The sequence below is a fragment of the Ixodes scapularis genome, unplaced genomic scaffold (genome assembly GCF_016920785.2).
Source record: "Ixodes scapularis isolate PalLabHiFi unplaced genomic scaffold, ASM1692078v2 PGA_scaffold6__148_contigs__length_123643588, whole genome shotgun sequence".
In the NCBI taxonomy this organism is placed as follows: Eukaryota; Metazoa; Arthropoda; class Arachnida; order Ixodida; family Ixodidae; genus Ixodes; species Ixodes scapularis.
In genome coordinates, this window is record NW_024609881.1 from 56393705 (window position 1) to 56682062 (window position 288358).

The 288358-nt window shown below is 46.6% G+C and overlaps 7 protein-coding genes and 1 pseudogene across 9 annotated transcripts; 5 read left to right on the forward strand and 3 right to left on the reverse strand.

Annotated features, from left to right (window-relative positions):
* Positions 1–18917: 18917 nt before the first annotated feature.
* Positions 18918–30059, forward strand: LOC120835948 (annotated as a pseudogene).
* A 7922-nt stretch (positions 30060–37981) lies between these two features.
* LOC8043268 (NADH dehydrogenase [ubiquinone] 1 beta subcomplex subunit 9) lies at positions 37982–44203 on the reverse strand. The gene is made up of 4 exons (XM_029994263.3): positions 43997–44203; positions 43782–43924; positions 38658–38713; positions 37982–38180 (listed from the first exon to the last, which is right to left on the reverse strand). The coding sequence occupies exons 1-4, from the start codon at positions 44092–44094 to the stop codon at positions 38043–38045; spliced, it is 435 nt and encodes a 144-aa protein (XP_029850123.1). The 5' UTR covers positions 44095–44203; the 3' UTR covers positions 37982–38042.
* Positions 44204–44433: 230 nt separating this feature from the next.
* On the forward strand, positions 44434–54679 carry LOC115331992 (zinc finger protein 239). Its single transcript, XM_029994262.3, has 3 exons — positions 44434–44694; positions 50272–50375; positions 52596–54679. Exons 2-3 carry the CDS (start codon positions 50348–50350, stop codon positions 53360–53362), a joined length of 795 nt encoding a protein of 264 aa, XP_029850122.2. The 5' UTR covers positions 44434–44694; positions 50272–50347; the 3' UTR covers positions 53363–54679.
* A 4351-nt stretch (positions 54680–59030) lies between these two features.
* LOC115331991 (zinc finger protein 883) lies at positions 59031–73667 on the forward strand. Its single transcript, XM_029994261.4, has 4 exons — positions 59031–59308; positions 60313–60406; positions 62252–62290; positions 71239–73667. Exons 1-4 carry the CDS (start codon positions 59156–59158, stop codon positions 72567–72569), a joined length of 1617 nt encoding a protein of 538 aa, XP_029850121.2. The 5' UTR covers positions 59031–59155; the 3' UTR covers positions 72570–73667.
* Positions 73668–78049: 4382 nt separating this feature from the next.
* Positions 78050–93601, forward strand: LOC8043267 (coilin). Its single transcript, XM_002416164.5, has 7 exons — positions 78050–78332; positions 80038–80947; positions 82451–82579; positions 86548–86595; positions 86699–86774; positions 89344–89408; positions 93502–93601. Exons 1-7 carry the CDS (start codon positions 78055–78057, stop codon positions 93550–93552), a joined length of 1557 nt encoding a protein of 518 aa, XP_002416209.4. The 5' UTR covers positions 78050–78054; the 3' UTR covers positions 93553–93601.
* A 1841-nt stretch (positions 93602–95442) lies between these two features.
* LOC8043266 (GTP-binding protein 1) lies at positions 95443–133426 on the reverse strand. Of its 3 annotated transcripts, none has more exons than XM_029994259.4 (12): positions 133297–133426; positions 132310–132568; positions 119369–119477; positions 117447–117627; positions 114465–114717; positions 111610–111705; positions 109365–109603; positions 107701–107845; positions 106489–106671; positions 101957–102095; positions 98720–99040; positions 95443–96650 (listed from the first exon to the last, which is right to left on the reverse strand). In XM_029994259.4, exons 2-12 carry the CDS (start codon positions 132427–132429, stop codon positions 96532–96534), a joined length of 1905 nt encoding a protein of 634 aa, XP_029850119.3. In that variant the 5' UTR covers positions 132430–132568; positions 133297–133426; the 3' UTR covers positions 95443–96531. The 3 variants fall into 3 exon arrangements, with proteins under 3 accessions (XP_029850119.3, XP_042150416.1, XP_042150415.1); XM_042294482.1 differs by having other exon boundaries at positions 98726–99040; positions 133297–133408; XM_042294481.1 differs by having other exon boundaries at positions 133176–133408.
* Positions 133427–133620: 194 nt separating this feature from the next.
* LOC8043265 (RAD50-interacting protein 1) lies at positions 133621–167743 on the forward strand. Its single transcript, XM_029994258.4, has 14 exons — positions 133621–133869; positions 136608–136849; positions 138473–138646; positions 141409–141543; positions 142384–142519; positions 143635–143748; positions 144700–144922; positions 151560–151697; positions 152501–152700; positions 153880–153961; positions 155845–156058; positions 158260–158440; positions 162835–162953; positions 164276–167743. The coding sequence occupies exons 1-14, from the start codon at positions 133750–133752 to the stop codon at positions 164466–164468; spliced, it is 2271 nt and encodes a 756-aa protein (XP_029850118.3). The 5' UTR covers positions 133621–133749; the 3' UTR covers positions 164469–167743.
* Positions 167744–168492: 749 nt separating this feature from the next.
* LOC8043263 (transmembrane protein 184B) lies at positions 168493–201372 on the reverse strand. The gene is made up of 9 exons (XM_002416160.5): positions 201128–201372; positions 185162–185367; positions 184055–184217; positions 181362–181452; positions 177626–177793; positions 175943–176112; positions 175240–175496; positions 174467–174756; positions 168493–170164 (listed from the first exon to the last, which is right to left on the reverse strand). The coding sequence occupies exons 2-9, from the start codon at positions 185363–185365 to the stop codon at positions 170128–170130; spliced, it is 1380 nt and encodes a 459-aa protein (XP_002416205.2). The 5' UTR covers positions 185366–185367; positions 201128–201372; the 3' UTR covers positions 168493–170127.
* Between the last annotated feature and the right edge of the window lie 86986 nt (positions 201373–288358).

A 288358-nucleotide genomic window follows, 5' to 3' on the forward strand; every position in this document is an offset into this window, starting at 1 on the left:
AACGAGGAAACCCGAAGGAAGATCGCTGTGCTACCATACGTTCACGGGATAACGCACAAATTGAAAAAGATCGCCGCGAGGAATGAGATCCAAGTAGTATGCTCCGCGCCTAACAAAGCGTACTCCATGTGCAGACGAGTTAACAACAGAACAGGCAAAGAAAAAACGTGCGACATTGCCCACAGAACACAATATGTACCATGCATGACAGGAGTGGTTTACAACATTCCCCTTTCATGCGGGAAGTGCTACATCGGCCAGACGGGCCGATGCATTAACGACAGAGCCCGCGAGCACGCAGCATCCCTTAAAGGAACGTCGGCAGGGCATCTTGCAGCTCATTGCAGGACTTGCCACTGCAGTGCAGCGTTCAAGGACATAACCATCCTAGCCAGTAATAACAATACTCATGCGCGCGAAATGCTCGAGGCGCTTGCTATCGAACAACAAGCGAGTGGGTGCGTCAGCACCCCGTCCATCACTATTCACAAAAAGGAGAGACAATATCTACGGTGCGTCACGGTCCAGAAAATGGCAGTATGAGCTTGTGGCGGGTGAATTTAAAATATTAGTTTAGGTTTAGGTAATGTGAAAATTTTGTAAACATACACATGCATTATTATATTAAAATAATAGGTTTTAATATGTAATAATTTTTGTTGGTGTCTGAAAACACGCAAGGAAAAAGAAGTTCCCACTAAATAATCGTTGGTATTCAGCTGTCTATTCTCTCCTGTCTCAATTTCTCTATATCTTCCCCTGGTTCAAGCTGTCAATTATATATACATGCAAACTTGACATAGTAAATGTATGACCAGAAAATAATTTTTTAAGAATTTTGACACTGTTGATTTTTCATCTCTTGTAGATTTTAATACCGAAGTAAATGGGAAGTTAATTTTTCCAAGATTTCTTTTGACATCCTGTACTATGCTAAAACGTCATTTTAGCAGTTATCTTCATGGGGGGCTAATTGCCAATTGTGCATGTGTGCTGCGGTGCTTTCTTCTGCTGATTGAGACATCGCTAGTTGAATCCTTGCAATGCCCGTCAGGTGGTGCTATTAATTGACATTGTACCCATGTTTTGATACTGTGTAATGCCCCTTCAGGACTGCACTGACGAAAGGTGCATAGAATTTGGAGCTAACATGTCCATACTCAATGTGTTTTTGCCTTCTCTGCACTGGCATTTTTGTAATCATCTGTAATCATGTATTGCTCTGTGTTCTTTTTCACAGTTGTTTCCATGTTGCCAATTTTTTTTTTTATCCTCGCCTGATGGATAAAAAAATAAAAAAGAATTGTTATTATTTTTTCTACAGGTTTACATGGGTCAGAGCAGTATGAGTGTCAATGAATCCAAACTGAGCTATGATTATGCTTGAGTTCCAGTGTTCTTCAAATTGTTGCTCAATGCATGCTTGTCTTTGCATTGTGTAATCCATTTGTAAACATACCTTAAATCATTGCTTTAATTTTTTCTTGCTCTTATCTGATTTGTTTTGAACAAAATCTACAGGTGATAAATATGTCAACAGACCACTGTTTTGCTGTTTGTCAGAAATATAGGTTTAAACTAAGCTCTTTAAAAAGTTTCCACTATGCCATCCTCCGTGATGCTGGAACCTCACTAGCCATTTCATTGCTAGGAGATTGACTGCCAAGTAGATGTGCATACTGCAGCAGATATAGTTGTGGTTTGTTGTGCCGATTCTTCGGTAAGAGGTGACGTGCTTTCAGTATCTCTTTGTGATGCATGTAAACACATTGTGCTGCATTTAAAATAAGTATGGGATATAGACTTGGGAGTCTAGAGGAACTTCTAACTAACATTATTGCACTCTTCAGCACTGGCTCTTCAAAATTTCTTATTATTAAACTAGTGGTACTTGAGTGCTAAAGCATATGCAGCAGATCTGAGCATGTGTGGAGCAATATGTGAATTTCATATAGATTTTTCGTTGTTCAACAAAAGGGTACTGTTTTTAACACATCTTGTGGAAGCCATTAACTTAAAGCTGGATCATTAGGTGAGGGTTCTTAAGTAAACATCACGAGGCCCTACTCACGGCCGTGGCTTTAGCTTGGAGGTTCGCACGGGCACGGGCCAGCCTGCGAAGCACAGGCCGGCCAGGCCCGCGGGCCATGTTCGGGCTTCACAGCTAGATTCATGAACGGCCCTGGTCGTGCACGGGCCTTGCATTCAAGTCTACAAGGCGAGCCAAGCTGGTCGTTACCTTTTTTTTTCTAGCAGCAATTTATTTTAAAATTTGTTTGGGGGATCGGGGGAGGGACCATTGTGAGGGATACCCAGATGCTGAAAATGTGTGTGTGTTTGTATATGTTTTTCTGCAGTTGGGTGTGGGAGCAGTGAATGGGCTTTCAAAGCACTACTGGTGTGGCATTCATTTTTGTTTCTGGCGGTGCCAGCGGAGTCGCTTCTTCCCATCAACACGCGCACAAACGCTCCTACGCAATGTGTACCCTCAGAGCCGTAAACCATATGTGCGTGCATCCACAATATGGGTGAAGAGGTTACCCTGAGGGATGTTTTACAGCTAAGCTGTTAAGGGCTAGTTTCCCCAGTTTCGTGTCCGTGGACAAAGAAATCTCGACACAACCCTCTGGACAGCTACTGCCATCTATGAGCGACAACGACAACCGGATTGCCAGTTGTCTGGTTGCCGCCATCACTCATAGATTGCGTCAATAGTTCAGCTCCGCTGCTCTTCCTTCCTCACCAGAGTGGAAAGGCTGAACGTTTTCCTAAACAATTTCTTGCAGACCACCGCAAAAGACGGCAGTGTTTTTTCTTTATTTTTTTCTTTGTTTCTATGCAGCAGGAGTGGCCAATTTATAACTTTGCCCGTATTGCCCAAGCCTGTTGTGACGTTCCCCTTCCATTTTAACTTTGACACATGGCCTTGTTCACTGCTGCTTTCCATTTTTATTTTTCCAACCTTCCCGATATGCGAGTCTAATCGCAAAAAAGGACAATGGTGGCGACTTTTTTTCTTTTTTTCAATGAACAGCGTAGGTTTGTAGATTGAGCTAAGTAATAATAGCAGCAAAAGTTAAAAGAAAAAATAATTCTTACTTTATTGAGCATTGGGTACTATAGTAAACATGTACCAGTGGCAAGCGAGCTGCAATGCTGCGCAATTTGTGCTATTTATACTGGGCGAAAATTGAGCATTCCTCAGCAGGCCCCTGGAAATTAGAGTTGGGCTGGACCGAGCCAGGTTGGTTGTCGGAAATGGATAACGGCTGTGGGCAGGCCGAAGCCCAAGAGACAGCGGGCCGGGCTGGTACGGGCTCCTAAATATTGTCCCGTGCAGACATCTACTTTAGCTGACTTGCCGCTCCATCGTCGATTTTCAACTTTTTTTAGATCGTAGCTCTTAGGCACCCGCTTCCGGCTTGAGCAACGTCGCCGTCGGCATAACTGCGTGGTGCATTTTAGATAACGTCCCACGATGCACCATGGTGACGTTTCGGCAGGGTGACGTTTCGGCACCGTGCCAGAACATCACCGCGGTGCATTATGGGAAGTTTCCCATAATTCACCGCACAAACGTTTGTGCCGAAATGTCGCGTGGCATTTCGGTGCGAGTGATGTCACCATGCCGAAACATCCGCGTGGTGCATTATGGGAAACGTCCCATAATGCACCATGGTGATGTTTCGGCGCGAGTAACATCGCTGTGCCGAAACGTCACCTGACATTTTGCACCGCTCCGAAACGTCGCGCGACGACGCACATTTTGCGCTTGAAAGAAGCAGGAGGGGAGGAGGATAAGCTATGAATGAGAAGAAGGGGCATACCCTCCTTTCAATACCCTCCCCTCCTCATCAAGAGCTGCACTCTAAATCGGCGTTTCAGGAGGTTGTAAATATCTCATTTTTTTTTCTGGCCTTTATGAACATTTACTTGGACATGTGCATATGAAGTGCGTCACCCGAAGCCGTAAAAACAAGTGCTTACATTCTAGTCGTTTTAAAAAGTCTCAAAGTAAAACCAAGATATTTGCTTCAAACGTTTCTTTACTATGACGGATGCTGCTCTACAATCAGGTTGCTTACAGCGTTTTCCACCGACTTTTTCCACGGTGTTGTTGGCTGGCTGGCATGGCCTCTGACTTCGATTAGCTTCCATCTGGTCTTCTCGCCTGAAATGAAGGCTGGAAATTTTGCATCCGTTGCTTGGAGCCTATAACGTGAACAATATACTAAGAACATGCTTTCCACTGGGCATAATTCTTATTAGTATTATTACTTAGTGTGAGCACCCATTGCGGTGGCATTGCTGCTGAGCATGTATCTTCTGCAGTGTTTACATTGTTCCAGCAAATTTGTTTTTCATGACAAGATCATGTAGATTTGATCACCAACTATCACTGGCTGTAACAACTTTTTGTATGTTCAGTTTGCATCGGGTATGGGCAGTTGACTAACCCCCAGAGAGCAAGCAACCTATGCCATAATATTTAACTGCGACCATTTTGCCCTGCTTCGCATTTAGGACCATTGTGTCCTAGGCCTATTTGATCGGGACCAGGTCTATATCAAGTGAGCAAATGACGCTTTAGCGAACAGCACCATTTAAACGAAGTGACCTTTTAGTGAATAATGGAGGCGTGTGTTAACCCACCCTCCATGCTGTGTTCACGCCGTTTCGCAGTGGCAGCGAGCGGCAGCTCATTACAAAAATGTTAACCCACGCTAAAGTACGCAAAGTGTCTTTCAAATAAAAGTCGGCGTTAGCTAAAACGTCATTCGACCAACTGAGTGCCACACCACCTCCACTAGTCTTCATTGACGATAATGGATCCTCACAGTGTTTCTGGGCAGCTTCATCGCCAAGGTGCTTACATCCTTGACATACTCTTGTTAAGCCTGAGCTTGCTACTCGCCTGGGGCAGGTTGGTGTACCACTTCATTAATTACTCTATCTGCAGCTGCTCCACAAGTAGTTCCTAGCTAACAAGTTTAATGGTTTGGTATGGTCCTTAGTATGAATGTTTGTTTTTCTGTGCTCCAAAGTTCATCACTGCCACAAATAAACTTGGCAGATGAAATACCAACGAGTTAAAATTTTATTGAGCGGAATTGCCATCTGTTGCTAGAACAAAGCGGACCGTATCCTGTCTCAGTGACTCAAGGGAGACTGCCTCTGTGCTTGCCCGGTCGGGGCTTTTTTTATTCTCGACGCTCGATTAGCTTCCAGGAGGTGACTTCTTTACCCTGGCAATTTCACTCGAAACTTCAATAATCGTTGCATTAGCAGTGCTGTCCACTCAGTAAACTAAACAAAGTTACTTTGAGGTACACTGCAATATTTATTAAACACTGTGGTCGATGAACAATAATACTCCTGACCTATAGTGTAGTCTGTTGCTGGCTAAGAATGGCAGGAGAAGCTGCCCCCACAAGGCCACCGTTTCCAGATTAGTAGAGTGAATTCGGGAGAGGTGCGTGGGGTGGAGGAGACTTCCAACCGTGTTGAGAAGAAAGCTTGCCGTGGGTGAGCTTGTCCCGCTTCTCTTAAACTGAAACGGACTACACAAGCAAGTTAATTTTATCGTCATGTATGAATATATATGTAGCATTATTGAGAGGCTGATCCAAGGGAATCTAGAGTTTCCAATATATATGGGATGTCCCCTTATAAACTTGCAGGATTAACCGCAAAAATAAACTATGCATCGCCAAACGCTCGTTCTCCGGCCAGATGTAGCCCTAGAGGTCTGAATCAGATGCCAAAGTTTCAGCACAAACTGTTTGCTCTTTTAAAAGTTTCAAGTAATTTTCTGAAATTTCAATGGGAAAATAGCGTCCAAGCTGTATGGTGCCAGTTACCGAAAACAGGTAAAAATGGTCCCCATTGTCTCATTGAAAATTTTAGAAAATCAGTAATAAATTTTTCTATTAAGACAATGGTTAGTAGGGGTGTCGCGAACCGGCTGCGGTTCGAGTTCGACCAGGTTCGACTTTTTCGAACTTTTAGTGCAAAGTTCGTCGAACCTTATATTGAGGTTCGACTCGTGTGCGCATGCGCGAGAGGCTGGCCAGTTGGCTTCGGATTGGATGGTAATGGCCAAGAGATGAATTAAGTGCAGCGCTGATCGGCTATTTCAGTCAATACAGTACTAAAATTGAAGTTATGAACTTCTTCAGTGAATAGAATTAGTTTCTTTTCATTGCAGCTGTTCACACAATAAAATAACCCTTTGCATAAAAAAAAGAAATTCTCCAAACCTAGACATGCTTGTATCAAGGTCTGGCCACACTGTCCACAAAGTCGAACCGGTCGAATCTGGTGAAAAGTTCGAAGGTTCGTCGAACCGGTTCGACCCAGTCGAACCCCGAAAGTTCGACCAAAAAATCTGGTTCGACAAAAGTTCGCGTATGGACCTCTAGTGTTGCATTAGGGTGGAGAATGTGCGTACAGCGATGCATAGTTTATTTTTGTGGTGAAAAAAAACTACATTGTTTGGGGGACACCCTGTATTTTGTGAGATGCCAATATCAAGACTCTCCCTCTAAACTTGGATTTCTCGTACGCCGCGATGGTGTCGCTTCAGGCGCACTTCCGGTCTAGGGCTGCTGGCGGAAGTTGCCATGCGGCGCGGGCATGCCTGTATCTGACTAAAGCCTGCCTTCTCGTCAAAACGCTGCAACGGGGGCTGTACGGAAGGAGCCGGGAAAGCTGAGAAAATCAGTTTTTTTTTTTCATTTTTTCTGCTTGCTTGGTTTGTCCGAGAATGTGAATACCGTAAAATACCGCAGAAGTGCCCACTTCGTTCAAGCGCCCACTATTGACATTTGCCCACTTTGACTGGACAAACAGCCATGTCTGGATTAACCCAGTTTTCAGTAAAAATCGGGCGGGTTCTCCCCCAGTATTCTACTGTAGGTGCCGGGAAAAGAAAAAACCAGACACCGTCGAACCACGATTGCTTGTGTGGGAAGCACTTTGGGTTGAATTCACGGATACTTGTTGTCGGCAGATTTATTTGTTTTGTTCCAACATGAATGGGGGAAAACCGTGAAGTTGTCCAGACCACTCATGGACCCGTTCACTGTCTTCACATTCAAATGGCCGTCTGATCAATTAAACTAGCTGTAGTCTGCTTCTTTAAACTCGTTCAAACTGTTGTCTATTTGTTCAAATGACAGCAACAAGTAGAGAAAACGTTGCAACAAGATGTGCAGGCCTCAAAAGACTTGGTAGTATTTGTGTAAACAGTCGACACAAGGAGGTGTTGACTGAGTGGCGGGCTGGCAGGTGCAGTTGCGTATGGGTTTTAACCTTTTTGCCCAGCCTGGCATGCCATCCAGGGTTATATTCGTTTTTGTGAAAATAAATATTATTATCATTGTTACCAGTGTCCGTCACCAACTTGTTATGCCCAGGGGCGGATGCAGGAATTTCCTGAGGGGGCGGTCAGGTGTTGGTCAGCGTACCATATGTTTAGGAACCCCCTCTCTCTCGTTTCACGCCCTAAATTTTACACATGCAGAATTCAAGAGGGGGTCAGGACATCCGGACCCCCCCTCTAAATCCGCCCCTGGTTATGCCCGATTCCCTTGGTCCAATTCTGCTTGCAATTTTCAGTTTCGACGGCGAGCATCGCAGTTACCGTCCACACTTTTGCACCCTGAGTGACGTCGCGACTGAAAATAGAGAGCAAAGTCTCAAGTAGTGTGAATGGATCTTTAGCGTCCATTTTGCAGCGTTCGCGCGTAATGAATCGCTGTACTTCCTTATTTGCACAAAGTTTTACGGTGTGACGAGCCTTGCTAGTTTTGCTCAGGCCACCAAATTAGTAAGGCATTAGAATCAACAATTGCAATTGCAGAAAGGAGCACGGGAATTCCCACTGACGCTGACAACATCACGTTCCAACAGTTTGTTGGTGCGGGATGCGGACCTTTTTGCCCTTTTTGCCGACGCCCCGTCGCGCGTGTGTGGCGTCGGTGGTGTGCTGCTAGGGGCACTCGTGTTTCCTTGCAAACATGAGTTGGTGTATAGACTTTTTTCCTTTACTCTCGTCCCTGCCAGGTAATAGGCAAATCCGGTATGGGCAACGAAAAAAATAATTAAACATTTCAACCTGTAAATATAGTAAAAATATAGAGGGAAGGCATAACGAGAATGTGTGACGGTTACGCTTATATTCTAAATGTCTTCTGTTGGTGTGGCGACGCCAAATCAATGTTTTTGCCTGTACCGGAAGGTACGAAATTGAAGATGGCGGTGCCCTTGTGGTAAAGGTCTATAAAAAGAGTTGCAGCTGACGTTGCTAAAACACTCGGTTGGAAAACTCGCCCTTGAAACCTGGACCACTGGCATCCTCCGAGACGAAACTAAATATGATAACAGCGCCACCCTTTAGCGATGATGAGTCAAAACGTGAATGATGCTTATATAGCTACTGTGAGATGGCCCTGCGAGATGGCGCCACCGGCCCTTGCGCGATTCTACCTGAACCAATACGTGCAGCCGTGCACTTCCAGGAGTGGCCACTGCGGGAGAAATGGCGACGTTGCGATCACCAATAGTTTGGTTCTTGAGTATGGAGAGGAGCCACTTTTTCAAAGCAGGCTCCTGTGGCAGTTTCCCAACTGAGTATTCTAGTAACGCTGGTTCCAGCTATGCAAAAGAAAATTTTTAAACAGCCTGGAGGGGAAAAGGATGCCATCAAATAAATTTACAACAAACAAAACTTTTATTCTATAGCTACCGTATTGTCCGGTGTATGGGAAGCATCGTTGTATAAAACGCACCCCCCACTTTTCGCAAGTTTTTAAGTAAAATTAGTATATAAGACGCACCTGTGTATAAGACGCAGTCAGGCAAGCAGTGCAACTGTCACTATCTTTTGCCATTTTAGCTCACCGCTTGTGGTTTTCGAGACTCGCGCAGCATCCGTGACTTGAGAACTTGCAAAGTGACGTGTTTTCTTTTTTTCTTTTCGTTTTCTTGACTTTTTTTTCGTTATGGAACTCTAGTTTAGGGAGGTTGACTTGCATTTTTGATGCATCATTTGCATTGAGCTGTGATAATAGTTAAAAAAAACACTAATCAGCATCAACAGAAGTTCCTTGAGAGTTTGCCAAAACAGAAAAAAAAAACAAAAAAAACATAAGAGACACCGTTGCATAAAAAGCACCGCTGAAAATTTTGGAAAAAAAGTGTCATATACATTAGAAAATGCGGTATATATTTATTGCGTGAAACGAATTTGTAGTTGGAGCCTGTGGAAGTGGCCACTGGTCACGTGGTAGACCCGTGCACCGATGCGCTGCGCGCGTAGTCGCCGCAAGTTGCACCTTGGCCGTTCAGCACTGCCGTTGAAGGCTCCAGAACACCCACGCTGCCGCCACCTACGCCAGACGGAAATAAATTTGCACTGGATATCCTGACTTATCCAAGTACCGCCATCGTTTGATTGCGCTGCAGGCACTCCTATTGGATGCAAGTGACGCGTCACCATTTCTGGCTCATATGGCGCATCCCGCATCCAAATGCGCTCACTCCTATTGGTCTGCTTTACTGCTGCCGTTGACGTGCCGTCATTTGCGAGCGTGCTCCTAATGGTCTACTGTAGATGCTGGCGACGCTCTGCCATTTTCGGCTCAACTGCATGCCAGCATGCACCAGCTTGGCGGTACTTGTTTATCAAATTCATCCAGCGCTTTAGAAGGAAACACGCACCCCGGCGCGCCGCCGACGTCAATTTCTGACTGGCGCACAGTTCTATCGCGTGGTACTTGTGCTCTTTTGGGAGCTATCCTTTAAGCTCTAAAAGTTACTTATTAATCTTTGTTTATTTTGTTCTGCTTTAAACAAAGATTAATTAGTGACCTTTAGAGCCCAAATGAAGCTCCCAAAAGAGTGCAAGCACCACTTGACCATTGCGGCCAGTCACATGACCATAGCGGCCACTTTTCCGGCGTGCGCAGTAGTGATACACGGTGTGCGGTCGTGTATCACTACTGGATGGTTAAGACCCTGGGCTAGCGGTCGTACCGCACTGGCTAGATTGATCGTCTACATCTAAGACACCAGACGCCCACTGAGGCAGACTAACTTCCAGCTGTATAAACATACGCACAACAATTTGCTGTGCTTTGAGCGCCAACTACAAATTCGTTTGCGCCGTAATTATAGCTCTAAATTTTTTTTTTTCGTTGTGAATTTGTTTTATAATTATCTTCTTTTATCTAGGCTGCTAAAAAAAAAAAGTATCTTTTCTTTGCATACATTCTTTAAAGCTGTCTGCCCCATTAGTCTTCTGGGGCTTCACCCAACATCACTGAGTTGGTCATGCCCTGAAGTTAGTGAAGGCAAGACGCGATTCACTAAAGGCATGAAAGTGTAGGGAAAATAGACTTTCAGAATGTGGAGATAATCAAGCAGAGGCGATCTTAATGGTGGCATAAGTTGAGCGAACGATAAACATGTTTATTTCACTGACGCGTCGATTCGTTCGGCGCGAGGAGTTCTTAGTGCGAAAATGCGCCTCCGTCAAAGGTAAAGGCCCGTTCACACTCTTGCGACTGCTTGCGACCTCTTAAACCTGGGTTCCTTAAAACTTCTTAAACCAGAGAACACACTGGCGCCATCTATTGGGAAGCAGTGTAAACTCGGCGGTCCGGCATATTTTTTTTTATTTCTCGCGCAATATCCTTTCTTTTTGGGCTCGAAAAACTTTTGTCAATGTTATAAACGAGCCTTTCTATGGGTATTACGCGCATTTGACCTCGGAAATCCCGCAAAACCTTCGCTTTTGTGAAATGCAGTTCTAGGGTCACCGCATAGATGGCGCCACAATGTCAGTGTGTCCTCTCATTCTAGAAACATTTAAGAAGTTGTAAGAGATCTCGGTCGCAAGAGTGTGAACGGGCCTCAGTTACGCCACGCTGCATAGGTGACGCAAACCACCGCCCAATAAAAACGTATTTGTATGCAATTTATCCACTTGTTTATACTAGCTAGGTGGCGCGGCTCGCCGCCCAATTCAGAGACTTTAGTTTCTACCTTGTTCATTGATCCATCACGCGTTTAAAGGGGCGGTGCAATGATTTTAACACTGAACGAATGTGCAGCTTGTATTTTTTTTATTTTTTACTTCGGCATAAGTAAGAGAAAAAGTGCCACCATACCCCAAAATACCTCTATTTCGCTGCGTAATCGCAAAATAAAAAACACTTTTTTTCCCAACCTGCGGCCACATGGTGACCGCAAATGGAACCTGTGGTGTGACGTCATTCGGAGTGGTTTTTGTAAGTGATAGTGTTAGGCATTTCTAAGCTTGATTTAAAGGGACCATGAAATGATCTTTTTACTTTTTCCAGATAACTTTTACATTAAACCGTCAATGTTCACTGAATGCCGAACAGGCATCCGTTTTCGTCTCGGTTTATTAACTTTTACACAAAAAATTATTGAAATATCGACTTTTTCATTCTCTCCAACTGACCGCAAAAGAAGCCGTGACGTAGACCGTTTCCGGAACCGGAAGTTCTCTCGGCAGTAGGAGAATGGGAGTGTTAGCGGCAACGAGTTGGGGTGCGCCGGTAGGTTTTACTGCGCTGATGTCACCGACGTATTTCCTGAATCGGCGCCTCTCATCGCCGCATCGCAGCTGAGCGAAATTCAATGAGATATGTTGCGCTACAGCGACAGCATGGGACTAGTCCCATACGCCGGTATGCCTGTTGGGAAGTGCAGCGAGTCTTGTCACCACCCCGTCATTGTTGGCAGAAGGGCCGGCCCGTGTCAGTCGTTTGCAAAGCGACGTAGATGGCGTTTTTCGCGGCCTCGGAGATGCAGGAGCGAGCCGACGTTAAAAAAGATACGTTTGAACTACGAGTGTCAGCAAGAGCCACGTAAATACCTGCTTACACTCGGAGCGGACGCGCGCGCTTGATGGAAGTCTTGTATTCGCGCTGTTGGTAAGCGCTTCGGGACCGTTCTTTTACGATTGCAACTCGATACTGACGCGACACTCGGCAAAGAAAGGTTGGACCGGGGTCGACAGTGACGTGCAGTCTGTCAGAATAAAAATGGCATACCAATAACAAAGTGTACATACCGTGTTACGAAGGCAATCCATACGGCGTTTATTTCAGCTCTATATCACACAAAACAAGAAGATAGAATCGACGAGAGTCCCTTTTCGACGAGTGTTCGTCAACACTGCCTCGGAAAACAAGGGGAAGAGATTGACCTCCTCACCTCTTAATCTAGAATTGAGGTCAGTGATCAAACTATAATACGGGAAGGGTCCACAAGGGTCGCGCGGGCATATTCCATTTAGCACGCCAGCCGGTCGTAGGCAGACGGTCTTGCGACGAAGCAACGCAGCGCCGAGTCGGAATGCCTGCTAGGCCTATACGCTTCGTCGGAGTCGGTGAATCCAGCGTTCTTGTTCGTCGTGGTCTGTTTTAAGTACTGTTTTCTTGCTGCTTGAAGTCGGCACGCGCGGGAAGAACACGTAGAAAAATAAACGTTCAGTCAGTCAGAGTTTTGAGAGGAAGGAAAACAAAGAAAATAAATGTTCGTCGGTCGCCGTCACCCAAGTAACTGGCGGCCCTGCCCTACTGCGCACGCGCAGTAGTTGCTTCGTTTACCACACGATAGATGGCGCTTGGCTCTCAGCATTATCAAATTTGGCAATTTTCGCCACACATCTCTAATTATGCTACAAAATGTGGATCTGAATATTATTTAACAAAACTTTTAGGAAACATTCGCCGGCTATTTATTGTTTACGATCGCGGTGCTGGTGAGGTAGGCTCTTACCCAATAGGCGATGTGGATTCGGCTGACGTGCACCGATTCTGCGTATGCATCGTAGTGAACAGGCGAAGGAAGGCGCAAAAGAGTCCAGTTTTCTTTTAAAAGTTCTATAGCAAATAATTTTTTTGGGCTCCCTATTTTTGTGTTTTTGTGTTTCTTTTCACACCTTTTACGACGTGCGGTGGATGAAACTCGATTTTAAAATCATTTCATGGTCCCTTTAAGGTTAAGTTTTAAAAGATCTTGTTGTTTAGGCATGCAGAAACGCTTCAAAAGCCTAATATTGCCGCTAAAAGGGTATGAATTATTTGTGGCGCCATCTACCGCAAGTCAACCAAACCGGCCGTCGCCGTCATCCGTCGACGCCCGAGGCGCCTACGGCGGCTACACGAGCAACCCGGACGTTTCGTCTTTCCCTCGCTCGACGGAGTGCGTTGGTCGTGGTCTGTAGTATCGTAGTATCGTTATTGTTCCTGGTGTCTCGACCTCGACTTCGACTTCGACTGCCCGCCGCGTCGCAAGCATCTTGCGCTCGACGTCGCTCAGGCTGTCCGCCCATGCCGCCATGTTGGTCGGGAATCGGCGGGAGAGCGGCGAGCCTGGCGAGCCGGCGAGCGTTGGGGAAACGGAAGCCAGAAGAACCCAACCGGAAACCAACGCCACTCCGAATGACGTCACAGGCGAAGCTGGTGCCGCTTCAATGTTGAGTTGAGGGGTGCCGGAGATACCAATTTTTTTCTTTTTTTTTAATGAAAACTATGGCAAGTAGGAAACAATGGTTTTCGGTCCTTCGTTTCATATGTGGCCAGGATCAATTCCCGCAATTAATTAGCCAAAGTCCGCAAACTGTTGCACCGCCCCTTTAAGATGGCAAAATCACAACTTTGAGCAAAAAAGTGGCGGGAGCTGTCGGAGGTTCTGCATGTGGAAGTAAAGTCGGTTTCGCGTCCAGGGACTTGTCGACTTCCTAGTCAACAAGCAGGTACTGTTGTCGAGACTGAATCTTTTGGTTTGTTAGGTGGTAGCTTTCAAATACCACGCTTCACAAGGCCCTGCTGACGGGCGTGACTTCATGTGACACACTACTACCACGTCCACTTTTCGCGCTTTTGCGCATGAGTAGTGTCGCCTGAAGTTGTAACAAAGAGGTTAGAATATTGTTGGTTGCCAGGAGTCTGTCTCTTCATACGCGCAACGGAGGGGAGAACAATAGCGCACGCCGTCGAAAAAGTTGCCCGCCACCGCCGCGCCGAATCGTGGGGGCGCCACCAACGTTGCCGCCGTAGCAGACGACGCGAAAGACGCAACGCGTTTAGAAGCGCTTGCAAGCCATGCCAAAATGTTTAAAACACGAGTTTTAGCTCCCTCGGGCATACGGCGAGTGTAGCCACACGATCTGCACGCGCTCGCCTTGAACTTTTCTTTAAAAAATTACTGCTGCTGACGCCAGCACATGCTGCGCGCGTACCTACAGTCCGCGCAAGCACCTATATTTCGTTTTACTTTATGTGCGAGCGAAGGCAAAGCTGGAAGCGCGAGCACGGAAGCTCCGTGCGTCCAGGCTTTGCTCGAGCGCGCAAGCTGGGGAGAAGCGCACAAAGCGCTGGTCTCGCGCTTCTAGCTTTGGCTTCGCTCGCAGATAAATTGAAACGAAGTATAGAAGCTTGGGTACTTTAGTGCAGCATCCTTTCGAGCCGGGTTCTTTCCGTTTCGTTTACAAGCTCTGCGTTTTTACAGCCGCAAAACTAAGCCAGAACGGAACGAAGTCGAAGCGTGCCGCTATCTTCGGGTGCCGTCAAGTAATCGAATTTGAAGTTAAAAAGTGAGAGCATGCAGCCCTTGCGATAGTTAATACTTGTTGAGGAAAACTACATGACAGGTCATTTTCGGAATTTTCGCGCACCAATATCACAAAGTTTAAGCAGTGCGCACGATGCAATGGTTTTCTGAACTACGCGCACATGCGTCTGTAAGTGAATTGATTAAAGTAAGTATAAAACAAATGAAGTTCTGAATTCCTCTAGCATTCCCTTTTTGGTTTCCTTTGAATACTTGTTACAGAAGACAGAAGAGTATGAATCGGCAGTTGGAATATTTTAAAATGCTCCATTTATCCCTCATTTACTGCATGGGTTTGAGTCCAATAGTCCATAATTCAAAATGCAATGTTTTATTTTTATTGGCTCGAGCAGTATGTTTTCAATGGACGTAGAAACACAGAACGGGCATCAGATTGTAACTCTTTGCCAACACGAAAAGCAGCACAGCGGAGAACGGTGGGGAAGAGAAAACAACATGTTTTTCGAGGCGTGAACACGAAACTTCCCGACGGGAAGAACCCGACGCAACACGCAGCTCCACACACGCCGCTGCCAAACGACGGCCATCCCCAACGTGCGTGACGTCGTCTCACGGCTGACACGGGCGATAGGAGAGGAGGGGTGAGTGAGCGAAAGGAGGAAACTCAACAGCTTCGAGGCGCACTTCTGACAGGCACAGAGTATACAGGCAGCTTTGGCGCAACCCATAGACGGACACCGCGCCCATATTTCTTTTCTTTTTTTTTAAGTTTCCAAGTTGTTTTCTGAACGTCACTGTAAAACCTCTGACGTTTTTGTTATTCTCTCTGTGTTTTCCAAAATCGTCACTTGCGACGACATGTTTTAGACAAAATTAATACCAGGTTTAGTTTTCTGCCAGCTCTGCATGATGGTCATTTTATACATTGTTTCTTCATCCTGGCCACTGCAGATCAGGAACATCGGTAGTTTTAGAAAGAACCAAGTTGGATGGACATCTCATAATTCTAACTTATTAGTTAATACCTGGAGGCGACACGAACTGAATACATGTAGCGATTCTAGGAGTGTGCCAGATTAGAAATAGAAACTTTTTATTATAAGCTCGTTCACTGATTCCTACTAGGTAAGTATTAATCCTAAATTTATATTAAACGGAAATCTACTATCAGATGCACCACTTACTGACTGTAACTCTGTCAAATGGCCACGACATTTCAAGATCCCTCCTCAAAATCATTTTTGAGAAAAACTTTTTTTTTTTTTTCGGTTCATATAGGTTATTGGTAAATAATTTACGGTTATGGTTACGGTTTTCACAAATTTCAAATGACGGTTTCGTTTCGGTTACAATTACTGAAAAAATTTCGTTCCTAAACTGTTTTCGGTTTTGGTTACGGTTTGAGTCCCTGGTTGGAATGGTAAACTTTGAAGTATGTATAGAGCTGGCCCCCCAGATTCAAGCACACTAGAGGCATGCAAAGTGCTCAAGATTGATTGCGAGGGATGGGACGCTGAAGGCCTGTTGTGACGGTGGTGTGCTATTTGCTTATTGAGTACACCCCTATTCCGCTGTAGCTAAAACGCTTCCCTTTTTGCACAAAAGAGTCTTCTTTAAAAATAAAGGGAAAGAAAGGACAACTTGTTATTAGCATACTTTTTATAAGAAAATAGTGTATTTGTGGAGCATGCTTACATGCTAATGCATGAAAAATGCTTTGGGTGGCATGCTACCCTTCTATCGCGTCATCAAGCCCAAATGTCGACTAAAACTGTGATGAAATTGGCCGGCTGACAGGACTTGTTGAACGTTGGTTTCAGTGCAGGAATAATGAGGCAGCGGCACAACGGGAATATGCTTTGATCTATGGATTTTTTTCTTCAAGAACTAATTTGTTAACACAATTCAGAAAGTAAGCACCTTTTACTTTAGGGATAAGCAACATTCGACAAACATAAGCTAATGGTGCCTACTCTTGCACTTCCAGGTGAAGTAAAGTAATATGAGTTATTGCTTCCAAGTGAAGTAATATGTTAAAAATAGTGCTGTTTGCTGGAACAAGGGCACTAACGCTCTGCGGGCTCTTTTCTTTTTTTTCTTGTCTTTTGCCAGAGCAGCTGTCTGTGGGGCTCTTCTGACGACGTGGCCCTTGTAGACGGCTTTCCATAATTTGCTTGCAGATCTTGACTCAAAATGTCTCTCGTAGACTAAGGCTGATGGCTGCAGCAGGCGGTCTTTGAGCGGGATCCCGTCGTGCCATAGCTTTAGGTGGTCCTCTTCTTTCAGTGTAGCAGAAAGGGGCTGCTTCTCCATTCACATTTTGTATCCTGCGTTGCACTGTGGAATAAAGCACGTCCCCAATTACAATGAAAAAAATAAAACTCAATTGGATGCAAACACTTTAGATTTTTAGTTCTATTCATATATTTTATACACTCTTCTTTCCGTGGTAGCATCTGTTTTTACACTTGCTTATTAGAGTAGATGTAAGCATACTTCGAAAAGCTTGCATCCGTCGTGGCAGCGCCACGTCCACCGAGGCTTGGGACAGTAGTGGCCAGTCAGTCAGGTCAATGAACTTAAGAAAATAACATGGGATCAACGATGCTACTAGCCAATTTGGCATAAAGTAGCCACCAACGACAACACTGTTAAAAATGGTCCTTTTAATATAGCGAAAAAAGCCCTTTGTCAACAAAACCTACAGCTACCTCCAGCAAACCCAAGACGGGGTTACATCAAACCGAACCAGTACCCCCGACGATCCTTGAAAACTAAACAGATAACAATGAGTACACATCTCCGTTTCCTTGGCGAAGGGATGTGTTCTCCAAGTTCAGTGGCCCTGGACCACGCTGATGTTGGCAGTGTCTTCCAAGAGCCACAGTGAACTCTGAATAGACACTGGACGGATACAGGATCCACGAGATAACACGTTTGACAAACCTCTGGATGGGAGGAGTTTCTATGAAGTTAGCCGTCGCTGAGGCGGAAACATTCAAACATAGGTGCTTTGCGGTTTTTATCGGGGCGAAAATAGTTGACTTCTGGCCTTTTTTCGGTTCTGACCGATTTTGTATTTTCGTCATCGGCAGACTTTTGTTGGTGTCTCGGTTAAAACCGTCGGAAATCCGAAAGTCGAGAACTGATGGTCTGCTCATCTCTGGGTTGTCCGAGGCGCTGTGCTCTTCAAACTCCCGCCTGGACGAGCCGACCAACACTCACAAGCACAAACGCGTGCACAAACACTGATGCAAAACATACTTAATAACCAAAATATTTCAAACAGATTCCTACACAACACGAAACAAGCAGGTGCAAAATAAAACAACAGGGTAGTCGCTCTCAAAAAAAAAAATGTCACAAACGTGATTTTAAAAAAAAAAGTATTTCAAAGTTAGCAAGTTCTATCATTAGATTGACACTGCTAACCCATGAAAATAGATGAACAGAAAAATACAAGAAACTGAAAAGCACCGTTGCAAGAAAATGCAGTAGGTTCAGAAACCAGAATTCACTGCAATGTCTGCTAAACGAGTTGAGAGATGGCGTTAGTTACCTGCCGATTAAAAGGTAAAAAATAAGGCGCTGCAACACAGCCAGCCATCCAGACGTCCCAGATACTGCCCTCATCCACGCCTGGGAGCCTGGTAAGGCGCAATTAAACTAACGTTACTTGATCAAAGTTAGTTGACACGCTTCCTACAACTAGCGCCCCTTCGGGGGACACATACTCCCTCAGTGGTGGTCGCTATATTAAACTCAAAGGTTTTTGATTGCTCAGACACCTACTACTCCTTTACAAATTACGAAGAGCATAGTGCACTTGTGGAAAAGTTGATTTTACGTTCAGAGATGTCTCGACTTCTCCTTATTCAAGAAGCAGGTACTGTTTTTAGCAGATCTCATGGATGGCATTAGCTAAGTGCTGAATTATTAGGCGATGGTTTTGAACAAAACTTCAGGAGGCGCTATTCACGACCATGGCTTTAGCTGGCTGACTGGTCCAGCGTCGATATTTGCATTTTTATTTGACAGTGTCAGCTTCACTGGGCTTGTTGTAACGGGCAAGTGTCATGTTTGTGAAAACGAACGGAGCATTCATGTGTTTATTGCACATGTCCTGGACACCGGAAGAGGACAAGTACAGCAGTGATACCCTCACCCTTTTGCTGATAATAATCGCGTTGGAGGCCGAACACGCGCCAATCGCAATTGGCGCGTGTTCGGCCAATTGCGATTGGCCGAACGGCGGTGTAATTATTACTTCGCTATGATGCACATTCAAGAGCCAATCAAATTTTTCTGCCAAAGTGCTCTTCAACACTGTTAAAACAGTCGCTTGCGAACTCTCGAAGGCAGATTGATCACGGTTTCTTCTAGTTCTTCAGGATCGGAGGTGCATTTCAGTCTATGCGTTTGACATCGATTTGACGAGTTTCACCACATTAAGTGTCTCAAGAAAAAATTGCTGCTCCGTAGGTAAAAACATTGTCACAAAATCTGGCATTTAATGCAACGACTTGTTTTTACAGTGGCATTCTAACCACCAAGTGATCTGCATTCGTGCCGTACAGGCAATGCGACAGAGAAAATGAACAGCTGGTTTTCAACATACCTTCAGACAAGTCAGGTGGTGCAAGCTACCATCTAGGTACAACTAGGCACATAGGCATTACTGCAATTGATCTTCGAATTTGTTCTTAGGCACCTGAAGTGGTCCCATTCCTCTATGACCTCGCAAGCCATCATACAAGCCTAACCGCAGTCAGCATTTCCTATGGAACCGAGTCCTTCCTCAAGTCACGGTAAGCTGTTCGTTTCAACCTGTTTTATCTACAGGGTATGGTGGTGGTGTCTAGACTAACGGCAGTCGTAGTTTAGAGCAGCACTTACAAAGCATCGATTACCCATGATCGATTGGTGCGAAGGCCCTTTTCAAAACTCCCGCAGAGCTCTTGGGCTTGCTGGTTCATCTCCTATGGTCGGATGTTGAGAATGTGCCAGATGCTCCTTTCACACTCTGATTAGCGCCAGCCAGGGCTCTTCTGCAATGAGCAAATGATCCTCTACAAATGAGCACATCGCGCTGACGTCTGTGGGAATCGGTGAACACCGCTGCCATGCAAGAAGTTAGACATGTGCAAGTTACTCAAAAATAGTAAAGTTACTGAGTATCGACCTCTAAAGTAATTTGAGTAGAATAGAAATTACCAATATTGAAAGTATAATTGTGTAAACTATTGAATACCATGAAAAAGTCATGAATTACTTTTCAAACTGTTACATTTTTTTATGGTAGCAAGAAAGTTCAGATGTTTTGATTCATTTGCAAAATCCCATTAGGCTAATAGAAAGAGAGCCATTTTCTGACTTGTGTTTTTACCAAAATGCTTCGTTAGCTCGAAGAAGCACTTTGCTCTCAAAGTTCTTGTCTGAAGGTTCCGCTTCTGGGTGCCTTAGCGTTCTTGTTTTTTTTGGGGTTTAGGTGATGTATTGCAGGTGTACCATTTCAAGTTTGACTTTTATACTTTCTGAGCTTGGTTTTGCAGACAGTGTTTGCTTGTTTATTGTTTTTTTTATGAAGAAGTTCATTGAATCCCTATGATGTCGCTAATGATCTGTGTATCTTAGAAAACTTGCATAATTGAATTCTAGGAGAAAAGGGCACATGGTTGAAAAAACCCCGACACTGCGGGTAAACGACACAACAATAAAAAGTCTCTAACACAGCTGAAAGGGCAATCCAAAAAGGTCACCTGCGCATTGCTCTTTAGCAGCGATTCTTTGAGTACAGCACAAAACACAAGGGCACCACACGAGCTTCAGAGCAAGTGGTGCATTTTGTTGACTCCTTTGAGTGAGGATAGAGAGTGTAATGGCAACTCCTGTAATGCGCTAGTGTCCATTACGCCTCCATCAAATGGTGACGAAGAAGAAGGAGGGAAGAGCCCTATTTTTAGATGTGCGAAGTGCTCATCTATGTGAGCTTAGGGACATTAAAGGGGTACGGAAACAAAAATTGAAATATTCAAATTTCGTTCGGAAATGAGTCAAGCATGACGGATAATAACCGTAAATGATATACGCACGTTTGTATTTTGAACGATTAACTATATTTTTTGTTCCAAACGGTGCACTCGAGCAAGCGCTCGAAGAGAAGTGAGCGAAGAGCCTGATGCATCATATGATGACCGGCACAAACAAAAACAGAAAGAAAAGATTTCCCGCGTTCGTGGAGTAGCAAGGCAGGCGTGCTTATGAGCTTTGCCCTTGGTGGCGTTGTCAGCGTTTCGGTGGTGTCAATAGCGTCGGCGCGTTACAACCGAGCCGTTCGAAGTACCCGTTGGGTGCACGACGAGCATGTAGCTGGCCCAATGTGCACGTAGCTTCCACAACACTGTCAGCTTAGGGCTGAACGGGGTGGGGAAAGCAACTTTTGTTCCGAGTTTTGAGGGACGGGCTAATCTTCTAGGGGGAGAATGGCTGTTTCCGGTTGCACGAACGAGGGTCTGAGAAAGAGAGGAGTCCTCTCTTTCCGTCTTCTTGGACCGTTTGGTACAATACGCGATTTGTGAGTTCAGTAGGAAAGCTAAGAAGGAAAACGTTGAAATTCCAAAAGGCGGTGCTGCTCCGAAGGAATCTGCTACGTCATGACTACGTAGCAGATTCCACAACATTGCTAGACTACCTCCCAAATAGGCTCCGCATGCATCCACCAGGTGCACATTGAAAGATTGTTTATTTAGCTTTAAAATTAGTTTTCTTGTGCTTTTCAACGGAAGACTGGTGTTTTTTAGGTTAGGGTGCGACATGCAACACATTAAAGCTAAAAAAATGAGCGATGAAATTTCGTTTCCCTACCCCTTTAAAGAACGCCAGCCTTCTGCGCTAATCCACTCGAGACACATCTCCACTCTTCGTGTCCAATTCCAACTGTCGTTGAGGCAGCTGGGGAAGCTTACATTGCCTTGTAAAGATAGCTTTTTCTCCGGAGTGCCTTGGCTTGAGGTCTTCGCCTTCTTTGTGGGTGTCAGCTGATCTTCCGAGATATTACCTCTTTTGTGCGTGCTAATGTTTGTTGATACCCTGCCTCTGAATTTCGGAAGTAACTTGAATTTTGAGTAGAAGTTACTCGGAAAAAGCATTTAGTGTAAACTACCAATTACCAAAATAAAAATGTCATTGGAAGTTACAAAATTACTCACAAAATAGTTAAACTAGAGTGAATTGGGTAGAGTGGTTGAATTATGCAAAAGGTTCCAAAAAGCACGTGCAGGCTAGGTGTAGAAAAGCACACCGTTATCTGAACAGGCCCAGCAGTTGAGTGATCCCACTTTCTTTCCCTGGACTGCGTCGTCTTTCTCTTCTGGGTTCGTTTTCTCGAACGCGAACCGTGGTTTAAAGTTAACTATTGTCCCCAGAAGCGGGAATTCCAGGTCACGTGGCTGGGAGAGCAGGGGCGCTGAGGGAGGAGCAGTGCCTTGAAGCAAAATGGCCGCAGCGTCGCTTAATGAAGGCTAATAGTTCTGCTTGGTTCCGCTGAACATTCATTTCGATCTGGCTGTTATATTAATGACTCACCATCAACCTATTAGCACGTCAAGCAAAGCGATAGTTCAGAGGGACTACTAAACTAACCGACGGCAGCATTCCGCAAACGCATTACTCTTCAGCAGTCCTGGATCCAAGACATATGACGGTACATAAGCCTTGTAAGTGTTTTTATGGTGAGCAAAAAAATGTTTTGCGAACGAGTGTTGGTACATATTTATACTAAGACGTTTAATTTGTTACATTATGCACGCCAACTCGTGAGCAGCGATTACTTTGCGGAGAAAGGGGGTTATCCTCAATAAAGTCTTTGTTCCGGGTGAACAGCTGAGACATTGTACTGTTTTTTTGTTTTTTTTTGTTCACAGTGCGCCGACAATATGCCGACAGCATTGAGGTTTCGACATATCCCCGGTGGCCAGCAATTTAACGGTGACGAGAAGCTTCGCTTCTCGTCACCGGTGAATTGGTTTCGCAAACGGAAGAGAGGGCAAACAGTTGAGATCAGCAGGAATCGCAGAAACGTGCGTCGCAAGAAACGAAAACGAGACTACACCACCGGCGTTGCCAGACTGAAAGAAACACGGGAAAGTTATGCATTGTTTATGGCGAAACATATTGAAGGAAATGTTTCTTACATTTTCGAATATTTGTCGACAAACTCTAACATAGTAGCTAAAATTTCTTCGTACCATCGGAAGCAAATAAATTGGTCTTCAAATACAACATTACTATATTTTGACTTAAAATATCATACTAGATCGATGACAACAAGTGGAAAAAGAGGATAAACAAAATGACTGGCTTGTTTCACCGATAGATGGCGCATCTTACTGCCCAATCAAAAGTAATTATTGTTGTTCTATATCCAGCCGTGGTTTACCAAAATGGGGTTACCATCGCTTCGAGAAAACCGGCCCTGCAAGCCTGCACATTGCATAACTCATCGTGGCCACTGCCTTTCTAATTGGTCCGCAGAGTGATTTAGTGCCGTTACTGGTACGGGGTGGTGTTAATGTGGCACATTCTCAACCTGTATCCAACTATGGGCAGTTTGATAACTACAGTTGTGGTTTCTATGTTCCTCTTTGTCTTCTCGCATCATGGCAATTTCTAACGGAAGCGTGAAACTGGCAATGTGTCGTCATCATGTCTCTGCGGCCATGGCTGTACATTTCGGTTCTGATGACCTCTGCTTCACCACGTTGTGAAATTGCCTAGCCCAAGGGCATGTCAGTTGTAAGGGTTGACTTGTTTTTGGTAGATCGAAACCCTTTTGAGCTAGAACTCTAGTCTTTGGGGATCTTTTTGTTGTCAAGACAAGGTAACGATTTGTACGCCTAAAATTTTTTTTGGCACTTTCTTTTTTTGATGTAGCCATATATTTATCTGGTGTGGACTGATTTTTGAAAATCAATTGTGTTTGAGAAATTACATTTTGCATTAGAATTCAAGTCTCTGCTTTGACGTTTGCATCATTGAAGAGCCCACTCATTAAGCCTCATTTCTATGTGGCTTAATGAGGCACCACTGTACTAGGATCTTTGGGCTGCCAAGCGTGTGTTGCTCTTGTGGCCAGTGAGCGGAATTGCAAGCTTGCCAGGTATACACTATTCCGCTGTACTGACACCAGTTGGAACGTCTCTTTTTAACCTCTTGAAAAATAGCAGGAGTGCGCGTGCATAGCTTTGACAGGCACTGAAGATCAGCGAGAGCAAAAATTTCAAAAATTACTAGTATGACGTCACGCCCCAGGAAAAGGGGGCTTCAGCGGTACTTTCAAAATTAATTTCTGCATCCTCCGTTCACCAAATTAAAAAATAACCTTGATATTTGTGATCCCAGAGGCGATTTAGATCTTTTTCAAATACAGAACCGCTTCAGTTTCCCTTTGATGGGGAGATGGGCCTAAAGTAAAATTGTTTTTGAAAAACCTCATGTTTTTAAATTTGAGGTTTTTGGTTTTAGAAACTAATTATAGACCCTTACACTAAATTTTATAACCATACGCCAGATAGGTACGTTGATATAAAATATTTTCAAACCATTGCAAGGCTTTAACAAAGTAGAGGAGTTCAATTTTTGAATGCATTTTTCTCAGTTCCACTTTTTGCTGCAAATTTTATACGAAGGAATCTTTTGTTTGAAGGTAAAAGTAATCTCTACCATAATCATGATGTTTCTGAACTGAAATTTACTGGGGAATCGGGCTGTCTACTTTATTTTCTTTTAAGAAGTTCTTATTGAGAAAAGTCAATGTTTGCAAAAATTTACATCGGACAGATATGCATCTCATCTTTTGAGGTAGCGGCACTTCCTTAAGTATTTAGTATCGAGTTATACAAACTAGATAGCTCGAAGTCCCATATCCCCTACTTTATAGTCATGCAATCAAGATGGTGCTTAACCCTTCACAGTCGTGTGTCAGGCCAAGCCCAACATCGAAGAAACGCCCTTTCGGTTGGGAGTCTGGCATCGCCCGACACGCATTCCTGCATATCGGGAACGCGTGACGAGCCAGCCGCTTCAGTCGAACGACACTTTTAACAGATCAACACGTGTTTATATAGACAACAACGCAAGCGACACACGCAATACAAGCTTGACGGACCTAATACAGAAATAGAAACTACAACACAACAACGGCCTTTTGTTTAAATAAAGTCTCCCAGTAGATATTTCTTCCCATCTTAAAATGGTGCACACGAGTCCCTAGACGCGAGATTGCGCCCAACACGAATACCTAAATGGCGAATATAAACAAACGGTTACGATGGTGATGGGGCTAGCCACCTTATATCGATTATTGCGTTTTTCTTGTGTTTCGGTTTTTCCTTTTGACTGTAATGCACATGTAGTTTTGGGCACCGATTTTGGCAAAAAGAAGTGCGAGTTAGAATCATGCAAACACAGTACACGGTGCGAAGGTCACGTGGGAACCTGCTGCGAACTCGTATGTTATGGGAACCGATGTTGCAATTTGCAGATGCAGCAGATTTGCATTTCACGGTGCAACAAACATTCAGACAAGTCGCACGTCAGGGGAATCGATATCGCGTGTGCCGATCGCGGACAGAAAATGCTGGAACCTACTAGAACGCGCATGCCATGGGAACAAATTCCGCAGATTGCGGACGCAGCAGACTTTTATTTTATGATGCAATAAACACACGGGATCAACTTGCTTGTCACATGAACCATTCTCACACGCGCAGATCACGGACAAAAACGTGTGAACCTGCTAGAAATTCCCTTGTCAGACGTACCGGTACTGCAGATCGCACAGTTGATGTGATTCCCGTCAAGCATTACAAGATGTCCGACGGGAATAGGGTGTGGGCGATATTTTGGAATTTTTGTTTTAGATATTTATACAGAAAATGGGATGAGCGGCCTTGCGGGATTTTACGGTAGCTTGTGCCCTATGACAGCAATTGGCCTCTGTCGATAGCGGCAGATGCCTGGCAAACAAAATTTAGCTCACCTAGTTCGTCTGTGAACGTCCCGTGGCCCGAGCCCATTCCGGGCACCCGACCTACATGCACAACTGCATGTAAATAGTTTATCTCGAAAAAATCTGTGCCATCGATGAGGAAAAAGCTTCAAATATATCGCGGATGGGGCAAAGCTATTCAGTTTTGCCCCATCGGTTAACACAGCTCAGGTTACACAAACCCGTAGAGATCCGTGACCATTAAAAAGAAGTGTGGAAAAGACCACCCTTCCTTAGCCTCCATTTTGTTCTGGAAAGATGGCTGGTCTTCTTAAATGTGAGAGGTTTTGCCATATTAAAGCATAGAACACCTTTTTAATAGAACTGCATGATACCCAAAATTTGTCTGTCCATTGGTGCAATTTCACGCTAAATTTAGGGAGAATTGTCATCACATGACTTAGGCATCAGCTCACTTTGCTAAATTGAGCGGGGATATCGACGTCACGTAACCTTAACACCAACTTCGTTTTCCCACTCAGTTTAGTGGGAAAACTGAGTCACACAATTTTTACACCACTTCAGTTCTAGTGCTAAGTTCAGCAAGGAAATTAACAAGTACATACCTTGTTTTTTGGTCCCCGAATCGACTCTTTGGGGAGCTTTGGCGGGCTTTCGGAGCTATCAATTCTAAAAAAATTTTCGAAATACACATTCATTCCAGCATGCTATAAAATGTTTCTATTCTCTTCAGTGGGCTGGCGTATGCTGTTTAACCTGCAGGTCAAGTAAGCAGTCTAAATAATAGTATTTTGCACATTTCTTTTTCTGTTTTGCTCGCATTCACTTCACACCCCCAAACGTTTTGTAACCCACCGGGAACAAGTTGTACTCCACTTATATTGGTCCATATTACATCTGATCTGTTCCAGTGTTCCTGTAGAGCCTTTCTTATTAATTTTTAATATTCAATAACTTTCCGAAAAACTTTATTGTAACTTGCAATTTCGGTTACTGGTTCGGATGTGTCTATTAGTGTGTCGAACAAAGTTTAAGACAAATCGGAGACTACAAAAATTTCACCAAAGATTCTTTTTTAAAGCAGTTCCTCTCTTTTTTTCGTTGAGTGCTCTAATTTTATGCTCTTTAGCTATCACTAACTTTCAAATGCCAACAGACTTCAATCGCAGATAAGTACCATAAAATTCCGTGCAAGCGCCCCCCCACACGCAAGTCAATTAGCTGCAAAGTGGGGGGAGTGCGGTATCCCAGAAGAGCACCAAAATTCAAGATGGCGACGACAAAATTTTTTTGCCGGAAAAAGAAAAAGAGCGCAGTGCACATGGATATAATATTTTATTTATCTCTGAGAACATAGTCTTTATTAGGCCAAAGATTTGGCACTGCTATACTAATCACTTTTAAAACCACCAAAAGACTCCTCAGAGTCGGTTGCAAAAAAAAGTTCGCAACATTCCGCGATGTTTCTCAGCTGCATGCCGTTGGCTATTTTGACAGCACCTTCAGAAAGAAGCCGGCTGCTAATGGCTCGCTCTGCACTTCTTTCACGCTCCAGGTATTCAAAGAGCGCGTCGTCCGCGTATCACTGAACACCGGCGCGCCGTTACTTAGCTTTTGGTGAAGTTTGGCTTCCCGTAGTTTGGCTGTAGCAAATTGTCAAAATTCTTGTCCCATTCCCGTATCCGGTCGAGCTTGACGTGTCGAGACGTCTGGTGTACATTTTTCCTGTTTTCACGATGCCATTAGATGACCTCGATTTTCTTTGCCACTGTGTAAAAATGTATAGCCGAACTTACATTGCCAAAACAAAGCGATAATGGCACGTGGCGATCGGGCTGCAAAGTAGGATTGGATTGGATTCTCGGACTGGATTTTGCAGGCTCAGTGTTGCCTGGGAGCAGTCAGTGCAATGCATGATACGGGTGAGGGGCGGGCAGGGGGCTTTCCCGGAACGGTGCGGAAATGTGAAATTAGCAGTGAAGTGGGGGGGGAAGGGGGGGGCTCTTGCTCAGGTGGGGGCGCTTGCTCGGAATTTTACGGTAAGCATAAACAACCACGATTACGATTATTTTTTAAAACATACGATGCAATATTGTGTGAATCCATACTCCTCAAAGTTCATACTTGCTGACCCATTTCAAGTGTTTAAAGTAATTTTCAAATACTCTCATTGTGGAAACTAAGGGAGTTCACTCCATCAATTGTTATATAAACTATTAAACAAGTGCATTGATGGGATACATCTTGAACGAGATGAACACAATGCCCCACCCAATAGTCCTTGCCATTTTTTATTGGAACCATGAAGATTACAAACTTATGAAACTAATGTGATCAGACCAATAAAACTAATCATCAGATATAATTCTGAGTAGAACACAGATCACCATTAGAAAAAAATGGCATATCTAAAACAAGTGCTGTCGGAGGAAAGCAGGAAATCACAAATACGTGCCAAAATTGATTATTTTTTAAATTTCTAGTGGGAGAACTATTCTTAAAGCAAAAATGCAGTGGGCAAGATCAAACACCACGAGTAACTAGCGATGCGAGTTAGTCGGAACAATTTTTCTCGCTGCTGCATGGCCTCAAAGCCTAAAAAACATAAAGGAACTGCACCACCTGCAAAGAAAGTAAACTTGTGACATGGGAAGAAAGAATAAGCACCTAAACAGGCTCAGTGCTGTTCATGCTAATGGAACAGTTATATTTGAGTGCTTTCCTGAATCGAAATTAAAAGGGCAGCAAGAAATTGAACTGTTTAGCCGAATCTGAACCAAAATATTGAGGTTTTATATCCAAATCAAGTAGCTATCTTGGTTGGGCTTTCTTTGTATGTCCTTTACAGATAATTTATTTTCTAGGAGGGGATACAGCCAAACTGTTGGAGGACACCAGCAGCCCGCTTAGAGCCAACGAGGACATCTGGTTTGCATGCTGTTCCTGCATCTTTGTCACCAGAGATCAGCGTGGAATTGTGGGTCATCTGGTTGCCCATGGTGATGAACAATTCAAGGGCCAGCATCCTCCCATCTTGTCTGGCTCTAGGTCCCAAACCCCCAGCAACACTCAAAGCCGCAAGAATGATAAGTTGTTCGAGTGCAAGCTGTGTCCCCGAACCTTTGCTCGGAATTCAAATCTGATAATGCATAACTATACACACACTGGTGAAAGGCCATTCAAGTGCAAGCTTTGCCTAAAAGCCTTTACTCGGAATTCATATCTGACAATGCATCACCAAATACACACTGGTGAAAGGCCATTCAAATGCAAGCTTTGCCCAAAAGCCTTTGCTCGGAATTCAGATCTTACAACGCATAACCGAGGACACACTGGTGAAAAGCCATACAAGTGCAAGCTTTGCCCAAAAGCCTTTTCTCGGAATTCACATTTGAGAATACATAACCAAACACACACTGGTGAGAGGCCATTTAAGTGCAAGCTTTGCCCAAAAGCTTTTGTTCGGAATTCAGATTTGAGAATGCATAACCAAACACACACTGGTGAAAAGCCTTATAAGTGCAAGCTGTGCTCTCAAGCCTTTCGTCGGAATTCTGCTCTGACCCGTCATAATCAAACGCACAGTGGTAAAAAACCTTATGAGTGCAAGCTGTGTCCTCAATCCTTTGCTTGTAATTCCCGTCTGACCATCCATAATCGAACACACAGTGGTGAAAAGCCTTATTACTGCAAGCTGTGTCCTCAAGCCTTTGCTTGTAATTCCCGTCTGACCATCCATAATCGAACTCACACTGGTGAAAAACCTCATAAGTGCAAGCTGTGTCCAAAAGCCTTTGCTCATAGTCCACATCTGAAAAGGCATAGTCAAATACACACCGGTAAAAAGCCATTTAAGTGCAAGCTGTGTCCCCAAACCTTTTCTCGGAATGAATCTCTGATTCTACATAATCGAACACACAGGAGAAAAACCATTACAAGTGCAAGCTGTGCCCCCAAGCATTTGCCAACAAAATTAATCTGATCGACCAAAACCGAACACACACAGGTGAAAAGCCTTTTAAGTGCAAGCCAGGTCCTCGAGCCTTGCTCGGATTTCTGATCCGAACCATCATAATCACACGCAGTGGTAAAAAATTTTATGAGTGCAAGCTGTGTTCAAGCCTTTGCTTGTAATTCCCATCTGACCATCCATAATCAAACCCACACTGGCAAAAAACCTTATAAGTGCAAGCTGTGTCCCGGGCCTTTGCTCATAATATCAGTTTGAGAAATCATAATCAAATACACACTTGTGAAAAGCCATTAAGTGCCCAGTGCCTCCACACCTTTGCTTATAATTCCAGTCTGACTTGCCATAATCTGCACACATGACAAATACCTTACGGTTCAGGTGAAAGGAGTACAGAAACGAAAATTAAAATATTCAAATTTCGTTCGGAAACGAGCCAAGCACAACAGATAATAACCGTAAATGATAATCGACTGTTTGTATTTTGAACGACTGGCTATATTTTGCATTCCAAACGGTGCACTCGAGCAAGCGCTCGAATAGAAGCGAACGGAGAGCGCGATGCGTTTCGGCGCAAACAAAAACAGAAAAAAAAAAAGATTCCCCGTATTCGTGACGTACACTAAAACCCGTTTAGAACGAACCCACGTACAGAGAATTATTGTTGATATCGAACTCACCTAAAATTTAAATAAAAATGCATGTAAAAAGTACTTTTATAACGAACAACGTATTGGCTATATCGAACGTTTCCCCCCCCCCCCAGGAAGGTTTCCGAAAACGCACAAACAATCGTCTTCTAGTCTGCCCCCCCCCCCCCCCCCCCAAGAAAAAAAAAGCAGGAAAGAAAGAAAATTCCGAAAGCTCAAGTTGCGAACATAATTGAGCGAAGAGAAGTGATTCAGAAGAGGAGAAAGCTAAAAAAAATACACTCTGCACGCACACACAGAAAATAAAAACTTTTCATCCTAAAACGGTTGCCCACGAAGAGAAGCGATTCAGAAAAAGAGATAAGCTAAAAAAAAAAGAAAAAAAGCTCAGCACGCATGCAAAAAATGAAAAAAAAATTTTCCAGCGCGTTGTTACCAAGCGGAACCGAAGAGATGAGAAAGAGAAGCTCTCACCTTACAACGAACGCATCGTGGAAGTTCGTTGTAAATGTTTTTTGCTATATCGAATTACTTTGTATATCGAACTGATCGTAGCGTTTCCTGCTGTTCGTTATAAAAGGGTTTGACTGTACAAGGCTGGTGTGGGTATGAGCTTTGCTGTTAGTGGCGTTGTCAGCGTCGTGGTGGTATCAATAGCACTAAGGCATTACAACCGAGCCGTTCGAAGTACCCGTGGGGTACTTCGAACGGCTCGAATGGCTTACGAGCATGTGGCTGGCCGAATGAGCACGTAGCTTCCCCAGCACTGTCAGCTTAGGGGGTGTACGGGGTGGGAAAAGCAACTTTTGTCAAAGTTTTGAGCGACAGACTAATCTTCTAGGGGGAGAATGGCTGTGTCTGGGTACAGAAACGAGGGTTTGGTACAATGCGCGATTTGTGAGTTAAGAAAGCCATGAAGGAAAATGTTGAATTCCAAAGAGCGGCGCTGCTCCAATAGAACTTGCTACGTCATGACTACGTAGCAAGTTCCCCAGCGTTGTTAGATTACCTCCCAAATAGGCTCCACATGGATCCACCAGGTGCACATTGAAAGATAGTTTAATTAGCCTTAAAACTGAGCGTTGGAATTTCGTTTCCGTACTTCTTTAAGCTCGCCACACTGAAGTGCTTAGCGCAATAAGCCTTACAAATGGCAGCAGTGTCCCAGGTCATTTTGTAAACGGTCTTGCCTAATCAGGTTCATGCCAAAACATGAGGTTGACAAACTCTAAGAACATTTGCATGAAGACGCTGACAGCAAATGGACCTTTCACGTAATAGCAATACCTGAGAAGGTTCTGTCGGAATTCCAGTGTTGTGGGCCAGAGCGATTATGCGCACAGAGCTTGACTTTTGGGCATTGCCCTTGAGCCTTTCGTCCAAATGCCATAATAAAATCGTCACAGAGATGTCTTAGGTAGTAGGGAATGATTCCTTGCTAGCTGTGATCTCAAGGCTAGGTAATGGAATGGGAAACATTGCTTTATGCACATTAAGTCCTGCTCTAGCTCTTGTTCCTAGTTCCTTTGCACTCGCTTCAAGTGTGCTTCTTTGTGGTATGGTTTAATGTTTGCAAATTGTGTTCATAATTTTATTTTGGTGTTACTCCTATTCATGTAGAAGATACAAACTTGTAGAAAGTAAATGAATATCCAAAATTCAATTTCACTTTTTAGAGAAAAAAAAAATAGACGTTAATTTCAACTTTCATGCTGTGTTTTTGTTGTTTTTCTGGCTGTTACGATTTTGGTACTGAAGTAAGTATGAAGGAACACCTTATTTTAGCAGTTTCCTCAGTGGAGGACTGGTGTCTGGCGTGTGTATATAGTGTGGTGCTTTCTGCTGCTTATTGGGCTGCTTATCGCTAGTTGCATTCCTGCACTGCCGAGCAGGTTTTCATACAAATTGAGATTGTACTCATTTTTGATATTGTGTAGTGCCCCTTCAGGACTGCATAACAAAGGGTGTAGACAGTGTGGAAATAACATGCTCATACTGTTTTCACCCTCTTTCCTGCACTGGCCCCTTCGTAATCATGTATTCATACGACACCTGCCTTGGGACATCAGTCTCCCTACTGTTTAGGTGGTCACAATATCCTGGTACTCTGCATTCTTGTTTTTGACGGTTGTTTTCATGTTGCCTGGTTCTCTGCATCTCAACTCTTGGACCGTAGGTGTGACTGTGCACCAGACTACAATGCCTATTGCTCATTTCTTGTATAATGCAGGATACCACCGTACTTTCCACACTATAAGTTGCACCTGTTTGCATGGTTCATGCGACAAACTTTTTCTTTTTAAATGCATCAATACCACCAGTTTGGAGCTTCGCTCAATCGGCTAGTTCACACGTACCGTTCGATACAGAACAACTTTGACATTTCGACTCGCGAGAAATTCCCATAGCACGGCGCTGTTTGGCGTAGAAAATTTGGTGTTTCGCAGCAAAAGGACATGAAACGTGCAAACTGAGAAAATGGTTGGCTTTATTCGAGTGTACACAGGCTGAGCGAACGGAAGTTTAACGGGCCAGACACTCATGAACCAAGCTGGGGACCACTAGTCCTAGCCTAGGTCAAGTCACAGAGACGACGCTAGCATCAACCTGCAGTCAGATAGATAAATCTGGACACTCTCTTTTCAATACCACTAAAAGAGCGGCTAGCCGCAGTCCTTCCTTTTACATGCAGCAACACGTCTGGAGCATGGCAGATAAAAACTGCTCATGAAGTGGAAACTGCGTAAGACTTATGGCTACATTGTTATGGTGTGCTACGTAAGATGGCGTGTTGTACATAAAAAAATGGGAGTCGCACTCTGAATCTTTTTTTTAAATGCCCACATTGTTTTATACAACGCACCAAGAAAAATGTTTGAAAAAAACTGCAGCTTATACACCGGAAAATACGGTGCTTGGTTTCAGTTTAACGTTGATGGCAAACATTTCTATATTTTATTTTAACAGAATGACATGAAATAGGACAGCTAAAGGCACATTCACACTGCGGAAAAACGCTGGCGTGGGGCGAGTTTTTTTGCTTGTTTATGTATTGAAAAAAGTCTGGCATCATAGAGGACGACATTGCCGACCCTAGTTTTTCCCTCGACGCACGTGCTTCAGCCAGTCGACGAGCGAGCGACCGGACGTGACGTGTTGTCTTTTTCCGGTTAGGACCTGTTTTTGCTGGTTTTATTTTTTATCCAGAAGGAAGGTGAAAAGGCAGAGGGGTCGAGGGATGTGCGCAGTCGCCAAACGTGGCTGGAAGCATTTCAGTCTGTTGAAAAGCCAGCCGATTGGAACAACCGACTCTGAGCAGTGTTTTCTGTGCATGTATGATGCCGTGAAACTAATCGCCATTGTTTGCACGGAAGCCGGCACCGCACGACGAATTTCGCTGTGTGTTCCGACTGCTCGAGAGCTAGCAATCGCCCCCATTGTGTTTTGTGCATTCTTTGTGTGCACGCCACCACTACAGAATACAGTTCCTCTTCGAAAACACTATCGTGCAGGCTGCGTGCATTGCTATTAAAAGCACAGATGCACAGGCATAGCACCGTGCTAAGCTTTGTGACGAAAACGGTTCAAAAGAGCACTTCTGAAGCATACAACTGAAGCTAGTTGTATGCTTCATACAACTGGGGTGTAAACGAATATACAGTGCAACCCACTTACAATGATACCACATATAACGATGTGCCGCTTAAAATTATCATTTTTTAGAGAGTCTAGACTGGAAATGGTCAGTTTCTAGTCCAGATACAACGATAATCAGTTATAACGATTGAAATTTTGGGTTTTCTTATTATCGTGATAAGTGGGTTGCACTGTGTAATCAGCGCCATTGTCCATTCTCTGGGCGCATATGAATTCAGGAAGGCAAGGCAGCAACAACCCTGCGAAACAGACCAATAAAAAAAGCTTGTGTTCACTCGACAATTGTGGGGTTCCCTGTGATGATGCCGTCGAATGGCCCTGTGCGACCTATTTCGATCGCAGCATCGAGATAGACCGAAACGTGCATTTTTTTCTGTGTGAATGCGCCTTAGCTCTCAAAGAATACAAACTTAGCTACGAGTCTGCTTAGATTACAGGGTTTTTTAATTAATTGTTTCTCTGTGTTTATTTTTGCATTGTGTACTCCATTTGTAAACATATCTCTATTCACTACAGTCATTCTATTTCATTTTTTACTCTTATCTCGTTTGCCTTGAACGAAATCTGCAGATGATAAATGTCTAGCGTAATATCCTGAGAGATGCCCCGCCCCATCCCCCAAAGGTAACCCACCCATATTTTTGGCGCGATTTGCTGTTTTCGTTAAAACACATAAAGGTAGCCCATTTCTAGTAATTGCAGTGCCCTGGTCAGTGGTAGCCACAGCAGAAACAATGTTACTCGCCCATGTTGAGAGATGAGCGAACATGACCGACTGGGAACAACAGTGAAGTTTAGTTCGTCATTCCTCCCTGCGATCACAAGTTTCACAGATCACAAAATCTAAAACTAGCACTTCTCTTTTTTTTTTTTTTTTAATTGCCCCGAAAGTTAATTCATTGCATATTTTCACCCTATTTGCTTTCGGTTTTAGGTGGGCCATCTTTCGGGATATGACGGTAATCATACTTCCATTTCGCTGTCCGAGAAATAAAGGTTGCAGTTCAAGTATCCACGCTGTGTTTTTTCATTTGAAGATGTTGCAGATTTATGTTGATCTAAATGTGCCACTGGCAAAGTAGCCCTTTAAAAAGGTTGTGTTACACCATTCATCACAGTGCTTGCTGGAGCCTCACTGTAGCAGCTTTGTCCCCAGGAGATTGACTACCAAGTGGACGTACATATGGTCTCGGAGCGGGTCGCTTTTGATGTCGATTCTGACAATAGCCCAGTTTTTCACGTGTGGTAAAACTTTATGAAGGACAGATTGACCGCTGCGTCAACGACCGCCTCCAAGAACACTGCTCTTCCCTCCTAGACAGTGTAGGACACCTTCCACTGCACTGTCATGCCTGTCGATGCACACCAAACTTTGAACAAACGAAAATTTTAGGAAAATTTCCACATCTGGCTACCAGAGAAATCCTGGAAGCGTACCATATAGCAAATTGAGGCATTGTTGTGTCAGCAAGCCATTGTTAACACTGTATGAGAAGTGCTCTTTCTAGACAGTCCTTTGAACGACTGAGTGTTACCTGAACCTGAGCTCGTTCCTGCATGTGTGCCCTTGTAGGTTTTTAATTTTCTTAAAACATCTTTGTAAACATTCATGTGTGAATGTACTGTGCTTCGTCCTTCCTTTTTAGAGCAAAGCTGTTATATACGCCAGGGTCTGGGGAAAAAATGTGTCCTGCCATGTCAACGGAAAACTCCCCATTGGTTGTGGCAAGTATAAATAAATAAAAATAAAAAAGGGGGCGACCAGCGTAAGTCAGCCTTCCTTGGCATTATTAGATGGTAAGCTCCCGATCCCTTGTTATCATCTCTAGGCATCATCCTCGAGGTTGTCCTAGAAGTCATCCTCAAGGTCGTCCTTGAAATTATCCTAGATGTATTCCTCAAGGTCGTCATTGAAGTCATCCGAGAGGTTGTCCTCTAGGCGTCGTCCTAGAAGTCATCCTCGAGATCTTCCTAGGCGTTGTCCGAGAGGTTGTCCTAGACGTGGTCCTCTGGTAGACGTCATCCTCGATGTAGTCCTTGAGGTCGTCTTAGACGTTGTCCTCTAGGTGTCGTCCTCGAGGTCGTCCTAGACGTCGTCCTCTAGTGAAGTGGGAGGGCTCTACAATTCTTTATTTATGAAATTGTTTTCTTCTTCCTCATAAATATCAGTTGCGAGTCAGCGGTTGTGTGTTTTGTGTGTGTCTCAACCTCGTTCTGTTCTTTGAGCACCGTTTTTTCCTCATAGCCCAATTCCTTCCAGCAGGTTTGTGTAGGAGGCGACATGTTTTTAGTACTACTGTTGCTTAATGGTCTTGGAGCTTTCATCCTTGTCCTTCGATGGAACTCAGTGAAAGTGCACAACCTTGTTCAGTTTTTCTGGCCGATGGCAAATATCTGGTCAGTTTTTCGGTCAGTAGTACAATCCTCAAGATAATTAAAACTCACCTGCTTTTATTTCCAAGAACTATAGGGAAATGTTTACTGAACAAAAAATTTAGTTTAATGCATGGCTAGATGCTACAAAGTATAAGGAATACAATTATGGAAGTGCTTTTGAGATGGAACCATTATTAGTGATTTTAAAGCACATTGAAGGTCACTGTCCAACCTGTGGCAACTAAGTAATGAAACAATAGATCAGCTGAGAAATTTCCTAGGCTTGTACAAAATCTACTGTACATTCTATGCCTCATATTTAGCAACATACTTGAAAAGTTATATTTCTATTTGCCCGAGATGCTGAGATATCCCTCCCACAAATCTGCAAGGAGCCCAAAATTTGTGCTTTGAGAAATAGCATTAACTTCAAGGCAAATTCTACCTGCATAGATATTAAAAATTGATCATGTTTTTGGCATCCGACCCATGTCCCCCCTGAGATATTATATTTGGCTATAATATTGGCCGTGTCCCAAAATTTACTTGATCTTATTCCAGGTTAGTGGTTTTGTACTGTTGCTTTTGAAAACCTTCCAGCGTCGCTCCCGTGACACGAAGTAACCCGCATCCATTTAGGTGAGATTTGGAACACAGCCATTATATTTTGGCATCAAAAGCCTATGTCCCCCTTAACCGTTTTTAGTTTTGGGAAACTTCTGACCAACTGCCTAATTGTTGTCTTCAAAATTACATTTCTTACTACAAGTTTCTAGCCGCAAAAAAATAAGAGCAAAATTTAAAAAAAAGCTTAGTGCTGCCATTTGTTGGCAGAGCCTTGAACTAATCCACAAGTGAGCGTGGTTCGTCCAAAACGGCCGACTGCGTAAATTGGGGAAATTATACGCTCGTCCTGAACGGTTTGGGGCGGCTCGTCCAAGCCGTTTAAGGGATTAATGCATGTGAAGACATACTTCATTGACCAAGCCTATGGAAAGGAGACTGGAGTCTAGGAGTTTGAATCGATTTTAATGTGCTGGTATCTCGGAATCTGTTCTTGTTTTGGCAGTATAAAGCCTAGGCATATGCTGCACTCCAGACAGTGTATGGAGCACAGCATCTTCCCTGTGTATGGCATCAGCAGCTGATATGTGGGCCTCATCATGTGGTCGCATCCTGGCTACAAGGGGGTGAACCCCTGCAATTTTTTAAAGTCTTTTCCGAGACTGTGTGTCAGTGTGGATAAAAAGATGCCTTGTTAAAACTCTGAGGGGTACTTGGCGGAAGTGGCCGAGTAGTTTCGTAGCCTCTTCAAATGGACTTGGAAATGATTTGGGTATGCTGTCAATGTGACTCGTGTATTGAAACGTGTCAGGACCACTTCCAATGCACAATTTGAAAAAAAAACGAGGACTATTTGACAGCCTTGCCAGCATTTTGGTGTTTACTGCGAGCTGTGGGGCACTGTGCGGTGTCTCCAAGGATTCCTTGCCTCCACCTTGAGCGCTGCTTCATTTAAAGTGTGCCACATCCGCGTTGTCGATAATGAAGAGCAGCTTATTAATTGCATCTCTTTGGACGTAGCGGTAAATTTTTTCCCATCTAATTTAAAAGAAGCACACCGCACTCAGCTACCCGAGAACTTTATTCTGGGTGTTACCGAGCCCAAGAGTCGTAGCTCATTAAAAAGACCGGCTCGGACGCAAATGCCAACTAGTCATCTTTATTTGTACGTCCGTACGGAAACTATAGAGGGACCCCGATGCCTTTAGTGGTGCTGGTGCTCGGGCTGGGGCTTCCCGTATTTCTTCTCCCAGTTTGCTATGTACTCCTTCTTGCGCTCCTCTCGCCGGGCAAAGTACTCGGGGTACTGTGCCTTCTCCAGGGGATGCCAGTAGTCCAGCACCTGCGGGGAGAAAGAGTCCCTCCCGCCACTGGGCCCGGAGCAGTGGGGGTCGACACCCCATGTGGGAACAAAGGGAGATCCCTTCGGCTCCATTCCCTCTCAAAACGGAATGGATGAGCGACGGACAAGACCATTCCCTAGACAAGGAAAATCCTAGAAACGGATTTTCCTTGTCTACATGTTTGAAATCATCCAGTAATGCGCCCCCAGGGAGGCCACATCTGCCTGGAGTTTGCTTTGCCTGCGCACACATCTACCAGTTACTGCCAAGTCAAGGACATTGTCCCCGATTAACCAGCTATGTTGTAAGGTGGGGTGGCATCTGAGGGACCAACTGGATGCTATCGGCCAGCACGGTTGTTGCAGCACCAAACACAAAACCGCAGGACCTCTGGCATGTTCGTTTGCTGCACGATGGCAATGATAACTCTCTGAGACTGCATCATTCGCACGATGGTTAGATTAAATGGCACTTGCCCAGTCAGGGGACGCGACATTTCTGCCGTAAGCCACACCTCCCGGCCCATGTGGAGCTGCAAAAAAAAATTAATCGTGATGCATACATTGCTGCACAAACAATTACTAAAGTGTGTATGGGAAAACTGACAACCATGCAGTATTAGGTGATCAATCCTCCTGAGCTTCCACGACGTGTGGCCTACATCGAACTGCCAGTATGGCAACGCAATGGCTGGCAATAATCTTTTGGCCAGTAGCCAGACAGTGGCCAGCTATTGGCCGATAAGTGGCCTGCCATTGGCCATCAGCCGAACATTCGTTGATGAAAGGCCACTCTTTGGCCATTGGCCAAAAGACAATCGTGAGCCATTGGCAAATGCTCGACCAAAATTTGTGCTGCTAGGGAAAGGTTTTTGTGTACTCGACTACTCAATGAAAAGCTTTCTGTCTCGCCTTGCGGGGGTGCAAAGCGAGACAGAAAAAACTTTTCGTTGAGTAGTAGAGTCCCTCCCCCTTACCCTTGATGCCCCATTTTCAACTCTGACGCGCGTTTTACATTCAGCGGTTCTGCAGCCAAAATCACTACCGCTAGCAGCGCTGCGGCACAAATTGCAAGAGAACAAGCATATTTGCACAGACCAGAAAGGATAAAGCAGTACTTATTGAAAATCTGACAACATTACGTGGCCTTCAGTTTATTTTGATTGTCCATGCACAGGTTTCATTTCACATGCGTCATCCGTGAGCATTTTCAGCCACTGCAATGCCCAACATTGCATGCAGCCTGGCACCCTGGGTCATAGCCTCCTGTATACTCTGTGCCTGTCAAATCTCTCCCGGAGGGACGTCGTCTTTCCTACTCTCTTGTATGTTCCTCCTCTCTCTCTTTGCTTTGCCCAACACAAGAGGGCGCTGCCAAGTGAGGACCCAGCCGCCGAAGCAACACACCTTTCGGCGCTATGAATTCAAAGCTGCAGAGGAACTTTCGCAACGTTTCTCTTGTTCTTACAACACTTTACTTGTGCAGTTGAGTCGTTTCCTAGTTGGGCTTACGTTCACGAGCCCTTAATGCTCGTTCACCGCTTCTTGTAAGGTAAGCTTATGCAACACCTTCAAAATATTTGCAATTTCAGCAGCAGCGCCCACGTGAGAATCGCATTGTGATGACGCATTTAACCCTGATGCGCTATTACGGAAGTTCCAGTGCTCTCTTATTTCTAGATTTTTTGTTGATAGTAAAAAAAGGGTGCTAGAAGCTTGCTAGACTTCTCAGCACCTCGCAAGATTCAGGCATTCATAAGCGAAAGCAGCACAGAGGCTAATCAAGTAAATTTTGCCTTCCTGAATGAAGACTGACAAAAACGATGTGTACAAGGCATTTGCCAAGAAGCCACTGTCTCGCAAATATGGAAAACTGTAGGAAAAAACGTGAACTGAATACATCCTTACCCATGCAACTGGCATGTAAAATAAACCCTGTATTGTATACCTTTACCATCCATTTTCTCCTCAAATCGTATTGATCCCCAAGATGTTTCCTACACTTGTGTATAGAATATACTCTGAAATGTAATCTATTACCTCTTGCCTTCCCATTTGCAAAAAGCCTTCAAATACGTTGGAACTTGATAAGCCTCGTCATTTGAGGACATAAAGAGTGGCAATAAAAAAAACTTGCTCCCTATAAGCTGTCATCTGGCTGGATGAAACAAATATTTTAAACCTCTAACGAGGTTGTGTTATTTGATAATTTCAATATTGCAGCTAAAACAATCAAATACACAAATAAAAAAAAAATCTTTTGGGCCCACTTCAGACGGAGCAACTTGACGTCGCAACACCAGCAACATGGGCCGCCCGCATTCACACGCAGCAACCGAATTGCTACGACTAGTCATCATCATCATTCAATTTGATTTTTCGTGCACTATTTAGACGCACAGCTATGCACTAAAACATGTTTTTACATCTTTAAATGGTGTTGAGAATACTAACTCATCTTTCTTAAAAGGTTTATTTCAAAAAACGATCCATTTCAAACCAGAACTAAGTCTATAGCTGTCATCATCACCACCACAGGGGTGTCACGTGAAAATATTGCGTCCCTGATTGGCTGCTGCCGCTTCAAATGTCTCCGAGTTGTTCAAGTTGCTCGTCCATTTCGAGCCGGACCCGATCTCAACAATTCGTGTCGATCTAGGGAAAGCTAGGGAACAACCCGCCAGCAACCTCAAAATTGCGGGAAAAGTTGCCCCGTCTGAAGCGGGCCTTATGCTCAGCTGTTGATTTTTTTATCTATTATATACTGCCACACTGCTCACGGAAATACTGTGCTTTGTCATTTAATACTATATTTCACGTGGCACCCTTCAGTATTTTCCAAATGTGGTATCTGTAATGACATTGTGATGTTAGGTGGTGTGAAAACTGTCCAGGCTGTCCAAATCAAAGCTATTCCGGTTCCGCTTGCCTTTGCGGCGTCGCTCGCAGCAATGCCAGCAAGAGGAAGTGAAACGACGAAAAGTGCAATTGTACATTATAGGGTTCGCTTCTTAAAACGCTTTCAGCCAACGATGCTGTAAAGTTACTAGCGTAGGTAAAACTCAAAAACAAAAATGAAAGACGTTTACAATCCCCTGTAACGCCGAATTAGAGTGCAGCTCTTGAGGAGGAGGAGGGAAGGGTACTGAGGGGAGAAGGTGGAAAGTCCCTCACTACTAACATGGATGTGGATCGACGTGTGCTTAACGCAAGTCGCAGAAAGTGCACATCTTTGGTGAGAGCGTTGCGTGTAAATTTGGCAGGAATTTAGCGGGACAATTTTTTCCCCTAACTTTAGCAGGGAATTTTTTCCACTAGATTGAGCGGGGAAAGTTTTTTCGGTAAATTTAGCTGGGAAATGTTTTCCGCTAAATTTACGGAAAAATTTTTCCGCTAGCGGGGAAATTTTTTCCGCTAGCGGGGGTTTTAGCGTCATCGTCATCAATGACATCATCAGTGACTATAACGTCATCGTCGTCGCGCAATTACGCCGACGGCGAAGCCGCTTAAGCCGGAAATGGGCGCCTAAGAGCTGCGCTCTAAAAACACAAAATATACCCGGCAAGAGGTTAGATCATTCAGTCGCACCTTTCAAACGCCTCTGGACCTATCGTGTCGGCTGCTACGAATCCTCACATGGTGGCGCCCCCAAATGGCGTTACGCAGAGCCGTATATGGGGAGAGTTTAATCAGTCTATGATCTCGCCGCCGTAACGCTCTCCTCCCAAGTGAGCCAATCAGCACGCGGTGTAGAGCGAGAGGCATGAGTGTGATCTCCCGGCTGCTCCCACCTGAGTGGGGAGGGCCGCCATCTTCTATCATTCTCCTGGCGGAATGCGTGGGATCGGCATCTAGATCTCGATTATTGCCTTTTATATCGCTGGCTCTGGCAAGAAAATGACATTCTGTTATTTCTCGGTGGGTTAAAAAGCTAATAAATGAAGATTTTTCGCCGTATGGGCACAAACTTTTATTCAGGCGAAAAAGAAGTCGGCCCGTAGCAGACGACGCGTAGCCTCAGCAGTGCTCTTCTCCGACAGCGTTGCTAAAAAATGGCGGTCGTCTCCTCTCTGCTCCCTTCTTTCTCTCTCGCTCCTTCGGCGCTCTCCTCTCTTTCATTTACTTTTCTCCTCTCCGGCGCCTTCGTCGCCACACCCATTGGCCAAACTCTCCCAATATACGGCTCTGGCGTTGCGGCGACGGAGTGCAACTGCTTTGACGGTCAGCCCCCATTGTATTCGGCGCATTCTGCCAGGCACAGAGTATAGACCGTTCCACTAAGAGCGGAAAGAGAAAAAATGCCCTCTCCCTCTCACCGCGCGCGTCGTTTGCTCCGCTGAGTGGGCTGTGCCTAACATCCTGCTGGTGTTCAAACTCTGTTTAAAATTGTGTCATTTTGGAAATTTAAAGCGCAGATGCACGGATTTTGATATGCAAGTTATTGTGTAAAGCTATGCTCGATAAAAAGACTAACCGAGTCTAATTGCAACGTTTCCTGCGTGCGAATAAAATAAAGGGAAAAACTGTGTCAGAGTGGCCAGTCGCTCCGGCGAAAAGTAAATCCGGTTGCTGTAGCTATTTTACTATACGAAGTTTGTACTGCTGTAGGTCTTTAGCGACAATAAGTGGAAGTCTGGAATAATAAGTAATAACGTGCTCTCCTGGCGCAATAGATGCAGTGGTTGAGGTGCCGGCTGACTCCACTGCTATTGAAGCAACGGAACAAAGATACTGAAATAAAACAGCAAAGCGCTAAAGGCTGATTTTGGAGTAGCCATAAATATTCTAACAATGTGAACCACTCCATAACGCCAGCCACGAGCGAGAGTTTGATGACCGGTACAGCCCGCCGGTACAGCTATGGTGCCTGGATCGCGTCTTCGACTGGTGTGTTTAGCGTTCTATCCCGCCCATACATCAAAAGTGGTCCCAATGTGGCAACAAATGACGCGAGTGTCATGCTGTTGCCTGTCGCGATCCTGGCGGTTGGCCGTAGAAATGCTGGCGAAAAGCACGAGCGAACGCGAGTGTCGCTTTCGTCACGGCGTCCCTTTAGGCGTCCCAACTTCCGGATGCTCCAGCTTCCGTGAACTGTCACAGTGGAAAGCGACCTGCAGCAGAACAGGCGTCTGCCACTTTTACCACAACTATTGGGGCGCCGCCAGGGTCGCAACAGGCGACAGCATGACACTTCTATGACGTCATCAGGCGGAAATCGAGGGACCACTTTTTTGAACCCGGTAAACACACCAGTCGGAGACGCGTTCCAGGCACCATAGTACAGCCAAAGATGGAGAACAGCAACCTCCTGGTTTGTCGTCTGCTAGCATAGTCGGGCGCCTGCCCTCTCTCTCTTTTCTTACCCGCCGAACTTCCCGGATGTATGGAGAGGGCGCTGCGGTCTAACAAAATGGCGCCGCCCTGAGAGTGCTTAATGGAATGGTCTGTAGAGGAGTATGCCAAGGTAAAGCCGTTTCTGAGTCCGATATCATCGAGTGATTCACTCGGTAGTCTGCGTTTGGCCACTCGCGGACAGGGTAAACCAGAATGCAACGCAGGCAGCAGGTGACTACACCGGGCCAAGCAGCAGCAAGGGCTCACGGTGATAGAGTTGAGGGTGCGCTTTCTCGAACAGCTCCTCTTCGCCTTGGTCCAGCAGCTCCTTGGCGATCCGCATATCCTTGATGTGGCGGTAGTTCTCGAACCTCTCCCGTAGCTCGACCGCCTGGATCCTGTAGTCGTCTCTGCAAGCAAGAGGCCATCCGCCTCAGTACCCCTGTCGCGTCCTCTAGAGTCCTTCACGGAGGATGCTGTACCTTTCGACACACCATGCTTCCAGGTTTCTTAGGGCCCTTTTGTACAGGCTGCACACCTGGAATTTGTGCGAAACGACTCGAGTGACCAAATGAGCCATGCGAATACCCTTACCGCCCTAAAATTCCCCCAAAACCGGCCAAAAGACCGTCTGAAATCGCGGTACTAGAGGTGCTGGCTAGGCTTGCACGATTCCTCTTAGAATCAGCTTCAAATCGTGGTTACGTCGTGGCGCTTTCGTACGGCTGCTTTTTAAAAGATTTAATTCTCGCCACCGATACTGGTGGTATTGGTGGCATGAATTAAGCCAAATATAAATTTGTATTTTCAGTTATGTGTAGCCGTTTCTGGGTGGTAGCAGAGCGCAGAGCCGTGTGGTTGGTGTGGTGGTATAAGACACCCCAGGTGGCGCAAGCTATTAAGCCCATTTATACCCATTTACGAATGCATGCAAATCACCTTGATGCAAATCATATGTGCAAATCCGAAATCGCGACATAACACAGTTTTCCAAATCAACCAGCAAAATTTGAGTGAGAGGGCAGCCAAGCTGGTGAACTTACAATTACCATCTTGATGAATTACCCGAGGCTAGGCCGATCTTCGCAGAAAGAACAGGAAAACAGCAGCCATCTCTTCTCATGTGGAGTCTTCTCAGCGTTGGTTGAGTCTTCTCGACCTCTCCTTTTTCAACAGACAGGTACTGTTCTAATATACCTTGTAGGTGAGATTATAAAAGTATTGACTCGTTGAGGCGATAGCGACCGCCACCGAACTGCCTGAACTTACGAAGCTCAGTCGGCGGTTTCCGCGACGATCAGAGGATCACATTTCGGCTCGGGACGTTTCGGATCGGACTTGTCAGCGCGAGGTCATTTTGGCACGCGGTCCTTTCGCATTTCGTATTGAGTAAATGGTCGCTTCTAAATCTCTGCGCGGATAAAAGTTCGATCGGCCGATCCGCATCCTTTGTGTCCGCATCCGAACCGCATCCGCAAAATTAATGAAGCGAAAAGCCTCTGGATGCGGCGGATGGGTTAACGCGTCCCCCCCCCCCCCCCCCCCCCCCTTCCGTTTTTCGCTAAAACGTCGATTCGCTCAGATATGGACCCCCCATAGTGACCTGTTTGATCGTATTTCGTATTATAAGCGACCACCCTTCCAGACACACTTCAAGCGATCCACATAAGCATTGTTCGGATTTCTGAGGTGTACAGCAGGATGCAATGATGCCCTTGACATGAGGGCTACACTGAATGGCCTTGAGAAGATGCTGAAAACTGGCCTCATTGCATCGTCCAACCAGAGCAACGTGGCCAGCTCGAGCTCATACCAGACCGGCACTCTGGTCGGCAGCAATTCAGCGAAGGCAACCACCAGCTTCCCACTGATAGCTGAAGAGAAACTTCGGGAACTCTGCCTGTCCCCAAGGCCCCAGCAGCCAGGCCCTGGAGCTGCAAACATTGGCATGGTGGGAGGCTTTATAGCAAGAGCTATTTCGTAAAAGATCAACTGTGACAGCTGCATTGCTCTTGTCCTAAAGCCAAAGTCCAGTGCACCTGTAGATGGTTTAATCGCCTATCGAGATAGAGGAGGACTGTGCTACACCACATCTGAGCTCATCACTGCCCTGACAGCACTGCAGCTCAGAAAGAACATTGTGAAGCATCTGCAGACAAGTGTGGAATGTGCTCTACAAGTCAGGATGGACCTGCCCATTTTGACGTGCAGAAGTGGCAACAGACAACACCAGCAGCTCTTCTTGGAACTGTTCTGCATGAAGTTTGTGAAGCCCCTTCTCACAAACTATGCAGCTGACATGACGCACAAGAACTGTCGCAAAACTATACGGCGCGAAGCTCTTGTCAAGGAAGTTCGTGGAACTTACCTAATTTGTGGTCAATAATCACTTCTCAAAATTTCGTTTGCACTAATACGCTGTTTTTTATTTAGGCAACTGTGATTGAAATTCAGCCACCGCGTTAGGGCGGTTCATTTCAAAATGCTGTTATTAAGTGCAGCTTAAACGGCATCGCCAAAAAATTTTCGATCAGAGCTTTTTTAATTCACTTCCCAACTTACCATATTCAGTTGCCTCACGTACAGTGTTACTTTTAATCGCGATTTGCACCTTAAGTTACTTACATCTGATGTTTTATTCGTGTACACGAGGCTCTGGCCGCGCGAAAGGCTCGCTGGGGATCAGGGTGCCTTCATACACTTTCGCCACGTCTGTCTTAGGGTGGCGGCATCTCGGCCATTTTTATGCCCAGAATGCACGCGCTTCGATCTCATTCGGAGCGAGCGCTTAGCCCTGCCCGGTGCTTTGGCGCCATTTTAAGGACCATTTGGATAGGATTGGTGAGCCGCCTGGTGTGGCAGCTTGGATTCGCGCGTGGCAATGAAGACTGCTGGCCACCCTGGTCAAGAGCGGGATACAACCCAAAAAATAAGCAAAAAGAAAGCTTTTTTTTTTCCTTTATTACGTCTGTTTTAAGTAAACACTATTTTCAAGACGTGAAAATAAAAAAAAAAAAAAAAAAAAAAACGGATGAATAATGTCTTTATTTAAGTGAAACAATAAAAAAAAAATAAAAAAAGTGTCTAGCGTTACGTCAAACGGAACCTGAAATAAAAATGAAATGACAAAACAGGAAATTAAAAAAAAAAAAAAGAATGCTGAGCTTGATGTCTTTGCCGGGAATGCTTTCTGAACACTCGCGGACGTTCAACCCAAGTATTAAGAGAAATAGAAGGGTAATGTAATATGATGTGTGCTGTTTAGAGCAGCAAGGCTTTCAGCAGACTTGTCGAAAACTGGCGCAATCTCCACGTACCACTCGGGTTGCTACGCGTGCTAGCTTTGACAGTGTTTTGTTTCAGATTGTCTGAAATAAAGAACTGTTTGAGAGAGCTGCCCGGGGTGTGACAATGACAGTAGACCCTCTGCCCTTAGCCATATCAACTTTGCTCTCAGCACGAGCCAGCAAGGGCTGCAAGCTGGCGTAACAAATGCAGCAAAAAAGGGGGAGGGGAGATTCGGTGGTTTGGTTTCCATTTGGTTAATGTTACGTCACGTTTCCTTTCAGTGCTGCAAACAGCGAGAAGTGTTTTTAGATCGGAAAAAGAAATCGCAATAAATTGTCTCAAAAGTAAAAATCATAAAAGAAAGAAAGATATGTATGCGACGGGCACCGAGTCCTCCCGGCTTCAGCAGCCTCCATATGCGAGGAACACGTCTCAGCCCCCTCGACAAACCTGGAGGCACGAATGTGGCTCATTCACATGGCGCGATTTTGCTTGCGACTTTGCAGCTGCAATATTGAGCACGTCGGCTTCCACCGCGCTTCTTTGGCCTCATGAGTGTTGTCGCAACTGTGAAATCGCAAGTAAAATCGCACCATGTGAATCCTGTGGTTTAAGTGAGCCTGCCTGTTCCATTAATTTGCTTTTTATAGTCTCGCAGCAACACTAAGATGCTTGCTCCAAACATTTGTTAATAACATCAAATGCAGCCCTACAATCAAAGTGCTTGTAGCATTTGCCATTGGCTTCCCGCATCTTCTGCGACTTAGGATTGGTGTTGGACGGGGTGGGGTGGCAAGACACCGGGATTCAACCTCCGCAACTTGATGCTTTTCTTGCAGTCTACTCGCTTGAACTAAAGACTGCAGATTTTGCTTCGGTTGTTTGGAATGGATGGTTGTTTCCCTTGGCCTAGCTGACACCTTTCTGTAAGCAAGCAGTGACAGCATGTAAACAAAATACTAGAAGCGTGCACACTACCACGCATGTTTGTTTATTATTGTATTTGCTTTTATTTCTTCATAATATTGGGCCTTAAAACAGACCTCGCATTACATTCAGAATTGAGCTCAGCCACGTGGCACATGGTTTGGGGGAAAGCCATCCCTTCAACTGAATGCATGAGATTGGGTGTGAAAAGAAAGGGGTGTGAGGAGGAAAGTTAGTAGTCATTTCACCACATGAAGGGAGGAACTGAGAATGTAGAAAACATTCTTCGTCACTTTCTCATGTGCGACTTGTTTTAGGACGGTGCTCTTAAATCTTGGAGCGATTTGTATTTACTCTAATTTTCTTGGAACTGATCACATCTCTACCATGCTAGCAATGTGACAAAAAAAAAAAAGCATGTTGTCATGAAACGTAAGGTATTCTTTTGAACTGTTGATGTCAGGTGGCTCCAGCTAGTACCCATTAATAGAGACACAGGCATTGTGTTTTCTCACCCATTCATCATTGTAATCCCCCATTGGCAAAACATCTGGATGTGTCCAATATGTGCCTTCCTTATACGCTCCGTGCGGGAACTATAGGGGGCGCTTTGAAAAACGCGCGCGGCGCCGCTAGCGGAGGAGCTGGCGTTCGACAGTGAGGCGCGTTCAGCAGCCTGCGGCGCCTTTTCGCATGCCAAGCTGTGGCGGCGTAAGCGCGCACGGACGAAACTTTTGCTTTTTGAGCCGATACGCTGAGGGTGACATTGCACGAGTGCTGGGGCAGTAGGGCATTTAGCTGTTCTCCACTTCTTATATATTGAGTTTGAGTTGTTACTAGGGGTAATTTCTCTAGTTGCGGCCGAAAAAGGAGTTGGAGAAATTTTCTGAAAAGCAAGACGGCCGCTACCATAAATTGCTCTGAGTGGGAAATTTATTTCGCTCGTCGCTGTAAACGTAGGACTGCTGGAACAATGATATTTTGAGGCGAGTGAGATGTTCACTAAGTTTGTGCACGAAGTGTGCCAAGTTTCATTAAGACAGCAGGTGTGAAAGTTATGTTTCTAACGAGTAAAGAAATAAAGCAGTAGGGGATATCCAATATTGGACCCAAAATGTTCTGTTATAGCTGGCTGTGCAAAGCGGAGATTTGGGCACACAGGTGCTTGGACCTGACAGGAACGTGACACAGCACTTTTATACCAAAAAGAGGTGGCATAGGGAAACCAGGTGGAAATTTGATTTGGGCGGGATAACTCAATGGGAACCGGTTTTGACCGTGAAAGGGCTGTCAAGAGAATACTACTGGGCGTGGGAGGTGGAGATTTTACAGGTCGGAAGGAACTAGTGGACTGTACTTGCAATTGAAACAACTTTACGAAAAGTGGTTCCAAAGCCGAGAAAACAAAGTTGTTGGCCAATACACGGTTTGGCCATCAAGGGCCTTTGTGGTCGGCTGTTCTGTAATAACCTGTTGTTCGAGGTGCTGATTTTCGGCGCACAGGTACTTTGACATGACCGTAACTTGACACAACACTTATTATACCACAAAAAGGTAGCATAGCGAAACCAAGTGGAAATTTAGTTTGGGCGGCGCGTAACTAAATGGGAACCAGTTTTGCCCGTCAAAGGCTGTTAAGATAATACCACTCATCGTGGGAGGTGCACACTTTACAGGTAGGAAGGGACCAGTGGACGGTATACAGTTCGAACAACTTTGTGATAGGTGGCTCTAAAGCCGAGAAAAAAAAAATTGTCTACAGAACTCGGGGTGTCAGCGTTTCCACATCTAAATGGAGCCTGATGAAAAAAGAAAGCACACCACATAAACTTCCATACTCAATCGTCGATTCTCCAGTGATTCCGAGTTTCATTGTTGTTTTCTTTAGATTCATATTTGTCACTTTTGTTTTTACCGTTCGAATCTTTCTTCATGAAGTACAGATTGCGTGCCATACTTGTCCGGAAATATCATCGACACGTACGATGGGGACGAAACTTCTTTGGAGGGCATTCGTCCAACGAAATTGACACTCCATACCCGCGTGTGTGGGATGGCATTTCAGATCGTCCCATCGGCGCTAACACATGTAGGCGTTACTGATACGAAAACAAACGCAGAGCGCAAAGCGGCAGTGTAGAATATGTCAGTCGTGCCGACAGAGTAGCAGACATATTCGGGAGACCAAATGTTTCGCGTCGTACGGCACGGGTCCATCATTGCCGCTGTCCCGCCAAACATCGGCGAGGTGAAAAACTGTGAAACTTTGTTCCCACGAGATACGACGCATAACTATTGAAGCACTTCATGCTGTGAACCCAGCGCAACTGCACAGCTCCGACTTCAATGCGGACCAACGTACGCAGCGTGGTTTCGGTTTCGTTTTCTCTGGGGTTCTCACTGCCTACCTTCGGTACCTGCCGCGCGGCGGCGCGCCAGTCGCGTCGCACGGAGTGTATAGTGCCTGGTTAGCCTGATGTGCTTGGTGGCTGTGCTCGCTTTGTTCTTAATGTCTGTAATTGGTCTTTGCATTTGGTCCTAGGCATCTCAAGGGGTCCTCTGCCTCTTTCATGATCTGGTGATCTGTCTTACAAACCTGGCCACAGACGGCACTTCATATGGAACCGATTCAGTCCTCAAGTTTGGGTAAGTTCTTTCTTTCAACCTTTTTCATAGACAGAGGGCAGTGGCGGTGTCCACGGCGGTTGGTCACAGTCGTGAGCGGCGCTTCTCGTGCGGCTGTTCTCAGCCTCTTGGGGTCTGCGCTGGTTCAGGGGTCCTCCACCAGGGATGCGTCCTTGGTGCCCAGAGCGCAGTAGACCTTTTCGGAAAATCCCACAAGGCCTCTTGTTAATCCAAAAATGCATCGCGCGGCACGGGAAATTGTGGAACTTTTACGATGTGCGCTCGGGCCGCTTCGTGAATCCTAGAAGCGGTTCAATGTGTTTTTTTTGCCACTGCGAGTTCAGAACACAAAGAACACCAAGTGAACACGTCAGAAAGCCGATATGTAATAGAAAGTCCTATGCGTCACGCGTTGCCTTAAGAAAGCACACACTTCTGGGCCTTTAAACTCGTCAAACACAAAGTTGGGACTGAAGTTGACGGAGCGCACCGATTGGCCTGTCACAACGGTGACTTCACACCTTTTTTGCCGACATCCAATCGGCGCGCTCCTCGAACTTTCGGCTCCAACTTTGTGTTTGACGAGTTTAGTCTGACTGAGATTTTGTTTTAGGGTTTTTGTAGCAAGAACAGTGTTTCTTAATTTATATGTTTTGTGAACATATTCTAAACTAATCACCAGTTGCAATATTTTGTAAAATTTGGATTGATTATATTATTCTTGTGCTGTGAGTAAAAGGTAAAAGGTATAAAACCATAAAAGGGGTCGCAGGTCAGTATTTCACATGACCTTTATCCGAGCAAAAGAAAAAGCTCCAAGAACACACAAATACCAGCACTGATTTTTTGAACGAATACAATATTTTGAAGAACCTGTCTTCAAAGGGACACTGAACTCTCCAAAATATTTTTAAGTTCCTGGATTGGGCATGCATGTCACAAAATAAAGAGTCTGCAATCAATTTTTTTAGCATAATAATTAGGCTGTGAGGCACATCTTGAGATGGGAGAGAAACCGAAATGAACACCTGTATAGATAAATTTTATCCAAAGTAGAAGTTAGTTTCGGTTTCGTTCCTGAATTAAAACGTGCCTCTCAGTGTAAATATTATGCTAAACACCATTTTTGTTTTCAGTATAAAGAGGTAACCTACGTGCACACTCTAGCTTCCTCGTAAAAGGGTAAATAATTTGCGTCGCTCAGTGAAGCCAGCACACTAGAAAGGGCTCAGCAACTGGTATACGAGCACGCATCTCCGACCCTCACTATAACCGCCATTTTTGAAAACAAGTGGCGCCACCTATAGGCTTTGCAAATAGCTTTTACTGAGACCGACTTTCATTAACTGGAGTTGTGCTGTCTAATTCAAATCTGTCCTATTAAAGGGATCATAAAATATATCTGCCAGATTTTAATATTTTTTTACACTCTATAAATCACAAGGACGGTGACTTCTGAGTATTAGGGCGCAATACTGCATCTGCATTTCATAAACCTGCCCCACCTTACAGCTTCTGTAGATTGGTACATTAACCATTCAGAGTGCATTGGTGTTGTGCATTGGGAAGCAAGGGAACACACATATTGCTCCATCCCAGAGTACTCATTATTGTTATAGGGAACCCTATCATTTCTAAAGTTACCTGAAAATCGTTTGCTATTGTCATGAAGAAAATATATTCATCAGGACTGTAAAGCTAGTAGTTGTCTAACAAGCATGCTCAGCATGCTCCTAAGAATGACAGCATGCACTTGAGCATGACAGCATGCACATTGCCGGCAGAGATCGTTGACACACTTAAAACCAGTTTTCTTTGGGTAATCTGGAATTCACAAATATCTGCCAATATTGATGAACTCTACTCATTTCATTTCCTTCAGTTACTTATGGGGGAACTATGGTATTGGTAGATCAAAACTACAGTGGTCAAGACCATTAGGCATGAATAATTACAGACAAGGGCTGGTCTGCATGGTCACAAAGTCAAAAGCACACAAGGTGGTACATTATTAATTTGAAATGTGCTACCAACACAAGTGTATAGCATTTATGGGATAAAATAAGTGCTTAAAAAGGCTGGTTCATGCTAACAAAAGTTAATGGAATCAATTCTTTTTCAGTGCTTCCCTGAACTGATATAAAAAGGCTACAAAATATTAAACCAATCAGCTGCAACATAGTGGCTATCTTGGTTGGGCTTCTTTTATTTGTCCTAAAACACGCAAGTCTTTTCTTTTAGATGATGGAGCCACAGTGTTTGGGAAGACCAGCTGCCCACTGAAAGCCTCCGAGGACATCATGTTCAGGTGCTGTTTCTGCACCCATGTCACCACAGATCAGCGTGGAATAGTAGGCCACTTGGTTGGCCACGGTGATGAACAGTTCAAGTTCCAGCGTCTTCCCATATCATCTGGCTCTAGGTTCAGATTGTGCAGCCATAGTCGGAAGCATACAGGTAACAAGTTGTTTAGGTGCAAGCAATGTCCTAAAGTCTTTGCTCAGAATAGGGATCTAATTCTCCACCGTCAAACACACACACGCGAAAAGCGATTCAGTTGCAAGCTGTGCCCGCAAGCTTTTGCTCAAAATATTGACTTGACCCGCCATAATCGAACACACACTGGTGAAAAACCATATAGATGCAAGCATTGCCCTCAAGCCTTCAATCAGAATTCCCATCTGACTGTCCATAACCGAATTCACAGTGGCGAAAAACCTTATAAATGCAAGTTGTGCCCCCGAGCTTTTACTACGAATAGCGCTCTGGTCATTCACAATCGATGGCACACGGGGGATTTTCCTTTCAGGTGCCATCTATGCCCTCGAGTATTTGTTCAGAATGGGAATCTGATCCATCATTATAAAACACACAGGCGAAAAGCCACGCAAGCACGAGCAATACACCAAAGCCTTTGCTCAGAATTCCCATCTGACCTGCCAGAATCAAACACACTAGTAACAAACCTGATAAGGTTTAGCTTGCCTTCAGGCCTTTGCTTGGAATAGCACTCAGATCGTCCACAGTTGAATGCACACTACTATAAAACTTTTCCAGTGCAAGCTGCGTTCCCAAGCCTTTGCTCAGAAGGACAGTCTGATCCACTCTATTCAGATGCACACAGGTTAAAAACAAATTTTTCCAGTGCAAGCTGTGTTCCCAAGCCTTTGCTCAGAAGGACAGTTTGGTCCACTCTAATCACGTCCACACAAGCTAAAAACTTTGTAAGTCTGAGCTGTGCCCCTAAACCTTAACTCAGCTTGCACTGCTGACCACCATCACATTTGAACACAGATGGGAAAAAAGCTTTACAGGTGCAAGCCATATACCGAAGTCTTCACTCTGTTGGCGAGCCTGACCAACCATATTTAGATGAACAGTTGGAAATAGTTATTAGAGCAAAAAATGGTCTGGAAGTTTTGCTTGGAAGAGCATTCAATCTAACCTTCCAGAATCAGATGTGCACATGCGGAAAGCTTTTTTGGGTCACCCAAAAGTTTAGCCAGCAGTGTTTTATAACGAGTGTAGTCATTTAGTTTTCACAGAATTGCTCGCTATTTCGGTTGAAATATGTAAGCGTTTATCAATTTCACATATATAAATATTCTAAGCAATGGCTATGAATGCTATAACCTTTGCTCGGAGTAATGGTCTAGCTCGTTACACTCGCATGTATATGCGTGATAAAGCTTACAAATGCCAGCAGTGTCCCAGGAAATTTTCGAACTGGTCTTGCCTCAACAAGCAAGTGCTAACACATGGAGTGATGTACCTAGGGTGTTTGGATTAATACGCTGGCACCTTTCAAGCATTTTGACTGCACTCACCATTGCTGTTCAGGTTCTTCTCACTGCCGCATTGGCGACTTAGGATATCCTGATAGAATCGCGTGGTGGTATCGCCCGTCTACCAAGGCGGGAGGCCATAGCCTTTCCACTTTCTTCCCCACTTTTTTGCTTTTTAGTTTTTCATTCACATGAGTTCACATGATGTTAAAAAATGCATTTGCTTTCAACCTTTGTTAGGCTAACATCTGTAACGAAATTGTCTGTTTCCCAAAGTAACAGGAGCAGTGCATAATAGAAACGACTTGCTGAGTGCTTTATTGCTTACTCATCCCAGCTGCACAGGATAAGTAGAGGTGCAGGATTTGTTTTTGGTGCTTTATTTTTGATTAAATAGTATGAATCTATGTATAATACTGAGTTCAGTGTTGTGTATTCATGTGCTTACATGTTCTGTGATGTATTCTTGTTAATTTTACTTTAAGAAGCAATTTTACTTTGGGAAGCATGTGTCAGAATAAATTGAATTTTGATATCAAAGGCTGTGGCTGTCTTTTTCTTTACCAAACCAGTCTCACATAATTAGCCCCCCTCGGTATGGCCAGTTTTGTCTTCGAGGAAAGTGGCAACTTTAGTGTGTGTATACCGTAAAATACCGCGCATCCACCCATTCCACATTAGGCGCCCATTACCAAATTTGTAAGATCTGAGAAAATATGCACCGTATATTTATATGTAAAATTGATGACCAGACAAGCGCCCATCTCCCATTTTTTTGTGATTATCTCCAAAGTTTGAGTGGGCGCTTGCCCGGCCTTTTACTAGACTGGGAGGAAATGGAGCTTTCAAAATATACCAGTAATGTCCCAGATCATTCACTCCAAGTTCCAGATTGATTCACCGTATGCAGGTGGTGCATGCAGAGTGTGAGTAATGTTGCCATAGCACACAAGTCTTGATGGAATGCCACTCTTTGCCTCTACATGGTGTAGGGAAGTGGAGGAGGATTACAAGCCAGCAGTTGTCAATCAGCAGGTCGCTCTTAAGGGGGAATACTGGTCTTGGAGCTTTTTTTCTTATTCTGTGACCAAACTCAGTGAAACTGCATAAGCTTGTTCAGCTTTTTGCGCTGATTTCATATATCGGGTCGTTTTGTCAGTCAGAAGAATTGTCCTCAAGGTAATTAAAACTTGCCTGCCTTTGTTTGGAGGAATGTTAGGAAAAAAACTGCTCAACAAAATATCCTTTTTGACACATGGCTAGATACTAGAAAGTGTAGAGCATACAATGTTGGAAGTACTTTTAAGATAAACCCACTATTAGTGATTTCACCACACATTGAAGTTCAGTGCTCGATACATGGCTAACAAGTAATAAAAGATCAAATAAAAAAATTTCTAGAGTTTTATTAGAAAATCTGCTCTCAACGTTGTATGCTTCACATATTTAGCTACACATTTCAGGAAAGGTTATATTTCTATCTGCTCTGGATGCTGAGATATCCCTCCTGCAAATTTTTCACGAGTCCAAAAATTGTGTCTTGTGAAAACAATGTTTTAGAGTCAACCTCAACTCACATTCAGCCCGCATAGGCATTATTAGTTGATTTATAGCCCAAATATTCACCCACAAAATTAGAAGCCTGGTAAATTCAGAAGAACAACAGCCATCGCCATTTTCAAAAGAATACGGTTTTAGGACGTTTTTGGCTCCAAGGACCCATGTCCCCCCTTAAGGGGAAACACTCTTTTGAGCTTTTTAAGAGATTGAGATGAGTCACAGCAACAAAGTCTAAAGGAGAATGAACTCAGTAATGCTCTTGCCGGAGTTATGGGGTCCTTTCCGATGTTGCTCGTGTTGTTCTGCACTATGTAAAGCATTCATAAACCCACCTTCACTGGTTTGTTTCTTTGATATTGCTACAATAATGAAGCACTGTATACACACCTATGACATCATACTACCGATAAAATTCAATTTCATCCTTGCAGATATGGTGTCCTTTTACACATACAGACAGCTCAATGTAACTCGGAAGTAATACTCCCGTTTGCGGCATACGCTTACGACGCTGCAGTTCACGTTGCAAACAGCTACTTTCCCTTTTCCTTCCTTCCTTCACCCTTAAGCATAGTTTTTCCCTGCCCACTCGACGACATAACTTTCGCTCATTTATGTCGTGCAGAGTAAGTTTGTCGGCTTGCACAGCAGCACGCTAGTGCCTCACAACAATGAAAATTCCTGTTCTTCAACATTGTAGTACAAGGATTGTTGTGAGCCAATCTAATGCTGTGTGAGTCGCCTGTCCTTCCGAAAATTCACAGCAACGTGCAAAGCGCAGAGTCACGTGATATTCTCAAAGTGCTGGACTGGCCGGAATGGCTCGCAGCATCTGCTGCGATTACTCGATTGTGATCATGTGACAGGGCAAGGTAATCCTCCCGCTTTGCATCGCTTTAGTTTTGCGATCTAACGTGTTGCTGCAGAAACTGTTTGCTTAGTATATGGTTTTTGGTATTATATCTACCTGAAAGGCTTGATCTATCAACACCTATAGTTTGGCTTCGGCAACTTTCGTGCTCAGGGACTGATATGGTGAAGTATTGTTTGGTGCCGCAATGCCCGTCTCATGTTACCAACTTGGACATCAGCTTTCGAATCTAACCCAAAAACAAAAAACAGCAAATGAGTGGCTTGCCAAGTTGAGAATGGGAAAATTGATCTTGTAGAGTTTGACATTGTGCAGCATGCACTTTCAACTTGAGGAGTTTGTGTATGTTGTTAGAGTCGAGATGTTTGGTAACTGCTGTGAAGTTATTCTAGTGCACCTACTCTTCAGGATGTTGGCACAAGTCCAAGGCTTATGCGATCAGTCCTATTTTGCCCAGTGATGAGCACGAAAAGTTCCTGCACGTTGGCTCTTTGCAAAACCACATGTAAAAAAATTGTATATACAATGAGCCAACAAAATAGCGAATTAACATCCTGTGAATACTGTGAATACTCCTATACCATTTAGAACAACATTCTTAGATCTATCAGTTGACAGGCTCTACAGAAGAGCATCGTCTGTACGTGGTCCTTCTCTGTTGTCCATACTCTAGCAGGTACGGGTGGATAGCGATCCTAGTGCCACCTGGTGACACCGCTCCCACGGGCGATGGAGAAAGACTGTTTTCGAATGACACACTTTTTGCAATGTTCACCATAAAAACCACAATAGAATCCTAATTTCCATCACAGGCGATGTGCATCCAATGTTTCACCGGTCTCGGCGCTTCTGTCCATAGGGCGAGCCGATTGCGTAGAAAGCGCTAAAGTTGCTTTACTAAAAAGTAGTGCCAAGCTCCCCGCATGCATCACCATTTTAGTCCCTAGAATGAGCATGCAGTTTCTCCTTGACTTCTCAATTCTTCGTGAGGCAATTCAAATTTGTGGTGTAAGGCTGCTCTATAAAGACATTTCTTGTATACCGGGATTTCCTTATTTACACACCGGTGAAACAAGCACACATCTTCGCATCGCCCCCACATGCAGCGTCGGTGCACGTCCTCGGCATCGTCGACAATCATTTTCCTGTCTTGAAATATGCAGCGTCTGTGGAGATATGTACCTAAAGTCTATTGATAAACAAATGTTATCAGTATGACATCTTTACAAAGTGATCTTGACACGGCTGGTTCAGGATGGCCCTCTCGAAGCTTTGAAAGGACCGAAATGGTGATGGCCATGGCAACAGACCAATCGACCAATCGCCTTGCAAATTTTAGATCATCTGTATGTTAGTATCTGCTTGTTTTCTGCTAGCAGGCAGGAGAGGCAAAGGCACTACTTTTAGAGGATCCAGTGACTTTAGCAATTGCCACCAAGCAGACATACCACGAATAGGTGGCTGGTGTTTTAAGAAGCTTGTCGATTGAGTTTTATATAATAACATTGATTAGAAGAGTTCTTAGCCTTTCTAGGTAGTACCTGCTAAACACTTGATTCAATGTAAGATTTATTTAATAAAGACCTTGAGTAAAGACGGCAACAGAAACTAGACTTCGGGAAGGTGGAGGTAACTAATCAAGCAGAGGCTATCTGTGTATGAACCCTGTTGCGGAGACGCGCTTCGACGAAATGGCATTCTATCAACCATAGTAATCCATCAGATAGGTCGGATCTAATTTTCGCAAAATTCGCGACTAGAAAAATATTGCGTAAAATAGTACCCGCGAATATGGTTCTCTATGGTAAGAAAAACAAATGCATAGCATCCACTTTCAGAAATCCCTCCATGCAACACTTCGCGCGTTGCACGCTGGCAATTAGTGGTCACGTGAAGTGGCATGGTTTCGGTTTCGATCAGACAGCCGCTGTCTGTACTCCTGCAGCCAAACACGCGAACTTCCAAGCCTGCATAACGTGCACAACTTTTCTTCGCGTGCATGCGAACGAGCTTGCACGACAGGGGCTCCAGCAGGAACGTTGCAATCCACCGTTCTGCATTCGCTTACCTTTGCCCAATATCCGGCTCATCGGGAACCACACAAAAACAGTGCCAAGTGTTTTTTTTTTTTTTTTTCGGTATTTCTCGGCAACACCTACATTATTGTACACTTGTAGGAAGTCGCAGCAATGAAAACGCAAGCAGCGTGTTCCGTCACCGCGAAGAATGCTGCTAGGCCAAGTGCTAGGCCCTAACACACACGTCATAATCACCATCACTTTCATCTTGTATATTACATCATCACATAATGCTGTTGCCTTTCTGCGGTGCCGCGGCTCTCCTGAGAAAATAAAGATTATTATTATTATTATTATCATTAGTATTATGTCACGACATGATAATTATGACAAAATCTGAAACTGAAACCAAAACTAAGTGGCAAACTTGTACCCAGAATTCATTTCGTACCTCCGTACGGCGGCCCCGCGGCGGCGGCGCCAGTGGCGCGCCATATTGTGGCTATGTTCCAGCAGCCGTGTGTGATGCACTCGGAGTGAGAGACCGAGGGCTGTGTTCAGCAAGGCATGCCGTGGTGCTGCGTTCCACTGTGCAAGGGGTCGGCCAAAAAAGGAAATCGGCTTTTCCCTTTTCCTCGTGACAAGGTGCGGAGAAAGATATGGGAAACGCAAGTGCAACGCGACCGCTGGAAGGTGACGAACGGCTCGAGAATATGCGAGGTAAGGCATGCGGGTGGGTCGTATGCATTAACGGATTTCATTTCCCATTTATTTTAGCAGCTGACATGGACAGCAGGAAAATCTTAGCAGCTAACATGTACAGGAGAAAAATAGATCACGGTTCTTTTTTGACGCAGAAAGGAGACAACGACAGACACAAACACGCCAGGCATGACAGTCGTGTGTTCGTTGTCTCTTTTTGCGTTCAATTCCGGTTAAATGTAAACACAGTAGCTACATTGAGGTCCTAGAATAATTCCAAAACTTCAGCTTTGACCGCGGAATAGCGAAATATTGATTCCGCGAAAAATGGTTCGTTTAAACTTTAGACACTTTCCACAGGGGCGCCGCCATCTTGAATTGTCGTCACTTCCAGTATGGGCGACGAAAAAATAATAAAATGTTTCAACCTGTAACTAGCAAAAAAGTAGAGGGGAGCCAAAACGAGAATGTGTGACGGTTAGGCTTATATCCTAAATGTCTTCTATTGGCGTGGCGACGGCAAAACAATGTTTTCGCCCATACTGGAAGTGACGACAATTCAAGATGGCGGCGCCCTTGTGGAAAAGGTCAGGACGTCATTTCCGTTGCCCTCCAAAGAAGAGGGGAAGAAGGAGCTCCCCTCTTATCAGGACCCTCCTTTGTACCTCCCGGATTTTTACAGGCGTCGCTATTCTCCCCCCAAAAGATTATAGAAGATTAACCCGTCACTCAAAATTCTTACGAAAGCAGCTTCCCTCTCCTCCTCTTACTTGGTGTTCAAAAGTGTGCGATGTGACGTCAGTGCAAGGAGCCTATATACGTGTTTGAGGATTGCTGATTGCCGGTTTGGGTGCCTCATCCCCATTACAGCCGGCACGTGTGTTTAACGTGTGTTTAACCATCCACCTTTCGGGCCACCCATTACGGCGGATTAGAGGGGAGGCTACGCCCCCTGCCTTTGCGGTCTAAGCTGTTACTTGCAAGCCTCTAATAATATTGCTATAATTGTTCATATATTTCAGCGTCATTTTGAGCAAGATCAGTTTGAACAGAATCGTCAGGATGGACGGCGGCTGTTGAAGTCATCAGCTGTGCCAACACTCTTTGCTTCCAGCCGTAAGTAAACATGATTTTTTTTAATTTTTTTTTTTTTTAGCTTGGAGTCAGTTTTTTTGACAGGTGTTCATGGTAAGAATAGTATTTGCGAAAAAAAAAAAAAAATTAACTTACATACAGTGGTTACTTAGTTGGTGACTTGTTTTCTTGTTTAAAGGGCAACTCCGCTCAATTTCAAAAATTTTGAGATAGTGGCCGATTTTGCTTTTTGAAGCACTCAAAAACAATCCCCAATCCTTTGTTTCACGAAAAATAAAATATTTTTCGTGTAATTTTATTCTAGCCATGATCACAAACCGAAACGGTGGCAAAGCCGGACAACATGGTATATTCGGCATCACTAAGCATGTACACCCACGTGATATACAAGGGGAAGAAGAAGCTCCCCTCTTATCAGGATCCTCCTTTCTGCCTCCTGGATTAGCACAGGCGTGGCTATTCTCCTCCCAGAAGATTATAGAAGATTAACCTGTCACTCAAAATTCTTTCAAAAGCAGCTTCCCTCTCCTCCCTTTACTTGGTGTTCAAAAGTATGCGATGTAACACAAGCCGCGCTCAACGAGGCGATCGGCTTATCAGTAGTATCAATAGTCGAGCGCCAAGCCGGCCGAGCGCGTCACTTACGTCTTTCACGGCGCTGGCACCACCCGTGCTCTCCCCAAGAAAGAAAACAAAATTGAAAAAAAAAAAAAGAAGCTGTACATGTTTGATGACGTCGCGGACGTGCCGGGAGAAGGAATGTGGAGGAAGCGGAAATGCAGCCGGGCAGTGTTGTCTGGCCCGCACGTCTCAACCAAAACCAGCGGATTCGTGCTTGTCAAACTTTGACAGCGATTTTAATGAACTTCTAGGCGGAATTCCGTCGTAATATTTGCCATGGGGGTTTTGTAGATGATAACAAAGAGAACTGTATAGTTTTGCACTACTGGAAAAGAAGCGGAGTTGCCCTTTAAGTAAAGCTCGCTTTAATTGGAAGGGTATCTCAATTCAAGCGGGGCTGTTACCGCTTGGATGAAGCATCTAAAATACCTCATAAAATTAAAATAGGCACTCGGATAAATTTGAGTGTCAAGAAGAAGTGGAGTCGTCTTTAGGACCTTGGGTGAAAATGCCGGCACTGCCACAAAACAAAATATTGACAAATGAGAAGGAAATCGCTTTGCATTTCAGATCTGCGACGCACGAGCTGTATGCTTCCAACTTAACTTCCTTTTTTGCTGAAGGAAGGTCATTGAAAGTGTGATTATTCAGGGCCAACACTCGGGGCACTATGTGCGTAATCTTAACAAGTCTCGGCTCATTTTTTTGCGCAAAGACGCTCAGCGGCCACACATCGTTCAGTGCCACCAAGCCGGAGGATAGCCACAATATGGCGCCGGCGAAAACGGTGTCTCCACCCTGTCAGCGGAGTGGCTGGCAAATAGAGGCACCCTAGGACTAGGTCTACTGACTCTGTCTACTTCCAAAATATGGAGCCCGCAAAAATAAAGCATAGTGAGTAAGTAAAGTAAGTCAGGTGAATCGAGGCCTTTTTAGATCAGGGCGGGAGTACCCCCCTACTAGATAGCGTCGGTCGCCACCCAATTTGAATGATTCAAACATAGTATGTATTTATGTACACTATTATAAATTAGTTTGATTGGGTTTGATCTATCATCAGACGTTCGGTAGATTCTACCATGGTTCTTATATAACTGTGAAGGCTGGTCGTTATCTTGTGTTACGTTACGTATGTATGTGCCCGTCCCGATTCTTCCATTCAACTGTTTGTTTGATCTTTGACATCTGATGTGTTCCCGTTTTTTCTTCACGATCTTGTGAACCATCTTCCGAACCTGACCGCAGGCTCCAACTTGGATGGAACCGCTCAGTCCACAGGACATGGTAAGTTGCTCTTCCACGAGGTTAATATTTTGTACAAATGTTTTTACAGTGAAGCTGTTTATGGCTAGGGTTCTGTAGATTTTTCGCGTTCAGTGACTAAAAACTATGCTCGCATCGCCGCACGCGCAAGCCTTCCTTGTAGAAAAGATTCAAAGTAAATAACCAAAATAAAGCGGTGACAAACGCACGTGCAAGATGCCATTTGTTTTATGCTTCAAGTAAAGCTATGCGCACTACGTTGTGCACCTTGACGGGAAATGGCTATACGCACGACGCAGAGAGCTCATGCCATTTGGGTCACTCTTCGGACGGAGCGTGTACCACTGGAGAGTGAGTTAATCCAAGTTATACTGATATTTATTGCATTTAGCTGTGGGTAAGTAACGTAGGTTCAGGGTGTGCCAGTGTTGCGGAAAGACTGGTACCCATGCGTTAGCTGCGCCTACTATGGTTACCAACTTTTGAATAAAGAAAGTCTGGAAGGGGAAAGGGGGAGTTAAGTCGGGCTAATGTTGCATTGAGTTGTCCCAAAATACTGACGATAATATAATAACAAACACTTTTCATCAGGGGGGCTGCGGCGTTTTCAGCACTTGCTGTGGCTTGCATGCTAAGGTGGCTAATGGCTAAAGCTCCCCGCAGTCAGCCAGCTAGCTCTAGCCGTCACAATTATAATTTATTCTGTTCTAGTTCACTGCCTCGCCGACGTTGCTCTCGAGCTTCTTGACCTGTTCAAAGGTTGTGTATAGCGTGCACGAGTCACAAAAGAATTTAACTGGCTCCAAATTTCACCAACCCGGGACATGCCGATGGGAAAAATAGGAACAGTCACACAAAATACGGTACGGTTGGGAACCCTTACACCAACCCACATGTTGAATGTAACAGGCCTTAGGCATTTTCAAATTTGCTTTTGCTGTCGGAGCCGCCGTCTCCCATGTTTACGCCTGCTCAGTCAGGACCCATGCACAAAGTTGGTTCCCATTTACGAACTCTCGTAAAAGAATTGGCTAAGCAGCGCACGCCAGAGGCACGCGAAGTGTTTAGACTCTAGAGCCTAGTCTGTGAAACGGGCGAATAAAGCTGCTACCATTCTGTTGTCCAGATCTCTTCCGCCTGCAGACGGCTCGATGTCATCCCCAAAAAATATGTTGGCAGTAGTCACATGGCCGTAGCCAACCAATGAGGGACAAGTGCCGGCAATTTCTTTTCCTTGCCGTTGTGCTGCCTGTCGGCATAATGTCCAAGTTCCAGTGATCAAAGCCTCTGAACTACCTCCCCTCTACATCCACCTAACTATGGTGTGTGGAATGCGTCTCCGACTGCTGTGTTTACCGCATCCGAAAAAGTGGTCCATCGATTTCTGCCCGATGCTGCACGGAAGTGTCACATTGTCGCCGCCCACGATTCTGGTGGTGTCACAGAAGCGGTGGTGTATATGGCAGACGCTTGTTCTGCTGCAGGCCACTCTCCAGCTTGACAGTCCATGACATTCCATGAAAGCTTCGGCAGCCAGGGGTCGGGACGCCGCAGCGTCAGCGACGCTCCTGTTCGCTCTTACTTTTTACCAGGACTTGTAGCATCCATCGCGACGTCCGACGACACAATATGCTTGCTGCTGCGAACTTATTTGTTGCCACTTTGGGCCCACTCTTGATGTATGGTTGGGATCTAAGATGAGTTCCAGGCATTGTAATGTAATGTTACAACGTTACGGATAGTACCAACTTGGCAATTGGGACCAGGCCTGACGCTAAGTGTCCTTCGATGCATTTGGATGCACGGCCAGCCAAACGCTGATGCTGCACTCGTGTTGGATCTGTGCCTGCACTCGCTCTCTGATGATGATGTTGAAATGCTAGTGCACAAGCTTTGATTATTCTAGGTGACGTTGGTACGGCTTAGCCTGGGCCCCTTGTGATTATCGCATATCCATGACGTCTGTTCCCAAAAGATTCAAAAGAGTTATAAATATAATTTGACACCCTTTGTCAAAATAGTTGTTGCAATTTTTTTACGTCTCCCGATGAAATAGCTTTTTATATTGTATTTACACTCTGGCTTCGGTACCCTGTCATAATGGGCCATTTTAGGAAACCACCAGTTCTGAAGGTTCTGATATGAAAATAGTTGAGCATGATTCAGGGTTGTTCGTGGGGTGGTGGGAGCGATTCTTTTTTCCCCTTATCTGTATTGTTTGCAGTCAACTAATGAATATGGGGGGGGCTGCCCCCCCCCCCCCCCCCCCCCCCCCATCCAATATATGTTCTGATGTTCTGAGCTAACCGATATGCTCCTTTGCGTCGAACTGCGTTTCCTGCACGACATAAAAGCAGAAGGCATTAGCTGACTGCACACAGGAAACCGCCGAAGCACTCCTTTAACATGCCTGTACAAAGCGGGCTTCACAAAAGCAGCTTACCTGCTTTTAAATTTAGGGCTTCGTCCAGACCATTACACTGTTTCTATACAGTTTGTCATGTCGGTTGTGATTGAGGGGTGTTAAGTAATCACACGGAGACAATTTGGATGCGTTAAATAAGCTTTCACTGGGCAACAAAAGGAGATTGAACAAAAAGAATATGTACAAAGTTAATTACGTTAGAGTTATTAGTGCACAAAAGTTTTACTTGAACGCGCACGTCGTTGATCTGTTGGGGTAGCAGGCAGTCGGGCAGCCAGCGAGGTGGTCGGCTAGTCAGAGTGTCGGAGGGCAGTCGGTCAGTAGTTCGGGTCGAGCAGTCAGTCACTTGGGTAGCCGGGTGGTCAGCGAGTCGGACGGAGTCCTAGGCTTGAAGATTCAGATTGTTGTCGCCGGTTGCTTTCCGCGCTGCTGAGTCGACCCCGTACGGGCCGGCGCCTCGAGCGCTTGGAAGCAGCCCAATCGTATCTCTCGGGGTCTGGGCACCCCGACGGAGGTCGTTGTTGTGTGCTCCAGTCTCAGCCGATGTTTCGCCTCTCGGAGCCTGGGAACCCCGACGGAGGTCGATGGTGCTCGTCCCGGACGGTCTGCGATTCGGCTTCGACTGTCCCGAGCCCCTGCGTGCCGCTCTCTCTCACGAGCCCCTCGTCCTCTTTTTTCTTCCCTTCCTTCCTCTTTTTTCTCTTCACTCTTTGTCCGGCAATGACCATGACACAGGCCCCCTCTTCAAGTTTTTTTTTCTTTTTGGAGAAAAAAAAGCTAAGCTACATGCGTCGATTACGGACAGAAAAATGCACAGTGTACAGCAGTTCAGCACAAATGTTTCAGTTCGGTGTCAAACAACTAGACACAACTGAGCCCCGGTGCGCACACTCAATTCAAAATCCATAATTCGCGTGAACAAATAAAACCAAAATTTTCTCAAATCAGGTTGTGTACAAGGTCACCTTAAACACTATATTTAACTTTGAAATATTGTACGACACTAAACTTTCAACTGAAGTCATCAACGATACCGAAAAGGTAAGGCCATACACTCTCCACAAAATTACAAAAACATGAGAAACGAAATACAGATACGACTGGCCAGTTACTTCTCTTCTGTATCACTAGTAGAGAAACCAGACACCTCGCCCTATCTTGACGTAACGTCCTAGATAATGCCATTCACCATGACTATTCTAAGAATATTGCACACGGCTCAGGTAGTCACCGCCCACGTTGTCAACTCCCTTAATATACTCAACTGAAAACTCATACTCCTGCAAAAGTAAACTCCACCTCAGCAGCCTGCTATTTGAACCTTTCATTTTGTTTATATACTGCAAAGGCTGGTGGTCACTTTGAACTACGAATTTCTTGCCATACAGATAAAGATGGAACTTTTGAATGGCCCAGACCAAAGCTAGAGCTTCCTTTTCAACGGTGGCATAGTTCTTCTCCCTGGGTAGCAATTTTCTGCTAGCGCACGCGACAGAATGCAAAAACGACTCGTGCTTCTGCATTAACATAGCACCGAGACAACGATCTGAAGCATCAGTTCGAAGTACAAACTTCCTGGTGGGATCCGGCGCTTTGAGGATCGGTCCCTCTGAAAGTGCCTTCTTCAACTCGTGGAAGGCCTTTTCTTGCCTGTCGGTCCAACGGACACTATTGGGCTCCTTCTTTGTTGTCAGCTCAACCAGAGGCAAACTTTTTTCTGCATAATTTGCAATGAACTGCCGGTAATAACCGGTGAGTCCCAAAAATGACCTCACTTGTTTTTTCGTTGTGGGTCGCTGAGATCCTACCACCTTGTCCAACGTCTCCGGAACAGGGGCGAGCTCACCGTTCCCTAGTCGATGTCCAAGAAAAGTAACGTGCCTCCTTCCAACCTCACATTTGCTGGGCTTTACGGTTAAACCCGCGTCCTCAATCCTTCGAAGAACTCGCTCGAGTACAGAGACATGCTCTTCCCAGGAATCGGTCGCAATCAAGACATCATCGATGTAATGTCGGACCCCTTCGATTCCTGAAAGCACCTCTCGCATGAGTCGCGTAAAGACTGCGAATGCAGTTTTAATGCCAAACGGCATGTACCTAAATTGATACAATCCCGACGACGTGGAAAACGCAGTCTTCTTCTTTGAGTCACTCGAAAGGGGGATTTGCCAATACCCCTTGGAGAGGTCTAACTTAGAAAAATATACTCTATTGCCTACCTCGGCGAATACGGCATCTACTCGGGGAATGGGTTCGGCATCGGAGACTAGAATGTCGTTGAGCCGACGGAAGTCAATGCAAACCCGGTAGGTCTTGTCTGGCTTTTTTACGAGAACCAAGGGCGAACAGTACGCAGAAGTAGACTTCTCAATTACCTTTAGTTTAAGCATTTCGTCTACCTCTTTTTCAATCACGCGTTCCATGGAAAACGGAATCGGGTACTGAGGCGTACGAATGGGTTCATCTGTGGTCAGCTGCAGCTTACATTCCAGGAGATTTGTGCGTCCCGGTACATCCGAGAATATTTTAGCGTGTTTCTCCAGAACGTCTGTGATGTCTTCCCGCTGTTTTCGACTGAGATCGTCAGCTAGTGCCACTTGCTTTACTCCCTCTGCACTTTTCAGGTCAAGGCATGGAAGTGGTTGATCACTTGTGTCCTCAATGGCTATCACTGACGACACTTGCTCTGCCGCGCCCGCTGCCTCACGTTCTTCATACCGCTTGAGCATGTTGATGTGAAAGAGCTTGGTGGCGTGTCCTAGATCAACCTCATAATCGGCCTCGTTCCTTTTTCTCATTACTCTGTAGGGGCCCTTCCATTGCAATTGCAGCTTGTTCTTCTTCTAAGGTATTAAAAGCAGGGCGCGGTCGCCTACTTTCAAGTCCCTCTTCCCACTTCTCTTGTCATACATCTTGTTTTGGTATCTTGTTGCTGACGCTAAGCTTTTGTGAGCCAGTTCCATAGTTTTCTCGAGACGGCTGCGCAGGTCAAGAACGAATCCATACGTCGTCTTGAGGCTGGTTCCTAGTTCATCTCGAGTCCACACCTCCTTTAGGATCGTCAGCGGTCCTCGAATATGGCGGCCGTAAATGAGTTTAAACGGGGAAAAGCCTAGACTAGCTTGAGGCCCCTCGCGGTATGCGAATAGCAAAGGCGCTAGGTACCGATCCCAAGAGCGCGGCTTCTCCTGGCTCATCTTGGTCAACATCTGTCTCAAAGTGCCATTGTACCTTTCAACCAATCCATTACAGATCGAGTGATAGGGTGTGGTTTGTAATTTCTGAATCGATAGGAGTTCTGTCAATTCTTGCATCAATCCGGATGTGAAGCTTGTGCCTTGATCCGTTAAGATCTGTCGGGGAAAACCCACTCGGGAGAAAATCTCTAGTAATCCCTCCGCGACGGCGCGCGAATCGCACGATGGTAAAGCAACGGCATCGGGATACCTCGTTGCAAAATCCACCATCGTAAGGATGTACCGATTTCCACTATCTGAGGTAACTGGGAGTGGACCTATTAGGTCCATGGCCACCCTCTCAAACGGAGTATCAATCACTGGCATTTGCCCAAGTGGTGCCCTTTTTAGTTTCCCCTTCGGAATGGCCCTCTGGCACGTATCGCATGATCTGACATACCTCTTAATGTCAGCTTGGACTCCTGGCCAATAGAAAGCCTCTAATACTCTGTCAGTGATTCGTTTGATCCCCTGGTGGCCCGCCATCACACTATCATGCGCCACCTCTAGAACATAACGTCTCAGTGGGGTTGGAACGACCACCTGCTTGAACGACTTTCCACCCTGTTCGAATCGTCGGCAGAGTACTCTTTTCGAGATGTAAAAGTTGTACCTCGATCCATCCTTCGTGTTGTACACTTGACCTATTTTGTTTCTACAACCCTGCAACGTGTCATCAGATTGCTGCCTCTCTTTTAGTAGCTCAGAGGTAACTTCTTCCCTTTTTACTTCGCTAGATGCATTCGTCTTATCCGAAGGGATCAATCTATGTGCGGCTGATACATTGCTCATATCGATCGAGTCCTTTTGGGTATCAGTCATCTCTCCTTCTGAGATTGGTTGCATCTTTTGTCCATTCCAATTAAGATCAGCTTCGTCGGCTCTTCGGGCTCCCTCAACGTTTCCTACAATTACGTTGTAGAGCGGTGCGTCCATGCACTTCACGAGTAAATCTCCAGTAAAATATGGGGAGCAGAGTTTCACTCTCGCCTCTGGCAATTTCAATGGTGTTCCATTTACGAGAATCACAACGCCCGTTTTACCCGTGAGATTGGCATCTTCCACTAGGCTACTTCGAACGATTACTGTGTTACTGCCTGTATCGCGCAGCACACTGACCGGTCTTTGGTTTAGCAAACCACGTACGACAGGCATATTGTTAGCTCCGATCAATCTCGTTTGTTCATGGACTGCACTAATTAGCCCAGTCTCGCCATCTTGAATAGGAGGAGGGTTTAGTTGCTCTTTGGTGTGCACTGATGAGGTCACTGTGCTCTTATCCGATACCGGATCAACAAAACACGATATTTGTGGCCTATCTTGACGTTTCTTGGGACAATCTTTCGCGTCATGTCCTTCCCTTCGGCAGATCGGGCAAGAAGGAATCTTTTGTTTGTACCCGCTTCGGCACTGAGGCGCTTTGTGGCCTAGCCTTCCACATAAGAAACACTTCGGCTTAGAAAACGTTGACTGGTCTGAGCTTCCTCTGTTCGACGACGCGACTTTCGGATCCTCTCTAAAGGAGGATAGATTCTTCTGTTGTTGCGCCTCCAGAAATCGATCGGCGGCCTCAACCATTGATTTAAGCGTCTTACAATCTCTCTCTTTTAAGAAAACAGTGAGCCTCGCGTGGCATTGTGACATAAATTGTTCTGTCAAGATCTTATCTCGAAGCGCTTCATACGTTGAAGGCGTCTCTCCTACCTCCATCCACCTGTCAAAGTAACCTTGCAGTCGGGCGGCGTACTGACTAGCCGTTTCCCCTTCTTCGGGTTTCGAACTCCTGAATTTCTCCCATATCCCTCTGTAGTGAATCGAAACCTATCAAGAAGAGCTTTCTTAGTTGCTTCATAACTTAACGAATCCTGTGGGGATAGTCTACCATACAGCTTCAGCGCCTCTCCTGTAAGACACATGCTTAGAGCTGTCGCCCATTTTGCTTCTGGCCACTCCTCTCCCCCAGCTATGCATTCGAAACGCTTCAAGTGTGCGTCGAGATCATCCCTCCTTTCGTCAAAAGGAGGTATGAGCTTCCGGGGACAGAGATGAGCGGAGTTCATTCTCCCATTTCCATGTCCCTCTGAGGCTTCAGGAGTGGTTGCCGCAGCCGCCGTTTCAGCTAGCCTTATACGCAACTGCAATACCCTCTCTTCTCTCTCTGCCTTATCTCTAGTCGCGAATCTCTCAGCGGCTTTTTCCTCCTGTTCATGCGCATATTTCTCTTCCGCCCACACTTTTAGTTCATCGGCCTGGAGGCCCAATGCCTCGCCAACTTCTACAATATCTTTTAAATCCATTGCTTTGTAAATACCTCTTAACGATCCAAAGTGTCTCCGTCCTGTCGCGGACGCCAAATTGTCATGTCGGTTGTGATTGAGGGGTGTTAAGTAATCACACGGAGACAATTTGGATGCGTTAAATAAGCTTTCACTGGGCAACAAAAGGAGATCGAACAAAAAGAATATGTACAAAGTTAATTACGTTAGAGTTATTAGTGCACAAAAGTTTTACTTGAACGCGCACGTCGTTGATCTGTTGGGGGAGCAGGCAGTCGGGCAGCCAGCGAGGTGGTCGGCTAGTCAGAGTGTCGGAGGGCAGTCGGTCAGTCGTTCGGGTCGAGCAGTCAGTCACTTGGGTAGCCGGGTGGTCAGCGAGTCGGACGGAGTTCTAGGCTTGAAGATTCAGATTGTTGTCGCCGGTTGCTTTCCGCGCTGCTGAGTCGACCCCGTACGGGCCGGTGCCTCGAACGCTTGGAAGCAGCCCAATCGTATCTCTCGGGGTCTGGGCACCCCGACGGAGGTCGTTGTTGTGTGCTCCAGTCTCAGCCGATGTTTCGCCTCTCGGAGCCTGGGAACCCCGACGGAGGTCGATGGTGCTCGTCCCGGACGGTCTGCGATTCGGCTTCGACTGTCCCGAGCCCCTGCGTGCCGCTCTCTTTCACGAGCCCCTCGTCCTCTTTTTTCTTCCCTTCCGTCCTCTTTTTTCTCTTCACTCTTTGTCCGGCAATGACCATGACAAGTTCCTTTGGATCAAACAAGGGCCAAGCAAGAACCCTCTCTACTATTTGCCCTTTTTGCCTTTCTATTTTCAGGCTGAGCATGTTTAATGCTGATTAAGCTTTTTAACGTAATTAATGCATTTAGGTGTTTCCGTGAACTGGAACAAAAGGGCATCGAGAAATTATCATACTGAACCAAAGCAAAACCGCAGTGTTGTGTAAATTATTATCACTACTACTTATTTCTTACTTATTTCTAGACCAAGTGACCATCTAAGTTTAGTGCTCTAATGCAAGTCTTTTCTTGTAGGTGATGGAGCCAGTCTGTTGGGGGAGACCAGATTCCTACAGAAGGCCACCGAGGACATCTGGTTCAGATGTTGTACCTGCACCTTTGTCACTAGAGATCAGCATGAAATTGTGAGCCACTTGGTTGCCCATGGTGATGAAGAGTCCAAGTCCCAGCGTCCTCCCATGTTGCCTAGTTCTAGGTCCAAAGCGCACGGCGATGTTCAAAAACGGGAGGGTGATAAGCTGTTCAATTGTCCCAGGTGTCTGCAAATGCATTTCAGGAAACAGCCCTGTTTGATTCATGTGCCGAGACCCTACAAGTGCAAGCAGTGTCCCAGAGTGTTTGCTCGTAATTCCAGTCTGACCATCCACAATCGAACGCACACGGGCCAAAAACCTTACAAGTGCAGACATTGCTCCAAAGCCTTTGATCGGAATGGCACTCTCAGTCTCCATGTTCGAACGCACACGGGCGAAAAACCCTACAAGTGTGAGCAATGCCTCAAGTCCTTCACTCGGCTTTCAAGCCTGAAGGACCACATTCGAACACACACAGGTGAAAAACCTTACAAATGCAACCAGTGTCCTAAAGCCTTCACTCAGCCTGCACACTTGACTCATCACATTCGAACACACATGAGTGAGAAACCTTACAAGTGTGAGCGATGCCCCAAAGCCTTCACTCGGCTTGCACACCTAGCTGACCACAGTCAAATGCACACGGGGAAAAACCCTTACAGATGCAAGGAATGCCCAGAGGTCCTTGCTCGGAGTACAAGTCTTGCCAACCACAATCAAACACACACAGGTCAAAAACCTTACAGCTGCAAGCTATGCCCCCAAACGTTTACTCAGAATGCATGTCTTGTCCGCCACAGGCGAATGCACACAGGTGAGAAACCTTACAAGTGCACCCTATGCTCCCAAGCATTTGCTCAGAGTTGCGGTCTCATTCGCCACAATCGAATGCACACAGGTGAGAAGCCTTTTAAGTGCGAACAGTGTCCCAAAACCTTCACTCGGCTTGCAAGCCTGAATGACCACATTCGAACGCACACAGGTGAAAAACCTTATAAATGTAAGCTGTGTCCCAAAAATTTTGCTCAGCGTAATAATTTAACTCGCCATGCTCAGGTCCATATGCGCAATGAACCTTACAAATGCCAGCAATGTTCCAGCTCATTTTCTAACCAGTCTTCGCTCGTCCGGCACGTCCCAATACATGAGATTGACAAAAGAGAAGTGCCTGTGTACGAGGACACTGGCAGAAAAGAGGTCTTTGAATTGTCGTTCTTGGCTGCTGATCGTATGGACGTGGCGCAGCAGTTTCCACGTAATCAACCAATGTAAGACTTTTTTACCCGTTTGCGAGTTCAGATTTGAGCAAAAATTTGAAACTTCTCAGCAACACGAATAGCGAGAAAAGTCTTGCTGCCTTTGATGTGCTTGTCCCTAGTACTACTTCACCCACCAGTCAATGGGCACGTTAAGTCGACGCTCCTGTACTCCTACTCCACCGCTCAGAGTTTCAGACTTCGGGCGCAGCAACGAAACGAAAGCGTAGCATACGGGAGCGCAACACACCGAAACTGTTGACCAGCCGCATAAGCCACTTCCAGCCCACTGAAACAAAAGGCGGCGGGGCACTCGTTTGTGGCATGCATCTTGCATGTTCGCACTACAGCACTATGTAGCCGCTTCGAAGCAGAGTAGCGCAATCTAGAACGCAATCTCTCGGTGACTAGCGGCGAACACCCGAAGGTTCCAACCTTGGTCACAAATGCATGGGGAATGTGAGAAAATCGTTGTTCCTTGAATATTTTGGGGATGTACGGAAAGACAATAGTTTTTGACATAAGGAACAGTTTACAATAATTTGCGCTAAGTTGCGTGCCATGTAAGAACGTAATTTTAAAAAAAAACAATTCCCTGAGAGGCATCATGCAGCAGACGACGCGGCGATGGGCACCAATCATGTGACCTGCTCCGGCCAATCCATAAAGTCCATCTCCGCTGCATAAAACAATCGTCTGCTTTGAACGTTGTTGCCTTGGAAATTACCAACCTGACGACAGATTAGTTTAGAAAAATGTGAACACTGCGTTTATTTTTTAACCAGCCGTGTTGCGTTGACCTTCACGTGTTCTCCCGTAGGACGGGCGCCTCCTGGAACCCTGAGTACCACGTGACTCATGCTGAGCTGCTCTGTCGGCTATATTGTCGGCAAAACACGCGGATCGAAGGATTGCGTTACTCTGCTCCGTAGGAGCTATATAGTGCTCTAGTTCGCACACTGGTTGTCGGCACTTGTAAGAGACGCAAAGCGTGGATTTTTATAGAGGGACTTTGGGTGCTACACAACTATTTCGACCTCGGTGGAAGCCGAAACTAAACCAAGTTTGATGTCGCGTGGTCTTTCTGAATGGCGAAATAAATGAATTGGGGAGACGCTTTTCGTTGTTGACGAGCATCAAAACTAGACGACGCACCTTTCCTTTTAGAGTGAGGAAACGAAAATCAAAATGCTTGAAACACACAAACGGACGCGACGTAGCGGAAGCTCCATCGCCGTCGCATCACCAATGACTGTGCTCGCGATAGCACCACAGTGCCTGGAAAGAGTCTCAAACTGGTGCGTTTACCGCAACCAAAAGAAGTGGTCTCTAGATCTCTGCCCGACGGCACCACGCCCCCTTTCATTATATTCGCTGCTACGAGTGTGTCTGGATTCCTCTATCTGCGTCCCGAATCTGTAAGTATGCTACTAACACTGCCCATCGCTGGCAATGCTGCATATGCCGCCTTTGTGAACTTGGAAGTAGTGATAGATTCAGCCGGTGGCTCATCGTTTATCGCGCTGCCTGGTGCGTGAGCGCAAGCTCCCGGAGACGCGCAAGGAAACGAACCCTGACATGCGCCTGGCTCCTAGCTGTCCGGTCGCGTGGTTCCCTCTGGGAGAATGTGACTCTGAACGCGTGACATCTAAATACACGACAGGCAGTGTTCCGTGTCTTTGCATAATTCCGATAAAATGCGAAAAACACTCGCCGTTAAAATTTTTTTGTCGATTCAAGCTTATCCGAAAAACAAGTTTTAGGTCACCATAGCAACAAAAAAACTATTTTACAAACAAGTTTGATCAGAGTACAGGTTCTGTGGTCTTGAGGAGAGGTCTCTCCAGATTCCTTTGAAATCTGACTATCAACTAAAGGGGGTTCACCGTTTATATTGTCGAGTTTAGTTCAGGATAACGGGTCATTGAAGTTTTGGGTCATGGCAAAAGCTACTGTTATAGTTCTTAGTTTGGACTTATTAGGGGAAGGTGGGTTCGTCTTTTTACGATTGAGATCTATGATCATAGGAGGGCTGGGCATAGCTCGTAGAGTTATTATAATGTGTGCTAGAAGTTCAACTGGCACCACTGTATGCAACTTCTGGGAGGCAAATTGAAGCAGGTGGCAACCAGACTACTTTTGCGGTGCTCCTGTGCACTTGTACGGGAAAATACATATGCATTTTGTCTCTTCGCCGGAAAATAACAGATAACTTCTGTTATTTGGGTAGTACCAAATAGTATGTACCTTTATTAACATTGTAAAACTGTACTTGCTTTAGTTTGCACATTTTCCTTCATCAGTGAACAATGATTAACTTTGCTATATTTTAAGCCCAAACTTCCACAGCAGGTGTGTAAAAAAAGGCTACGGTTCTAAGCAAAATAACAATCGAAAGGAATATATAGCGTGTTCAAGGCTCGCCAGCATTCCAGTGACGCTCATAAATTGCTAATATGCCAGTCTTGTCACTACACGAGAATGACCCCTTCTTGCATCTTTTTGAGCAGTTAAAAACATCTAACTGTTCAAAAAGTTCATTTATTAAAAACATAAAGAACAAAGTATGTGGAGTATGAAAGGCGTCTCTAATATTTTCTCTGACGTGCAGTCTTATCGGGCACTTGTTATCAAAGATTTAGAGCGTGTGGGTGATGTTTTGGACGTAGAACAAGCATATTCGCACGGAGCAGAAAGAATAAAGCAGTACTGGCTTTCAATATATTTTGATCATACATGCGGAGGGAATTACTGGTCCAGTGTTACTGCATAGTTCTTGCTGTCTTAGTTTTCCATATGTCTTTCGTTCGTTTGGCACATATATCCCCCATGCTGAAGAGCGCCGGCGTCATGTTCGTGCTAAGAGTCTGACATATGCACATAAATGTACGGAGCCGTGCACATAAATGTACGAAGCCATTTTAGCACCGCTTTTAATGCAATTAATTTGAAAGAGAAACGTAACTGGCAAATTATTTCATCTGCCTGACTGAGAAATGTTCCAAGCTACCTTGTACATACGAATGGTTCGGAATATTTGGTCTTATTATCAAGCGCAGGGAGAGAATGTACTCGCTTTCCCATAGAAAGGCATTACCGGAAGTCAGGTTTCGACTGGTTGTTGTCTGCTTCAATTTGCAGCAGCACACTAGCACCAGTTGAACCTTTAGCATACATTATAATTCTATGGGATAGCTAAAGGTTGTATCTTTCCGCTCCAGCCTGCGCAGCCTTTGGGTGGGGTGATGGAATGGTATGGGGAGAAAACAAGCTTTCTAGTGACTACGTCAAGGATTTCAGTGATATTAAAGTTGATGTTTATTAAAGAATAGTATTACCAATTGCAAAAGCGCCCCCTGTAGTTCGCACACACCGCCAGTTTGGCGGTGTGTGCAAACTACAGGGGCACTTCTCTAGCTATCATCACCATTGTTTGTGACATCATGGACGTCAGACTGGGACAGACTGCGCAGATCTCGGATCCCTCGGCTCATCATCTCCCTTCATGCTCTGTTTGGGTGAAGTGCGGCAAAGCGTTTCACGCATCGTGCTTATTTGCTGAAGTGATGTTTGTAGTAGGACATTTTACCCAAGTTTAAAACCGCCGCATAGTCGTGCCAACAGACATTTTTGGTGCTGAAGTGTCAAAGTGCTCGGATGGTGGTGTGCTGTTCTTACCTGGATGATGAAAATAGGATGTCCAGCGCTTTATCACGCTACATCTACCACGGCGAATAGGGTGTATTTTGTAGCGTGAGCTACACTGGCCGAGGCTGAGCAGTTTCGCGTGGCTGTCAAAGAGCCGTGCTGCGCAAGCGCGAGGAGCAGTAAAGTCACAGGATGCACAGCTGGCATGCCGGAGCTGCTGCCGCCGCGCGTGCCTTGCCGGTCTGCGCATCCGCGAGAAACAGTGACATCAAACGGCGCACAGATGGCGCGCGGGAGCTGCCACTGTGCGCGCCTCGCCGGTCTGCGCATTCCAGAGGAGTGACGTCATAGCCGCAGCAAACGCACTGGCGCCGGCGCGTGCCCAGCTGTGCGCCTCCGTTGTGCAGCAGCCAAGTCTGACGCTGCACCGGAGCCGCTTGATAGCGCCTCTCATTTTGTGCGCATAAGCTCATGCTACGTATATCCTGGCATAGCCGAGCTAAGCCACCGCAATTTTTTTTTAATTATTATTATGATTCAAACAAAATAAATCTAAAAGGAATGTCTCATCAAACTAAAAATAGGAAAGCGAAATTCAAGAACCTCTCGCATGTTTATAGTAAAGACTTTAGAGAAAGTGACTCCATGTATCCTGTTGGTTCCAATGTGTTCTGTGACATTTGATTCCTTTTTTTATTAATCTTATTTTGTAAGTTATGAAACAAACATTTCTTCAAGATAACTGGCAGGAAGAAGTGGTGGCTGGCTTCCAGAGTCGTTTTAACTAAATCCCTGCTTATTCAACCGGTTGATGTGAAATACATAGCACTTCAACAAAGTCGGTAAAAGTGGACGATTGCTCTGCAGCTTGGTGCACATCGACTGGATTAACGAGAATTGTACCAGTTTGCAGTATTGTTCCCACTGTGTTAATGCGCGGAGGCAGGATTGCAGCGGACTACCACTGCAGAACCCACAGGGAAAACTGTGTAAACACAATTTGGTTATATTTATGGCGAGTCGTCTCCGGATAAGGTTAACCCATTTCCGTTCAATATTTTCCCCACTGCTATTTGCTCTGGTATTTAAAAAAAAAAAAATTATTTTTCAATTCTAATCTTTTTGTACTCAGGTTGACACTTATAGATGTAATATGTAAGCCATGAGCTTACATATTACAAAAACAAAGAAACAAATTATAATTTGAAGAAAAAAAAAGTACTAGTTACGGCAAGTTGCTAGTTTTTTAGGGTCATGTTAGTCAGGATAAATTTTATTATTGTGTTTCTTGGAACACATGTACAGTCGGTGACAGGTCAACGAAGTAGAAACTCCTCCCACTTTCCATTTTAGCAGAGCGAACGCTGGAGAGGGGGTCGCCTTCTCTCCAGCATTCACTCTGCTAAAGTGGAAAGAGGTGGGAGGAGCTTCCACTTCAGTTTTGACCTTTCTTTTCAGGGAGTAGGGACAAAAAGGACAGGACAAGGTGAATCTCGGAACACACAGCTAATCTCGCTGCCCCTACGATTCAAATAAAAGCTTGTCTTTCCTCTCTTTCTACCTGTCCCCTTACCACACGTTTCAAGCGATACCTCAGATAGTCCAGATAGACCAGGGTCCCTAACAGAAGCTATTTAATACAATTTGTTGCTGGGAGCAAAATAAAAGTTTCTCCGGACATAGCGAAGCGTGCGACTAGAGGAATTTAGCATATAAAAGAGTTGTACCGAATCTCAAATAAAACAAGCCGCTGGCGCCGCAGCGCCGCTGCCTTGGAACTTGTTCTGCATGATTAGATGAAGTCCTGCGCCATCTAGGCAATGTCGGGGTGGTCGGGGTGGCGTTCATTCCCTATGCGGTGGTCACATGTGCGACGGCGGCTGCTTCAAAACAACATGGCGGACCCCACGGCCGTAATTCGCGTCAAGTTGGACATGCGAAAATCGAATCCTGGCGCGTCGTTGATGGCGTGGATGGTCGTGGATCCCTCTGAGATCAGCAGCGTGAAGCAGCTTACGAAGTTGGTCAAACGCAGGTTTCTTCTGGTCGGAGAACATAGACTCTATCTCGACGGTGCTTGGCTGCCTCCGGTAGAATGCATTCGCGTTCTGAGGGACAACGACGTGATCAGGTAGAGCATCAAGCTTTCTTCATCGGTGATCTCCCCTAAGATCTGCGTCGATAAAAAAAAAAAAAAAAAAAAAAGTTTTTTTGTTACGACAACATTGTCTTTTTAAGTATTTAAAGTGACTGGGCGTTGAGAAGTCGGAGGTGCATCCTCCTTCAACGCAGTACGAAGTCTCTTCAAGTTGATGCGGCTGTATGTTGTCAGTTTATACTGGTAGAACCTGAGGGAGAGGATGAAATGAAAGCGCGTGAGGACGCTAGAGCGCCCAACTCTGACTGGAGTAATCGAAGTTGGCAGTGAAGACACGTGTTGGACTTTGCCTGCTGAGAAAGGTTGCAATTTTTGCATTACGACTAGAAAGAGCGATTGTCGGCGTCACAACGGCCAGTGGCGACGCGGCATGGCAGTGGTCGCGAACGGAAATTTGGGTCACGTTAGACGTTAGCGTTCTTTCAATGCGGAGTGCAAGTTTGTCTGCTACTTTTGCAGGAGTTGTGGGGACGTCAGGACGCCGAGCCCCGATTCTGAATGAAGGATAGTGCGTAGACCTCAAGGCAGCTTGCTTTGAGGTCTACCCACTATCCTTCGATCAGAGCCAACCGGAGCTCAGCGTCTTTCTGACGTCACAGAACCTCCTGTGCAAGAAGCGTACGACTTGCTCTCTGCATAGATTGTTTTACGAGAAATCCTCACTTTGAAATTAAGAGCATCCTTTGTCATCTTTACACTCCTTATACGGCTTGCATTGACGTCACATCAGTCGCCATTGCTCCGTACTATGCTCCTGTGCCCGTACCTTCTGCAACACACATTTCGCACCTTCGAGTCAGTTGTTCTTGGCAATGCCGAGAACAGCACAACAGATTCGATGGTGGGAAGTGTGTGCTGCGGAAGGTACGGGCACAGGTGCATGGTACGGAGCAATGGCAGCTGGTACGGTGCCACGTGACGTCCCGTGCAAGGCATGATATGGCAAGGAGATCAACCGTGGCACCCCTAGTGGCTAAATTAATAACTACACCGATGGGGACAACAACAGATGATCTGTTTGTGTTTTGACAAAGCGCTCGGCCCATATAATCAAATGTTGCGTCAGCGTTCGGCTGGGCCTCGTGTTCAATCAGTGAAGCGAACAGGGACGCAGCATTCGTGAATTATCTCGCTTCATCTTTCTTGACTGAGCGCGGGTAAAAATTGGGCATAAGTCGTGCCTGACCTTTGCCCCGCTTTTATTCGAGAGGCACGTGCCTCGTGTTAGTAAATACAGAGCTCTGGAGAAAACAAGCTGGACATAGCACCCTCTATAGTTTGATCTCCTCAGCAATTGTTAGTGGCTGGTTAATATCTTTGAGCTGGTTGCATTTGCATTACTAGGGGCGATTGGTGGCCGAGTGTTTTGACACACCACAGCTCGGAGCACATGGTGCAAAAGCTCGCAGTGCAGAACCCAGGGATCCTGGGATCCATACCCACCCCTGCCCATTTCAATCTGAATGAGCATCGTAACGGCATGCTGTTGTGTATCACTACTGCACTGGCTAAATTTCTCACCTACTGCAGGTATCAATGTCACCATTTTCTGGCAGACTAAACTCACGCTGTCTAGACATCTAACGAGTGGTCTGATTTATTTGTTTGCACTTATTGCCATCTGCCTCATTTTTCAAACTAATATTAATGCGGAAGTTTTTTTTATTTCTTTCCGTAGCGTTGTTTGGGGGGAGTGCGACTCCGAGAAGACCAGCTCGGCTCCAAACTGCGTCGTGCAGAACGGCGGAGTGAAGCGGCATTTAGAGGAGCCCGACCTGCTGCCCCCAAAGAAAAAGAAGAAGAAGAAACCTCGGTACCAGTCGCTCAGTGCGGAAGAAATCCCAGCAGTGCTAGACATCATTGAATATCAAGCGGCAGGTACCACAATCTCTGCCGAAGCCGTTGCTGAAGCCACGCAACCAGCCACCCCGGTGAAACCTCGTTTGCAAACGACACAAAACGATTCGAGCTGCAGCGATTCAGAAGCAGTCGTGAAGTTCCCCAACAAAAGTCCGCCGGAAAGTCGGCTTCAGGGTGACTTGGACACGGCAGCTGGGTCAGTGACGGAGTTTAGTTCTTTCGTAACGCCGGACGGTCCCAAGAAAAAGCGGCCTAGGAAGCGCAAGAAGAAGCCGAAGGTTGCCGCTAGTGTTGAACCGACCGTCAATCTGACTCCAGCCGTCTTCGTTCCACTTAAGGTTTCCGTGGAGCCAAAAGGAAAGCACAAGCGATTTGAACATGAATCCCACTGGGACGAAATGGAAGCAGACGGTGTCGAGCGGAAAGAAGCAGACGACAGAGGGCAAGGAGAAGCAGACGACGGAATGCAGGGAGGAGCGGAAAACAGAGGACAAAACATAGCAAACGAAGACGAGGCTTTTGCACCGGACGACTGTTCCACTCCCGTCTTACAAAAAATGCTAAGGGACAAGTCAGAACGGACGCCGCCATCTTTAGAGAAATCACTGAAAGTTTGCGAGCTTCAGTCGCCTGGATTGGAACGTGCGGTTAAGGCTGGGAGGGGAGGAGCAGATTTTAGGGCCGTGCCCCCGCCTCCCAGGACGACGCCTCGAGCTGTGCCAGAACAGGTGGGTTCGCCAGTTAAGCACTATTTTTCGGGACAACATACAACAATGGCTTAATCATCACCTCTTTTCCCGAGGGACTTTACATTTCAATAGCAGCGGCTCTGGGATTGCCTCCATCAGAGTTCAATTTACAATTCAATTTCTGGGCCCTTATTTTTCGTAATCTTACATAATAAGGTTATTAGGTGGTGGATGGTTTTGCTTTCATGGTTACATGAAGTGCAATTGCGTCGGTGAAGAGCTAAACATATAGACATTATTTGATTATTGCCTGGAATCTCGCCTCTTATATTTTTCCAGGCAGTGTTGTGGGCCACTGAGGTGCTTGGGTTATAAGATCATTGGATGATTGCAAGACCAATCAGTCAACCTCTACTACGACTGTCGTGCTGAAACAAATTGACTTCAGCACTGCTTTTTTTTACCAAGACAGTAGTAGGCTTTGCCCTGCGAAATGGGACAAACTTTTGTTACAGCTTGACCCACATAATTGTGCATACTGAAATTCTGACGACGTATTATTTGCACGTTCGTAAAGATCATAAGGAATTGGTGTATGGGCTCCAATAATGTGATGCCAGGTTGAAATTATTTTATTGCAGGTATTCGGTTATACCTCTACCTAATGCGCCACAACAATTAAATTATGATAGGAGCGGGTTACATTGTTTTTTTCTACGATGAGAGATCACTAGCTTGTCCTTGTCTTTCATGGTGTTTAATTTTAGCCTCGGTTTTGACGAAGATCAATACATGCACGGTGTACTTTTGTACCTTCGTCTAACGTTGAAAACGATCCGTCACAGATGACGTTCCACCACCCTTCCATTTTTAGATCTAATAACATCTTCCGATATTATGATAATTAGTATATCTCATATTGAGACTTGCTTTCGGCATCAGCTAGTCGTAAAAATCATTTCAAGTGCTCGATTAGATCTCTGAAGCTGCAATCCTAAAACCTATGAAACGATGCGTGCACGCATACTTGCAGTGTAATCCGAGCTAGCCATGTCTCTTTCCTAATCGACACGTGCCCAAGACTGACTTATTATTCGACAAACATCATTATCGTCGTCATGTTCCGAGTCCGAAGCCGCCATTGCACGTGCCCGAGTAAGAAAGAGGCAAGCCCCGAACAAGTAGTTTCCGGCCAGTGACTTTCGTTCGAAAAAAAAATTCCATTTAAATTTCAACTTTTTTTTTTTTTTTTGGCTGTTGTGAAAAGGACATTGGTCACTTAACAATCTATTATCTGTTTCGGGTTAAGTAAAGCGAGACAAGCCCCTCCCAGAAAGCTTTCTGCTGGCCACGATTGGTGGCGTCCTCCTCTCCACTCGTCTCATCTGCAGCATTCACCCTGCTTAAATGGAAAGGGTGGAGGGATATGTCAAAACAGCTTGGGCCGCTTTTCTTAACTTGCAACGGACTGTTGTCATGCACGACCGCTTTTATCAGAGTGGCCGTTTGACGCAATCGGACGTTTCGCAAACGACGTCGCAGGGTACGCCGCTCTCGGCTGCCACTGCCGAGCCGGAGGCAAAATCGGAGCCCCAGTCCACCGCGAGGTCTTACGCCGATTTCCCGAAACTCAAGACGCCTCCGAGGGTCGGAGATGCGATAGCGTTCAAGGTAAGTTCCCCACCCAAAGTCTATAAAGCGTGTTGCCACTGCAGGTGTCTAGTTCGGAGGGCTTATTTCTGACGCACTTTCGGCGCAGTGGGTTGCCGGTTGTTCTTGCCGGTGTGAAATTCGCGTCGAACCGCGTTTGTTTCGTACAGGCGCAAAAGCTGGTTGGCGCACTTGAGACTGCTTACGACCAAGTGCGTCACAATTTCTTGCGATCTCTCGCGACGAGAAAACGCATTGGCGACATCTATCGGGTGGCGATGGAACACCTGCGATTTGTATGTTTCCTACTTTTTTTTCATGCAATATTCTTTCAATGTATTGCCTCGAAAATCTTTTGACAATATCATAAACCAGGAGTCTCCACATGCCGCCCCGCTGCCGGCCGCGGTTCTTGCAGCGATCCTGCAGCCCATTACCAGCGGGCCCGCTGCTACTGGTGCAAAAATAAGCGCGTGTAAAGAAATGGCGTTGCTTGCCAAATGCTTCGTATCTGTGCCGATTCTTGTATACTGACAGTTGTGTGCCACATTAATTGCACAATGTCACCACCGCCATCTCCGTTCTTAGTCCCCCGTTTCACGTCTGCTGAACTGCATTAAGGGCTGTTCAAACAGGACACGCCAGAAGTCGTGAGGCGACACAACTCCCCACCCAAAGTCTATAAAGCGTACAAGTCGTAGAATTTGAAGCGGTTGGAGTCCGGCAGCCCGATGTCTGAACACCGTCAAGCAAACGTCGCGGCTTTGTTCCTCGCTTCCTCCGCTTTTCGGTGACCTCGACGCTCGTCAGACTCAACGTTGCGCGCCACCTGCCAATGCGCTCTGTCTGCTCTGCCGAGCCCTTATATCCTGGACCATGTTACGAAAAAACCTACCTGCGTCCAGCGTAGCTCTACCGTGTTATCATGTGACACAACCCACCAGAGTAGCTTGGATCTATTTGGGCAAGGTTTCTAACACAGCCCTTCCCTTTCACGTTTTTGGGACTTGAAGAGCAGCGGAGAGGCCTTGAGCAATTGACCGACAGCCAACAGAAACTGTGGGTGGCTATTCGAACCCACGTGATGAGCATGCTCAAGGCCCCTGTGAAAAGAATGGGCGACCTTTGACAAAAAAAACTTCCCTCCCGGCAAAGAAAACAAAAACGAGCATACGGAACCGGACTGTCGCAAGACCTAGGTATAACCGGAATTGTGTCGCCTCACTTTGCACGACTTATGTCGGAGTTGTGTTGCCTCACGATTTCTGAAGTATCCCGTTTGGACAGGCCTTTGTAAGTATTTTGCGTTCTCATGAATATTGTGCTTCATGGCCCGTGTCGTACGTATTGCGTATTGTCATCACCAGTCCTACCATTCTCAATAATCTGCCCTGTGCCAATATGCCAACGTTCATATTCGCTTTGATTTATGCCTGGTGAATTGTTCTGGGCAAATATTATTAAATATTGAATTATATATATGGTATAATCATCTCTATCACTCGCAAGTCTTCTTATTTGCATCTGCGGCCTTGGGCAAAACCCAAGGCCGCAGAAGCTTTGAATGGTACGCCACAGTTCCAAAACATCACTCGTACATCGATATCTCAAATGGATGGCCGTACTTTTGGAAAAGAAGGGCGCGATCAAGCGAGGGCTATGACACCTTGGTCCTCCTGTAAAATTTGAAAATGAGGGGAAGCGGCCTTGCTTTTCTCCTCACTTCGGTTCACCAGCTCGACGGGACGTAGTGAGGAGGAGAGTGAATGAGAATCGTGACGTGACTTGTCTCGCCGGCATTGTCGGCCATATTCAATCGTGCACTTTTTTTACAAAAGTACTGCAAACCGTTAGAGATGTTGCTGTACGAGTGATGTTTTTGGGCTTTGCAGCATCCTGCCTATCGCTCCAGCCCTGTGTTGTGAGCTTGAAATTTTGGTTCAGTATCTCAGTAATCGTTTTTAGTTTTTGGAAATTCCTGACCCTCAACTGCTTAATTGTTGTCTTCAAATTGCATTTGTTGCCTTCAAAATAAAGTTTCTAGCCACAAACAGAATGAGAGAAAATATTAAAAAAAATTCAGTGATGCCATCTGATGGCAGAGCCTGAAACTAAGCGATGAGGGAGCCTGGTTCGTCCAAAACGGTTTGGCGACGGCTCCACGTTGACAAGCTAGGCTCGTTCAAAACGCTTAAGGGATTACTTTTACTCCACTTTGAATTTCTGTATTTCAGTGCTTTGGTATATACCGTAGTATTCCAAGAGATAGCATACCTAAAAGTGAGCAAATCGGTCAAAAATGAGGAGTGAACTAGCTTTTGGTGTGCGATCCAGACATTTTTTTAAGAATGCTAGTACTTTTATATTCTGTGACCTGCCAAGCTTGTTTTTACATTGGGGGTCAATGGAGCGCAGAAAACTGTCCTTCCCAGTTTGCAGTGTTCACTTGTCTTCCGCTGTGGCTGAGTAACACCAATTCTGTCGAGGTCACCATGGGCCAGAGCCCTGCGTTTACTAGAGGGGGGCTATCTTTCGGTGTTTTTGAAAGAAGAGCAAATCGTGCCAAAAATAGGGGGCGGTTATCTTTTGGGCGTGGGGCATCTCTCGGGATACTACGGTAGGTTTATTTATTTAAGTGTTATTTCTAATTAATATTTCTTTGTTTATTTTCTGGCCCTTGAGGTCGTGACAGACACCTAATCTGGCCCCTTTAGCCATAAAGTTTGGAGATCCCTTTTATAAACAACCATTTCTCATATGTTGTACTAAATGTAGATTTGATATTGCGAATAGTGCAAAATATTCGCTCTAGTGAAATGCAGTTCCAGGGCTGCCTCATAAGCGGTGCCGGTGTGCCATTGTGTTATCTCATTGTAAGGGGTCACAGGGACAGTACGACACACTGGGTTGTAAGCAAACGCAAGTGTGTGAACCAGTCTTAAGACCGCGAAAAAAGTTACGCAAATAAGCATCAGCTCTGCAAAAAGAACTGGGCGAAAATGCAGTGGTTTGAATTTAAGAAATGTTTCTTTTTGCTGCCCGAGTCCCCTTTTATTTTTATTAGATACGTTTGGAGAGATTCCTGTGAACCCTGGTAGAGAAAACTTACCAAGACGCCAAGAATAAAAAAACTCTTAGATGCCAAGGGATAGATACAATTGTCGGCGTTTTTATTTTATCATCGGGGACCGGTGCAATTCGGAGCTCCTGCCGGTCTTTTAGACATTGAGCCGGATTTTTTTCATTTTATTAAAAATTTAAAAAGCAGCATCCACTAGACATAATCAAAAGGCACAAATGTTGTATGAGTGCCTTCCTTTGTCCGTGTCTATAGTTTGCACTCTAGATTTCTAGGTTTAGTTACGATCGAACTACACATCGTTTTCGAGTGCTATTCGGTCGTAAAAAAATGCCGTACAAATGAGCCAATGAATGCAACTCGATGAAACATTGCACAGAGGTGTCTTTAGGGTGTTCATTTATCGTACCCAAATTTACTGAGTGTACTAGGTTTTGAGGAAAAAAAAATGCAAAAAAAGAAAAACCTCCGATTTCCCATGTAAGGGGACAAGATCGGAATCAAACTGTCCGGTTGTCGCTGCAACTCGTGGGTGGCACCACATGGAACAAACACTTGAAAGCTTCTCCGAGATTGACACTCCGAAGCAGATCCGAGCATCGGCCGTACCATCATATAGCAACAGCATCAACCAGACGTTTTGTTTACATTTTTCTCCCTGTGCATAGGAGCATCGTGTTTTTCCTTTTTTGAATTTCTTTTAGTAACTTACACTCGCCAAATTTGGTTGTGACAAATGCACCACTTTAAGACTCCTCTGTGAAAAGTTTATTCACAGTTTCTTCATTGGCTTATTTATAGCTTTTTTATGACTGAGAAACACTCCAGTAATAATTGAGCTACGAGAGTTTCTTGTAGGGGAAATAAGTAAGTAAACCTGAGATTTAATATGTTTTTCGCCTCTGCTTAGGTGCTCGAGCTCGATGCCAACTACTGCCCCAATGTGTCCGGATACAAGGTATGGTCTCTTTTTGCCTCTGCATACCAGTTTGTAGGCTACTGAAATGTGCAGTGACTAAGTACAATGTCGGGCCATTCTTTTTTTTTTTTTTTTTTTGCAGGAGGGCAAAGTCCTGCACCATAACACAAGAACCGACATGTTACGCATCGAACTACGAGTTCCCGAAGTGAAAGCCAGTGAGTGATTTTCAGCGCCACTCCGTCTGCAGTAGTTTGAGGTGGTCTGGTAAATTTTTTAGGAAAAGCTATCACTTACTCCCAGTATCTTTACCATATGGTATGTACAGGGCATTCCCTAGGGAAAGAGAACCACGTTTTTCGACCCGGGTAAATAAACTAAGCATTGCAGACAGCTTGAACTCCGTTAGAATGTGACGTTAGCAGTTGGGATTGGGATGGAATGCGCAAGTTCGAGAACAAGAGGTTACCTGGCTCAGTGAAATTTTGTCCTCTTCAATTATCCTTTGATTCAGGTAACGTCATGTTTTCAAACTTTTTGCGTCGTGTCCCAACGGCTAGCGTAATATTCTCACGGAATTTGAGATTTCTGCGACACAGCTTATTAGCTTAGGCTGAAAACCACACTTCTCTTTTCTCGGGAACTCCCTGTACTTTTGAATGCCTGTGCCAATGATTACCAAAAACAAGCATATACTTACGCACTCTGATGGAAACTTATTGCGTTAGTTTGGCTCGCAAAACTCCCAAATTTCTCTTTTATGAAAGCGCGCTTAAACTTTGCTTCACCATAAACCTTTCTAGAAAAGGACTTTTGGCTGATGCTATTTTCAGCATTCGTGCATGGGGCCCAGTACAGTGTCGGGTAGAGTACATCTAAAAAGTACTTCAAGTAAAGCACAAAGTAAATGAGAGGTTGTGTACTTCAAGTCAAAAGACCTTTTGCTGAATTACTTAAGCGTCAGAGAGATTGCTGGGAACTTAGGTGCACACACTGTACGTGCTCGCCTTCTATATACAAAAGATTCAAAGTAAATAACCAAAATAAAGCATTTATGGAATGGGTGTGCAAAGTGCCATTTGTTTTAGATTTTTGCTTTCGGTCAGTTACATCTGCAGACGCCAGTACGCTCAGCGCGTGTACCTACGTTCCCGGCATTCTCATCGATGCTTGGGTAATCTGGCAAAAGGTCTATTAGTAGGTACACCGGGTGCAATTTACTTGAAGTAAAGTACTATAAATAATTTACTTTCAAATTAAAAGCACTTTTTAACGCAATCTTTCATGATACCCTTTCGGTGTTTCTCTTTCAAACTGGTATGCATTATCCCAGAGGTAAACAGGGTTGCATCAGTACTTTTCGGAAATCGCGGCGAATATTGAATAAAGTCAAAGTGGCTTCAGAGTTGACAAAGCATCATTTTGTGATGCAAATTTAACAAGACCAAATTTGAGAAATGTACTTTGAAGTCGGGAATTGTACTTTCTTTGGAAAGTTCCAGAAGAAAAAAAATACTTCAAGTAAAGTATAAGTACATACTGAGGGAATGTACTTCAACTAGAGTAGAAGTATTCTAAACCTCCTTGAAGTAGTACTTTGCAACACAGGTCCAGTACTGGCTCGCTTTCCAAAGCAATGAACATGCGCGTGGTGAGCTGGACTGTTGAGATTGCACGTTCGGCTGTGAATGTGTAAACATTGAAATGGTGTGTAGAGCACTCCACAAAAGGATTCCTAGCAGCTTCCATTTCCGATGATGATGCATTTTGAGTGTGCTCAAAATGCATCAACATCAAGGGCAGTGAACTCTCGATGCTGAACTGTTATCTTCACATGCTGTGCTGTTAACTTTTGCAAGCAGTAGAATGGTCACTATCTATGAGGTGCGATAAAAAAGTTTCGAGACTGATTTTGTAGCGTATAAAGAAGGGGCAGCACAGTGACGCGTTCTTAGCAGTCGAAGTCAGGAACCTTCCTGTATCATTGTGCCAAAGGGCGTTCTGTGAACATTTGAAACTGTGCTGCACGAGTTTTTGTGACCATGTGCACGAGCACAATGGCGATTTCGCCATAGGCCGCAATTCAGAGTGAGAACCAACATCAGTTCTGCATGAAACTCAGCAAGTCTAAAACAGAGAGGCCTTTGAAATGATTCAGCAGGCTAAGTCAAAAAGCAGTGAATTGTGTGAAGTGTTTTGAGTGACACTCACACTTCAAGAATGGCAGAACATCCTGGAAGACGGAGAGGTCGGAGAAGGTCGCCCAAACTTCTCTTCGTTTTCCAGCAATGTCCTGCCATTCTTGAAGCGCAAGGGCCACTCAAAACACTTTGCACAATTCACTGCTTTTTGACATAGCCTGCTGAGTGTTTTCAAGGGTCCCGGTTTTAGACTTGACGAGTTTGACGCAGAATTGGTGTTCACTCTTGTTCTGGTTTGCAGTCTATGGTGTAATCGCCATTGTGCTCGTGCACGCGGTCACAAAATCTGGTGTAGCGCAGCTCCGAATGTTTACAGAACGACGCCTTTTGGCATAAATAGACACGAAGGCCCCCGCCTTCGACTGCTGCGTGCATGCATCACCTGCTGCTCTTTCTTTTTATGATACACAATCAGTCTCTGGACTTTTTGATTGCACCTCATATGCCCTCACTGGAGCCACCACACCTCCACAGGGTATGCCAAAGTGCTGCATCATTTTTACTCCTGTAAGAAAGAATGGTTTCTAAGCAATGTTTGATGCGCACATATTCAGTCTACCCCTGAAGCAACGCATTATATTTGCAGCGTACAACGGCAAATTTGAGTTGGAGGTTCCAGAGGAAGATGAAGCGCCCCCCGTTGAGGAAACGGTAAGTCGTTCTGCGACGGTTATTCATGAAGGCCTAAACCTCGTTAACACCCGATTGGTGTCACAAGAGCTATGAAGTGAGCTACGCTTCGAGTGTCGGCACTCAATTCTTCAAATTTTTTTGGGGGCTCTGCCATCTTGGTGTTTAGTGCAGGGCAGGGGCTTGATTTTGGTCACCACGAGAGCAAGGTCCAATTTGCCTCTCGCAAAGCGAGCGAAGATGGTGTTTGTAGACAGTTTGTCTGCTAACGCGAATGGAGAACGCGGTTCATCTGCTACGAAGGGCCATTCGCAGACAGGCATTAAACGAGAAAATGCCGTACGTCATCTGCTAATGGACCGCAAAAAAGTTTATTATCCGCTACGAACCGAGCGCCGCGGCGGGGCGAAGTTGGATGTGGGCGGAAATTGTGATCGTCCTCCATTTCACGTTGGAAGCCATCGACAACCCACGCTTTCTCAAACCTCAAGTCATTCTGTTGCCGTACACAAGCTGACATCGACCGGTAGATGAAGGAGTACTAAGAATAAGCACATCGGAGGCAACGAGAACCTTCTCACTATTTGGGAGTCGGCGAGACGGTCTCACTAATATTTTGCCCAATTCCGAACTCGCGAGCGAGTCAAAAAGTCAAAAATGTGATTATGCGCAAGCTGTGGTGCCACTTCCAATCGGAGACTGACAACGCTCTTGCTCTCACCTTGACCCAAATTGGACCCAAGTTGTAATTGGTGATCGTTAGGATGGAAAAATGCGACTTCCTCAGCTTTAGATACGGTGTTAAGAAGTTGAAGGGATGTCGTTTTGCTTTGTCGCAGTCCGTTCTAACATTTGTGAAAGACGGAAAAAGGTTTCTTGGTGCTTTAGAGTAAAGCCTCGGATAACCGAAGTAAAGTTACTCCGAAGCGTAGCTTATTTATGGGTGCCACCATGGAGGTGTGCACCTCGCGTGCCACCATAGTGTTCCCTGGATATGCTGTGGCATTCATCCGCCGTGAAATTTCGAGCTTACGCAAAGTGTTTGACAATGATCGAGTGTGGGGAAGAGAGCTCTTTAGCTCTGAGAGCAGAAAACCAGAACGGGCTCATGGAAGGGTAGTCCCTCGTTTGATCCGACACAATGGTGTGGGAGCATTTTAAGGGAGGAGATACGACCGTTGCAACCTTAGTGGCTAAGGTGAGATTTAAGGTGCGTTTATACTCCAACGTCGGCGAACCTAATGTTCGCCGGCGCAAAACGATGTTCGTCGTCCACTTCGCCACGCTGCGGAAGGAATTGTCAACAGTGTCTATACTCCGGCGCAGTCTAGCGAGCCTCAACGCGCTCGTCCTTGCTACGCATGCGCGTCGTCATGGCAACCAGGGCAATCGCGTTACCATTGCCGGTTCCTCGGTTTGTCGCCGTTCGAAGCGAGCCCGCGAGTCCTTGTTCCTCTTGTTTAGGTCTGCTGTCAACATGAACGTAGACGCTCAAACAAAGAAAAAAGAAAATAGCAGCTGTGCTCCTGTGGCGTCGAATACAGCGCCGGAGGAGGCGTACGATGTATGCGCGCGACATCTTCGACAAGCGGGGTTGGGAAGAGGGATCACAGAGCGGGAAGCCCAAATGCTGAAAGCTTGTGTATGTGCGTGCGTGTATGTTTTTGTAGGGTTCGGTGTGTGTGTGCAGCAATTACTCTTCCAGAACACTAGCGGCGGCGTTCCTTTTCGTCACCGGCGCCGCCACCACCGTACCATCGCTTCCCCCCCTCAACACGCAGACATACGCGCCTACACAATACCCACCCTCGCCGTCGTAAACCATCTGTATGAACGAGTGCGTGCATCCACAATATGGGTGAAGGGATTCCCCCGAGGGGTGCTTTTCCTAAACTATTTCTCGCAAACCACCGCAAAAGACGGGGACTTTTTTCTTTCTTTTTTTTCAGTCGTACGCATTGGGAGTGGGCAATTTAAAACTCTGTCCGTCTTTTGTCCAAACCCGTCGCAACGTTTTCATTCTTTTTAAACTTTGTCACATGGTGTTGTTTACTGCTGCTTGTCAATTTTGTTTTCCGTCCTTTCCGCGCGGGTTTAGTCGTCCGACTAAAAATAGCAGCAAAAATAATATAAAAGATGCTTAGAGCATTGACTATCGGTTCCGTAATAAACATATATGTAGCAGCGACAAGCGAGCTGCCATGCCGCGCATTTCGTGGGCTATTCATACTGGGCCAAAATAAAGCGGGCCTCAGCGGGCCGGTGAAAATGAGTGCCGGGCCGGGCCGGGCCGGGCCGGCTGTCTGAAATATATAGCGGACCGCGGGCTGGTCCGCACCCAAGAGACAGCGGGCCGGGCTGAGACGGGCTTCTAAATATCGGCCCGTACAGACCTCTCGTACTCACAACTTCACTCGCGTAAGCGAAGATATAATTTAATTCATTTCGGCAAGTTCTACAGGCGGAGGAGACATGGACATGCAAAGTGTCAACTTATCGCTCTTCATGCCGCAGATTGTGGTCACCGGACGCCCATCCGTTCTCCTTCCTGAGCTTGTCCCGGTAATCAATGCAGCCAAGATCGTAAAGGCTAGGGCGACTTCTGACTGCGTCAATGAGACGCTCGGCATCACTTGTTGGCAAGTCCGTTTCGCTACCGCTCTGGCTCATCTGGCTACCGCCGTGCGCCATTTTGATTTCTCCCTACCCGTCGCTCGCGCAAAGGTTTCTGGGTAACGACCGCCGCCAGCCGACGCCGAGATTCGAGCAGGGCCTACCTCGGCGAAACCTTCGCCGACGGTCGCCGAGGCGCGCTACGTTGCGTTACGTTCGACTGTCGTCGGAGTATAGACGCTCCCTTTGCAGCAACGTAACGCAACGAGGTCGGGCGCGTGCGCCCGTCGACGTTACGTTGGAGTATAAACGCACCTTTAAACCCACGAGAACGACGTCAAATATTTGCGAGTTTTTGATGTGGTGTCAAAAACTGGGTTTGACACAGCATTAAAAAGTAGGTCGCATCCTTGACGCAGCATCAAAAACTGGGCCTGACGCAGCCTCAAAAACTAGGTTGCATTCTTGACGCAGCATCAAAAACTAGGTTCCATCTTGTTGGGGTGTCAAAAACTAGGTTGTGTTCTGACGCAGCATAAAAAACTAGGCCGCATTCTTGATGTAGTGTAAAAGACCAAGTCACATCGTCGACGCAGCGTCAAAAACTGGGCTTGCTGCAGCCTCAAAAACTAGGTCGCTCTTTTGACGCAGTGTCAAAAACTGGGTTTAATGCAGCGTCAAAAACTAGGTCGCGTTCTTGATGCAGCTTCAAAAGCTGGGTATGACGCAACGTCGAAAACTGGGTCGGATTCTTGACGCAGCGTTAAAAACTAGGTTTAACACAGCGTCAAAAACTAGGCTGGGTCTCATGTTCAGTTGGCGAAGCACTGAAGGAACACAAGTCTCGGCCAAACGCTGACACAGCACTCGTGTCCAATCTGTGCTTCGTGCCGGATTGAGGTAGGCAATGCAACAAACCCAATAAAATTGACTGTAAACTACTAATTTTTGCGAGGACCTAATTTTCGCAAATCCAAAAACATAACGAAACGTAGATCCTGCAAGTACATATTACGATGGTAACCCATACGTTTCACAAATATTTTGCGGCACTCCCAATTTCCTACCCGCAAATTAATTGTAAAATTCATGCTCTGCCGAATTTGCGAAATATCGAGATGGCGAAAATAAAGTTGTTTACAGTAAATCATGTTTCATACAAAGGAGATGTTTTTCCTACGGAAAGGTAAGGTGTCGAAAATTTTCTATTTCTATGAAAAATAAACATCAAGGTTGACCACTTGAAAAATAGAGAAAATAGTTCTGCCGTTCGCCGTTTTCGTGAAGTCAAATGCTCCAGTGCTCACAGTGACAAGTTAATTTGCAGTTTCATGCGAAATTAACTTGCAGGAAAAAGAAAGGTTTAATGTCGTCTCTGCGTCGTATCAGCACCGAGATGCACGTGAGAACCGGCCCAAGCAGCACCAGTCCAGTAGTACCTTGGTTGGCGTCGACACTACCTCGAAATTAAAGTGCCATTCATCGCTTCTCTGTGTTGCAGTTGGAGCTGCTGTGGAGCGAACTCCTCGATCCAGTCCTGCTGTCATCGTAAAGTGTAATTAAAAAAAAAAGAAAGTGTAATAAACCATGTTGCAACAATCGAGCATCTACGCCACCAAGCTTGCTGCTACGGTGTCTAGCAAAAAGTCAAATGTGAATGCTGCAATGTCAATTTAGAAATATAACATAGCATTTAGCATAGAGCAGGGGTGGCCAAACCGCGGCTCGCGAGCCGCATGCGGCTCTTTGCTGTTTCAAGTGCAGCTCGCGTATCTCGCAAGGGGACCCCCCTCCCCCCCCTTCCCGCATTTCCTCAGGAAAAAAAGAAGGGATTTCAGGCAGAATGAAGTACGGCTCGCGGTTTGGCAGCCTTGTACCTCCATACGTACTGCCGTACAGCCTTGTGCACGCAGTCAGACTCTGAACAAAATTTAAACTTGCCCCCCCCCCCCCCCCCCGCGGCTCTTAGAAGTTTTGTGGTTTCGTTTGCGGCTCTTAGGCCTGGTCGGCCTGGCCACCCCTGGCATAGAGGATGCTTCAGCCGACTTGTGGCAAGACTTAAAGAATGCTGGTCCATGCTGCACGTGTCCAACCAATGCAGTATTGCTCACAGTCCTACTGAGAAAGTTAAGACATTTTTTGCAATGCATCGAACTGGCTAATTAATACCGATTACCCCAGAATACTTCTTGCTCAAGTGCATTTGTAGTCCCGCTTTCGTGCGCACAAACTCTGGCCACGGCCAGGCTAGAACGAAAGGGCACACCTTCTTAGTTTCTCCCACCACAGCTCGCTGCTACGGGCCTCCAAGCCACCTGACTGCAGGGACATAGGCAGAGCACTTCTTAAAAAACAATTTTCCACAAACAACCGTCTGCTTACCATAAGCCAAAGTATTTCAATCGGCGTACTACAGTTGTTTCGTACGAGTACATTGGCATGCAGTCTCGATCACGGTGGTCGAGACGGTAGTTCGCGGTTGGCCCAGGCAGTACTCCAAGGGGTCGTGCTGTCGCGGCACCGTTTCTGTGAAAAAACTGCCATTGCTTCCAAATCGAAAGGAAAGGCCATAAGGAATGCCACCGTCTAGCCCACGTCGGGAGCGCCCAAAAAACATGTCCCAGCATTTTATCCGTATGTGTAGGTAACACCCAGATTTTAATATAAATTTAGGGAGAGTCGCGTGTTCCAAAATGCAAGCACTGTATTTGATCGTAACAAGACGTCGTGAAGGTAGGTTGGCAAATCGAGTCTGAAATTGTGGGCAAGGGGCTGCCAAGATGCTTCGCACGGCACTACACCTCTAGGATCGCTTCCATTTTGCGAGGTCTATCCAAATGCGGCCTGTCAATCACATGACCCCAATTGAAGCGGCTGGTAACTAACATAGGCTCTCTACCCCCAGATAATTCAGCCATGCAATTGGCAACTGCTGTTAACAGTGTCGAGCACACCGGTCTCATCTTTCACAAAAAGGAAGCTACCCCTCAAACTTTCAAAAGGTAGAATCGACCTTGAACTTCAATGAAAATTGAAGATTTCCACAGATAGGCCGATTTTTCCTGACAATTTTAGAGCAAGTTTCAGTACTGATGGCAAATCTTATACACTCCCTAATAAAGCTCTTGTTGGCTTTTTTTTTTTCTGTGCACCTTTGTCTATTTAATTGTTGCTATATTTTTGGTTCACATAAACGTGACCCAATGCAATCACGCTGCTTTTTTTTTTCAGCAACAAAAATATATTTTTACATTCCCATTGAGCAATTCTGATTGTACCGTAGAATCTCAATATATATTTTGTTTAAAAATATATTTATGCTACGTCAGTGTTGGCTTCACAAACTTGCGTCAGTGTCAACAAAGGTATTCTACAGCCAGTTCAAGGATTTGCCAGAACTCGTATACACCTCTGCACCATCAGTGACACTCGGACACGCGTAAAAACTTCTAAAATTAATTTATTTTTGCGACTCAATGGTTTGTATAACAACAGATGCTCGGTACTTAGTGTGCGCCAGTCTCGGTAAATGGCAACTGACGTGTGGCAATGCAAAAAAATCTTTCTTTTTTTTTATGTGTACAGAAGACATTTTTACGTGCACAAAAAGACTACCAGCACAGGGGCTCCGATGCCCTGAAATAAACCCATGGTTACAACTACAAAAAAAAAAACAAAAAAACCTAGAAAAAATTTGTTTCGACAAAAAGTTGGAACTTGCTACACATGCAAAACCTACTATTTCTTAACCAGCTTTCCACACGTGACCCGAGCGACTGTAGCATTGTCATCTACTCTCGACGGCATCGCTAGTAGGTGCAACTCCATTTCTTGTTTGCTGTATAAAGCGTTTTTGTATCCTCAACTTTTGCTCTCGGAGAACCCAGAGTTACACAACTTTGAGTGTTTTAGAACAATTCACTTTGCCAGTTTCCGTTTACGACCGCCGAAAATGCTGAACAAAGTGGATCGTTGAAACTACGGTTACGCGGCTTTTATCGAGACCGCGTTTAAATTTTGCAGCAACGGCTCGCAGTAGGGAGTTAAGCGGGTGACGCCACTCCGCACGCTCGAGCATGTTTGCGGATTCGCGGTAATTTGACGCAGTCGTAAAAGTCGAGGCGGCCACGAGTTTGCAAGGTCGCAAGAGCGTGGCAAAACCGAGAGTTTGTTTGGCCGTCCCGAAGTCCCGCGCGGCGGAGTGGAACGAGAAATTCTTTGCAGATGGAGACGGTAATGTAATGTCGCCCCAAGAACAGAGCCGCGTCGCAATTCGCTTTTTTACGGGTTGCCTCGTCGGTCGCTCTACGAGTCACTTTACGAGAGTCGCGATACACGTAACGCTTCGCGAGTCGCACAATGTACGGTGCTAGCCTTTCCAGCCCCAAAGTGAAACGCACCAAACGCGAGGAAAAAAGAGGGCCAAGTGCGAAAGCAGTTTTTAAGTACGCGCAAGGGAGACCCTGTGCTGTGGGACGTAGTCTACGGTAAAAACAGGCAAAAACCGGAGCAAGAGGGAGGGGGCGGTGCCTCAGATGAGGGGCGCAGTCCGGGGGCCTCTGAAGCGTCCCCGGTTCCGTTTGCTGGCCTTCTGCGGCTCCGTCTCTCCCCGGGGCAATGAGACGACCGTGTTTGCAGATGGCACCGTCTCTGCAAAATAAAAAAATAAAAATAAAAAAAAGAGGGCGTTTTTTAGGGAACATTTTTGGCAAGTCTCCAGCCTCTAGACCAGTGGTTCTGTTCTCAAGCATGGATGTGTCAGGGACCTCTTGGGGACTCGCCAGCCAAAGTGATGGGAAACCCCATTGTGCAAAACTAATAAAAAAAAAAAAAGAAAAAGGAAAGTTACATAGAGAATTGGATGCACTCTATGCATTCTCTGTGTAATTCTCAACATGGAGTCATGGCGGTCCGGATGGCTGAATGAAGCGGACCAAGCGATGGCGACTGACAACGCGCGAGGGACCTCTACTCCGGAACAGTCTTTCGCGGTACTGGGAAGTCGTGTCTGGCTTCGAAAAAAAGATAGTTTACCCATCGAAACAATTGGGATTTATTCCGTACGACACGCCCGACCACCGAACTGATTCGCACGAAAACGTATTCGAGTCGTCGCCACTTTTTCTGGCTGAAGACATTGCTCGTCTTATGAGCCGCACAAATTGGTGAGAGCTTGAAAAACGTGCAAACGTCGGGCACGAAGTGCTTGACTTTAATGTTTTTCGTGCGACAAGCAAATGTTTCATCCACCTCACACAACCCAAAAAACAAGGGGAAAATAAAAATGTGGTCGGGTGTAGTGTTGTGATTTCCGGCAACTCTCTCCTCCACATTACTTTTTCCTCCCCAGTTCAGTTTCGGTTTGGAACAGTTGCGTTTTTTTACTTTATTGAAAATGCGTGCGACGCTGTAGCAAAATATTGATTGGGTAGTCTTCCAACAACATATTAGATCACGTGGCAGAAAATAACAAAACAATCTTTGGGGGGTGTCAGTGTCCCTTTAAAAGGAAACTGAAGCGGTTTTGTATTTGAGGAAGCACACTTATTGTCTTCATTTGACCTCCAGGATCTCAAATATCAAAATTGTCTTTTTGCTTTGGTGCATGGAGGCTGCAGAAAATCCTTTTCAAAGTACCGCTGCAGGCCCTCCTTCCCGGAGCGTGACGTCACAAATGGAGTTTTCGGAATTTCCGCCCTCGTGCATCTTCGGCGCCTATGAAAGCTGCGCACACACGCTCCCGCTATTTCTGAAAAGTGCAGAAATAGACGTCACGACTGGTACCAGTGTGGGGGAATATTCTTAGCAAGCCTGCAATTGCACGCGAGGCCCTCGCACGACAACACGCGCTTGGCGGCCGAAAGATTCTCTGAAGACGTCACGACCGCTCTGAAGTTTTTCGTGTTTCGGCAAAAACGAACGTAATGTTCAGATTCACAAGACAAAACTACGCTAAAATCAACCTCTAATTTTTTTAAGTGTTTCAGCTTCTCTTTAAGGACCGCACGGCATTCCAAGTCCTGAGCGCCTTGTTTTTACCCCACAGCCGTCGAGACTGCGGTGTTAACCGACGAGAATGTGGAAGAACCAATCCTAAAGACAGATTCTAAGCCACACCTTGCGTTTCTTAAACTCTCAGTGAATACATTCTCTCCTCCAAGAATCAAAAGGAGCTTCCACCCGTCCCGGACGTCTAGCGATACGAGGGCTCACAACCTTGCACGCTTTTTCTCAACGTTGTACGTACACAGGAGGGAGAAATTACTCGGTGTGTAGGGACGCTTCGGGCTCGACCAGTGTCTGAACCGCGCTTCGCTTACGATGTCAGGAACACGTCTCCGACCGGTGTGTCCAGCGCCCAGTCCCGCCCGTACGCCAAAACCGGTCCCTAAGTGGCGACGAGCCGCATCGCGGGAGCCAGCACATTGTGCCCTCGAACTTCGCGGTCCCGGCGGTCGGACATAGAAATGCGGGCAAAAAAGGTGGGCAGATGCGAGGAACGCTGTCGTCGTGGCGCCCCGTCTCGCGTCTGCTTCGGTTCCCGTCGTCCGTCCGGCTACGAACCGACCTATGTTGGAATGGACCACCTGAACCACAGCCGGCGACGACAAGACACCCACTTTTCGAGGACGCAGCAAACCCACCGGTCGGAAAGGCGCGTTCCGTAGGCCCGTCCCAGATGGCCCTACTGCCCGGTTCCGATCGAGGCAAGCACCCACCCGAACCTTCCGCAGCCGGTGCACCGCCGTCGCCGTTCTCGGCAGCAGGGCGCCCCTGGTGCTGGGCAGTCTTTGCGGCGCCCTTGGCGGCCGCGGCGGCGGCGTGGTGGTGGTGGTGCCCCCCCGAGGTGGACGGGTGCAGCCGCAGGACGTTGCCCACCGCCTTGGTGCGCCCCTCACGGAACACCAGGCGCATGCCCGGCCGCAGGTACTCCGGGTTCTTGATGAACCGGAACCGGACCAGGGCCTTGTCCCCCGTGCGCAGGCAGTCCATCGACATGGACAGGATCGACGCCGTCTGGCGGATGCTGCCGCAGTGCACTGCGCAACGACGCACGGTAGCGTAAACCTGGTTGAAAATCTCCCCCGTCGCTTCTGCTACGTCCCAAAGGTGCTCATACTCGTCGCGTCCAGGAAAAAGGAAGCTTTGCGCATCGTTTGTGCACGGGGCGAAGTAGTTCTTACAAGACTCGGTTGTCGGAGGAAGAAACAATGCTCTTGGGGTCTAACGTGTATGTCTCAATAAAATAACTAGTCACACGCGAAGAGTGGATTTTAAGTTCAAAACGAACCGTGGTTATGGCCGAATATTTTCTAATCGAAAAGATTTTCCGAGCCTTTTACTACCGTTGCACCCTGCTTAAATGAAAACCCAGCTGAACTCGTGAAAGTCGTCCTCAAGCTTCCATTTGTACATTTATAAGTTAATTTTAATCTAACTATATTTATGCACTGTGACCTCGGAAAGTATGATGTACATTTATAAGTTAATTTTAATCTAACTATATTTATGCACTGTGACCTCGGAAAGTATGACGCCATGAAATGGCAAGTAAACAACAAATTTTTTTTTTTTGTAATTTTACATAAAATTAAATTTATAGAGATGGTCAGCTATATCTAATTTAGTGGATTTACAAATCTTGCTATATATGCAAATATTCTTTCCGGCTAAATATGCAAATATCCAGCCCGCCACCCGCCCTCTCGTGGATGAACCGAGAACCAGAAGAATGGGGACAGCAGCGGCGAGGGGACAGTGGTAGGGACTGTTGTTTGGTGCTGCTATTACCAAATGGTTCTGGTCAGCGTGTTCATGAGTAAAGCAGTTTTATTGAAAAAAAGTGAGCGCATTAAAATAGGAATTTTTCGTGTTCTGCCTCGCAACAGTGTTGCACAAAGGGACCGGGATGTCTAATTTCATTAGGGATTTCTTGTATACTGCATACACTGCGGATTTCTGGTCTTGTGGTCGCCTCAATCTGCTCAATGTGACGGCAAACGCTCCTGTGAGTAGTGTAGAGCTCCAACGTACGGTCTACAAAAAGTTGATTCTTTGCCCTAAATAGGAAAAACTGGTCGCTTAACGGTATGTCGAGCAATAGACATTGAGGATGGGTTCGCGTTTTAAGGCCGTTACAAGGAACAATACCATTTGTTCCAAGAACTTTCAGAAGACAGAATATGCATACTTGCTTCCATGTAATTACAAAGGCAAATAAAGAAATGTTCAAAGCATTTTAAGAGCATCTGTGTTAGCGAGCAGTTCATGACGAGATTAGAACGGGCAGAACGTCGCAAATAATTTGGTACAGAAATGTATGATATATTAAAATATTTCTAATTGATAGAGCAATAACAAAAACTCTAAACACGCCGATGACGTCAATAGGTCGTTTTAGCGTAGCTTTACCGTGAGCATGGCAACGCTCCTGGCGTGTGCTGAAAATTATGCTGCAAAAGCGCTGCGTGAGCTTCGGGTGGCAATGCTGCGCCGTACAGGTCATGCGATCCTAAAACTTGTTATAACAACAGCGAAGTTCAACCACATGTTGCAGTACACTAAAACCGCAATGGTGAGCAGCGAGTTACGAGCCTGTGACACAAAGACATCAATACTATGAACGCTGCTCTTCCCTATTTCTGAGGCTGATGAAAATATTGTGTTGCAAACGGCACAATAGTTCCATCACCCTCGGAAATATTTTGCCACAAACAGTGATGTGGCCGGTGCCCAAAATGCACTAGACCTCCACAAAGCAACTCGCTCGCCCTCCACAAAGCTTCGAAAGTTGAGGTTTCTGCAACCTTCAAATATTAACATGCTCGTTTTCCTTATGCACATCAACATCTCCTCACCTCCAATATCCTCCTGCCCTGACCCCTTTAAATTTGTAGACAAATAAATTATTTTTAGCGCACCGACCAGCGTCAGCGAATAGGCGCGTGGGAAATACTGGAGGATCTATCCCTGCCTCTTCTGTCATCTTGGAACTACCACCCTGCCACCTATTAGGCGTTTGAGTTACGATTAGATACATAGCATTTTGAAGTCCTCCTTAACATCGCAGTGTGACCCAATGCCACGGTCTTACGTGGCGTTGCATAATGTCGGGTCTCGTCACATGGCGCCGGGACATCACGAAACATACAAACAGTCTCACCTGACGTCACTATGTCACGTGATTTTATGTTACGTGATTTTGTCACGCGATTTTATGTCGTGTCACGGAAGGTAATGTCAGTTTCACATCGCGTGACATCATGATCCGACGTCACAGTGTCATGCAAAGTCATAATATCAGGACGCGACTGTCACTCCGATCACGTAACGCGAACGATGTGACATTGTCGGCATAATCTCACCATCGGGACCACGTCCCACGGACAGGAAAATAGTAAGAGCTGGCCCTATATACGCTCCGTATTTAGAAGTCGACCAACAAGCTGTATGGCGTACGAAATTACAGTCGCTGTTACGCATTAACCTTCTTCGGCAAGGGACAGTTCCGCAAGGACATCCAAATAATCAAACACGTCCAAACTTTTGGTGTCGGAAAAATCAATCAAAGACGCTCGTCACAGTGACACCGCCATCGTGAAATGCATATACACAATCGGAGCAGCCCAAACAACCAAATAAAAGGAGTGTTTAATGTTCAAAAGGCATTTCAACTGTCTTCATTACAGGACTCCTCTCACCTACTTCATTTCACTGGAGTCAAACACCCAAACGAGATGGGTCAAATCCGCAAAATAACGGCCAATTTCGGCGCATCAGACCCCGCCAGAAATGTGCGGCAGAAACTCGAAACCCCATCCTAATGTGGCAGGGCACCAGTCGGGGCGCTATCTGAATTTTTCGGCGGTCTACCGCATAACGACGGCACAGCGATGACGTAGACATGCACCCTGTTTGTCCCCTCCCCCATCCCGAAGAGAAGGTGTCCCGCTCACCCATGGCCTGGTAGCGGGGACTGATGGTGGTCGGGTGGTGCAGCACCAGGATCTCCCCTTCAAACTCCCAGCAGGACTTGGGCTCCAGCTTGGACGACACCAGCACCATGCCCTTGCGGATGTCCGAACGCTTCACTTGCTGCACGCCACGGAGGGGAACACGATTTATTGCAGCCGTCGTCTATTGAACCTCGACGGCTTGTACAAGCATTGTGCCAGAGGTGAGGAAACCGTTACATCGCTGCTGTAATTGACTTTATTTTCATAAATTTTGTGACTTGAGTGACATTGCAAAAAAATAGATCCCGCATATAAAGGGTGTCTTTTTTTTTTAGGCTTTAGAGATTTGTTTTATAACATACGTGAATGGGACACTAATGCGGCCTGTGCAGCTGAATTATATGACCCGGGGGGACATAATATAGGGAGCTAACCATCACGATTAGTCAAATAATAGACTAAAATTTGTTAATTAACTTTTCAATTGGCGAAAATAAAAATATGAATTAGAAAATTTCTGAGCATCATCAAAAACCACCACCATACAATACCGCGCAACCACCCATTCCACACTAAGCGCCCATTTCCAGATTTGCAAGATATGTGCAAATATGTACAGCACGTTTATATGCAAGACTGACAACCGGACAAGCACCCATCCCCCATTTTTTTGCAATTATCTCCAAATTTGAAGTGGGTGCATGCCCGGTATTTTTTATGGTAAATCACCAATATTTACAAATACTTCGAACTCGTGAGAAGCGCAGTAGCGCACTAAAGTTACCGCTCGTGCGACAGGCAGAAGGCCGGCGGCGAGGAAACTCAGACGATAACCGTGCGGCCACGTTGCCGAACCGGTAGCCTCGGTCCAGCCGCACGAGTCATACCTTTGGCGCTCCACCGTGCTCAGAGTCTTTCTAAAATTGACCAATGGACTACTTCCAAAACCGACGCGCCCCATCGCGGCGAAATACCACGCAGTGCACTCTGGGAACTAGTTGGCCGCTCAGTTTCGGTTTCGACTGAGCAGCTTCATCTCATGCTATCGCGCCGCGACCGAACGCGCTGCTTGCGTTTTCGATTATCTGACTTTTCACGAACGTACAATAGACTCATTCTCGAGCGATACAAAACGAAGACCGGGGCACTTTCCTTGGTTCCCGAAACACCGGATATGGTGCGTGCGTAAGCGAACGTAGTAAGACGTGGCTTAGTCACCTCACCCTACGGGTGCATGTTTGAGCTCAATTTCAATAATCCCGTCTAGTACCACTGAACTAGAACTAAAATTCGTTCATCTGGAGCCTTATACGTATTTTGTTTGCCAAACGTCCGTTTCTTGTTACTTCATTGGGCGAAAAGAAAGCCGCATCCTCACAGGGTATCAAAGTTGAGCCCAGCGTTTACGCAAGAACTTTTAAGGAAACGCAGTAAATTCGACCTCACTACTGCACAAAAGTTACTATGATCTCTTCTTCGTGTCATCATATATCTCCCACTCGAATTTTATGCTGGTAGAAGATTAATTTCTCGCAATTAATTTCTCGCAAACGCTGAGATTGGCTAGCTACGACGGAGGCCCTAACAAGCGTCCCCTACTCCTCGCTAAGCCTTTTTGGACGAGCTTTTACTGACGCCCAACATCTGCGCCCGAACGGCGTGTCTGAAATTATCTCGGCATACTCAGGCAGGAAAAAAACAAACACAAAACAAATATTATGGCCATTAGCAACCGTCAAACGCGCTTTGAATTCGTTCGAGCACTTGTGTGAAGAATGCCGCACCGTGCACCAAACGGGCATGAACCCCTATGCGGTGCGCATGGGGGTTCCTGCCCGTCCGGCGCACTTCCGGGGAACGGTGCGACATTCTTCACACAAGTGCTCGACTTTTGCTTTTTCAAAACGGTCTGTATGTGCGAATTTGCCTATATGATTACAGGATAACTTTATGTGCATACGCGATGTTGAATATTAATGGAATGCAAGCGGGTAGGGACTTCACTTCGTGCAGTGCTGCGGGTCAGTACAGATAAGAGATAAGAAGTGTGTCAAAATTGAGCTTTTCAATGGCGCCTCCGAGTTTTACCTCGCATATTCAGGCATATTAAGAAATACAGTAATTGCAAAAAGTAATATTTCGTCTATGGACGCACGAAACAAACTTCCTGATCAGCAACACTAATGTAAAGGCGCGAGCTCGATGTATGCATACTTATTGGTTGCTACAGCTTGTTGATTCGTATACAAGCAAGAAACCCGAGCTTCGCAGCGCCGAGATTCCCAGTACTGGCTCGTCCACATACCTCAATTCGAACGCTAACAGGAAGACTCAAGTACAAAAATACAACAAGCATGTGTTAAGACAAGCTATACGTCTCAGGCTTGTGCTAAAGCTTCGAGGCCTGGCCATTTAGGTTGGTTTAGAGACCACAAATGACGCTCTCGGGACCAGAAAACCATCTCTTGTCGACGTGTCGATCGAAACCGAAACCATGCCACCCTCCTCCCTGGCCAACTAGTTCCCAGAGTGCAACGCGCGCCGTGTTGCATGCAGGGCTTTATGGAAGTAGTCAATTTTGTGGTTTTTGATGACGCCCAGCAAATTTCTCATAGGAATCATGTTTAGTTTCACTAATTAAAAAGTTAATAGACATATTCTAGTTAATTAGCCAACTTGTCTCGACAGCAAGCCCCTCCGCATTACCTCCCCCTGGTCGCAGAGCTCGTCTGCACAAACTGCATTAGTGTAGTTTTCGCGGCTTTCTTTAAAGAAATCTGTAAAGCCTAAAAAACACACCCTGTACATTACCTTCCAAGTCGGTGGTTCTCAAATGGGGGTCCGTGAAAGCATTCTAGGGGTTTGCGAAGCCCAGCCTCGTCAGTTAAGCCTGGCAGTAAAAGTGTTCTTTTCTTAAATTGAGCAGAAACGTTCCAATTTGTGGGTGAGCGTTTTCGTGTATGGGCCAATAAAAGCAGACTACTTCACACTAGCCCTTAGTTACGGTATATTCATTTACTGATTCCTTATTATATTTAACCTATAGCTTTCCTTTCAACGCACCACTAACGGGGTCCTCCACCATCTCCGCTGATCCACAAGGGGTCCGGGAAACAACAACGGTTGAGAACCACTGTTCTAAGGCACAGGTTCTCAGTGTTCTTAGTGTTCCAAATTCACTCGGCTGACCCTGCCCCCAAGTAAAGTGTTTCTCCAGTTCATACGTTCCTTTAGCAGCACATCTAAGCCGTCCATTGATGTACGGTTATGAGCTAAACACTCCCTAGAATGCACATTACTGTTTAAATGGTCCATAGGCTTCTTTACTGCTTTATTGAATCAACGCAGAGGCCGGGAAGGGTCCTACAGCTAATATTCCTTGAGGCCTAAGGTCTGGAAACCCCTGTACAGCAAACTTCGCCCAGTCGTAAAAGCTTGTGCCTGCGAAATATTCCCGAAGCCCGCGGTTTGCAAAGTACTGAGTGCACGAAAATGAAGCCATTTACGGTATCTAGACACAAGCGAACCAAAATGAGAAAAACAACTAAGCACTAAACCTTTCTTACACCAATTGTTGAACCGTACGCTACACGGAGATGAAGATCGCTAAGGTTTTGCGTTTTCGGTTGGCACCGAAAGAAACCAGTAAACTAACTGCCGAGCCAACTTTATTGCAATTGGGGACGACCGAAAACTTCCCCCCCCGCCCCCCGCCCCGCCCCGCCCCGCCCCCGCCCCCCCCCCCCCCCCCCCCCCCCCCCCCCCCCCACAGAGTCAAAGGTGTCCTCGAACAAAAAAAAACCCAAGCTTCAAGAGAAAAAATCTTTCTACAGCTTTATTTTGTGCCGGCACGGAACACGGCCTACAACAAACTGTCCACGAGACTGCCTTCGTCTCCTTCTCCTGTCGGTACCCGGGACATTTTAAATGTAATCATATCACGACCATGTTCCTTGGAGGTTGGGTGGTCCTGCAGCAGTGTCCTCTAGGGCGTGTCAAGGAGTACCTAATAGCACGAGGGCTCTTAGCTCTGGTCAATGCTTCGCTGCCCACTTTGTACAATGCCAGATCTTTGCCTTTTTGCCGGAATCGCGTGCCATCCGCATCAAATGCCGGAAGTAGCGACCGGGAAAAAAAAACAACTTCTGACACAGTGTTGTAAGTTGGTTTCCGTGAGGCAAGTCTAACTTTAGGGAAGAGCGTTGCCAGAAACCATCGAGCAGCTTCTAAATTTGGCATGCCCCCTAATCTTAATTAAAGATAATTAGTTCATTACAAGGAGAGAAATATGCAGTCCTTTTGCTGCCCACTCCGTGCTTCCCGACTTCATCCGTAGGATTAAGATACATTGCAACTTTGTTTTCACTGTGACCCCCAACACAAAAGGTTAGGCCGCCTAACTTAATCCAATCCACGAGCCACCCTGAGGCAGACGAGTGGGACCATCGTGCCCGAAACGCGTCCGCGACCGTCGTGTTTGCCACATCCTAAAAGGCGGTCACCCCTACCTTCACAAACGGGACAAAGCCTACCTTCTTGAGGGCAAAGGAGGCGGTCTGTCCGCTGTGCACCTCCTTGACCGGCATGCGCTTGCGGTGGATCGACTTGACCGCCACGGGCTGGAAGTGGCCCAGGGGGTCCGGCCCCAGCAGCAGCACCTCGTTCAGGCGGATCACCCCCTTCAGCGTCGTGCCGGACACCACCGTACCCACGCCCTGCAGAAGAGCGTGAGTGGGGTGCGTCACCGCGGTATAAACTGCTACAAACAGACCTCGACGGCGATAAAGACTTCGGTTCGTCAAAAAAGAAGTGTGCGAAGTGCAGATATTCTCACCGCAGACTTTGACATAGATTCTGCCTCGAGTCTGTTCTAATCGGTGAGACTGACGAAACGAGAATGGATATTAGAAAAGAGCCGGTTTATTGAAATTTTTGAGCTTTGAAATTAGGGATTTTTCATTAAGCCGCAATGACGATCGTCGTTGCTGCGTGCTTCGGGTCGTACGACTCTCACGAGGCACCAAGCACGACGACGTCAGTTTTCAGTAGGGATGCTACCGTTACCGAACCAAAGCCACGTGACGTCCGAAATAACGACCACTGCCGCGTGCTGCAGGCCGGGCGTTCGAAAGAGACGTCCCATTTTTCTCCCCCTGTCGGCGACTACATTCCTTTGGATCATAATTACCGACGAATTATATTTAGGTATTGTTTTAGTAATGTCTATTATTGAACCCTTCCATACTTTGTTGTTGAATGCGGCGACATTTAAAGTTATTTGCCGACCGACGACTCGTTAATTAGCTTGGCAACCTGCGCCTAATTAGTGATAAAAGTAGTCCCTAAATAGAGTATTTTGAGGGAGGGAGAAAGGGGGTTGCAGCCCTTCGAACGAAATGGAGGGGTCTAGTAAATGAACCGACAGGCGTGCCGGTGAAAGTTGGGGAACGAAACGAAAAAACACGTAAAAGGAGGCACCGCACAAGCACACCGTCGAACTAACGACGCGCGAGGACATAGCGTACACTTTGGTGCTACCGAAGTTTAAAGCTGCACTTCGTATCAAATCTTTTCATATCTGAAACAATCGTTCGGGAGAAAGATTGGGGCAGGGCTAATCTTGTACAACCATCCATCGAGAAACCAATTTACGAGTCAACCTGACCGAGTCGAGCGTGCCACAGACAGGAAATCCCCGAGGCTGACCCTATAAACGCATTTAAAAGAAAACGGGAGGCACTCACGGGCACCGAGTAGGTGTCGTCCACCTGGAACTCTGCGGGGTCCGCGTCCAGGTTCGGCATCCTCGTGGACAGCAGGTTGAGGAACATCTTGAGCAGGAGGAGGTTGTCCCCCGTCACGTTGGACACTTGGAAGATGGGGCACAGCCTACAGGAGGAAGGAGAACGGCGCGGTCTCAGACGGTGCCACAGAGCACCCGCGCCAGTCCCAAGGTGCCGACGCCGGGGTGGTAACGCTTTTTTCGCGGTACGGCTCCTCCTTTTTTTTTTTTCACTTTGATGGCGCCGAAGGAACCACAGGCGTGCTTGGCGCGATTATGCAGGTAAAGCTTTCGACAGACTTTGCCCCGTTGGAGTGCTCATGGCTGAGCACGTGCCAACCGACGCGGCGCTTGTACCCAATTCGTTCTTCGCACTATGGGAAGAAAATTTGGGAGCTTGGAAAACGCACGAGGGTGCTCTGGGAAACCCCCGTGTTCCTGAAAACCTGAGGTTTTCCCCGAGATTCCAATTTCCCCGACCATCCCCGTCCTTAAATAAAATGTTTTTCCAGATTAAACGCCACCTTAGCAGATCCGAGTTATTCGCTGCTATGTTACGAGCCAAAAGCTAGACCAGCGAAGCTGTAATATGGTGGGACGACCTCACGGACGGCTTCTTGGACGACCTCAAGGACGACGCCTAGAGGACGACGCCTAGAGGACGACGCCTAGAGGACGACCTCAAGGACAACGTCTAGGACGACCTCAGAGACAGCTTCTAGGACAACCTTGAGGACGACGCCTAAGACAACCTGAGGGACAACGTCTAAAACGACCTCAAGCACGACGTCTAAAACCACCTCAAGTACTTCTAGGAACCTCGAACATGACGTCTAGGACAACCCCAAGGTCGACACCTAAGACGACTACAAGGATGACTTCTAGGATGACCTCAGAGACGACTTCTAGGATAACCTCAAGGATGACTTCTAGGACGACGCCTAGAAAAATTAAGCCTTTCCACACTGGTAAAAACCAGAGTGGAAAGGCTGGAAAGGTTGCCGCCATTGATTATAGATGGCAGTAGCTGTCCAGAGTTTTGTGGCGACATTTATTTGGTGACGGACATGAAACTGGGAAAACTAGCCCTTAACAGCTCCGCTGTAAAAGCTTCGGAACCAGCGGTCTAGTTTAACAATCTAACGATGTTCACATAGTTCAGATTGTTTTCCCGGCACAACTACGGTACCCGGAACACGCTGCCACCTGGCGCGTTTACCGCATCCAAAAAAGCGTTTCCTCGATTTTCATTTGACGACGTCGCGTCGTTGAAGTGTCGCGGCAGCAGTGGCAGACGCGTCGGATGCCTTTCGGCCGAGGGTCGGTCTCCAGCTCGACAGTACCCAGAAGCTTCAACAGCCGGGAGTTGAGATTACGCGACGATGGCGACACTTGCGTTCGGTCATACTTTTTGCTGGCACCTCCGGCACCGACTGCCAGGATTGCAGCGCCCGACAGCACGACACGCGGGCATCCGCGACGTCGTCCGTCGCTGGTTCGGCACCACCCTCGATGTACGGGCGGGGTGGGATGCCAAACGCGCCAATCAGAGACGCGTTACCAGTGTAAAACCGTCGCCGCAGCGGGGAGCAACGGCACTGAAGCCGCCGACAATTTGATCCCCACCTTTCGGTGACAAAATTGGTGGCGCAGACGACGACGTCGTCCGGCGTGTGGACCACGACGGGGATCTTGCGGCAGCCGGGGGACTTGAGGATGCGCACGAGGAGGCGCATGGTGTCCTGCAGCACGTTGGCCGGGCACATGTCCATCTTGGTGACCACCACGAACACCGGCACGTTCAGGGCCAGGGCCAGGCCCAGGTGCTCCTTGGTCATGCCCACCACCCCGGCGTTGGCACCCACCTGAAAACGCCACACTCATTGCGGACCACGGCAAGGGCCTGGCGTGTCGGGAGCGTGCGAGGCCCGAAGGGGGCGCGCCACTCTGCTGCCTCGGAAACCTTCCCGTGTCCAGCATTGCCCCACGAGTGTTCTCATGTCGTTTGCCCTGCAGGAGTTACTCGGAGTTTGGGTTCAATCGTCTCTCCTGCAGTTGTGGGAGGCAAAGACGGCAACGTACCGCCCCATTTTTTGCTTATTTGCACTAAAATATGCCTCATCGAAGCACTTGTGCCTCCGGTGGTCCGAAAATCACAATGGAACAACACTAGCCATTGCAGGTAATTTATAAAAGCTGCGTGAGAAATATTTTTCGCTCCTCTTATTATCCGATTGCTTTTTGCACGCTGGCGATTGAGTGGACATGCAGGGATTGAAGAGATTGCGGCCGTTTTTGCCAGCTCATGAAGGGGATCTGTGCTCCCCACTTCCAGGCCTAGTGCAAAACAAGTTGGCACCAACCGCGACTCAGAGCATTCTGTATGCGCCTGGCTCAGGTAAGCCGACGTTGATTAAAAACTAAGGTTGCTGCTACGCACAATGTCTATGCGAAATGATTTTGCTCAAGCTGCACTGTGGTGCCACTGTCCGATCGCACACTTCCAATAGTCTGCAAAGGCAAATCTTGACTGAAAAAAAAAGAAAAAGAAGTGAAAGCCGTTTACAACTTCCTGTAACGCCGAATTAGAGCGCAGCTCTTGAGGAGGAGGAGGGAAGGGTACTGAGGTGAAGGTATGTCCCTCTCCCCTCCTCCTCACATCCTCATCCTGTTGGCTACTCCTCCCTCCAAGCGACGTCGCCTCACAAGGGTCACGTGACCACTGTGAGGTCACGTGGCGATGACGTCATCGGCATCGGCATCGTCACTGATAACATCATCAGTGACGTCACGCGTCCCATAATGCACCGCGCGGTTACGCCGACGCCGGCGCCGCTCAAGCAGGGGAACAAGCGCCTAAGAGCTGCACTCTAAAAAAAAAAAAAATATTTTTTTTAAGCAGTTTGCACCCTATTCAACATATTGGCCCCTCAGAGACCCGGGGTAGGAACTACGGGTAGAGTGATTGGATTCGGAGAAGAGACTATCAGATAGATAGATGAAACAGCCTTCTTGAAGTTTCGTGGACCAGCAGCAACGTATCGGGGGATGCCGACACACACGAGACGCCGCAGTTCGACACGGCCACAGAACCTGCTGGACAGTTCACCACTCCAAAGGCACGCAGACATGAAGACGAATGACTGGTGACAGATGCCTATTGTGGAAACCTGGAACTATCACTGGTGTCAACGTGGCGCTCCGCTATAGTCAGTTACAGGTTAAGAAGGTAGCGGCAAATGCCCCTCAAAGGGAATCAGATATCCCTCCGCCACCTCCGCATCCAATAGCGTCCCACCGTTTCCGTGACGTCGCGGCCAACGCGCGAGGAGGGTCTTGCCCTTTTGTACATATTTGCTTTATCTTTCGACTTTGACTTAGCATTGTGGAAGCCACGAGAGAGAGATTAGAGTTCTCCCCCACCGACGGAAACAAATACGACTTTCGGGGATTAGCTTCCCCCCCGATGGATACAAAGGCTGCTTTCAGGGGCTCGGTTCCCTCTCCGATGAATACAAAGGTCGCTATCTTAAAAAGTGGGATCGGAGACAAGTGGGAATCCATTGAAGCGGAACAGGGAGCGTTTCCAGTGAACTCTTCTTTCGACTGCGGAGAGATTTGAAACGGGCGCATCACACTTGTGGGAGGAGCTTCTCCTACCTTCTTGACTTGTAACCGACTATAGTAAAAGCCACTCGCGCCGTCCGCGGGTGAACCCACTTCGCATTTAGTTTGATTCGGCTTCATAGCTTCACGAGTGCCCCTTGCAGACGGACCTGACGTCTGCCGCCGCGGTGGGCGACTACGTAGAAAATCGGCGGCACTTCGTGGATCGCGTCAAGACAACAAGACGACGTCGGTGCCGACGTACCATGAGCATGGTGAAGTCCGGAGCGTGACCGGTCATGCCGAAAATGGTAGTCTTGAGATAGCGCTCGTGGCCCGCCAGATCGATGAAGGTTATCACCTGCAGAGAGCACAAGAATGAACTTTTCGAAAAATATCTTTATTCTGCTCCTAGACGACCCTGCAAAAGCGCCTGCAAAAAACTTCACCCTAGAAATTTTAAAACTAGGGTACAAAAATTTTCCTCCGAGATAAATTTGGGCGAAAGCAAAGACCGGTGGGAGACGGGATCGTGACAGCCTGGCCGGCGGTCATCAAAACCGACACAACTACCGTAAAATCCCCGAGCCGGCGCCCACTCGAAATATGGAGATAATCGTGTAGAACTGGGGGATGGGCACTTTCTAAGTCAACAATATGTAAAGATATGTCCTTCGTGTATTTTCCTAATGTCATGAAATTGAGGGCCGGGTGCCTGCTGTGGAGTGGGCGGGTCCTGAGTATTTTACCGTAAGCGGCAAAAATGCAATAATAAATTGTTTCTGGTGAACTGACATGTTCCACGTTGCGTCGGGTTGATTCTTTTTGTGTCTATCCGGTTCTTTTTATCTTTTTATGTTTACTTGCTGTACCGTGCACAAGTAAATTTTTTCGGTTGTAAGTCAGTGCTTGTCCACTTTCTCCTTCCACTAGTCCTTCGTCTTTTTTTGCACTGTTTTAATATCATTTCAACATGACCAGCCAACTAGCCCCCAACTACACACCTTGTTCAAGTCTTCTTCCGGTAAAAAGTACAGCTTTAGATGACGTGAGCCTTCCACTGATGTACAGGGTGCCCCCTCCATAAAAAGAAGTGTTTTGCTAACCATAAGTATGAACTATGCATTGTCGAACGCCCCGTTTCCAGCCATACATAGCACTAGCGATGCCAAAGTTTTAAAATCGACAGTTACCTTATTCAAAAGCTAGATGATTTCTGGAAATTTTCGGTGGAAAATGATGGCTGACGACGCCTGCAAACGTGTGGGGCTGAACGGTGCAAACTACCAAGGATGGGCCCCATTTTTCCGTTGAAAGTTTCAGAAAATGTGTGCCCATTATTGTTACAAGGTCTGTGGGCTATTTATAGCCTATTGTATACTATGTGCGAGGCCACACGCTCTGCGGGTCCGTTTCGTTGCATTGAGCACTGTACATGACAGACACTCTAAGTGACTGGTATTTACAGGTTCCCCACGAGGTGCAACTTCAAGGGTGCCTGTAAGAGGATGGCAGGGAAAAAGTCTTTCGAGCAAATATAAAGACATCTACATGTGCTCCTTGCTCTCGTTTTTCCTCCTTTCCCATTTACCAAGGCTCACCTCTCCCCTCTATTTGCCCCCTCTGCTCTCTCTTTGCCTCCTCTCCACTGTATTAGCCACTTCACTCCCCCTTTCGCTGAAACGTATGTTGGATGGTTGAACGACCGTCAGGAAAGCACTAGGTGCTGGCCCTATAAATGCATAGCGTTACAGTCACCAGCATTAACATCAGGACATCATCCATCCTCTTCATAATTATCATCATCATCGGGTGGCCCGAGACTTGACCCGGATTATTTTAATCCAGCCTGCGTCCTGAGTGGACACAGTAATACCGTATTTTCTGGTGTATACGTTGAGTGTTTCCCACCAAATTTCCGTCGGTGCGACTTATACACATTTTTTTTCTATAGGTATGGGCCTCAACTGCGTAAATTTGCCACAGGGGTCATATTTCTCGTTCGATTCATTGACAAGAACATTGAAACTTGCTGTCACTTGTGCATATATTGCAATCATAACATACCACATTTTTTCGCGTATAACCCACATCTAAATTTATGAAAAATCAAAAGCACAGTAGGGGTGCGGGTCATTCACGAATTTCGGTGGGCAGTGCGGCTTCACGGCAATGGGCATGAAGTCGTAGGTATAGATTCCCCAAAGTCACTCTTCTCTGGTTATCCTAGAAACTTTCTTCTTTCCCCCTTCTCCTCCTCTTTGCGGGTAGCCATCTCAGCTTTGTTTTTGTGGGCTCCGAGACAGCGATCGCAGCTCTGCGCTGTCGTCAAGTCCATTGCCGAAGAGATCAGAAACCGAGCGGCAGGCCGGAACTATGATCGCTACGATGTTTAGTCGTGCACGCGAGAAGAAAGAATCAGAAGCTGCAAACCGCAAGCGGCAACTGAAGATTGTTCCGTGATACAAAGACTGGTGCATACCCCGAGCTTGAAAAAGCGCACGCGAAGTTCATCGAGAAAAGAAGAGGCGGCGGTCACGCGGCATTACCGTGACTTTTCCAGACGAAATAATGCGGAACAGTTCCAAAAAGTGCTGCACCGACGACGACGCTATTTGCAACATTCAAGGCGCCAGCAACGAGTGTATTCAAAATAAAGGTGTGGTTTCTAGCGAGATCTGGACATTGCTCCGAGTGGCCAGTCCGGGTAACATGCGAGGAATTTTTTTTGCTTTTTCCGAGAGTAGCAAGTTAGGGGCGTGGATTATATGCAGGGGCGGGTAATGCACGCAAAAATACATGGGATTTTAACGCAGTTTTGCTGGGTCGCCCGTACAAACATGTCGGTGCGACTTGCACATTGGTTTTTTTTGAAGGCAGCCGTTTATACGAGGGTGCGACTTAAACGCAGAGGTGCGACTTATAGACCGTAAAACATGGTAAGTACTTCCAAAAGCAATGACGGTCTTGCAAGGCCTGCATTTAGTACTGTGTCCGCTAGGGACACAGATGACGGTAAGGAAGAGAAGGACGAACGACGTTTCGATGGCAACGTGGGGACTACGAGAGATGTGGTTCTTCGCAATACTCTGTGCTACCAAGTCGGGGGGATGCGGATACCTTGGAGGACTGCTCGCAGATGCGCGTCCAGTCGAGCTGCCCCCCGTGGGGGTCCGGCTGGTTGACCACGTTGCCCCTCGAGTCGAAGCCCAGGATGTCGTTGCCCACACTCGAGGTGCGGCCGGACTCCACCTCGTGCTTGTGCCGGAACAGTTTCTGCCGGGCCAGGCCCCGCCCGTTGTCCAGCTCCCCGTGGGTCAGCACCCCCAGTAGGGTGCTCTTGCCCGCGTCCACGTTGCCCACCACCGCCACCCTGGGGCGCCCCCGAGAGAGGTTTTTATTTGAACGTGACTTATGAGAGCCCAACAACCCAGAATGTGATTTGTGGCTCAAAATGCGTTTTGTTTTCTTCCCAAAGATTGTCAATCGAGAATTGGCCAGTTTGAGGCGTGCTCATGCTCCTTATCGTGGTCACATGCCTTTCAAACTGGCGTACCCAATATATTCAAAGTTCCGGGTCACTTCAGTGACACATTCACTATTAAAATAGAAAAGAATATGAAACTTTTTTTTCTGCGGCTTCGGAAAAGCTGCAAATACGTTGATTGAAGAAAAATGTTGCACAGATGACCGGAAGTATGTGTACTATGTCATTTTCAATATGGCGACGTACCACGGGCTGGGCAATGCGATGGCGGCGCACGACGAACCAGCGTCGCGACAGACATGGGACCGCTACTTCAGACAGTCATTCATGGTACCGCCCAATTGATCTACAAGCGCAGGAAAGCGAGCGGAATGGATGCACGTGGGAAATCATCGCAAGACAAACGATGCACACAACATCGTCGTTGTCTGCTTCCCACGCCGGAGAAGTGCAAGAGCGGAAAGAAATTAGGTAAGGAGAGATAGCCAAGTGGCTTTTGGCAACTCCCCTTTCCTCTACTTTTCCCCTCCTCCTCGGTCCGCTAATCGGCCACGAGTCTCCGTGCTCAAGTTGCGGGTTCGGAGCAGTCGAGGTTTTTGGCTTTATTACAAAGATACGAGACTCTCCAGCAAAATATTGATTGGGCAGAGTCCCAACACCACGTGGTCAAATGGGGTAAACATGCCCGAAGGAGATATTTTTTTTGTGGGAAAGTTTTAGTTTGCGTTTTCTGCTAATGCTTTTGTAATGTGAAGCTTTCTTGTATCAGTCTATTTAGCAAACAGTGTCATTTTCAACTTCAAGTACTTTTTCACATTTACATTTATATTTCATGTTTTTGTTTCTTCATATTACGCATGCGTTTCGTGTGCCTGCTTTTCATGCAACACTGCACATATGCGTCAACGGTGCACCCTTATGTAGGCCCCCTGGCTGTTTAGGGGCACCGCGAAAGAACAGTAAATAAATAAATATAAAATCGCCTAACAAAAGATAAAAAAAGTTTTTAGCCACACGGTCGTAGGCTTCACAAGTGTGTGAAGCAGCCTCGATGGCGACAGCTGTTGCGGAAACTCCTCAGCCAGATTTGTGGCGTCGGCGCTGTGCCAGGTCGAAAACCTAGTTTCATGTTTACTCGAGAGTGTACCACCCTGTGACGTCAAGCAAAGCGCGCGCACAGGTGGACCTTTTACGTTTGGCAGGGTCGCCGCTACAGATTCTTCATTTTGGAACTCCATCTGTGTGCGCTATCAGTTGCGAGACAACCCATGCTAATAACAGCACCTGTTCCGATTTAGTCCTAAGCAGGGACACTGACTCGTATGTGGAGTGTGTTTCCTTTCCCACATATACTTCACAGACCACAAGGCTCTGTCGTGCGCGATCAAGTAAATAAAGAATGAATGTACGTCAGGATGGGTGTTATTACGTGCAATAAAAGCTATCGCTGTCACTTTTGCACAAACTGCGACAAAAAAGCTGTGAATTTTTTTATAGAGAATGCGTCTAGCACTAGGGTTTAATAAAAGGCCTCCAAGAAAGTACAATGCAAATGTGTTGCACTATATTTATTAACTTTGCGTCCTGCTAAACTTAGTGGAAAGCGTTTTCTCGGAAGAAAAATTGAACTGGTATACGATTATATGCTGATTCTGGTATGAATTGCCACGCTGAGTTCGGCAGAATTTAATGTCCGAAAACCTCACAATTATATGTGCAGCACTCGCTGTGCCCCGTTTGTCCCCCAACTTTATCTGTTGGACTAAGATACTTTTGAAAGTCACATGATATTCCCTAATCTGTCACAAGATTTGCGTGGAATTATTTTGTTTTCCAAGTGGAACATGTGTGCAAAAAGTGTGTAAATTTTTTTGAAACTGTGGGAGGACGCCAATGAAGCTATCACGCAAATGAGAAGCTGGCTAGGGGCCTGCACCCCCTAGCGAGTGTTTTCGACAACAACGGTTAAACTCTTACCTAATAAACAAAGCGTTAAGGTTAAGCCTTTCGCTAGTAATATTGCTCGAAAGTACAGTCCGTGCGACGAATGCACCTTTCGCAACCAACCACGCAAACCTTCTGCTGCAGAGCGTAATCATAAAGCCGCGCAATCCAGAATCTGTAATTCAATTATGTATCAGAGGTGGCTACATGGACATCTACAAAAACCCATAAAAAAAAAAAAAAAAAAAAAAGTTATTCTAAGAGCTGCAGTAAAAAGGTGTGCGACAGTTTCAGTTGGTGGCCACAGTGAATTCCACTCGTAAAGCGGTTGCTCACTATGTCACTGACCCCGATGCCCTTTATACGGCTGGTCCGATGTACACATGTTGGCACTAGGCTGACATAATGTAAGCTGTCTTTTGTTTTATATCTTTTTACTTCTCATCTTGTGGGCGGAGGGTGACGCTTACCGGAGAGCTGCGAGCTGCACTTGGACCAGCAAAGGGCCACGTGGGACTCACAAGCCGCAGTTTGGCCACCCCCGGTACATATGCACAGCTCGTGAAAGTCGAGAACAAAAAGCTTTCGCCTCGCGCCAGGACGGACGTCCCGTCAAGCGCGAGCAGATTTAGTGGCGAATGTCGACCGTCAGGATCGGAGAGACGGCTCACCTCACTTCGACAAAGTCGTTCTCCTTGGCCCTCCGACGGACCAGGTACTCGGCGGCGAGTCCGTCCCCGGACTTCCGCTCCCGGAGCAGCACGCAGTCGCACTCCAGCGTGGAGGCCATGCTCTGGAGCGTCGCCACCGACGCCGCCATCTCCTCCGACGAGAGGCCGGGGTCGCCCTGACCTGTCGCGCGCAGAGAAAACGCCCTCGCATCCAGGCTTCCTCCAAAATCCAAGATGACTTCATTTTCGCGGACTTTATATTTAGTGAATTTCGCGACTTGGGGGCTTTGGGAACGTTTTGCAACTTGGAGCGGTGTGCTATGTATTTGTTATCATGGCATGATGTATTTGCGTGATCCATTTTTCCAGATATTTTTAAATTGACCCTTCGAGTGTCGTGGGCGAGTGTTACTTGTCGGCTCGCTCAGGTGCGAGCACGAGATGCAAGCGACGAGACACGCTCGTTCAATCTGTTTTTGCTTCGCGATCAGTTCTCCCACTGACCACCAAGAAGAAAAGCAAATCTAAATTTCGGAAATTTCGGCTTTTATTTGCGATTTTGCGTGTTCGTCCGGCAACTTGGGTTTTAAAAATGGCATCCTTTTCTGCAGGCGATTGTCGTCGCTCGTCTCGGAAATTGTGCTTCTTCGCTCCTTGAGGGGTTTTCTAGTTTGGATGACAATGATTTTGTGCTTGACGATAGTGATGGGAGTGATGACTCTACAGAAGAGTATAAAAGCTAAAAACAATTCAGATGTCAGAGACAACGAGGTTTTTGCTTCGGCCCGGCTCTGGACAAAGGTGGACATGACAAGCTCCCCACCGCCGCCTCCCGTTTTCTCTCTATTGCCAAGCCCGTTGTCAACGTTGACCTCGAAGATGACAATCCTTTAGACACGGTAGGGTAATGAGAATTTATTTTGATCTCTAGTGTAATGAATCAAATCGTCACGGATTTCATCATGTTATAACGTAAATTTAGGTCAATTTTGAATCTAATTTGTGAATATTGTATCTACTTGCCATATATGTTTGAAATAAAGAAGAATATTGCTATCAAAGTGTGAAATAAGAAAAATTTCATTTCGGTGAAGTTTCTGCATAAATTGCTTGTCATTTAACGTCATCAAAATAAACAAAATCTATGTCCTCGAGAAAATTAAGTCGTTTGCACTAGTTTTTGCGGGGCACATAATAATGAAGAAAAGATGAAGGCAGCAGAGAATGCCTTTCCCCTCTTCCAGCTTCAGCAGTGCTGATGTCAGGCATGGGGAAGGAGAAGAGAAGGGAAAATGTGATGTCTATGCTCTCCCTTTATTTTCTCGCTTGCTTTTTCCAGGAAAAACAAAAAAGCCTGCCACATTTGCCTCACTGCATGTTGCACACAAGAGTAGAGGCTGGATCTGAAGCCCTACAATCTAAGGGTTTTCTAGCTACTGAGCGTTTTTCGCCAAAATAATTCGGCTCAAATGGTTATTAAGAATTGTTACAATCATACGCAGTAAAGCAAAGTGGCGGCTAGGCCTTTTCTAAACATATGTAACATATTTCCCAATATCAATGCAACGCAATACACTCAGCAATCAAACGAAACGCACCAAGACAGCAGTCATGGTGTACTGAAAATACTGAAGTCCCACGTAACATCTCTTTGAATCTCCGCCAAGTACCTAATTAATGGCGGCCCGGGCCGGCTCGCTAGAGGCAGCCCTTGCCGAGACTGTGAAAGAAAGCACCGCCAAAACTCGAACACGAGCAGAGTGCCACGTGAAGTCGAGTCCCAAACGCCCGTACATCCCAGGCTGGGCGAACTTTCTCTGCCAAGGTCTTGGCTAAGACGCTATTTCTAGCGAGCCTGTCCCTGGTCCTAAAGTGGATGTTTGATAGTGCGGCAGAGGCAAAAAAAAATGCCGGAAACTCACCTCCGATGCCGATCTCATAGATTGCCTCGCCGTGGCCTTTCCGTAACCGCTGCGACAGCTGTCTGGTGAGGGCGTCGTACTGCTCCTCGCTGGGACTGACGAGCGCCGTCTGCGGACGTCGAGAAAGGGAGAGCGGACTTTCTGTAACGTTCCCAGCTTGCCCGAAATAGCAAGTAACCTGAAGCGAGCTCATGTTGCATGCCATGGAAGACATCGCGGGCCAATGAAAATTATTGTGCCCCCCCCCCCCCACAATTAACTACTAGACAGAGAGAGCAGTGTAAACACCTGAAAGGGGTACTTCAACGAAATGTGAAATATACCTGTTGTGTTCAGAAATAGGCTGAGTATGATCCGCAATATTTGTAAATGACAATCGCACGTTTGTATTTTGAGCCTGATGACTGTATTTTATATTAAAAACGGCCCACTCTGGCAAGCGTTTAGAGAGCAGCCAGCAGAGAGTATGTGACATCCGGTACAATCATGACGTAAACTGTCTCGGGACGAGCAAAGCTGCGGCGAGGCCGATGTCGATAATATGTCTTAGCCGTTCCAGCCACCAAAGCAGCCGGAGCACGCCAGCGATTGGGCCACCGCAACAAACCCCAAGGCTGCTCTTGCATAATTTTGAGAGGGACAATAGCGATGTCTGAGACACATAAAAGAGAGTCTCGGTGAGAGGGTAGTTCCCCTCTTCTCTCGAGGTGGACGGAGGCGAGACAGACATCGTCACTACCTGTCAAGGTTCCTAGACGGACATTACAAACAAGGCGTTCATGATATCTACCAGGTGCTCTTTGCTAATTGTTTAATTCGTGTTAAAATTCCTTTTCGTGTCTTTTTTAACAAGGGATTGCTGTGTCTGATGTGATGCTGCTCCCTTGAACATGAACAGACCAAAAAATAAGCGCCGAAATTTCGTTGCAGTATCCCTTTAAATTTTGCAAACTTGACTTTCTCAAATTTTGCAAATTGAAAAATTGAGAAGTTAACAGATTGCTCATATCACTAAGCCATGAGTGGATTTAGCCCCACAGCAAATTGTCTTTCCCGTGAAATATAAAAGAAAGTATCACCTCTGGAAATTTGCAAATATACCATTATTTACGGTATCATAAGCAGTTCATTTAATCTACAACCACGCTTCTCACCATCAAAGTGGTAAAAAGTTGTTTTGAATGCAGGGCTCTGTACTTTCAGAAAATTAAACACTGCCTGGATAGCTGCAATTAAAGCCACATGTAAAATGACCTTTGAGAAACAGGACTTCTTTTTGTTTTGTTCTCACCTGTATCCTAAAGAATGTGTTGGGTGTGTCAAAACATAGGAGTCCTTGGGCACAAGTTTTGCTTGACTCGAGTAATCTTAAAAAAAGTAAAGTGAAACCTTTTCTGACTAGACAGAAGATGTGAAAACATCATGAAACATCCCTTCGTCTTAATTCTCGTTATACCTGCAATCTAGTTGACGAACATGACCCCACCAAAGTGTACACATTGTTTCTTTGCCCCTTTTAATAGACGAGCATATTAGCCTGCTACACACCAAACAACCGAGATAGTAACATGCTCACTGTTTTCACTAAAGAGGTCTAGAATAGTTATTGGCGTGGATAGGAACGCAGAAACTTTAGCAGATAGGCTCATTTCTCTTGGCCAGGGGGTGCGAACGTGTTCGCAAGATGTGCTCGTGTAATGCTGGCACAGACTGGCACTTCAGTACTCCCAAGATGCAATCATAAATGTGAAGCTCCCCATCCGATCATGCACATGCACGAGTCGTGGTCATATAGAAGTGTGTATCAGCATCTGTCCTTGCTAAAAAACAAGACATTTGAAAAAAAAATCAAAACAACAAAATAAGAGTGGGGCTCTCTGCTTCGGTATCCTATCAAAACGATAAGATTGCAGTGGGTTCTTTTCTGTTGTCGTTCTTGTTTTCTTTCATAACGTTTGACGCGTCACCAAAACGCAACCTAAAATATTCAATTTTCCGTGCCAGAAGCGCTGCTCGAAACTCGAAAGCTACAAGGCTATAGGATTAACCGTATTTGAGATACGGCTGCGTCAGACGAAATGTAATTGTTGAGAAAAGCTAGGTCACTGCGCAAGGATATAATTATATCCTTCATAATTCTATCTTAGCTGTCAGCCGCTGTGAGAAGTTAGCAGAATTCGCGAAGCAGATGGCAATGTAATGCTGACAATTAAAACAACTACCACAGTGAGCAGGCCTAATCTATCTCTAACATGTTTAAGAATACCAGCTACCTCAGCCCTTTCTAATCATCTACCCTAACATGAAATGAGGACAACTCCGAGAGTTAATCAAATTATCAGCATGATAACTTTATTGTCAGTACATATGCCATAACACAAGCATGCTATGCTAATATTATTTGCCCTAAACACACATGGAGGCACAAGACATAGCTAAGTTCTGTCTTGTCTGTCCTTATCAAGGCTATGGATCCAGATGCATTTGTGGGGCATGTTCCGTGTTTATTCTGAATAAAATTGTTTGATTGATGGGTCCTTTCTGTCATTCCTTTATATTTCTTATAAGTACCAAGAAACTTCCCATCTTGGTGTTCCTGGACAACTCTCCATCTACCATTAGTCCTTGACCAGCTGGCATTAAGTGGAGATTAAAGAGATTAAGGGGAGAACCATACAACAACACTGGGTTGTTATGTTTCATTTTATGCAATATTCCTGGCGTTATTGGGGACCCAGGTACACTCGCACGAAATGCCACTGACTAAGAAGCTTCTATGTCGCGGTATAATTTCAAGGATGAAAACGAAGTATTTCTTGTGGTCACCCCTTCGCAAAAACCTGATGACGTAGTAACAAGCATACCTCGGCGAAGTCACTCACGAACTCGCTCACTCACACTCACTCACGCTCACCGCGTCATGGTGAAGGGCTGTGAATGACTTCGTGAACTCGGACGAAGTCGTGATGTGAAGGGGATGTGACTTCGTGAACGCGGAAGGAGTCGTGATGTGAATGGGCGTGACTCCGTGAACGCGAAAGAACCCGTGATGTGAAGGGGATGTGACTTCGTGAACACGGAAGGAGTCGTGATGTGAATGGGCGTGACTCCGTGAACGCGAAAGAACCCGTGATGTGAAGGGGATGTGACTTCGTGAATGCGGAACGAGTCGTGATGCGAAGGGGACTGACTTCATGAACTCGGAAGGAGCCGTGATGTGACGGGGAGTGACCTCGTGAACTCTGACGCACCCGTGATGCAGTAGTGAAGGACTTCGTGACTCTGGTGTATACGTGATGTGATGGTGAATGAATTCGTGAACTGAATTTGTGATGTGATGGGGACTGAGTTCGTGAACTAGGAGTCAGGACTCAGGGGATGTCGTTATGGATTTGCTTGCGTGTGCGTACTCTTCGCGACTGATAGCCGACTTGACATTTGGAAGTGTCTGCAGCATGTTGGTGCCCTTACACGCACAAACATGCTGTGGCGGTTAGTATAGAGTGCAGACGGAGCAGAAACTTGGAAGGAACTTCTGTTAGAGCCCAGAACGAGATTCGTAGGGGTGGTTTGGTAACGTTTGGGGGAAGCAACTGCAGGGGGCGTTTGCTTTGGAGGACTTTGAGAGAGGATGTGACATTTTGCGTGTGCGACTGTGCGCGGCTTAAGCGCGAAATCGGAAATGGGGAGGGGACTGTGTATTGCAGACGAAGCGGCACCAGCGCTTCCCAGATGGGGATTGGGGGGGAGGGGGGGGGGATGTTTGGACCGGCACAGACTCAGCGGCGACTCCAACGAGTTTGGCGGACCTCCGGCTCCCTTGCCCCGATACTGTGGGCGTGCGTACCCGCGTCGCGTAGTACATGTGCAGCTTAGCGAACGTTAGGGGAGGCTTTGTCTGTGCGCGGCAGTCGTTTGAGCCTCCTGCATGGCCGTGGGGTTCCGTTTACACCGGCGCGGCTTGGCGGCTCCTCCTTTCGGTGTGTGTGTCTGTGTGTGTCATTGTGTGTGGGGGGCCGGGGAAGGTGTCGTTTTGCCAGTGTGCTATTCTGCCACGGGAGGGTTTCTCTTCGCGTTGATTGCATCTGCGTGTGTCCGTGCGACCATGTTTTTGTCTTTTGTAAGCGCGTGCGTGCGCGCACCCCTCAAGGAAACACAAATAAAACCGTCTTCCTGGAGCTTTTACGCGAGTACTGGTGCGACCCTAACTGGACTATACAATGTTGGTTTTCTCGCTCTCGCTTAATATAATGCTTACAGATATTCTATGATGCTGGTAATATGCGGCATACGCTCGTTTTTATCCGTCCACACGAAAAAGCGTGCGCCGGATTTGATCCGTTTCGGCCGCTTCCGGATTTTTTCAAACGCTATTTAGCATCTAAGATCTCGGGAAGGCTTGACGCTATTCTAGAAAAATCACGGAAGATTACGGGCTTTATCCATTAGCCGGAGAATTATGATAATTTTAAAAATGTGAGGAAGCAGCCGATTGGCATCACGGTTTGTCGCCCACGTTTCCTAACAAGCGCGCGGACATGTCCGTTGCAATAACAGGCGGAGAAGATTTTACGTGCTCTCAGGCGTTTAGGTGGGGGCTTCGCTTGCTTTTGCCGATAATAGTTTTCATCACAGTCGTGCATATTCCCGAGTTCTTGAATTCTAGGAATATGAACAGAGTTCTTCGATTTCCGTTGAACGTGAATATTGACTAAAGAGGTTTTTGTTTCTGTTTATTTGACACGATACTTGTGTGTAAAAGCCGGACCCCATCAGAAAATGTGCGACGAACACGTGGCGAAACTTAATCCACTAAGCAGCCTAGCCTTACTCCGTGAACAGCGCTTCGAACGCGAAGGCGGAGTACGAGTGTTCAAAGATTCTTGATAAAATTACATAAATCTTTTACAAGGGGGGAGACAGATAGTCCGTCCCCATTTCTGAATTTATCTCTTTTTTTATGTTAGCTAGTTTTGCATACGAACCATATCGGCCACATTTTTCTGGAGTGCTTTTCATTTGAAATCGAGACCACTCTTCTTACATAAGCGCTTAGACACTCGTCTCCTCGCTATTTTCCTGAGCAAGTGACTCATTCAAAGGTCTACTGAGTTTTTTCAACAGCGTCGCAGCGATACGAATGGCTCTCACTTCGATCGGAAGTGAGAGCCCATCACACAGGACCACAAGCAGACCGCGATTGCGTTGTCATCACCGTCATCCTGCTGTTGCAAGCAGGCTACCAATGAAAAACAAGGTGCGCGGTCGAGGTCGAAGTCAAATTCGAAGTAAGTGTTTATACGACGTGCAAGTAGGGGTACCAAAACGTGTCTTCCGCGCTTGCGAACGTTATCGTGACTTATTGAAAAGAAGTAAATACGAAGAGTGGCACAACAATCAGCGGGAAACATAAAGGGCGGTCACAGAACGCGCGAAGACGAGACAGAAAAGCGCGCGCCGTCATTGGTCAAAACCAGGTGTAAATAGCGGTACGTCAGAGCGTCTGAGGGGTAAACAAACACACGCGGTGCGCAAAAAGCAGAATGAGCCTGTTATTATTAAAACATGGAAAACTATTGAACCGGGCTTGCCGCGTTTTTTTAACTTTTTCCATGCACGTCGCCGTGCTGTTCTAGGGCACGTATCGTCGGTTCACTAAAGAGCTTTTACTTTCCCACGCTCTTTAGAGCCTGACATGTCCAGTTTTTATGACAGGCTGTGTTCCCCGTCTAGAAGTGTGGACGAGCTGTTTACCCGTCCTCCCATCTTGCATTTCCCACCACACCTTGTTCCAAAATGACCTTTCTTTTGTAACGAAACAAAATTAAGAACCTGCCTCTATTCATCTCAAAGACTATGTTTGATGTTCGCTGAAGGCGTCCTCACTGGCTCTGTCTGCTTGAAGAAATCACCGGTTATCAAGGGGAGCTGAAGGAGCGAAGACGACCTCTGTTTCCCTCCCCTTCGAGATTAGTTAGCTTGCTTCTCCTTGCCAACGTCGTCTTTAATTTCACTAGAAAAACGATAAACGGTAGGGAGTTCTTGTAGACGGTTTTTGTGCTCGGCAACGATACTCAATAACGATACTACGCATGCACTAAGACGACAGAGGAGTATCGGGTATCCTTACAGGAATTATTGGAACAATACACAAAACTCCCTAGTTTCTTAGACGTGTAAACTGGAAGTATAAGCACTTACTTAATTCGTCCCCAACACGCTCGTTTGTGATTAGTGCTTTAGTGTTTCAAGCTTGGGATAAACTTTTGTGATTCAAGCTTGAGGCAACCTGTAGGTACAAAGTTTGACCTTGCCAAGTGTAGGGAAAAGTTCGCTGATCGGGTTTTTCCTTTTACGTCCTTTGTCGACCCGTTGTGGCCTGTTCTTTTTTGTTACTGGTTACCTGTGGAGTCTGTTGGTTTTGGTTTTAAGGAGCCTTTTGGTTTTTGTTTTAAGGAGCATCTCTGTTACGCCTGACGCGCCACCACCGCGCCGTTACGTAACAGAGATGAGTTCATGTATAGGTGAATATGTCGCCGAAATTATGTTCTGGCAACGCACGAACCAACGAACTCATCTCTGTTACGTCACGGCGCGGTGGTCGCGCGTCGGGCGCACTTCCGTTCTGGGACTGAAGGCGAAAGTCCCTATGTGAGACGTGTATTCTAGCGTTGTATTTAAAAAAAACCTGACAAAAACTTGCTTTCTCGTCAAAACGCCGCGGCTGGGGCTGTACCAAAAGAGTTGAGAAAGGTTTGAAGATCAGTTTTCATGTTCTCGGTTCGTCCGAGAACGTGGATATGTGCCGTGAAAATGGAAAACCAGTCGCCGTCGGACCACGATTGCTTGGGCGGGAAGCAGTTTGGGTTAAATTCACGGATACTTGTTGTCATCAGATTTATTTGTTTTGTTCCGTCATGAAAGCGGGAATACCGAAAAGTTGTTGGGACCGCCTGCATGCGGACGTTCAGTGCGTCTTCAAGATCGAACGGCCGCCTGATTGCTCGAACTGTCGTCTGCTCTTTCAAACACTTCTGCTCGTCGTCTGCTCTTTTAGACGACACCGGCCCGTGGACCAAATGTTGGCCCGGTACTTGCGATAAGAAGTGAGTGCGGAGATGTTAATCGTTGTTACCAGTGACCATCAACGACTTGTTATGCCTCATTCACTTGGTCCGATTCTGCTTGCGATTTTCAGTATCGATGTTCAACATCTCAGCTACGGTTCACGCTGTTGTAGCCCGAGCGACGTCATGACTGAAAATTGCGACCGAAATTTCATCATGCGAATCAGGCTTTAGCGTATCCTCTGCGGCGTCCACGCGGAATGAATCGCCGCATGTAACATTATTCGTGATGAAGTTTTGTGAAGTAGCGAGCCTCGGTAATTTCGCTGAGGCTGCTCAAGTAGTCTGGCATTGCCCAGGAAGACGTAGAACCAACAATTCCAACGCAGAAAAGTTCACGGGGACTCACCCCGCCGCCGACAACAACGCAATTCAATGGTTTGTTTATCGGCGACGCCGCGAGCTTCTTGCCCACACCCCATCGCGCATGCCCGGCTACGATGGCGTCGGCGAGGAGCGCTCCAGTTTGTTTGTAAACATGAGTTGGTGTATAAAATATAGTGGAAAAATGATGTGAAATGAGGTGTCACTGAGCACCACGTTTTACATGCTCACGTCACGTCATGTGAGTATAACGTTAGAAAATTCATAAGTCTAGATACTTTAGTCCTTGTCATTCGCAGAGTTTTCTCCGTAGGTAGCAGCCGCCTGCATTACTGGTGTTCTCGCGGAAAGTGGCGCACTAGCTCCCAATCAATCGCACAGCGTGCCATCCTGACTGAAAGCAATGCCAAGGAGTGAAACTTGAAGACCCTGTACCCTAATAAAACGCTTCGTAGAGATTCCCACCTCAAGAACTTGCGTCCCATCAGGTTTCCGAGTCTATTATATTCGCGAACACCGCCCCGTCCGACTTTAGCAAATGATTGACTCTTTGTCCAACAGATGTTTAGTCGAACTGTGGTAAAGTTTGAAGGTGGGCCAGTCGGTGCATAGTGCACAGTCTTTGTAGCAAGTTCGGAGCCCTCACCGGCCTGGCCGGAGCGGCTTGGTTGGTTGTGAACTTTTGACAAAGACCGTTCATACAAAGAAAAACGGCGCAAGAGGACCCAAGGAAAGCAAGGAGAGGACAGACAGCGCTGTGCACGTGTCGCTGTTCTACTTGTGTGTGTGTCCTATTGCGCTGCGGTTCCTTTCATGTTTAGTCGAACGGAGCTTCGGATGCGTAGGAGTTTAACGAAATACGGAAACATGCCGCCCACAGGTATCGACCTAGGTGTAGCGTGCCAAGTACATTCAGCACATTGCGCTATTGTACTTATATTCAGTGACCGGTGAAGACCGCAGTGCAAGGTCTGCCTTCAGCGCGAGGTTTATAGCCTCCGGGTCACCACTGCGCATCCGACTGTTGGGGCTGGTATACGTTCTCTGTGCCTCGACTCTCGAGGCATGCGTATTTTGCGCGCCCCGGGAACTTTGTCTTTTATTGATTTTGTATGCATGTTGTTTTCGTGGACCTGCGTCACCAGAAAAGCACAAGCTTGCAAGCGCAGCGAATGCTCGGCGGAAGGGAGCGAGTGCGCGCTGGGGGCTTCGAACTGCAGTTTTAACCAAGTTAAGAATGCAGTAAGCTCCGCATTCTGCGTGAGCCCACTACAGTATAATTAGGGCTCCGCGTTTTCGAATAAACCCTATGAAATCCGAAGAACACTTGCCGTTTAAACTTTTGCCGATTCGGGTTTATCCGAAAAACCCCGAATATTTGTGGCTGCCAGAAGTAATAACGCCCGACAGGTCTTCATATTTCCCCGGAATTTACAACAAGCTTTACGTTTGTCATCCTTTCTAGTTGAAACTTATGAACTTATCCCGTTATTATAGAAACGAGGTAGCTTCTCTTACGACCACAGTCGAAGTCTCGCATATGAAAAGGCTGATTTACTAAATTCGCAAACTGCTGTTTTCTAAATTTAATTCGCACCACCGAAGAAGCCGACGAACTCCGAATTTTGTATACCATTAAAGAAAGCTCCGAAAAACACCCCGAATTCATTGTAAAAAAATTGCAGTGGCTTAGCTCGGCTATGCCAGGATATACGTAGCGTAAGCTTAGGTTCAGCTGGTAATTCTTAGCTTTCCTGGTTGTCTACGATTAGCTTGATTATCATGCTTACTGCTGCTTCAATGACACAGACGGTTTACGCATTATGTGACTACTTCGGGATCCGATGAGTTAAGCTTCTCTGCTCTTCTTATTGCGGAGGAGGCGCCGTGTAACCGAGCCTTCGGTTGCACGTCAAAAGATCCCCAGATGGTCCAAATTAATTCTCCGCTGGGGCGTGCCAGATGCCCGTCGTTGGTTTGGCCAGCTGTGCGCCGTGTTATGTATCAAGCAACCAAGCTGCCGCTCAGAACAACCGGACAGCGCGAGCCATGATCTCGAGCGGGTCCATGCGCGCGGCGCGTGCATCGGGGACTGACACGTGTGACGCAGCACGGCTCGCCAGAAGCCACGCGAAACTGCTCAACCTCGGGGGAGGCACTCACTTGATCGAATGACGTTTTAGCGAACGCCCACGTTTCATCGAACGACACTTTAGCGAATAGTCGGACGCCGCGAAGCGGCGTTTTCGGGTGGGCCAAGTGAGTTCATATTTTTGTAATGAGTTGCCGCAGACTGTCGCCGCGAAGCGGCGTAAAGCGCAGCGCGACGGATGGGTTAACGCGCGCCCCCGTTATTCGCTAAAACGACCATTCGCTAAAATGTCGCCGTTCGCTAAAATGTCATTCGCTCTTGTGATATGGACCCCAACCTCGGCCAGTGTAGCCTACGCTACAAAATAAACTCCGAAAAACACGCTCCGATTCTATTCAAAAATGAACTCCGAAAACACAGTACGCTACCTATAAAACGAGTCTATGCGCAGCCAAACCCCGGCGTAAAACAACGAGCGCGAGGCGCGCGTGAATCGCGCGCCCCGCCTCGGTTCAAAGCTGAGAAAAGTGGAGTCGACCGCCATCATTAGTTATCTCGACTGCATTTCGCTCAAAGTAGGTTGAGCGACACGAAAACGCTCAGAAGTAAACATATTGCGTTGAGGTGAATGATCCAATGAGTGGTTTAATTAATGATGAGGTGTACTCTGACCAACGGGTTCGAATAAAACAGATTTCATTGCTTCGGCAAGCTGCAGGTCGCCTCTTGAAGAGGTTTTTCAGGTGAGGCACTTACTTTTTTTTTATTTATTTGTTTACCTGACATACCCTCAGGGCCATCGGCATTACAGAGGTGAGCGGGAGTTAGAAGAGAACAGAACAAAGCTGTACACCTTGGAGCGCAGTCTGAGCTGTATAGATTATTTACGGCAATTTTAGACATATAGTAAGTGGCAATTGTGGCAACAGATGAGGGAAGATAGTTCCAGTCCCTGGAATTTTTGGGAATGGATGACTCTTGTTTTGGAATGTCTACTTTATATATATATGATGAAATCCGTGACAAAATATTACATGAGTGATTCAGCGGTCGGTTGTGAAGTATTGCGTTATTATGGTATCTCTTATGAAAGTGACATCATCGCGCTATTTTACGACGTAAAGTGAGGTAGGCAACGATAGGCTGGTTGCCATGGATCATAATTATTAAGATAAAACACACAAAACAATTTTGTACTGATCGAACGACGGTTAGCGAGCGAAACCTGGCCCACGACGTTTCATCGAATGACACTTTAGCGAATGGCGACGTTCATTTGACCGAATAGATAAAATGGAGGCCACCGCCGTCCTGTTTTCGAGCTTGCCGAACCTTTGGCGATGGACGCTCGAACTTGAGTTCATTTAATTTTCCCCAAACTATAGCAAAGCACCCCTTGCTATCGTTCCGAACAGACCGACTGGCGCGGTCTGTTTGGATGCCCAGTTTGCCGCCCCTACAAATGCCTAAAAGTCGACTCGCGTATGTGATTTCTATTCGCTAAAATGTAATTCGCTAAAACGTCTTCGTTCATATATTATGGACTCGTATTAATGTTTGTAAGATGTTTCACAAAAATCGTGCACGCAGGTTCGTGTCTGTCTCTCCTTTTTGCCCCTTCGGTGAGCGGTCGTTGGCAAAACTATAAGCGCCTTCTTTTTTTTTTCGTAGAAAAAACCGTGCGCAACAAAAGTAAAACAAAAAAAAAAGACAGGTTAGAAGATTTTGAGGTGGGGTCCCCTCCACAATCACAACGCCGACAACCAGGCGAAGTCTAGGGAGCCTTCATGTGCGCTTTGCTAGGGTGATGCCACCCTTTGTAATACCGCTCGCCGACAAACCAGCAGCCATTTTGGTTCTGGGCATCCGTGGGGCTTATAACTCTCCCGGAAACAAGCACCTTATCTCACAAGTTCGGAGCGGGGTAGTCAAGAAGCCGCTCGCTCTCCACAGCATGCGCACACGATGAAGAAAGCGCGAAACAAAACGAAAATAAAAGAAACGGGACAACAAAACTAAAAGCCAGAGGAAACTATAGCTAAACAAACAAAATGACAAGAGCAGGGTGCGTCGCCCGGCCCAGCCCAATACTCCCCCCCCCACGCACACACACACACAGACACACACTGAAACACACATCTGGAATCGTCAGCGCCGCTGCGAAAGAACTTCGAGGATGGCTGAGAGCCGGAGGCAGTGGCGGTGGCCGCGGCTGCAGGGGCCGACGCCGTTTTCCGTGACCTCGGTGACGCGGTGACTCGGTGAATGGCTGTGACTCGGTGAACGGCTGTGACTCGGTGAAGGGCCGTGAAGTCGAACCGGTCGAACGACTTCATGAACGGGATCAGTTCACGGACGTGAGGGGAACGACTTGCTGAACTCGATGAGCTCGTGATGGGACGGTGAGCGACTTCGTGAATTCAGAGTTGGCGGTGATGGGATGGGGAATGCTTCATGAACTCTATAGGATTCGTGATGTGACGGTGAAGTACTTCGTGAACTTGACGGATTCGTGAAGTGACGGTGAATGACTTTGTGAGTTCAGAGATTGCGGTGACGTGATGGGGATGAGTTTGTCGTCCGGTTGAACTCTGTGATGTGAATGGCCGTGACTTTCGGACGTCGTTGTACTTTGTGATGTGAAGGGCCGTGAATTTTAGACTTCGGTGTACTCTGTGATGTGAAGGGCTGTGACGTTTGGACGTCGGTGTACTTTGTGATGTGAAAGGCCGTGACTTTTAGACGTCGGTGTACTCTGTGATGTGAAAGGCTGTGACTTTTGGACGTCGATGTACTTTGTGTTGTGAAGGGCTGTGACTTTTGGATGTTGCTGTAATTAGTGATGTGATGGTGAGTGAGTGGGTTCGGAAATGCCGACCTATGGTAACAAGGGCCACAGTGTAGCCGTAACCATGGGGATTACCCTATGGCGACGATGTTTGAATGCTGCTCATAGATCGGATTCAAGAACTGCATGAACTTTCGATTTAGGCTCGTAATGTTCAATACCTCAACGAGCATTTGGGTAGCTCGTATCCAATCGCTGCATTGACAAGAATACCCGACCCGAAACAATGTACGAAACTTGGCGCATGCTCTGCGCTTTGCGAACCCCAGCACATGGCTGCGAAAAACACTGGCGGCATATAATTGCCACGAGATTAAGTGGCCCCTTGTTCTGGCTGCAAGTTGAGGGGGCAAACACCTTTCTCTTTTCTCCCAATTTTCTTTTTATTCTGTCGCTGCTTTTGCGCAGAGAAAAAAAGCTAACACGTGTTTCGCAGGTTATGAACATCAAGCATTCACTCTAAGCGGTATTTACTGAACGTACACAAAACTAGTAGCACTGCCTTTTTAGGGGCAGTGAGTCAAGGGAAAACAAGAGGGCATCGTCTCACCTTCTCATCAAGTCCATCACAGTCAATTTTCTCCTCGGTGACAGTGGGGATGTGGTTAGGCGTGAAGAGGTCGATGACAGACTTCGCCGAGGTCGGGGTTTGATCCACGATTGCCGACATCTTGAACGATCGTGCGTGCCTCTTTAAATGTTCTCTTTTTCCACTCGATTATATTATACTATCCGTTCACGACAGGTTCATAAAGAGAAGCCACGTAATAAAGACATGATCAAAGTCAGGAAAACTGTTTCCGCAACTCCTGCAAAGAAACGGAGATCGGACATGAGTATGCGCGTTCCAGATCCAAACTCAAAGTTCGAAACGCTAACTTGGCACTGCTCAAGAACCCAGGAGAGTTACGGCGCAGATTACAAACGGCACGAATCAGGCGCTTTCAAGAATTTTGTAGACGCGTGTCAGAAACGCCTGAGCCGAACGCGCGAACGAATCTAAAACCGCGACCGAAGTAGCTGTTATCTGACGCAAAGGATGCAAACTGTTGCGAGCGTCCACACAAGCTTTCCGTTCGCCGAAGTATCACCGATGCTGGTTCCGAAGATAGCACTTTCAACGCTGGCGCGGTCACCCAGTGGCAGGTGAATAGCAGCTTTGGAAGTGTCGGAACACCGACCTGACAACAATAAGTCGCGTTTGATTTCACGAACAAATTGTGACAAAGTTGAGAGGTAGAGAACTCTTTCGGAAATGCCAGCGACTCTGCGAGTCTCAACGCATACGCTTTGTCCACGGGTTCGAAACGGCTGCCTTGCGTTAAAAGCATATGCTCGTGTTTTGAAGAAAAAAGAAGGGTGAAGCTCTCTGCGAGTGAAAGTCACCATATTGTGCAATACAGAAACATCACATACGCCCGAACGCTGGCTGCGCGGAGTTTGAGGCGGGCACAAGTGAAAGCAGACGGTCACTGTGGCAGCGTTTTCGCGACATTTTCGCGGAAACGGATATATAGGTCGTGCTCGTAACACTCACAGTGATCGCGTGAGTTTTTCTTTTTCCCCCTTTTTTTTTCACTTTATAGTTTATGCTGTTGTTATATGCAGGCTGAAAAACGTCATAACACGCCACGACCGGCTGGTTGGCTGCTCGCTACGAAACGATCTCTAAGCAGCAGCAGCTAGAAGATGTAAATGAAACACTCATCAAATAATAAAAGCTACAATAAATGTAACACAAATGTTTTTGTTTAATTTTTTATATTAAATCTAACAACATATTAAGCCAAATTAAAACTAAAACTAAAGCGTCTTCAAGAAATTATAATACGAAAGTATTCCGTAAAAGTTTAAAAGCAATGGCCATAATCCACAACACGGCATTTAAACATGGCGGCACCCTAGCGCGGCCGAAAACGTCAGCTCTTTCGATCGAACAAAAACAGGCATAAAAAAGGAAGAGCAAAAAACAAGAGCGCCTCTCATCAAGATGCAACGAAACGTGTCGGACGAGCTGAATCGCGAATTCGGGAACGACGTCAAGAATCTGAGCAAAGCCAAGGCATACCATGCGGCACTGCTGGTCAAGAAACAAGAGATCGAGCAAAAGGTAAAGTGCCCGCTCCAAATCCTCGCCGAAGCAAACGAGCAAAAAGCACACAGAAAGAAAACTAGTCAATCTGTTGCACTGTGGTTTCCCCGCGACGGCTAACGTGTTGATCGCTCTCTGGCTGTTTTTCGATGGTCAGTTGCCGTTTCCGGTTGGAGCAAACCTTTCTCCTACTCCACATGGACCCATCCCACTTGGTAGTGTACGAAAGGCCGAGGAGTAGCTAAACGAAGAAACACTCACGGATTAGTGAGGACAACTTTTACACACCCTCCCCGTGCTTCTCGATTCTCAAACGTATCTAAGACGAAACAATTTGGCAGCAACCTTTTCTGATCTTCGCGGAGTGTTTTTGTAAGCCGGGACATATGTGGTTAACTGCCGGTAATTAGTTCGTTTATATATTTATCTATCTTCATTTTCGAATGCTACTGGCCCCTATGAAAAACCTATAACAATTGTGGCTCGCAGAAACAATCAAACAAAAAAGCCAAACTGAATATATCAAGTGCATTCCTGCTAAAAAAAGAAAACAAGCAAAAAATTACGAAACAATTTAAAAATGTTTATCCACACTCAAGTAATATTGAAGAAGACATTATCCAAGGCTCCTTTTCGTCATATGTTACTCTGAGGGGAACAAAATAAATGAGTGTACACTTCATTTGATGAAGCCTGCATCCATTGATGTAAGGTATTAAACAGCTGTAGATGTTACTGTAAGCATCTTCGATCAACTCGCACCGGAATCGCCCTGAAACCAGCACAGTGCACAGCGCTCCTCGGTCGTGCAGCGCGATGTCGGTGCAACGTCGAGGACAAACTGCGCCGCGCCGGTGCACCGCGGCGAGCTCCACCTTGCGTCACTTCGCGTTTTGTTCGTTTTTTCCTGCGTAGGTCAGCGCACGGTGCCCGTCTGCTGTCAATTTCTTCTATTTTTTTACTTACGGATTTGGCGGTCCCACAAAAATAAACATCATGGACGTGATTGTCGATGGGGTCACGAATCGGGTGACAATTCCACATGTATATGTTGGCCATCATTATTGGTTCAAGAAAACGAAACACCACTACCTCGCTGTCATCGAAACGCCTCGCGCCGCTTTCCACGAAGTTCGTGCTTTTCGGGCGCTCCTTGCCACCGCAGCAATCGCCAGTAATCGCGGCGATGGTGAGAAGCTCGTCGTCTCGCCGTCAGAAGACCCGAGGAAATCATCTAGTGCAGCTGCGAGGCGTGTTCGTTTTTGCAAGATCGGTCTGCGCGTCTGCTACTCCCGCCATCTTCTCGATTCCCGCTCCTGGCCGCAATGCCTGATGGGATTGCCCCCCGGTGCACCGCCGATTTTCTTGGTGCGCGTTGGGGCAACGAAAAGCCGCACCGGGAGGGTGCGCTTCGTTGATCGAGGACGTCCGGTGCGCACCGGTGCACTTGATCGAAGATGAAGGGGCGCACCTCAGTGCCCCGGTGCGCACCGGTGCGGGTGATCGAGGATGCTATAAGGTTCGGGCCAGCCAGTGAAATGTAGCAACAGGGTGACACCAAAACGAGGACGGACAAAGACAGGGCTACCACATCATCTTGGGATCAAGTTGTCACTTTTTTGCACATCAGCGGGATTGAGAAATATGTTAGAAATTGTTAATTATTACTGTGAACTGAATAACTCTTTTTCTTTTGCTGTGTTAAGCCAGAGTAAACTTGTTTCATTATGCCACAGCTAACCCAAGGTGTAAAGACCAAATCACACCTGTGTGATGAACCGTGTAACCGAGGTTGATATTTACTTCTTACTTGGTACTTGCAAAATGCTGATGTGCTCGTCCTGTGTGTTCCTTCATCCAGCAGTTGATGTGGTGACAGAATCATTTGTTAATTAAAACTGATACTTTATTTTGTGGAGCTGTTTTTATAACTTGTAATAATAGAATTTCATTGATGTTATTGTTGTGTTTGTTTGTGCATGCCTCGAGGCATATATTTTTATCTGATTACTTTTCAGTAAAAAAAATAATAATAATAATAATAATCATTTTTATTATTAGCAAAAAAAACAAAACAAATAAAGATGTATACACTGGACCTGGATTCATAAACGAAAGACTAATGACGAATCTGTGAAAAAGTGTTATAACGAGAACTTAACAATTCAGGGCATAGATAAACAAGCATAAGAAGTAATCACTACTACAACTACTACTACTAAAATTATTATTATTATTATTATTATTATTATTATTATTATTATTACTATTTTTGACTGAAAAGTAATCAGATAAAAATTGTGATGCAGCTAAAGATATCCAAGGGCAGTGACCCAGCACTGCTGAAGTATTATTAGTCTTTGGTTATGGACCCAGATCAGTATGTATATTTGTATTTGTATATTTTGATGATGACAGTGATGATGATAATGATGATGATAAATGATAATGCAGCTCAAGATCTTTAAGAGTGGCCACCCAGTGCAGCTGAAGTGTCACTAATCTTTGGTTACGGATCCAGATCAGTGTGTATATCTGTATATGTTTTTTTGTTGGTAATAAGAATGATAATGAATGACAGTAATGATAGTGGTAATGAATAATGACAATTATAATTATAATGATGATGATGATGGCAGTGTACCTGAAGATCTCCAAGGGCGACAACCCAGTGCAGCTGAAAGTTGTCCTGGGCTTTGCTCGATGATGACGACAATGACAGTGGTGCCGAATAACGACGGTTAATGGCGATGCAGCTGAAGATCTCCAAGGGCGGTGACCCGGCGCAGCTGAAGGGTGTGCTGGGCTTTGCTCGTGACTCCCTGGAGAAGATGCAGCTCCTGGAGGGAGTGCACGGCAAGATCCTCAACGATGTGTCGGCCCACCTGGACAACGCCAGCCTGGTCAAGAAGGAGTTCGAAAGCTCCTTGGCGGACATCCAGAAGCTGCTCCGCCTCAAGCAGTACCTCCAGTGGATCGCAAAGATCGAGGAGACCAGGCGAGCAGTTTCTTATTTTGTCTTGCGTTGGAAGGGGCATGAGTGGGTGAATGAAGTCGGAACTAGAGACACTAGCTAAAGTATGCTCAGAGCAGGGGCTCAAACAACTGGGTTTCTGGTAGGGTTCCTCCCCAGAGCACCGCCATTAGTCTCCCAAGCTCCCAAAGTTTCTCAACCATCCCTGCCCCTAAGTAAAGTGAGTTTCCGGTTTAAGCACTACACTACCACATCAAAACCTCACGGTTGTTCTGGGGCGCTAAAGAAATAAAGGATTATTAGCAAATATGAGCCACCCAATAGTGTGTAACTATGAATCAAAAACTCCCTAATATGTATGTTATTGTTTACAAGGTTTGTAGGCTCTCTTACTAATTTATTGCATCAGCGTCGAGACCGGCAGGGGTCCCTTGACTACCATTCAGTGCAGGTAAGTATTCCTTGAGATTGAAAAGTTTCAGAACCCCTGGCATAGATGATATGCTATATACTCATCATCAATGTTTTTCTGCTAGTTGTCGAGGATAGCATAGTTTCTTCAGGGTTCCCTATCGTTTCATCAAAACAGATTTTGCAGAAACACATTTCGTGGACAACTTTCTGTGGACACATGTTTCGTGGACAGATGTTTCGTCGACGCTGCACATTTCGTGGGAACTCGTTTCGTGGACACATGTTCCTGCAACGTTTTGTCGACAAAGTTAGCGCACGGGATTCACCGAGGCGTGCTTACCCAAGCCTTGCCCTCTTTCCGTAAACCAGGGAGACGCAAAAAGTCTCTTGCAAAAACAGCAGGGTTGCATTCGACGAGACATAGCAAGGTCTGCCGACGAAACGTCATTCGACAAACTGATTGTTCGTCGAATGAACGAATTCCTTCCTGCAGCGCTGTCCGAGATGCTTGCATAAGTGCAGCGAGACGAAAGATTAAGCCTTATGCGGCAGTGCGGCGCTGCAGCATCATAGAAACTAAGCTAGCCTCAGTAGTGTAGCCCGAAAATGCCGGCGCCACATACAAGTCGAAACTAAGAGAAGTATCAAACATGGGGCCAAATGCCGAGCACACTATGCTCGGCGCCATTCTTTTTGTGCATTCGGCCCCTCGCCACTGCGCGAGCTTGTCTCGCATATTAACACACTTCGTTATGCTGCGTCTATGGGCAGTTTTACAACCGACGCGATTTGTTAACATCGGCGGTGCCACAGAGTCCGGAACGCGTCTTCGAACGATGTGTTTGCTGCATCCCAAGACGTGGTCTCTCAATTTCCGCCAAACGACGTCGTACAAGCGTCGCGTCATCGCCGGCCGCAACCCTGGTGGCGGTGCGGCGGCGGCGGTGATGCGGTAGACGCCCGTTTTGCTGTGGGTTGCTCTCCAGCTCGACGGTCTGCAGAAGCTCCGGGATACGGGACGCCGTGACGATGGCAACACTCGCATTCTCGCAATATTTTTTTCCGGAGCTTCTGCGCCCAGCCGGCAGGACTGTAGCTTCTGACGGTGCAATGCTTTAGCTTTTGCGGCGTTGCTCGTTGTCGCTTTGGGACCCCTTTTGACGAAGGGGAAAGACGTGACGCCAAGTACGCTGGTCAGAGACGTGCATTTGTAACGATGGCCATCTTCCGCAGCGAGTTCATCGAGGAGGCGGTGAACCAGGGCCAGGACGACCAGGCCGTGTCCCACGTGGCTTTCCTGCTTCGGGTCTGGAGTAGGCTCCAGGCGTCCGCCTGCAGCCACCTGGTGGCCTTCCTGCGCGAGACCATCCTCTATTGGCACCTCGTGCTCAGGGAGAAGTTCGAGAAGTGAGCGAGCCTTCCGGAGTCGAGCGCATTTCGCCTCATTAGTTCCTCGGGTCGGAATTATTCTTGCTAGAAACGAAACAATCAATTAGTGGTCATAAACAAAATTGATCGTCGAAGCGTCCATGAAACAAAAATTAAGCAACACCAAGAGTGCCGCATCTTAGAGGAGCAGTTTTAGAATCTGTATCCATGTGCAGCGTCCTGCTTTGAAAGATGGCGGCGTCTGTAAATCTCTTTTCGTGACTTTCGTTTGCAGAACTGTTGCAATCGTTCTCTGAGGATTGATCACAAACCTTTCCCAGGCCTCTTTTGGGGTCCTCTTTTCTGCTAAAATCACCTTCGGCGTCACTAGAATCGCTAACATATTTTTGGTAGAAAGCGAATGGAGAAAAAGCTGCCCTAATACCCGAAGTGTGAATTTGTGCGCAAAAAATTGTGCTTTTTCAGGAAAAAAAAAAGTAGAAAGAAGTAGCATTACTTGTGCCATCTCACGTAGAACTAACACATTGAACGCATCATGCTTACGCTCCTGATGATAGATGGCGCAAGTCGGAATTCTCGGGTGAGCGCGATAGTTGATCGCATTGAGATTATTTCTTTGTCGTGTGTCATCCGACACATGACCTCGGAGTGTCTCATCCGACAGATAATTTCGAAGGGTTAAAGGGATGGTGAACCGAAATTTGGATTTCAGAAAACAATGCAGGAGCTGTAGGCGGGACGCTACAATACCTACAACACTACTAGTAAGGTGATATCTCAAATGGACGGCCGTATTTTTGGAAAAAGAGGTCGAGATTGAACGAGGCCGATGAGGCGCGTGACGTCAAGATATCTCGTTTCCTCTTCTCTTTGCTTCGCCCCCTCAAGGCGGTGAGGCGGAGAAGATGCGAGACCGTTCCCTCTCCTTCTCGGAGAAACGAGACGTAAACATATATGTCGAATGCGCCTCCTTTTTTGAAAAATACGGTCATCCGTTCGAGATTTGGCTGTATGAGTGATGTTTTTGTGTTTGTAGCATCCCGTTGCACGCTTTTGCTGCCGTGTTTTGTGGAATCCAGATTTTGGTTCAGGTAGGTGGATGGATGGATAAATGCTAGGTGGATGGATGCTAACAGCCGTTAAATTAGCATCCATCCAGGTAGGGCTCCACGTTCTTGGAATTCACTTCCCATAAAATTCGCAGGGTGTTTTTCTGAGTTTATCCGAGTTCATTAATGATAGATCCCTGGTTCTCCAAAATTCTGAGTTTTATTTTGCTGCGTAAAAACAAATATTATCCATGCATAAACCTGCCTTAAAATCATAAGAACTCGCCTCTATTGAATGGTATTTCTTCAGCTGGATTGAGCATTTCTGCCCTTGCCATTGTCAATACTAACTGTCCCACAACAACACTTGCAAAGAAGTGTTGCATTAATAAGCATCGATACTTTATAATCACTGAAATCCTTGACATGGTTTTTGGGAAGCTTATTTTCTTCCCATCCTATTCCGCCGCTCCACCCTGAGGCTGTGCAAGGTGGAGCGGTAAGATAGAACCTTTAGCATCTCCCTTCCCTTCTATGGTCATAACTTTCACTGTAGACATATGCGAATAGTAGATTTAAAGTTCAAAGCGAGTGTGAAATGAATAGTGGTTTTGGCCGAATATTGTTGAATCGAATATCGAATAGCTTCTCTAAGCCTCTTACTACCGTGCACCATGCCTAAACGAAATTTCAGCTCTGAGCTCAGTAAAGTTTAATATAGCTATGTTTATAAACTATGGCATAGAAATGGCAAAATTGTCACAGTTATTCTCATCGAGGGCATTCAAAAGTCTTACTATATGGAAAAATTCTTCCTTCAATTTCAAATTTGACACACACAAAAAAAGAAAAAGCATGAACGATGAGCATGGGTTGTCAGGACATACTCTTGCATAATTGCGGGGCTTATCCCGTTAAGTGCACTTCTCGCCGAGCACCTATGTACTGCGGGAAAGCAATACCCACGGAGCCCGCAACCTCCACCGGTGTTGCTTCCCCGCACTGCACAAGCGCTCGGTGAAAAGCGCACTCAATGGGACTAACTCGTTGCAATCAACACTTCGAAAAGGATGAATATCGAAGTTCATCTCGAAGCGAATATCGAATAGCATGTTATTCGAATCTACTATTTGAATATTCAGGCAGCACTGCTTCACTGTTACAAAAACACAATTCTGCCACCTTTTTCCTCTAAAACTAGAACAGTACCTTTTATCGTGACCCAAAATTACAATAGCCCTTTGTTCCGAACAAGACTTAAACACCCTTTCGTCAATAGTCCGAGATTTGAAAGGAAACTAGAGTACTTGCCTCAGGACCACTGACCCTGTGTTCCATCCAAGCTTATGTGTAGATTATTGTGTTGTTTTCCAATTGTGCCAGTGCGACATTGAAATTTTGGGTTCATTAGATAAATCTGAATTGACAAAAACTTTGCAGACGAGTGTTTTTATGATTTTGTTAGGTTTATCCAAAAACTCTGAGCGCCTTTTCGCTTCTGTTAAGCCTCATTCCGGCACGTTGACGAACAGCACACGTCACTTTCCCTGCATACAGATGACTGGTTATTGGTGTCATTTTTGATGTCGGTGAAATGCACGAGCATGGCAAGCGTGAGAACCTGTTTGGGAAAAAGTGCTGAAATTATCTGCACTGCTTAGTAAAGTCTGAAGCGGCGTGTCAGCATGTCTGACTTTTCTGAGCAGCATGCGTCCCTCGTATGTTCTGCAGGGAGTTTGAGAAAGTGCTGCAGAACATGGGCTGGCCCATCCTCAACACGGGAGTGAGCGCGCCCGTGACGTACACCCCAGAGCTCCTGCTCCCATTTGAGAAAGCCTTTGTCAACCTCCACAAGATACAGCTGCCGTATCCTTTCCTCGCCATTTGGGCCAGGTGCATTGACAAGTGGAAAGTACCCTAGAACAGTGTGGCCAATTTTGCGTAGTGGGCTGTCGTAGGCCGACCGACCCTTTAGTCAAATTGGAATCGTAGCCACAGTCGGTTCGGTGAAAATTGGCCTGACATGCATTATGGCAGACCGAGCCATTGATGGATTATTTGCTTTTTTGCCCGATGAACATTATTGCCCATTGAGTTATAGTTAACTCAAAAACACCGACTTGAGGGCATTATGGCCGACTGGACCATAGCTGGCTCAGGTACTCAGTGGCATAACTGATACTACTTCTCATTCCACCGATGTTACTGAATGAACCAATAAGCATTATGGCCAATTATGTCGTAAGAGACCCCTCAAACCAGTGAACATTGGTCAAAGTATGTATTACGGCCAATTAGGCCATACTAGGCCCGGTGGGTGTGATTATTTTAGTGGGGAATGGATTAAGGACATTAATACAATAAACATTAAAACGGGCTGAGGAGTTTCCAGTCGGAGCATTTATTAGTGCAGTATACTTTCAAAGCAGTTTCGACCCAAATTTCGTGAATGCAAACATTATGTAGGTTGTGGTCTCTGTACTTGCAGTTCCGTTCCACTTTGATGGGACTCGAAGGTGTACACAGCAGACACATACTATACGAGTTACCGTATATATTTCAACAGCTTGTCTCCCGCAAAGCCTCGTGAAGCACATAAGGCATCGTGCCAAACAGACGTGATGTCTTTTCACGAGGCTTTGAAGTTTCTCGCCCCCATGCCCAAAAGTGGCCTAAATGAAACACCCTTGACCGAGAGGCGGGCAGCGAGGCCCTCGCAGGTGCCAAGCAGGAAGTGGGGGCGACGACGTCCGTGCTGCCGCTGGAGCTGATGTTGCGGCCGCTCAAGAAGCGCTTCCTCTTCCACTTCACCGGGAAGCGGCAGACCAACCGGCTCGACAAGGTGAAGGAGACGTCTCGTGCGCAACAGACCATCTCACAAACGCATTCCTAGACCACTCCGGAAAGAGGTTTCTAGAGCCTTCCGGAAAAATTTTCTAAAATGTAGACCGGAGATTATTAAACCCTTTGATCTCTAGGAACCCTTATATACCTTGAATGGCCGCCAAGAAACCTCTCCCGGCATTGAGGTAATAATGCTTACTGTGTAGGAGCCTATTGACTCTGAAAACAGTAATGCACACACCATACTCCGTTCACCCTTAGACTGAGACTAGAAGCTCCGCCTTCAGCGCGAGCTCGCTGGCTTCAGCATTGCTTTGGTTCCGCACGCCTGCGCGTTCACGCTTGTGTTAGCAAGGGCAGAAAGCTCGCTCTGAAGGCGGAGCTTCTAATCTCAGCTAAAAGAGCGACCGGAGTATAGGGAGTGTATGGCTTATAGTTATGCATCAGTCTAGATGACCTAGATCTGCTCAATTTAGCTAGAAGAACTTTTTGTTTGGAGGCAGGGCGACCGAGGAAACCCACCAGGTTACTTTGGGGAACACCTGCATTCTAATTAAAGAACCCACGATCTAGACCAGTGGTTCTCAACCATGGAAGTTTTGCGGGCCCCCTGTGGATTGGCGGAGATGATGGAAGAGCCCATTCATGGTGAGGGGAAGTGAAAGGTATAAGTTAATTATGATAATGATTTAATAAACGAATATACCTAATGGCAAATGTGAAGTATACTTCGCTCATTAACACACACACGAGAAAACTTGCCCAAAAATTGGGATGTTTCTCCTCAATCTGAACAAAGACAACTTTTATTCCTGGGCTTGACGTACGAGATGGGGCATCGTGGATCTCTAGAACTCCTTCGCGGACCCCCAATTGAGAACCGCTGATCGAGACTATTGCAAAAACAGGTTTCTCAAATCTAGACCATTGCAGAAACGAGCTTCTATACAATTGCAGAAGAAGCAAACACCTAAACCATTAAAAAAATCACATTTTAGTGCATTCCTGAAGCTCGCAGCTTCATCAATGGTTTTCTGTAGTCTGCAGGATGATACTTTCTACTATATTTTTTTTCTCTCTCGATTTTATGATTTTTTGTCTTTGATGTTGCAGCCAGAGTGGTACCTGAGCCAGATCCTGACCTGGGTCAGCGACCACGGCGAGTTCTGCGACCGTTTCGTCCAAGCCGTCCTCGTCAAGGCAGGCGTCGAGGGTGTTCAGGCTAGGGTAGGTGTCCACCTGGGCCTCGGTGTTACGGTATGGTGCCTGGAGTGCATCTCCCATTGGTGGATATATCGTGTCCTCATTTGTGGTCCCACGATTTTCATCTGACGTCACATTTGTGTCATGCTGCTGCCTGCCACAATCCTGGCGGCGGCACAGCGGTGGAAGTGGATACCGCAGACGCCCGTCCTGCCGTAGGTCGCTCTCCGGCTCGGCCGTTTACCGAAGCTTCAACAGCCACGAGCTAGATCGTTGAAACAACAAAAACGCTGCCGTTCGGTCGTCTTTATTGCCGGAACTTCTGCCACCAATTGCCAGGATGGCAACATTCGAAGGCACGACACGCCTTTTCGTGCGACATAACTCGTTGCCCCTCTGGGACCACTTTCGGCGCACGGGCGGCACGGGGCACGAAACACATTAGTCGAAGATTCCATCTATGCTTGGCGTCGGCTATTTCACTCTACGTTCTTGAGGGTAGTCTAGCTCCCGCGGTGCATTCAACGTGTCATAGCTACTTGCGTGGGCGCGTGCGAATTCAATAGCCGGAGACGTGCTCTCGCCGCAGTGCGCTCCGCACTGCGGCGAGAGCACGTCCCCGGCTGTGGAACTGTGGAACCTACGCTAGCCTCTACAGCATGGCGCAGAATAGCCAACACCGTGTATAGTTATAGTTACGTTATAGTGAAAGTGCTTGACTGTTCCTCTACTCAGCATCCAGCATCTCCTCCGCTACTTCACAAAGACCTTTGCAGTAAGTACACTGCGCAACACTGTTGGTGCGAACGCGGCTATGGCACTTTTTTGCACTTTACTTAGGTTAGTGGCCCAACTCAGTGCTTTCCACCACTAAAGTAATTCCGGTGGCAGTTCTTCAATACTGAGAGGAAAAACAAAGAGAGCCAGCGATGGCTCAAACACGCCAACGACGTGTTGCCTCTCAAATGTCCGCAGTTGGAGCTGATGCGGGGGCTGGTCCAGATCGGCATCCACAAGTTTCAGATGGACCTGCCGTCGCTGCTGTCGGACGACCACCTGCTCACGCACGCCATCGAGGAGGTGCTCCTCTTCGACCGGGAGCTGAGGGCGCAGGGCTACCCCCCGTTCTACCCCTGCATCCTCAATGTGCTCACGGCCGACCACTGCTTCATACGCTGGATCGCCCTCGAGAAGAAGTGTACGTGCAAGTCCCAAAGGGGCTGTCCTTGCGCCTCTGTTGAAGCCTTATCATTATAGGACAGAGTGAAAGTAACGTATTTATAGAGTAGAAGCTGATGCTTACTTATATATTGTCACGGGTGGTGAGTCGTGACCAATAAACAAGAAATAAACAGAAATAAATGAACGTTTAATGTGGCGAACTTGTGCCAAAAATAAAGAAGGAAACAGAAGAAAGCAGAGCGTCGCGGGCGTCGAAGTCGGCGTGTCAGCAGAATCGAGCGCTAGGGCGAGACTGACTCGACAAGGTCGCGGGCGGCCTCTTATCTAGAGTGCGCCGCTATCTCGAAGATTCGGCGAAAGCGGTTCGAGCGTCGCGTGATCGGGGCGAGAATGAACACGCACTTTCTAGAAAACAAAAGCAGGGATAAATGATAGAAGTTACGTGCGGTACATGAATAAACGGGAACTTTCTGGAGGACCGTGACCGGGCGTTGCTTTCTCAGCCTTGCGCGCGGCATTACTCCCCCCTTTAAAAGTGCATCGCCCCGATGCAGTGTAAAACAAATCAAAATAAAAAAGAACGATAAACTAAAGAGTCTTTTGGAGCACAAAAGGTCCACAGTCCTATCGAGCGTAGTACGGCTTCAGGCGCACGACGTGGACGACCTCAGGTCGTGGTGGGCGGCGTGACGATGTTCGTGTTCCGTCGGGCATCACCTCGTAGTTCAGCTCGCCGAGGCGACGAAGTACCTTGTATGGTCCAAAGTACCGTTTCAGCAGTTTCTCACTGAGGCCGCGGCGACGGATGGGCGTCCATACCCACACCCTATCTCCGGGCTGGAAGTGGACGTCCCTGCGACGAAGGTTGTAGCGGCCGGCGTCGACGCGTTGCTGGTCTTGAATAAGGAGTCGGGCGAGCTGGCGAACTTCTTCGGCGCGTTGAGCAACCCCCTGGGCGTCGTCGCTCTCGTTGTCAGATGGCTCATGGGGCAGCATGGCGTCCAGCATGGTCGTTACCTTCCGACCATGTACCAGCTGGAAAGGGGTGAATCCAGTGGTCTCTTGAACCGCCGTATTGTAGGCGAACGTGACGTAGGGCAGCACCTCGTCCCACGTCTTGTGCTCTACGTCGACGTACATAGAGATCATATCGGCGATTGTCTTGTTGAGTCGCTCGGTCAGTCCGTTGGTCTGCGGGTGGTATGCAGTGGTTCGACGATGGCCGGTGCCACTGAGACGAAGGATCTCTTGCGTCAGCTGGGCCATGAACGAAGATCCGCGATCTGTAATCAGAACCTCGGGAGCGCCGTGCCGGAGGACGATGGACTCGATGAAAAACTTGGCGACTTCCACAGCAGTCCCTGAAGGAAGAGCTTTCGTTTCGGCGTACCGCGTGAGATAATCTGTGGCGACGATGATCCAGCGGTTCCCCGACGTCGAAGGCGGAAAAGGACCAAGTAGATCCATTCCGATCTGCTGGAAGGGTGTAGTTGGAGGAGAAATGGGCTGCAGAAGTCCGGCCGGCCTCGTCGGCGGTTTCTTGCGTCGCTGGCACTCGTGGCATGATCGTGTGTATAGGTGGACGGTCTTGGGGAGCTTCGGCCAGTAATACTTTTCACGAATACGGGCCAGTGTCCGGCTGTAACCAAGGTGTCCGGATGTTGGGTCGTCGTGGCAGGCTTGGAAGATCTCCTCTCGAAGGTCACTCGGGATTACCAGCAACCAAGGCGTGTTGTTGTTGCCGAAGTTCTCTTTGTAGAGTACACTTTGTCGGATGGCGAAGGTCGGCAGTACTCGTGAGAAGACACGTGGCACGGTACTCCTGCCCCCTTCCAGGTGCTCGATTAATGCGCGCAGCTCAGGATCGTCCCGTTGACGTCGTGCCATATCGTCGGTGTTCACTGCTCCTAGAAAGCACTCGTCGTCATTGTCGTCGCTGCAGCCGGAAGGGGTTTCGACGGGGGCTCTGGACAGGCAGTCGGCGTCGCTGTGCTTGCGGCCTGACTTATAGACCACTGTCATGTTGAACTCTTGTAGTCGAAGACTCCATCGAGCGAGGCGTCCTGACGGGTCCTTCAGCTTCGCAAGCCAGCAGAGCGAGTGGTGGTCCGTGACTACACGGAACGGGCTGCCGTACAAGTACGGACGAAACTTCGTTATTGCCCAGACGACCGCAAGGCATTCTTTCTCAGTTGTGGAGTAATTTTTCTCCGCCTTGGACAATGTCCGACTTGCGTAGGCGATGACTCGCTCGATGCCTTCTTGCACTTGGACTAGTACTGCGCCCAGTCCCGCGTTACTTGCGTCCGTGTGAATTTCTGTTTCCGCATCCTGGTCGAAATGTCCAAGCACAGGAGGAGTCTGGAGTCGTCGTTTCAGTTCGTCGAATGCCTGCTGTTGCTCCTCGGCCCATTCGAACTTCTTGGCGTCCTTCGTGAGATTCGTAAGTGGTGCGGAAATCCTTGCGAAATCCCGAACGAAGCGTCGATAATAGGCACAAAGTCCAAGGAATCTTCGCACGGCCTTCTTATCTGTCGGCGCTGGAAATGCCGCGACGGCGCGAGTCTTCTCGGGGTCTGGGCGGACGCCTTCGTTACTAACCACGTGGCCAAGGAACTTCAGTTCGTCATAGGCGAACCGGCACTTTGACGGCTTGAGTGTGAGTCCGGCGGTCTGAATGGCTTGAAGAACAGCTCGGAGTCGTCTCAAGTGCTCGTCGAAGTCAGCTGAAAATACTACGACGTCGTCAAGGTAGACGAGACAACTCTGCCACTTCAGCCCTGCCAGTACGGTGTCCATGACACGCTGGAAAGTTGCTGGCGCTGTGCATAGTCCGAAGGGCATCACCTTGAACTCGTACAGTCCATCCGGCGTGACGAAGGCTGTCTTCTCTCGGTCCCGTTCGTCGACCTCGATTTGCCAGTAGCCGCTTTTCAGGTCCATCGATGAAAAGTATCGAGAGTGGCGCAGCCGGTCTAGAGTGTCGTCGATGCGGGGGAGTGGGTAGACGTCTTTCTTCGTAACCGTGTTGAGCAGCCGGTAGTCCACGCAGAACCGAAGAGTTCCGTCCTTCTTCTTAACCAGCACGACTGGGGAGGCCCATGGACTGCTTGAAGGTTGGATTATGTCGTCATTCAGCATCTCTTGAACTTGCTGATGGATCACCTCCCTTTCCTTAGCGGAGACTCTGTACGGCGATCGATGCACAGGGCGCGCGTCGTCCTCAGTAACGATGCGGTGCTTGGCAACCGCGGTCTGGCGCACCTTCGACGACGTCGCAAAGCAATCGCGGTATTCGGCGAGGAGGTTAACCAGCTGACGCCGTTCAGGGTCCGGAAGCTTAGGGTCAATGTCGAGCTGCGCTGGCGACGTACTGTCTTGCTGGGGCGGCAAGGATTCGTCAGTGATCGCAGTGATTTCGGCGGGGTTTCGGAGTTTCTCGACGTGGCCCACGGCTGCACCTTTCGTGAGGTGTTGCGTTTCGTTTCGGAAGTTCGTCACGAGGGCCACAGTCCGCCCATCCTGAAGTTCAGCCACTCCCCTTGCGACGCCTATGCCTCTTCCCAGGAGCAATTGGAGGCTTCCCTCGAGAAGAACTTCGCCACAGGAAGCTTCATCGATCCCGACAAGTACGAAAACACTCGACCGCGGTGGTAGGTTTACGTGGTTTGCGAGGACTCGGACCGTGGGTGACGTCGCTTCGGGTTCCTCCGCTGGTGGAGCAGGTTTTCGTAGCGTCAGCCGGTTTGTTCCGAGGTCGATGACGGCGCCATACTCGCAGAGAAAGTCCATTCCGAGGATAACGTCCCTCGAACAGTCTTGCAGAACGACGAACTTGACAGGGCACGTTTCACCGTGGATCTCGACGCGAGCAGTGCATCTCCCGACTGGTGTGATGAGATGTCCTCCGGCGGTTCGTATTTGGGGTCCTTCCCACAGCGTCATGACTTTTCGAAGGCGGCGGGAGAGCCTCCCACTCAAGACTGAGTAGTCTGCTCCGGTGTCCACGAGTGCTGATGCGTCGTGACCGTCGATGACGACGTTTAGGTTGTTGGACACCGTTGCAGGGGCGTCGTAGCGATGCGTGGCGTCGGGAGAGTGGGAGCGCTCCGGCGTTCTTGGAGGCTCTTTACGTCGGTCGTCTTCGGCAACTCCACCTCCAGGGGTTGCCGCGCCTAGTTTCCCCGGCGAGGAGCGAGGGGCGACAGGCTTTCACGTCGGGGTCGGTGCATCGGCGAAGCTGGACGTCGTGGCGATGGCGACCGGAACTCTCGGCGGGACGCAGGCTCGGGGGACTGGGGTCGTCGCAGGTACTCGTCGATCTCCCGAGGGCGTTCACCACACCGGGGGCGCGGGTCGTTTGGGTGGAATCCGCGCAGCCCGAGTCGTCGGTATGGGCATCGGCGGTACACATGGTCGGCTTCCCCGCAGTGGTAGCAGAGCGGGCGTCGGTCGGCCGTTCGCCACACGTCGGTCTTCCTCGACGAGGGTTGCTCCGGGCGAACGTCGTGGACTTGTCCTTCCTGGCGTCGAGGATACTGTGGCATCGGAGGGTCTCGTCGGGGTGGCGCCGTGGTCTGGCGGTTAGCTTGCGGCGATCTTCGGGCCATGGCGGCGTAGCTCAAAGTAGGCTCCTCTGGCGTCGTCGTTTTGAACGGAATCTCAGGTTGGAAGGCTCGGTGGACTTCCTCTCGGACGAACTCGGCGAGCGACAGGGAGGACGAGCGATCCGTAGCGGGGAGCATCTTGCGGATTTCTTCCCGGACGACTTCTCGGATGATGTCACGGATGCCTGGGAGGTCGGTACCAAGGTCGTATCCGGATGTCGCCAGAGTAGTCACGCCAGGGTGCCGCTCGTAGTGTCTGGCGCGTGCTAGTAGCGCACGCTCCATATTCGTCGCCTCCGTGACGAACCCGTCGACAGTTGTCGGAGGATTGCGAATGAGACCTCCGAATATCTCGCTTTTGACACCCCTCATCAGGTGTCGCAGCTTCTTCTCCTCTGTAGCCTGAGGATCGGCGCGGGCGCTCAGGCGAAGAACATCCTCAACGAAGCTGGTGATGCTTTCATTCAGACCTTGGGTCCTCGTTCGAAGGATGTCTTCGGCCCTCTCGCGTCGGTGTTGGCTGGTAAACGTCTTCACTAGCTCTTGCTTGCACACCTCCCACGAGGTTAAAGAAGCCTCGTGGTTCTCCAGCCAGTACCTTGCAGTACCTTCCAGCGAGAAGTAAAGGTTCTGCAAGCAGTGCTCAGCTGACCACCCGTTATGTCGGGCCACACGTTCATAATGTTGCAGCCAGTCCTCGATGTCCTCGTTGGTGTCTCCGTGGAAAGGCGTCGGAGTTTTGGGTGCGACGGGCAGGTATACGACGCTGGCGGTGGACGGGTTCTGGGACGACTGGCTGTCCATCGTTGGCCTCGTTGGCTGCTTAGTCTTGGGCGGTAGAGGTCCGAATTCCGGGTGTAGACCTTGGGTGCGACGACTGAACCGGATCTCGGAAGTGCTTTCGTCGGTTCTTCGTGGGCTAGGCGTCGGACTTGCACTGTGGGCCCTCGGAGGGGTACGCGGCAGGGGCATGCGGTACCCCGCACCTCCACCAGAATGTCACGGGTGGTGAGTCGTGACCAATAAACAAGAAATAAACAGAAATAAATGAACGTTTAATGTGGCGAACTTGTGCCAAAAATAAAGAAGGAAACAGAAGAAAGCAGAGCGTCGCGGGCGTCGAAGTCGGCGTGTCAGCAGAATCGAGCGCTAGGGCGAGACTGACTCGACAAGGTCGCGGGCGGCCTCTTATCTAGAGTGCGCCGCTATCTCGAAGATTCGGCGAAAGCGGTTCGAGCGTCGCGTGATCGGGGCGAGAATGAACACGCACTTTCTAGAAAACAAAAGCAGGGATAAATGATAGAAGTTACGTGCGGTACATGAATAAACGGGAACTTTCTGGAGGACCGTGACCGGGCGTTGCTTTCTCAGCCTTGCGCGCGGCAATATGAATCAATTTTTTGAAATCAATATTTATTGCAAACCTGGTAACAGCAGTGCAAGAGGACGTCGTCAATATACTGGCTGTTGTGACAAAATAGGACACCGCATAAAACCCTATGCCTAGATATAAGCTTGAGCTGATCAGCACTTTGAAGGAAAACCCTTTGCATCGATCACCGCTTGGCATCGACGATGCATGGAATTCAGCAAATTGTCGATGTTGCCACCAGGGGTCCGTTGCTGCGACACCTACCGGTGTCGCAACAACCGACCCCTGGTGGCTAAAAAGGCTGCATTATGATACACCATACCAAAACAAAATATTATTGGCTATTCACTAGTTGTCGAGCAATACTTCTGTAAAAGAAATGAAATATCATATCTTTTTGTTCACTACAGTATATGTATGCACGATATATGGTGAGATGAGGCAGATTACATCACCGACTTTTCAAACGTGGTGGCCTTTCTGAATGGGCAGATTTGAGGACCCCTCAATCGAATCGGATTTATCCGTGAAACTAACGCACTGTTTACAAAACAAATTTAGCACAAATATAGTAACATTAAGTGGGTTCGGGCGATATAGTTATCTCGGTTCTTATTTTTTGCGCACCCTGACCCCTTTGAGACGAATCCTTCCGCCGTGCTGCTGGGGTGCAGATGCAGACGAGAAGCGGGACCGGCTGCTGACGTCTCCGACGGCGTGGAAGCCCCAGTACCAGACGGAGGGCGACCTGGACGACATGAAGATCCCAGAGTGTGCCGAGGCTTTCATGATGGTCCTCTCTGCCATGACGGGTGGGTGGTGGTGCAAGACTCTACTCAGTTTTGGAAGCTTTCATTCGTGCTTAGATTTGGCGCTGAATGAGTTAGGTTTTAATTGCATGAGAGCCCATTTCGTGAACCACCTTGCGTCTGCTTTGGAGGGAAAGAGGTGCTGCGCAGTTCCGATGTTAGAAGCATGTTCCGTGCAATTTCGTCTACTTTAAAGAAAGCAGGTGCCGCACAGTTCTCTTGTCTGCTTCAAAAAATTAGGTACTACATAATTTTGACAATACTGAAAGTATTAGTAAACACGGGGATGGGCGAAACGACACATTATTCTGAGAATGTGTCGTTTTGTCCGTCTCTGTGTTTATACTTTCAGTATCGTCAGTTGTGACCAATATGCTCACCTTCGATTTCAATTTGTCATTTGCTTTATTGAAAGGACAGTCTATTACCCCCATTTTTTCGCAAAACTTATTTCTCCCAATATGTTCTATTGGTTTTGTATTGAAAATTCTCGCAGTATTGGTGAACGGGTCTGCATCTGTCCTTGGCGTTCCATTGTGTTGCTCTGCATCCATTGGTGGCTAACTAAGCAGATGATAGATCTTCAGACCCTCTTCTTCCTTCCTCATACACCTTGCCACTGGCTGACACTGGTAGCACCATAATGCTTTTTGATAAAGAAATGAATGCGGGCTGCACATTGCCATTATAAGACGCTTCTTTTTAATAACTACCATTTTACAGTGCAATGTGTTTTTCTTCACTCCCATTGTGCGGAAATAGAGAGGAGATAAACTGTGCATGGCACATGCCCGTGTCCCCTGCAGAGCGGTACCGTCACCTCGAGCTCGCGGTACACCGCCTCAAGTTTGTCAGCCTGCAGCAGATCCTGCTTGAAGACTGGAGGCTCTGCCTGCAGCAGATCCTGACCGCGAGGCTCGAAGAGCTCGACATGGTGGCCCTCTGCCCCATCATCAATGCCGCACATTACGTGGTTCAAGTCCTGGCACAGTGGAGCGTCCAGCCTGTGAGTCGAGAACTCATTTTGTCGCGGGTACGCCATTCAGAACGCGTCTCCAACTGGTGTGCTTACCGCATCCTCAAGTGTGGTCCACGAAAGCTTCTGCAGCAATAATTTGAAATGCTGCGACGACAGCGACGCTGCTCTTCTTTTTCCTCGGAAATTCTACGATCAAGTCACGGTCAAGAATTGAGCCTGTTGGTGCATACTCGTAAATAGATCACCTTGACCTTTAGAACTACATTTGGACACGAAGAAAGAAGGGCCAGGTGAGCACAGACAGCCGACTACCAACAATGCTTTAGACCGACCACCAGGATTGTGATATGTGACAGTATAACTGCCGGCTCCTGCGGCGTCGTTTGTCGTCACTGGGGGATCACTTTTAACGCGTGGGCGATAGGAGACGCTAAATGCATCAGTCGAAGGTTCATTCCAGGCAGCTTAGTCGCAGGATGTGATCGTAGTGTTGGCTGGTTCCAGTGCTGTCCGTGCTGGAGCGAGCAGTGTCGGCTTCGGGACGTACACCCTGCGATGCGGTTAGCACGAACTTGTCGCCGGCTCCTTTTTACACTCTACGGAGACTATTGGTATTGACGGGGACGAAAGTTTACTGCTCTGGTTGGGGCCCCAAGTAAGCACTCTTAACCTCGAGCATTGATGGCAGCGGTTTAATTCTAGGAAACAAAATCGAGCAAAACCAGCAATTGCTTGTTTGTGCTAACAGTGTTGCATTGTGTGTGTTGAGGGCATCACCAATGATTAACTGTTCCACTTAGCAAAAGACAAAAAGTGTACTTCGAAGACATGAGGAATAAAAAAATTGATTCTGCAAAAGCTCACCTAAAATGTTTCAAGTTATCAAAATTGTGCTTTAAAAAGATTTTATGGTAATTCGGAGGTATTACTTTGCTATACCTTAAATTCTAGGAGAGACACTCAGGCTCACCAATCAGAGATACATCAAAATGTAAGATTCGAGCGAAATGCACTAGTAAACAGAATGTCTTAGGGTAACATCCATCATTCTTGCTGCTTTGGCTGGTGAAGTCTTGGCTCTAGAAAAATTGGTGGTGACACAGAACAGATACATTATGCTACAGTCTATCATGAAGTCACGCAACTTCCAAGGCTGTTGCGTGGTGTTACAAGGTGTCACAAGGCTGGCCCACTTCTGCATTGCAGTTTTTCGTCGAACTGTTGGAGGCGTGCAATGAGATGCAGGCTAAGGAGAAGCTGCGGAGGCAGGCCGCAAAGCACGTCAACGGTAAGGCCGTGCATGCACTCTGACGCACAGCTCATGGTTGTGACAGTTTTTGTGGGCAGTGCATTGGCACAGAAATACACTCCATTTGGGTTTTATTGGACCTGGCTACTAGTCTTCATATTGAACAAAATAATGCTGCAGCGATATGTATGATTACGCCGAACAAAAAGACCCCTTTTGGATCTATCGAACCTCGTGAACTGGAAGTTGGCTTTTCCTGATTACAAAACAGCCTGCTATACTCCGTGACAACTTTTCTTGGCAATGCAGTGGAAGGTACAGGCCCGCGTCCCCTCTCCCATTTTGAGTGTGCGAGGGCTCTCCTCCTCTCCCCGGAAATGGGGGAGGAGGAGAGCCTGCGTACACTCGAAATGGGAGAGGGGACGCGGGCCTGTACCTTCCACTGCATTGCCAAGAAAAGTTGTCGCGGAGTATAGTTGGATGCTGAGGGAAAGAAAATTTCCAGGACAGTTCTTGATTGTTTGGTTGGGTGAAGAAACTTTTCCTATTTATGTTAATTATGATAAAATAAAATTAAAATAAGTAAAGGTTGAAAATAAAAGGAAGTAAAGGTTGGCGATGAGAAAACACCGATGATAACCTTATGTACAAATAATAGATTTTGAGTTTGAGGCAGATAGTGGTTTTGGGTGAATATTTTTGAATCAAATATAGAATAGTTTTTCCAAGCCTTTCCCTACTCCACTATGCTTAAACGAAAGCGCGGCTGAACTCGTAAAGGTACTAGTTTCCAAGCTTCTACTTGTCCATATCTAAGCTAAATTAATTTTAATCGAGCCATATTTATGGACTGTGGCCTCAGAAAGTCCACTGCCTACATTGAAATGGCAAGTAAGCAATGCCTTTGACACGAAATTAAACCTATGGAGATGCCCAACTATACCTAATTGAGGAGATTTGAACATCTTCCTATATGAATATCCCTCCTTAAATCTTGAATTTGAGAAAACTAAAAGGGACAATCATGAATGGTGACTTCAGCTTGTCAAGACTTCTCTGCCTAACAAATGTTCTTGCATAATAGCCAGAGATTAATTTTGAAAATTTTACTGTAATGTAGATATCAACATTCACATAGTAGTTTCCATCTCTTTTTAAACATACCAAGTGTACATGTGCACCCCCCCCGCTTTTAAAGTGGGCTTTCCTCCTAAGCATTCAACTGCAATATTCGTACTTTTCGAAGTGTTGATTGCAGCGGGTTAGCCTTGTTGAGTGCACCTCTTACCGAGAAATGGTGCAGTGTGGAGAAGCAACGCCTACGGAAACGAGATCCGCGGGTGTTGCTTTTCCACAATGCACCGGTGTCTGGCAAGAAGCAGATTCAACGGGGCTACCCCACCACGGTCAACACTTCGAAAAATATGAATATCAGAGTTCACCTCGAAGCAAATATCGAATAGCGTGTTATTCAAAAATACTATTAGAAAATTCGAATATTTCCTTATCATTTGTGTTTTCGCACCGCCAGCTTTGTGCCTGTTGCAGGAGTGGTAACTCCAGCGTGCTCCCGTGCTTCTCGCATGTTTTAAGTGTTTCTAAAATTTACTAGTTCAGTGGTTTTCAATGGTGCTGAGCAAGTTTCTAATTGAAACCATACGCTTAATTTCACTAATTAAAAAAAATTACAAATTTTTGTTTATTATTCTACAGATCTTGACAATTAGCACCCTGTATCCTGTCTCCGATTGTATTATATAACTCACTCGCATAAACTGCTCTAGAGTGCCTTTCGTGGCTTTTGTTTAATAAATCTGTTCAAATTAAGATCAAACACCCGTAATATATGCTTCCCTGAACGTCTAGAAGTGCCTCGGTTTTGTTACGAGGAACGCGGTCCGACCAAGGGGTGCCCTTTGCAGACACGGTGGATCCAGAGGAGGCGCTGTTCCTGGCGGCGTCGGAGACCCCGTCGGACGACAGCTTTCCGCTGCCGGAGTACTCGACGCTGCAGGAGTCGGTGTTCGAGGAGTCGGCCCAGCTGCTGGAGAAGCTGTACACGGACACGGTGCTCGCCATCGTGGACGAGCTCGTGCTGGACTTCAAGGCCAAGAGCAAGGCCTACCGCAGGGAGAAGTGCGCCCCCTCCCCCCTCCTTTGCTTCGCATCTTGAGGAACTCCCCCCTCGAGTTTCCACGGATTTAGTTTGAGAACCCACGCCCCGTGCCAACGTCGCTCAAATTGTCTTTGTTGGGCTGTATCGTCTCTTGAAGTGAACTCTGAAATTTAGCTTTTAAGATGGGCACGTGCAGCGGAGATTTCTAAGGAAATACTCGGCGAGTTTAGACCCAGACAGATGACTCCTTGTTCTCAAAAACAATGAATTTATCTTACAGACGATGCAATGTGCATTGATCGTAAAGGACAAACACATGGTGTGTTGGTTACTCTTAGTTGTCTGCACCGAGATCAGCATATGCGGGGAAAAAATCGTCTGCTTCTCGCGCAGGAGTTGCGGTGGTGTCGGAATGATGCCGAGCTCTAATTGGCTTTGATTGAAAGTATAGTGGGTAGACCTGAATGCTAGATACCTTGGGGTCTACCCACTATTTTTTTCAATCGGCCAATAAGAGCTCAGCGTTGCGACATCGTCGCAACCCTTGTGCAAGAAGTAGACAAACTTGCGCTCCGCATATGCCACATCCTCCCCCTCTCGGATTCTTGACAGACTAGCTTTGGCAAGCTGCCTCTTGAAAGAAACATTAGCAGTTCCATGTACCAGGAGAAATAATGCAGCCGGCGGATGGCCAAGAAAGCATCTGTGTTGTGCAAGACTCGTAAAAATACTAGGAACCGGTGAAAATCATTTCACTGCGTTCAGTCCTCGTTTCAAACTATTTTTGTTCCCGTTCCGCCCATTCAAAAGCTCGGTGCAAGAGCCCAAGTATGCAGCTGATCTTGCCGTATCGCCATATCCTTCCGCACTTTGAAGTTTGTCTGCTATGGTAACCGACTGTCGATGGACGCACACTCAAATGCAGTCTCCTACCAACATTCGCTTTAGCGCACGGCATTCGGAAGATGGTGTCTGTCGTTGCTGGCTTCAGACACTGCGTCCGTCCACGAAGCCACTTCGTTGCCTTGGCAGCACCGACCATAGCAGACAGACGTTTGTCGTGCCAAAAGAGACGGTGAGATCAGGTGCAGACTTGAGGTCTTTTGCTATGCTCTTCAATCAACAGAACGTGAACAAAAAGAGTGAACTAAGGATTTGACGCAGGTGGCCGATTTTTCCGGCGCCTTATGTCTTGAAGAACCTTACACCAAAAAGTGTGTTTTTAGCTCGAAATTCGGATAGAGTCTTTTGTGCTGCAGTGAAAGGCTAAACAACCGAGGGGCCGAAAAGTTTGTATGAAATTTCCGCTGAAACAAAATAGGGCATATTGAAGAATTAAAAACAGCACGAAGGAGACGAAGGACAAGAGAAGACGTAGACAGGCAGAGCACTGACTCTCAACTGAATTTTATTGGAAAGCAACACATAAAAATCGCCGGGAATAAATAGGATGCAATTCTCATCACCCTGTCGAGCACTATGTCTATCATACACGTGCCCCCAGCAATGCCAGTTCCTTGTCAAACGGAGCGATCGGGGGGCGCACTTACATACGCGTTATTTCCACGTTGAGATATGTTGTCCGCCTCGACAGTCTCCCTCGTTTGCTGTCGAAGCGTACAACCTATCTCGATGTGGAAGTGACGCGTGTGTAAGCGCACCCTTGATTGCTCCGTTTGATGAAGAACTGGTGTTCCTGGGGGCACGTGTGTGATAGACATAGTGCATGACAAGGCGATAAGGATTGGGTCCTATTTATTCATGTAAATTTTTATGTGTTGCTTTCCAATAAAATTCAGTTGAGAATCAGCGCTCTGTCTGTCTACGTCTTCTCCTGTCCTTCGTCTTGTTTGCACTGTTTTTGATTCTTCAATATGCAAAACCGACTCACCCAAGTCTTCACCCTACTGCAAAATAAAGTAGCATATAAAGAAATTACCGAAGTGAGGGTCAATGCACTGGACGAGGGAGAACAAAAAAAGATAACTAAAAAGAGGATGTCATTAAGCTTTTCTTTTTTTTTTGTTTTCCTTTGTGTCGGCTATTTTTTCAGTATAATGGCATATTTCACTCTTTGTTAGAAGAAAAAAAAAATTTAAAAGAAGTTTTACATTTTATTAGCATTTCTTTGACACGAAAAAACGTAGCGTGCTACGAGCGCCACCCGAGTCGCCAGAGACCAACTGACCCCCGGTGACCGGCCACGTCCGACACCGCGCAGGTGGTTCTGCATGCCGGCGCTGAACGAGCGCGAGGACGCGGGCCTGACGCCCACGGCGTTTCCGATGCTGAGCCGTCTTCGCTCCAACCTGCAGCACCTGCAGGAGGCCCTTGCGGTGCCCCTCTTCAACTCCCTCTGGCAGGAGGCCGCCCGGGGGCTCAGCCTCTTCCTCTACGAGGAGGTGGGTGGGCGCGTCTCGGACGGCACGTTGCGCCGCGTTGCCTGCTTGCTGCGCGTTTGTCTCGTGCCATCAAGTTAAAGCATAAAACGCTTTACAACGAAACCCTCCAACCAAAAATGTTGTCCGTGCATTTTCCGCTAAATTTAGGGGGGGGGGGGGGGGGGGAGTCGACATCATGCGACCTGTAGTACACAGACTCGGGTTCCCTACCAAGGTTAGCGGGAAAATTGATGTCGCGTGACTCGGTGTTGTGAGGCCTACAGGCGAAATTTGTTTCTCCGTGTAATTTAGCGGAAAAACTGCACTCACGCGACCTGAACGCATTCAGTTCCCCTGCCAAATTCGGCAGGGAAATTGACATCGCGTGACCGTACGTCACAAGATCTGTACATCAAGTCGGTTTTTCTGCTAAATTTGGCGGGGAAATTGACGGGGCACGACCAGATTTCACTTGACCTATTACACCAATTGTTTCCCGCTTAATTTAGCGGGAAATTTAACGTCGCATAACATTTCTGCCATCAATTTTTCCGGTGAATTTACCGTGGAAATCGATAAAAATATGGGCTCTCTGCGCCCCGAAAGGACCGTTTAATGCCGTCTAGACAAATTTAGGCGATCGTTCCTCAAGTACCGCATTTCATGTGCTACGAGACTTTAGACATATAAAGGTCGCCGTTAATTGTTTTGGGGGCAAGTTCTGCCACAGTTGCGTAATGCTGCAAACACAGTCGCCGACGGCTGAAGGGTACATGGCATGGCTTGTTATTTTTATGCCTAGGGGTTTCTTTTTTTGGCAGTCTTCTCGGCAAATACCACAATCTCATCAACTGTAGAGCGACGTTGAGGGAGACGGTCGGAATTCACCCCGCTGCCGGAGTCTCCAGCTGCAACCCTGCTGGTAGTGCAGCACCAGTGGGGCTGGGCACAACAACTGCCTGTCCTGCGACAGCCAATCAGTTAACGGAAACTTCGGCAGCAACACTCGTTGCATTCGCCAATGCTTTGACTGCTAACCTAAATGTCTGTACAGTGCTATCCACTTACAGCGATACCACATAGATAGGGTTCCATGTTTTCGGAGTTTATTTTTCGTCAAATTCGGAGTGTGTTTTTGGGAGTTTATCTTTTGCCGATGATTCGGAGCTTATCGGTGTTTATATTTGTTTGCTTTCCAATTCTTCGAAATTCGAAGTTTAATTTTGCACTGTTTTGTATTAGAAAATGTAAACATACGGCAGAAATAAAATAAAACGCACTTGTATCATTTAAAATTTCTTCAACTGAATTTGCCATCGCCATTGGCAGTGCTAATTTGTCCCATGACAAAAGTTCCACAGAAGTGTTGCTTCGATAAAAGTCAGTACCTTAAAATCGATAAACTCCCAGAGGTAGTTGCTAGGACGCTCGTAGTCATCCCGTCCTATTCCATCCATCTAGCCCGCGGCCACGTGAGGTGGAGTGGTTAAAGGAGTTGTGCAACAATTTTAACGTTGAAAGAATTGGCATCTTTTACTTTTGACATTGTTCCTCTCGTCACAAAGGACAGAAAACACACCTCCTTCCTTTGAAATGTTGCGATTCCGCCGCGTAACCGCGAGGCAAAAATTAGAATATTCCCCGACCTGCAGCCGCGAGCGGCGGCCACGAGAGCCACGCGGCACGACGTCAATGGGGGGTCTTCTAGAAAGATAGCAAGTTGTGCGGATACCTGCTCGATAAAAGGTAACTTTTCTATAAATCTTGTCGTTCGAACATAAATATAAATGCGTCAAAAACCTGGTATCATCGACAAAACTTTTTATTATACGGAGTTTTAGTGGCGCCATCTATCCTAGGTCCACAAGACCGTCAGCTCAATCTGACCGCGAACAGCGGCCAGAAGCCGGAGGGGAAGGGGGACAGCGGCGGAGGGCGTGGCCGGACCAGGATGAGTCTTTCCTCCTTTCACCATATTGTTCGCGCTGCGCCAGCACGTGGTCACGCGGGGATGGGTTCTCGCTAGGGATGTGCGAATAGTGAATTTTCACTTCAAAGCGAATACGAAGCGAATAATTAGTTTCGAATCGAAGCGAATAATTTCAAAGCGAAGCGAATAATTTGCATTTTCTAATTTAAAAGTGAGAAAATTTACAAAATAGAACTTGAATAATTTGCACATTGATATGGCTTAGCTATCCGTGTCGTCTTCAACATGTTTTCTAGGCTACCATTTAGATTTTATTTTAGATTTATTTAGATATTTATAATTTACATCTGCCCATTTATATTTCCGGCCCTCGAGACAGCCTCCATCCGGCCCCTTAGCCAAAAAGTTTGGAGACCCCTGGCTTAGAGCATCGCGATTTCGACTTTAGAATGACATTTCAAGACCGTATCAGACTTAATTCCAAGAAAACAATTACGGTATTCGAGAGGTATCGTAACTATCAAAATGAGGATATTTTCCAAATTGGAGAAACTATCGGTATCACCATCATTATTTTCTACGCAGGGCAGCTCAGTAACGGTAGCAACGGCGTACGCGTTAGATGTGCAGCACGTGGGAAATTAGTTTAAGTGTACTCGGAGGCAAGAGGACAAAAATAAGTCAGGCTCTGGCAATCGCAGCACGTGGTCACACAGTTTCTGATGAGAATGTCATCTTTTGCGGCTCTCAAGAACACAGTTGAAGCTAAAACAAAACTAGTCCCCTCCGCCATCTTCACTCGCTTGGTGGCTCGCCGGCTAGCCGGGATTGTTTTAGCGGCAGCTCGGACGCCTAAACCTATTCCTTCCCGGAGGGTCGGCTGCCACGATTCTTTCTGGCCGCCTCCCCCTGCACTCCTAAACAGTAAGTGCCTCGCAAACGTGGTCGGCGGCAGCAGTCCCGTAAATAGGTGCCATTTTACCTCCGTTGGGGAAGTCCGTTCAGTTGAACTGAGGTTTGATTAGCGGCTCAATGAAAGTTGGAGCCGCCGTTTAACTCCGGCCGATTGCGATTGAGTCAACTATCGTTGACTCAATGGCAATTGAGAGTGCTCGTGTAACTAGGGGTAGGTTGAATAACCCTCTTTTGAATAAGGTTATGGTTTGCACCGTATTCAAACTTGGAAAATATTCGAAGTTTCCAAATAGTACTATTCGCTTCGAAGTCCGAATCGAATATGGCATTATTCGCTTCGATATTCGAAGCTTTCGAATATTCGCACAACCCTAGTTCTCGCTGCTCACTGATGGTTCTAGAAAGAGAGCTTCACCGGAACCCCGCACAAGCCCCATTGACATCACGGTGCACGTGACTCGGAAGATGGTGAAGGAGTTGAGAGGTGCCAAAAACCTCAATCTTTGTCCATTTTTAAAATAAAAACTAGGACATGCAGGCGAAAGCGTTTTTTTGGTCTTTACTTCAGAAAGGTTGAGACACCAACTCCCGATTTATTTCAGCAAAGCGCTGAAATTGTTGCACAGTTCCTTAAAGAATGTAATAGAGAGTTTAAACTGCGCCTCTTCCCTATTTTATACAATCTCTATGGTTCATAGCTTTCACTGTTATAAAAACATACCCTCTCCTTTCTCTATCTAAATCACAAATCGCATGGCCCAAACTGGAAGCCAAAAGAGTGGCTTTTGTCGTGACCCGAATGTACAATGACCTGTTGCCCTGAATCAACCTTGACGAGACATGCAGTAAGACCCCTTTTGAGAACGGTCCGAAATTGGGAAGATAATTATGGCGGCATTTTCCCAGGATCATTAACCCTGCGCTAATCAAATTGTAAAAAAAAAAAAAAATGGTGTGTGTAGGGGGGGAGGGGGCAACCCCCCCCCCCCCCCCTTCCCCCCACACACAAATTTGCAATGGCATTGGCATATAAAAATTCTGAGTTTATCAGATAAATCCGCATTGACCAAAATTTTACCGCCGGGTGTTCTTGAGAGTTTTTTGTATTTATCCGAAAACACGGAAGCCTACACATAGAGTAACCATGTACCACTTACAACAATCAGTTTCTACTCCGTACAAGACGGTAATCGGTTATAACGATTAAAATTTTGGGTTTTCTCAGTATCATTATAACTGGATTGCACTGTACCAGTATAACGAGTTCTTCAATAGATTCCCATTTTTCCTATATTAGTGTGCTATAGAGCTTCTGCTGTAAACGACTAAAGGTACAATTCTGAGAGGGGACGGCTGATAATGAAACAATATTTGTCGAATTCTAAGCCCAACTTATGATGTACGTTTTTTCTTTGCTCCCGGGTACTGTTTTTTTGTTTTGTATGTTTCATTCGTCTGCTCATTTCGGCACTGCAGCGTGGCTTGGACGTCAATCCGAAACGCGTAGTCATTGTTATGACCATCACTGCATACCATAGAGTACCAATGATTTCTGCACTTGCTATTTCAGCTGATCCTGGAGAACTTCTTCAGCGAAGGGGGTGCTCTTCAACTCAGCTTTGACATGAACCGCAACCTCTTTTCTCTGTTCTCCACCTACACCCAGAAGCCGGAGAATCACTTCAAGGAGTGAGTCCTCGTACCTTCGTGCCTTACACTACCTAGGGTTTCGCGTTTTCGATTGAAACCGATAAATGTATGCCGAATTAATGTATCAGAATCGGATTTTAATGCCATTAGCATTGCATTCTAGGTTCCCAACTCTCTGAAATTCAAAGTTTAAATTCGTTGTGTTCCCAATATCCAAACGTTGAACTTTTTGAAATTTGGAGTTACTCGGATAATTCCGAATGGACATTAGTGTTACCGGCGAGTGTTTTTCGCATTCTATTGGATTTATCAGGAAACGCGAAACCCTAAAAATAGCTGATGGACTTTTTTTTCTTTTTTTTTTTGGAGGGGGGATGGTCATTTGTTATTGTGCGAGACTTTATGACACACTTTCTTAGAGTTGTAAGCTACTTTTGGGATCGTCCTACCTTACGCTGGGGAGTGTTGAACAATAAGCAATCTCTTGAGGGCTAAAATTTTTCTGTTTTGTGTGCCAAGTTCAGGGTCCTTTGGTGATAGGGTGTGCTTATTGTCCAGCCCTGCTAAATTCAAATGCTAAGCAAAGGACAATGCAGAGTTTCTGTTGAACTCCGTCAAACCGTCGTCTCGTTCCAACGAGCCTTTCCCAAAGTCACACGTGTGTGTGCACAGCGGTTGCAGACGGTTGTTTGCCACTTCCGGTACGGTGAGACTGGTGTGTTTGGTGTCCCATCCCACCCGTACATCAAAAGCGGTCCTGAAGTAGCAACGAATTACGTCACAGGAGCCCGAGCACCATGCTGTCGGATGTCGTGATCCTGGCGGTCGGTGTTAGAATTCCCAATAAAAAGTATGAGCAAATGCAAGCTGAAGAGCGCCTCGCAGCAGAACAAGTGTCTGCCACACCCACCACCATCACCAGGATCGCAGCCGGCGACAATGCGACACTTATGAAGTCGTTGGGCGGAAATTAAGGGAACACTTTCTTGGAGCGGCAAACGTGCCATACTTCTGGTAGCGTACTCGTGCGACAGTACGATGACGGCGGGGCGTTTTTCTGACGACTGGCCTCCAGCACACACTTGCTGCATGCTGGAAGCATTATCAAAGGTAGGGGTCGCACGCTGGAGGCAGGACAACTGAAGGACGCCCCTGCTGATCTCGTCCTGTCAGCAACTAAAGTAATGGTGTGGAGCTACCAATGGGGCCCGACGACAGATGGCACCGAACATTTGCCGAAAGCGTCCGTTAGGAGTTGAGGAGGCTGGATCTAGGGTTTGGAGTGACCCAGTCACCTACCACTGTTGCACGACAGTCTGCGGCGCTTTTAACGAGGGCGGTGACTCGTCGCGTTGTCGCAGGGTGAAGGAGGCATGCATTCTGCTGACCATGCCGCACCCCGTTGCGTGGATCCTCCAAGAGACGCTCCGGGCAGCTCGGCAGACGGACGTGGTTACGGGGGGCACGGCGCTCGAGGAGCAGGGCGTCTCGTTCCTCACCCCGTCCCAGGCTATGCACGTGCTCTCCAAGAGGAACGACCTCGTTCACACCTGAAGCCCTCGCTACCTTCGGTGCCGTCCAGGTCAAAGCAGTCAGACCTTTGTGCAGCACCGAGGTCAAACTTGGGGCCGAGACATGGACAGGGGGACAAACATTGAGCACAGTTGATAGTCAAACTTTCGCATGACCCTTCACGCACCTCTCAGATCGGCATAGGATGCCACGACCTTGAGCGCTTTCAAGGTCATGGGTGTAAACCAGACAAAGTCGAAATTTGGGGCTGGACGTTAACAGGAAAACGACCTTCAGCACAGTTGAAGGTCAAACTGCCGCTCGATTTTACAAGCGTCGGTCAATCGGCTACGATGCCACGACCTTAAACACTTTCAAGGTCGTACTTCGAGGTAAGGCACCACAAAAAGGAATCGCCGTAGCCTTTGTGTAGTGTCAAAGTCAAACCTGGGAGTGACATGTGGATAGAAGGAACGAGCTTGCATACACCCAAGGGTCAACTTGGCTGCTGATCACCCACATGAAAACAAATGGCAGTCTTTGCCCAAGATGCCCGCTTCTAAGTCAAAGCCTTCAGAGGTGCATACCTAAATTGATGCGACCGTCGTCATCGCATCGTAGTAACTCCACGGCAAGACTCAATCGGCGTGGCAAGGCGAGGCCGAACGGAGCGTGGAGATTAAATCCGAGCTTATGTAGCCTTCAGTGCGGCACCACGGCGAAATAAGTGTGGGCTGGTGTCGTGGCTGTACCCCACAGTGAAAGACCACACCCGAGTGCTTCGTGTACCACACCGATCTTGCCTACAGGCAGCTAATCTCTTCTGCCCTTCCCCTACTGTGTTACAAACTCCGGGTTGTTATCGCGCCAATATTCTAATCGTCATATCGGGAAGCTGAGCAGCATTCTTACCTCCAGCCAGCCTAGAGCAACCTCTCCCAGAAAGCATGAGTCAGAGACGATTACAGAGCAGCTCGGCAGAGCATATCAGCCAGTTGCCTAGGCTCTTTTCGCTGACCCACTCTTTGGATTCACGGCAATCCTGGGAACGTCCGTTGGAAGTCTGCAACCTCTTTTCTCGAGGTAGGACAGTCATCTAGTCAAGACGTCGAGTCATTGTTGATACTCTCGAGTTTATGGCTAGTGGATCGGACAGCTCTTTTCCCTTTGAAACGCAAGTAGTACTAGTTGAGAAATGAATGATGTTGGACTTATGTTGATTTGTATGTTGGGTGCATCACCGCAAAGCTTGCGGGGGACTCTGTAGGCATTTTCCTTGCCACCAAAGCTGCTGTTGCCCTAAGAGCTCCATCACTCGGCACCGAAGATTGTTCAAATTAATGCTCGGCTTGCGCTTCAAACTTGGAGCATTCCTGGCCTCAAACCTTGGGAACTATGCTCCGAGAAACCTAAACGAATAATGATTGGTGTGGCGAAACCTTCCGACGATAATATACTGTGAAGTAATCCGAAAGGTCCCAGACACTGGCAGCTTGGCAGTGATGCACACAATCCACAAAATGGTTCACAGTTTACATGCCGCCCCGCCCCCCCCCCCCCCCCCCCCCAGCAAATAGGAGTGTTACCATATCATCTCGGTTGCGGAACTGTCTGTAGACACTGCTCCGATTCACAATTCCCCTTCTCCACGGAAGTTCCACAACCGAGTCGATCTAGCATTGTTGGCAAATAGTTTCCGAACACAAGGTGTGCGATCGTTCGAGCCTGTAGAGTTTAGTTTGAAGCATTAGGTTGTACACATATCAGACGAAGATCCTCGACTCCCTTCATCCTAGTTTTTCAAACTTGCATTTAAAAGAAGGGAGGACACAGTGTATTTTTGTTGTCTTTATTTTTCTTGCCCTCGTCCATTGGGGGCACAAGCGCATTCCGAGATATAGAGTAGTTTCGAAGAGGTTTGTTTTAGAGCGTTCTTCAGCCCTGTTGTACAATAGTGACGAATCTCGATGCCGGCACACCACGCGCAGACTCAAGACGGCGTTGTTGATCATGTTGCACAGCTATAAATATTACTCGTCTGTTGATGCTCTTGTTCAGAACATTTACGTCACCGCGGCTTTGGAAGGAAAGCTTAAATAAACTGCCACGCAAAGTCCTCGAGACTGCGACGCAACACCCCCTGCCCGAGCCGTTCCCCGACATGACAATAATCGCATCTTTGATCGGCCCTTCGTCCTCGACAAAACCCGTCGCAACTGTGCAGGTGTCAAAGCTTGAGCACTACCAACCGTGTCGACTTTCGGCAAATATGAAAATTGTTTCGAAGGGTCAAAACTTTCCCAGATGCAAGAATGCAACGGGCCTCCCAAAAGGGCACTAAAGTGAATTTTGATATTGCGTTTTTATAGCACAAACTCAGTCTATGCAGCCTAAGCATCCCAGAAGACTCAGATTTATGATGCAACCCCCCCCTTCCCTTTCCCTCCCTTAAATAAAAAAATTGTTGCCATAATCTCTGCGGAGATTGTTGTTGAAATGCGACAGCATTACTACTTAGGACGTGCTGTGAAAATTCTAGGAATAGTTTTTGCTGACATCCATGAAGTCTTCTAACACATTTCTACGATCAAATGACGAGTTTTCTTGGAGCATTACTGCAATCCAAATGTTCCTCTTACTATAGAGAAGTATACACAAGATACATACATTAACATAAGACCCTTGGTTAGTGTATTCACTGTTCAGAAGATATCCTATCATATTGGATTGGCACATTGGCCCCTGTATGCCTGATTAATAGGTGCATGCCGCCTGCTTTGTTAGAAATTAAAGGACGGACACGGAAGTGTGTAGAATTTGCTCATAAATGCAGTCGCATTTATAAAGGCGCGGCGTACGCCACGTCCTAACTTCAACATAGTTTGTTGCATGTTGCACAATGACAATGTCGCAACACCACGCTTGATCGCATTTTTATTAGAATGAAGGCCACACGACCATAATTTTGTGTTGTCTAGGCTGCTTGGGACGCAGAGATAAAGTCTGTGCCGTAAAAATACGACATCAAAATCCACTCTAGCACGCTTGAAGTAGAATGGCACCTTTCTTCTTTCTCCCTTCCCTGGTGCTACCAGCATTCAATGTGATACCCTCACCAAGCGTCCATAACATCCATCATCCCTCGTCATATCGGGGAAAAAAAAAGAAAAAAAGAGTGAATTGAAGCTCCCGCAGCCAACGCGTTCGTCGACCACGACGAAACCCGCGCTCGGCGGCCAAACCGCATCCGGAGCGTTCCGCACAGACCATCCGCTGTTTGTGTACATATGTGCAAATAAAAATGTTGATGCATGATCCAAGTTGGCTTGTTTCAAAATGCCGATGGAATGCGTCTATGACCGGTGTGTTTAGCCTGCTATTCCGCCCGTACGTCGAAAGTGTACCCGATATGGCAACCAATTGCAGAGCAAAAGCCAGAGTGTCGTGCTGTTGGAAGTTGCGACCCTGGTGGTTTGGTCGTAGGAATGCTGGTGAAAGGCACGACACTCCCACGTCGTCGTCGGGAGACCACATTTTTTGGACGCGGTAATCGCGCCCGTCATAGACACGTTCCAGACACCGCAATTCTGACCCAGAATTCAGCAACTGGGCAATCATTTCGTTGCAACATATAGGCATTGTTACGAACCATGTTGGAACCGATATGATGCCGAGCAGCAAAGGGTACCAATATTTGGACTTTTTTTTCCCCCTCGCATAATAAACACACTTCCAATTTTTGGCTCTGCAAGTCTCGAATTGCATCCAATTTAGCTAACCACCAAGTCATTTTTGTTGTGCCGCCAAGTAGTCAGGCCAAGCCAAGTCAAGCCGCTCTCGTAATGGCTGCAAGTGCGTAGTTGCGGAAATGATCAACCGTGAAACCGAGCGGCGCACACACTTGACGAAGCTTGGGTCGAGGAATTGCCGAGTCCCGGACATTCTTCGCCTATCGGATGCATTGATGTCAACAAAAACGCCGTCTTCTTTGGCCCGCTTTTGGACAGTGAATGAAGGTGAATGAAAACTCCCGAGAGATAAGCAGAGTCAACGCCATTCAAAAGAGTGGGTTTCTGTACCAGCAGTACACAGTTTATTTCGAGTTATATTCTTTATACAGCATAACCAGCGTAACATTGCTTTTGTTGCATTTTTTATACACAGCTTTGTTCAGATATACATTTTCCAAGCCTTGTTGTTTCTCACAGTGCTTACAGGTGTTTAAAAAGAAACACGAAAAACGGCGTGTAGAGTTGTGCTCCCATTTACACGTTCTCCTATTGTATATATACAGTGTCGCGAAGTCTGAAACCCACGTGCACGAGACGCCAATACACACGACGACGCCGGAGATAGTACAAGCTTGTCCCGCGCGTGGTCGCGGAAGCAACAACTGGCGGCACGGCGCCGGGATTGCACGGCCGTTGCCCTTTGAGCGCGCTACGCCAAAAGCAACGATAAAGAAAAAGGTCTCAAAACTAAGTAGAATGCGTCGAGAAATTGGACGACTTTTCCCACAAATTTCCCGCTCAACAACCAGCACACGTCTTATGCCTGCGAACACCAACACGTGCCGCTGCGGGCCACCCGGGTGGGCTTCTAAGCAATTCTACGTTTTCGTGTGGATTCTGTGTTAACCTTTACACATGGTGCTATGCATCCTCAGATCCCTTTACCTGTTACCAATCGCCGATCCTATGTACACCGCGCTGAAATTACGACTAAGACGACCGTTGCAACGTTTCGAAACGTTCAAACGTCAACATTCAAAACAAGGTTGCTGTTGCCACCTGGCAGCCCATAGTCTGCCGTGACGATGCAGGCCTCGCACAGTGTGGAACGCATATCCGCGATACACTTTTCAGTGTGGCACGTGCCACGTGTTACACGAGCTGGTGAGACGGCGGTCTCCGACAGGCAACACCGAGACATTTCTGTACAGAGGAAAACGAGGGGAGACACCTAAGCTGACGGGATCCAGCTGCCATTGCTTGCGGCCTGTCGGCTCGAAACTACACTTGCGCGGGAGTATCGCGACACTGCGGACAAATGTGAGCGTTGTTCCCTTTTTCTGTTGTGACCGGCGTCGACTAGCAAAGGTTCGGGAGGAGACTGCCTTCGCCCGACAGCGCTAGAACCTACGGGTCGGTTTCTGCCATTGCCGCAGCTCGAACGTGAAAGCTAAAACTGAAAATCTCACTGCCCGACCGAAAATGTAAACGGCGTGCTCGCTGCACGTCTGCTAAGCGGGCACGTTTGCAGGCCTAGAGGGAATGGAAAACACCCATCCACGTGCGCTGTTCGAAAACCAGAAGCTCGACAGACACAGCCAAATGTTTGTTTAGATAGCACACTTTTAGTCTGCTGTACGGATGTAGCGAAACTCCATTGTTCAGAACTAAACCACATCCACCAAGAGACCAGGCACCATCTTTCCCCATGCACACGACACCGATGCAACATGCTCAAAAACAAAAACGTAAAAGAAATTCAAAAGCAGCAGACGTGTCAGTATGGGCAGACGGTTAACCAAAGGGAGTCTACAAAAGTGCTTCTATTAGGAGCAAGCAGCTACTTCAAATTTTCCGCATTTTCTCGGCATTCAACTCCCAGAGTAGGTTTTCGGGTACGAGTCTGGAGACGAGGAGGTCGGCATGCATGTGCGACGACGGCGGGCGACATGCGGTGGTCCCGACTTTGGTTAGAAGCGGCAAGCGTCGTTCCCGCGCTGCATCATTCTGCAAATGGGACGCCTCGGGTTGCAGATGAGTCGGGCAAGCTCAAGCTCATTTTTCACGAAACACTGTCACTAAAAGCCTGTCAGGAAGCCATTCAATATTTCGTTAGAGAAAGTAGGCAGTTCCATGCAAACTTCTGGCAGGTACGACACTGTACTCGACTCCCCGAAAATCTTTGAAAACGCAAAAAAAAAATTGTTTTAGATATTTGCATGGGATATAAATGAATCAAAATAAAAAATCTTTCCGGAAGAAAAAAACAACAACACCTGAACATTCCTTTTAGTGCATTGTTAATGCCATGAGACAGATTAAGAGTTGGGATCGATTTGAAAACAAATTTAAAGGGAGTGAGTCTAAAACTAACTTGGAGTCGACATCTCAAAACTGAAGTTTCGCAATCGTTTCCAACTCAAAATCTGTCTCGTGACGTAAATATTGTGCTAAAAATCTACTTTTCTAGAGGAGGGGAGAAATTTTGTATTGTCACATATCCAGAAAAAAAAAAAATTGTTTTTATGGGAGTAGTGTTTCTTTTGAGCCCCAAACAAATGGTGAAAACGAAAGCGTGTTGGTAGCTTATTACACTTCTAGTAATGTTGACAAAATGTTGGCCTGCAAACTTTATTCAGCTTCACTCTCTTCCTCAAGCCACCAATATACTGCCACGATTGGAAACTACAGCCTGATGGTTCTAAGGAAGCATTTAAACTGAAGGCAGAATTACAACCGCAGCAAACCCGCCTCTTTTTTGTTAAAACACCCGAGATGGGGAGTGAAAAAAAACTGGAAGCAACCAAAAGTAGAAGAGACGGGGAAAGAAGTCAGTCAGATGACGTTCGCTTGCGTCCTGTGTCTTTTCTTAAACCCGCCTCGTCATTTAAAGCGCATGTGTGTTTAAGTGGAGCCTTGTATTAGCTGCCACCACCTCACCAAAACGGTGCAATTGGCAGCGAGAATGCAACCTAAAGGTTTTAAAGAAGGTACCGAAAATTAATAGCAATAACTCCAGGGGTACCGACCACCCGTCCCCACTAAATTCGCAACATAGGAAAGAGCTGGACTATTCCAGTCATTAAAACTGAAAGTGAAAAGTTTTAGGTCGCCTACCCACTAGGTGTAGCAACCTACCAACTCGCTTGTTAGCAAAAGGGGACACAAAAAGATGGCTGGTCTCCACACAGCGTGAATTGATAACCTCGTTTGTCAATGTACTGAATGACTAACATTTTGAGTCTGAAAAATTGTGATGTAAAAAATCCTAAGTAGACGTTAGATGGCAAGGGAGATTTTGAGGTCCGCAAGCAAAGCAGATGGCAGTGGTGGGCGGAAGAAGCAGACAACACTCTCACAAAGTAGACGACACTCTCACAAAGCAGACAACATTCTCACAAGGCAGGCGACATTCGTTGGTACCTCAAAGTTTTGAAAGTAGGTCCCTAATTATGGCACACGGACAAAACATAATAAATAAGAAAGATGCAAGAGCCGATGCTTGTAAACGGTGCATGTAAAATAAGAGAGCAAAATACCTTGATATGCACCACTTCTAATGTCATTTCCCAATTTACTAGCTTATAAAGCTTTAGAGTTAGTGCGTCACCATTTGCCAAATGCTATCCGTACATATCGGCTAAACGATTCGTAAGAAAGTTGTTCCTGTAGCGCATTAGTGCTCATTATTATAGCAAAAATTTGTTACAAAAAAGTTGGGGTCCGAAACAATTTTTTAGATTCCCTTTCTTGTTGCCCAACAAACGGGTCTAGAAAAAAAAAAGGACAAACAAAATGGCAGTAGCTTGAAGATACAACAGCAAAAGCAGAAGGGACAGACAAACAGACTAGGGAAAAGCAGATGACATAACCCTCGGAACGCAGACGACAATCTCCGTGTAACAGGCGAGCAGTCGCCAAAAAAAGAAAGATGTGGTTTGCACTGCTACTTTGAACCACGGTTCAAGAGGGGCTCAAAGGCAGCAATTTGTCAATGCTCTCGAAACCTAGTAGAGTTTAAATGTACACACAAAGAAAGAAATCAATGCTTCGTGCACCCAGATTCTCTCCATCCTTGGGGAAAAAGACATATAAAAAAAAAAAAAAAAAAAACAAGCGACAAAGGTGACATGAAAATGAGATATTGTCTTTAACGTCAAAAAGGACTAGACGTCGTGTTGCGGGAAACTCCCCGTGTCCCCAGAGAAAACTCCGCGCACGGACGCGCAGGAAACAACGAGACCGACGCACCCAGAAACGAAGCCGTCCTTAGCGTCTCGGAGCAGACGACGACGGCTCCCCGTGCCACGCCCACCCTGCTGCGCGCCCTCCCCAACCCAGAACGGAGAAAGGGCTACTGCGTCCAACCGCGTTTGTGCACGCCGAGAAAGAGGTGCAAAGCACACGTGCATCGCGAACCCGAATCGACTCCCTCAAAGGCTCCCACCAGGAGCGAAGCCAGGAGCGAGTCGCCCACATATCTAAACAACCTCCCAGGGTTACGAAACGAAAACGAAATAGGAGTTGGACGGCGAAATCTACTTCAGGGGCCTTCACTCGGACTACACGCTGCCCTTGTGACACAAATTCGAGTTAAGTAAAGGCCTACATTGTTTGTCGCACTCCGACGTAGCAATAGTTTGTTCGTGGAAAGAAAATGAAAAAAAGATCCCTGCTAACTCGACCCCTGCTAAAAAATTAAAGCTACCGTGAAATACCAAGCGTATGTCCGAGTTTGTGCCACCTATTTTGAAGCTAACTGAGCTTCAAGACGAACTATAGTTGCAGACGGCTAAAAGAAACTTGGGACGTGGCGATTCCCGAGCATCTTATGTGAGATTGGAGCGTTAGCCGATGAGACTGGCGAAAGAGTGAACATAATAGACGTGCCCTACCCTTCTTTAGCTGTCAGTATGCGTAGCTTATACAAAGTATTTATGCATAAATTCTCCTTCAAATTCTCCCGTCATTTTCTCGCCAGTGTCGGTGGCAGCTTGCTCAGTGTTTTGCGGTAACCTCGAAGTGACGCTCCCCGGAAGGACACTCCTGGTGCTGTTGATACAAAGGTCGACAATGCAAAACCGAATGGTGACACTTCAAGGACTTTGAAATTACAAAAGAAACAAGACAAATCTTGGAAGAGTGCGCATACGTGGCAATGATTGTCACCAGACGGACTGTCAATGACGGCTGAAAATAACCGTTGCAAAAGGGCAACTATACTTAACAAAAAAATATTGACGGCAGCTAAAATTTACGATGTGGATAAATCCAACGGTTTTGCATTGTTCAGAATCGAGTGCAACTCGAAAACTAAAGAAAAGGAGGAGGTGGGACGTGGGCACGAGCCTGCCACGAAAGGTGAAGTTGGCGCAACACCCTAAAGGTGAACAGTACTCCTGCCTAAGAATCCAACTGGAGGCACTACCCCAAAGTGCAAAAGCAAACAAGAGGGGGCGGGAAAGGGACAGTGACAAGCTTCTCCTACTGCTAACAACATGAGAAGCATCTTCCAATCAGAGAAGAGTACACATGGGAGGGTTGGAGTCGCTTGCAACACCACCGACGGGAGGGGGAGCAGGGTTGCGAGTATTAAAGAATAGCACTCCCATCCAAAAAGGTGGAAAAAAAAAAAAGATTTCCAGAGTAGCGGAGGTACCAATTAGCATAAACAGAGGTGGAGCCTTGTAGCAGGGACTGATGAGGCTCCGCCCCAAAAGAAAGAAGGATGGGGCAAAGTGACAGACTGGGCAAAGCCATCATGATGACACCCCCCCTGCCTTCTAGAAAGGTGCAACGAATAAATATTAAGGCACCACATCTAGAAGGGAGAGAGGGTGAAGGGGCACAGACAATGGTGGGCAGAGCGTAATGGCGGGTGCTGACAAGTTCTCCCACCCCCAATAAACCAAGAAATGGAGTAGGTGGACAGCTGAGGGTCACCTCCCCCAAAATGGGCAGGGCATCGCAGCAGGAATTGACAGACACTTTGCCAAAGGAGCAAAGGGGGTGGAGCCTCACAGTGGACACCAACAAGCTAACACCAAAGGGGTCGAGAAAACGAGAGGGAGCGGGGCTTCGCAGTGGGTGTCCATGAGGCCCCTCGTCCAAAATGGGGGAGAAGTAAAGCAAAGGGGGCAGAGCCTCACAATGGGCACCAAAGTAGGATTCAAGAAAACACAAAAGGGGCGTGGCCTCGCAGTGGGCATTGAGGAGGCCCCTCCCCCTTAGAAAGAAGGGGGACCAGAGGCGGAGCCAAGGGGAGCGGGCCGACGGGCGGGGCCTGGGCGGGCGTCGCAGCAGACTTACTGGAACTCGTCGTCGGAGCTAAGGAGAGTGGTCTTCTCGTTGTAGGCGGGGTTTCGGCGGCCCCTCCCGTTGGGGGCCCCGGGGGCCGCAGCCGAGGCGCCGTTGCCGTGCCCGGCCCTCGAGCCGACCCCTCCCCCTCCCTCCCCCCGGGGGGCGTCCTCCTGCAAGGACGGCTGGTGCGGGTGGTGGGGGTGGCGGGCCGTCGGGGCCGCGTACTGCGTGTACTGCTGGTACTGCGGGTGGAAGTTGTGGATGGCGTCGTTCATTATGTCCTTGGGGTTCATCGTCTCCTGCAGAGAGAAGAGGCCCCGGACGGGTCACGCACCCACTCGTGGTGGAAAGATGGGGGCGACGAGGAACCCAATTCGCCCCTCTTCCACGCCATCCCGACGAGGCCAGTGGTACCGCAAAATGTATCGCGCGTTGCTTCGGGGTGATGTTGGTAGGCATTATGTGGTTCAACAGCACCAACATCATTGTGCGGTAGCGTAGCATCTCTGAAAGAATGTCCTGCTAAAGCAAAGGGTTTAACAGGGCTTTCTCTTTTGCCTTCTTGCAAGATGCAAAGTTTGCGTCTCGTGTCTCCCTGTTCCCTCCAAAGCATGCGCTTGTTTAGCATTAAAACTTGGACTCAATCAGCGAGGGCACAAGTTCCAGCCCAACGCCGACGCAGCGCTTGTGCGACGCTCTTCTGTTACGACAGTGTGTTACAAAAAGTAGCTAGGAGCCAGCCCTAACAAGCATTTGGCTTTAAAGGAGAGAGGAGCCCCCACCTTGAGACTGGAGGAGATGCTCTGCATGGTGACTGAACGTCCTTGGGCGTCCGCCCTGCAGCCCTGCACGTAGACCCGGTAAGGGAAGGCGTACTTGAGGGCCAGCGAGGCAAAGAACATCTCCACGCAGATGAGGAAGTTCTGGTAGGCCGCCGACACCGTGCCCGCGCTCGCCACCGCGGGGTCGGCGGGGGCCCCGCTGGCCGCATAGATGGCCGAGATGAGGCCCGCCTTCTCCAGCACCGCCAGCAGCACTCCTGCGCGGAGGGCAGGGTCGTACTACGCTGTCCTTGGTTGGCGATGTCAGGGTTCTTGTTACCCCCCAGATGGAGATGAGAGGGTCCCCATTCTCTCTAGATAGGAACCATAGGCCTCTATTGTCCCAAGAGAGAGACCATGGGTCCCTATCGGTGCGAGACACAGACGAAGGGTCTGGCGTATGGCATTCAAATCCATTCGGCGCTCAAAATGCCAGAGACTGCACGAGGAGCAGAAGATGCTCTTGTTTGCTCCGATTGGAGAAAGAAAGCGGATGGAGACAAAGGTGGCCAGTCTTTGCATCTACACACCAATCGAACCGATCAGAGCTCAGCACTCTGACCTCACCGCAAGCTCTCGTCTCCTCCTTTACCACAGTACAGAATGCCCCCGGCGACAAGCACTAGACTTGGGTGACAAAGAAAGGGACGGGTAGCCAGCTCACCTTGCCAGAAGGAGAGGAAGATGACAGACTTGACGGTGCAAAACTTCCAGACGGGGTCGAAGGGTGCCAGCAAGTCTTTGGTGGCAAAGTAGAAGAGCACCAGTCCGTAGAGGGCCAGCGACACGCTGATGTTGTAGATGATGGTGATGTACAGGTAACCACTGTCTGGTCTGCATCGTCGAATACGCACAACCACTAATCAGTCGCGGGCGAAACTCACGGCGATGACTACAAAATCTGAGAACAGGCAACAGGGAGTTTCAGTAGATTGTTCCCACTAAAGAGCGGATCACACATTCATTGCAGCGCCGAGATAACGCAGTCAGCACTGTCAGCGCTGACTCGGTGTTGAGTTGTAGACAAAAAAAAGGTGGGGTCACAGATATCAAAGTGCTGATACAGCTCTGATATAGCGCAATGTCAGCGCTTTGCCTATAGTTGTGAGTTAACTTTGCAGTGTGTGTGAACAGGCCTTATCTATCGTTATCGTATATAGTTATTAGAGTTAGCGAGGTGAGCTACTAAAATACTCCAATATCATATGCCTGATACAGTCACAAGTTAGAGGGTGTCCTGAGGGTAAATTTAATGAAAGCAGTACAACCAAATTAAAACGGCAACTGAGGTTTTTGCGGATCCCGGGAAGTCATGCAGCCGGCCATAGGTACGTAGGCAAAGAGATGACGACGTAAACGGCGGCTAACGCACACTGGGTTCGCTCCTTTGGCACCTTTTTTCCCCAACGTCTAACACTGTCGTAGGTCTGTTCGCCTCACAACAATTGTTAGCATGCATGCAGCTCATAAATGCCGCCATTTCTCTTGCAAAAATTACTTTGTGCGCAATGTTAGCAATCCTCTAAATGCTCCTCTTTGTGATTTTGCTTTAGCAACAATGGACCCTCTCAGTGCCATTCTGCTGCATCAAAGACCACTTTAAAGGGATTGTCCGGTCAAACTTTCTGTACGAGAAAACAACTGAATATCATTGTTATTGCCTCGAAACGCATTGTCCGTGCAATATCTAAATTTTGTATGCCCTTCTGCATGAGTAATAGAATTTTAAACTGCTCCAATCGCATCCTAGCGTAGGCGGTGCTTTCGTTGGGCAACATTAAAGCTCCAACGTCACATAATGCGAAGCGAGCATTTCAGTCTCATCATTTGCCCGCAAGTGAATGCTGCATTGTGCTTCATTCTTGTGGTGTTTGACTTGTTTCATGGATGGGTCAGATTTTTGTTGCGCGGTTGAATGCCACAACCACCGGGCAGCACCTGCAATCCGCATGACGTGCAGCGACGAGCAAAATGGATCGTCGCCATGCGTAAAGAGCAGTGGGTTTTCGTCAAGATCAAGTTCCCACTTATGCCGCAATCATCTTACAGAGGAGAGCTACGAGCTGATCTCTAAGCGGACAGACGACTCGTAAGCTGAGGTGCGATGCTGTGCCAACGATATTCAACTATGTCCACCCACTCCTCGCCCAAATTGGTTCAGTCGGTTTGATTATGCAGCGAAACCGAAACCAACAGCTGGGCCATCTTGAAACAATGTCAAAAATTATTTTTTGACATCGTTTCTTTTTGAACATTGTTTGACATAATTTTTTTACATTTTTTGACGAGCGACGGACAGCCGCGAGACCTCTTTCCACGTAGAAAGGAGGGAGGGGGAGAGGCTCACCTCCAGTCACCGTCCGAGTACTTGCCGAAGGGCTGCAAGATCAGGGTGATGACCGACATGAGCGGTTTTACAGCGCAGAACTGCAGCGTCGCCTGCTTGCAGAAGCGGAGGAAGCCAATCGTGTACGTCTTGCCCGTCAGGCAACACGTCCCATACCAGAAGCTCTGCCTGTTGACAGACGCGCACATACGCAAGTAAGAGCTGTGGTCTAGATTCACCAAAAAGAAAGCCAATGACCACACACTGTTGCAGGTTAAAAAAAGCAGGATAGGCTTCTCCCACAGAGCCATCCCACTGGAGGTATGGACTCGCCTCCTCTCAAAGTTCGCTCTGCTAAGGTGCAAAGAGCAAAGAGCAAAGGGCTTTGTGGGAAAGGCTTGTCCTGCTTCCCTTAACCTGCAACGGAGTATAACAAAATCACACCTAATGAAAGCACAGGTCTGACAGTGGGTTTTGCTGTGTGAAGTGTCAGCCGACAGGCATTGTGGGGGCAGTGTGGTACATGGCCGCATATGCTGCGCGAGTTTGTCGGTCCTTTGAAGAAGCCGATAGTCTAGCAGCCACGACTGGTGTCTGGCAACAGGAAAGTTGTATGTTCACTTTGCCATCTTGTTGTAGACTCATAACAAACCACGGCTGTCTCCCACAAGTGCCGCATTGTGTTATTGCAAAGTCGGCTTGTCCTAATGGGCTGCAAGCTCCGCCCACCGGCCAAACTCTCTCGGTATACGGTGCATTCCACTTATAAAAATAACGAGAAAACCCGAAACTTTGATCGTTGTAACCGATTATCGTTGTATCTAGACAAAAACTGATCATTTCCAGTCTAGAAACTGATCGTTATATGCGGTATTGTTGGAAGTGGGTTGCACTGTAGCAGGCTCTAACATGGTCATTTCCGAGCTTTTGTACCACACCCAATAACATGTCACAAGGACATTAACCTGTTTCTTTACAGCGATGGTTGTTATCGGCTCTTCTTCCCCCCCCCCCCCCCCCCCCCACTCAAAATGATGTTGATGTAGGGCAGGAGTTCTCAAACTCCTTTTCACGAGAAGCGCATATTGTTCTTCATCGATAGCCACCCCTCCCAATCTTGGCATTGATGCAGTAAAGCAGTGCACAAGCCTACAGACCTTGTAAACGATAATGCACACACTAGCTAGTGCCTGCCAGTTACGCAACAATGGATGGTTCGGATCTTCTAACATTTTGCCATAGCCTTTCAACATGATTGTGGTAACAAAACTCTTCTGTAAAGCCATAGAACAGCTTAGTACACAAGCACGTTGGGCGCTAGCATCGACGAGGGGGCTAGGAGCCGCCAATCCAGCCAGCACTGCAGGGAGTCTGGCAACCAGAGTAGTATTGGAATTTCAAGCCCACTCTGAACGAGCCACCAATCGATTGTGGTGACGAGTCGTTGCACCGACAGCGTTTCTCGCTAATGTGAGCGTCTTCAGCTTGGTACACTCGGTCAACTGATCAAACTTCCTTTTCTGCAACATTCTTCAAAATAATATCATTCTTCATTCGTCTTCTTGCCTCAAAATGAATTCTCAATACCGTTACAGCCATGAAACTTCAGCGCCGCGAGTAGCGCCATCGAGTAGAGGCACTGCGAACCAGTACGCTCAATTTCCTGGCTCTTCCTTCGCTTGCAAAAACCACCGTTTTGTCTGAAAACAAAAACAAAAACTCATTTCTCAGTTCTCTTAGTAGAGATCGGTAAAGAATGACCGGCGCTCGCATACAGTGGCCAATTACAGGCGTAAATGTCGGTGGCGCTCCTGGTGGCAGCTTTATGCCCTGTACCAAACTTTGGACAAAGTTTCGAGACCAGAAGCACACTAAAGGACTCCGACAGTGCTTAAAGGGGATGTGGGGCTTCAGAGTAATTTTCTTATTTATGAAACAGTACTCATCATATTTTACACTGATGTAACACATTTCACACCTATTCCATTATGCAATCAGATATTGAATATCTTTACCAAGACCAGAGTTATGAAAGATCGGCCTAATTTGATTAGGTCATTCGTTACGCGTCGTTGAAGAAAAATTATTCATAAATTATCAAAATATTTAATGCAACGGCATTCACAAAGGTGTAATTTGTAAGGTGATGCTATTTTAGATCTCACCTGAGTGGGTTGTTACTAAAAAATGATTGTAATTATAAAGTAAAAAACATGCTTTATTGTTATTTACAAAAGTAGTTAATTGAATAGAACTTTCAAGTTGGAAGACTATAGGAATAGCATCACTGCACAGTTCCATTGTTCCCGATAAAAATGACACCAAACGTGTTAATATTATCCAAGACAAACTTCAGAAAACGCCTGTAAGGCATCGGGACTTGTGAAAGAAGTGTGAAGAGGGAAAAAATGTGTATTGCTACTGAATGCTCATAAAAAATTAAGACTTCATTTTTTTTATATTTGAAAAGTAGTTAGAGCAATAATATTTTGTACAGAAATGGGTGGGTATGTCTAAATATCAGAAATGCCATTTTTTCAAAAATATTACTTTTCCCAAAATGTTTTCCATTTAAAGACCAGCCTCTCCCCTTAAACTGAAAGAAAGCCTAATTTAGTGTAAGGGACGGTACGGACGAGAAAGCTCTGAGGAACCTAGTCTGAGAACCATGATGTAGGGAGTCATAGGGTATCCGTCGTGGATGTCGTCACGCGACGCCGTGATGTCAGTCACATGACGTCACACTGCCACGTGACATCGCAGTGCGACGTGACGTCACATTGTCACGTGACAACTTTTTTGGAGTCAAGTAAAGTGGGGGTAAGCTTTTTAAAGGAGCTGTGCAACAATTTCAGGGCTTTGCTTAAATTATTGTGAAAGTTGATGCCTGACACTTCTGAAGTGAACTACAGAAAACAGATTTTGCCTGGATACCCTAGCTTTTATTTACAAAAATGAAAAAGATCCAGGTTTTTGCCGCCTCTCAACTCGTACATCGTCTTCCAAGTCACGTGCGCAGTGACGTTGAGGGGTTAGGCGTGGGGTTCCGGGAAAGTTCTCTCTTTAGAGCCATCAGTGAGCAGCGAGAACTCATCCGCTCGCGACCGCGTGACCACGTGCTGGTGGGTGCCGCGCAAACAATATGGTGAAAGGAGGAAAGTCTCATCCGGGTCTGGCCTTAGCCCGTCCGGCCCTGCCCCCCTCTTCCTTTGGCTTCTGGCGGCTGTTCGCGGTAGCAGAGAGAGCTGACGATTTTTGTGGTCCTAGGATAGATGGTGCCACTAAAACTCCGTGTAATAAAAGTTTTGTCGATGATACCAGGTTTTTGACGCATTTATATTTATGTTTGAACAAGATTTATAGAAAAGTTACCTTTTATCGAGCAGGTATTTGCACAACTTGCTATCTTTCTACAAGATTCCCCAGTGACGTCACGCCGCGTGTTTCTCATGGCCGCCGCTCGCGGCTGCAGGTCGGGGGAATATTCCAAGTTTTGCCTCGCTATTACGCGGCTGAATCGCAACATTCGATGAAAGGAGGTGTGTTTTCTGTCTTTGTGACAAGGTGAACAATATCAAAAGCAGAAGATGCCAATTCTTGCAACAATAAAATCGTTGCACAGCTCCTTTAATGCTGGCAAAGGCATTCGGATCTTGATGGAACAAACGGGCATGCTTTCACAAAACACACCTTACTGTGAGGAGTTCTATTGCACCTAACAAACGAGGACAGACGGCGGACGTGGAGGCATACTCACTGGATTGGCTTCCCCCGTATCTCCGACATGATGTTGCTCTCTCCGCCTAGGTACTCGTAACACAGGCTCAGGAAGTTGTAGATCACAAACGCTGCGCAAACGCCAAACAAACATACCAACAATGTCAAGCGAGCGAGCCACCACGAAAATTGCGGGAACGGGTTGTTATTGCGTTGCAGATTTGTCCCGAGGCACGTCATGTAAAACAAAAGGACTGACTTGCAACCTAATCCAACAGCTCGTGTTAAAGGCAGCAAGCAAAATTTCGCAAAGAGAGTCTTTGTGCGAAAACTGCACTGCAGGATGGCAGGATGACTTTGCCCTTCCGACTTCCCAAAGAGCCAGGATAAAGCATATGCCGATGAACAAGATAAGCTCTACTTGGCCAGCATGAGAGAACGCCGTTGCCACTAACGGGTTGATTCATCACAGGTTCATACGGCGAAAAAAAAAAAGCCCTGGCTTAACGTCCAAATATGCACACTCAGCGGCGTAGACTTTCCATTTTCCCGGAGGGGGGGGGGGGGGGGTGCTGCGCGTTACCTTTTTGCCAGAACTGGAGATAACGAAAACAAGCTGGGATTCTATTTCCCATATATTTTGTCAATAAAGGCAACGTGGGCGTTATATTGTTTACATGCCGCTACTAGAAGCTCGTTACATGGCACGTTAACAGCGTCTCGGTAAGCATCATGGCCCGGGCCCGTGGGGGCAAGGCTCTGCCCCCCCCCCCCCCCGGATTTCACCAGGGGTGGCACGAGCCCCGATGCCCCCCCATAGTCTACGCCTATGGGCACGCTAATTGGGAAAGCAAGGTGCGCCTGAGGGAAACTTTGTAAACAGTCAGCTGCCTACAACAGGACAGAAGTTTCGCGAGCACCCAAATTGCAATGCACCCCCCTTTAACCTCCCACGGATTGAGCAATGGATCAAGTTGGTGTTGCGGGCAAAGCAAGCTCACCCTTCACACTAATAAGCATATATATTTTACACTGTGCACCAGGTTATCGTGTTTGCACGATTATAACGCACACTTCTTTCGCCAAATTCGGTGCCCAAAACTACATGCACGTTACAATCGAAACCAAAAACCGAAACTCCGATACTCGGTATAAGAAGGCTAGTCCCATTGCCATCGTGACCGTTTGTTTACATTCGCCATTTTGGTACATGTCTCATGCGCATCCCCTCGCGACTATGGACTCGTTGGATCCCAGCACAGCTTTCAAGATGGGAACTCGAGTAATACACAGCTAACAGAGTTCCAACACTACATCTCGCGAGCTCTAGACAAACATAAACAAGTAGACACAATCTTCCTAGGTTTTTGTAAAGCATGTGACACTGTACCACATAAGCTCCTTGAAGGCATTTTAGGGGTCCACAAAGCCCTTCCTCATCAGTTGTTGCATTTTTTTCAGATTGAGAAGAAACATTGCATTTTCGAGCGAGTTTTCGCCTGTGTATGTCAATGAGACAAGTCTACTCCACACTAGTTCTTAGTTATATCCACTTATTAAATTATTATCATAATTACCTGTACCTTTCCCTTCTCCTCACCAAGATTGGGGTCTTCCATCGTCTCCGCCGATCCACAAGGGGTCCGCGAAACATCAATGGTTGAAAACTCCTGTTTTAGAGATTAAACTAGCATCCCTAAATACAAGTCATAATGTGGTAAACTGAATACAAAATTACCTAAACGGTCGCGAGCGGTCTGTTGTTTTAATTGGCAGTAAATCATCACACGTAAGCGTAACCTCAGGTGTGCCGCAGAGCAGTGTTCTTGGCCCGTTGCTGTTTTTAATCTATATAAATGACATTAAAGCACGCATTCAGTCCCCAATTAAAGCTATTTTCTGACGACTATTTATAGAGAGACAAATTCACCACAAGGCTCCTAGGTATGGCTATGTAACCTACAAGTCGTAGCTAACTGGTGCGATCAGTGGAATATGAGCTTAAATATTGGGATGTGTAACCACCTTGCATTCTCAAAGAGTGTTTCCAAGTTTTCAACATAAACAATACACTTTGCAGTGTCTCCCGAGTTTAAATATCTGGGAGTCTTCTTCAACCAGTCACTTAAATGGAATAAACATACAGAATACCCAATAAATAGGGCTAGTAGAATGTCACACTTTATTCGAAGAATTTTGAAGATGTTTCACTTTACTTTCTACATCTTAGATCAATACTGGAGTATGGGTGCGTCATATGGGATCCTTACCAAGATAACCCTGTTGAGCGATTGGAAAAGCTTTAAAATCAAGCAGCACAACTTGTTTTCATTAATTATGATCCATATGCTACTATTTCTGGGATGAAAGCAACACTAGGTTGGGAACCATTAAAGATAGAAGTAAAAAATAAAGGTTGAAATTTTTTCATCAGATTTATTATGACAACACCAGCCTTTCGGAGTCAACCTACGTTTCAGCGCAACGTGACCATCCCAATAAGGTTTTGGATAATTCTCTTAAAAACAATTTCGGAAATTCTTTTTTTTTTTCTTTTTTAACGATCAGACTGGAACATGCTGCCACCTGAACTGGTCGGCATTTTAGGCAGTAATATTTTTTTTCTCGTTTGTGAAACTAAAAGTGAATGTTAACCTCCTGTGTTTTTTTGGTTTTTTTGTGCCCCTGGAATAGTTCCTCAATAGAACTGCCGAGAAGAAGGGGAAGGCCCACCTTCGTACCAGTCCCGCACACTGTTGAAGTAGATGTAGTAGTTCTCCCGGAAGAAGAGCAGACTGAGCCACGAGTCGAACGCATAGATGGGCACTATGAACAGGATGCGCACAATCCAGCGTTGCTCCGACGGAAGTGTGTAGAACCGCAGGTGTTGGTAGATCTGCACAGCGCGCGGAGAATGAGGTACGGCCGTCATAAAGAACAGGCACACTTTCAGACGTTAAAAAAAAAAAAAATAAACCTTTAACATTCAACGGTATGGAACTTTGACGAAATAAGAGGATGCATCTCAAACGTACGTAACTTCAACGGCTTTACCGACACAGTTGAAGATTTAGAAAGAATGCAGAAGACAGGTTTCAGAAAGCGGAAACTGCTTGGTGTGTCCTGTTCTGTTTCAAAGTGCTTTTTACATGTTTTCTAACTACAAATAATAGGTAAACGTCAACAAGGTTTGACCAGAGGAAATTTGAAGACTCCCTCTTTGGGGGAAGAGGGGGGGAGGGGGAGGGGTGATGTTTTTAGTGATGGGGAGAAAATTGGCTTCAAAGAGCGGGAAGAATCATATGTTTATCTTTTTATATTTAGGCTAGGTGGCGCAAGCTACCTAGCCTAATAGTTATTAACATCCATCCAACCTTCATTTATCTATTCATGTTTAGCAAACTGCTCAGCAATTCTGTTACACATGAAATGTTCCGGTGTCGCAGAGCCCGGCGCATATGCTCACGGCGCTCTTCATCGGCTAACCTGACACGTGACATAGAAACTTGATAGCAGTTCCTGGAATCAAAATGCAGGCGCTAGTCGGGTTATAAACCCTGACACTTTTCCACAACCTCCCACACTCACCGAAATGAGCCATCGTCGTCGATAGCGTGACCTTTCCAGCAACCAATCGGCGTCGAGCTTCACGGTCGATTTTTTGGGGCTTCACTAAATCCGGTCCCCACTCAACGAGCCACGGAATGTTTCACATTAAAACGTTTGGGACTGGCCGTCACAACGGAAAAGCTATTTAGGATCCAGTCAGCACAGACGACGGCGTTTCAGCCCCCCGAAATCTCGCTACTACGCCCAGGCGTTTGCCGGACCCGCACTCGCCTGGTGGCAGGTGATGATCAGGGCGGTCCACACAAAGGCCCCCGAGATGGCCTGGGCCCCCGTCGTCTGCAGGAAGGTCGGCGGGAGCTCCTCCAGCACTTGTGTTGCATTCTCCGTCACGTTCATCGACATCAGGAGCGTCGGCAGGCTGGACGTCAACGGCACCGCCGACGACGCGGTCGTGCTTGAGCTGGACGTGCTCATGCCTGCCGTCCGAGAGATTCGTCGGGTCAATTAGTTTTTCCGTACAAATTCAGGCCCTCCGATGAAGGCGTCAAAAATTGACTCGAACGTGCAACTACTCGGATTTCTCAGTTCTCTGGGTCGAACTTGGACTTTTTTTGGGGGGGGGGGGAATTTGGGGCTTCAAAAAGCCGGGAGAAGCCAGAGTGGAGTCGAACTCGACCTTTGTTGGCTACATTCGCCAAACGAGTGTCAAAGTTAGGCTTCACTGCTAGCAGTCTGGCTCTTTTTTTTTTTATTTTTTATTTAAAAATATTAGTTTTTTTTTAGAAGAGACACTATGATAGGAGTGAGCAAAAAAAAAAAAAAAATCAGAAGTAGCAAACACAACGAGCACACCCAACTTTACATGTGTAAAATGCCAAGATAAAGACCAAAATTTACACGAGGTCCACAGTTGAACCTCGATTTTACAAAACCCGATATTACGAGTTTCCCGATTTAACGAACAAATGCGGATTCCCCGCACAGCCTATGCGCAAGGTCTCCCTTCCTTGATTTTACGAAGTACCCCGATTTAACAAAATAATTAGCGGGTTCTGGTGACTGTTAGATCGAGGTTGGACTGTATTAGTCACATAGATCTAGGCACTTCATGAAATCAGACACACATTTTGCCCCAACAGAGCTTTCTGGCAAGGCATTCCACTCTCTTATTGTTCTGGGAAAATAAGAATCTTTAAAACATTCTTTGGTATATTGATATTCTTCCAATGTTCTCGTATGTTCATTTTGCGCAATTCTAGGAGTACAAGGTCTAATTAAACTGTTTGTCCATCAAAATCGTTTCATCTCAAATCATGTAAAACATCTTCAGTCGGATGTTCCGACGCCTCTTCTCCAGTAAGCTGATACCTGCCTTTAAATAAAGTTCTCTGGGTGAATGAAGCTAAGAAGGTCGTTAAAATGGCGTTGCCATTTTAACGACCTTCTTAGTGGCCAAAGTTTCCCAGTGCCAGGGACAGGCTTCACTTCTGGATGCTCTGTTTTTGTGCGGCAACAGAGGGCCCAAATTGTCAAACAAGTGCCAGATTAAGGCTTCACTGCTGTTCCTTTGGTTCGTGCGTGGCATCTCTGGCTTGAGTCTGGCACTTTGGCAGTTATCTGGCAAGCCAAAGAAACGTCATAGATATGCCAAAGAAGAGCACTTCAATACTAACTAATGTCATAAAGCAAGAACCGTATTATGCCCAGGTTTGGACCCTAAGATTGACAAGCTGGAGCCAAGATAGGTGCGTCTATGGCATGCCACCTGGGTACACTTCGTTCCATCAGCCGCAACTTGGCAAAGAGTGAACGCTCCGGCCCCTTCGAGCCAATCGGAGCTCTGACCCCCCCCCCCTCCCCCTCCCCCCCCAAAAAAAAACTAGAAAATATTTAAATTCAAAATTATTAATAAATGCCAAAAAAACAAATGTATTGTACATATCACAGTTAAAAGCGATTTTGATCCACTTATACAAGTTTGGCTATCTCCTCATTAAAAGACAAAATTTATTATAGAAAGCGACATTGTGAAATAACATTGGATCGCTAGTATTGTCTTTTGCAGGTGATGCTAAAGTAAACAACATTTATCATGATGGCTTAATAAAAAGAAAAATTGAAAATCCAATATGTTTACAACACTGTATAGCTAGTTAAGTTTGTTAACCTAGTTTACCGCTAGCCAATTGCAAAACATATTAAGTAGCGACACCTAATGCACCACCTTTTACAGACACACAGGATCCCTTAGTTTTGACCCAATAAATAAATAACAATTACCATAGAATACCGCTCATCTGCCCATTCCACATTAAGCACCCATATCCAAATTTCTAAGATCTGAGAAAATATGCACAGTACATTTATATGTAAAATTGATGACCGGACAAGCGACCATCCCCCATTTTTTTGTGATTATCTCTATATTTTGAGTGGGCACTTACCCGGTATTTTACGGTAAACAAAAATTTTACTGTCTAAATAAAAAAAATTGACTCGAAAAATGAGCAAAAAAAAAACTTTGAAGTACACACCAAATACAGAGAAGTGCAAGGTCCCAGTAATCACTGCTCGGACTCACTGAAGGTGCGAGGCACTTTACGCGGCTGAGAAAATAGGTGCCAAGTCGCCAAAAGGGATCACCAAACAAAGGAAGAAACAAACAAGTCGGTCAATCGAATCGCGAGGAAATAGGCCGCACATCAATCCCAGTAATGGCCCCCGCAGTCGCCCCTGCCCTACAACTTCGGACAACTGTTCCGCAACAAACGTCCGTCCATTGAAGGACTCGCCGCCGAGAACAGCTGGGCCTGTCAGGCGCAGCTGTCACCCCGCACAAAAGACTCCGTCGTCGTCGGTCTTCCCCACGCCCGTCTCTCGCTGGGACGCAGACAGATTTGAGACAAACGCACAACGAGCAAAACGGAACCGCCCCTCCCTTCATGTCCTTTACGACACTTTCGCTTTCCTGAAACGCGCTGAGTCGCCTGAAGCCCTTTCGAGACCTTGGTGCCCGCATTGCGCTTCCTTGGGTGTCACCCGTCACTCAACGATCCAGAAAAAACAAATATGTATCAAAGCTACACGAAGAAAAGTATGAAGTAAGTGGTAGGCTTTTGTAGTTTCAAGAACTCTGCTTTGGAATGGGCTACAAAAGACTACAGCATGCTGAACATACACGCAGTTAGCACGAACATGACTTTGGAGCTGTTTCGCGTTTCGCTCAGGCAGGGTGTCTGACAGGCATCACATTTTACCGCTTGTAGTGGAAGCCTCGAATGAGCATTTCCGCTACTTTGGTTGTCCTGACGACAGACATCCTTTCAATTCTGAGAAAATCTTGATCGCTCGTACATGCAAACTGTGTAACGCTTTGTGCTATCGAAATGGGAGTAGGGACAGCAGGGGTCGCTCAAACTGGGACTGGTAGGTTCCTCTGTCCCAGTACAAGTCGTCTTTCAGACTATTTTTCTGGGTTTCCCTAGTACCCTTTGCTCCCACCTATTAAAAATAAAAAAACTACAGCAGATAGGTCAGATACACCTTGTTGGCGAACTTTCTCCCCCTCAAGTGTCAGCAACAGGCGACAAACGAACAGGCCCATGAACAAGCAATGCCACCGAAGATGGCAGCAATCTCCTATCTCCAAAAGTGCAAGTTTGGCTGGAAAAACCTTTCAGCCTTTCCACTCTGGTGAAGAAGGAAGACCAGCGAGGCTGTACTATGGTGGGAATGAAGTAATGGCCGACCGCAAGTCGGCAAGCCAGAGTGGAAAGGCTGCAAAGGTTGCCGCGATCCGTGAGCGATGGATGGCAAGCAGACAACCGGCAAACACAACACTCTGGACAGCTACCGCCATCAATGAGTGATGGCGGCAACCAGAGTGTTGTGTCAACATTTCAGTGCGGACAGACACGATCCTGGCAAAACTAGCCCTCAACAGGGGGGATTGGTGGCCGAGTGGTCTAGCGCACACCAGCTCGGAGCACGTGGAGCGAAAGCTCGCGCTGCAGAACCCAGGGATCCTGGGTTCGAGCCCCACCCCTGCCCGTTTCGATCTGGATGAGCATCGTACCGGCGTGCGGTCGTGTATCACTACTGCGTGATGCACGTTAAAGACCCCAGGCTGGCGGCTGTACCGCACTGGCTAAATCTCTCATCTACAGCTGGGAGACTCGTCGCCCCTGTGAGGCAGACCAAGTTCTAGGCTGTATAAACACACACACAACCTATTTTTTTTTTTTAGCCCTCAACAGCTCCCCTGTAAAAAAAGTCCCCGAGCGGTGTTGGTAAATTGCTCGTATAACGGGAACGAGGCCGCTATATCTGCTGCGCTCGTCAAACACCAAGCAAAGAACATTTCCCTTCGGTCACTGCGACAGACCCAGTTTTCGATTTCTTTGAGATGCCCGCCTTGCTCCTTTCCTTCCAGAGAATCTGAGAGGCAGCGCCAAAAATCCTGAATGACGATGAGACATCCCAATTTGCATATTGCATAAATGAGGTTCCAATCCGTACGTATTTTCTGGTTTAGATTCTATATGCGAGATCAAAGACGAAAGAAAGAGCTAAGCAGTTTTGGGAAAGCTTTTTGGGAGCAGCAACATAAGTGGCAGCCTGGAGGTCTTAAACATATGCGCACAGGCTGATGACAAATGAGAAAAGCGCCAGCTCGACAGAAACAAAACACTTTTTTTTATTTTATCTCTCCGTTTTTTAGGAAAATATTTGTAGTATTTTTTTTTATTATTTAATACGCTTTGTTCGAGAATAAGGACAGAACAGCACGATGCGGTGGTAGAAACACTTTGGGGAGCGGAAAATCAAACAACACCTTGCAAGGCTTTCAAACATATGCAGACAAGCTGATGATAAAGGACAAAAGCACAAGCTCGGAAGAAACATGACACGCGCGAAATTCACAAGAAAAAAATTGGTGCAAGAATTTCGTTGAAGATGATCCTATTTTCAATGTTGGAAATGGGGGTGCCTATTGGAGTAGATATGTCACATTACCTCACAAGATAGAAATATCTGCATCAAACCTTGCTTTGAACCAAACTTGAGGTCTAGAGCCTGCACATAAAACAACCTCCCCCCACTGAAAAGAAGATAGATACACTATATCCGAGAACGACCACACCCAGTACACCACCATTAATAATTCTAAACATTCCTCGTGCGCTGCAACCTTCGGTGTCCCTCAGGACAGTGTACTTGGGCCCTTCCTCTTTTTAATGTGTAACTTTTGTGCTCATGAATGTCATTAATTAATTAATGACATTCATGAGCACATCTCATCATCAGTTTGTTGGTTTGCAGATGACTGCATAATTTACAGGCCCCTTCTATCGCCCGAAAATCACCATACCTTGCAAACAGACATTTCGCAAGTTATTCAATGGTGCAGTAAACGGCAGATGACCCTAAATTTTGACAAATGCAAACTCTTTTCGTTTTCTCGTTGCGCTCTTCTTCAACCTTTTTCTTACCACCTTGGCACCTCGCCTATCCAGCGTTAGAAGTTCATATAAATATCTCGGCATTCATTTAATATCTGACCTTTCATAGACAACTCGCATCAATAATGTGTGAGGTGTGAGTAAAATTTTAGGACTGGTTCTATAGTGTAAAAAGAGAGGGCAGTGTTGTATCTAGGAGACCATTTTAATCACAACAGGCAGCACAGTGATGCGCACACAGCAGTTGGAAAAAAAGACCCCCATGTCTCGTTATACCAAAGGGTGTCACCCTGTGAGCATTTGGAGCTGTGCTACACAAGTTTTTGTGACCACATGCCATAGCACAATGGCAATCTATTCCTACACTGCAAACCAAAGCGAAAGCAAACAACAATTTTTTAACGTTAAACTTGGCAAATATAATACAGACACCTCTCAAATGATTTAGGATTATGTCAAAAAGCAGTGAGGTATGTGAGGTGTTTTGAGTGGTACCTGCACCTCAAGAATGGCAGAACGTCACTGAAGTCAAGGAGAGGTCGGATAAGGTCGCCCTACCGCATATCTGCAAAGTTCAGAGAAACCAAATCTGGAAGACTTTCTAGGGAGGGGGGAGGGGATTTAAAAGAAATATTAACAATGAATTTACATGAAGGTAATGTCATTACATTTGTATTGCACTACTCATACTAGCGAGATACAGCTTGGCCTCACTATCATTGCTGCCGTCTGTTGCTACGAGAAAAACTCCTCTTTTAAGTGCGGGAGAGGGGGGAGGGGGGGGGTATTTTGCATTTTTCAGGAAATTGTTCTATGAATTGTATAACTGTAAGAAATGGTCGAAATTTGGGTTTGATTGACGATTGATTATTAAGTGTTTAATGGCGCAAAAAGCAACATAGGCCATGCTGCGCCAAAGAAACGGTTAAAAGAGTCTATGGTAAAAGAAAGGAATTACAGTAAAACCTCATTATAACAAAGTTGAAGGAGCGGTCGTAATTATTTCGTTATAACCATTAGTTGGTTATAGCCAATGTTCATTTCTTCCCACTATTAGCAAGCAAGGGGAATTATGATTGCTTTGTTATATCCATTAGTTTGTTATATGCCGTTTTGTTATAACGAGGTTTTACTGTACTATGCAGAAGATTTATAACTGGTTCAGGTAGCCCGTTTTTTTAAGAAAATCTAAAATGTGATGAAAGGAAACTAAAGGTTCATTTCCCAGCAAGAAGGCTGGATGAAATGGTAGAAATCCGGAAAGTGAAGGGAAACTTGTTTGACGTTCTTGATCGAAGAATTTGCAGTGCCAAAGAATGTGCAATATAGTTAGCAATTCACCACAATGCTCGCAGAATGGCGTGTCCTCCCCACAGAGAAGATGTCGATGGGTCACACGTGAATGCCCAATTCTCAAATGATACATTAAAACTTCATGGCGACGGTCTCTATGGTGCAAGCTCTCCCATACCCCCAAACGTGGTTTGACAACATGCAGCTTATTATCTATTTCTTTATCCCAATCTAGCTGCCAGGCGTTATAAATTGCTCTTTTGAGAACTGGTATAAAATCTTCTTGAGGCAGCCCAACGGGTGTTTCCAGAGCATCCCTAACAGAGGCTGCTAGCCTATCCGCCTTTTCATTACCTGAAATTCCCACATGGCTTGGTACCCAGCACAGCTTGATAATGTATCCCATTTGGGAGGCCAGGTTTAACTCTACACGTACTTGTTGCACAAGCCGATTCTTAGAATCACTGAGAGAACAGAGAGAGAGGAGAGCGCTCTGGGGGTCCACAAACAAAATAGCTTTCCTGATATTGTTGCCTAATATATATTCAATAACCATGAGCACACCATAAAGTTCTGTTGTAAAAATGCTGGCAACAGAGTCAAGCCGTCGAGCTTTCTCAAAATGTTCTAAATATACAGCCGAACCGACAAAGCGTGGAGTTTTTGCACCATCAGTGAAGAATTGTGCATAGTCTTGATACTTAGCTTGCAAGGTCATAAACTCTTGCTGAAGAACTAGTGGCGCAACAGATTGTTTATTGTATTTTGCCAGCGACCAGTCACAGGTATAGTGCACCGCCTTCCAAGGAGCAATGCTTCGAACTCTCGTCATCAAGCTACACTCAGGAAAGTCAAGCTGCAGGGATGCAGACATACTTTGAATGCGGAGGCTCAAATTTGCCAAGTTTGACGCAGAATTGATGTTCGCTCTGGTCTGCAGCCTATGGTGAAATCACCATTGTGCCTGCGCACAAGGTCAGAAAGGCTGGTGTGGCGTGGCTCTAAATGTTCCTTTTTCCAAGTGCTGCCCTCTCTTTTTTAAGCTACGAAATCAGTCCCGGAGCTTTTTGGTCCCCGCTCGTAGTAGCAAATGCAAGCAGTACCCTCGGCTTTTTGTGCCGAAACCCGAAACCCGCCACACCAGAGATAAAATGACTAGCATACTTAAGTTTAGTTCGGTGTAAGTTTGCATCTGCTTCTTCTGTACGGTACCCCTGGCAACGTTACCTAGTTATAAACCATGAATCCATCCAAAACATAGCTCTAGCTGTGCTTCATTTTTTCTGATTACTTACCATGCACAAGCATATCTGGATTGTACGAAACTGCCAACCTTCACACACACACAGAGTGTCCCTTCTCTCTCCTTAACTATCTTCAGAATAACATGCCTTTTTGTGGATCGCTGCTTTTACCCTCGTGCAAGATTTTCCCCCACTTTGACCACTCCCTTCAGCTGCGGCATATTTTTTTCGGCAACTGCTTCGTACAGCAATTCAACTTTACCCTTGGCCATCGACGATTGGAACATGCTACCAAACGACATTGTTACCATAACTGACACACACAAATTTGCTGCCTCTGTGACCAGTTTCATTTCTGCTTTATCCAATTCTTTTTTCTACTGAGTTAAAACTGTGTGCAAAAATGTTTGGTTAAAAAAAAAAAAAAACGTACCACTCCCTGGTGTAATGCTCGCAAGGGCCTTCAAGGACAATAAATGATGATGATGATGATATTCTTGTACGGGCAAAATTTACAAAAGAGCTCAGCCTACAGTTTGTTGCAACGCAAAAAATGCGGGACAGGCTTTTCCCAGAAAGCCCTCGCCGCTTTCCACTTTAGCAGAGCGAACACTGGAGAGGAGGAAACTGCCAATCAAGGCGAGCAGAAAGCTCTGCAGATATATCTAGATGCGCAGTTATGAAAAGTGGCACTGACACACAGAACATAATAACCGTGTCAGTTGTTACGTGTGTTTCTAAAAAAAAAAAAAAAAAAAAAAAAGGAAAATTTATTGATTTGTTACTTTGAACAAACCAGGTCAGTAGATGTAACACCAACTTAGACCTGACCTCGAGTATGAACGTATCTAAGAAGCAAACGTTCAGAGAAATGTTAATGAACTTTTCCTCACATCCGCTAGCTCACCGAAAGGCCGAGGTTTATCTTGATGAACGATACCGCACGCCCGAGCCAAGATATGTGTTTCGGCGTCACCGATAAGGCCGGAATGCCCCCGGCCAGTCCCGTTGCAGCAAAGCTAGGCGGCAGAAAAAGATTAGCGGGACGCTACGTCAAAAGGAAATGAAAAACATGGCGCTGGGACCGTGACGAACTAAGTGACGTAACAACAAAAGCAAGCGAGCCACGGTGGGAGCAGGCGTGCAAACACCTGTCAGAAGAGTGGACGGACAGAATGACTGATCAGTCGGTTATTGTGCTCCGCAAGGCCGCGGCGAAGGCCGATGGACGTGAAGGGCAATGCTGCCGAATAAACAGATTGAAAGGGTCATCACAGGCTGCAGCAAATCTGGCACAGAGCAAGAAAACTTTATTGGGGACACTTACATTTTTACATTAACTAATAAGAGCTCAAAATTAACTCTCCATGATCATAGAGCTTGGGATGGGTGCAAGGTTTTGTTTATATTCCCTAGGGCTTGCAAAGAAACAAGACATAGATGAGGCTGAAGTGCAAGTGTAACAGAACTAAAACAATGTTTGGTAAGTTGCTGGCTTGTCATCACCTTTTAATTGGAGGTAACCTTTACTTTTACAACCTGCTGAGGCAGCACTTAGTTCTGGTAGTTTACAGTGCATACTTCCTCCTCGCATTAATCATCATGCATTTTTTTTTTTTTTTTTCAGTTTAAGGTTTTTAAGTTTTTTTATCTTTATTCTTATATTCAGATTACCTTGGATTGCCCGAAGGCATTACAGCAGGGGGTTACAGTTTTGCAAGAAACAAGTCTTCATTGGCAGAGCACACTTGCTCTTCAGAGAGCGAGCCTCTTCCACTGTACAATAGTTTTAACAAAAAAACAAGTTCATATATTATAATGTTTCGAAACGCCCACCCGAAAAAAAGCGATATATGGTGAAAAACATGGGGTAGGCTATCTTTGGGGATGCCAAAGCAAAGCTTCATCAAAAATGAATGAAACACCAGGACACTGCAAATTTGCGTTTCACTATGCGATAAACATGCGGGAATTCGGTACAAACTCCTGTGTCACGGGAAAGGATACCGCAGGTTGCGGACGCAGTGTGTTTTACCGTGCCAAGGACCCACGGAAACCAGACGAGAACTCGCATCTCACGGGAATGAATACCGCAAATCGCAGACGCAGCAGATTCAAGTTTGATGGTGCAATAAACACGCGGGAACCCCTACAAACCTGCCTGTCACGGGAACTGATGTCGTGCGCGCAGATCGAGGACAGAAACGCGGGAATTCGCTCCAACTCTTATGTCACGGGAATACTAATTGGGGTTGTGTGGATATTCATACAGCGTGTAGTTGGTCAGCCTTTTCAAAGTTGCGATGAGTCACTCGCTGTAGATGAGCCATTTAGCCAGTAGAGTACAACTGCTAGCCTGGGGTCTCTAACTTGCACCATCCAGTAGTGATACACAACTGCACGCTGGTACGATGCTCATCCAGATCGAAACGGGCAGGGGTGGGGACTGAACCCAGGATCCCTGGGTTCTACAAGAGTGAGCTTTCGCTCCACGTGCTCCGAGCTGGTGTGCGCTAGCCCGCTCGGCCAACGATCCCCCTATGTCACGGGAATGAATACTTCAGATCGCAGATGCAGCAGAATCATATTTCATGATGCAATATACATATAGAAAGAACTCGCATGTTACGGGAATAGATATCACACGCACAGGTCGCGAACGAAAACGTGGGAATCCGAACTCTCAAGTCACGGGAACGGATGAACGGATACCGCAGATTGCGGAGGCAGCAGATTCGCATTTCAGAATGCAATATACACGCGGGAACAACTCGCATGTTACGGGAGCCGATATCACACACGCAGATTGCGGACAAAAAGGCGGGAACCCGCTATGAACTCGCTTGTCAGAGGTACCGGTACAGCAGATCGCACTGTTGATCCGGTTCCATCCAACGGGAATGCTTCAGCGATGTTTCGGCATTTTTATGTTTCAAATATTTAGCCAGAAAAACGGGATGGGTGATTTCTCGGGGGCGGGCATTCTCTCTGAACTTTACATAAATGTTTGTTCTGGCATGGCATTCTCTGACCTGAAAAACAGGATCATTCCGATGAGAAACATAATATGGTTCTTTCAGACAAAGTACCCATTGATTCCTGTTTTGTTATTAAATATTAAAAATAACTTTACTAGCAATTTTGTTTGTTTAGAAAACAGCGATTCCCAATTCTCTTTTTTTTTTTATATATGACACTGTTTTTCCGTTTGTACCGCCCCAAGACAAACCGAGCAGCTCTATTCTGTATTGTTGTCCAGTTTATCAATCTGTTCTTAGTACAGGGCCCCAAACGACGGCACAGGCATATTTTGAAATCGGCCTGCCACATGTTAGATGTGGCAGTACTTTTTAAAGCAGTTCCTGGTCACTTTAGATTGCACCGAATAAAGTTCAGCGCCCTACCGGCTTCAACAATCACATCTACGTTAGCATTCCATGAACAATCACTTCAATCAGTGAATAAAACAATACCTAAATACTTTTATGTAGGTTGGTTGCTTACTTGATTATTACTTATATAACACTGATTTTCAAGATTCTTTTTTCTTCGTAGAACATAGTTGTACACATTTTTGGGGGGGATTCAAACTAATTTTACACTCAAAACACCAAGTATGAATATGGTCTAAGCCCTTCTGTAACTCAGCGACATCATTCTCACTCTTAATTTTTCTATACAGAACGCAATCAATGGCGACCAACTTCCTGCACGAAGAGACAGCTAGTGAGATACCCACTGTCTGACACATGAGTGAACTGGAAAAGTCAGTTTTGAGACATCAGACCCAGCCAAAACAATTAGATGTTCCAGACCATGCTAATTAGTTTGTTCATCATTAGCCACTTTCACCTCGGCAATTTCGTGAGATAAAAACATACAAATAGCCATGCGGGAGATCGTGTTTACAGCTTGCGGGCAACTAGGTTATTACACAGATGACTGGAACTAGTGAGCCAAAAAAGCCCCTTTCGGAAGCCAGACTGTTTAGCAGACTGGGGTGAAGTGTGGAAGCTGCTGTTTAGTCTACAGCCCAGGAAGTGGAGTCAACACAGACAGGGTTTATGTGGCAATTCAGACCACAAGTGAGTGTCGAGTGTCGCTGCTTTGGATGACTCTGCACGCCATGATTTATAGAAGCTATAATTTTTTTTTTCCTTTCAATAGATATAAATTTGCAAGCCGGAAACGCCCATTTAACATGGTGGTTGCGATATGGACATAAGAAGGCCGCAGGATGCTGACAAAATGTTAATAAACAAAGTGTACATTTCAATGTACTGCTCTCACCATTCTGCTCCAACGTGAAGCATTCGTACAGGCCAAACAGATTGCTTTATAGGTATGCAGTACCTCGCAAATGCTGTCATATTCACTGCTTCTCTCCCATTGACCCAATTTTTTTTTTTTTAAACGAGTTCAAGTGTATTTTTCTGGCGACGACCCATTTTAAACATCCAGACATGCAACATCTTTAACACATAACAATCCGGTGTACAGAGAGTAAAGTATCCACGAAAAGTAGTAGTTCACATTGGTTTAACATTTAAAATTTGTGGTATGCAACGAAGGCAGGACAACAAAACACTGTGCGTATCCGCACTGCCACGTGCCCGTTCTGCTTCCTTTGTGTTTCGAACTCTAAATGGTGATGGATAAGGGATTGTGCCGCTCCCAGGATGTACGAAGCATACGATTCGACCTGAGCGTACATCGGCACGACCCAATTCCCCGCACTGCACGGCACAAGGTCAGGTCTCAGAGGCCTTGTGGGATTTTCCAGAAAGGTCTATAACTTCTACATGCTTTGCTGCAAACAGCTTTGACACAGTTTACACTTAAGATTGGCCTACCGGATAACAGCCATGGTAACATATCCTATAAAAAAAAAAAAAAACACCAGTCAGCATGCCAGTCTGGCAGATAAAAACAAGAGAAAATTTGTTGCATTGAGACACCTGTAGTGAAACACTTGTATATTGCCACAAGTGTTTCAATGCAACATCTTTTCTTTTCTCTATCAGACTGGCATGCTGACAGTGGCGTTTTTCATTGCACGATACATTGCCTGACCTAAATTTGTTTTAGGTACTAAACCGGTCAGAAAAGTTGCAATCCGTCATTTGCTTTTACAAAAGAAAAAAAAAAAAAAAAAACAGACAAAAGGGGCGCAGAAGGCTCTGGCTTTGACGGAGCACTAGCACCCCAAGACATGCTAGATGTCTTGGCGTGCCAACGACTAACCGACGACTTCGTTCACAACTTAGCAGACGCTTCAGCCTGTTAGCCTCCTCAAAAGGAGTCTGCTTAAAAAAAAGTGAGGGGCCATTTTTGTTTTCCACTTCCCATTATCGCCTACAGAAATTTCCGATCAGGCACCCTTTCTTCTTACGAGTAACAATACCACAAACAAAATTCTTCAACACATTGCTTGAATCAAGGATCGAGATTGTATCTTGGATTCTTTGTTTATAACTTCAATTCCTTGTTTACGGGGCTTATTTTTCTCCGAATTCCCGGGTGTTTTTATGGGTTTATTTTTGTCCAGACATTCGGCGTTTTTTGGTGTAAATTTTTGGTGTCTAGCAAAAGACCTCCAGAAAACGTAAGCACCACCCGAAAACATGATAAAAAAAAAAGTTCCAGCACCGATATAAGAAGGAAACAAGACGAGGTGGGGTTCTTAAAAAACAAGCAGCTTCGTGTACAGTCCAGTGGGAGTTATTTTAAAGCTTGGGTTAGCTTCGATTCAGGATATTTTCGGTTTCCCCCCGATTTTTATCAAACCGGCTCAAAGGGTTATTCTTTGCAGTGTATCAGCATATACCAAAAACACAAAATCATACCCATCATTACAGAAAGACTTACAACCAAGGCCTAAATCTCAGGGACCCAACACTTCGAGGCCTACTTGGCTTTTTTTTCGGGGGTGACTATGGCTGTGGTCGTTGAACAGTAGTATTTTTCGTCTTTCTCTTTTATGGTGCCATTCTTTCTCTCTGTGTAGGTGATGTGGCAAAGCCCGATGACGTAGGCAGACAAACCACTTAGTATATTTTTGGCAGTTTGAATGTGCCAGGATTCCAATAAAATTCCCTGTCAGGGGTTACCGCCGAATTCAGAAACCTCACTCAAACTACACTCAAACTGAAGGGCCCCTCCACTTCCTCGAGGAAGGCGTGAGGGCCGGCGCTGGCCAATCGCGACGGCGGATCCGTCCTCGCGATTGGCCAGCGCCGGCCCTCGCGCCTTCCTCGAGGAAGTGGAGGGGCCCTTCAGTTTGAGTGTAGTTTGAGTGAGGTTTCTGAATTCGGCGGTTAGTCTCGACGTCGGTGATGCAGGTGTCCTTAAAGTCGATACAGTGGTCCCTGACGTCGCAGTGTTCAGTAACCGTGCTGCACACGCGAACAAAATTGTGAACATTGTTTCGGTGCTGGTGGATCCTCCCCTCGAAGTTCTTGGTTTTGCCGATGAATGCGGCTGGACAATCCTTGTAGGGAACCCTATACACATCTTGTGCTCTCTCCCTCTTTAGAGGGGCTAGGTTTTGGCCACGTCATGAGCTGCCCAAGTGTTAATATTTGCTTGCGGGCCATCTAACAGACACTGTCAGATCCAAAAAGATAATAAAAAAAGAAAGAAAAGAAACAGAGTCTGCATTTCTTAAACTCCAAGTCACCAACGAGAGAAAAGAAAGCAAAACCCAAGCGTCCTACAGCTTGCCTAGTTCACCATTTGGAGAAGACTTGCACTAAACAAATTAAATTTTCTCGTTAAACAAGTTCAACTTGCACGACGACCGGAAAAGGGGAACTTGGATCTCGGAGGCCAATAAAACAATCTCGACCGCATTCCAGACGCCTCGGGCGGCTTCGAAATAAACCTCGACGAGGCTGGGGCTATCTAGCACGCTGCGCATTATCGGAAAGTGGTCCCGTCGGCGCGAGGACTATTTTAGGAGCGCAGGCGTTCCGAGCGTCGTCTCGGCTTAAAAACTACATTACACTGGATTAGAACGCGCGCAGACTGCTTCGAAGCGACGCAGAGCTCGAACTACACGCGCTGTCACGCTCAGAGAAGCGCGGGGCTCAAAATCGCCCTAAAATCGCTCGCGCGGTGGCGCGAGTTGCGATTTTCGCCAAACACGTATTTCACTCGTCCCCACGGCATAAGTAAATTTGAGAGGCGAACTTGAACCGAATCAAAAGCTAAACAACACAAAACAAAGATTTCCATCATACGACCCAGACCGGCAACGGTAGTGCCCCAACGTCCGACGCTGGAATCTTCGAGCCTCGAGGGCTGTCACGAGCGACATCCAAATTTTGCTGTGTTGCCTGAAGATGTGAAAGGAAATTGTGTTGCTTCTATGTTTAGACAGCCTTGATGCTAGTACCGCTCAACGGGTGACTTGTAGAGAACAAGACGCCTCCGTCATAACCCGCCCCGTCGCTCGCGCTTTTTTTTTTTTTTTTTTTTTTTTTGCCGAAAGTTGGCTTTGTACCGAACGTGACACCTCAAACCAAGACGCTCAAACGCGTGTGTCGTGCGAGCCCAAGTCACGATGTGAGCGATTCTTCACGACCCCGCAAAAGAATTCCGTGTTGACAGCGACAAGGGGGGCGGACACAGAAGTCTTCTTTTGCCTTGTTTGTATATCCTTCCTCCCGGCACCGACAGGAAACCTTTCTTTTTTTTCCGAATCACCATAGGGGTTTCACCACCAACCCGTGTTCCGACGAACTTTGACGTTCTCAATCGAGCGTAGCTTCTATTTTAATATTTTCCCGAACGCTGACGACGCATCGAAGAATACAAGGTCGGCGACGCAAGGAGCGAGCCGATGGCTTCCCCCCCAATATTGGATTATCCTGGAGTCTTGGCAGCGTGACGGTAGCGTTTTAGAGCATGTTACAGGCTTCGGTACAGTCTAGCCACGCCTCTAGCACCGCGTTTTTGCCGTCAACCCCACTATCACCGCAAACACGACTCACGAAACGATGACCATATAAACGTCACCACATCGTCGGCGAGTTTCGCGGCGGCTTCGATGTTTCGACGCCGTTTACTAACGTGTTTCTAACCGAAACTACCGGTCGATAACGTTCTAATTGGTGTTTCGACGTCTTGAGGGAAAGCTCGGGGCGTATGATAGCGAGCCGCTGGACAAAAATATGCGCGCAAAAGTGGTCGGCCTTCGGTAAACCTAACCGACGGAGATGGGATGGGGTCCCTACCTGCTGTCGATGCCTGCGAATGATGTCAGGTGGACGATGCCGCCTCGGCAATTTCATTTACTTGCAGAGCCCATCTGTCGGCGCGATGTCGGAGCACAATTTGGCGGGGTCGGTCTTCAAAATTACACGGCGGTCGACCATGGCGAACACATCTTCAAAGGATTACGACGCCTTCCTGCGTTTTCGGACACCCCTCAAAAAAACATCGGCTCCTTCGGCCCGTCTTGTAACCTGCCATTGCGCATGCGCGCGAATCTCATCACGCCCCCTCGCGACTGGATATTTTTGGTTTCGGTTGCGCGTTCCAGAATATAAGCGGCTTATACTCGGAACATATCTGTGTTAATTAAATGTTATTGTATTTTAAAACGTGCACCGGAAATGGAGAACGAATACAAACAACCGCCCTCTTTTCCCTTTCCATCTAGTTGCGTTTAAATGCTTTAGTTTAGCTCACTGCACTTTTTTTTTGTGTGTGTTTTTAAACAAAATTTACGATGCGTTGCACCCAGGATGGCGCTAATGGATTCCGCTATGGGACGTTTTCGGAGATAGATCAAAGGAGCCCTATCGTCTTTTTTAAATTTCTTTTTAGCTAAGTGTGTGCTCAATTCTTGCCCTCTAGATAAATAGCCAGTACCAAATTTAAAAAAAATCCAAAACTTTTTTTTCACAAGTGTTTTTGCTTGTTTTTGGTTGCAATTTTGGCTACAGTATTGAAAAAAAGCGCTGCCACGTTTAGAACAAAAATAAATTAAAGGAAAAGCATTGGAATGTCTGCTTCGCGCCTGAACGAGTAGAAGAGGGGTGCACGCTCTCTCTTGAAGTTGATCACGTCGGTGCGATGTAGCCGGGTAGATATATGGCAGCGGAGTATCGCGATCTCCTTTCGGGCTATAGACGGACACATTGTTTACAAACAAACCCGTGCTTGCCTCCACCAGGCGTGGGCACTGCGCTTGCGCACAAACCAGGTTCGCGTGATGTGAAGCTTCTGCGCATGCGCCGTGGCGACAACAGAGCCACCGCAGAGCAGTACCGTCAGAGCCGCGCGTTGGTCTATACGAGACCCTGGGTGGCCCCGTCGGGTACGCTACAGTATGCTACAGGTACTCGCTCGTGCAGTGCGAGTACCCGTAGTCTCGTTCGCCCGCCTTGCACGCTCAGCAGCGGTATCCGCTGCCCGACGCTGCTTCCACTGTTCACCGGTTTCGGCAGCCCATTTCCTTCGTTCATAATCCCTATTCCTTTTCCGCCTACTTGGATCAGCGCTAGTACTTGGTGCACACTCCATTTTGCAGCACAGACCAAGGCATAGGCGTTCCGCACACCTGCAAGTTCAGACTCGCCCAGCATCCGCGCGCGCATTGGCTTCCGCCCCGTGACGTCACCTGACTCTCGCCTTTGTCCTTTACTAGTCTCCTCCTCCCTACGTGCAACACTTTGCTACGAGGCGGGCTTCCACTGTTTTGTCCACAGACGGACTCCGTCAGCTTTTCCCTGTCATGTAAGTACTAATGCTAACGCAATAAAGTAAAAAAAAAAAAAAAAAAAAAGACACAGGTGGGCGTTGATGCATTCGGCGCCATTAGGTTGCTTCAATTTGGTTGGTTTCGTTTTCAACGTGAACGCGGCAACGTTGCTGAATTACGTTGTTTTTGCTTAATTTTGTGAAACGATTATTTTTCTTGTAACACACAACCAACGAAATGGTATTGAGCCACTTTGAGGACAACGAGGTGTATTTTAGCCTAAATTGCCCTTTTTTTTTTTACCAACTTTTTTATGTAATTGATTATGGTCGGTTGCGAAACGCCTGACTGATGTACAGGGAAGATTACCATCGTCTACGGCCGCGCCCGATGACACCAGTTTCAAAAATAATAATAATAATAGTGAAGAGACTAACACGTCAATGTAAAGCAGCATGTCGACAGCTTGATTAGCAATGTGCTGAATTGGCCAGAACAGATGAACTCGCGAGTTTACTAATCGCTGTTTGGTTTTCGTGAGCGCCAAACCTTTAGTGAACTTCGCAGACTAAGACTATATCGTGTTATGACGCAGATAATTGATATAAACAAAAAGCATCTTTTTTTTTTTCTCTTTCTTTTCTTAATTCAGTATTTGAGCATGTTTTGACAGGCCGAGTAGGAAAGTTTTTTTTAAAATTATATATATATTTTAAGCAGCTTTTCGCGATATTGGCTCTAGGAAATAAATTATTTTTATATGAACATTTGCTTACTCAAGGTACGATATAAGTGACAGGCCAGTAAAATTACAACATTGTAAAGTTCACCAGCTCGCTTGCATCTTCTCTGTAATTTCTATCAGTCAAATTAAATCTGGCATTTGTCTTCCGTAAAATTGGTAAAATTAAAGCGCGCAGGAGGAGAAATACGTCGGAAAGTTTGGCTGACTTCTAGCGCTAGGCACCACTTCACGGACTTGTGTGAACAAATATTTATTTGTTTGAACAGACTAGCTTCGTAAATTTCGGCGTCGCCAGCCACCAAAAGTAAAGCGTTATTCGCCATCGACAATCCTGGACTCAAACGACTGTTATGCAGACCGTTTTTTTTTTTTTTTGGCGTCAAATATTGCGGATTCCAGATACAAACAAAAGTTAAAACAACGTAAAAAAAAAAAAAAAAAAATTGCGCATGCGCCGAACCCAAACCGCGTTCTGGATTGGCAAACAGAAACGACGTTATTTTTTCGTGCACGCCGTATTCTAAAACTCGCTACTGTTAAGTGTCTGTGGCAGTTTCTCACGCAGGAAGTCCCAACCTTTGTGTTAAAATGAATTAAGTGGAAGGCACTGGTTGTCTAAATATAATCACTAAATCGGTTAAATGACTGTCGAAATAAGAGCGAGCACGGTATACAACTTCTTGAAATTTATAAGTAAACCGACCGACCACATGTTTACGTCGCAAAAAAAAAATTGAGAACCTCATACACACCAAACCTCAGTAGTCATAAGGACCTCTAAACCCTCGTGATGTCTTAGTCGCCGAGTAGACGTATCGGACTACAGTTTCCGAAGTAAGGCAAGAAAGCGAGGTGAAACGCGTCGAAAAACACGAATCCGCCAAGGAGCGGAGGGGGATAGCAGCCAGTTGAAGCAACCTAATGGCTGCCGCGTCACGTGATTCCAAGATGGCAGCGCCCGTGCGGAGGAGGATGAAAAGGTCGATTAAATGGCGACGCTAAAGCCACCCAAGCCAATGACACTTCAACCATCTTGGTACATGATGTCGTCGTTGCCGGTTGTCTGGAGCTTTATCGGAACTCGCAGGAAACTGATTCCCCGCCTCCAAGAATGTTGAAACGGTCCGCGGCCGAGCGAAACGATAGGGTGTTTATCGCCCGGGCTTCCCGACACCTTATCTAAACTTCAGGAAGTCGTCGACCGTTCCGATGGCTCCGGTGACGACACCCGCCGACGACCTTGCACATGCGCCACGTATTATAGAGAGTTCAGTTGATTGTTCCGATAACTCCGATGACGATACCCGATAACGATACGATGCATGCCCAAATGCGGTGGAGAGGTATAGACCTTTTCACCGTCCTCCGCATGGGCGCTGCCATCTTGGAATCACGTGACGCGGCAGCCATTAGGTTGCTTCAACTTGCTGCTCCGCTCTTCCCTCCGCGCCTTGGCGGATGCGTTGTATTCGTGTTTTTCGTCGCGTTTCATCGCGCTTTCTTGCCTTACTTCGGAAACTGTAGTTCGATGCGTCTACTGGACAACTAAGACATTACGAGGGTTCAGAGGTTTTTATGGCAACTGAGGTTTGTTTATTAAAAGTGTCGGAACATTCTCAGTCAGAAGCGCGTATATTTATATCGTGCATTTAGGATCGGAAGGCGTCAAGAATAGTCAGTGCAAGCGGACTATCTGTATTTTCTGAAAGTATCGTTCTTTGAGTTCATAATATATCGAAAACAGATTCTTTTGATTATGTCAGGAAACTCGAGGAGAAGATAGACAACGAACATTTAACTTTTATATTATCTGGGGCTAGAAGTAACGGTACGTCATTATCAGGCAATTTGTTTGTTCATAATATCTCACATACATATGTATGAGGTCCTCGATCTTTTTTTTGAGACGTAAACATTCGGTCGGTCGGTTTACTTATGAAGTTTAAGAAATTGTATACCGTGATCGCTCCCATTTCGACGGTTATTTAAGTGATTTATGGATTATATTTAGGTAACCAGTGCCATCCACTTGACTTATTTTAACAAAAGGTTGAGGCTTCCCGCGTAAGCAACTGCCACAGGCACTTAACGGTAGCGAGTTTTAGAATAGCGCAGAAAGAAATGACGTCGTTCCTATTTGCAAATACAAAACGCGGTTTGGGTTCGGCGCATGCGCAATATTAACAATGCTTTTTCGTTATTTCTTTTTTTTTTTTTTTTTTTTGCATACGCTGTTTGATCTTTTGCCAGCATCTAAGGTCCGCAATAATTGACGCCAAAAAACAACAACAAAAAACAGAGCCGCTTGCGTAACAATCACTTGAGTTCAGGATTGTGGATGGCGAATAGAGATTTACTTTTGGTGGATGGCGACGCCGAAATTTACGAAGCGAATCTCTTCGGGGCCAAATAAATATTTGTTCACACAGGTCCGTGAAGTGGTGCCTAGCACTAGGAATCAGCCAAACATTCCGAGGTATTTCTCTTCCTGCGCCCTTTAACTTTATTCGGCCAATTTTACGGAACACAAATGCATGCCAGATTTAATTTGACGGGCCTGTCACTTAATTGATATCTTGAGTAAGCAAATATTAATATAAAAATCATTTATTTCCTAGAGCCAATATCGCGAAATGCTGTTTATGAGTACTTTAACAGGGTTCATAATTTAAAAAATTTCCTACTCGGCCTGTCAAAACATGCTCGAGTACTCAATTAAAAGAATAAAAGAAAATGAGGCCGAGACGATACTACTTGTTTCTATCAATTATCTGCGTCGTTACACGATACTTTGTTAGTCTGCGAAGTTCACTAAAGGTTGGGTGTAACGAAAACCAAACAGTGAGTCGTAAACTCGCGAGTTCATCTGTTTTGCTCGATTCAGCACATTGCTAATCAAGCTGTCGATATGCTTCTCTACACTCACGTGCTAGTCTTTTCATGAGTATTTTTTTTTTCTGGAAACTGGTGTCATCGGTACGGCCGGTGACGATGGTAATCTTTCATGAACCTCAGTCAGACGTTTCGCAACCGACCATAATCATATACATCAAAGGAGTTGGTAAAAAAAAGCCCGCAATTTAGGCTAAAATACACCTCATAGTCCTCAAGGTGGCTCAGTACAACTGTTTCATTGGTTGTGTGCTACAAGAAAAATATTCGTATCACAAAATTAAGCAGAAACAACGTAAAACAGCAACATAACCGCGTTCACGTTGAAACCGAAACCAACCAAATTGAAGCAACCTAATGGCGCCGGGTGCGTCAGCGCCCTCTATCCGCCGGTGAGGCAACTACTAAAATGAAAAGGTCTATACACCAACTCATGTTTACAAACAAACCGGAGCGCCCCTAGCGGACGCCATCGGCGCCGCGCATGCGCGGTGGACGGTGGGCAAGAAGCCCGCCGTCGCCCATAAACAAACCATTGAATTGCGTTGTTTTCGGCGTCGCTGGGGGTCCCCGTACAATTTTTCGCGTTGGAATTGTTGATTCTACGTCCTCCTAACAATGTCTGACTACTTGAGCGGCTTCAGCAAAATTAACGAGGCAAAACTTTGCGTGAATAATGTGACTTGCGGCGATTCATTTCACGCGGACGCCGCAGAATGGGCGCTAAAGCCTGACTCGCACGATGAGATTCTGCTCGCTATTTTCAGTCGCGACGTCGCTCGGGCTGAAAAAGCGTGGTACGTTGCTGAGATGGTGGACGTCGATACTGGAAACGCAAGTGGAATCGGGCATTACAAATCGGTGATGGCCACTGGTAACAATGATCAAGACCTTGTATCTACTGTTTACACTTAGCCTACTTACCCCACCCAACATTCAAGAGTGTTTTGAGGCCTGCACTTACTTCTTATCGCAATTACCGGGTCAACGTTTCGTTTCCGGGTCGCTGTCGTTTTGAACGAGCTGACAACAAAAAGCAGACAAGTTTGAAAGAGCAGACGACAGTTTGAACGCTTGCGCAATTGAGTGCGGGCAAGAAGCACCGCGTCCCGCGTCAACAAATCATTGGAATGTCACATTGTCGGCGTCTGTGTGAGTCTGCATACTGTTTTTCGCGTTGGAATTGTCTATTCTACGTCCTCATAGCAATGTCTTACCGCTTTAATCGCCTGAGCGAAATTATCAAGGCTCGTTACACCGCTAAACTTTGCGTAAATAATTTGACGTACGGCGATTCATTCGCGTGAACGCCGCAGAATGGACGCCAAAACCATCATGAGATTCTTCTAGATATTTTCGGTCGCGACGTCGCTCGTGCTGCAAAAGTGTAGAAGGTAGCGGCGATTATCGACGTCGATACCGAAATTCGGAAGCGGGAACAGACCAAGCGTAACAGGTCGGTGATGGCTACTGGTACCAGTGATGGCTACTGGTACCATTGATCAACATCTTGTATCTAGTCTTTACACCGAGCCTGCATAAGTCTTTTGAGGCCTGCAATTACTTCTTATTGCAATCACCGGGTCAAAGTTTGGTCTACGGGGCGCTTTTGTTTCAACGAGCAGACGACAAAAAGCAGGCTCGAAAGAGCAGACGAAAGTTTGAACGATCATGCGGCCGTGTGAATTTGAAGACACACTGAACCCGCGGGTGGCCCGGACAACTTGTCGATTTTCTCTCGTTCATGTTGGAACAAAACAAATACATCTGGCTACCACAAAGTGTTGCCCGCACAAGCAATCGTAGTTCGTCAGCGTCTGGTTTACCCTTTTCACGGCTACTATCCACGCACTCGGACGAACGGAGCGGGCAGAAACACATGAAACCTGATCTTCAAACCTTTCCAGACACTTTTGGTACAGCCCCCGTCGCAGAATTTTGTTGAGAACGCAGGTTTTTTGTCTAGTTTCTCTGAAAAGAACACAAGAATGCATGTCTCTCGCGAGTCGCGGCGACTTCTGCCCACCGCCCCTGACCGGAAGTGCGACCGACGCGCCACCACCGCGGCGTGACGTAGGAGAGTTGAGTTGGTGTATATAGGTTTGTAGCATATCGTTCCGACACCCCCGATAACGATACGGGCATGCGCAAAGGCGGCGGCGGTGTATCGGGTATCGTAATCTGAACGATCTACTCTAAAACTCTCTCGGGTATCGTTATGGGAGGTATCGTAAGGATGATCCGCTTCTTTCACCTGAAGTGACTCTCCGATCGTCTTTGTAATAAGCATCAAAATGGCGGCGCCTACGAGAAAATTGAGGGATAGAGTGCCGATTCCCCAAGCGTGGCTTACGTAGTCGCCTGAGCCAATACATGACTTGCACCCAGACGGTACACGTCACAAGGAATCAAATTATTTTAATCGATTACCTTTTCAAGTAATTTTGTAATCATTTGATTTAGACCTATTAGGACGTAATCGCGAAAGAAATTTTATTGCTTTTGGAAGTACTAAAATCCTAAGATATGCGGGAAAGCGTCCGCGCGCGTGTAGGAGCCGTGCTCTGTCGATTGTGGTCGGTCACGTGGCTGAAATCGGCCAATAACGGCCGCAACGCAACGTCGGCGAAGCGACTTTCCCGCACGGCGCAGGATTTTTTGCTCCTCACGTGATCGACCTCGGCGAATAGCGTTTTTTAAACGAATTAGTTACTTTTGGCGCCAACTACCAATTCGTTTCCTCCCGTAAATAAGCTCTAAAATTTTTGTTTTCGTTGTGAATTTATTTTATGACATCCTTTTGCCATTCAGGCTGTTTAAATTTTTGTTATTTGCATATGTTTTGTTTTAAGACGGTAAGTAAAAATCAGTCGTTTTGAAAATCTGAGTAAGCGGAAAAGTAACAACTACTTCTTAACCGAGTGAAATTGTAATCGTTCACTTTTTTCGAGTAATGTGTACAAGCACATAGCATGATAAAGTGACATCACGTGCTAGCGTGCGCATGCGATTTTGGGTAACTTATAACTTACCTTTTTTGTTGCTTCCAGTTCTCAACTGGCCTGGAGGGTCCCAGAGGGCAAGGCGTCGTTCATTTAAGGCTTTATTAAACACCATTGTACACTCTTTACGTGTTACATACATGAGTAACGATATTTCATATGTTGTCAACAGTTCGCCTCAGGAGCAATTCCTATCATCGTTTGCGAGGCAAAAAATAAATACTTCGAACATTATCAGACGCTTGCGGTAGTGTTATTCTTTAGGGGAAAAAAAAAAAGGAACAGGGGGGGGGGGGGGGGGGTTCTTTTTGCTCTGAATAACAATACCAAAGCAACTACAGGTTTCTAACTTAAGAATGACACCATTAAAAAAAAGAACCGGAGGAAGACTCATCTAAAGGGAGTTTCTCTGAGTGCGAAAGGTGCTCAAAAGAAAGTCGTTTTCATATGGCACATTTTTTTTTTGTCCACACCGCTCCCTTTACAAGATGGCTTCGCATTAACGACGCACCGATACGCAACAACTTCTGCTTTATCATATATAAAAGCTACCTTTAATTGTAAGAGTTATCAAACGTCTCTAACAGAATGTCCTCCCGTGTCGAAGGTACAGTACACCGGGGTCCGGTTTGCTGGTGAGAGGTCACGTGACCGACTCCCTGGGGACAACGAACTAAAGGTATACCTAGGATTCCAATCAAAGGGTTGCCGTAAGTCCGTCCTTGCTTCGACCATTCAAGTTCGATTTCTCGCGCAGAAAGTTGGGTTAACAAGCTTGAAGTGTAACTGTAATGAATCACACCGGTGTCCTTTAGGATTATAATGCAATTACATGCAAAATGCAAGCGAGCTGGAAAAGAATGACGAAAATAATCCCTGGAGAAGGGAGTCACCTAGCTGTGTTTGGAGATTTGTGTTTGTCCTTTGTCCCTCTTGTTCCCCTTCTCCAGGGATTATTTTTGTCGTCCTTTAGGGGCTGCATCTAAAGTTATTTCTGGGGAAGGTCGCGTTGAGGAAAACGAGAGCCAAGGTTTACTTCTGCTCAGCGGAATCGGCTGCAACGCCTATACTTGTATTCACCTCAAGAACTCCAGTGAAAGAAATTGCTGCTCCGCGCAGAAAGTTACCGATTTCCCCTTTCCTGCGTTGAACTAAAATCTATGTTTGTGCATCTTAGATTAGCTTTATGTTATTTTATCAAGACGTACACGTTTCAAAAGCCAAAATCGACGCTTCTTTTTTCTACAAGCGATTCTTGTAAGAACTATACAGCGCACGAACAATCCGCAAAACGTCCTCTTTTTTTTTTATGTGACGAGTATAGGTATTCGGTGACGGTATCTTCCTCTTGCGCTTGGAGCGAGACCCGCGTCCACCAGCAAACCGGCCCAGGAAACAAACTGCCCTCTAATCAGCATATTCTGAGAAAGAGGAATCCGAAAAGTCTTCACCGTCCTGAATTACTCGCTACCAAGGAGTGGAAGAAAATTACAACTAATTAGATTATGAAATGTCACGGAGAAGTCAGTTCAGTTCAGGAGCATCTCATCAGTAAAAAGCACCGACTTGAGCAAGTAACAGAGGCGCCTGCTAAGCCACCTGATGAAGGGTCAGCAGTCGCAGCAGCTCTCTGGTTTTCTTCGGCCACGTGAACCTCCCGTAAACCCTTTTTTTTTTCCAAACTATATTCATCATATTTTGATGGATGGTTCTGTGACGTCATGGACCCTTTAAGAAACCATGACGTCGTTGGCCCTTTTTCGATCCAATGCAATGATCCCCACAACAGTCGACAGAGTGAACAAGCATATAAGCCAGACGTTTGGGGTCTGTTTCAACATTCAGAAGCACTGCCGCTGTCAAACAATACAAACAAAGTGCGGTTGGTGACCGCTTGAAGTCGCAGATATTGTCAGGCATAGTTTGACTGGATAGTTTTTCAATTAATGACTGTGCACTTGCGACGAACTAGAATCGTCGGACCCGCTCACCTCTGTTTTGAGTCGAGTTTCCGACTTTCCAAAGAGTTTTTTTTTTTAGAGCGCAGCTCTTAGCTCTTAGGGGCCCGTTTCCGGCTTGAGCGGCGTCGAAGTCGCCGTCGGCGTAACCGCGCGGTGCATTATGGGAAATGTCCCATAATGCACCGCGCGAGCCCCCCCGCCCCCCGAGGTCACGCGACCCCCTCCCCACGAGGTCACGTGACCCCCCCCTCCCCAAGGTCACGTGACCCCCCTCCCCCGGAGGTCACGTGGCTCCCCGGGTCACGTGACCCCCTCCCCAGATCACGTGACTCCCCCCCCCCCCCCCCCCGAGGTCACATAACCCCCCCCCCCCCCTCCCGAAGGAGATTCAAGAACGAGGGAAGGAGGAGGATAAGGAGGTGAGGAGGAGGGACGAGGGGTACACCTTCCCCTCAGTACCCTTCCATCCTCCTCCTCAAGAGCTGCGCTCTAATTCGGCGTTACAGGGAGTTGTAAACGGCTTTCATTTTTGTTATGCCCATAAATATATTTTAACATCAACAGACATGTGTCCGTCCGCGTAATAAAGCAAAGAAAAATAATATTGGGTTGATATTGCGTTTTTTTGCTAACGAAGGAAATTCTTCCAGGTTCCATCCAAAGACTCCTGACCGCCTGCAGTCTTGTGGCCAAAAGGTTCGCCACACATTTAGTCTAAACAAATTACGTCAAAAGGCAAGACAAGTTACATGTTTCTGAAATACATGTTTTGGCATACGTATATCTTAAAGGTGCTGAAAGAGTAGTTAAGTGTCAACTCGGGCTCAACTGTCCACGCGTGTCGCTAACCCTTCTCACACAGATGCAACCATTTTGCCACCAACAGCACTACGTTCCCTATCTGTGCTCAATATTCTTGCCAAGTCAGCAAACTTTCGAGTGCGACACGTTTCCAAAGTCATGTCAGAAAACTTTCGCGAAGCGGCGAGTTCTTTTACTGAAGGTTCGGGAACCCGGGGACGTGACTAACGAGGCATATTTTCCTCCCCGCAAAAACAAGCCAAGCGCACAACGTCGTTCGGGACGTTCGAAAGGGTAAATCACCAAAGTCATGTTGCCGCTTCCTTTCAAATCTCGCTATTCCTATATGAAGATGACATAGCACTTGATATAATCGTAAAGCCGTGCCTATATACCAAGGTGATTTATACCATCCGGATGAACCAAGCTGGCCGTTGGGGATATTGGGGAGGACGTGCAACCGTCGCGCACCTAGCGACGAAGTTCATAACTAAATCTAAGGGGTCAACACCAGGCGTTATTTGTTTGCGCTTCCGATGCAGCTAACGTTCGGCTAGCCGCCCGTGCTCAATCAGTTAATTTTCGACAGAAGTGCCCCCTACAGCTCGATATCCTCGCCAGTATCAAGACGAGATGGTTCCCAACGTCCGATCCGACGCGTCAACATCCGGGAACCTGTGGACTATATATATAGTCAACGGAGCTACGCGTCCGTGAGAGCCTCCAAGTTGTCCGCGAAAGGCTAAATGTATACATTTAGCCTTTCGCGGACAACTTGGAGGCTCTCACGGACGCGTAGCTCGGAACAATTAGAGTTGGGTCCAGATTAACAGTTTATGCGGACCTGCAAGTGCCTACATTGTAAGGGTTAACGTGTCGTCCAGGGTGTAAGATAGACAGGTGGGGAAACGGCCCATAGAAGCTACCGCAGCGCCGTGACCGGATTGTGTACTCGTCTGTTTGCGGGTACCCCCGATTTGCGACAGATGGCGCTGCGGCGAGAGAAAAAAAAGTCGGAATCGGATTTGCGTGGAACTCTATGGGAGAGTGCACAAAATAAACCGAGAGCACGACAGTCCTCCATTGGAAATTCACGAGAAACCATCTCCTTCAGTTTAGCCGGTCGCCGCCGGTCGCCCACCTAGAGTGAGAGTTCGCGGAGCTCAACATAGATGGCGCCACAGAAAAAGAGAAACCCGAGGGGGACACAATCCGGTCGCTCGTTTGGCTCTCGTTTCTCCACCTGTCTGTCTTACACCCTGGTGTCGTCTTACAAAAAGGACATGGCGCGGTCTGTCTGCCGCTAATTCGGGTAGAGAATAAAAGCTACGCGGGTGTAACCCGTATAAACGGGTTACCATGTAGCTAACTAATCTTCAAAATTTCAGACAGCACTCTATACGCGTCCCATAAACATAGGAGGGGGTAGCCAAATAGCCACGTTTAAGTGGCGTCGCTAAATACCACGGTTACGTTGGCTACGCATGGCTTGGGAATAGTGAAACCTGACCTTGGCGCCGGTTGATGGCAGGCGACCCGTGGCATTGCTGGCGCAAATATACCCCAGTCTGTCGGATAATAAATCTAAGAGCTGTAACATTTCCAGACTTACATGCCTGGACGACAGGAGGTCAGTGAAGTATTCGCGGGTGACACTAAAGTTCGCAAATAATAACACCTCGGGAAGTTCGGTCAGTGACAACTGGCACTAAATACTTCCAGTCATGCGGGCGTTTCAAAATCTTCAGAGCAAAGACACCCACAATGAGCCAAAGCATGCCCTGTGGAGCACGAAGGGCAAATATCATGAGATAATCCACCGTTGAAATGCCCGCACCGTGACAGGCGAATCACTGTAAAAGTCTGAATGCCCTCCGGAAGGAGAGATGGAAGGAAAGTGATGACAGAGAGGTAAATAACTTGGGCTGTCTCTCCAAGGTTAAATAGCTACGTCTTATCTTTGATTTTTTTTTTTCAAGGTGTTTGTGGTCACGTCACATTTCAAATTTAAACGCCTTGACTTATTTTTTTTCCCCACGAGACCTGCCTCCAGACAAATACCATAGCTGCTGGCAACACGTGCGGTAACGGCACACCTGAGACTCAAGCCCCACACAGTTCATCACCCGGAAACCAACACGAATAAAGAGGCATCTTAGAAATATCTTGTCCGTAACACATGGTGGTCACGTCACACCCAAACCAGAATGCTAATAAGTTATTTACTGTGTGAAGTTCACGCTGTAGACACCATGGCCGCAATACACACAACACCTCAAACCCAAACGCCGGGTAGTTCTTCACCGAGGAACCTTCGCCTGAAGAGGCGTCGCAGAGCGTCCAGACTGATCCATCTGGACTTGATGGACCATCAGTATCTAGTCACGTCCTGCCCGCAACAGCGGCGCCTCCTCTCGGCCACGTCCTCGGCGCCTCCTCCGGATGTCTTGGACGACGCCGTCGCCGCGGTCTCCAGTAGTCACAAGAGCCGCTCCAGCTCTTGCGACTTAGGCCCGGGCTCGAGGTCGGAGTCCGAGTCGGTGTCCTCGTCGTCGTCGTCGTCGTCGTCTTCGTCGTCGTCGTCATCGTCGTCCTCGTCTTCGTCCTGGTTCCGACGTCTTCTGAGGGCCGTCCTGGCACGGCGGTGGTCCCTGCAGGGCTCTTCGTCCGACCAGTGCTCCAGGGACTCCTTGTGGTGCTCCAGCGCCATCAAGGTCGGGAAGATGGCGTCGCAGACGGAGCAACCGTAGTGCCGTTTCCGCTGCTGGTGCTGGGACAGCTGGCGGCCATTGTTGAAGGACCGCTCGCAGACGTTGCAGGTCAGGGACTCCTCTGCGATAACAAACAAAAAAATTGATCGGCGAATAGGTGTACTGTGCTGCATAAATTTCCGCAGAACTACGCGCTGCAGAACCCAGGGATCCTCGGTTCAATCCCTGCCCGTTTCGATCTAGATGAATATCGTACCGGCGCTCGGACGTGTATCACTATACTGAGTGGCGCACGTTAAAGACCTCCGTAGAACTACGTGGAAGCGGTACAAGGAATGAGAAGGGGGTTAATGGTTCGCCGAGTCGTGCGAGAGTCGCATAAACTGCCCGTACCGCAGAGCATGCGAGCTCGGCCGCTCGACCGCTGTCCAAGCGATGAGCGAAGATTGCGGAACCACGGCTGTCGGAGCGCCGTCTATCGCCCTCTGAACCCGACAAGAGCGCTTCGCGTTGAAGCTAGCAAACGAGCGAGCCAGCAGATAAAAAAGGACGCGCGTGCGCACTTCGCGCTTCTCGGTATACCAGGCAGCCTCCGGTGTTATCTGTGTGACGTCACTTCCGTGACCAAGTTTTCGTGACATCGACTTCCCAACTTTGCACCCCCTTCCAAAGGCATAAAAAGACGTAGTTCCACGTTCAAATAGCAAGTTCGGCACTTCTAAAGTGTCAAACTTCCGCAGGCACATTGCTACATATTACACAGTCACATTACAAAGGCGAAGGAAGGCTACAAGTTCTGCATCCAGCATCTTCTGTTGGAGCGTTCGCAGGGCAGAAGGACCATGGTGTTTCCAGGAACGCACACCACTAAAAAGCTGTGCGCTTGTGTAAATTATAATCACTCATGTATGGACTTCAGGACGCAGTCGAACGGCACTGGCACTTCAACAGCGAGAGCATGAGACAAAATCAGCTCATTGCATGGCCACAATTACACGCCACATTGTGAGCAGAAGCGGAGGGAGGGCCACTCGAGGCTGACCCTTCCCTTCTATTCCTTTCTTTTTGTTCGCAGGAACACATCTTTGTTTGAGATTTATAACTTTCTATTCACTTATGTATATAGGGTGACTGAAATCACCAGGCTCGATCTAAAATGGGCCGTAAAAATTGGCGCCTGCACGTAGCAGTCTAAACTTTTCGCCACAGGTGTATTCCACAGGTCGGTTGTTTCATGTAAAATTACAAAGCGCATAGCTCCCTTTCTATAAAGAATAGGGCGAAAAAACTTGCCAGGGTCAACGGCGGACGGCGACGCAGACAACCGAGTCGAGTGGCGGGACGCGTTTTACGCACGTATTGATAGATGGCGCTACTTCCTTATCGAGACTGTGCGCGACGACCGCGGTCTACTAAAACGAATATAATGTCTTTGTGAGGTACTTAAACCTGGAGGTAACCCAGGCAGCACAAGACGTCGAGATGACGTCGAAATAAGGTCCTAGACGTTGGGCGACGTCGAAGTCCTTAAACTTTTTATTGACGGCATTGGTACGCCCACATGAGAGGTTCCGACAACGTCAAACACGCGACGTAGTGACAACGTCATAAACTTCACGTTGACGTCTTCAAAAGTAATCGACGTCTGTTCGACGTCTTGTATGAGAAGTTCTTTGAATGTCGAGCACGAGACGTCATAACATAGTCCTGAGCAACACCTTGACGTCTTCGACATTAATCGATGTCAATTCTACGTTTTCTCCGGAAAGTTCTTTGAACGTGGGGCACGAGACGTACCAACAATGTTAGCAACACCTCGACGCTATCGACATTATTCGACGTTAGTTCTACGTTTTTTTTTGGGAGGTTCTTTGAACGTTGAGGCGCGAGACTTCCCAACAGTGTCTGAGCGAACACCTTGATCACCCTGAACAAGGTGCTGTCATATCACTTTTAAAATTTCTCGTCATTGTCAGCATTTTTGATACTGTGCATGCAATCCACCTTTCAACCCGGCTGAGCTGCAGAAATCTCTTACAATATTATCATTCTCGTGATTGTTGATTTGGCAGGAATTGCTCAAAAAGCCGAAAATTAAAAAAAAAAAAAAGAAAAAACAGCATTTAGTTTGGAGTCAGCACGGCTGTTTATAGCACTTTTAGCGTTTCTAGCTTAATATCAGCGTCTTTGAAGCTGTAAGAGAATGATAATAATGTAAGAAATTCCTGCAGCTGAGCCAGGTTGAAGGGTGGACAGTGTGCACAGTATCGAAAGCGCTGACCTTGACGAGAAATCTTAAAAGTGATATGACAGGTCCTTGGGCGCTATAGGACGCTTGTTTAGGGTCACTCCGAATTACACCCAAAACTGTGTAACCATGGAAGTGGCCGAAGGAACACCGTTCCCATGATTCCTGAAGTGCGGGCCGGGGCGCTTGGGGGATTTAGCGAATAGTCTATTCCGTCCGAATATACATGCTTCCGCGAACATACCTTCGAGCAACGAAGCCAGATCCGGTTGACTCCATTGTTCCACGGTGAACCAGGCCGGGACCGTTATCAATTGACATCCCGTTCACTCTCGACGCATGTTCGACGTTTTATGGTCGTTAAACGGGACGTTATTTCAACATTGACATAACCTTATCACAGACGTGCGCTCGACATTTTATATCGTTAAATGGGACGTTATTATAACGTTAATAGGACGTTCTCAATTGACATCCCGTTCAGTTTAGACGTATACTCGACGTTTTATGGTCGTTAAATGGGACATTGTGTCAATGTTGACATAACGTTATCACTTGACTTCCCGTCCAATTCAGACGTGCACTCGACGTTCTAAGGTCGTTAAGTGGGACGTTATGTCAACGTAAAATCCACGTTTTTTTTTTTTTTGACACATTAGCTTTTTTTATATTTCGTCGAAGAAACCTGACGCTCAGACTTTCGACGTTCTTTCGACATGTGGTTCCAGACGAGATTAACCTTCGTTCGACGTCTTTTCAACGTATCTGTGCTGCCTGGGAAAAGGAAAAAAAAAAAAAAATCGCGGTTGCATAAAGACGGCGTTTTTACTGCGGACGGATTTTGTCTACGTGTCGTCTGCTTTCATTCGCTCGCCCGCTCCACCACTGTCTGAGCGACAAGTCACCTTCTCTCTGGGGCTTTTTACATTCAGAGATTGACTCCCTTTATTTTTTTTTTTTTTCATGAAAAATAGGCCCTTTTCAGAAGTCCATCGAGCAACATTGGAGGCCGCCATTGCTTGCTCACGAAACGCGTGATTGGATCCGAGTCCTCGCCGAACGCTGACGTCAGCGCTCGTGTCCAATACACGCTCAGAGCACTTGTTGAAACAATGGCGGGTTCAGATGATTGCCACAGCGGCTACTAGATGGCGCGCACTTTCGCAGAGGGTCTTTGCCGTGTCCAGCAAATGAACTGATGCGCTGCATGCTTTGCTTGCACACGGACTATACAAACAATTGTTCTCTCCCGCCATTAAAATATTTATCCAAGGCGCAAACATATTACATTGTCAAGTGAAGTAAGAATTTCCTCGCTTAATATATAGTGGGGGAAAACGAAATTCTCGCTAAATTTAGGGGGGAAAACTGTGACGTCAAATTTCGTCGCTGGATTGAGCGGAGAAAATTTCTCGCTAAACTTAGCGGCGAAACGCCTTGCCCGACATCCCAGTGTTACGTAACACTCTGATTCTCCACTAAATGTAGCGGACCACCCCGAGATCCGCTGGGAAACCTCGCCAATAAATATGGATGGATGGATGAATCCGGCTGAGCCCTTTGGATAGGGCGGTAGCTTACGCCACCTAGCCATTTTGTTTTACCATTTAAGTTTAAAATATGTAAATGTGAAATCTATATTCGCTCCGCACTGCAAAGAAAGTGAGGCTATAAAAAACCCCTTGCCATCAGTTAATAAGAAAATCCCTAGTTTTCTCTCGCTTTCTGCCAACATTCACTTAATCTTTGCTTGGTAATCTCTGCAGTCTTGAAATCCACTCTCCCTTCGCTGTCTCTAAAACCCAATGGCTTTATTAAATCTATGTTGTCTTCGGTAGGCATAAGGTGAAGCCCTTTACAGTCGAGTGTCAAGTGCTCAGCCGTCTCGTCCTCCTCTCCACAAGCAGTGCACACTGTATCCATTTCCAGGTTCTTCTCAAAATTCAGCGCCATCTCGTGGCTCAAAAAGCAGTTTCACTTTCGACAAACTAAAGGGGGTCACGAAGAGCCTCAAGAAGGTCGACGTTAGTTTGGCACAGATGCCACACACTGAGATGAGCGTAGTAATCAAAGTTGCCAGACTGAATTTCTGAAGGAATCTACAACGGCCGCTCTCGCCTTAAAATCGTCTCCCTGTGTATGTGTGTTCCCGGGGCAGAGACTGAGCAGAAAAATCAGCCTCTCTCTGTTTACCTTTCTTCGTGCTGAGTCCCCTTTTTGCGTCCCCTCGAAAAGTGAAAGGGAGAAAAAGGGCCGGGGGAAGACGTTGGTGCGATTTTATTTCCCCCCGCACTTAGACGCACACTTGAAGGCCGGCGGCGTTGCACGTACGGGCATCGGACCGTGCAAATACGAAATCCGTATACACGCAAAGAGGCGAGACAACGCGCGTATTTTGTTCCACTCTGAATTCCATTACCGTTTAAGAAAAGAAAGGTCGACCGAAAATGTCGCGGAAAATGCTCACGCCTTGACAGATTTATATAGGGAATTGTTTCTGGTGAAACGGCTTGTAAAGCAGGCAACGCAAGAATGGTTTTAAATTCTTCCGAATTCCTCGAACCCGATTTCGTGTTTGGTTTGGAAGCCTCGACAACACTTAGACCGATCTCACCAGCCACTTAGTGAGATCGGTCTATCCAAACAATGCAATTCCACATGCGACTTCTTTTTTTTTTTTTTTTTTCATTTGAATTCGGTATTTATTGAGCCTGCAGGTTCGATTTTGCCGGGGAGCGCCACCGTCGATCCGCCATCTTCGAGGTCGCGGTTTGACTGGCTTGGGAACGCGGTCGTCCGTTGGTAGTGTGTGCTAATTTCATATCGTTGAAGAAGCTTCGTTGCACAGAAGGTATCTTCTGTGCAACGAAGCTTGCGGTCTGCCTCGTCGCGCGAGTGACCGAGCGACAGCGAAGCGGGTCGCCGTCGCTTGTCTCGTCGCTCGCCAAATCGCTTACATGCGGTTTGTAAATCGTTAGGGCTACTGAAAAATGCGCGGCATTTCTCATGAGCTGCGCACTCGGTGAGCCGCACGGTATGTTTCTGCACAGGAACGAACGCCGAAGGCACGACGTACGACACGGAGGCGATGGAGCAACACGGTTACACGGCCATAGTGCCAAAAAACCCTCTAGAAAAAAAAAAAAAAGAAACTAGCAAAACAAAACAAAGAGTAATCACACCGTGCTGCAAAAGCACCGAAGTAGAAAAATCACAGTTCTTGCAAAAGAGCTACCGCCGTGGGCACGGCGCACGACACAGAGAGCTGCATCGAGCCGATGGAGCAACGCGGCCGCGGTGGACAAGACCGATAGTGACAAAAACGAACGAAAACACACGCAAGATATTCCCACGGCGCTTCGAAAGCACCAAAGTCTAAGAATAACCCCTAGTTTCGCCCAAAAAGACCCCTTAGAGTTGTAAAATGCTGCTAACCCACGCTGAAAGGTCCGGCCAGACGACACCTGACAGGTATACCTGGGATAGAAAGAGACCTCGAAGATGGCGACCGTGGCGGCCAAAGCTAGCGCACCTAGCGAGTGACGTCAAGTGAATGTCACCTATTTGTGCAGCAAAACAAAAAGAAGGAAAAAAAAAAGTAGAAAAGAACGAGCGCATGATGGAAATTGCGGTGTTTAGGGTGGGAACTGCGAAATCGCGAGCAAAATCGCACCATATGAATCGGGCTTTTGGTGCCTTCTGAACTTCAAGCGTGCTGGCTTCGCGTTTCTTGTAAGAAAACCGAGATCCCGCTTATGGTTAGACGTCACGTGGGGGCTCGAGAAGAAATATAGGTAAAACGGAACGTGAATCAATCTTGGCATTTAAATTTTTTTTTCGGCATATCTAGGCGGTACTTAGCACAGCGAAGGACGTTCCAGTGCTCAACTTTGAAATAGATGAAAAAAATGTATTACCTATATAAATTTTAACCGTTTTCACCAACCTTAACACATTTATTAAAGGAGCGGTGCAACGATATTCAATTGGAATGTTTTTCTCTCTACACGAGCTTACTGGCACACCTGGGACTCAAGGATACTCACACGCAACGCCATTGGCCAAGAAACTCCTTTGTTGCGGTGTAATTTCAAGGACAAAAGCGATCATTTTCATTCAATCTCTCCTTTGCAAAATTTGATGACGTAACTCGGGGATCGCAGTACACCCAAGTGACGATATTTGAATGCGGTTCATAGATTGGACCCGAGCATAGCGTGGGCACTCGACTTGGGCTCGTGATAATTGCTAGCTCGAGAAGCGTTCGGGTAGTGACCCGTGTCCAATCGCTGCAACGACGACAACAGCCGAGCCATAACAATGTCTGGAACTCAGCGCGTGTCCTGCGCTTTGCCAACCCCAGCGCGTGGCTATGATCAAGACTGGCGGCATATAATCGGCTCCAGATCACGTGGCCGCTTGTTCTGGCTGCGAGTTGAGGGGGTGAACGCTGCTCGTTTTTCTTTAATTTTTTCTGGGACTTCTATTGCGTGGGGTGAAAAACTAACGCGTGTTTCATAGGTCATTAACGTTAGGGATCCGTTTTAAGCGGTATTTCTGCAGAGTACAAAAATTGTTGCACAGCTCCTTTAAGCATGGTAAAAAAGAAAATCCTGTTTTTAAAACTACAGTTTAGCGTGAGATGTTCATAGCCCAGCACTCGGTGCACGATCGTCGCTTCGGAAAGACATCAAAACAGCCGCCGCGCGAGCGCTGAAAATGGCGCGGGCCATGCGCCCTTTTCCAGAATGGTCTCAAAATATTGCACGCTGGGCCGCGATGGGGTAAACTCACGACGGTGCCATAACGGCGGTGATGCTTTTACGATGTTTCAAGCGCAATAGAACTCTTTTGCCAATTTATTTGATCGAGTTCCAGGGAGCACGCTTGCTGTGCATAGTACATGCACTGTATACGAGCAGGCGTCGGCAGCAGTAACTGTTTTAAAGCAAAATCCTACAATCAATGGCGGCATTCTGCGCGTCCGTTCGTGAACGACACAGTTTGTTTTCGTTTTTTTACTTTAAGTATTTTTATAGGGATACGGCGTGCGCGTGCAGGGCGTGTGTATTTATACGTTCCCAGCATTCTCGTTGGTTCTAGAGGTAATTTGGTAATTTAGCGAAATGTCTGTCTGCCAACCCTGTTTGCGTATTTTTACACAATGTAATGTATTGATTTTCTCAGCCGTTCTCATCCCGCCCATAAGGGTGATGACAAAAGATGACGTTAAGCAAAAAAAAAAAAAAAATATATTGAAAAAAAAAAGCGGCGGCATAAAAACGAAATAAATAAATACGACGCTTACAAAAATGGCATTCATAGCATACACACAAATAAGTCGACTATTTCGTGTTTGTTAACATGTGTAGAAAACGCGAAAGAATTTACTCTTGAACGAGTGGAACAAGTTCGTGACCTTGGTGTTTATTTCGATAGCAATCTTACCTTTTCATATCATGTTACACAAATTGTTGCCTCTGCCTTTAGAACAATGGGGATGATCACGTTTGACGCATGATTTTTCAAATATAATGTGCGTAGTTCGATTGTTTTGTTCCCTTGTACGAGTTAAACTTGAGTTTTGTAGTTCAGTGTGGAATTCGCTAACAATAACCGACGCTGCACGGATAGAAAGAGTTCAGAAGCGATTTATAAGCCTTGCTTACGATAGAGATTTTGATCGAAAATGTTATTTTGATTATGAATACATTCTTAGAGAACTTTCACTCCAGAACCTGTCAAAAAGAAGAATTGCTCGTGACATTATATTTTTATACAAAGTGGTTCACGGCCAAATAGATAGCAATCTTGTGTCGTCTTTAAACTTTCATGTACCGGCCCGCGCCGCTACAAACTCAAGCGTGTTTTATACATCTAGATCCAAACGAGACTGTCCTCTTTGGCTCGAATGCAAATTTGTTTAAATGAATTCCCGACTGATGTAGACATATTTTTAAATTTTGCTGCGTTCAAACGACTACAATTGATATGCATATTTTTCGTTTCTGATTTGTGAAATGTTTTAATTTCGAGAGCATATGTCGTTTGAGATTTTGTACTGTTTCACGTGTATTTTCCCCCTTTTTTAACTTTTTATGTGCCACCATACTGTAACCAATATGTTGTTCTGGAGCATGATACAAATAAATGATTATTGTTATTATACAGGTACGTATGGCCGTGTTCCAAAATTTACTCCATCTTACTCCAGGGGAAGATTGTTTTTATTTTACCTTGGCGTTCCAAAACCTAGCCGCGTCCAGCGTTTTTCAATCTGTTTTGTCACGTGACACTACCCGCGCCAGAATAACCCGGATCCCTTTGAGCAAGATTAAGAATCCAGCCTCGGACAGCTATGGAATGACCGGTCCGAGAGGACACGCGCCCGCACCAGATGGTAACACCGGTGACTTTTGCGATCGGAGCGGGCTTCTTTGCGTCAAGACACCGGCTCGCCGAGGATTCGATCAGCCGACGAGGTTACGGAGCGCCCCAGGACCCAGGGAGTAGACAGCACACACGGCGACTACGAGCAGGAAGAAAAGCGTTTTCATGCTCCGTAACTATACCTGCGCGACTACGTAATCCGCCATTAGACGCCGCAAGAGGCCGGCCAAGCTCAACGTACCCTCGATACTGCAACGTCAGCGTCCTGACAGGGCACGAGCCGAGCCACCGATGCGAGTCCGAAGGTTCCCCAACTTCGACCTAGATTTCCGAGGTTCGCCACTGCGCGCGCCGTGGTCGTGCGATCCACGCAACCGGCTGCCGAAGTACCGAGGGTCTTCCGAACACCACCGAAACAGCCACCGGGAGAAACCACCGAGCGTCATCTCGTGGCAACCATCAAATCGGATGCCGGAACAATGCCTGCGTGCCCAACAGAAGGACGTGATGACCGGGGTAACATTCTCATCGGACATTCCGACGACGGCCGCCGCGTGTCGCCGCGTACACCCTTCTTCCAGTAAACGATGCCCACGTGTCCCACAAAGGGACCTGATGACGCGGGTACGGCCGTCATCAGACATTCCCCTCACGGCCGCTGCGTGTCGCCACGATACGCCCCTTGTCCGGAAATCGCTATATAGGTATTACGGCTCATAACTGGAGCTAAAAGGGCGGCTTAACCGCAGCTTGTAGTAACGTCTTCAACCCTGTCTGCGATGCCATCCGGTGCCAGACAGGCAACCATCATGATGCCTGTTCCTCGTGCCATTAACACAACTCAGACGCCCCATGTAGTATCTCCGTTTGCAACGGCGTCTTCGGATGATACGATGGCTAGCGTAAAACAACAGCCACAGCGATCTTTTTTTGTAGGGGCACAAAGCTACGGATTTCAGACGTGGCCAAATTTGCCGATTCGTCCACGGTCCCACCTTCACGCGACGTTGCCGAAGCCACAGCAAAGTGTATGGTTGGGAACACGTGGGTGTCATGGTGCGTCTGTGCCGTTCAAACCAACACCTCCTTGATAAAAAAAAAAAAAAAAAGAAAAAAAACCTTAAGTGTTGAATTTGTTTGCGTCTAAAGGGGACCATCATAGACCACAGGTTGGACACGACTGCGGCGTCATCGTTCGGAGGGGACTCGGATTCTCGGTGATTGGACACGACTTCCAGGCGAACACTGACTCAGCACTCGTGACCATTCTGTGCCTCGCGCTGGCACCCGATAGGTGACGTCGGAAACATACCACTACGTCCTGGTTAGTTCGAAGGTGCTTCTGCTGGGCGCGATTCTACAAAGAGTGAGACAAAAAAGGACGGCGATAGGTGATTGCAAGGCATGGGGTCTCCTTTTCCTTTCTAACGAGGTGTCATTAGAAGTGGGTTGCTAACGTAGCTGTTCATTCTGTTCAGGCTGCTCCGATCAATATTCTCGGCCAGCTGCGTCGCCGGCGTTTCTGGTGAAAGAATGTTTCGGGGTTAGGTTTTTCGCTTCTTGTAATAGGGATGCTTTAAAGGGGCACTCAAGTGCTTTTTGGAGAAGCTTGTTTTTGGAAGCATATTGTTTGTTGGGCTTCAGTCAATAAAAATGACCAGTTCTAAATGGCAAGGCGCCCTAGTAAACTCACAGCAATAGAAATACACAGGCACTATATCCTCTTGCGGGGTCCATCCCGTGTCTCCACCACCTCCATAGAATTCGACCAATAGAAATAGCGAACTGCGAAAAGATTGCTAAAGTTATTATTGTTGCTCTTTTTAGGCACATGCACATTATATTTTGACAACAACGTCAAATCTTTGGCTGTAGGTGACGTAATACAGCTATTATTGTTTGAAAAAGAGCGAACTACGTTTTCTCCTCGCCTTGTTACGCGGGAGTGATGCGCCCACGCACATCACTCCCGGGTGTGCTACAGGCCAGCTGTAGCACACCCGGATCGAGGCACAGCCCCTCGAAATCCGGGTGGCTTGTCACGCAGCTCTGCCGGCCCTGCTGCTTGCGAACGGCGGCCGGGTAGTCACGGCAGCAGACACACTCTGCGACGGTTTCCATCGGCACGCAGCAACTGCATTGGCACCTTAAAACAGAAGACCAGCATCAGCTATACATATGAGAGGCATAATAAACAGCTCATCACCTACCAGTTGGTGTTCCCAAGCCGCTGGGTTGCGTCGTCGGTTTCGTCGTCTTCCTCCGGTGTCGACATTGAGCATCGCGAACTCTCGTCCGAGTCCGTCGCGTTCGGGGCATCGGCGTCGCGCGTAGGAGTGGCGTCGTAGGAGATTGAGCTGATATCTGCCGTCCGCCGAAGAATTTCCACCTCCAACGGTTTTAGATTTGGCAGGTCCATCTCCGCACGACGCGAGACCCGAAGTAAACAAAATGAGTCCCAACGAGAATCCATCAAATACGCGCACATTCGGAAGATCACTCCGCCGGTTCGAAGGATCAATCCGCCGGGAAGCCGTCATTCGTGATTGGATGGCGCACGCCCTTCCCTGCTGCCTTCCCGTCCGACAGCGCCCCTGACGGCGTGCGCCTAGGCGCAGAACAGCGATCTTTGATTGGATTTTTAATAGGGAAATCGGCCGCCCTTGAATGTGATTTTGGGATTTCTAGGATACTTAGAGCCCGCAGATTGAGTTATGACAATAAATAGACGATCTCAGAATTCACTTGAGTGCCCCTTTAATATGGTTAATGATTTTGGGCCCACTAAATTAACCTAGAATCGTCGTTGGTATCTGTTGATCGACTGATTAGTAGTATTGGTTGGAGCTTAGGGTCGGCAAGGTGTCGCGTTTGCTCAACTTTGCACGGGAACAAAAGCGGCGCGAACAGATAAGCAAAACGTTTGCATAATTTCTAAAACCAACTGCACCATAAACAAAGGGACACTATACAAACCAGGCATCGTCACGTATCTTATATACAGGTTTTTTTTTTGTTTTGTTTTTTCTTTTAAGCTTTACAGATTTGTTAAAAAAAAAAGAAAAAGCCGCGAAAGCAATATTATTATTGCGTTCCGCCACTGCCAGCTTTGCGCCTGCTTCACGAGTGGGGAGTTTAGTGCGCCCCCGAGTTTCCCACGAGCTTCAAGTCGTTCTAAAAAGAGTTGATTTAGTGATTTTTTTGATAAAGCTCTCTAAGTTTCTAATTGGAACCATTTGTCTATTTCGACTAATTAAAAAGTCAATTAACAATTTTTAATTAATTAGCCGACTTATCGTAAACGTTATCCACCCACATATTGTCCCCCTGGCCGTATACATGCCTTGCACCTACGTTATTAAAATCGCATGCTGGGAGGGCCGTCGTCATTACGCCGTACCAAATCGTCATCGCTGCATAGGAAGTTCCCTGGAGTTGCCGTCAGTTAGCCTCGCTGAGCGAAGGTTTCGCTACGCAGAATGGTTGCATGTGCGGTTATTCATTGTGCAAACAGGACTAAGAGCAACAAGCGTCGTGATCGTAACACCGTCAGTGATGCGAGATTTCTCAAACTACCGAAGGTGATCTCCGCTCAGTGTCGGCGGACACACGAACTGTCAAAGAGGCGAAGGAGCATGTGGTTTGCGAAGATTAACAAGGGCGATCTGGTCGCGAACGTGAACACACTGGTGTGCAGCGAGCACTTTGTTACAGGTAAGAAATGCTTCTTGTCGTTCTCCGTTTTCGGGACGCGTTCACCCGGTTGCTATCGCAAAATTGAATGTAAAACTCGGCGCAACATTGTCTGCTGTGCCGAGTTTCACGAACGTGAGCGCGTCAGCGAATGGCGTTTTTTCTTTGTTTTACGGGAGCTCCTTCTAAGTTGTTCGATGACACGAACCCTGACTGGGCGCCAAGTTTGAAGCTCGTTTACACGGACGAAGGAGATCGCTCAGCCTCGAGTCGCAGCGCTCGAGGCTGAGCGAGTTACGTTAGGGGAAAAGGCGGCGTCGAATGTCGTGTCCACGCCGACGCGAAGTTTGTAGGGATCCTCGCCGTCGCAAAGTTCCACCTTTTTCGCGTATCTCGCTCTCGTAGGCCCAACGAGAACGTCGAAGTAATCTCCGCAAAGCGGCAACGTCCGCTCCTCCGGCGACGGCATATTTAGCCCGTAGGCGCTGGTAAAAATAGATTAAAACGATTTGTTCACAAATTGTGCGAAGAATAAACACACACAAAAAAACGTTACGCTCTCAAACTGCGTAAACACGTCACGGTCACACGAAACACGCCGACGACTACGCTTTGTAGATTCTCCGGTCCTCCGCTGGTACACGGAGCAATGGCGATCGGGGGCGGGGCATCGCGGCGTGACATCAGGCGCAAGGCATGTATAACTCGCCCGCACAAACCGCACAGGTGTAACTTTCACGGCTTTTTTCAAACAAATCCGTAAAGCCTAAAAAGAAGCTATAAAGATTTAGAAACGTTTCCCCTAATAATAAGTAAATAAACCTGCGAGTTAGCATGAATGTCTAGATTTCTTACAACGTACGTCGATGCAAAGTTCGCAAGAGTACACAGAGTTAGCCGGGATAACATAGTCAAATCAAATCGAAGTTTTATTGGAATAACCGACGAGTTGTACAGTTGTCCGAAAAGCAACTGTATTACTCGTCGTCAAAGCGTGCATATGTGCACGCTTGGACGAGGCGACATCCCCCTCCCCAGTCACATCTTTTAGCAAACCCAGCAAAAAATATAATACGTTCAACGGAGAAAGGAAACTCACGGGACAGTCATGACATCACAAATGTGCATCAACAATTAAAAAAGAAAACACTCACGAAGCGATAAAAGAGCAACCATCCATCTGTTTCAACCTGCACAAACACGGCACACAGAAAGTGGCATCACGGGAAGCCCGGGGCGTGGCTTACGTTCACGCTTCTCGCTTTGTCATTGGCTCTTCGGCGTTTTTGATCGGCTAACGCAGCAATCTGATTGGCTGCCGAGCGGTAATGAGATGCTCGGAACACGACATGCGCCCCGAAAAGGACGTTTTGCGCATTACGAAGTAGTTCTCACGAGGTATATGGCTGTCGGAGGAAGAAACAATGCTTCATTGCGTTTGAAACGTGTTATACGACTTGTATAGATCTTAATTCACCATTGAGGAGTTAATGAGTAAAGCTCCGCAAAAAATCAGACCCCCCCCCCCCCCCTTTTTTTTTTTACTATTGATTAACAAAAAGCGTTTTGTGTTATCGTCGACTGCTTTGAGGGTTTGTGTATGCTGGTGTTGCTTTTAAGCGGCGATGTTGAATTAAATCTCTGTCCCATAGATGAGGATATGAAGGCGCTATCTCAATGGACAAAAAGAAATACTTGAAAAGATTGGGATGATCAACCAAAAGCTTGACGATTACATGGCTCGAACTGACTTAAGTCTGAATGCAATCGAAACTGATCTCAAATCGCTTGCCGGGTGTAGTGCACAGCAATGAGAAAGAACAGTTGAAACGATATCGGTTGGTACGGTGGCATTGCGTGCTAAGATAGATGACGTTGAAGATCGCAGTAGGCAGAACAACGTCATTACTATGGACTGAAAGAAGACAGCAATGAGACGACAGCCTCATTGCGACAGCACGTCGTCAATGAAGTGTTCGAAGCCAAGATGGGTGTAAAAATCACAACTCTCGAGATGATTCATCGCCTGGGAAGAAGAGGCGGCAATTCAACCCGGCCAGTAATATTGCGTATTTTTGACCAAAATGAGAAAACGGAGCTTTTTAGGAACGCTCGTAAATTTAAAGATACTGGCTTGTCACTATGTGACGACCATTCGCAGGACGTACGCATTAAGCGTAAGCACTTATGGGACCACGCGAAAGCAGAAAGGGAGCAAGGCGACCACTCCGTTAAACTTGTACGCGATAAACTATACGTAGATGGCAAGCCATATACATGGGACTTAGAACTTCAGGAAGTGGTACAAGTTAAACGATCATAATGTACCCCCAAATCAAGGGCAGTTTGTGAAACTGTTGTACTTGTTGTAAATTGCCGGAGAGTTGGCTGGCCTAATCAGTTCAATATGTGCTCATGTCGTCATCGGAACGGAGTCTTGGCTCGACGCAACGATAATGGACAATGAAGTATTTCTTCGTTCTTTCAATGTGTACCGTCATGATAGAATGACGCACGGTGGCGGAGTTTTTATCTTAGTGACACTTCGTGTTCATAGCAGCAACTCAACTGAATCTGTTTGATGCCGTGTCATATAGTCTGATGGTTCCAGATTTGTGGTTGGCTCCTTTCATCGTCCACCAGCTTCTGATTTGAGCGTTACGCGGCAGCTGCGCAAGATCGTTTGTTCTTTTTCTGCCGAGTGTATTCTTCTTGGAGGTGATCTTAATTTACCGGATGCCACATGGAGTGATGGTAGATGTGTTTTAGGCTCGAATAGCGGTCTATACTCTGAGATGAAAACTATGTCGGATTTGGCTTTTCTCAATATGTCACCCAGCCGACACACGGCTCTAACCTTCTTGATTTGCTGTTTTGCAACACTCCCGATGTTATGTCGAATATATGCGTCATACCTGGCATCAGTGATCATCATGCCGTCGTTGCCAATTTGGCCACAACTATACTAATCGAGTAAAAATTAACGAGTCTAGGGAAGTTTTCTTTTTTGACAAAGGAGATTATGCGAAGATCTCAACGAATCTTGAGAACAACTTTTTGTCATTTGAATGTATTGCAGACGACATAAGCGTTAATAATTTGTGGCTAACGTTTAAGGAAAGAATTCTTACTCCCATGGACGCTCATGTACCTAGTACATTAAGCAGTAAACTGAAAAAGAGGAAGCAACCATGGATTACTGGTGAGCTAATTTGCATGATACGTAGACGACAGAGAACCTTTACAAGGTACTGCAAAAATAAATCTGAGGATAACTTTTGTAAACTGCGGGACCTAACGTCACAATATAAGAAATATAAGGATGTTCTTTCAAGGTTTAACTTTAGACCTGCAAAGTAACAACAAAAAGAAGTTTTGGAAATTTATGAAACGGTGCGGTCAAGATAAGCTTGGGCCCCCCAGTCAAATGCAGCATGAAGGGTTTGTAGTAACAAATGATTATGATAAAGCTACATTATTTCATGATTTCTTTAAGTCTGTATTCCTTCCAGATGAAAATGTTTCCCCACAGACGGTTAGCGACCAGTATGTTGGCATGTCGCAGGTTGAGTTCTCCATCAATGGAATCAATAAATTGCTCGTTAATATTGATGAATCCAAAGCTACTGGTCCTGACGGTATCTCCCCTAGGGCGTTAAAGTACTGTTCGAGTGAAGTAGCAAAATATCTTTTTGTCATTTTCTAAGTCGATATAGGAGGGAAAACTACGTGATGATCGGAAAGTAGCCAATGTCGTGACAGTTTTAAAGGGTGGACCTAAATGTAATGTTTCGAACTACAGGCCGATCTCGCTTACTTCAGTGTGCTGTAAAAGTATTGAACATGTTTGGTACTCGGCGTTAATGAAGCACCTTGCATAGATCGACTTTTTGAATGATCAACAGCATGGATTCCGAAAAGGTTTTTTATGTACGACGCAGTTAATCGAGTTTTATCATGATATTGCCCCAGTACTTGATAATAGAGGTCAAGTTGATTGGATATTTTTAGATGTCAAGAAAGCATTTGATACTCTCTCTCTCATTCGGTATTACTGCAGAAACTTGAAGTCCTAAAAATTGATACTAATGTGATGCACTGGTTACGAGATTACCTAGCTTCAAGGCAGCAACAGGTTGTGCATGGTAAATGGGAGATGTTCGGGTCGTGTCTTCGTATTCTCTGGCGTGCCACAGGGATCTGTGGTGGGACCGCTTTTCTTTTTCATTTATATTAATGATATTTCCCCAGGAATTGAATCAAAAGTACGTCTATCTGCCGATGATTGTGCATTGTGCAACGCAGTGTCTGGTGAAACAGATTTCACACAGCTTATGAGAGATGTTAAACGAATTGAATCACGGTGTAGTAACAATAAGATGTCACTGAACGCTGACAAGTGTGTTCATGTGTGCTTTACAAGAAAACATAACAAATTGACTCATCAGTACTTCATTAACAATAAAAATATTAGAATGGAACCATCTGATAAATATTTAGGCGTTATATTTGCCAAAGACGGAACATGGACAGCGCAAGTGAACAGTGTCGTTTCCAGGGCAGGCAGGGCTCTAAGTTTTTTTACAGCGCAGCCTGAAACATGTAAGCAAAGAGGTTAAGGAAGCAGCGTATAAAACGTACGTTAGACCGATATTAGAGTATGCCTGTCATGTGTGGGATCCGTCTTACCAGGTTCGTATCAGTGCTATAGAATGTACTCAATCTGTTGCTGCTCGGTTTGTCCTGGAGAGATACGATCGTTTCAGTAGTACAACTGAAATGAAAAAAAAAAGGAACTGGGATGGGTGCATTTAATAAAACGTCGTAAAAGGCTGCGCCTCAAATTGTTTTACTCCATTTATCTCAACCAAACAGGAATTTGTGCTGCAAAGTTTCTGTATTCACCATCTTACCGTTCTGCTCGTACAGACCATTGTTATAAGATTCAGCCGTATTTCTCCAGGACAAACATTTTGAAACCTTTTTTTTTTTTTTTTTTGCACGAACCATCGCAGAATGGAATTCATTACCGGCGGAAGTGGTGTGCCGCGAGACTGTGGATCTTTTTTTTTTCTAATGCGTTGTGGCTCCCCTGCAATAATGCCTGTATAGGCGCTGCGGGTTTTTCACGAATAAAGAATAAAGAAATAAAAACAAAACCACGAAATAAAATTTATAAAAAGAGAGACAGGAAGAGATAGAGGGAGAGAGGAAGGATAAAGACGAAGGAAAAAAACGAGGTGTCGGCGGCAGCTGAAATCTCTCTTGGCGACGCCAAGGCCGCGAACGAAGCCCGCGGCCTCTCCGTCCCCCCCATGATCGAAGCCTCGCGAGAAGAGCGCATGGAATAACCGGCTCTGGTGAGAGCAAAAGCGTGTCCGCCCTCTTCGCGGCACCCTCGAGAATAAACTGTCTGGCGCACAAGCCCCCTTCGGCCCTTCAACGAGAAAACGCGGCGAAACAAACACCCAAGACAGAAATCGACTCTGCAGCGGGCGGATGCGCCGCACACCGAAATCCCCGAGCCGCCAGAGAAGACACGAAGTTGCAACGAACGATTTCGCGATTTCGCTTAAAGCGAAATCGCGCTTAAATCGATATGTTTCGTTATAAGGAGCATGCTCGTCTGGGAACGCATACATGTGAGTCAACTGGCCAAATTCGGCACTCTGATTGAAGCGTTTTCATATACATGCATCACATCGCCTGGCTTAAGGGGGGAAGAACGGAAAAGGGGGGGGGGGGGGGGGGGGGGGCGAGGCTTAGGTCAACCCGCCCCTTGGTGATTCGCGCGCTATCTTTTAGCCGGCTTCCCGATTTTAATGGTGTAAGCGAATCTGGAAAGTGGATAAAGACCAGCGCATGTGGGGATGCATACTCGTATAGGAAAACTCTCAAACCTCGTATACCACGAATCACGTGATGCTATTGGCTAACATACTTCTTCCATGTGCCATTTCTACTACCAACACGCCTGACTTCAATGTTAATGACAGTTCGCTCGTTAGCTACAGGCGTAATGGCGTAATACGGTTCCCGACTCGTGACGACAAAAGACGGCAAGTCGCAGAATAGACAACCCATTCCGCTTATAATGTGTGTGTGTGTGTGTAAAACGTTCAATAATAAAACCCGCGTATACCTTTTTGTTAAAACGAATTGTGTTGGAGCTTGGGACGCGTACTCAAGGGCGGAATTGAGAAGGGCCCTTGAGAGGCTTAGATGGGGGTGGGGGCGGGGGGGAGGGAGAGGGGGGGGGGGGCAACACACTCCCACTTCCCTTCCAAATAAACCTCTCAAAAGCGACTTTATTATATAAAAAAAAGACATACAGCAGCTTACTTATAAGAAATGTATTTTGGTGAAATGGAAATTATTAGGCCAACAAAATAGATCCCCACCGCAGCGCATACCCGCAGAAAAACGATAAAACATCGTACGCGGATGACGTAATGCTAGTGACTACTGCCTCAATGTGTGATTCCTATCACCAACACGCATAAATAATACTAATGGCAGTTTCCTAGTCAGCAACAAAAGTTGATGTCGTCATTCAATTTTTGGCCCGTTAAAAAAAAAAAAAAAAAAAAAAAAGAAACACACGAAGTTGAGCGTACAAAACCGATTTCGCTTACAGTGAAAATTTTCGCTACAATGAACTGCTTCTGTGGGGACGCACACCCGTAGGAAAAGTATCAAACCTCGTATATCACGTGTCACGTGGTACTGACGACTCGAATATTACCTCAATCATGTTATTTATACGAGCAACACGCCTTACTTTAAAGGCAGTTCGCTTGTTAGCTACGGAAGTTAATAACGTCCATCATGTTTCTGGCTCGTAAAGAAAAACAACAAAAAAACTGACGAGCAATAAAATAACAAAACGTTCCTTCCCCGAGGTCAAATAATAAATACACAAAATAGTAGGGTCTGCTTCTTTTTTACTTTCCGTTATTTACGACGGTAGAAACAGAAACAGCCGGTGCTTTACTTATTTCACACTTTGCGCATTCCCTTCGTATTTTTTTTCTTATTTTTTTTCTTGTATAGCTATTGTTGAACAGAAAGAAGACAATAAATAGGATAGTCGGTGGCTTTTTTCGCGGCTTCTTTTATTATAAATTAAAAAAAAACTAATAAAAAAGACTTAAAAAAAACATTGACTCATGAACGTATGTGCCAAAGGCAGTATTGTCGCAGCGCTAACAAAGACATTGTACACGGCGTTTACAAAGGCATCTTACGCAATGTTAACGAAGGCCAGTGTTTCAACGAACATGCATTACCAAGAATGCGCGCTCGTTCCCCAAATGTTTTCAATGTGTTTTGTATACCTCGGGCCCAGAAATACAAGCGTTTGAAGGTCACGAAGGCTTCGTAATGTCCCGAACCAAGTCGGGAATGGCATGCACTCTAATATATGAGACGATGTCCGCAAGGCCAGATATTTATATATATATAGTTGCCATCTCCAAAACTTCCGCAAAATTACGATCGAGGAAGATTTATTTCCGCACTTCAAACGCGATGAAATCTCGCGACCCGCCCCTTTTTCTGAGCGGACAAAAAGGGGCGTGTCAATATCTATTTATTCTTTCCCGATCGTAATATTTTGCTTTTGAGGGCGCTGAGGGCACGCGCACTTGGTTATCTTCATAAAAAAATAAAACGAACTTAAAAAGCTTTTTAGGACGCCTTTCACCTGAACGCGTTACTATCGGCGAAGGGGGGGGGGGGGGGGGGGGGGGGGAGGGCGTCGGTGGGTTGATCTTTTTTATTCAGTGGCCCCAGGGAACGGCTCTGTGGACGAGCATGAATGTTACATAACATTCAACCCTTTATGGCCCCACGGATCGACAGTATCCGAGATAAAAAGGTTTAATAAATAAAGTCTAAGCATCCAGACAGCGTCTACATTTTTCAGGTTTGATCGCTATAGGAACATAGTCGCCTCCTTTCGGAACATGTTGGCAGCTTTTTGTAAGAGCGGCCATTACGTCCAATGCTTCTGTTACTCTTCGGCGCTCACTGCTACTACTGCCGGTAAAATATTTTTTAATTCAGATTTATTTGAAAAACTCAGAAACTTTAGCTTTCCAGTTTAGACCACGTGATTTGTGCTTAGTAGCAGTAAGCGTTTTATTGAAAAGGAAAACCTTAACAGTTGGCCACTCCCAAAAATGATTTGTGGTTCTTTGAAAAAGGACTGTTTTTATGACAGTGAAAGCTACGAGCCCATAGATTCCCATGGAGTGAAAGGCCAGATGAAGCTCCCATGCTTCCCAGCGACTATACGTCCGGGAGTTCAGTTATTTGCCCTTTGCTATTGGACGCGGGATAGTTAGTACTGCGAATGGTATAGGACGCCAATACCGAATTCTGCTGCCGAAATACCATTAAATACAGATGAGTTCTGAAAAATTAAAGTTGCGATTCCGTCCAGAAGCTGTTTGTTTTGATTTTAAATTTAAAAAAAAGTGGAAACGCGGTAATATTAGCGTCCCAATTTCCAAGAACTTGGAAGCTAAGGAAAACAAGCTCTGATGAGTTCAGAATTTAAAGCGAAAAATAAACTCCGAGATGCGCCCTCCGTCTTTTTGAGAAATGAACTAAGAAAGCGCGGAATCCTAGTTATCGGGTTGGCTATGTAAGAAAAGGCCGACATGAAAATGCGAATAAAGAAAAGGGACATGGAAGCAGAGGCGCATTTATAAGTCAAGCTTTTCTTCTTTTTTTTTTTCTTGAAAAAAACAAGGGAGTGGGGAGAGGTTTGATGTCACGGATGTATCTGAAGTTGCGGGTGATGCACATTGCCCAGATCTACTTCGTAGACCGAATATTTGCCCTTTCACAAAGAGCTAAGCGTTCCTGGAACTATATGTATGTCGTTTTTCCATAAAAAAAAAATGAACGCCGTTTACAATTCCCTGTAATGTCGAATTAGAGCGCAGCTCTCGAGGAGAGGGAGGGGAGGGTACGAAGGAGAGTATGCCCGTCCTCCCCTTCCTCCTCTCCCACCTAAATCTGTGTCATCGACGTGACGTCATAAGCGTAACGTCACGTGGCCGCGGTGGTCACGTGACCACCATTCGTTGAATATGACGCGCGATGTTTCGCCCGGTACACATCCCGGATTTTGTTGACTCGGTACAGTACGCGACACTAGGGTGACCACTCGTCCCGCGACTCGCGGGACTGTCCCGCATTGAGGGCTTGTGTCCCGCGTCTCGCAAGATAATCCAAAAATGTTCAAAATGTCCCGCATTTCATACTGTAGTAAAATTTACTCTGCAACTTATGGCGCTGCTGAACAATGGGGCACGGGGAAGCCCGGAGGTCGCTGGTAATCGTGTGAATCGCAATGGTACACCATTTTCTATCCAAGCATTGCAGGAATTGACCGTCGTTTTTGAAGGAGAACCGACGCCCATGCTCCGTTGTGCCACTCCCCTTGGTGGCAAAATATTCTAAGAAAGATTGCTTGCCAAAAGCTTCAATATAAAATATTGTAATTATTTTCAAATCGCTCTGTCAATGCAAAAGGGTTGCCGTGGATCTTTGTTTTTGGGAACACACAAGGCAAAACGCCTGCAACTCGCAACGGTCGAAAAAGAACACAATGTTAAAACTTTGTGTATGACTATGTTGATAAAAGTAAGCGTTGAGAGGAAACAATAGCCCGAAAGAGATTTAATGTTTCTTATTTTTATCTGATGCTCTGAGTTCTGCTACAGTCGATTTTTATGTTTCCAACTTCGACACATTTAAATAAAACATTTTCCATAAGATATATATTACTTTTAGTAAAAATTAATTGAGCTTAATTGCTGCAATACGATTAGCAGGTTATAAACAGCACATGATGCTAAACGTATTAACAAAGCCTCGGTTTGTGGTCTGTGTGTTAATAAATTTCCTCTAACCCCCCTCCCCCCCCGGTGTCCCGCATTTCGCTAGCAGGAAGGTGGTCACACTACGCGACACTGTTAGCGCCAGAGATGGCAGTAATGAGATTACTGTAATGGAATTACAGTAATTAAATTACTTTTTGGAGTAATGAGTAATGTAATGAATTACTTCTCTAGGCTAGTAATTTAGTAATGTAATGAATTACTTTCAGGGAGTAATTTCGAAAAAATTACTCATTAAATTTGAAATTACTTTCGTCATAAATTAGAACATTCGTTTGCAAGCCTTGAGGAGAGAAAAATTATTTTGCATGGGGAAATGTCGTCATAGAGCATCAGAGGCAATAATCGACGGCCACCTGAGCGCAAAGCCTCGTACGAAAAGCTGGACAGACGCACAAAGGAGGACTGGAAAGGCGAAGGAGAAAAGCTTGCGTGTAGACATCGCTGGAAAGCCACGGCTTACTAACTCCAGGCACGACAGATTCACGGCGTCGCGTCATCACGACGATACTATACTTCGTTCATCCCTAAGCTGACAGTGCTGTGGGAGCTGCAAGCTAACCAGAACCAATCAAACACCTTTTTTAATCACCTGTCGCGTCCCTTTCTCTGCGCGTCGGTATGACCGAGAGCGTGGTTTTGGGGCGAACGATAGACGTGTGACTGCTCCAACAAACACGTAGCTTCCACCGTTCATCCCTAAGCTGACAGTGCGTCAGCTTAGGGATGAGCGAGGCTAACAGGCGAAGGGAACATCACCAGTGAGTTAAACAAAATTTAAATCCTGAGAGGACAGGACAAACAGAACCCCAGCCTTGTACTTTCGACAAGCAAATTCAAACCGTAAGCTTCGACCATTGTGAAAAACAAACGACCGGAATAAATAGTTAATTCCAAAGTCTTTGCCAAAGCTCCGGAACGTTTTGTGCGTCCTCGAGCAAAGCAGGTGCCACTCGCGGTGTGCCTGGCTGCCTTCACTTGGGAAGTTTATTCGGGAATAAGCCGACAAGCAGATATCGCCCCTCGTTTGTTGGGAAAATAAACAATAAGGTCGCGCCATTCCCTAAGTGGCGATGCTTCTGCTTAGGAATTATCCGGGCCCTGTGTGTGACAATGGGCAAAAGCTTGGAGTCTTCGGGCGTTTGGGAAAGATGCTCCTTGAAAGGAATGACGGCGACAACTTTTCTTGGCAATGCAGTGGAGAGTATAGTCACGCGTTCCCTCTCCCATTTTGAGCGACGAATAAAACTGCGCGAGCTCTCCTCCTCTTCACTACATTGCCAAGAAAAGTTATCGCCGATTATAATGTTCTTGGGAGAAAAGAATAAGATTGCGTTCGAGGCGGAAGGGAAACGTTTCACGTGACGACCCCTTGTAAGAACCAGCTCCCATGGCCCCACTTAGCAAACTGACACGGACTACAACTACTAAATCAGGAGGACGGAAACATACCTCCCTTTAGTGAGAACCTTCACCGTTGAATGGACAGCGAAACAGGTGAGTCGACTGCCTTTGTAAGTCACATTCATGTTTAACACCTATGTCGTGTGCACCAGCAAAACCACTGTTCAGTGTGGTTCAGCTTGAGGCACATAAGATTGTTGCGGTGTAAACGGGAAGATCTGAGCTTTGGTACATATTGAAAAACTCAGCTATTTGACGTGTGTATTCAAACGATGGTTTGTTTGGTAAACACTGTGTTGGTGTATACGGTAAATAAAATGAGCGCGAATTACTGCCTGAAGGTATTCAAAAGTAATGTCAAAGTAATTGCATTACTTTTGGAAAGTAATTGTAATGTAATGTCATTACCTTTAGCCTGCGGTAATTTGTGATGTAATTCAACTACATTTTTTGCAGTTTTCATAAAAGTAATTAGCAATGTAATTTAATTACTTTTTGAAAGTAATTTTGCCATCTCTGCGGCGGCGAACGCGACTTCTACGCATATTTTTCGTATTGTGCTTCGAAATGGCACAGGGGCGTTTTCGGTTTTTATTCTTTCAAAGTTCGTCGTACTTCTGTCTGTTTTTATTTTAAAATTCAAGTTTCGTGTTTTTTTTTTGGTGTATATTTCATTTCCAAAACGTTTACCGGTTCATTTCGGTGGATATGAAAGAAACGCCATCGGACATTGGATCAGATGATCCTTGTAGCTGTGATATTTGTGATCACTCAAAGAATAACGACACATATACATGCGTCGTCTTCGCTACAACTTCCGTCTGGACACACCTCAAAATCGCTGAATTCGCGGCCATAATCTTCAGCCCACTTCTTCTTCCTTCCCATTCTGACGACGTAACCGTCTGATGTGATGACCGTACAGGAACCATCGGAATGGCAAAAATAAAATAAAATCCAGTGTATTTATGTTTTCAACCACAGGGAAGTTTGAGAGACGGTGTTAAGAAAGGTATTAACGGCTTTCCTCGATGACCTCTAAAGTGCATGAAGCCCACATCCGAACTTTTTTTTTTTTTTTCGGGGACCGGGAACTTGACACACTAAGCCCGATCACAGAAAGGACACAGATCCCGCGAAGGCCAAACCAAGACCTCTTTTGTTGCATGTTGAACCTTAGAAGAGGGCGTCACACAATGTCGAACCTTGCAAAGCACTCCCCCTGCCCCCCCCCCCCCCCCCCCCCTTTCCCCCACCGTACTTTTATCGGTTTAAACCGAAAACGCCGAACCTACAAACTGACAGCACAGCTACCGCGAACGTCATGATGACGTACTGGGTCTGTCGGGACGAAGAAGAAAACGGGACGGGCGACGGGAAGCCGGACGCGTGGATCCCGCTGACCCATTCGAGAAAGATGGCCCCGGCAAAGGATGCACGCGCTAACGAGAACGAGCTTCTAACTTCGCTCGTGCGAGCTAAACCGTCAATCTGGGACCAGAGATCTGTGAACGCGGACGTCCGCTGGAGTGCTTGGATCTCCTGAGCGGAGCCGAACGGATCGTTGTGTCGCATGCAAGGTCGGAAGCGTGTGTCTCAAACTGTCGCGTGCGGCGATTCGGAGCGGCGTTCGGACTGTCGGATCGAACGTCGGATCGGACGATTCTGCCGTCCATGTGTCTCGCGCTTTACGAAGTCGCGGTATATGAGTTCTCGGGACCGAAACAATTGCAGCCAGATTTACCCGCCTAAAATACGCGTTTTACGAACGTCGATTTTGGCAGGTACGACCCAATTAGGAGAGGAGTGGCTGTTCGCGCTAGTCGGTTGGTCATTTCGTAAAACTTGCGCTTGCGCAGCAAAGACGAAGGGAGGACAGGACACAAACGAGGCCGAACTCCCGACTGATTTTTATCCAAAGTTGTCCCGGTCTTTGTAACAAACCCTCGTCGCAAAAAAAAAAAAAAAAAAAGAAAAAGACACCAAAAAAACATTACAGACCATGCGCAGGGTACAGCATCTCGCCCTCAGAAAAGCAAGTTCCTTTTTAGATAGTGCTATCGAAGGCACAGCGACACACGTATCGCCCAAGGAAGCAATAACTTCAATTGCTATCGCAGTCTCCCTATCCTTCACACAGCGGGGCGACACCGCAAGCCCTGCAGTGCATACATGTAAAGCGAGGCACCGTTGTGTTTTTGCGCGTTGTTCGAATGTTCGCGAAGCCGATCATTTAGGCAGCGCGCCGTGCCTGCCCGACGTGCTTGCCCGCCACAGGGCAGCGGAATGCGACGCGACGCGCAATCTCTGTTCGTAACACTGCTTTTTTTCGTATCCTTGTTTGGCAGGCACGCCAGGCTTGGTTAGAGTTTTCATTTTTCTTTATTGGGTTTTGTTTTAAGCGAACCGGTAATGGGCATGATTGGTTTGCCTCGGGCATTCGGCACGGGTTTAAATACGGGAGCTCCAGCTCCCGTATTTAAACCTGTGCCGCCAACATAGACGAAACGCCAACATAGACGAAAAAAAAAGCATGTCGGTCGTTTGTCTAGTAATCACGAACACGGCAGCTTACTTAGCTTAATGATCGTTATGTCCATCGTTTGACACGTTCCTTCGGGGCGTCCATTAACGGGCACGCCCATTCGCACGTCGCTTGGCCCCAACGTGCGGTTGGGCGGGGCAACACTCCACGTCCTAAACGACCCTGGAAAAACTGACACTCCGAACAGAGCTACACCAGATAAAAAAATAAAAGACTATTATTACAACACATCCACACAAACACCACACACACGTATTCTGACAAAATCAAAATAATAGAAAGAACACCAGTACAGGACACACATGCACAGACTATTATCATTATTTATCTCTCGTGTAAATTATTTGGAAAGAACAAAGAAGGGCGGGAGATCCCGATCACCGGTAAGAGAAATCGATCGAAGCAGCCACAAATTAAAAGTATTTTTGTCTTTCGTCAGCGTTTCTTTTGTGCGTTAAATTGGAGGCGGCTGCGGAGGCGATAAATTTAATAAGGTGGAAAAGGGGGGAGGGAGAAGGGTAAAGTGGGGTGAGGGAGAGGTGTGATGGCTGGATGTCGAAAAAAGGTCGTTACCGTTTCGTTATCAGCCGTTTGTCTTTGCCCTCAAGGGCGCCCGGCTTACTGCACCATAGGGAGGGGGGAAGGGGGAAGCAGGGGGGAGGAGGGACTCTGCACACGGCCCACTACGGGTATCCCATCCTCGTCGCCAATTTGAAGAGAAGACAAAAAAAGAAAAAGTTATAGAGGCGGGAGAGAAGCGAGTGGTGGGAGGGGGGAGAGAAAACTTTGAAAGCGGCAGAGTTAAAGGTTTCGGCTGCTATTGTGCACGATTCGAATAATCGCTTTGTGCTCCATGCCATCTTTGTCGATATGGGCTGTGAAACGTTCCGAGCGAACTTCGGTAGTAACTCGTTACATGTAACATATTACTATACTTTTCTGGTATCTTCCAACTAAAACGCGTCGTTTTTTCGATGTGTAACTTGCAACGGTACAGCTCTATTACTTTTTTTTCTGGTGCATCGATGAAGTTAACGACGTCAGTTTTTGTCGTCGCTTTTCCCAGTTTGTCGAAGATAAAGCTATTATTGAACGAGTAGTATTTAGCCATTCCTTATATTATTCGAGTGACGTGTTCCCTCATATCGAGTGTCCGCACTTCCACCAACTTGAGAGTATAGTTTCTCACGAGGCATGACGCGGCTATGAACGCGTGCGAAGATGTGATGCGAAATTTCTATAGTTACCTTTACGGCTATTGTTAATATTGTGACACACGTTGATCGCCTTTTTAGTTTTTCTTATTGTTTTAGGCAATCGTTTCTTCAACACGTCAGCTGTGAAACGACAGGTGCCCAACAACCAATTTCAATTTTTTTTTTTCTGTCTTAAGTAATGAAAAAGTGACTGTGATTATGGAGATACCTTTTCACTCCAGTAACTTTAACGGTAGCTTTTCTACTTCTTTTTTTTTTTCCCCAATTTTTCCCGAAAGGAATTGCCACTGTGAGAAATTACTTCTTGAAATCAACTTATCCCAGACTGGTTCCGGACACGGGTGGTATGCTTCTCTTCCGCGGAATATCAGACACCGCGCGCCCGTCCAGTAGCACCCAGTGACACTCATCGTTTTGAGCCCGCGGGTGCGGTAAGAACCCCAAAGCTATACACAAACACGCTGCAGTTTGCAAACGACTCCGCGTCTGCCCACAGCCAGAGGTCGGCATTTTAGGTCACCCTCACTCACCCTGACCCCCACACAGCCACACTCACCTAAGCCCCTCACTCACCCTCACAACTACACTCACCTTCAGCCCCTCATCACCCTCACTTTCACAGGCACACTAACCTTCAACCCTTCACTCACCCTTACTGAACCTCACGGACCTCACGCACTCACCGCCCTCACACACTCATAGCCCTCACCGCCTTCACGGCCCCCACGCACTCATAGCCCTCACGCCCCACACGCACTCACCGCCCTCACGCCCCTCACGCACACACCGCCCTCACGGCCCTCGCGCGCTCATACCCCTTACACCCCTCTCACACTCATGGCCCTCACGCCACTCAGGCCCGCTTCCGATAAGACAATTTCGCCCAGGAACTTGACGTCGCAACATTAGCAACACGGGCCGCCCGCGATCACACGCAGCAACCAATTGCTGCGATTTGCCATCATCATCATGAAATATTATTTTTCTTGCACTATTTAGACACACAATTACGCGCTATAAACGTGTTTTTATGCATTTAAATCTCGTTGAGAATACTAATGCATCTTTCTGAAACAGTTGATTTCTAAAAACGATTAATTTCAAACCAGAACCAAGTCTTTTGTTGTCATCATCACCGGCACAAGGTATCACGTGAAAATATCGCGTCCCTGATTGGATGCAGCCGCTTCAAACGTCTTCGAATTGCTCCGAGTTGCTCGCACCTTTCGAGCGAACCCTATCTCATAGCATCTTCGATCAACTCGCACCGGAATCGCCCTGAAACCAGCACAGTGCACAGCGCTCCTCGGTCGTGCAGCGCGATGTTGGTGCAACATCGAGGACAAACTGCGCCGCGCCGGTGCACCGCGGCGAGCTCCACCTTGCGTCACTTCGCGTTTTGTTCGTTTTTTCTTGCGTAGGTCAGCGCACGGTGCCCGTCTGCTGTCAATTTCTTCTATTTTTTTACTCGCGGATTTGACGGTCCCACAGAAATAAACATCGTGGACGTGATTGTCGATAAGGTCACGAAGCGGGTGACAATTCCACATGTATATTTTGGCCATCATATTGGTTCAAGAAAACGAAACACCAGATAATCGCCGTACCTCGCTGTCATCGAAATGCTTCGCGCCGCTTTCCACGAAGTTCGTGCTTTTCGGGCGCTCCTTGCCACCGCAGCGATCGCCAGTAATCGCGGCGATGGTGAGAAGCTCGTCGTCTCGCCGTCAGAATAATAATAATAATAATAATAATCTTTATTTGCAAGAGCAATGTAACCCCGGGTGGCTTGCGAGGCGATGACAGAAAGGCGAGAGCCCGTACACTAGAGTGCCTGTCAGCCAACCACCCGGGGCATGAAATAACAAAACAAACAACAATAACAGAGAACGAATAAAAACAAAATGAAACCGAACAATGATCATGGCGTAGAATCAGTTTAGGTGCTTTGACCGCGAAAAAGCACGGCGCAAGGCAGCGGACTCGTCACGGTTGTTGGGGAGTGGAGATCGAATCGACAGGGGGGCCGCAAGAAAGTCTCTGAGGGCGGCGGGGAGTACGGAGTGCGAGTGGCGCACTGTTCGGGCGTGCAGGAGTTCTGGCTGCCCGGATCGCTTCCCGATCCTGATGCATGAGTGGAGGTGGGTATCACTCATGGACCCGTCGAGCAACCTACAAAGGAGCCCAACCCGAGGAAATCATCTAGTGCAGCTGCGAGGCGTGTTCGTTTTTGCAAGATCGCCATCTCGATAGTCTGCGCGTCTGCTACTCCCGCCATCTTCTCGATTCCCACTCCTGGCCGCAAAGCCTGATGGGACTGCTCCCCCCCGGCGCACCGCCGAATTTCTTGGTGCCCGTTGGGGCAACGAAAAGCCGCACCGGGAGGGTGCGCTTCGTTGATCGGGGACGTCCGGTGCGCACCGGTGCACTTGATCGAAGATGAAGGGGCGCACCTCAGTGCCCCGGTGCGCACCGGTGCGGATGATCGAGGATGCTATCAGCAATTCGTGCCTATCTAGGGAAAGCTAGGGAACAACCCGCCAGCAACCTCAAAATTGCTAAAAAAAGTTGCCCCGTCTGAAGCGGGCATCACGCACTCATGGCCCTCACACCCCTCACGCACTCATGACTCACACACTCACCACCCTCACGCCACTCACACACCCATGGCCCTCACGCACTCATGGCCCTCACGCACTCACCGCCCTCGTACCCCTCACGCACTCATGGCCCTCACACACTCACCACCCTCAGGCCACTGACGCACTCATGGCCCTCACACCCTTCACGCCCCTCACACTCACTGCCCTCACGGTCCTCACAGCCTTCACTCAGCCTCAGTATCATTAATTTTCCTGGTTCAGAAACCCACTTGTTAAATATTGAAAACGAGGAGGAGGAATGTGCGCGCAACAAAGGACCGAAGACGAGAAAGTGCGGAAAAGAAGCGCGAGGACAGAGAACATCGAGACGATCGAGGCAGCGGTGAGCGTTGTACATATCCTGCTAAGTAAACGCGTTTTTCCAATTTACACCGTGGACGTCGTTCCTCTAACTTCAAGACCACTCACCCTCACCTCACCTGTGAAGATTAGGGTGAGTGAGGGCCCTCATGAGTGAGGTTTGCCGAGGTATGCTTATGGGCGCTACGCATCTCTAAAAACTACTCTGCTCGTTTCTACCTCAAAAACCGCAATAAAAAAGTCTTTTTTTTTTTTTTTTTGCTGAGTTTAATTATTTTTTTTTTATGTAGAGAATTAAAATATATGTAGGTACTTTTTGGATTCTATATACGTTACCTTATTAGGAAGTGCACGCTTGAAAAGCCAAAAGCATCGCTTTTTCTTCCGATCACCGAAGCTCTTAATGGGATGCTGAACAGAAATCTGGATTCCCCAAAACACGCGGCAATAGCGTGCAACGGGATGCTACAAACACCAAAACATCACTCATATAGCGATATCTCGAACAAATGACCGTATTTTTCAAAAAAAAAAAAAAAAAAAGAGGCGCATTTGGCAGGAATGTTGAGGTCATGTTTCTCCGAGAAGGAGAGGGAACGGCCTCGCGTCTTCTCAACACCACCTGGAGGAGAAGGCCAGCACACGCCTCCAGTGACGTCACGGCAACAGGCTGACGAGCGCCGCGCTATAGAGCTAAGCTGAAGGCTTCGCGCGTAGCTTTTACCTCGTAGAAACGCAAGTTTTCGCAATATTTTTTTTTATGAGCTAACGTGAGAGCTGTGAACGCCGAGTGATTTAAAGAACAAATTTTAGAAAGCAGGAAAATTCTTATAACCTACAATTATTGTAGTGAAAACTGTGAAATCCAAGAAAGTGATATCTTGAGACAGATGTGTTATTTTTTTAAGCGATAAACTGGGTGGTGTAATTATTTCTGAACGACAAGGGAGTGGCATAAAACAAGAATCCTTATGAAATGGCAATAATCGAGGTAGTAGGACTAGATAAAATGAACTAAAGTAACAATTGAATAAATGATACAGAGGCATTCATTTCATTTAATTTTATTCACCTCAAAGGCATTCAAAGACTCATTACATCAGGGGGGATTCAAAAATAAAAGACAAAAAAGTAAATATAAAAAATATACACCAACAAAAAAAAATGTCACACACACAAAAAAAAACGCTTATTAGCATGTTATTGTTATGATGCAGTTTTACAAATCAACGTTTAGTTACACAAATTGATGCACTTCTTTTTAAATGAAATGGGATATCTCTCAGTTACAATATGGTCAGGTAGTTTGTTCCAGTCAGTGTTGCGAAGTACCAAGGAAGAAAAGAGGAAAGTGTAAGTATGGCACTGAAATGGTTCAATCTTGCAGGAATTATCTAATATGGATGATATGAAATTGGCAGCCCAGCACTAAATAGATTGAAAATTGGAATCTGAGTAATATAAATCTTGAAAAAAACACAATCGGGCTATTTTTCGTCTTCTTTCTAGATTAGGGAGATTTATGCTAGCTTTTAAAGCGGAGACACTAGTTTCGGATGAATAATCACTGCATATAAATCTGGCTGCTTTGTTCTGAAGATTCGAGCCCCGAGATTAGGTAACTTAGGTGTGGATTCCAAATTATGCTTGCATATTCCAATGTTGGGAGGATAAATGTTTTGTATGCGAGTGGTTTTGTCTTGATGGGAGCTAGATCCTTACTGAAAAATCTCATTTGTTTGAGGAATTTCTGTGTGCAATACATCATACAAGATATATAAGAGCTTTATAAAAAACATATAAGAACTATATAAGAGCTTATAAGAAACTTGTAAGAAGTTTCTTATGTATCTTAAATAGTTCTAGAATAGTTTTTATATGGTTATTATATATCTTGTATGATTCATGTGTTTATTAAACGCAAGAATTTTCTCATACAAATGTCTTTTTCCCAAGCCAAGTGTTTTTAGTGCGCTCTTTTATTTGCTCGATCCATGATAATGAGTCTGTAAAATACACACCCAAATACTTGTACGACAACGATTTTTCTAGTGGTTGGGAAGGTAACGAGTACTGGGTTAGTGTTTTAGTGGAGGACTTAATTACGGACATTTCTTTGCATTTACATGTGTTAATGTTCATCTGCCATAGGGAACACCATGATGATATTGTATCTAAATCGTCTTGGACAGTATTGTGATCACTATAGGTGTGTTTATTTTCCAGTAAATAACTCAAGCATCAGCGAAAAGTCTAATTGTCGATTTAATTGATGATGGTAGGTCATTGATATATATTAGAAACAATAAAGGCCCGAGTACACTACCGTTAGGGACACCTGATGCAACAGCAACGGGACGCGAATTGCCTGACAAGTATAAAAATAATAACATTCTAAAATTGTGATGTGCTGGTTTGAAAAATGTATTGCACATAGTTTAAAAAATGTATTGCACATATTTTTACAAACTTTTCTTAGACCTGTGATAAACCGGCATAGGTTTCAACAATTCAATGCACTCTGCCTGTTCAAATATAGTACTTGTTCTGCAGCAAGCAACCTATCTGGTTACTACATCGAAAAAGCACCTGTGGCCTATTTCTTGGCACTGTCATAATATAAAAACTTTATATTTGCAAAAAAAGTACCGTAATACCCGAGCATTGCCCCATACGCTGATGCACTTCGACAGTACCGAGTCTGTGAAACGACAGTTAGGGTGGCTAAAAACAAGTTTTGTACACAAAGAGAAGTGGGCATGGGAGCTTCATATTCAAAGTTGCTTGCATTTACAATACAGAAGAGAGTCATAAATAAGAAATTGGTCACCTTTGAACACTGCGAAACGAGCCTCCTGGTATCCATAAGTTCTGAAAATATCCGTCTTGAAAAACATTTATACACATGCATCTTAGATGCTGTAGATTTTGACACCGAGACATACAATATCTGTGCAGCATGTTGGCATTTACAGTGTAGCCCCACAAGATACCCAAGACTGCTACAAGGACACCGACTATCTGCACATACACACACACACACACAGATTCACCGACTTCAGAGAGCAGTTGCCTTTGCATGAGGATGAAGCGCAAGCATGTTGCTGGCCAGAAAAGAACTAAATTTTTTAGCCTTGACCTCTTAGCTTTTTTTTTTTTCTTTAGATGCTGCCTGGCACTTATAATATTGTTGTCATCTTGCAACAAAGGTTTCTCAGTTGAATGTTTTCACTGCAGTCCAACACATGCTTCAGTCAGAACTCACGATGGGTTCATTATCACAGGCGTCAGACATACTCTTCCTTGGTCCGAGTTCGCTTCTTGACATCCGTGACGGTTGGCAGCAAGTGTCTTTGATTGCAGAGTTTCAACTTTTCATTTCTTTTGTTTGGCATTCTTGGCATTAATGCGAACGTTCATTTTGCTGCAAACATGTCACAAGAAAATGAGTGTGCATTTTGTTGTGACAACACGTGTTTTAAAATGAGCTCACTCGTTCGTTAATTTTCAGTAGGAAGTCTTTTTTTTTTTGGCGCGTAGTTTCATTATGAGATATGTAACAAGTCGGCACTGGCTGGGCATCACCAACTGGTGAACAACATAGTTGTGTTCTACAGCATTTACACCAGGAAAAACAAGCCCTTCTATAACGAGTTTCAATGCGAGAGCTCAGTCTTCCTGTGCGAGCAAACTGTAGCCAACTTGTTTCGTGCTGTCGATGCGGCCTTGCATTTTTCGCCCCTTAGGTTTTTCAAGGTGGTGTAGACTGCACGGCTGGTCACATAGCCCAAGGCTGGGAGGCTGTGCCTTATTTTTTTACAGCCCAGGGCCACATTGCAGGTATACCACGTTGCAGGTAGGGCGTCAAGTATCCGCTCGCTTGGGAAGATCTTTCTAGTTTCCATTGCTAGCTGTAGTGACCGTTGACATTGTGCTCCAGAGCAGTATTCTGTTTTCATCTTCGCAAATGTGCCTTGTAGACACGTGATATTAGAAGCAAGCCAGTTGCCTATACATTCCGAAGCACTCTTCTAAGTTGTCAGTTATCAGCTTGTCCCATGGAGGCCGTACAGTAGCCCGCTTCTGCAGGAAGTAGAACGACAAGGGGTAATATAATCGAAAATGGTTATAAAAATACAAAACATAAAAAAACAATGCTCTTCTTTAAAGTGCAGCTGAAGGATTCTGTATTTGAGAGAAAACACTGGCAGTGTTTCGATCTGGTATTTTGGATCACAAACATAAAAATTATTCTTGAATTTGATGTGCCGAATGCGCTATAATATTAATGATGATAATAATAATAATAATGCTTATTGCACGATCACATAAAACCAGGTACCGAAAATAATAATAATAATAAATAATACTAATAATATGCTCCATAGAGCTTCCTGGTGTGTGGTGCGATTCCTTGGGGAGCCTGAAGGAGCTCCCGCTAAATTGTTAGTATATGGTTCTGGTGTATGGATAAGTAAACTGCAGGTCAATGAACCATATTCCGGCTTGCGTGCACTCCAAACTACAGCTCAGAGACCCGCTAAAATGTAGGTCTTACTAGTTAGCTGTAGTGGATCATTTGTGCGTTCCGATGAGGATACGCAGAAACGACACAGACAAACTTCTGTTGTTGTTGTTTTTTAATTGATGTGCTGGTTGCAACCACGATAACCTATCACTTGCATACCTTGCGAAAACATTCCAACCTGAACTCAAAAATCAAGTCATTTTTATTTAGTTCTGCACCTGCAAGTAGCGCCAGCATTTGAATATGTTGCTTCCAGGCCACAACCAAATCACACCCAAGCATGCATTCAGCGAAAAGTAAAAACAAGAAACGAAACCACGATCATAAAAATTAAAAAGTTCTCACCCTGCCATGCCGTCAAGGAGCGAGATCTTCCCGTCGCTTCACTCTATAGTCCACGCTTTCGTAGTCATCCTTGCAGAAACTCAAATATGGACACTTTCACATCCAGTTTTCCGTCAAAGCGCGGATAAACAACGTCTGTACGGAATGACAGCACCGACAAGCAACGTTCACGTTCACACACGAGGCCGCGGTTGTGCTGTATTCCAAAATGTGCTCGATCTCACTCGAGAGTTGAACTTCCGACCCTCGGCGTCCAAAAACCTACTCGCTTCTATACACCAACTCATGTTTACAAACAAACCGGAGCGCCCGGAGCGCCCCTGGCGGACGCCAACGGCGCCGCGCTAGGCGCTGGGGATATGGGCAAGAAGCTCGCCGTCGCCCATAAACAAACAATTGAAATGCGATGTTGTCGGCGTCGGTGTGAGTCCCCGCGCTCTTTTTGGCGTTGGAATTGTTGATTCTACGTCCTCCCAACGATGTCTGACTACTTGAGCATCGTCAGCGAAATTACCGAGGCTCGTCTCACGGCAAAATTTCGCGTGAATCATCTGACATGCGGCGATTCATTCCGCGTGGACGCCGCAGAATGTACGCTAAAGCCTGATTCACATGATAAGATTTCACTCGCAATTTTCAGTAGCGACGTCGCTCGGACTGCAAAAGCGTGAACCGTAGCTGAGATGTCGACGTCGATACTGAAAATCGCAAGCAGAAGCTAACCAAGTGAATCAGGCATAACAAGTCGGTGTTGGCCACTGGTAACAATGACCAACATCTTCTTGTATCTACTGTTTACGTCCAGCCTGCTTACCAACCTTCAAACTTAAGTCTTTTGAGGCCTGCACTTACTTCTTATCGCAAGTACCGGGCCCACGTTTGGTCTACGGGCAGGTGTCCTCTAAAAGAGCAGACGACAAGCAGAAACGTTTGAAAAAGCAGACGACCGTCCGACCGATCAGGCGGCCGTTTGAACTTGAAGACGCACTGAACGTAGTCCGCAGGTGGTCCGTACAACTTGATGATTTTCCGGCGCTCATTTTGGAACAAAACAAATAAATTTGATGACCAGAAGTATCCGTGAATTCAACCCAAAATCCAACGCCCAAGCAATCGTGGTCCGACGGCGTCTGGTTTTCCCTTTTCACGGCATATATCCACGTTCTCGGACGAACCGAGCGCATGAAAACTGACCTTCAAAGCTTTCTCGACACTTTTGGTACAGCCCCAGTCGCAGCATTTTGACGAGAAGGCAGGTTTTTGTCTGGTTCCTTTCAAAACAACGCAGGAATACACGTTTGGCATGGGCACTTCCGCCTACAGCCCCGGACTGGAAGTGCGTCCGACGCGCCACCACCGCGGCGTGACGTAACAGAGATGAGTTTGTGTATAGTTGTTCTAGTTGATTCCTCCAGCCTTATTGTCACGTGACTCAACCCGCAGGTGTAGCTAAAGAAAGCCGTCGAGGAAAGAAACACGACGGACAACCGTATATAAATATATATATATAAGAACCGCGACGTTGTGGCGTTTTTTTTTGTTTGTTTTTTTTGCGCCGCGTCAAGCATAGAGAAAAAGAGAAAGTAAAAGGTGGGCGTTCGCTAAAACGTCATTCGATCAAGTGAGTGCCTCCCCATTGCAAAGAAGCCAACTGTCAAGGGGAGCCTTGCGAAGAAGCGCACTACGAGTTCAGCCTACTCATGCCGACGCTCCTTGAAGGGAGAGGGGGAAGCGCTGCGGCTTTAGAACTAGGTGCTGTTGGTATTCTCCGCCTCGCGGCCTTGAAGGAGCGAAGTGGAGAGAGGAGGAAACTAGGTATCTCTACGTCACGCGCCTCGTCGGCCTGGTTCAATCTCGACTTCTTTTTCCAAAAATACGGCCGTCCATTTGAGCTATCGCCTTACTAGTAGTGTTGTAGGGATTGTAGCGTACCGCCTACATCTCCAGCATAGTTTTTTTGAAATCCAAATTTCGGTTCACCATCCCTTTAAGAACTACCACTTGCGCATGCGCCGCGCCTACAGCAGCGCCACCGCAGCGCCATGGCGTGAGAGCCGCAGTAAAACCCGAAAGAGAACAGGAAGGGTCTATCTATATTAGGGGTGTCGCGAACCGGCCGCAATTCGAGTTCGACCAGGTTCGACTTTTTCGAACTTTTAGTGGAAAGTTCGTCGAACCTTGTATTGAGGTTCAACTCGTGTGCGCATGCGCGACAGGCTGGCCAGTTGGCTTCGGATTGGATGGTAATGGCTAAGAGATGAATTAAGTGCAGCGCAGATCGGCTATTTCAGTCAATACAGTACTCAAATTTAAGTTATTAACTTCTTGAGTGAATAGAATTAGTTTCTTTTAATTGCAACTGTTCACAAAATAAAATAACCCTTTGCATAAAAAAAAGAAATTCTCCAAACCTAGACATGCTTGTATCAAGGTCTGTCCACACTGCCCACAAAGTCGAACCGGTCGAATCTGGTGAAAAGGTCGAAGGTTCGTCGAACCGGTTCGACCCAGTCGAACCCCGAAAGTTCGACCAAAAAATCTGGTTCGACAAAAGTTCGCGACACCCCTAATCTATAGACCTTTTCATTTCAGTAGTTGCCTGAACGGCGGGTAGAGGGCGCTAGCGCACTCGCCGCCATTAGGTTGCTTCAATTGGGTCGGTTTCGGTTTCAACGTGCACGCGACTGTGATGCTGTTTCATGCCACTTTCGATTAATTTTTGTGATATGAATTTCTTTCTAGTAGCACACAGCGAATGAAACAATAGTACTGGGCCACTTGGCAAACCACGAAGTAGTTTCGAGCCTAAATTGCGATATTTTTTACGAACATTATATGCGTCTGATTCCGTCCATCGTTAATTTCGGCCAGGTTCGGCGGTAAAACAACTGCGCTGATGCACAGGGAGGAGTACCATTGTCTACGGCCGTACCCGCGGACACTAGTTTCAAGAAAAAAAAAAAAAAAAGAGCAGAACAAGCTCCGCCTGCAGCGTGCGCTCGTTGCTTGCCGCCGTGCTTCGTCTGTGCGTGCACCGAGCGGTACGAAAAGTAGATAGCTCGCGCTCAAGTCAGATATTCAACTGATCATATTAAATTGCAAGAGACTATATTGCATGAGTGCTTAGTGAAAAAGCCGGTCGACAACAGAATTAACAATCTGCTGATTCACCAAGAACAGATCAACTGACAAGTTTACTGTTCGATGCTTTGTTTCCGTACGCCAACCTTTTCTAACTTAGAGACTGGAAACGTCTTTTATAATGACTAGAAAAGTTTCATATAATCGCGTAGATAATATGAAAAGTGATATTGTCTCGGCCTGTTTTATTGAAAGAAATTAAGCGCGCGAGAAAATTTTGATAGACCAGCCTAGGCTGACTAGAACATTTTTTTAACTAAAGTACTCATATACAGCATTTCAAAATATTGGCGTTAAGAAATAAACTTTTTGTTACATTTGCTTACGACGTTCTCAATGTATGAGAATGGTAAGATAAGTGAATGCCAGACTTCAAATAAAGTCTGATATTCATCTTCCGCAAAATTTGCCGAATGAAATTGAAGAGCGCAAAAGAAATGATTTCCGATAAATTTGGCTGAAGTTGAACGCCAGGCGCCACCCAATGGACCTTTGTAGGAAGCTGTTCACTGATTTGAAACGATGCGCTTTGCACGTTTTGACGTCTTCAGCTACTGAAAGTAACTCCCTATTCGCCGTCGACAACCGGCTGCACTCGGGTGATTTTCACGCAGAAGAATTCTTTTCCCCGTCGCATTTTGTGAATCATAGGCACTATCAAGCTGTCTGTGACAGTTTCTTACGCGGGGAGTCCAAATATTTGTGTTGAAATAAATTAATTGAAACTGCATGGTTATATTAAAAACTGACTTAAGCAACTGAAAGACTATGGACATGGGACCAAGCACGATATACAACTCCGTGGGATTCATAAATAAACCGATAAAGCGAATGCTTATAGCACACAAGCGATTAAGAACGTAAAACAGGTATAGGTGTGATATTGGGAACAAACAAGTTGCCTAGTGTTAAGGTACTGTTTTTTCTAGCATACAAAATAATTCAAACTAAATGTTTGTTCCCACGTCTTGTCCACAAGTTCCCCAGTGTAATAAAAAAAAGTGTTTTTGATCTGTTGTAACTACAAAACACCATGTTTTCAGGAAAAACACGTGGCTAATTACGCTGTCTGTTTTTGTTTCCTTCCTTGACACCAATGCGCACTCATATACATATAATAACACTGGGCTTCCTATTGCAAATGTTCTACCCTTATTAGTAACCAAACCTCAGTTCTCTTAAGTTATTGGCATTTGAACCCTCGAGGCTCTCTTCAAGTCATATATGTATTCAATGTTCGCAAGTGCTAACGTTGATTCCTGTTCCTATAAAACCTTTTCACACGTATCCCGCACGCCGACAGTAAAAAAAAAAAATATTCAAAACGTGTTACAAAATCAACTACAGAAGTTGCGAGCATAATGATGTAATGCAATTGCATGGTAAGTATAAGTATCGGACGACACTTTACGGAGCAAGGCAAGAGACGCGGTGAAACGCGACGAAAAACACGAATTCAACGGATCCGCCAAGGAGCGGACGGAAGAGCGGAGCAACAAGTTGAAGCAACCCAATGGCGGCCGCATCACGTGATTCCAAGATGGCAGCGCCCATGCGGCGGAGGGTGAAATGGTCTATATATCACTGCGGTGGGGCTGCGAACGTTTCACCCAATGTTGACAAAATACCCGATGAAAGTATTTAAGTTGAGCTACTAAAACCTGTATCATAAAGTATTAAAAATGTCAAGTTACTTTCACGGTAAAGTATCTTGACTAGAGTACAAGTACTTAGAAATGTAATTCAATTACCTTTGAAGATACTTCCGCATTCCGTATTTTGTGTCGACGTCAGTGACAAAGACTATTCTACTTTTGCACAGATCTGGTTTACCAGAATGGTTTATTAACGCGCAACAGCACAAAACGAAAAAAAAAATGTAGTAATTTTATGCATTCCAACTATACGGAGCAGGATATCACTGACACATGTTACAAAACCTTTCTAAGACAAAAATAAGAAAGAGGTCGTTTTACTTGTAGTGACATTGCTCTCGGCTTGGCGTGCGTCCAGTCAAACCCCGCGCAGCGCTTCGCGTCTGCGTTTCCGAAGCGTCTGCCCAACGTAGCCAGACGCGCTTCAGAAACGAAAGGAAATTTTTAAATATAAATCGCGCGTTAAGTGATGACTACGTGCCGTAATATTTAATTTTATTAATAGTAAGCAGGCACTTTGATTACAGCAATTGCAATGAAACTCAAATTCACTTATTTTCATCCTTTTTAGTGCGTATGCCTCATCCACCTATCGATATGCCATCGGCATCACCATCTCCTGCGCCAAAACCAAGGACGTTTAAACCATGGAGAATAGAAGGGTAGGAGAGGGCATGACGTTGGCCGCGTAGCCTCCACAAGCCATGCTCCCTTGACGCCTCGCCTCTTTCTCATTTCCCTCCTTACTCTCCTCACTTACCAGGGTAACGTGACCACATCACGTGACCGTAGCTAGCATTGGTCTTGCTATGGGGTACTAGAATACACCACAGTCTAGCCTTCGATCTGATAAAACCTACCGGGCGAAGCGCGCGCAAGCCTGGAAGGGGTCCTTCTACGATCAACCATCCATCTCACACGTGACATGTAACGCGCACCAATCACCAGACAGATCTGCGGTCACGCTGGGCACAAAATCGTTTAAACTTTTTATGACTAGGCTTCACCAATATTGGAACGTGCCCCCTCCTAGTACGTCTAACCTCCTTGGTTTAAACAGACAGGACCCGGCATGACGTCAGCCTGAGTGAAGCCGGAAGAGGCGTTTAATCCCAGACTGCCTTGCGCACCCGTTCCGATGCCGTGGGGTTGCGCACCGGCGGTTCGTCTGCTTTCTAGTCTGCTCCGGCGTGTGCTTCACGAGGCTAGCTTTCGATGCGGTCGGCGTCCGCCGTGGGCGTCCACGATGCAAATGCTTTGCAGCGCGAGTGTTTATACTTAGTTCCACGTTATGTGCGAGCGAAGTCAGAACTGGAAGCGCGAGCCCGTTGTTCTGTGCGCTCCTGGCTTGCATGCGCGCTCGTGCGATCTGCTGCTGTTGTTTATTAAAAAATGCGTGGCGCACCGCCAAGTCCTTCACGGTGCGTCGTCTAGAGCGTCTCAATTCTAGTCACTTTCTGCTGGGCAACCAGACGTTCGTTTATAATAACGTTAAGCGCTGTTTCAAATAACGGTGGGTGCCGCCATTACTTTCGGTGCACACAGTCGTTTTGCCACGGAAATGTCATGGCAACGCGGTTGTTTGCACCGAAATTAATGGCGGCGCCCGCTCACTAGGCTTCCCATTGGTCAAGAAATGTTCGTTGCGGCTCGTGGCCATGCCTACTTCCGTTACACTTCGCTCCATGCATTGGGGATAGGGACGCCACCTCCTGCCCATTATAACCTCCTTGGCCAAAACAGTGGCCAAAACATTTACAGCTGGCCGCTACTAGAGCACTATATAGCTCCTTCGGAGCAGAGTAGCGCAATCTAGAACGCCGTCTCTCGGCGACTAGCGGCGACCGCCCGGAGGTTCCAACTTCCAACTGCGGTCAGAAATGCATGGAGAACGTGAGAAAATCGTTGTTTCTTCAGCATTGTGGGGATGTACGGAATGGCAATCATTTTTGACATAATAATGAAACATTTTCGAATAATTCGCGCTAAGTTTTGTGCCACGCAAGGACGTAACTTTTTTTTTTTTTTTTTTTTAAATTGCCTCAGCGGCATTATGCAGCAGACGACACGGCGACGTCACACCATTCACGTGACCCACTCCGGCCAACCCGAAAAGCCCATCTCCGCTGCGAGCAAAAATCGTCTGCTTCAAACGCCATTGCCTTGGAAATTGCCTTCTCAAAATTTGCACACGCATCCGATATTATTAAAACTTTGATAAAGTGTTTAGCGCTTTACTAACTTCACGACAGACTAGTTTTGAAAAGTGTGAACTCGCCGTTCGTTTTTTAATCAGCCGTGTTGTGTCGATCTCCATGTATTCTCCCATAGGGCGGGCCGCCTCCTGGAACCCTGAGTACCACGTGACTTGCGCCGAGCCGCTCTGTCGGCCATGTTGTCGGCAAAACACGGGGTTCAAAGGATTGCGCTACTCTGATCCGTAGGAGCTATATAGTGCTCTAGCCGCTACTAGAGTCTACAAGTACACTCTAATACACTCTAACGCTACGGAAGTTGCGTTGTTGCGTTTATTGCCGATAGTTTTAATTTTGTACCTTGGTCTCTCGGTGTCCTTGTATTCTTTACATTTCGCCTGCATGAGTGCAGGACGCTTTTGTACTTCGCTAACTCCTCTGTGTTCCGCTGAAGGAGCGTCAGCCTCTCCCGCGGAGCAGGGAGGAGTCCCTGAACTTGTGCAAAAGGTATGGTAAACTGATGTCCGCGGGGCGAAGGACGTAACTGCCCATGTTCGCCCTGCTGCTAGCGTTAACGGAGCCTAGGCCGTTTTGTTTTATTGATTTAAAGGGACTTTGCAATCATATCGAAGCGTCTACCTTTTTTTGCGGTTTCCACGCCTCTTGGGGTTCGGGCAAGCCAGCGGAAACGGAGAGAGTAACTAAATATGAGTGCGTCATATTTTAACCGGACGACGCGGAAACCTCCTCCACCTATAGACCTTTTCCACAAGGGCGCCGCCATCTTGAATTGCCGTCACTTCCAGTATGGGTGACGAAAAAAAAGTAAAACGTTTCAACCTGTAACTAGTAAAAAAATAGAGGCGAGCCAAAACGAGAATGTGTGACGGTTAGGCTTATATCCTAAATGTCTTCTATTGGCGTGGCAACGGCAAAGTTACGTTATCGCCCATACTGGAAGTGACGTCAATTCAAGATGGCGGCGCCCTTGTGGAAAAGGTCTATACACCTTTCCAAAAAACACTCGACCCCAGGGGCAACAAACCGTTTTCGAGACCAGTCACTGAGTCTGAGGCTAGACTCTCACCGGCGTCCCTCCTAACCCTAACCGAGGGGACTGTGATTTCAACAGGCGCAGCCTGCGTAGGCGCAGTTTCAAACGCTGCTGGCGGCTAAATTCTCGTATTTTCCCGTTATATTTTGTGTTTCATGGTACATGTATGTTCCCGAGGACATTGAGAAAGCATTGTGCCACATTTGAAAAACAAAAAAAAAAGCAAAAAAAAGCTGTGAACTATTTTTGTTGGGTACGCGCGCGACAGAACGAATGCGACTGGAATGTTTAGTTCTAGTTACTTGTTTTTTTCTTAGGATAAGTTTTGACGGCGCCGCGGGATTCGCCGCATGTGAAACGACAAAGCGCTTTGCTGTCAAAAATAAATTGCAACAGAAGAGGGCCGAAAGGCATGCATTTTTCACGCTCACAAATAACGTGTTTACCGATGGACAGGACACGGAGATACAATTCAGGAAGTGTTAACACGATGCAGCGTTATCCGAAAAGAATTTATTTGAGAAAGATCTCAAATAACACAGCCACAGTCGACGACAGTCACATCTTGACGATCGGACGGAATCCGAGATGACTTCGTTTTGGGGAGAGCTTCCTTTTTTCACAACCGCACCAAGGCAAAGAAACAAACACGACTGACCCGTTTCTCACCCTAACCCGGACAACTATTTTCGGAGATGACTGAGGATTCTACGCGGATTATCTCTGGGAGGGGGGAGAACAATGTTCGCAAAATCGCGTCGAGGGTCGTTCGACGTCCTTCACCTTCTTCGTTTCCCGTGAATGTCGAGCAGAAAAGCTTGAATGGCAGGCACTTACCAGCCTTCTTTCTCACAGTGGAAGATAACACAAAAAGGGTACGCAGCCCGCATAAAAAAAAAAGTTAAGTGGAAACTTTCAAGAGGGGCGAGAATACGTCGAATGCAAAACCGCAAAAACGTAGGTAGAGAACCGCGCTGAGCGGGTCTTCACAGTCCCAGAGAGTGGCAGAAAATTTCTAGCTGATAGAGGGCGCGAGAGTCGCACCAGCCGCATCAGCATCAGCAACATGGCGGCGGCCTAGGAGCGTTTTTTGGAAAGGTGTATATACGCGGGCGACCCGCGGTGCCGAAAGCGCGCGACATGGGAAGTCTTTGGTCCTGGCCTTACTACGGGTGAAAGCCGCTAAAAGCTTCTTTTTAGTCGAAATACAACAGCAATGAGGCCACGCTCGGTATAGTCGAACGCTGCAGCAAAAGGCTGCAGCGTCAGCGATCGGCTGTAGGGGCTCGTGTCCTCCCGTCGACCGAGGAGGGGCCCTTTTGTCAGTGTTGTATACCCGTTCCTACTAAAAAACAAAACAAAAACAAAAAAAAAAAACTTTTTGGGAAGGTTGTTTTTTGGATCGAAGTTTCCTACAACACTGCTCTTTTGTGGCCCCTCTGCGCTGCGAGAGAACGGTGCGGCACGCACCGTGAGTGTATTCAACAACTTCACAGCACAAAGATCGAGCTCGCATCCTCTGACGACGGCTCTCAACGGAGCTCCGGCCCGGCCTGTCCCACCCCGCCAACGCCGCTAAGTCTATACGTTTTCACGTTACGCCGTGTCCCGCGCTCGATCGAGGAAGGTGGCGCAAAGAATCCGAACCCACGGGCCTCGTGTTGGGTAAACGCCGCGAGCTCCTTGGAAAACAAGCTGGACAGAGCGCCCGCTATCGCGCGATGTCCTGAACACTAGGGAGTTTTCGTAGACCGTTTCCCTACCTACGCTCTCCGAAACGAAGACGCGCCGGATAGCCTTTCCTGGGGAGTCCGGGGTCTCGGTGCGGAGAACGTTGCGGGAGAGCGGAAACCATCTACGAAAACTCCCTAAGAACAGACGCTGCCTGCGGTGCATTTCTTTGGCCTATTGTCTTGTCGGTGCTATCGTTTGCATAGCATACGTACGCGTGGCTCTGTTCCCGCGCTCATGCATTCATCATTGCCGCAATGATGAATGCGTGAGCATCGGGACAGAGTGGATTACTCGGTCCACTATAGAGTTTGTTTTTGCTTTTCTTCTCTTCTTCGTTTTGTTCGGTATTCCGCGAATAGTCAAATACCGCTGTTCTTCGGAAGAATGTGGTCCACCAATTTGCATTCTGAGCCGCAATGCATTCATTGAGGGGGAAAAAATGACAAGAAATATAGAAATGCATAAAGAAAATTTCGACGAAGTAGAACGAACAAGTCCTTGAAAATGGAACGGGAGCAAGGCCAAGATAAAAAAGGGGGAAAAGACAAGGAGTAATAAACAAACAACACCATGCAATATCGCGAAAATGAAAAAAAAAAAATGAGAACGACGGGTGGATGAGAGGTTTCTCTGAGGGTCTTTTCAGCGTTTTCAGCGGAGAATGACTTCTCCTCGGTGTACGTGACTTTGTCGAAGTCGGCGTCACTTTTAAAGAAAAAAAAAAGTTCGAGACCAAAACTTTGTTTTTCTGTTCCAACGCTCGGCGAAATTCGCGTTCGGTTATATTCATATTGAAATGATCATTTTATGCGCCATGCGCGGCGGCCTGTTTCGCAAGTTGTCCTCTCGAGAGCCGCTGTTCGAACAAGCGAAGCTAAAGAAGGCGAGCAAATAAGTGACGCAGGAGGCCGCGCGTTTGCGCCAGGAAAGCACGTTCTCAAGAAACGCGGTGCACCAACACGTGCGCTCTGGACTCCGTTTCACCTAAAAAGGGGGTCACAAGGGTATACTCAGTCGGGAGGTTTTTCACTTTTCACGAGCATACTGACACGGGTGGGATTCATGCCAGTACGTTCGCACGTGGTGCCACTGGAAAAGAAGTGTTTGCGGTGTAATTTCCAAGATAAAAAAGAGCGCTTTTTAATGCGAAAGCATGGAGCGAGCTGATGTCATCAGTTTGAAGCGCGAAAACGGCACCTAGTTTCTTTCGGTTCCATTGGCTGGCGCGCGTCGGCGGGGCTCCCATTGGCCGCTGCGCTCGTCAGTTTCCACGACCGCTCACCCCATGGCGCTGCGTGTCCATCAGCGCTGCGTTACCACGGAGCGTCCAAGGTCACGAGGGGAGCACACGCGCCGACCGGCGACGAAAAGTACGCAGCAGACGAAAAAGGGAGCGGACGAGACGCTTGCATGCTTTCGCATTCACAACTCATAAGGAATGCTGACGTGCACCTCGATATTTTTCTCTTTTTTAGAGCGCAGCTCTTAGGGGCCCGTTCCCGGCTTGAGCGGCGTCGCCGTCGCCGTCACCGTCGGCGTAACCAAGGTCATCCCAAGGTCACGTGACCCCCAAGGTCACGTGACCCCCAAGGTCATCTCAAGGTCACGTGACCCCACGTGACTCCCAAGGTCACGTGACCCCTCGAGGCCACGTGACCCCTCCCAAGGTCATCTCAAGGTCACGTGACCCCAAGACCCCACGTGACCCTTTGAAGGTCACGTGACCCCCAAGTCACGTGACCCCTCTGAGGTCACGTGACCCCCGAGGTCACGTGGTCTCCTCCCCAAGGTCACGTGACCCCCAAGGTCACGTGACCCCTCCCAAGGTCATCTCAAGGTCACGTGACCCCAAGGTGACCCCCACGTGACCCCCAGGTCACGTGACCCCTCTGAGGTCACGTGACCCCCCGAGGTCACGTGACCCCCCTCCCCGAAGTCACGTGACACCCCCCCCCCCCCTCCGAGGTCACGTGACCGCCCCCCCGGAGCATATTAAAGAATGAGGGGAGGAGGAGGGGTCTACCCTCCCCTCAGTACCCTTCACTCCTCCTCCTCAAGAGCTGCGCTCCAATTCGGCGTTACAGGGATTTGTAAACGGCTTTCACTTTTTTTTTCAATCCCTTTAAAAAAAAATAAAAAAAAAACTTTGTTTGTTATTATTATAATCGCTGTGGTGAAGACAATGATAATGAAAATCTCCTCGCCATATTCTGCAAAGGAGCGCAAAGACGATGAACCGCGCCCCGCGTTTCGTAGGCGTAAACGTTTTCATTGGCTGCAATCTTTCTCCGTAGATTGCTACGATTGGTTCTTTAGGTGTTCGGGAGAAAAACATGACTACATGCGCATCTTTATGTATTTTTTTCTCTTTTTCTTTTTTTAAGCGGTAAAAGAGAGGAATGTCGAGGCGACAGCTTCATATTGATATTCCCTCTTTACCCTCGTCCTCAGCCATATAGTTCCCACATCCGGTATGTGGGGGGCATGTCACGCTGTCGGATGTCGCGATCCTTGCGGGCGGTCGTAGAAATGCCAGCGAACAGAAAAGCACGAGCCAACGCGAGTGTCGCTGTCGTCGCGAGACAATACAGCCTGCGCCTTGTTCGTCTACCTTCTTGTTCTTGTCCGTGTCCTTGCGCTGTTTTAATTTTTAATCACGAGATACCAACTAGCCCAAACTTCTACGTTAGTCAACCTGGAACAAGTAAAACAACTATAGATGAGGCAAAACAAAAAGGATCGGTAGCCGTGATATATAAACGTGAAACGAGAGGAAACAAAAGGTTTGTCGCCACACCGGAAGTTCTAGGATTCAAGATAGCGTAGACTACACGCAAAAAGAGCACTAAGCATGGAAGGCGCACAACCGCGCGGCATTATCTGTATCGACCACATACGAGCGACGCGGCGCCGGGCGGAAGTGACGTAGGGACGCCGGCACCGGTTGCCATGGGTACCGCCGCGCGGAACCCGTTTCCATCGCTCACGTGCCCCCAAAGAAGACCGTAAAATCGGAATGAGATTAAGGAAAACCTAAGAAAAAGAAGAAGAAGATAAAAGCCTCAGGAAATGTGAGCGGAGGAGCTCCACTGTTAGGTGACTAGACAAACGACCAATCAGGGAGTTCGCTCCAGCCGGAGCTTCAGCCAGGGACATTATTAGTCCGAGTCACGGAAGGCAGTAAAGGTATTACCGCAATGGAAATGCAGTTAATTAGACTCCCCCCCTTCGAACGAGCAATATAGCTAATTAACTTACTGCGTTGCTAATTGGGTATCGTGACTGATTACAACGGCCTCGGATCGAGATCAGATTGTCAGAATTTGATGACCGAAGCAGGGAATAGGGCGAGTTAAGGGGGAGCTAAATTGACATAGAACTTCGACTTGTCTTGGCGTTATCTCTATTTCCATTTAAGAAAACAAATTCAAAATTTCTATGCCGTTTTTGTGTTTTTACTTGCTCAATTTGTTCAGAAATACTGAAGCATGTTGAAGTTATTAAAGCATAATTTTTGTTTACTATAGTTAAGAGACATTTAAGACATGTCTAATCTAATTAGGGTAATGAAACCTTTCCTTCTTGTTTACCGCAGTATATGGGCGTTCTTCTGAGCCGAAATAATAATAAATGCGTTTACAATTCTTTAAAAATAAATGTTTAAGTACTGGTTGTTTCCTTTTCGTGCTACCGCCCCCCCCCCCCTTAAAAAAAAAAACAAATAAAAGGCAAAACATTGGTAATAAAAATATCCAGGAACTACTTTTTTTTTTTTTTTCGTTCAGCAGATGCACCAGGCACGTAGTAACTAACAAAAACGCTGGTTCAAAAAAAAAAAAAAAAATAAATAAATAAAAAAAATCAGTTTTTCATACGAGCAAAAAAAAAATTTTTGTTTTTTTATAAGTCTAAATTGGCAGTCTGGTCGCTCACGCGCAATTCTAAAACGCTCCTTATACATGTTCTTCCGCGTTATTTCCTTTGCATTGCATTGTGAAAGGAACCATGAAATGGCTTCTGGGCTGGAATAAATGATTTTAGATGGAGATTTTACTCTACCCTGTTTCACCTTGTGTTGTACCGCAGGAAGGGCTACAAGTGCGTCCTCCTTGCTCTATGGCACACCTCGGCGGCACATGCTCTCGTGCACCAAGGGCAGCTGCCAACGCTATGAGCTCGCGCTTCTAGCCTTCGCTGCGGTACAACATAAGGTGAAACGGAATATAATCGCGTATCCTTTAATGAGTTATACCCGTGGCACACGGGCAACTGTAATGCCATTTAGAACGAATGACATTTGAGCGGACGGCCAATGAGCGCGCGGCACTCCGGGCGTGGCGCATTCCACGCGCGACAGATTGCGAGCTGATTCGCCGATCGCACAAATGTCATTCGTTGTAAATGGCATTCGAGTTGTCCGTGTGGCACGCGTATTAAACGACGACTAGTACACGGGGGTAGAAAACCAAAACTCTGCTTTTCGGTACGAAAAGTTGAAGATATAGAGGACCATTTCTTACCTCCTTTCCTCCGAAAGCTCTCCGCCTTTTCACCGTGATGTAATTGTGTTGTATCCATGTCTGGACAGCCCGAAGTTATAATAGTCTGCCTCAGTGGACGACTTGTCTCTCATCTATAGACAAGAAATTTAGCCCGTGCAGTACCACTGCCGTAGCCTAGAGAAGTGGTTCTCAAAGGGGGACCGCGCAGGCATTCTAAGAGTCCGGGATATGCCCCGTCTCGTACGTCAAGCCCGGGAATAAGAGTTTTTTTTTTTTTTTTTTTTTTTTTCAGATTGAGGAGAAATAGTTTAATTTTGAGTGAGTTTTCTCGTGTTATGTATGTCAACGAGAGATGTCTAATTCCCACCTTCCCTTAGTCATATTTATTTAACAAATCATCATCATAATTAACCTATAGCCTTCTTTTCCCCTCACCGCGAACGGGGTCCCACATCATCTCCGCCGATCCACAAGGGGTCCACTGAGATGAGAACCGCCGGCCTAGGGTATTTAGCGTGCACCACTCAGTCAGTAGAGCGATACACGACCGCACGCCGGTGCGATATGCTCATCCAGATCGAAACGGGCGGGGTTGGGGACTGTATCCGCGGTACCCAGCAGCAGGCACGTCAGCCGAGCCCTTGCATCTCACGCATTGGACACGGGCACTGCGTCACTAATAGAACTCGTACGATCGCCAACGACCAATCCGTCGACGAACACTTGGAGTCGGGTTCGTGGCCCCACGAGTGCCAAGACGGCCCTCGCGATTACTTGCTGCAAGTAACAATTTTTGTAATGCGCTTAAAAAGAAAAAGCAAACATTTTTTTCTAGAAGTTTTGAAGTAATGGGAAAAGTAATAGTTACATTTTCAAGTAACGGTCAATGAGTTTTACTACCAAGTAATAAAGTATTCTAATTGACTACGTTTGAACCAACAGTAATTTTACTTGTAATCAATTACATTTCTCTTTTTTTTTGAACTTGTACAAGACTTGTCAAAAGTATCAAAGTGCCGAAGGAGTTCACTCGCTTTCGGTATGTAATCTCGAGGCAATAGGGGCAGGGTTAGTTAGGTACAACGCTATGAAAACACTCAATTCGGTAACACAACCTTAAAACCCGGACCGCTCGCGTCCACCGACACCAAACTAAATGCGATAACGGCGCCACCCTCTAGCGACGAAACAAAACGTGAAAGTTCATTTATATTGCTACTGCGAAATGGCGCCGCGAGATGGCGCCGCGGGCCCTTACGCGACTAGACCTGAACCGATACGTGCAGACACGCAGTTCCCGGACTGGCCGCTGCGGGAGAAATGGGGCGTTGCGATCGCCTTTAGTTCGGTTCTCGCGTACGGATGATCGAATAACTTTTTTGAAGCAGGCTTCATGGCAGTTTTCGAACTGAAGTTTTTTAGTAACGTTGGTTACGTGGGCGAAAAGAGATTTCGACCGAGTTGTTCTACTAACGTTGGTTGCGCAGGCAAAAAAAAAGTACAGAATCGGCTTTATTATTTTTTTGCCCTGTCTCACCGTAATCGTCGTCGTCCTCCTCGTCCTCTTCGTCGCAGTCTGAGCAGTCGGTGCTGCTGTACGACTCGGCGCAGTCGGCGGGGACGGTGCCCCCGGGGTTGAGCCCGGTCTCCGCGGCGCCGCCGTTGCTCAGGGGCCCCGGCTGGTTGGCGGGGGCACAGCAGTGGCCGGGGCCCACCCCGTACACCCCGTGGTGGCAGCGGGCTGCGGCCACCAGGGTGCCGCCGGCGCCACCGTCGCCGCTGCCCGAGTACCCGTGCACGTCTGCGAGACAATCAGCGAGAAAGATCGAACGAGATCGATACATCGACCGATAAAACCCACGATCGATAAATAGTACGTCGAAAAATCAATCGATCGCTGGATCAATCAATGTACCCGTCAATCAGTAAAGTATTAACAGGTCAATGAATCCATCGGAACGTTATGGACAGAGAAAAGTTGAGAATGTTCCACAAGCTCCTCCTCCAGCGCGAGTTTCGTACCATTCGGCTCGCTACTCCGCAGCGTTGACGCGTCTTCACGAAGGTCACATCACTCGGTTTACCGGGACCGAGAGATGAGGCTGAGGTGAACGCGCCTAATCGAATCACACGCGCTAGCCGTTACCGGGTCTCAGGTTTGTTTACGCGTATTGGGTAAGCGAATTGGGGAGTCACGGGCTAAAGCGCACAAAGCGTTCACCCAAGCCTCTCCCCCTCCTACATCGCCCCCCGTAAGCTAGATGACGTGAAGACCCTAAAAACGCGTCTTGCAGAATGCTGTATGTTACTGCGCAAGCTTTTTCCGAACATCGGGACAAACACTCGGAGGTGTCGCGAGCTAGCCTGAGCTTCTGGAGCGTTGTTAACTTAACACAATAATAAAAATAGTACACAAAAGGCAATGACAGAGAGAGAGAGAGAGAGAGAGGTGTCAGAGAACATACGAAGCGAGTGGGTTATGTAAGAGAGTAATTTCTTTTTTGGTTACCGATGACCCTTTCTTGAAATTCAGTATCATCTAGCTGATTAAACATGATTCTATACTCCGGTTCACTTTCTGCCCAATCGCATCCGATGCTGGACGCCGGTGGGGCCAGTCAAGAAGCGCCAGAAAGTGCATCGTCATCGCGCCCCTCGTCGTCTTTTGGGGTGTTTGCCGTCACCGGCCAAATCGGTCAGGCGCAAAAACAATTGAAGCGCGGACCGTGTGGCGCACTTCACTGCGCGTGATTGGCAGCTGATATAGCGAACGCACGAGGGCGCGACGAGCGTCGTGACGACGATGCACCCTTTGGTGCTGTTTGATTGGCACCATCGGAGCACATAGCCTCGGATGCGGTTGGACTGGAAGTGAACCGGGGTACAGTAGAATCTCGCTTAATCAGACCCTCTCAATTCGAATTCGCGGATAATTCAAACTTTGCACTATTCAAACAAAGTTTTGGTCCTACTCGGGTTCGAATTAACGAGATTCCACTGTATCACAATCACAATCTATCACAATGTCTGTAAAAAAAGAATAAATAAATAAATAAATAAATCTATATACATATCGCGTCATGGACACCGCGACTGTTGCACGACTACTGTTCAGACGGGAAAGTGCCCTTCTGGACCGTACGATTCTTTTCCCCCGTTTCTTTTTTTTTTTTTTTACAGTTTCGACGGTAACGATGAAACTATACCACTCTGCGCGAAACACTATACACCAAATAACCGCCCTCCCCCTCAGAACAGAAAAAGAAATAATAATAATAGTTAATGAGCAAAACGTAAGGGCGCGAGTGAGCTGGAGAAGGAGACGTTCTCCGTCTCATCCTTGTCGTCGTCTGCCAATACATCAGTCTAGGGTTTTTCACTAAGTTGTAATAATAATAATAATAATAATAATAATAATAATAATAATAATAATGGTTATTTACGCGTGTAATTCACGTAATAAAGAGGCGGGTCTGTCAAAGCCAGACAAAAGGCACGTTGAACAGGACCCTACGGTTCGTGATCAAAAAGCGTCCCCACACACGTGAAGTTCCAAGCTCAAACGTACATCACATGTACGCCGTGATACGAGCGATGATGGTCACACAAACACATGCACCTCTACAGCCCAGTGGAAAAGTTGCACTATTACATCGGAGCACTTGCTTCAGTCTTTTTCAGCGAGTCCACGGTGTAAACATCGTTCGGTAGGCTATTAAATATAGAGGGACAATAAAAATGCCCAATTCTTTTTTCCATACTTTGTGACGACAAAGGACATATCATAGCGCTCGGTGTGCCGAAGCGGTCTAGTCCCCGACGTGGGGTACTTTGAAATTATCGCGCCAGAAGTGCTTCGGTACGACGGTCTGAACCAATAAGGAGTTCAACATTGGCAAACCCAAGCTGCTAAGACCTCGTCTTCAGTGTGCGACATTGAACCATAGACGGTGCTCTCAAATATTCCTTTCAAGATTAAGTCAACATTTTTTTAGAGCGCAGTTCTTAGGCGCCCGTTTCCGGCTTGAGCGGCGTCGCCGTCGCAGTCGGCGTAACCGCGAGGTCACGTGACCTCCCAAGGTCACCCCAAGGTCACGTGACCCACCAAGGTCACGTGACCCCCAAAGGGCACGTGACCCCCCAAGGGCACGTGACCCCCAAGGTCATGTGACTCCCCAAGTCACGTGACCCCCCCCCCCCGGAGGTGACCCCCCCCCCCCCCCCCCGAGGTCACGTCACCCCCTCCCCCCAAGGTCAGGTGACCCCCCCGGAGCATATTAAAGAATGAGGGGAGGAGGAGGAGGGGTCTACCCTCCCCTCAGTACCCTTCCCCCTCCTCCTCAAGAGCTGCGCTCCAATTCGGCGTTGCAGGGAGTTGTGAACGGCTTTCACTTTTTTCGACACCATCGTCCCCCCGTAGCTTTGACCGAAAATAGTTATTCCGTAACGCAAAACATTGTATGCTAAAGCGTGATCCATCGTCTTTTTCGTTGAGTTGGGTGTTAGGCACCAGGTATTACTTTCGGGTTTCTATATACTTAATATCATATTTATATATAATAATTATATATAATATGTAGTATGATCCACCTAAGATATAGGAAAACAGTTACAAGATGTACAAAGAGAAGAAATATTAATAATAATAATAATATTAATCTTTATTCGCTTAGGAGAGTCGCTGCACCGCAGAAAGGTAGCAGCTTGGACCATGGAGGCCCGCGTTTCAGCGTTCATGTTGTCACCAAAACAATATTTTAACAAAACGATATAACGATGTCGCAATAAGCGATAACAAGCATCAAATGGTTACAGATAAAAAAAAAACAAAAAAAAACATGGGCGTCCAATGACATCCCGATCGGATGCACACCGAAAGAGCAGGTAAAAAAAAAACTAAGACACGCGCGCCAAAAAAAAAAAGAAAAAAAGAACAGAGTTAAAACGTATGTGCACATTACATATCGAAGGGCTAGATATTGGAACCCCTGGAAAAAGGTTGCTGCCTCTATTCCGTCAAAGAAAAAGAAAGTATGAATGCGTAAAAACGAAATCGAAGACGGCGACGGATCTTGACAGTCGGCCTTCGAAAAAAACAGGGACGGCGACGACGCCCCCCAAAAAGCCCGTGGCTGCCTTTCCCGAAACGGGGAATCCGCGAGATTTCTACACAGCGAGGGATCAGGAGTGTCACGCCTCCATTGGCAGAAACTCGAGAGTGAAATCGAAGCTCGGTATATCCTTTCCTCTTTAAAAACAAACAAATCGTACCCAGAAAACAAACACTCGCCCCGGCTGAAATCTCGGCCGACAGGCGCCCATATATATTATTCTCGGGTGTCAGAATATTGGACCGGTTTGAAGCCTTCATCTGGAGCACTGGCGGGACCGGCAGCTCCCCTTTCTCCCCTCAGAGTCCTCGTAGCTCTTTCTTCGGGCTTTTGCACTTTCATTAAAGAAGAAAAAAAATCGCTGCTATCTAGAGTCACCGATACCCTAAGAAAGGCAGGAATTGACGAGCATCTGATGATCACTTCTTAGCTAATGGGAATGCAGCAGTAACCGATAAGAACGGCCAAGGACCAATCACAAAGAAACGAGCGCGAACATAACGATGCCACAGCTTGCCTCTCTTCAAAATGTCAGCAACACTACACAGGGCGTTCCCAAGCTAAGAAAGGACCGTATTTTTCCGCCCGGGTGAATAAACTACACATCGCGGAAAGCTTCAATTTCTGTGAGAATGTGACGTGAGCGATTGGGATAGATACCGAAAGTTTGAGAACGACGTCACATGTATCTGGATCAAAAGATAATTGAAAAAGACGAAATTCCTCCATGACCCAACGTTCATCTAAGCCTAATATAGTAAAAAAAAATAATAACATTGCGTGCGCATGTATAGGGTGGTCCAAGACACCAGGCTCGATCTAAAATGAACCGTAAAAATCGACACTTGCACGTAGCAATCTAAACTTTTCGTTAAGTGTGTATTCCACAGGTCGGTTTTTTCTTGTAAAATTACAAAGCGTATAGTTATCTTTCTGTAAAAGATAAGGCCAAGAAACTTGCCAGGGTCTACGGCGGGCAGCGACGCAGACGACAGGGGTTCAGTAGCAGGGTGTGTTTGGCGTTCGTATTGATAGATGGCGCTACCTCGTTATCGCGACTAGGGTGCCCCGATGTGCGAAAGAAAGCAGACGTGGCGAAAGTGTATGAAGGCTCCCTAACAGCGATGGCTCGCGACCACCGTGGTTTATTAAATTGAACACAATTTCTTTTTAAATGTACCTTCGGTTAAAAAATAAATGCGGACAATAAAAGCAAAACTTAAAGTAAAAAAACGCGTCTGCATGACGACGGTGCTTTTGCTACCAACAGATTGCGTCTGCCTGTCGTCTGCTTTCTTTCGCTGGTCGGCTGCACCTTCGAACGCTGCTCCAGACGCCATCTATCAATACGAACGCCAAACACACCCCGCTAGTAAACTTGGTCGTCTGGGTCGCCACCCTCCGTAGACCCTGGCAAGTTTCTTGGCCTTATTTTTTTTACTGAAAGAGAACTACGCTTTGTAATTTTCCAAGAATAAACCGACGTGTAGAATACACCATTGAGGAAAAGTTTAGATTGCTACGTGCAGGCGTCGATTTTTACGGTCCATTTTAGATCGAGCCTGGTGACTGGCTCAGGATCGCCAGCTCTGAGGCGGTGTCAGATTTAATAACGGACAAGGAAGCCAGGATGTGGTCGGCCTTAGCCTTCCTACCTAAACATTGTTTTAACGGCTGCGCTCGCTTTTTCACAGAACACACCCTCTGGCATCGCAGCAAAGGAACCCTCCTTATCTGATTCCAAAACACGCAACTGATTGTCCACAAAAATGAACAATGCTGTTTCTTCTAATAAGTTCTACAGTTGCGAGTACAACTTAGTCCTGTCGTGTGTGTTAATTTATTGCTGTCCACTTTTTTTTTAACCGTTTACCTCTTATCGTGTACAACGACTACCAACTGGCCCAATTCACCAACTTTCTTTTTAAGATAAACGCCTTCACGGCAATTCCTGATCCGACGGAAAAGCAAACGCTAATTATTGGTCGGAGGCACAGCTATAGTAAGTTACAGCTCAAAAGGGTGAGGCGAGGCAAAGGAAGCTGGGGAGGAAGCAGCAGACGGAACGCTGGAGAGGAGAGGGGGAAACCTCCTTCTTGATCCTCCAGCGTTCCGTCTGCTTCCTTGTCCCCGGTCTTCCCTTCCCTCTCCCTACCTTCTTGAGTTTCAACGGACTATAGTGTTTCAGCCACGAATCAATTATTGGGCAGGAACGCAGAACCGCCATTATCCCAGCGCCCTTGCCAACTACTAGGGGGGGGGGGGGGGGGGGGGGGTGATTACGAAGAAAAGGTCTGCGCCAAAACGTCATTGCTAGAGGGTCGTAGCAAAGCGGGAAACCCGTCCATCTTGGCGTCACTGCGTGCCAGCGTCGCGCTCGTCCTGAGACGCTGTACACCAAGCGCCGGAGGCGACGCTGACGAGAGCTTGGCGTCGCTGCTTGGCTCCACTACATCACGTTGTTGGGGGAAGGGAGGGGAACGTTTTCAAGAACCATTTTCGCAACCTCGAAGACGCAATAACTTAGCGCGAAGATGGCGGCCGCGGGTGGTGCAGATACAAGCTATACGGCGCCGACTAAACATTCGCAACGCTCAATCTGAGGTGCGTTTTTGCGGCTTTGTGTTTTTGGACCAGGCAGACGTGTTTCCCAGCAAATTACTGCGCCGCTATACTGGCCATACGATTAACGAAACAAGGTCGTTACGATGGATGTGTGCTACGCCATCTATCCGATGCCAGGGAGGGGAACAGGTTAGATACGGGGGGTACGAGGGGCAACGGGGGGGGGGGGGGGGGGGGGGGGGGGTGTCAACGTTCGGACTCGCGTTCCATCAACGAACCAAGTTAGACGTTCGTGTTTAGAGAAGAGCCCGCTTCAGACAAGGCAACTTTCGCGGCAATTTCGTGTTGCCCAAGAGCTATTCCCTATAGCTTTCCCTCCTGGATCCTAAATTGAGTTGCTGGGAGAAATGGCCTCGTCTGAAACGGGTCTAAAGGCTGGTCTGTCGTTGAGGTATGGCGCATCACTGCTAATTGCTCTGCAGATAAAATATTTAATCAGTAAAATACCAGTTTTGTTCGCGTTTTTTCCCCCCTTAAATTACCCTAAATTATTTAGACCAGCTCCATGCCTCGTCGCGGTACGATTGTCCTTCGACGACAATCATGCAGTAGTGACGCATGACCACACGCCGGTACGAGGCTCATTCGGATACAAAAGAGCAGGGGTGCTGATTGAACACAGGAACCCTGGGTAGGGTGTACTGGAACTGGGAGGTGTGCCGACCACGTCGGCCTCTCCATAGGAACTGGGTGTCGTGTGGCCCTTTTCTGCCGCAGGGGCCTGGGGTGACGCTGCCAGTCCCAGCGGGGCCAGGAGGCTGCTCGCGGGCAGCGTTTAGCGAGGCTGGTTTGGGGCGTGTTCGTGCGACTATTTGTTCTTGTTGTGCGTTGTGTGTGAAGTGAAACGTTATTGTGTGGCTATAGGCTAGTTGTGCCTAAGAAACAAGCGACTCGCAACGATGTCAAATACGGCGAAGAAAAAGACGGTGCGGTGGTGTTTTGTGTCGGGGTGAGAAACACTCTGTGTTTCGGACGCCGAGCAACGCCTCTTTGTTTGTGGAATGGGCCCGTCTGATTCCAAGAGACGATAAACGACTGCGAGAGAACTCCGCTGTCTGTTCTGGGCACTTCGATTAAATTCGCGCGACACTGTCAGCGCGAACTCGACGTCGACACGTTTCTTGGAGAAAACAAATTTCTCCGAGTGGGATTGCTCTTTAATCAAGAACACGGTTGAAGTCCCTTCATTTATCTCGGCAGTGTCGGTGTTTATTTTCCTACGGTGTATGCTCACTAGATGTAATCAATTCAGACATTTCCTGGTCCGTGAACTTTGTTTAAGAATGCAGAAGTCAAGAAAAGCTCGCTTTCATTAATCCATGCCACACAAAAAAGATGAATTAACACCGCAACATAAACTAGGTATTTAAAGGTCTGAAAAATGTTTTCACTTTAGTGTCAAATAGCTTTGAGACTAAAGTGGAGAAGAATGCAACGCATGTCATATCACGCCCTTCGTCAGACATAGTATGACGTTTATATAGGAAGTCATAAGAAACATTTTATTAGTTTGTTATAACTTCTTATATAATCCTATATTGTTCTTATAAGATTGTTGTATGTTCTTATATGATCTTATTTGATCATGTGCGTTTATTGGACAAAAAAAAATGTCTTATACATACGAATAAGATTTTTCACTAGGGTGGTTCAATATCCGTGCGAGAGGCATAAGAAGGGAGCGGACAAACAGTTCTCCATATAGTATGCATTTGTGAGCTTCGTGTTTGCTCATTTTGTTCCCAGGCTGTCCATGATTAAAAATGCTTTTTTTTTTCTTTTTTCTTCCTCTAAGGTGTATTTTGCGCCGATCAAACAGTTTTCTGCGTAGGAACAGAGCGTTGCAACGTCGACTCAATCGTCAATCAATCAATCCTTTATTTCACATCAGAAACTGATGTAGGCTGCAGGGGCAAAAAGTCAAAAGTTTGACTTGACAAGGCCTCTGCAGCTCAATCGTCTTTACCCTTAACCCGGATACGTTTTGTTGCTCTTGTTGTTTCTTAATAAAATCAGGCCAAGCTAGCTTACAGTGTTGGCGAAGTCTGATCACTTAGACACGAGACAAATTTGGCTCTACTTCCATTCAACTTAAGTCGAGACGCATCCGACACCAAGCGGACAGCTGCAAAAGCGCATAATCATGGTGTTCGACATGAATTTCTTTACGTGTTCTATCATCGCAGATCCACTCATAAACAGAAAAGGCTCAGTGAATTGAGCTTTTGACGCAGCTCGATCATTCCCGTGAGCTCGCAGCGGGGGCTGCATCTGCACTTTATCCGAGGCGAAGAATACCACTGTAGTGTTTGTTGCTCAAAGCAAACATACTGGTACGTCAGGGAAAAACAGAGTTTCGTTGAACTGCACATGTGGATGCGGCTCCTCGGAATAGTCCGCTCGAAAACCGCGGGTTGGAACATCTGTTGCTGGAACACTGTAGACAGCCTAGATTTAAAGGAGCCACGAAACGAATCCTCTGCTTTCGCTGAGTACCACTTAGAATCCCTCCATAACGTTAAAAACCAAATAGACTTGCCTTAGTTTTTTCTTTTTGCGCAATAGCTATCGCCAAAAACCAATTCGAGAAATATGAGCATCGTTCATCCCTTCAACTCTGAGCCAGAACAAGTGGCCACGTCCATGGCCTGCTGCCTAACCTACGCCGCCAACGTTAATCCCAGCCACGCGCTGTGGTTAACAAGGTATAACAACGCGTGCCGAGCTCCAGGCATCGTTAATGTTCGGATATTCTTATCACCGCAGTGGTTGGACACGAGCCCTTACCCGAGTGTGTCCGCCGAGGCATTGATTGTTACGAGCCGAGGTCGAGTGCTCACGCAGTTCTCGTGTCAAATCCACGGGCCGCGCTTAACTGTCGTCAGGCGGGCGGTTTCGATCCCACAATTACGTCACCAAGCGTTGCGAAGGCGAGACTGAAAGAAATAGTCCCCTTTTATCCTCGCAATTTTACCGCGACAAAGAGGCTTCGGAATCAGTGGCGGTCTGTGCAAGTCTACGCACCCAGGCCAGACAAGGGCCAGTACGAGTTGTGGTGACACCTCAATAGTACGTGCCTCAAAGTCTACCTACAATTATTTTTTTCTTTTTCAACCAGCCAATAACAGCTTGGCGTTCTGACATCATCGCAACCCCCGTGCAAGAAGGGGACGAACTTCCCGCGGTGTGTATTGGTGTCCCGTGTCCTGCCTAAAGGGTGCCTTCATGTGCGCTTTGCTTAGGGTGGAGACATCCAGCCATTTTGCCTCGCAATTTTATTTTTATTTTTTGTTCAGAAGCGCGTGAAAGAGCGTGTCCCTGCACGCGTTCGTGGCGCCGACTGTGCCGTGGCGACATTTTGTTTTCGTCGATTTCTTTGCATTTTCCCCGTGAGCGCGTGCTGTCGGCATCGGGTACTACAAAGGGTGGCATCACTCTAAACAAAAGGACATTGAGGCACTCTAGTCTTGCCCATACCATATCCAAAGTGGTCCCAGACAGTTTTTGAAGGACGAATGTGAAAGGACCGTCGTTCGGAGAAGAAATAGTACGTCTCGGACCTCGTTTGCAGGCTTTATTTTGTATGATGCACGCGCGGTGTTACCACAGATTAAGGGGAGCTGAAAAAAAAAAAAAAAAAATTGCCCGCGTGGGCAAAGCAATTAAACAAACAAAGTCGTGGCGTGGCTGGCTTCGGTCGATATGCATTTAGGCTCCGTTGCATCGCCTGTTGAGACGCCGCAATTTGAGGCCCTGAGCTCCTCGATAAGCGGATAGGAAAACACAGTTTTTGAGCGCCAATATTCCCGAGAAAGGACTGCTAAGTATACGAAAAATGCAAATTACGCGGAGGTCAAAGTTCCGTCTCGTGCCGTTGAGCGGGAAGGGAGGGGGAGATTGGCCAATGGCGATGTCATAGCTATGTTTAGACATAAAAAAAAAAAGATGTCCGCGATGCTGATAAGGTCAGGCTTATACGCCCGCCACATGGCAAAGTTAATGTAATTTACATCCAATGAGATTATGCGATCGTCCAAATATAGCGCGTCGACACTCGCATGTAGTAAGAATGGCGAGCTGATTTCGCCGATCGCATATATTCTCATTCGACCCAAAATGACATGAACTTTGCCCTGGGCCAGAGGGATTAATTAGTGTCACCTCGACGACTTCTGCTCTTAGGTCTAACCGTATACATACTAATTCTGCCTCGTCATCCGCGAAACCCTCTTCGTAGACCTCGGAGAAGCGCTCTATAGAGCCCGAGATGGTGGCTTTTGCGAGCGTTCTGTGAGCGCGGTCCTCGGCGACTACGCGTATAGACCACTCTATACTCCCGCCGGAAATCGGAGACGATCTGAAATCGACGCTGCGCTTCCCCAGCGGGAAAGCGTTGCGTAAGTAGATTCGCATAACGTATAAAGGGAAAACTCTATACATATAAAACGCTTTCACCGGTTGAACTCGTACATAAAAGAAAATGCTGCATCGATATCTTTTCTTTTCCCGCTCAAACGCTCATATCCATTTCAGGGGAAGATTACCTGCTTTAGATTTCGTCTCCTCTTCCTTCTCCGTTGGATATTGAAGGGTACTGTACATTTCATTTTGAGTTTTTTTTTTTTTGTTTGTGTGTTTTCGCGCGTTTTATTTGTTGGTTAATGCTGTATAGGTTGAATAATGTACTCCTATATTTTGAGTGTCCAGCCCAAGTTCCACGTCGTATCATTTTCTACCATAACCTGCTTCCTCCCCCTCCTACCTCTTTGATATTTCCAATACCCCTGCAAAAAATGGCTGTCAGAGTTTCCTTTCTCCTTTTGTCGTTTCTATTTTTGCTGCTTTTCTTTTAACTTAGAAGCTATATTGCATTTTCTTTGATAAAAAAAATTGAAATAATCATTTTTATGCGTTCGCGTCCTCTACTTTTCAAACTATATAGGATTAAAAATAAATAAGCTGGACCGCCGACTATTTCCCAAGAGACCTTCGCATGCAGCCCAACCCAGACAATAGTTGCTGTTGTTACCTTTCGTGACTCGTGTTCGTCGAGTAACGCAATGCACACGTACGTGGAATGTATGCCAAATCAAATGTCTATAGGGACGCTGTGCACCGCAGAGCATGCCGAGTGACAAAGATCCACGACGTTTTCGAAAACGCCAATTTTAAAATTAAAGCAAGTTTACGCTGAATTCCCTTAGTGGACGTGGAGCTGTCAAAGAGCACTCCACAGTCGCTCCTTGAATGCGGTAGATGCCAGCGAGTGCTTGAGCCCCCCCCCCCCCCCCCCTCCTCGCCCCCACACACACACCAAAAAAAATCTAGAAAAATTAAAAGCGTTTAAAAACTGCTCCAAATTCGTCGAGCGATTCAGTATAAACCGTCGCCACAACGCTGACACCGCTTTGGTGTCAGCGTGGTGTCAGCGGAAAAATTAAACGAAAATAAAGAAAACGAAAATCCACAAATTTAAAATAAAAATAATTGCTCAAAAATTTTTAAAATACCATATTTTTCCTTCTCTTTCTTTCAATTCATTGAAGCTCACGGTCGTAGTGTCATGGGCATTTCATAAATGTTCATTGCTCATTGAAAGAACTGTGTCTGTCTGTGTTCGTCTTGCGTGTGTTTTATTCTTTCTGTGTATTCTCGAAAGGTCGATGTCCCGACCTTTCATCGCGCTTTTAATATTAAAAAAATCGGCACCGCGTGATTGTAATTTCTGGATTTTTAGGACCCTTTATTGCCCATAAAATCAGTTAGGACCAAGAACAGTCAATCGCAGAATCCTCATTAGTGCCTCTTTAAGGGGGAAAAAATGAGCAGAGTTACTGAAGTTCTTAGTACGCGGTCAGAAGAAGCTGTCTCGCGTTCTGGCCCAGTTTCGTGCACCAAATGTTCGGTACAACTGCTGGTGAGTCCGTGATCAGAGCGGGTGTTTAGACTCAATATTCGGCACGGTGGTGGAGTTGGGCAAGTTCCGACACCGTGCTCATTGATCACAAACGCCAACCCGGACTCCCAGTGAGAGACGACGCGAAATACTCGCATTCGGAAGACCCCTTTCAAAAGTACGCGCCGTCGAGGGTAACTGTTCGCCATTGTTTGATCTCCTACTCTGAGCCTGTACTGGACACCGGGAAAGTGTCAGACTTCGGTTTTTGTTTGTTGGCGGCAGGACTGGACGAACGGACGGCATCGGACAAGGATGGGACGCGTAATCCGGAGCTCGAAGCTCAGTGAAAATTTTTGTTGTGTATCTGGGTTTGGTTTTTATGTACTTCTTATGGCTTAGCATAAAGTAGATTCAATGGAGCAGTAGGACCAGGGAGGTGAAGTAGGAATGTAGGGGTAGGAGGGAAGCGATTGTAGCGGTAGTGTAGGGTCACGTGTTGGGAGAAGTGTAGTTAAAATTTTTTGGCGGGTGCTTTGTCTCTCTCGGTCGGTCAATTTGAGGTTATATAGGGACACTGTTCCTTCTCCTCAGTTGGATTTAGAGATACTGGGGAGGACAGGAGCGCGAATGGCAAAAAAAAAAAACGGACAAGGCCAAGCCGGACAAGGCCAAACCGGATGTGCCCAGCGTGGCATGCGGTAATTGTGAACGATGGTGCTTCCTCATGGAAACCCCGTTCGGGAGCGTGGAGGAAGCAGCGGACAAAGAGTACCAATGCCGCATCTGCGTGAATGCTGATAAGATGAAGGGGATGTTGGAGACGATGAGGGAGGAACTCGAGAAGGAGCGGGAGGCTCGAGAGAGAATGGAGGTGGCGGTGAAGGAGGCTAGGGAGGGGCTCAGGGACGAGAAGGGTGAAAACAAAGGGGTGGACGGGGGAGAACTTGGCGGGCAGAGGAAGGGAACACACGTACTGTGGTGACTGCAAAAAGTCAGTGGACATAGATGACACGAGGTTTGATAGCGTAGAGGAGGCAGGGATGACAGAGATCATGTGTAGAATGTGCGTCCTAAACGCACGACAGGACAGGCTGGAAGCAGTTAACACATAACTGATGGCAAGGATTGTGAAGCTAGAGGCAGAACTGGAGAGGGAAAGAAGTGAAAGACAAACAGTGGACGACAAGCTGGCGAAGGCAAACGAGAAGTTGGCAGATCTGGAGGTGGTAATTTTTGCCATCGGACATCACAGCGAACGACACGGACGTAGAAAGGGATGGGGGGAGGACGTACAAGGAGGCACTGAAGCCGGGAGGAGAAGAGACGGGAAAAGGGGAGGAAAAGTCAAAGGGCAAAGCCCCTGCTTTAATGGACAGTAGGCAGGACATGGAGGGCAACGTGATCATAGCAGATACTCCAACATGGAAAGGTGCAGGAGGGCAATAGCTGAGAGGGTGAAGGGGGACGCCAGGGTCCAGGCTGGGGTGTTGGCTGGACAGACAATGAGGGCGGTGATTGAGGGGGTGAAAGATAAACTATGGGAGACAAAAGAAGGCCAAAACCTCGTGATGATAGCGGGGGGACTGAACGATGTATTACGAGGGAATGGGGGAGGGGTGGGGAAGCAGTTGCGCAGGGGGGTGAGGGACTTGAGGACGACATCGGACAATGTACGGATCCATGTCTACACAGTGCCAGAGGTGAGGGGGCAGGGCGTTCACATTGAGAGAGCCGTGATAGCCACAAACCAGGACATCTGGAGACTGGGAAGGGAGATGGCTTTCGGGGTGATCGACATGAACTGGGAGGTGAGCGATAACAGAGAGAAGGCTTTTGAAGGGAGCGGTATCCATTTCAGCCCCTACGTGGGGAGGGCCGTGGGGAGGGCCGTGGGGAGGGCCGTTGGGTGGCGGATGGCAAAGAGGGCGGTGGCTTTTATAGGAGGCCCCAAAGCTCTCAGGGCGAGGAATCCTGCCAGGAGCGAGGCGGAAGGCCCGTAGGAGAGGGGAAGTGGGGTGGGCACATCACAGGGACACCGGAGGGCAAAGGGGTAGAGGAGAGCGGCGATGTGGGTTTGGGGGAGGTGCCCAGGGAGGGCGGGAGGAAGCCACGCAGAAACAGGAGAAAGAAGCTACTTAACATAGCTTTCATAAATATGCAGGAGGGCAGGAACAGAATAAAGTGGGAGGAGATTGAGGAGCAATTAGAAAGGGAAAACTTTGCAGTGTATGGATTAGCAGAAACACATCTGGGGTATTTAGAAGAACCACCATACATACCGGGATATCATTGGATGGGATGCAACCGGACCAACCGGGAACGCAAGGGAGGCGGATTAGGGGTTTTAGTGAAGGGTCAGGAATGGGAAAAGGAGCGAGAGGACTGCAGGGAACACATGTGGATCAAAGGCAATATTGGAGGTTTAGACACAATCCTAGGTTTTGTGTATCAAAAAACAAGGAGTGATGCAGGGGAGGAAAACGCAGAACACTTAACATGTATATCAGGAGACGTTAGGGAAATCGGCACTAACAAGGAAATATTGATCTTGGGGGACATGAATGCACATTTGGAAGACTTTGATAAACATACGGATACAACAGGGAGGATGTTAGAGGAGTTTTGCGAAGCTCTTGATCTGGTATTGGTTAACGCCCAGGTAAAATGTGATGGAAAAATAACATGGGAGAGAAAGAACTCGCACTCGACTATCGACTACTGCTGAATGTCGCGGAAGATATACAACAGACTAGGAAGTATGAAAACAGATGAGAAAAGCACAAAAAGTCCGGGGAGAGACCATAAGAGAATCAAGATCAGATTTGGCACAGTAAAACCAGAAACGCAAAATCAAAAACAAGAGGGCAGAAATAATAGTTTGAGACGTTCTCTGTGTCTGTTCCTTCTACTGAAAGTTCTTCCGATTTCTTCCACCGCAGTCTCAAGTGTAATACGACATGATGAGAAATAACTTAAATGACAAACAATTACAGGAGGTATCTAAGCGAATCGAGAACATAGTATCCAAGCAACCGGAAAGAGAATGGACATATGAAGACTTAGTTACTGTTTTCAAAAGAGGATTAGAGAAATATCGAACCAGACAAGGAGGAAGAAAACATAAACACAAGCCCAAAAGCTGGTGGGATAAAGAGGTTAAGGCAGCAATATCGAGACCAAGCGCCATCTAAAGAACACAGATGGGCAAAAAATAAGGGGGCCACACCAGCCGAAGTGACATCAAAATAAGAGAACTTTCACGAACGAAAGCGGGAGGCATCAGCATTAATACAGGATAGGAATGCGGCAAAAAGGTTCTGGGAACACATCAGTGCACAAGGAAAAAAGACCGAGGGGCACCAGCAGACACCAATCACACAGGAAGGGACAAAGGCAGAGGGGGAGGAGGCAAGGGAATACATTAGACATACAATCGAAGCAGCATTTTCGGAGTAAGAACCAGATCAGGCCATAGGGAATAATAGCATCTACACAACACAAGAGGAGGATCATAGTGAAGGAGAGGAAATGACCATAGGGGAATGGGAGAAAGCAGAAGGAAGGGTCCTGGCTGGAACTGCGACAGGTCCAGACGGCGTACCAATGAGACTGATAAAAGTTCTAGGCCAAACAAGTAAATTGAAACTAAGGCAGGTGATTGACCAGATACTTATGGGAGGGGAGGTAGCCAGTGACTGGAAATTGAGCAGGATGAGATTATTATATAAGGGCAGGGGAGACAAAGACAGTATCAAACCATACCCACCAATCACAGTAACTTCAGTAATATACAGACTAGCTATGCAAATCGTAAAAAGAAGAATGGAAGAAAGGGCAGAGAGAAAGCAGATTCTGGGGGAGCTTCGAAGCGGTTTCAGAATGAATAGACGACTAGATGATAACTTATTTGTAATCACTCAGTGCATAGAGATAGCAATGACAAGTCAAAGGCCGTTATGGGTAGCATTTTTGGATGTCAAAGGGCATATGACAATGTGAATCAGAAAAAACTCTGAAACCAACTGAAGGGGTATGGGCTAGGGGGAACCATGGTTAGGTTCCTAGAACGGGTTTATACGGAGAATAGAGGGATTATAAAATGGGAAGACAAAACTACAAGACCAGCAGCAATAAAAAAAGGACTTAGGGTTGCCCGTTGTCTCCCCTGCTATTTATGATATACTTCAGTGAGATGGAAAAATATTAGAGCAGTGCAACCTAGGTTTTGACCTGAATTACATGGAGGAAGGACATAAAGTAAATCAACTATTGCCAGGGTTAATGTATGCGGACGACATTGTACTCGTATCAGAAAGCCGTGAGACAATACAGGAACTGATTAGAATTTGCAGCAGAGAAGGAGACAATGGAGGACTAAAATTTAATAGGGAAAACTCGGGTATAATAGTTTTCAACGATGAGAAGGGGGAACCCCTGGAGATACAGGACACAGTGATAGAACACGTAGAAAAGTACAAATAAATAGGAGTCTGGCTCAATGAGGAAAGGAAATACTTTGCTGTTCGAGGCAAGAACGGAAATTTTGAGGACGAGGACATATGGGGCTAAATTTCAGGAGACAGACACATTATGTGCCGCCAGCCATAATGATAACGAGACACTAGAGCACTTGGTTTCGAAGTGCACGGGGCTTCGCCCTGCCCTCCCTGAAGGGGTAACGAATTTGGCCGGGGCCCTGTGTTTCACTGGCGACGATGGAAGGACGGTAGTGAAAAGGATTACAGTGACAAAGAGACGATTAGAAGATTAGTGGAAATTATCTAGGGAATATTGAATGATGGACAACTAACTAGCACAGCTGGGAACAGGCGGGACTGAGGAAAATTGGGACTCCCTCCCGCGTGGCTCCGGCCCAAAGTCTCAACCCTGTCTCCCAGTGGGTCCGGTGCTGAGGTAACGCCGACAAGGTTTGAACAGAGGAAAATTCGCGACCCCTTCGCCGGGGGGAAGAGGCAGGGGGGTGATGTTTTTAGGTTTTTCTTTTTGATCATCCTGGTCATCCTGGTGATATCCCGCACTGCATGGCGATAGTTAGGGGGGAAAAATGGTCTTAAAAGGGTGGGAGGAATCACGTTTTTCTCTTTTGAGACTTAGGCTAGGTGGCGCAAGCTACCGCCCGTTACAAAGGGTATAGCCATTAACATCCATCCATGGCATCCATCCATCGGTGTGAAATCGCATCCAATGGCACGCATTGTTTCCATGGATAGATGCTAACGGCTGTACTCGTTATAACGGGCGGTAACCCGTTATAACGAGGTATACTATACAACTGGCCGTACGGGGACGGAAACGTAACTTTTTTTCTGTTTACGTTCCCGTCCTCCGTGTTTTCTCCTTTCATGAATTCGTATCTGTTCACCGACACGTCCGTTTTCAGTTATAACTGTCCATACAGCAGGCGGCAGAGGCGACCTGGGAGCCGACGCCAAGTTGGCGAAGGCAGGAGAGCATCTGCGTTGTCCCGTCACTCTCTTCAGTGCCACGTGGGGGCAGGACTTCGCGCGCGGCGTTCTCAGATTTTTGTAAAAAAAAATGAACTGTTCGTGACCTGCATTCAGCCAGCATCTCCTAAGCAGACTTCTTGTATACGGCTCGATACAAGTAATAAAATCACTCGCAATCGATTACGTTTTGGAGTAATCATTAGATTACTTCTATTAGAAAATAATCGCAAGAGTAATTTGGTTACTTTTGGAAGTACTAAATCTACTTGTATCCGTCAGTATTTTCCCCCTTCCTTTCCCAATAACATGCTTTGTTTGTGCAAGGAATTCCTTACCATGAAATCCTCGAACAAAGTCTCCGACAGTAAGGTGATTAACCTAAATTGTCATCGATGACTTTTTACGAGCAACGTCTACAATACTGCTTCAAACATAAAAAAAGAAGAAAAAAGAAAGACGAAGGGTGGGTGTTCCCAAGCAGCGCCCTATCGGAGCTTTTATTGACAATTTGCTGCAGAACCCAGGGATCCTGGGTTCAATCCCCACTCCTGCCCGTTTCAATCTGGATGAGCATCGTACAGGCCTGCGGTCATGTATCACTACAGCGTGGTGCACGTTAAAGACCCCAGCTAAATTTTTCAACAACAGCTGGGAGACAACTCGTCCGCTGAGGCAGACTAAGTTCTAGGCTGTATAAACATACGCACACACCACGATTTTTTTAGAGACACTTGCAAGCATGGCGCCCCTACTGGTGCCCCATGCGGGCAAGCACGTGCGGTGTGAGCGTGAACGTAGCTTTAACGAGCTTGTAATTGCACGGGCTTTCCCGCAACAAGCAGACTCACGAGCAGAGACATGGCGGCGGCCAGCCGCCCCGTTTGCAATTATTTATAGACACGCGGTGGTATGTTCGGGAATGTTTCGAACCAGAAGAATCGATGACAGCCAAGAATGGGTTAAAACTTTCCAAAAAAAAAATACAAAAAATAGTTTAAAAAAAGTACAGGAAGATGTATTGGTGGATTCTAAGGAAAAGTGTTAGCACGGCCCTTAAAAACGCCACACACGCTCTCTTTTGGAAAACACTATCGCTGACCTATTTATTTTACTACTTTTGGCTTTCTTTTTTGTTTCCTCTATTTTTTTGCTGCCTCTTTTTGGTCTTGTTACGGGATCACTGCGGGGGTTCCCCAAAGAGGGACGTGTGGCGTTTCCCAACGGTCATACCGACACATTCCCTAAGTATCCACCAACGGATCTTCCAATAATTCCCCCCCCCCTTTTTTTTGTTTGTTTTGTGCCCTTCCTGTCAGAGTACGTCGACGCCATTGGATAGGTCATCCGTATCCCTCGTGGAAAGAACCTCATCCACACAAGTCGCGAAAGGAACCACATCTATATCATTCGAGGAAGGAACCGCATTCATCGTTTGGACTACACACACACATCACATCTCACGCACCGCTACTATGGAAACCCAGAGCGAAGAAGAACCGGCAACGGCAGAGCGGCAACTGAGCACGCCCGCTTTCCACCGCGCCTCGGCGCAACACCTCCTAGATAACAAGGCCGTAGTGCTGAAAGAAATGGCGTCATCAAAGAAGGCTAATGCTGGGTGCAGATTCGACACGACGATTGCGTCGACGTTCGACTTAAACTTGACTCGAAGCCGAGCGATGACGCCAGCACTCGTTTCTAATCTGTGTCCAGCGTTGGCCTTCTCTGATAAAGCCATCTACATCCGCACTGCGGCTTTGTTATCTGGAGGTGTTGCGCGGCGCCTCCTTCTTTCTGGCTCCGCTCCAGCCGTGCGCGTGACTTTGACGAATACGAAAGGGATCGTTTTGACGAAAACCCGGCGGTGTCTGTCAGTTTGTCAGCGCCGAGGAGAGAGGGAGAGGTTGACGCGTGCTGACGTCAGCGCCTCGGACCAATGGGAGCGTCGCACGCGTCACCCTCTCTCTTTCCTTTTCCCTCTCTCTCCGGCGCTGACAAACGGAAGACACCGCCGGGTTTGCGTCAAAAGGACCGTTCTAATAATAACACATTAAAAAAAAAGAAATATTTGGGTCGTGCTTAAAAAGTCATGAAATGATTTTTAAACGTCTTTTTTCTTAGCTTTTATCCTCAACTCAAAAACGAAATGAGAAATCACGTGGTCGGGACGTGCTTGAGCCCCGAGGCGATGACTCCAAATTCCACCGTACCTTTTAAGCACTCCGTAGAACTTGTCACTCTCAAGTGATGACAAGGTTCGTCACGGCACTCATTGTCCACGAACCCGAAGTTAAATATTACTAAGTTTACCAAGTTCTTAGCCTGTCGCCGGCTATAGGAAGTATTAATTCGGCTGTCGCATTCTGACAGCGGACCTCTCGCCTTTGGACACCAAATGGCTCGTCACGGTAAAAACCAGAAAGGTTGTCGATGGCGCGAAAGAAGATCCGCTTTTATTTTTGACGTTACGCGCGACAACTCGAGTTTCTGGCTCGGTACCCGTATGCACTTGTGCCTGCCTCAGTGTGTGCGCGATATAAATCAAACAGCCATAAAAATAAATAAAAAAAATGCTGAAGGGCCGTATGTCCTCGTCTTCCGACATGCCCCGGCGAAGTTCGTTAACAAATTAGTGCGCCGACTAACGCTAACTTCGTTGTGCTAATACGGACGTCGCACGACCCGGAGTTGCCCGACCGTATTACTAAGCAAACAAAAGCAGTTTTCTTTCAAGTTTGTTGCCGCGACTTTATCGTGCCATTTTATTAACTCGTCACTTCATCGAGCGTGGCGAATCTGATACCGACTAATGCGACCTTCTATCACGTTCAGGAGTTGCCGGCGCGTCGTTCCAAGCGAACACAAAGCTCTAGCCTTAATCTAATCTAATCTTAATTTAACCTAGTCTCATCTTGAATAATAAGCCTATAGATTCCAGTTTAGTAACTCGACATATAGCAAACAGTTCAACGAAAGAATCGCGCTTCTTTCGGTTCGGGGGTAACCATTCGGCATTTACCGGTATTTACCGAAAACACGAAACTCTATCGGCGCCCAAAAAAAAAAAGAAAAGAATGATTTACGAAAAAGAGTAGGAAATGTTCGGAAATCACCAGTGTGCCACCGCGACCTGGCAGATGGCGCCAGTGTACTCTCTCGTCATGAGAGATCTCGAGAAGTTTTAGTGCACTCGGTCATAAACGGTCCCATTTGTGTGAACCGAGCCATTAGAGTGCAACAAAGTATAACTAGAAAATACCGACGCACAGATATAAGAAATGTAGAGCCATTGGTCAACTGGATGGGGTAGCTCGTCGTAGCAGCAAAGGAACACGCATTTTCTAATTATTTTTTTATGGACACTGGTACTATTTATTCATAAAGTTGCCCGTACAACCGGCTTCCTCCAAAGAAGCGTCGACCCGGAAAAACAAACCTTACGATAACTGGTACGAAACAAGTAACCCTACAAAAAGGCTACGCGTCATAAGAACCTGCCGGGAATGCGTCAGCGCATTATCCACACGATGCGACGCAAGCAACGGACTTATTCATTTGCATATAGACGAAGCGGATGGAGGCTTACAGATATTCTTCGAGACAGATATCTCTTTCGACTGCTTCAAACCTGTCGTGCAGCAGAAACAGAAAAAAAAACGTCACAATGCAAAAGAAAAACAACATCAACAACACGTATTTCGCAGCTCATGAAAAATGTACGACGAAGTGCAGCGGCAGTTCTGGACAGATGACAACGCGGCAGCCTAAAGTACAGCGCGAGGTTGACAAAAAATAAATAAAAAAGGTCCAAAGGCAAAACAAAGATGTCGTATATATTCTTGAAGCGGGTGGGGCAGATTTTAGACCACTTCTCTGCGCCTGGCTGTGAAGGAGCATGCGCGTGTGTGTGTCTGCCTATGAATGTATGTGTGTTTGAACATGATGAATTGTAACCCTGAGACGATCATGATGGAGAGGAAGAAAATAATCTGTGCATTTGTCTGTTTGTGTGCCTATCCGTGTCTGACTGTGTGTATGTAAATGTGTGTGCGCGCGCGCGCACCTCTTTCTGCGCATTAGTGTGACTAATCCAAATCTGCAAGCGATCCACGACATTATCCAAGAGACGCAACTTTTTATGATTTATATGTTTATATGAGTAATTTACACTCATTGCTTTCCTTTCTTTTATAGTCTTAGTCTCGTCCAAGAACGCATGTGCATTTGTTTTAATTATAAATCTCGACGTTCGAGCAGCCAGACGACAAAACCAGTTGGTGGAATGTAAATGCGACCCGCACCAACTAGAATTATCCACTGCAAACGAGGAGCAGTATCTTGATGCTTACTTTTCGTTTACCAAACGTAAAACAATAAAAAAAGAACACACAAAAAAAACCAAGAGTAGCAGTTGTCCATCTTCGTTTTAAAAGGATACAAAGGCTTTTGCAGTATCTATATACAGCACACGCCGGATCTCGAGGGAGCCACCGGAAGTTCGCGGTAGACCCGGAAGTTGCCATTGAACCTGGTTAGGTACAACTCAAACGCAGCTAACCCAGGTTCTTCTTCAAACGCAGCTAACCCAGGGCTGATTCTTCCGTTCACACATGGCAACTTTGGTGGCTCTAGTCTGGCGCTTTGGCAATTATATGGTGAGCCATAGAGAAGCCAGGTATTTAGTGACGTGAAGATCGGCGTCTTTCGCGAGACAAGCGCTTTGCCCCCCTCCCGGTTAAGGGTCTTTCAACAACGAACGCTTAGGCCCCTCGAAGAATTTCAGTCCCCGACTTCTTGGACCTGAGGTAGAGCGCGCGACGCAGATATCCGGCGTGTAAGTTCGTCTGCTCCCTGCGCCCCTGGTGCGTTTTCTGTGTGAATGGACGGATGCCAACGGCTGCATCTTTCATAACGGGCGGTAGCTAGCGCCACCTTGCCGAGAAACAAAAAAAAAATGATTTGTTTTCCTCCCCGCCAATTCCCGTCCTCTCTGTCTTTTTTGTATTACCAGGCGGT

Excerpts from the sequence above, each read along its gene's own strand:
- LOC8043267 (XM_002416164.5), top strand. The coding sequence starts at position 78,055 with ATGCGGTGGTCACATGTGCGACGGCGGCTGCTTCAAAACAACATGGCG. Across the intron at positions 78,333-80,037 it reads AGGGACAACGACGTGATCAG|CGTTGTTTGGGGGGAGTGCG; the intron begins GTAGAGCATCAA and ends TTCTTTCCGTAG. Across the intron at positions 80,948-82,450 it reads CTCGAGCTGTGCCAGAACAG|GGTACGCCGCTCTCGGCTGC; the intron begins GTGGGTTCGCCA and ends ACGACGTCGCAG.
- LOC8043268 (XM_029994263.3), bottom strand. The coding sequence starts at position 44,094 with ATGGCTCATTTGGTCACTCGAGTCGTTTCGCACAAATTCCAGGTGTGC. Across the intron at positions 43,925-43,996 it reads GAAGCATGGTGTGTCGAAAG|AGACGACTACAGGATCCAGG; the intron begins GTACAGCATCCT and ends TCTTGCTTGCAG. Across the intron at positions 38,181-38,657 it reads ATGTCGCGTCCCCTGACTGG|GTGCTGGACTACTGGCATCC; the intron begins GCAAGTGCCATT and ends TTCTCCCCGCAG.
- LOC8043266 (XM_029994259.4), bottom strand. The coding sequence starts at position 132,429 with ATGTCGGCAATCGTGGATCAAACCCCGACCTCGGCGAAGTCTGTCATC. Across the intron at positions 111,706-114,464 it reads TCTGCGAGCAGTCCTCCAAG|GTGATAACCTTCATCGATCT; the intron begins GTATCCGCATCC and ends TGCTCTCTGCAG. Across the intron at positions 102,096-106,488 it reads CCTCCTTTGCCCTCAAGAAG|CAAGTGAAGCGTTCGGACAT; the intron begins GTAGGCTTTGTC and ends CGTGGCGTGCAG.
- LOC8043265 (XM_029994258.4), top strand. The coding sequence starts at position 133,750 with ATGCAACGAAACGTGTCGGACGAGCTGAATCGCGAATTCGGGAACGAC. Across the intron at positions 141,544-142,383 it reads CTCCACAAGATACAGCTGCC|CGAGGCCCTCGCAGGTGCCA; the intron begins GTATCCTTTCCT and ends AGAGGCGGGCAG. Across the intron at positions 142,520-143,634 it reads AGACCAACCGGCTCGACAAG|CCAGAGTGGTACCTGAGCCA; the intron begins GTGAAGGAGACG and ends TTGATGTTGCAG.
- LOC115331992 (XM_029994262.3), top strand. The coding sequence starts at position 50,348 with ATGGAACCGATTCAGTCCTCAAGTTTGG. Across the intron at positions 50,376-52,595 it reads GATTCAGTCCTCAAGTTTGG|ATGATGGAGCCACAGTGTTT; the intron begins GTAAGTTCTTTC and ends CTTTTCTTTTAG.
- LOC8043263 (XM_002416160.5), bottom strand. The coding sequence starts at position 185,365 with ATGAGCACGTCCAGCTCAAGCACGACCGCGTCGTCGGCGGTGCCGTTG. Across the intron at positions 177,794-181,361 it reads ATACGGGGGAAGCCAATCCA|GCAGAGCTTCTGGTATGGGA; the intron begins GTGAGTATGCCT and ends GTCTGTCAACAG. Across the intron at positions 174,757-175,239 it reads GCATCTCCTCCAGTCTCAAG|GAGACGATGAACCCCAAGGA; the intron begins GTGGGGGCTCCT and ends TTCTCTCTGCAG.
- LOC115331991 (XM_029994261.4), top strand. The coding sequence starts at position 59,156 with ATGCCGTGGTGCTGCGTTCCACTGTGCAAGGGGTCGGCCAAAAAAGGA. Across the intron at positions 60,407-62,251 it reads AACACTCTTTGCTTCCAGCC|GCTCCAACTTGGATGGAACC; the intron begins GTAAGTAAACAT and ends ACCTGACCGCAG. Across the intron at positions 62,291-71,238 it reads CGCTCAGTCCACAGGACATG|GTGATGGAGCCAGTCTGTTG; the intron begins GTAAGTTGCTCT and ends CTTTTCTTGTAG.